This window comes from Camelina sativa, chromosome 15 (genome assembly GCF_030686135.1).
Source record: "Camelina sativa cultivar CO46 ecotype springtype chromosome 15, ASM3068613v1".
Classification (NCBI taxonomy): domain Eukaryota; kingdom Viridiplantae; phylum Streptophyta; class Magnoliopsida; order Brassicales; family Brassicaceae; genus Camelina; species Camelina sativa.
Window position 1 is genome coordinate 12,495,333 of NC_141894.1, and position 277,750 is coordinate 12,773,082.

A 277,750-nucleotide genomic window follows, 5' to 3' on the forward strand; every position below is an offset into this window, starting at 1 on the left:
TAGTCGTTAGAAGCGTCTCTTCCCTTCAGGAAATCTTTTTTGTTCTTCCTTAATTGATGACCATGAGGCAGGAATCTTTGGTGACAATCAAACCAACATGTCTTCCTTCCTTTGGGTAGATAAAACGACTTTGTACTTTCCATGCAAATTGGACAAGACAATTTACCGTGGGTGGTCCATCCCGATAACATGCTATACGCCAGAAAGTCGCTTATCGTCCACATCAGCACTGCTTTTAGATTAAAGTTTTGAATCAAAGACACATCGTATGCATCTACTCCAGTAGACCACAACTCTTTTAACTCCTCAATAAAAGGTTGTAGGAAGATATCGAGGCTAGCTCGCGGATGATTTGGCCCAGAATTCATAATTGTAAGAAACAAGTACTCCGTATTCATGCACATACCAGGGGGTAAATTATATGGAGTCAAGATCACAAGCCACAGCGAATGATTATGAAACATGCCAAATGGATTGAACCCATCGGTACATAATCCAAGGTAGACGTTACGGGGTTCTTCTGCAAACCGAGGGTTAAGCTCTTGGAAATATCTCCACTCCGCCGCATCAGAAGGATGATTCATTTCTCCCTCTTTTGATTGGTGCTCTGCATGCCATCTCATTGCTGCTGCAGTCTTTTGGCTCTGATACATTCTCTTCAACCTATCAGCAATAGGTAGATACCACATACGACTATATGGTACTCTTGTTCTCCGTCGGTCCTCCTTAGGCTTCCATCTTGGTGAACCACAAAATAGACATGTCTCTTCCTTTTCGTCTTCTTTCTAGAAAATCATACAATTGTTAATACAAACATCAATTGTATAATATGGAAGGCCCAAATTACGCATCAATTTCTCTGTCTCGTAATGTGAACCAGTAGACTGGTTGCCTTATGGTAAATAATCCGTCAAAATTCCGCAAACCGAATCTACTAACTTTTCACTCATATTATACTCCGCCTTATTTTGCATGACTCGAGCAGCCAATGACAATTGCGAGTGACCTTCATGACAACCATCATATAAAGGAGTTTTTGCACTATCTAACATGTCGTAAAATTTCTGCGAATGGTTTTGTACCGGTTCTTCCACATTCTCATAACTATCATTTTGATGATAAATATCATCTAAACCCACATTATAACGAAATGCATCATTCACAATATCCACATATGGATCTTCTACTACATTACCCATTTCTTCATGACACCCATCATAGGTCCTATCAGTGTAACTACTTCTTATATCCAAATTAATTTCTTCTCCGTGGTTATACCAAACATAATAATATGGCATAAATCCATTACTATACAGATGACTCATAACTCTTCTACCCGAGAGACATCTATTGTTTTTGCAAACACTACATGGGCAGAGAAACTTACCCCCATTATTCTGAACTGTATCTTGGCTACTTGCAAACGTTAAGAATTGGTCCACCCCCACTTCGAATTCAGATAAAAATTCCCCGTCACTTCATCGAACCTCTTGTACATCCACTCCCGATAATTACCTCCATTACCACCATAATTGTAATATCCCACCATTATAATTATATATATATATATATATTTTTGGGAGAAAATATAAGATTATATAAAGCCAAACTTTTTTTTTTTTGATTTAAAAATTTTTTTTTAGGAAAGGAAAGTGTCTTGTTCGGAATGAAGAGAACAAATGAGTACAACTCGTTTTTATAGACTTTCCTAGGTGACTAATAGGCGACTACATAATAAAAGTTGGTACACCAACCCCCACATGGAAAACACGTTTTTTTTAACTGTATTTTGCGACTATTTGGTGACTACACGATGACTATATAATGACTCGCCGTATGAGTCGCCGTGCAGTCGCCAAATTTTACGACCACTTTACGACTACCTTATGACTCGCCGAATGAATCGCAACTTAGTCGCCAAGGTTTACGACTATTTGATTTGGTCGTACTGTAGTCGTTAATTTAGCGACTACGTTGCAACTACATAATTCCATCAACAATATAGTCATCTCGTAGTCGTTAAAATACAACCACTGTAACGACTACATGAATTAGTCGCTATAGAGTGACTCAGTAGCAACTAATTTCCTGTAGTCACAGAATAGTCGCTAAATCGTCACTATGTAGTCGTTATTTTTGGCGACTACATATGTAGTCGCTATTTGTAGTCGCTAATCACCTGTTTTCTTGTAGTGATGCACTTACCTATGCCAAGACGAAACTGAACCTCAAACAAGCAATAGAAAACTCCTAGCAAGCTCCTACAACGTTCTAAGCCTCATATATTACCAGAAAACACCATAAATCCACAGAAATCACCAAGAACACCAAGAACACTCTTTCTCTCTTTTGTTTCTCAAAAGCGGCCAAAGTCGACTAATGAGACAAAAGAATCGATATAAGGGTTTTTATAGTTTATAATTTTTCCATGTCAATATATTTATTTTATGATAATTAATAGAATTTTAATTTTTTTGGTACTTCCTCAAAAAATAAAAAATAAACCAAATTATATGGGGGTTTTCAACATATTTAATTTGACATTTTATTATTGGATTTTCGGTTTAGGAAATTTATTAATGTTAATATAATTATGGAGATTGTAAACTTTTGTTATAGAAAATCTGTTGTATATCATTTAAATTTGAGAGAGTCTAGCATCCATAAAAATAGTTTTGGAGATTTAGTGGGTTAAAACTTTAATGGGTAGAGTTGTTTTTAGAAAAATCGGAATGTATAGATGTTGTTAAGATTTTTTGGCAATAAATGTAACAAATGTTGGTCAATTTAAGAAAGTTTAGTATTTGAGTTTCTCTGCAATGTTATATATGAAATTGTTTTAGGGATTAATGTTGTAAAAGAAATTAAATAAGTAAAACTTAAAGGACATAAACCAAAATGTACTTCAAAAATGTTAATATAGATTTAATCATTCAAAATCGTAATTCAAAAATGTTAATATAGATTTAATCATTCAAAATGGTAACAAATTGAAGTCCACTAATTTCAATTCCTATAATTTAGCAATTCGTTTATGTTTATAGAAACACGATTACATATTTGAATAATATCTTGACAATCTCCTAAATATATAGAAACTCAATTACATCTTTGGTAATGTCTCATTACCGTTAAATATGCAGTATAAATCCAATATACCAACTTTCTGTAAATTATAAGCCTAACTTATCGGACCTATAATGGTTTAGTCGCAATGAAATCAGATCGGACCTATAACTAATCATATTGAAAGATAATTCCATACCAATCTTCACTAAATCATATCAAATCAGATCGCAAAAAAAAAATTTCTAACCTTGCGAATCAAGGCTTCGTGCGACTAACAGTGACGAAACCCTGCCTACCACCTTAAACACTATACTAGGTAAACAACCCGCACATAGTGCGGATAAATCGATTTAAATAAAATTATTATGAGTAAAATTATAATTTGACATCTAAGATTTGATAAAACAAAATATGTAACTAATTTTTATTATTATTCAAATTTGTGACTATTTTGTGTAAAAATACATTTCACCTGTAAAATATTTGAATGTAGAAAAATTTTTTAACGTGGTGGAGGAATGTGTATAGACTTTATTTTAATAAAATATGAATAATTATCAATTTTGAAAAAATAATTTATTGTTTTTTAAAGAATAGTAATATAGTTTCAAATTAAATGGCTACAGATAGTTTTCATTTATGTAATGAATTATGATTTAAATTTATAGTGGCATAGATGTAATTAGTATAATTAATGAGGGTTATTTGCTAAAATGTGTTTCGAGCTCTCTGGCGACGACACATGAGCATTTTTTCAAAAATGCTTCTCTATTAATATATAGGGGAATTTGAGATCTAAGATTTGATAAAACAAAATATTTAACTAATTTTTATTATAATTCAAATTTGTGACTATTTTGTGTAAAAATATATCTCACCCGTGAAATATTTGAATGTAGAAAAGAATTTTTACGTGGCAGAAAAATGTGTATAGACTTTATTTTAATAAAATATGAATAATTATCAATTTTGAAAAATAATTTGTTGTTTTTTAAAGAATAGTAATATAGTTTCAAATTAAATGGCTACAAATAGTTTTAATTTATGTAATGAATTATGATTTAAATCTATAGTGGCATAGATGTAATTAGTATAATTAATGAGAGTTATTTGCTAAAATGTGTTTTAAGCTCTCTCATAAGTGTATCATTCACCATTCACACACCCACCGCCACACACAACCATATTTCCTGCAAAAACCCACCCCTACGAAAATCTGAAATAGATGCTTCATTTGCCTAAGAGACGTTTTTGTTATAGATATAGATTATTATTTTTGTTATACTATAACTAAATAATTTTCTTTCTTTTCTCTAGATGTGCTTGGCCAAATTGTTACAGTTAGAAGATGCAAATGCTAGAGTTGAACAACAAGCCAAAAACTTCATTTCGAAATAAGAGATTGAAATTGAGTTTATTTGACTTTGATATAAAATTAAGGTAAATTAATTTATACTACTTTTTGTATAGTGATGACAGACAAATATTGTCGTGTACTTACTGGGGTATGTTTACTTAATAAGTTTTTGATACTTTCAGGCAGCAAACGGAATTATGATAAACGGTTTGATCATATTAGTAACTCTCCAACATTTATTTCCATATGAACAATACTTGGGTTCACCCCTAGGGGTGAACCTTTCCATTCACCCCTAATAAAATAAGGCAATAAAATCTGTATATATTATTATAAAATTAAAAAATTTAAACCGCACTTTAATAAATCCAAACCGACATATATAAAATCTAAACCCTAACCATCTTATTTGTGAACCCAAACCGTATATAATTTCGTTCTACTTATAAAATATAAACCCTAACCATCTTATTTATGAACCCAAACCGACATATAATTTTGTTCTAATTGTGAAATCTAAACCCTAACATCTCATTTGTGAACCCAAACCGACATATTATTTTGTTCTAGTTGTAAAATCTAAACCCTAACTATCTCATTTGTGAACCCAAACCGACATATAATTTCGTTCTAATTGTAAAATCTAAACCCTAACCACCTCATTTGTAAACCCAAACCGACATATAATTTCGTCTTAATTGTAAAATCTAAACTCTAAGCACTTCATTTGTAAACCCAAACCGACATAATTTTATTCTAAGTTTAAAAATTTAAACCAAGCCAATATTTAACTTTCCTTAATTAAAAGTATACAGAATTTGTTTCCTTAATTTGGTTTGCTTTTTAATTTAATTTTAATTTATTTTTGAAATAAAATATTAGATGGAAGATTCTGATTGGCTGAGAGAAGAGGGGGTGAATGGAGAGGTTCACCCCTAGGGGTGAACCTAAGTATTTTTCTTTCCATATGAAGTTAATTTTGAATCAAATCATTTTATCAGTTCTGTTTCTTCGATTTATTTTAACTTTTACTGAGTATTTTTTTTTTTAAAGTCAGTTTCCTTAGTCACAAAATCAAATATATATGTCATATACATATTAAAAAAATTAAACTATTATAAAATGGGATTATATACTGAGATAGGTTATTACAATAAAATAAAAAAAGAATCACCAAACATGGTTAAATCTTCATTATTTATTTGGTTAACACCTTAATATTTATAATAATAATAATAATAATTATTATTATTATTATTATTATTATTATTATTATTATTATTATTATTATTATTATTATTATTATTATTATTATTATTATTATTATTGAATTATTATTTTCCACTAAGTTTATTTCTCAGACATTTAAAATTGAAAACTTAAATATAACATAATAACCCACTCTTTTGAATTTAAGTATAAGTTGTGATTCATTCAGATTACTTTTATATAGTTCTCAAGTTAGTCATACTTCACATTTGAAAATATATTAAATTTTGATACGTTATGATAACTTTTGTAAATAAATCTATTTTATTCATTATAAATTTTAATATAGACTCTTAGAGTTTAAAAATACTATTTAATTTTAAAAATACAAATACTTATGTTTATTTCAAATTTAACTCAAAAAAACTGATTAATGGGTTGTATTAAGTCTTACAAATATAAATATATTGAAAGATAGAAATGTATTTTACTCATACATTATTTTAGCAAATATGAGTTTTATTATATTAAAAATACACATATAGTACTTATAGTTCTTTCAGATCCACCACATATATATTTAATAACAATTAACACCGCAACATCTATATTTAAAATCAAACAAATTTAATAATTCTGTAACACAAAATCATAAAAGTTAAAAATATTGTTCTGTGGTATACCACGGGTAAATCCTAGTTTTTTTTTTTTTTTTTAAAAGAGAGTTATTTAAGGCACTTGGCTCAATATAATTATTAAAACAAATTGAGCAGAAATGAAACTAAAGAACTCATAAGACAGATTGAAACAACCCAACCCGTTATATATATATATATCCTAGAATCTAGTGATCTCATACTTACTAGCAACCTACCCCAATCAATAACAACAGCGGATAACATTCATAAGTCCAATAACCAATAATAATTAAAGAAACAACATCAAATCAATTCCAACAATAATCCAGAACATAAGTCAATCATAAAACCATCAATTCTAACATCCATTCTAGACCACTAAGTTCCACTCTAGCATCCTAACAAAGACACAGAGCAAACAACCGAGCCTCTAGAATATCCTCCTCTTCAGCCTTGATTCCACGATCACACTTTGCCTTTACCTGCGCCACAACACAAAAGGGAGGCGTAAGTATTACCAGAAATACTTAGTGAGGCAATCCTTCCATCTACTGGGCTATACACACAAGCAATAAGATTTCTAATGCCACAAACAACAACAATAATAAAACAAACCAGGGAAACATGCACACAGCAATACGACATAACTGGTCATTGGTCTTGTGGTGTCGACCGACACTGCTCGACATTCCCCAAATCCTACACATAGTGTCGACCGACACTCGCCAAGTCTCCGAGTCGTCCTCGCGTTGGTGTTGACCGACACCACAACTGGTGTCGACCGACACCGATGCCGAGCATCGATGTCCTTCGAATAGAAACTCCGAATCTCGCTTCCAAGCTTCTCCTTTCCGTTCCCCACGATCCCAAGAACGAATCCAAGCCTCAGGAGCTACGAAAAACTCACAACCAACCAACAAATCAACCACACAACACACAGAATCACAGAAACAGAGATCTCAGCTTAGATAAGCCATGGTCATGCACTCACATTTGCCAAACCGAAAGATCTCACCAACAATGACGAAAAACACATCACCACAAGCTTCTCCCACGCTCTCAGCCTTAGATCTCCAACCTCCAAGCCAAAAACTCACAAAAACAGGGACAAAAGCTTCAAGAAATCTTCAGTAAACTCACAGGAACTTTTGGGGATTGCTCTCTCTCCTTTCTCACTCAAAAGCGGCGACAATTAGGTCTCCTCCTCCAAAAATGTCGATTTCCCACTTTAAATATGATCTCCAATCCGAACCAGCTTGAACCGAGAATCCTAAAATCGAACCGAACACCCGACCACATAAGGCTGAGAGCGACCACATAAGGCCAAACAACTACCACTAGTGTCGATCGACAGCCTCACCAAATTATCATAATTTAGATCATGGGTGTTACATAAATTAAAAAGAGTATGAACATATCAATGTATCAGAATAGTCTAAGTAGCATTATATTATTGAAAATTCTAAAGTGGAGCTTAAATAGTAGGAGAGCATTTTGTCTCAGAAAAAACTTCAAATTCTATCTCTATAGTTAAAGTGTCTTTCTTGCCCAAGTATGCCTTTTGAAGCTCAGCTCGAGACATAAAATGACGGTGCCCCCAACCTGGATTTGATTTGATGTGCCAATCCTTAACTGCGTACAGAACACAAAAAGATGATCCAAGCATGGTTATTTTGAGGCTGCTGAATTCCAAATGAATATATAACTCTACAAATAATCAGGTTAATATAGACACTGTTAAGACAAATAACAATGTAACTAGATTTGGACCCGTGCTAGAGCACGGATTAAAATTTCTTTTATCTTTATTATAATTTTAAAATAAAATATAATTTAGAAGACGGTTTAGCATTGTAAACTGAGAAACGATTGTTATTATTATTTTTTTGTATGAATATGTATTTTGGTGAATGGAGATCTGAATGATTTATATGAATGTTTTTTAATCAGGACCAGACCGGCCGGTCGGTTCGATCCAACCACAACCCGATAGATATTCCGGTCATGGTAACCTCTAAAAACCTAAAAAATTAAACCCGCAAAAAAATAGAAAAACCCACTAAAAACCCGTGAACCGGTGGTTGAACAGGAGGGTCGGACCGGGTTGTCGATCTCAAATTAAAATATTTTATTTTGGTCACACTTTAAACTCAAACCAAATTAAAAATAAATGTTGTTATTTATAAAAAAATCAGTTAGTTATTTTATCTAATCATTTAAAAGTTTAATTTTAGTTGCTTAGTACCTAACTATGTATTTTTTGTTCATATATTTATAAAAAGTAGATGTTATATTCATAAAATGTAATCAAACTAATAAACTAATTGACCTGTAATTCAAGCGGTCCGACTTGTTGACCCAGTGACCCGAAAGACTTCCGGTCCGGTTTTAAAGACATTGATTTATATTAAAAGCTTGGAAGGATGTTAGGTCAGATTTTATCAATGTTTTTAAAACCGGACCGGTAACTGAACCGGGAAAGCTTCTGGGTCATGAGTCAACATGGTTCGACCGGGGTCGACCGGGTTCAATTGATTTTGATGATACTTTTATAAATAATAGGTATGAATAGGTTTTCTATTTTTTTCAATGATTATAACTATGATATAATTGGATATGCCAAATAAAATACTTCAATAATCATAATGTTTTTAAAAAAACTTAAAAAGTAATAAACTCAAAGTGTAATAAACTCAAAGTGTAACCAGTACTAATAAAATATTTTAGAAATTCAAACAATAAGAGAATAAGAGTATAGAACATTTAATCTTCATTCTCTAAGAAACCCTACTATTGCTAATTTGCTAAGAAGAGGTTAGTTAAATTAATTGCACTCATTTTTTCAAAAAAAAGTAGAACCCGGTTTTATCCGGTTTAATGGTTCACCGGTTTTTGGTTTTTTGGCGGGTTGATATGGTTTTTTACCGGCTCAATTTCTTTTGGGTTTTGATATTAACCCAATCCGGACATGTTGCCGGTTCGCGGGTTAACGTGGTTCGACCGCCGGTCCGGTCCGGTTTTGAAAACATTGGATTTTATTTTGAAATCCACATAAAATCTCAGAAATCACGATTAAGTGTGATTAATTGCCAAGATTTTATTCTTTTTTATACCTAACAGTATATTTTTGTGCCTAACACTATATATAGTGTAACAATATATGGAATAATTAAGATTTTTTTTGGAAATTGTATAAATCATTGAAATATTATCTATAAGAGGGTTTTTTGAGATATTCTGAAGTGTATTTGTAATTTCATATAGCCCACGGATTTCATCTATAACTTTTTTTTTTGTAACCAACCTATATTTAATATATTATTTATTTTGTAACCAACTTATAAAAATTATATATTCTACAAAAAAAAGTTGTGTACTTCCGTTTTATTATACAAAAAAAAATTGTGTACTTCCGTTTTATTATACAAAAAAAAAGTTGTGTACTTTCATTTTATGATTGAGTATATTTTTATCCCCTTTAATAACTTGGTTAACGTTGTGGTCTATCAATAAAATCTCAGGAAAATAAATTGGTAATATTGTAATTGTAGATCTTTGGAAACAACGTGATCTTCCGAAAATAAAGTTTGGAATATCCATAAACTATCAATTTGGAATATCACGTTTAAGATTTTCTGTTACAATTAAGGTTTTATTTGTTACCTTTAATATATGAACTATCAACTTGTAACCATTTATTAAAATTATAAAGTCTTATAAAGTCTACCAAAACAATGTTATGTACTTCCATTTTATTAAAAAGAGGATTTATCATTTATCATTTATTATCTATATATGAAGAGTTATCTTATGAAGAGTATAGGGTCAATGTAGATCATATATATAACCTATTTTTATTTTTATGCATTTGTAACCATTTCTAATTTTTATAAAGTCTACGATTTGATACAAACATACGAAAGGAGGATCTTCATATATATTATAACTAAATCTTGCTCCACGATTTATGGATATCATTTATCATTTATTATCTATATATGAAGAGTTATCTTATGAAGAGTATAGGGTTAATGTATATCCTATATATAAGCTATTTTATTTTTATGCATTTGTAATCATTTATATTTTTTATAAAGTCTACAACAATTAAGTTGTGTACTTCCCTTTTATTAAAAGGGGATATAAACAGTGTTATGACTTAATTCCGTTCCACTTGACGTGATCGTGCCCAAATGGGTCTAGAAGTCGTAGTTGAGCTTGTGCAAAAACCTTCTCATCTTCTCTTAGTGTTTCATTGTCAGCCAAAATCAGATAAATGGATACCCTTTCGTCATCTACTTTTGCACTTTCGCCATCTGTTTTTGCACTTTCGCCATTGGGATACAAACTTAAAGACCTACTTATCAATAAATTCGCACATGTTAACATTCAACTAAACGCGTGAATGCACACATACATATTTGTTTATTGATAGTTGATACTTACCATTTTCTTCCTCCCACTGGTAAAATGCTTGATGTGTAAACAAGTTCTTTCAGCTCAGAGAAGTTCTTAAGAATCCAATGGAACTTAGGACAACGGAATCATATATATAAAAGTAAGGTTTCACTCTCTCCTTATTGGTCCACTTGGCAATGCAATTTTAACAAAAAAAAATTTATAATAAAACACAAATTTAAAAACAATTAATTTTCACATTTAACTCACATAATATAAAACTGAAATCATATAAATTCTCCCTATAAATTATGCATTAACTTTATTTCTCCACTAAGTTGTATTAAAACAAAACAATAAATTAGAATTGTAACTCTCATTTTTCTAAATGTAATTTTTCATCATTTCTCTTCCTATAAATACTCATTATCTTATTCTCTTAGTCTATCACTCTTTCATTCTCTCATCTTCTTCCACTACTCTCAAATCTCTTTTTTTGTTTTGTTTTGTATTTTTTTTGTTATTGTTGTTGTATGGGTTATAAAAAGTCAAATTTGTAAAAGCTTAGTTTTAGAGTTTGTATGATATGTATATCTTATATATTTATTTTAATCTTTTAAAATGTTTATCTCCATTTTCTATTTTATATTAACATCTTATAAGTCATTATTTTCATACTTCCTTACAATATTCACCACACAATAAGATCATAAAGTTGAAATGATCCATATGTAATTATCTATTATGTCTCTGGTTATCTCACATATTCATGTATCATTTTTAATAATTTATAAAGATCAATATAATTATCCATTTATAAAGACTATTTTGTTTTGTGATCCAATTGATAAATCTGCAGAGATCAATATAATATATATTTTTTATGATTTGAGGTTTTTGAAAACAAAAAGAACATAATTAAACAATTGGTTTTTTGTGTCTTTAATCAAAATAAAAAATGATCCAAAAAACAAAACATATTCAACTGGAACTTAAATATAAAAATAAAATATAATTTTTAAAATATCATTTCACTAAATTCTCTAAAGATGAAACCATTAGTACGAAATCTAGCACTATAAATTAAATTGATGAGTGAAAACCAAAAAAAGTATAAGTTATCCTTGGGGTTTTAAAAATTATTGAGATTGATTAATTCATATAATTTTATAAGAAAACTAATTTAGTTTGTCACTTAAAAAGTAATATTTTTTATTTTGAAATATTATGTGTAAGTGTTGAGTTTATATCAACAAACAACCAAATCATGTGAATTTTGATTCAGCCACTTGGTATTCCTTTTATTTTAGGTTATAAAAAATTAAAATATTTTTTATAATTAAAGACATGTAACTCCATTTAACTAAAATGTAACTCCTATCCAATAATTATACATTAATTCATTCCTCCTACTAACTTATTTATCTTTCAAGAGAAAAAAATTTTGGTTAAATTTTAATATTTTGGTTAAATTTTCATATTTTTATTTATTTTGGTTGGCTAAACTTATATTCATATTTTGGTTGGCTAAATTAATATATTTCTCATGTAAAATTATTGCTTATAATATATTTCTCATTTCAAAGTTTAAAGCAATATATCATATATATAAAAGTAAGGTTTTGGTCTCTCCTTATTGGTTGATTTTCATTTAATGTTTTCTATTTTTTTTTTTTTTTTTTTTTGCTTTCTAATTGCTTTAAACAATATTTAAGACCCAATAAACACAATACATTTAACTCACACATTAAAATAAAATTATAACTGAAAATAAAATAAATTATGCATTAATCATATTCTACCACTCAATTTTATTCAAACACAATAAATTACTATTGTAACTCCATAGTTCTAAATGTAACTTCCATAATTTCTTATCATATAAATAAGCATTCTCTCAATCTATCATTCTCTCATATTGACATTCTTTTACTATCTCATTTTCACATTCTCTCATTCTCTTCTACAATACCTCAAATCATTTTTTCGTTTTTTTGTTATTTTTGATTTCTTATTTTTGTTGTATGGGTTGTAAAAAACAAATGAAATATCATTATAAATTGTTAATGCTAAATTTTAATTTTAGAGACTACATGATATATATTTTACATTGTTCTTATTTTAAAAGATTTATCTCCTTTATCTAATTTGGATTATTATCTTATAAGTAATCATTCTCTCTTCCTCTCCCACCAATATCAAATGCTGTTATATCTCATATGTGTTGTAAGAATTTGATTCTATATTTTAATTTAGAAAGTATTATATATATATATATATATATATATTACATTGTTCTATTTTTTAAAGATTTATCTCCATTATCTAATTTGGATTACCATCTTATAGTAAACATTCTCTCCTCCTCTCCTACCAATATCAAATGTTGTTATATCTCATATGTGTTGTAACTTGTAAGAGTTTGATTCTATATTTTAATGTAGAAAGTATTATATATATTTAATATGGTTTTCAATTTTTATTTTATTTATATAAAAAAATATTTCTTTTATATTTCTTGCCTTTCTAATCTATTCATAATTATTTTTTAAATTTGCATAATTAAATTTAAATTCACATATGTTGGTTTTAACAAAACAATCAACTTTAGTTGAGAATTAGACGTTCCTATTTATTTTTAAACAATCAATGTGTAACATATAGGCATTTTGTCTTGCAAACAACTTCCATTTCCATTGCTTAACTCCATGGTTAAACTATAATATATGTTGTCCTATTTGTAGGAATAACAACATACTTATTTAATTTATTTAAAAGAGCAGATGATTAATCGAAATAAACATTTCTCCAAATTTTATAATTCAATCAGTGAGTGTACTTATTACTTTGAAAAACTTTTACATTGAAGTTCATAAAATCATATAAGAAAACTAAAATATTATGTCACTTCAAAAATTTGGAAGGAAACACTTGGTATTCCTTTTTAAAAAAGTCAAGACACATATAAAAATTTATTAATATTTAACTCACTTTAAAGACATTAAAGGTCATTTAACTCAAAAATAACTTCTATCCAATAATTTCATACATTCCTCCCACAAATAAAATATATATATATATATATATATATGTTCAAGATTGTATTTAAATATTACATACTTTTTTAGTTAGCTAAATTTATAGTCACATATATACAATATATATACATAAGAATTTATATTACTTACTAACACCATAATTCGACCCATTATTTGTTTAACTCAAAATTGGTTTCAACGCCAACTAAAGAAAAACAGAAACGATCTTATTGATATTAGACCAAAACATGGGCATACAAACATAATCACTTACACGGAAGATAATTATTTTTAAAAAATAACTTATTATTGCAACATCAACGTATTAAGGGTTTACATAAGCATTTAATTAGAAAATCTATAATACAATAAATGTATTGGAAACAATATCAGTCAATGATAAGATTGGATCCTCAAAAACAAGAAACAACATCTTCATAATTCATAAAAAATAAACGCCACAATTATACACATCTAAACGAAATGGTATAAACATATAGTGTATAAATAAAAGTGACGGTAAAACCCGTATATGCCTAATTAAAACAAAATAATACAAAAGAGAAAACGAAAAAGACCAAAAAAAAAACAAGAAAGTGTCAACTACACCACAACCCACGCGTTGCGTGGGAAAGCACCTAGTTTTTCATTAAAAGATAGGATATCCCAATCGGCAGGGGGTGGAGCAACAATGACATCAACACCAAACTCACATTGATCTCCTTCAAAGACATATCCATTATTAGGGTCACTGAATGTATCAAGCGGTAGCACTTGCGGCAACCCTCACACGAACCGCTTTGATTCTACATCTGGATATTTACATATGCACATATTAATGACTAAAATATCTAGATAACAAACAAATATATGTAGTATAATACATTTAGATACGTACCCTGAATCGTAGTAATGTACTTGTTTACGTTTTTGTTACTAGAGATATAGTTACTAATCATAATATATAAATAATATAACAAATGTTATCTTTTAGTATTTTTTTTACATCAGACAAATATTATCTATAGTTATTTGCTAACGTTGATAAACAGAAAATATTTTTCGATAACAAATGAAATGAAACTGTTAATTAGGAAATAAACAAACCGGAGTATATATAAAAATTATTTAAGAAAAACAAGGATATCCACGAGCAAAATTAAATAACGAATAAGATAATGGAACAGAAAACAGAGTAGTACACAGGGAACAGATGATCCTAAATAGGTCGAGCTTAGATTTAAGCTGAGTGTTTAGTGACAGAGAGAACTTTAAATTCGACCTCTACGTTCAAAGTATCTTCTACGTCCAAGTACGCCTCTCGAAGTTTAGCTAAAGACAAGAACTCTACAGCACCCCACGCTTTGTTCGATTCCGTGTACCAACGGTTAACTACAAGAACAAGGAGTGTACATATGTAAATCAAATTAGTTAATGACTTAAGTAGGAAAACTATATATATTCATCATAAGTTAAAGAACGGGTATTGATCACCCTTTCATCATCTATTGAAATGATTTGATGACATGACATACTTGTTGTTGTGACATGATTTGATCCACGGGGATCTATAATCTTCACAAGCGCTCGCGCGTAAATCTTCTCATCCGCCTTTACTATTTCAGTGCCATCTAAATTCAAAAAAATGGATAGCCACTTGCCCGTTGCTCTATCGTCTCCCTTTGGATGCAACTGAAGACACCTAAAAAACATTATTGTGCCCGGTTACCACTGATGGACATGTGTATATCTAAAGGAAAAAATTTGGACTCACCATTTTCTTTCTCCGATTGAAAAGCTATTTGACAAGTAAATTTTCTCTTTAAGCACCGAGAAATCTTTAACACTCCAGGAGAACTTTGGAAAAGGAAATTTCTCGTCAAAAGAGACAACTTCCCACTTGGTAAAGGGTGAAGCAATCACCACATCAACACCAAACTCACATTCTTCTCCCTCGAAGATATATCCATTTTTAGGGTCACTGAATGTTTCCACCGAAACCACTTGTGATAGTCCCCATACCGTCCTTAATGCATTGAACCGCTTTACTTCAACATCTAATGTTCATATGCATGTACTGATTTACATATCAATCAACTAATATGTATGTATATAGAGAGAGGGCTAAGTGAGTATGGTACGAACCTAGTATTGAAAATTATTTGTTTTCTTTCTTGTTATAAACGAAAAACGTGAAATTTGCAAACACTTCTATCAGTGTGGGTGAGAGGCAGGTCTTGTCAAACTCCACGTACATTGAAATAAATCCGCTTCCATTGTCACTTCGGTTTCCTTTTGGGTATATAACCAACCTCCTATATATATTTTTTAGTAAAAAAGTAGGTCACAAAAGAACAAGATTACTCTTTCTTCAAATTTGACATAGATAATAAGAAAGCCTAATATGTTTATAATGATGAAATATGCAATCAGACTATAACAAGTTCACGTACCAGTTATATCCATCAGAAAAGAAAAGACGGGATTCGTATTTGTCCAGCGTAAGCTGAGAAAGTTTGTTAATCTTAAGGGAATAAGAAGAAGGCGGATGCTCTCTCTATTTCTTCACAATCGTAGCTTCTGCTGCTAATGAACCCATTCTATACTATACTTCATCCAACACAGTGAAGCAACCATATATATAGAGCCCAGTGTTAATAAATGGAGAGAAATAGAAATGATAAATCAATATTAGTATGACTTGTGAGAAGAAAGGTGTTTTGGAAATTGTGCTACAGTGCTAGGGAAGGTGCAGCAGTCTTAAAAAGGTAAAAAACGACTTCATGCAAAACGAAGAGTCGTGACTCGTACTCATGAGTGTCCAACATTTGACAAAATATGTCATACATTTAATACAATGTAATTTTCCTCTTCTTGATTTTTATCTACACATAACTTTTGTCACGTCTGCAATGTCATAGAGAAAGTTCGAATCCGGATTCCGTTAGTAAATCTAGGATCAATTCACCCGCTTATATAGCCAATGGTCGAAAATTACCAAAACTCTTTTTTTTTTCTTTTTTTGTCAACCACCAAAACCCTTTTCATATCAATAGTTTTCGGAAAACCCATAAGCTATAGCAAAACATATTCAAAATCTAAAGATTCGAAGAACATGAAGCAGAGAGAGGGATAGAAATAGATTAATCTATCTAAATTTCTAACAGAAGAAATTTTGATTTATAATTAAGAAATATTAATTAAACAAACCAGAGCTAGCTCGTTTTGTCTTTTATATTTCCTCTAAATACTGGGGAGAAGTTGAGAGCTAGAGAAAATTTTGACGAACCTGAAACAAAAGAGACAGAGAAGTAGGGTCTTTGGGATGGAATGCGCCACTTAGTTCTAGACTTCTAGGGTTGGATAGGAATAAAATCTAAGAAGAGACTGATTATCTTCAAAAAATTACGATCGATTGACGATTATCTTTTACTATCCCTAAATTCTAAATTGTAATTGCTTCATGTTCGGATATCAATTGATTATCTTCAAGATTAGAATTTTGTAACTTAAAATAAATATAGTATCAGTATGTTTTTTAGATACTAAGACCATCTCCAATGGTTTTCCCTATTTTTACCTCTAAAATAGAGGAACTCTATAATAGAGGTGACTTTTGCTCCAATGGATACCTCTATTTTTTCCTCTAAAAAAGAATATTCCATAAGATTCCTTTTTTTATTTTACTATTAATACCTTTTTACTTATAAAAGTTGCAAACTAATCCATTTATTTTAGTATTTGTGAAATTTTCATAAAATTATGATATTATTTAAATTTTTAACATTCATAAATATTATTTAAATATCACATTTATTAAAAGAAATATATTGCATCATATAAAAATAATGTTATTGGTGGATCCAGAAGTAATTTACCAGAATATTAAATAATTAGTCTTTGTTGTATTAAAAATAATGTTATGGCATGAATAAAAACTAAAATATTTAAGTTATTTATATTTAATAAGATTTTATATAAATTTTCTTTTGCAAATGATAGTCTCAAATTTTAAAAATGTTTTTCTATACAAAAACCTTTTCTATATGAAAACCTTTTAAAATTTTAAACCAAAATATTAAAATTAGTCAAATTTAACTTTATAATCAGTTATCCTATTGATATACTTCATTAAATTATGAGAATTATTATTAAACTATTTAAATATATATATATTTTATTTATTTTGATCATAAATATAAAAGTGTTAAAAGTTCAAAGACCATTTTATAAATAAAAAAGTTCAACTCTATTATAGAGGAAAAAATAGAGTTCCTCTATATATAGAGGAAAAAATAGAGATCTCTATTATAGAGGTAGAAATAGAGATGGGTTGGAGTAGATTTTACTCTAAAATAGAGTTAAAAAGCAAATATAGAGGCGGGTTGGAGATGTCCTAATTGTGTGCTGACATGTATATTTATTTTCAAAAAATTATGTTAAATATGTCAATTTTCAAAATTTAATTGTTCGGATATCAATTGTCAAACACATTTTAAGAATCCTATAGTCACGTACCAAAAATAATTATTTTAAAATTCAAATACTATTAAATCTTATCATTAATATTCACACTTGGGAGGCTCTCTCTGCTTGGTTAAACTCCTCCGATGCTAACTCTCCCATCACTCTCAAGAGACTGGTGGCACAGTTAGTCATTTACACCATCTGGAGGGAAAGGAATCAACGTTTACACAACAACATCAACACTTCCTTGCTTGCTCTGTTCAGGCTTATAGACAGAGGAATCAGGAATGCTATTCTCGCAAAGAGCCACATGAAGCTCTACAAAAACCTTCTCGGCGACTGGTTAAAGTTTCTGTAGGGAAATTGTCTTATCTGATAGCCCTTGAGTTTATTTTTTTGGCAAGGCCTATCTAATGTATTCATCTTATTGTAGCTACTACAATACTTTTTCTTCAATGAAAATTCACAAATTTTCAAAAAAAGAATATGTAAGTTGGACTTTAATCTATATATCTTTTTTTTTTTTTTTGAAATAAAAATCTATATATCTATATATACATTTTTTAAGTACATTTTGGGTTATACCTTTTTATTTGTACTTATTTAAAAACTTATTTACAAAGTTAATCCTTAAACAATTTCTAAAAATAGCATTACTTTAGATTTTGTTTTCAAAATATTTTATATTCCATTCCAACTAAAAAATTACAGCAAAATCAATAAGGAAACATAACTATGATATATTTAACCACACCTTCTATTGTGTTTTGAAAATATTATATCTCTGAATCTTTTGCAAACAAAGAAAACAACAATTTGATTTCCATTTTGTTTCCATTGTTGGTAGCACGAATTTTCTCGGCATCTCAGTGAGTGCGATTTCATCAGAGAACGGTGTGTCAGCATACGAGTGTAAGTTGCTCTTCCGGATTGGCTGAGCTACACCCGGTAGTCTTTCGATCATCGCTTCCATCTCTCCAAAACGCTTGTTGAACATTGCTTCCAAGTGGGCGAATTGCCCATGCTCGATTCCTGTCATGCGCGGTGTGTTGACAACTCCTTGTTGATCCAAATTTCCTTCTCGGATTAGGCTTTCATGTACCTGCCTTGTGTCAGGGTTTCCTCCGTCATTCTCTTCCTGATGAGGAGTTTCCAGCCCGTCCATCTTCCGTTGTGGGTGGTCGATTATTGGTTGTTGGCGTTGAGTTAAGGTCTTGCATCCGATTCACTTGCACGCCGCAAAATCTAGTGCTTGCTTCGGTAAAAACTCTCCCTGCTGTCACCAGGGAGGCATTCTCCTCCCGTAGCCTAGCGTTATTTGCCTCAATCTGTGTCAGCTTCTGCACTGCCTCGTTCAGCTTAGTAGTTAGGGCTTCAAGCTGAGTAGCGACATTCGCATCGATGTTAGCCGTATCACTTCCGTTTCCTATCATCTCACGTAGTTTACTCTAGCCCCTCCTTCTAGCGCCAATTGTTTGGACAAAATAATCGATTTGTTTAGAGACTACAGAAACAAGAAAAAGATGTTGAATAGTCGCTTTTATTGATTAATGTATCGAGCTCAAATACAAGAGTTTAAAGCACAACAGTTTAGGAACCCTAGTTGTGCTATGGAATTGAGTCGTGTGGCTATGGTTTAGGTATCTTGTTTTGGTTTCGATTTTCCTCCCCTATCATATCGAAATTGCTCTCTATTTATAGGGAAGTCCTTTTACCTAATCCTAATGCGATTTGGGTTTAAGTAACCACCTCTTCATGAGATAAGGTCGTTCCCAATATTCTCTCCATGAGATTGAGTCAAATATTCTCTTGATAATGTCGTAGCAAATCAGAGTCGGTCACAAAGTCAGTTACGTCCCTTATTGACTCGTTGTTTGTCGCAACGGCCCAAATTGGCTCGATGTTTGTTGTGTCGGCCCGTATTAGCTTGATGATTGCCATTACGGCCCGTATTGGCTTGATGCTTACTGTTACGGCCTGTATTGGCTTGACGCTTACCGTTACGGCAGGTATTGGCTCAATACTAACCGCTACGGTCGGTATTAACTCAATATTCTAGAGAATGCATAATTCTCTATTATTTATAGAATACATCACAATTATAATAGAATTTATCTATTATAATTTATATGATTAAAATTATGCCCAACAACAGGTAAATGATTAATTCATATAAATTATAATAGGTAAATTCTATTATAGTTGTGATATATTCTATTAATAATAGAGAATTATGCATTCTCTAGAATATTGAGTTAATACCGACCGTAACGGTTAACATTGAGTCAATACCTGCCGTAACGGTAAGCGTCAAGCCAATACGGGCTGTAACGGTAAGCATCAAGCCAATACGGGCTGTAATGGCAATCATCAAGCCAATACGGGCCGACACAACAAACATCGAGCCAATTCGGGCCGTTGCGACAAACAACGAATCAATAAGGGGTGTAACTGACTTTGTGACCGACTCTGATTTGCTACGACATTATCAAGAGAATATTTAACTCAATCTCAAGGAGAGAATATTGGGAACGACCTTATGTCATGAAGAGGCGGTTACTTAAACCCAAATCCCATTAGGATTAGGGTAAAAGGACTTCCCTATAAATAAGGAGCGATTTCGACATGATAGGGGAGGAGAGTCGAAGCCAAAACAAGAGACCTAAAACATAGCCACACGACTCAATTCCATAGCACAGCTAGGGTTCCTAAACTTGTAGTGCTTTAAACTCTTGTATTTGAGCTCGATACATTAATCAATAAAAGCGACTATTCAGCATCTATTTCTTGTTTCCGTAGTCTCTAAACGAATCGATTATTTTTGTTCAAACACCTGTGAGCTTTGATTCTTAACGTAAAATAACACTGATTCACATTTATATAAATATTATAATTAATATATATAAACTTATAAAATTTTAATATATTACGAATAAGTAAAATTAAAATGGTTGAAAATACTATATAATATGGTTATATAGTAGACGAGTTATAAAAAGGACATGTAATTAATAAAATATTACTAAATTTGTGCTAACACGGGTTAAATCCTTTTTTTACTATTTGTTAACACTATTAATATTAGAATATTTGACATATAAAATTAAGTTGATTTAACTAAGATTGTGTAAAATAATTAAATTTTTAGGAAAAATATGACTTAATCATTTTATTATATAAAGTTGGGTTTTGAAAGTTATCCATTAACAAGATTTTGACATGTGTCAAATTATTAATCTTAAATTTTGACACGTGTAAAAGTTAATATTTAATAGAAAGAATGTGATTACAACAAAAATAAATATTTTGTTTCAAAAAATATTAATAATGTAAACAGATAATTATCAAAAATTATAGAATTTAAAGAAAAAGATAAAGTTTTTTTAAAATATTTATAACAAGATTTTGACATGTGTCAAGTTATCAATCTTAGATTTTGATACGTGTAAAAGTTAATATTTAATAGAAAGAATTTGATTACAACAAAAATAAAATATTTTGTTTCAAAAAATATTAATAATGTAAGAAAATAATTATCAAAAATTATAGAATTTATAAAAAAAGACAAAGTTTTTTAAAATAATTATAAGGAGATTATATATATATATATATATATATATATTTCATAAAATTCTAAATTATAATCTTATTTACTTATTTTTAATTTTAAGTGATTAATTCTATAAAAAATATAGAAAAGGAGATTAAGGAAAATATACAGTTAATTATTAATTCTAAATTTTGTAAATACTCACTTCTATATAAACATAGATAATCTCATATTTAAAAAATTTATTCAAAAACACTGCTTTTAACTTTATTTAATTGGAAATTTTTTTGTAATGGGAAGACAAATTTTTCTAAAACAAGTTAATTATCAAAAAATTACAAAAATTATGCAGTTTTAAAAATAATTATAAAGAGATTATATATATAATTCATAAAATTCAAAATTATAACATTAGTTACATATTTTAATTTTAAGTTATTAATTCTACAAAAGAAATAGAAAAGGACTAAGGAAAATATACAGTGAACTATTAATTCTAAAAAAATTAAATACTCACTTCTATATAATCATAGATCGTCTCATATTTTTCATCTAACAAAATAATTTATTTAAAAATATTGCTTTCAACTTTGTTCTATTAGTGAAGCTTTTTGAATGGGAAGACAAATTTTCATATTTTTCAAAATCAAAATATACTCCTACTTTCTATTTTTTTCAGTTTGGAATAGGTAAGATTAATATGTTGTGGAAAAAAAAAAGATTAATATGTTGACCCAAAAAAATGGAAGATTAATATATGCATTTTTTTTTCTAATATTGTATTTTAAAATTTATTTTAGTACTTTTAGATTGTTTTATTTAATTTATATTTTCATCTTTAAATTATTTAAGATTCATATATTACCGTGCTTATAATTTTCTCTTATTTCTTTAATTATGTCAAATTAGTTTTCTTCTAATTTCTCAACCTTGATTGGTTGGTCATAGACCTTTTTACTTGTGCAAACATAATTGTTACCTTCGTTCAATCCCAAAAAGAGATAAAGAGGAGAACGTCATCAACCTAATGGTTGGATAAAATAGGCTAATCAAACACAAGCTTACAACAAACATAGATAGATTGGAAAAACATAAATAGTTGTTAATAGAATCATAAGAGCTCGGAGACAAAAGCTACATCATGGTGTGTCAAAGAAACTTTCACGATTACATTGAGAAATTTAACATTAGTTACTATCAAAACATTTTGTGACTTTGGAAAATGGTATTTAGTTTCATTGGTTGTTAGAGCAAGCCACTTTAAGATAGCTAAAAGACGTGAACATGTTCTCCCCACACAGGAGGAAGGCAGAGCCGAGATTCTCTCTATGGTGAAGGAGGTTGGACGCAAGGTTATCTCCCCAAGGGAAGAAGGTGGGGGAGGTTGGACGCAAGGTTATCTCCCTAGGGGAAAAAGGCAAAGCCAATGTTCTCTCCATGGTGGAGAAGGTTGGACGCTAGGTTCTCTCCATGAGAGAGGAGGGCATAACCGAGGTTCTCTCCATGGTTGGTCATATACTATTGTGATGTAATTTATTTTTTATTTGAAATGTTTTTTAAGCCAACAATTTTAGTGATTAAAGAAACTATGCAAAAGTGAAAGTAAAGAAACATATAATAGTTGACATAATTTGTTCATATAGACATTTTCTAGGTGGTGGTAAATAATATATTTGTAACATACCATATACCTAGGTGTAAAAAATACACTTTTAATGGTAACATAAATAAAAGATTTGAATATAGATTATAAATCAGTGTATTATATAGCAAAAAGAAAATTAATAAATAACATACAATAAATTTTAATATATTTTTAGAAAATTTAATTTAATATACAAAAATTTTAACCCGCACGTCGGAAAATAATGCGAGTGAGGACAAAATACAGGAAAATATAATTTGTTGATTTGTAGGGTCGGTAAACAAGTTTTTAAAGCCTCCCATACGTAACAAACCGGCCATCGAATTTGGATGGGTCCAGGAGCCAGGAATAGATGTAGGGCCCACTTAGGAAGGTGAGCCCATGGACTGAGAGTGGACATGGGCTCACAAAACAAGGTGATGGTTGAGGCGTTACAGAGGCAGATGCTACATCATGGTGTGTCAAAGACACTTCCACGAATACATTGAAAAATTTAACGTTAGTTACTATCAAAAGATTTTGTGACGTTAGAAAAATATTTTTACTTTCATTGGTTGTCGGAGCAAGCCATTTTGAGATAGCAAAAAGACATGAACATTTTCTCTCTACACAGGAAGAGGGTAGAGCCGAGGTTCTCTATATGGTGGAGAAGGTGGGACACAAGGTTATCTCCCCAAGGGAGGAAAGTGAGGAAAGTGGAAGAGGTTGGACGCAAGGTTATCTCCCCAAGGGAGGAAGGTAGAGCCAAGGTTCTCTCCATGGTGGAGGAGGTTGGACGCAAGGTTCTCTCCATAAGGGATGAGGGCGGAGCCGATGTTTTTTCCATAGTGGTCATACATTATTGTGATGATAAATCATTGATTAGTATATTATTTAATATATTTTTTAATTTAAAATGTTTTTTGAGCCAACAATTTTAGTAACTAAAAAACTATGCAAAAGTGAAAATAAAATAATTGGCTTAATGTGTTCACATAGACATTTTCTAGGTGGTGACAAAGAATATATTTGTAACATAGAATATATTTAGGTGTATAAAATACACTTTTAATAGTAACATACATAAAAGATTTGTAAATATATATAAATCAGTGTATTATAACAAAACTAAAATTTATAAATAACAAATTTTAATATATTTTTGTTAAATTTAATTTAATTTATAAAACTTTAAACCCGCACATTTCTGCGGATCCTCATCTAGTAGTGTATAAATGACTTATTATGTATTTAGATCTCTTATTTTTTGTTATAATAGTTAAAAATCAAAATAGAATCTTAAATAATAACCAAAACAAACTAAATATAACAAACAAATGGTCATGAAATATATTGCGGGTTATAACATTAATATAAACATTTAGCCGCACATACGGCCCGAAAAATTTAGTTATTCCTTTATTTGCAAAACATCCAATAATTAATAAATAAATACGATATAATTTATATATAATTATAAAAGTTATATGCGCCGGTTAAAATCTAGTGCATTTAAAAGGTCTAGTGATCCCGGGTGATCTGTTCTGCATCAACTTTTAGTTATTTTGCAGGTACCTTAGTTACTACATCATAGTTATTACTTGACTCTTTTTTTTTGTGTGGTGCTTTCCATAACTGGTTGATGGTTTTGATGCCACATATTTGGGTAAACATGAGCAACGGTATAGAAATTTGAAATTTCTAATGCAAGTTCTAAGATAATTCGCTTTAAAATATAGATTGAATAATTTTGGTTTAATTTGGTTTGATACGTTTTTTTTAATCACAGCATCATCCGCCAATAATCTTACAGTGAATCTTGAAAGGCAGCGGGTCTTTGCGTTCTTGGACACAAAAAGCAGTAATTATCACCAAAGGTAAGCTCATCTTATTGTAAAAATGATAATATATTAGGTGGTTCAGCACTAGTGTCTTTTATACAGTATGTATTCAAGTTCTCTTTCTTCAATTTGTATTTTGTCATATATAGGTACGAAAAATAAAATAAACTAAAATAAAACTTTAAAAATATCAATAAAATAATGCGAGTTATAAGATAACTAGTATTTGTCCCGTGCATCTCCACAAAATTATTATTTGTGATCAAATGATATATATATATATATATAAATACTTGTTAATTTGTAAGAAAGTAATATATTATTTCAGTTATGAGATGGACCTCAAAATTACACAGTCCAAAATGTCAACCTAATAGAGTTTTGGGCACGTATTTGGTTTTGGGCAAAATTACGCAGCTCAAAAGTAATACTCCTTCGTTTCATATTCATAGTACATGATCAATATTTTGTATATGCGAAAAAATTAGCAAATATATAAACATGAAGCATTTAAAAGTAGGAAATTCAATCTGAACGTAGAAATATAAACATGACAGAGTTGTATTAACATTAGACCATAAAGAGATGATTAATGATAACCATAAACACACTTGTTGTTGATCTTACATTGACCCTTAACAGGAAACATCGTAAAAATGTTTGTTAGATGAATGTGAAAAATAACAATCATCAAATTAATAAGTCTGTAGGTGCAATGAATTTTGTTATTATATTTACATGAATAAAAACAAATTGTAGAGGTGAAGGTAGTACCAGTATATATGAGCTATCATTATCTAATTTTGTTTTTGTATCCAATTCCCCTCCTTATCAACAATTAGGATCTTCTAACTGAATATTTAAAAATCATCATTAATATAAGTTCAAGAGAAAATCTATGAATATGAACAAAATTTAAATATTTACATGTATGAGAATTATAAATGTAGTTTAGATGAGTAACCAGAAAAAAAGTTGAATGGAGAAGAGAAGATTACAGAGGAGATGATTACAGAGGAGATATAGTTTAGATGATCAATAAAAAACTATGGAAAATAGAGAATCACCGATAAAGGAAACTGATTTCATAGAAGTGGAATCAGTTGTAAAATCACTTGAATGTGGAATGTGGATAGTGTTGATTTAATAAAGGGAGCGGGTCTTTGCATTGTTGGACAAAAAAACAGTAATTCTCACGAAAGGTAAGCTCATCGTTTTTGTAAATGATACTCCCTCTGTATCACATAGGATGGTTTTTAATCAATTAATGGTAGTAAATTGTAAATTTCAAGAACTACTAAATGGAAATTTAAAAGTTTGATGAATTACTATTAATTAACAATTATGAAATATGTTATTATAAATAAATTATATAATGTACTTATAGCTAAACATTAAATATTTTTTTAATTTATGTGAAAGTCTTAAAACATCAACTATTATGATATAGAGAGAGTATATATTTCATTAGTTTCTTTTATAAAGTACTAGATGAGGACCCGCCCGATGTGCGGGTTTAAAGTTTTATCAATTAAATTTAATTTAACAAAAATATATTAAAATTTGGTGTATGCTATTAATAAAAAAAATTTCGTTATTATACACTGCTTTATATTCATTTACAAATATTTTATATATGTTACTATTAAAAGTGCATTTTTTTAAGCCTAAATAAACTTTATGTTACGTATATATTCTTTATCACCACCTAGAAAATGTTTAAATGAACACATTAAGCCAACAGTTTTTAATTACTAAAATTGTTGGCTCAAAAAACATTTTGAATAAAAAATATATTACATAATATACTAATCAATGATGTATCATCACAATAATGTATGACCACCATGGAGAAAACCTCAAATCCGCCCACATCCTTTATAGAGAGAACCTTCTGTCCAACCTTCTCCATCATATAGAGAACCTCGGCTCTGCTCTCCTCCTGTGTGGAGAGAACATATTCACGTCTTAACTATGCCTTCCTCCCTTGGGGAAATAATCTTGCGTCCAACCTCCTCCACCTTCCTCCCTTTGGGAGATAATTTTGTGTTCAATCTTCTCCACCATAGAGAGAACCTCGGCTCTGTCCTCCTCCTGTCTAGAGAGAAAATGTTCACGTCTTTTTGCTATCTCAAAATGGCTTGCTCCGACAACCAATGAAAGTAAAAACATTTTTCTAACGTCACAAAATATTTTGATAGTAACTAATGTTAAATTTCCCGGTGTATTCGTGGAAGTGACTTTGATACACCATGATGTAGCATTTGTCTCTGTAACGCCTCAACCGCTACCTTTCTTAGTGAGTCATGTCCACTCTCAGTCCATGAGCCCACCTTCCTAAGTGGGCTCTACATCTATTCCTGTCCCGTGCACACACCCATATTCGATGGCCATGTCTGGGAGGCTTTGAAAACTTGTTTATCGACCCTACAAATAAACTAATTATATTTTCTTGTGTTTTGTCCTCACTCGCGCAGTTCCGACAATCACTTCCAGGAAGGTCACCCATAATGAAGTTCTCTCAGTATCCTTGATCAAAGGAATAAGTGCATTTTAGTGACATATGTGGCTAAATCAATTCTTTTAAACCTTTCCGCAAACCAGGGTATCACTGTCTTTGAGCTCTTATGGATCTATCAACAACGATTTATGTTTTTTCAATCTACATATCCCTTTGGGATTGAATGAATAATGGTAACAATTATGTTTGCAAAAAAAAAAGAGTTATGACCAACCAATCAAGCTTGAGAAATTAGAAGAAAAAATATTTGGCATAATTAAAGAAACAATAAAAAATTATAAGCACGATAATATATGAATTCCAAATAATTCAAAGATGAAAATATAAATCAAATAAAACAATCTAATAATACTACAATAATTTTTAAAATACAGTATAAGGAAAAGAAAACACATATATTAATCTTTTTTTGGGTCAGCATATTAATCTTACATTGAAAAAGGAGAAATTAGGAGAAAATTTTGGTTTTAAAAAATAAGAAAAATATACCTTCCCATTAAAAAAAATTCTTAATTAAACAAAGTTGATAGCAATATTTTTGGATAAATTATTTAAATATGAGACGATCTATGTTTATATAGAAGTGAGTATTTACAAAATTTAGAATTAATAAATAACTGTACATTTTCCGTAATCGCTTTTTCTATATTTTTTGTAGAATTAATCACTTAAAATAAAAAATAAGTAAATAATAGTATGATTTTGAATTTTATGAAATATATATATATATATATATAAATAATCTCTTTATAATTATTTTAAAAAACTAGGTATTTTTTTTTAATTCTGTAATTTTTTAAAATTATCTTTTTACAATGTTAATATTTTTTAAAACAAAATATTTTATTTTTGTTGTAATCAAATAAACTAAAATAAAATCTAAAAAATATCAATAAAATAATTTAACACATGATTTTCTAAAGCAGAATTCAGATACTGGGAGAGTATTTGGTGGAAGAAACAACTATAAATTCAATCTCTACATTCAAAGAGCCCTCGTTGTCCAAGTACGCCTCCCGAAGTTTATCTAAAGACGCAAATGTAGACCAACCAAAGCCTGAGTTTAGCTTTGTGTACCAGTAGTTCACTGCAAAACATAGTTAGAAAATATATATAAGCAGGCTTATTAATAAAAAATAGTCAACAAGGGACGAAAAAGAATAATGAATCATGAATCAATGAAGAGTAGAAAAAAAAAATTAAAGAAACTTAGAAGATGATGATGTAAATAGTGTTCAACATACAAGTCCCAGAGACGTGAGTGGTTCCACGAGAATCTACAATTGTGAGATGTGCTCGCGTGTAGATTTTCTCCTCTGCGTTGAGTGTCTTATCATCCCTTAGAGTCAAATAAATGGACACGGACTTGCCTTTGGCTCTAGCATCGCCGTTCGGGTGCAGTTTTAGAAACCTATATAACAATTTGTTGCCCTTGTTAACATTCACAAATGCATATGTATGTGTACAAATTAATAATATGGAAAAATCAACCAAAATTTTCTTAGACTCCCTCACCATTGTCTTCCTCCTACCATAAAGTTATCCGAGTTGTAAGAATCCTCTTTCAACTCTTTAAATTTCTTGAGAGTCCACGAGAACTTGGGATTACGGATTTTCGGATTAAAGGACACGACTTCCCATTTAGCAAGGGATGGAGCAACCAAGACATCAATACCAAATTCACATTGTTCTCCCTCGAAGATATATCCGGCTTTAGGGTCGTTGAAAGTTTCAAGAGAAAGCACTTGAGACATTCCCCACACCGTTCTTAATGCATTGAACCGCTTCAATTCTGTATCTATAATAGTGAGATCATATATATTGTTGATGAGTAAAGTAAAAGAGAAGCAAATGACCAATGTATATGTGAAACATGGAGTATTAATTAGATACCTTTAATAGTAAAGTATTTGTCTGCTTTCTTGTTGTAGACAAAGAATATGAGATATGCAAACACATCAGTTAGTGGTGTTGACAAGAGGTTTGCGCTATCAATCTCCACATACATTGAAATAAATCCACTCCCTTCGTCTTTTGCGTTTCCTTTTGGATATATAACCAATCTCCTAAAAACAATTCGAACAGAATTATATATAGGCCAAATAATTCTCTGTGCTTCATGAAATATGTGAATTCATATCATCACATATACATAATTTATAGAGTTCTATGTTTTACAAGTATATCAATAAAAACACAAACCACAATTCCAGTCAAATTCTTATCTCCAAACTACTCACTAAAAGTGAACTCTTTTGTATATCCAGCTCTTCTTCATGTTTCTTGGAAACTATACAATTAGTTAAGTATACAATAAGTGAAAAAAGAATAACTTTTTTGGTGACCATACATACCAGTTGTACCCGCCGACCGCGAAAAGACTTGATTCGTATTTGTCATCGTCGAGTTCTGTGAGATTCTCAAACTTGATGGAATATGAAGAAGGAGGATGTTCTCTTAACGATGAAGTTTTTGCGTCCAGTACTGCGGTGCCCATCCTTTTGATAAACCACAAGGGAATCGTAAAGAAAAAGACTTAACTTAATTAGGGTTCCTTGATAATGATATCAATCTTCGATTTATATATATTGTTATTTCAACTGCAAGGAACCCAAAAAAAAAAAAAAAAGAGTAAAGGGACTAAAAACAAAAATCGTTGATGACGTGTGGATAGGATTGGTTACACAAAGGGGCTTTTACGGCCCATATTGGCTGGCGGCCATGAGCCCAATTACACAGCAAGTAGAGTTTAACACTTTAAACCTGATTTTGATGTATAAAAAATCAAGGATCCCACTCAAACCTATACCACGAAGATCCAAAGCCTCTCTCAACTCAAGAAACTCTCCCCCAAATCCGAATACAAATCTGTGAGTTTGGTTTTTGATGTGATGTTTCCACTTACCAATTGGGAAGTTGTCTCTTTCTCTCATGAACCCTCTGATCCAAAGTTCTCTTAGACGGTCAACAAATTCTCTAAGTTGGAAGAGCAATACTACTACGTATGAGACCACTTCTTTCTTTGTGGATTTAGCCATTTTCGGTTCAGTTTGGTTATTGGGTTTCCTTCCATATTCTTCTAGAACCGGTTATCAAACCCACGTCAGCTGAACAAAATTTTAGAAAACATTTCATTATTTATTTTTACAGAAAATTACTCTGTAAAATAAAATTGACAAATATATAAAAATTGACGAGACACACACAACAACACAAGCACACACCTTTTGCTTCTCCTTCTTCACAAAAAAAAAAAAAAAAATCGAGTCTTCGAGCTCAAAACTCAAACAACAATGGCGGTTCCGATTCACTTCCTCATCAACTCTCCACATGAATCATCTGACGACGAGTTCAACCTCTCCGAGATTTCCTATTCATCTGATGACGACGAATCCATGGAAGAAGTCGAATCCTCCGAGTTAGTCAACACAAACGCAGGATCTCTCTCTTCTCCTCTCTCCAACCTCGAACATGACGAAGGTACGTACACTCATCACTCTGTTTTCCTCTGTTTCTTCTACTCTGAAAAAAAAAAAAACATCGATCGAGTTCTGTGAGGTTGTTGTAACGTAAACTGATACTATTTTTTGGTAGATTTAATTTTGAGAACCTTGTGTAATCATGTTCGTATCAATGTTTTTTGAGTATGCGTTTTTTTACAGAAAGTGAGGATGAGTTCTGGGTTAAGTATCCGTATCTGAAGGAGTTGGTGGAGATTATAGTAGCTCAAGGTTTGATTTCTGAAGACGATGCTTTTGAGAGAGTGAAGCTTATTGGTGATGACAAGGCTAAAGAGTTGAATGATGGATGGAAAGCTTTGTGTATTAAGGAGCAGGATTTGGGTAACGAGATGCTTGATCTACTTGCTTCCACCATGAAATGAAGCAACTTTGGTTTTAATCTGTTTTGATGATCTTGTGACAACTTTGATCTTTTGATGTGCTCGTTTATGTTTTGGTTTATGAACTTTAATTATGAAACATTCAGCTAATGTTTTCATTTACTCCAAAACAATGGCGTAATACTAAACTTCTATATCAAAACTCTTGAGTTCCATCGCCATTAAAAACGCTATGTAGCTTTCTATGATCATTCTAAGAAAATGAAAACAAAACAGAGTTTTTTTTGGTGTGTGTGGTTCAGAGGTTTCTGGTCATAGCCTTAAGGGTAAGAAGCTGTTCGTAAGAGAAGACGCAAAGACCGTGAGTGGAGAGCAGGTTTCGTGAACCTGGCGAGTTCGCAAGAACCTGTAGGATCTGTTGACGTGTCAGAGATTTAAGCAGATCAGATTCTCCAACTTCTCCGGCGGTGTTGTAGACTGAGTCAAGAGGCATCCAAAGGAGTGAAGCGATTTGAGATTGGAGAAACTTAATGTACTTGTGAGCTTCTTCTAGAATCACCGCTAAACTCATTTTTCTCTCCCACGGCATGAGTTTCTCCAGTGTTCTGATCTTGTTCGAGATCGTCTTACGTTTGCGACCGCCGTCGTTGGTGTTGTGAGACGAAGACGCCGTCGGAGATCCGGAGGTTGTTGAAGAAGTAGAAGAGTGAAGCTTCTTGTGACGTTTCGCGGCTGGAGGAGGAGGGCAGAGAGATGGAAAGAGCTCCATCGTCGTCAGTGTCGGCTCTTCCACGGTTTGTTCGATGGATTTGAGATCTGGCAAGTGAAGAAACGGTGCGGCGGCGGAGTCGTTGTTGGGAAAGAGCTGATTGAAACGAATGGGTTCGTAAAAGAGGTTCTGCTCCAAACGAGGTGACTTAGAGAGGTGGTGACGGTTGAGGAGAGAGAGAGTTGAGTCGAGGAAGAGCGAGTCTGAAAGCGAGAGAGACGAGTCGAGGTAGTGTTGGTGGTGGTGGTCGGAGAAAGTGAAATCGGAAGGTGGGAACGGTGGTAAGGAATCGAAGCTTCGTGAGTAGTCCACGACGGTCGGTTTGTACTCTTCGGGAAGAGGTGGTAAGTCAGAGAGCGAGTCGAACTCGTAAGCTGAAGACTCCATTTTTTTTTCTCCGGCGAAAGCAAAAAAAAAAAAAAGTGAGAGAGGAGGAGAAGATGAGAACGAAGCGTGTGTGAAGACTGTAGAAGAAGAGAATAGAGCAGAGAGATATCCACGTGGCTTTTGATGATTGGGTGAAAGGGAGAAAGAAGGAAATAATTAGTAAGAAGATTATCCACGTGGCGTTAATTGATTGGGTTAAATGGAATAGGCGGCGACACGAGGAACGAAGGTGATTCTGTTATAATGTTTTTATTGTCGACTGTTTGTCGCTGTGGTACAAATTGGTCAGGCGGTTTCAGGGTATTGTACTGAATAAAATATGAACCGTTGGATCAGATGAGACTCTGATCCTAGGGACAGGGATTTTTGTCAGGTAGTGAAACAAATTCTGATCTACGGATTTGTGCCATTCGTAATGATGTTTCTGTAAAGCTTTTTCTTCTTTTTTTTGGGAGGCATAGGCACGTGTACTGTTCCTTTAACCGTGAATGCCAAAGTTTCTGTTAAATCAAATTCGTAATGTTTTTTTTTTTTTTTTTTTTGCATTACTTTGTTCGTGACTCGTGAGACAGTGACAGAGAGAATTTGTTTTTAAAAACAAAATAATTTGAGTGTGTTATAGAAAATGGGAAGAATTATAGAATGAACCTTTCTTAAAAGCGTTACTCTTAAACGTTATGAGATACCACATTTTAAGACTAGGCATGTAACACAAGAATTTGGAGAAAGCGATTGCACATGTGTGTGTGTTCAAGATTGACGTGAATGTTAGACCATGTGCATCGCCGTTGTTTTGGGCTGTCCTTCATGTTTTTTGTTTTAAAAATAAATGGAAAATAGCCAATTAACGAAGAAACGTATCTTCGTTGGGGACGTTTTTCTTCCGTCGACTTGGCCACGTGCTTGTTTCTGATTGGAAGAAGAATTTGTCTAGGGTAAACACAAAAAATTTATCGAGAGAAAGTTCTCGACTTCTCCGAAATTGAATCAAAACGTCGAGCTTCCGTCATCCAGCTTCCGTCAATTGGTGTGAACCCTGTGAAATTCGTGATATGCGTTGTGTTGTGGGCTTCGTTCTCTTTGCTTTGGTTTGCTAGGTCTGGAGATGCCAAAGCGGCTACTGATTCAATCAAATCATCGAGCTTTGGTCTCAGAATCGCCGCCACTCTTCGCCAGTTTGGTTGGCCAGACGAAGCTGTGGTGTTTGCTTTAGCCACGCTTCCGGTTATTGAGCTCCGTGGTGCTATTCTCGTTGGTTATTGGATGCAGCTGAAACCTACGGTTCTCACTTTCTTCTCTGTTCTTGGGTTAGTGTCTCTTATATCTTCACACCCTGCATTAGTGTGTGATAACTTGTGTATGGAAATGGTAATGTGTCTTGTTTGTGGTTGGGTACACGTTTCTGTTGATTAGTTGATTCAATATTAATGAACCAAGATTAGCAGTGTTCTCATTTCTGTTGAATATATGGTAGATTTGTGATAACATGTGTGTGAAAATTGTAATGTGTCTTGTTTAAGGAACACCTTTCTGTTGTTTAGTTGAATCTATGATCTTGAATGAGTTTTGAGTTATATGATAAGTTAGAGCAAACGTTTAATCCATTTCCTTTTGATTCCATTATGTAGCAACAAGAAGTGACACAGATTTTGTCTTTTTGTTTGCAGCAATATGGTTCTAGTTCCATTCATAGTATTTTACCTCAATTCATCTTTTTATATTGCAGGAAGGTTTTCATATTTAAGCAGAAACCAATTTACTCAATTCATCTTTTTAATGTGAGCCCCTTACGGACAAGACTGAGAATTTCTATCAGTGTTTAGTTTTGCACTTTGTGTGATCTAAAGTGGGTCTGCGAATTTGTGATCACCAGCGTTTTGTTTGTTTGTTGTGTGTGTGTGATCTAACAAATTCACAAATTAGTTAGTTTCTCCTCTGCCTTCTGGTCGTTTGTTCTAATCTCATTTTTGTTTAAATGCAGATTGTGCTGGAGTCAATTGGAATCTCAATCTGGCAAATGGCGTTGGCTCCGGTTAATCTACCCTCAGTTGATGTAGAAGGTAAAGCTAAAGAGATTGAGAATGGATACTCGAGTGAGAAATCACAACACGGGTTATGGGTACACAAGGTTACGCAGCTCCAGAGTATGTTGCTACAGGTACTACAACGTCTCGTCTTCTTCTTAGTCCTTTTGGTTTTCATCAAAACACGGGTTATGTGAACATGTTGGTTGCTTCTAACAGGTCATTTGTATGTACAGAGTGATGTATGCCAAAGGATATGATGTTGATTCAGCATTTAGAGTATTTGATGAGACCACTTGTAGAAACATTGTTTCATGGAATTCGATTTTGGCTGGTTTGTACATAGCCAAAGGTACAATTCGATTAATGTTTAAACTTTCAAAATATTATTATTTTATTCAGGGGACCAAATACAAATAGACACCAATGGTCATACTAAAAATAAGAAACTTTCAAAATAATACTAATAAATTTGAGGGACCAAAAATTGTCCCTAACCGATGTCCATGCTCTTATATCACCATTCACCGCATACATTGTATGACACACTACGATGGCAAAAATTGATATATTAAACCCGAATGTGTAGATTGTTTCTATTTGGGCTAAGAGGCCCACTAAATATATCTGTGGACGATGATGAAAAATAGATCAGAACCTTTGTATTGACAATGTTATCTTCAGTGTACTCAATGCATTTTCTCTAGCTTAGGCGTCTGTAAAATGAATGAAATGTTACATTTTTGTTATTTTGGACCCGGTGTTTACTTTTTTTTTTATAAATTGTATGTGAGCTTGAGATGCGTCATACTTCTTAGAGTCATGTGTCTTTTCACAGGTTGAGGTTACGGGTTGTTTTTTTTTTTGTTGTTGTTTGGACAGAGTTTGAATCGGAAACGAAGAAATGTCTTGAATAGAACAACTTGACCCCGGCAACATCTCTTCTACCTTGGCGGTAAAAAATATACTTTAACCCGAGTAATAATGTTTTTTTGGGCCAAAAGGCCCATTAAATCTAGACATTTTTCAAATTTGTATTTTGAGCGTTACTAAAAGCATTTTCTCCGGGTCTTCTTTTTTTGTCCGTGTCGTCCATTTTCGCCGGTTTAAATACGGGTGGGCGTTCGGTTTTTCGGTTTGGTTTAGGTTCGGTTTTTTCAGTTTACGGTTTTTTTGGTTTTATAAAAATGGAACCATAAAGAAACCATATATAATTCGGTTTGGTTACGGTTAGGTTTTTTCGGTTTATGGTTTTTTCGGTTTCATAAAAAATGAAACCATATAAAAACCATATGTATCACAGTTCGGTTCGGTTTCGGTTTGGTTCCGGTTTTTAATGGTTATTTTATACTTTTAAAAAATAGATAGTTGATACATAACTAAAAATAAACATAAAAGTAAAACCTAAACATAAAAAAAAAAATAGAATCCAAATTTAGTTTTGTAATTCGATAGATTACTAAGAGATCAATAACTATAAGCCCAATAAAGAAAAAAATATTGATATTGTTATACAATTTAAAGTTATAAGTTGGAGAAACTAATTATATCTAATTTATCCTAAATTTTTTTAAAAAACCAAAAAGACCATTCGGTTTTACGGTTTTTAACCAGACTAAACCTAAACCAAATGCTTAACTAAAATGAAAACCAAACGGATTTTTAGACTTAACCATAACCAAACCAAACCTATTATTTTGGTTTGGTTCGGTTCGGTTTTTTGGATTTCGGTTTTTTTGCCCACCCCTAGTTTAAAAGGAGAAAGATATACATTTCCCAAAACATTTTTTTTGTCGCATATCCCAAAACCTTTGACAACTTTTTATAAAGAATATTCGATTCATGTAACATTCTTAAACCAAGTAAAGTGTGATCATGACATATTAGGAGATGTTAAGTACACGACTATATCTACTGCAAATATGCTCGTCGGAAACTAATAACTCAATGGTTTTCTCTATGATGCTATCCAAAATAAGCTTGACTTCTTCAATACCGAGTTATACCATGTCACAATTTCACATGATTCATGAGCAATACATGGAGGGGGAAGATTCTCAATGTCGCATGTGTTTTACTATCAATGTTTTAATACAATAACATATAAGTTAGTTAGAAGGTGTGTTTTAAATCTTACAAGTGATCGTTCGAGAAATGATCATACGTACATTTTTCTAATCTTAAAAAAAGAAAAGAAAACAAAAGTAGGAATCCCTCCAAAGCATATTCAAGCAAAAGGTAAGAGATGACCACATGACCCAAAACTCAGGGATTTGTTTATACCATAAAAAAATATAATACATATGTACCGGTCGACCAATGTAGCCCGCAACACACACATATGGTAGTGAATTACATACAACGCAATCACAATGGTTCATTAGTTTAGTTAGGCAGAAAACTTTGTGACTTGTGAGTCATTTGCAATGCATTGGTGGTTCTCGTAGTTCCGTATATATTTATATTGGTATATTTGTGTATAGTGCTATATCAACTTACCAAGTGAATTAAAAAAACAAAAAAAAAAAAACTTACCAAGTGAATTAATAGTTTTGTTAAATGAATTTATAAAGTATATATATGTTTGGTTGATCGATGAACCTTTTTATCTAACGTAAAAAAATGGTATGATTGCTGTTACTTTATTAGGTTCCACACCACGTGAGCAATATTGGCGTCTCACGTAATTAAGCACCTTAAAACATTTAAACTTCCACTCTGTCTACCTATACCTAGTAACCTTATTATTGTATTTTGGATATAAGTTTGGTTTCGTTTAGCTTCTTGGTTAATGTGAATTAGTTGATAACATATACATACAATTCGAACCAAACCAATAATGAAAAGAAAAAAGTAATTTACATATTGTGTAGTTGTAAATAGCATTTGATATGAGGGATAAAAGTGTCTCTGCAGAGTGTAAGTCACGTGAGCCCCGTTCCATGGCTTTTTTGCCCACCACGTTAGGAAAGCTTCAGTGCATGAGCAGTTGAAACTAAATCACACTTTTATTTTACATTAATTTATCATTTTGTTTTCATTAAAAAACACCTCACATTTCGAGTCTCTTTTTATGTCGTCTAACGAATGCTATTTTTAGCCTTCTTCTACTGTGGCGGTGCCTCGTTTATTAACGACTTTTCTCTTGTTATTTTCTCACTATTATTTTTCAAGTTATGCCATCAAACGTAATAAATTAATAATACACATGATTTTTATTTACGAAAATTGATATTACATCATATATAATATATAATACATTATAGTAGTATTATACTATATATAAAGAATTATTGATGTTATACATAGTTGCATGTCATCATCAACAAAGATAATAAATATATATTCATGAATTTTTTTTTGTCTTTGATGAACGTCTCGATGTAATCAATTTGGTTTTCCTTTTTAATTATTAAAATCAAGAAATAGTAGTATGATAGATAAATCAATTTTTAGCTTGGTCCACATAGTACCAATTTTGTTATGGTCGGGGTCCAATAATTAATATTTTTTCTATATTGGTATTTAACGGAAATAAAAGATTATGCTGAATGAGAGATTTGAACTACTAATCTTTACAAAGTTTTGCATCACCAGATCATATTCCTCTAGACGCTCAAATATAATACACCAACAAATAAATAAAACCTTTCTTGGAAACTATTTTTATCTTTTTGATTGTAGAACTAAAACAAAGTATTAGTGATTTAATAAAAAAAAATAGCTTTGATTTGGAAGCATCTCATATAAATAATTAATTCTGATTTCTATCGAATCCAACTTACTTAAAAACCACTGAACGATTCTTGCTAAAGTCTTGGTCGACGATGGTCAATGAAGTAAAATAATCAAAATTTATTAAGTTGATTAGAGGTAGATTAAAAAATACAGCATGATGAGAGAAAAGGAACAACATACAGTACCCTCAAAAGCTTCACCATTTTTTTGATTAAACAAATAAACTTTACATGAAAAAAATACATGATTAATTACTGATTGATCAGCTGATGATCAAAAAGGTAATAAAATGCGTTGTCATTACTCAAATAATCAAATTTTTGTACTAACAAATTTATTAGCAAGAATGTGTCAGAGAGTCAGAATAGGTCTCCCCCTCTCTTTCTCTCTCTCTCTCTCTCTCTTTGGTCTTTGTACATTATAACACACAGTGAACAGAGTGGTGTTTGTTTGAACACGCCTTTGTTGCTCTTGGTCTCTTTATTAACTCTCTCTAAAAGAACCCACCACTAATTTTGTGGGTGCTTCACCGATTGACTTGACAGACACATCTAAAGAGAAGAGAAGACTTTACTTATATCTCAAAAATCTGACAATCAGAAAACCAACAAAAGTTTTCTTGCTTCTTTGCTCTTTGTCTTCTTTCTCTTCTCAGCATAAAATCCACATCTCTCTCTCTCTACTGTTTCCTCACTTCTTTACCTTTTGGGGGGAAAAAATCAAGAAAGCTACAGAGAGGTGGCTACTATGGAAGCTTGTTGCTCTGATCTTGAAGTTGACATCAATGGAGAAGAAACTCTCTTTCTCAATAAGGTAAGTAGTTGTTTCCTCTACAGAAAGCTAAATTAAAGATCAAAAATCCAAACTTTAACTGTTTCTCAATGTTAATTCCCACTTTTTCTTATCTGGGTATAGTTAAATTCTTGTTCTTGCGTTTAACAAGTTCATGTAAGTTCTAACTTGAATCAAAACTGTGACTTGAAAAGAAAAAAAAGAACATTTTTTTGTTTGGTGTTTGTTTTGTTTTTGAGCTTGTGATAACATTATGACGGCTCACGTATTGTGTGTGACTCTGCTACATTCAGCATTTAATGTTCCTCTCAACGAATTACCTTAAAATGAGGGCACACAAATCTCTCTTTTTGTTTCAGTAAACTGATTTGTCTGAGTTAACATTAATCTCAATAGATTCAAATCTAATTTAGTTAAGAGAATAATGGAGTATAAGATGTCTCCATCACCATTTATTGCATTTTTTGTTTCTTTACATTTCCTCTTTGACTTTCTCCCATGTTCCTCTCTCTGTTAAATCAAACAAAATGTTTGTTGCACTTCTATAGAGGGAAGAAGATAAGAGGCTCAATTTGGATTTTTCTTGGTTACTACTATTCACTTCCCTTTTTGTTCTGTGTGACTGATTTATGAGTTCATCTTTAATGATTGGGAGACACAACACAGAGAAGCCTCTCTCTTGTAGTTGATATTTATTTCCTTTACTCTCTTGTTTGTTGTAATAACTGTTGCCTTGCCCTATTCTATATCACAAACAGTAACATGGCTTAAAGTTTCAACTTACTCAAATCTGTTTTTTATTATATATGACTTATGAGTTTGTTTGTAATTTTTATCTGCAGCAAATCATATGTGCTTATTCTGCAACATTCAAGAGGCTTCTTGGGAAATCAACTTGTTCCAATGGGAATCTCAAGGTAATCTTTAATGATTTCCCCGGTGGAGCGGAGAGTTTCGAGCTTGTATCGAGGTTTTGCTACAGTAACGGTAGATTAGCTGTGATGCCCTCGAATGTAGTCCTTATGCATTGTGCTGCTAAGTTCATGGAAGTCTCTAAAGTCTTGGAACAAACAGAGAAGTGTATGGAAGAGATTCGGTATTGGTCTTGGCCAGAGCTTCTTCTCAGTCTAAAACAGTGTCAAGAAGTTGAAACATCGTCTGAAGCTGAGTCTTTAGCCGCGAAGTTGATGGATGCGTTAGTGGAGAAACTGTGTTTAGCCGTTGAAATGAGTCCTTCTAGTGCTGCTTCTGCTTGTTCACCAGATAGCAGCTTGTTTCGGTTTTCTTGTGACAGTAAAAGCACTGAGAGTTTCAAGAATAGCTCTGTTCGGTTAACGTGGTGGTTTGATGAGGTTCTTGTTTTAAGTCCTGGTTTGGTTGACATGTTCTTGAAGCTTATGGTATCGAGAAAATTTGATAATCTCATCATAAGTAGGTTCTTGTTCTATTACCAGAAGGTCAAGTTTTGCTCAGCGACTTCTCATGAGAAAAGAAAGATTCTTGAAACCATCATCGATACTCTTTGTGTCTTAGATCAAAGCTGTGTCCCTTGCAAGGGCCTTTTTGGATTTTTGAGGCTTGCTCTTGGATTGAACATAAACAAGAGTACTATGAACAAGCTGGAGCTTATGATAGGTAACCAACTGGATCAAGCAACACTAGACAATCTTCTTGTTCCATCTCCATCGAAGTCTAGTCACTTGTACTATGTGAATCTTGTTATTAGATTCACAAAAGCTTTCCTCGACGGAGCAAGAGGAGGATTGCAGTTGAAGAAAGTCTCAAGCTTGATTGATCAATACATAGCTGAAGTAGCACCTGATCATTGCTTGAAACCTTCAAAGTTTCTGTCTCTCCTCACACTTGTTCCAGATACAGCCAGAGAATCACACGAAGAAATATATCGTGCTATCGATATGTATCTCGAGGTACGTTTCAGGTTTCAACACTCAAAATGTAAAAGAAAGTTTCAGTCTTTATCACACGAATTAACAGTTTTGATGGCTTGTTCAGGCTCACACTGGATTAACCAATGGCGAAAAACTCAGCCTGATACGAACATTAGCTTACGAGAAGCTTTCAGGAGAATCAAGAAGTAAAATATCGCGTAACCCGAAGTTTCAGGTAATTGAGACACTAGATGAACAACGAGAACAGAAGCAGCTCATACTCCAAATGGAGAAGGTTGAGATTTCAGGAGATAACGAGAAGCTGAAAGAACATATTGAAGGGATTCAGTGGAGGGTTATGGAGTTAGAGAGAGCGTGTTTGAAAATGCAGAATCAAATGGAAGTTATCAAGAAGAGATCCAAGAACTCGAGCAAAGGAAGCAACAGATCGCTTCCTAAGCTCTGTTCTTGATTACTGAAGCCGTAGCTTATGATGATATTTGTACATAGAGTAATAGAGAGCATAAGGAGTCAATTATAGTTACAATCTGTTTCTCATGTTTCAAAGTACTGTATGTATCTTTCCTAGTGTTGTTTACTGCCACAAAGTTGTGCGTAAGAAAAAGTAAAGAAAAGATTCGTTTTCTATGCAGATGTTTAAGTTCTTATACAAACTTAGTATATAAAGTTTGTAAAGTTTACTAAGTATATAAAGTATATAAAGTTAGTATACAAACTTAGTATATAAAGTTTGTAAACTTAGTATATAAAGTTTGTAATGCAGATGTTAGTATATAAAGTTTACTTGTATTAAATACCAAGAATGCAAGAAAATAATTAGGGAAAATCCAAGAAAACTTAAGATTTGATATTAATCTTCCTTAAACGTTACTCTTTTGTGATTCCAAGATTCTCAATGTGAAGTTGCGTGTACTTGGAAAAGAAAACAATTTTTTTGGACGAAATCAAAACTTCAATTTAACAGTTGAACCCGAGGAGGCATTGCCGTTACGTGTAAAACATTGCACGACAATAATGAAAGCTTAGTATTCAAGTAATGAATTGAAGAAATTAAGACTAACCTATAATATATTTGTTCCTTTGATCGTCGACAGTCACTAGTAAAAAGATAAAACTTCTCTGAACGCATTGAAGATAAATTCATAACATTGTCAAATTTTCATCGCCATAGTTAACATCATAGTTCAAACTCAAAAGGAAAGCTGTAAAACAGAGTACTACAAACATAAGAGCCGAGACACCATACCAAGGGAATAAGTCTAGAGATACTTTTGGACTTAGGATGTTTCAGCAGCGGGTTGAGTCACACCATGTTTGACCAACAGCTTGGTGAGCGACTCAGGAGAGTGAACATGGTACTTGACGTTTCCGGATGGAGTCAGATACACCTCAGCAAGCTCTAGCTTCTCAGATGTTAAGCTCGTACTGTCCATTGTCTTGGTCAGAACCTTCAAGGCGAGCTCGACAGCCTCTTCCCTAGTTGCATCATCCTTGTAGTCCTGTTTCAGAATAGACTGAGCAGCCTGATTGTTTGCTCCAACGGCTGCAGCTTTCCAACCACCATAGTTGCCACTCGGGTCACTCATATATAGTTGGAACCCAAAGTTCTTGTCCCATCCTGCAAAAAGAAAAGAGACTCCAAAGGGGCGAAGACCACCGAATTGTGTGTAGCCCTGCTTCGTGTCACAGAGAGACTGAACCAGCTGCTCAACAGGCATGGGCTCTTGGTACATGAAGGTGTAGCGTTGAGCTTGGACGCGAGCCGTGTTGATGAGAATGTTGGCATCAGACATTATACCAGCCACGGCACAGGCAACATGGTCATCAATCTTGTACATTTTTTCAGCAGAGGTTGAGGTTTGAAGAAGTTTTGAGGTGACTTTCTTCTCACCAATCAACACAACTCCGTCTTTGGATAAGATTCCAATTGCAGAACCAGCGTTTCCAATGGCCTCCATAGCATACTCAACTTGGTAGAGACGACCTTCAGGGGAGAAGATTGTAGTACGGCTATCATATCTCCGAGACATCTTTTAACAACTACACCAGATTAAAAAAACAACAAAAGCATTTGTCAAATCCTATTCTCACAAGATTGAGCCTACTAACTTAACTGAACAGAAACAATAAACTCATCAATAGTTTCCAGGAGAGATATGAACTTCCTCAAAACATTTGACAAGAAAGAGAAGCAAAGTATCGGAACATGCAAGGAAGCAATTGAATCTCCCAAGTTTCATACACAGATAATGAGGAAAATAAAGAACTTTTCAAACTACAAACCTCCATGGACATAACAGAAACATTCTAAACCCATCATACAATTAGAGAATCTGCAAACAGAAAACTACATATACATCGGCTTTCGCATAAACAAAACTGTGGCAAACAAGAACACCAAAATTAGGGTTTTTGACATCACAACGATTAGCACAACAGATCAATTCAGAATAAAACTAAACTAAGTTAGGTCACGTTTCCACAATAGAATCGTTAAAAGGAACTAGCTTTATCAATCTCTGTTACTTTGAGATCAAACAAAAACCTTAGAAATGAAATCACAGGAACGATGAATCCAAATCAAAAACACTTACCTAATCGACAATCAATGATTCCCGTAAAAAAAACCCAAAAACTAAACAGAACCAAATCCCCAAGAATCGCATCAAGCTAGGGTTTATCTAATTCCATCGAAATTTTGAAGATTTCGTAGCAAAAATACTTATCTCAATACAGATCCAGCAAACTCAAATTCAAACAGGAAACGAAGATACGCAGATTCCGAGAAACTAAGGAGAAAGTAGAAGAAGAATCAAAGACATTGGAATTTTCAGAAATTTCTTACCTGAGAAGAGTTAGCTTCTCTCTCGTTTTGGGTTCTTTTGATTTTTGCTGAGAGCTTGCTCTCTCTAGTTTCTCTACAAAATAGACGAAGACCTCTGAGATGCGAACTTGTTCGACAAGACAGAAGAAAAAAACTTTTTTTTTTTTTTTTTGCTTTTTTCAGAAGGCCCAAACATATATTTAATGGATAAGGATAAAGCCCAAATTTATAAAATTAAGCCCAATATAAGATCTATCACGTATCGGATATATCTTAATTTTTGTGGTCATATTCCACGTAAGCTTGGCCTAAATAGATGGTCATATTTTTGTACCAATTTTTAATAGTTTATTTATCTTCATATGCTGATTTTTTGTATTTTTATTTTTCTTATTTTGATATTCAACTCAAAAGTCCAATTATACTTATTAGAAAAGAATATAATATAGTACCTTGAAACAAAACAAAAAAAAACCTTAAAATTCCTGATACATGTACTATTTGTATAAAATATGTTGTATAGTTATACCATATTGAATTTTGTTATGTATGATAATAATTGTCGACACTCAAACAGTTACAATTATATTGTACAAGATACTGGCCATGTTCGGGAGACGGTCGCAGTGACAATGACTGGTGATAAAAAATTTGTTTTTACTTCTCCTTCATCTCTCTTCATTTCCTTTGAACTTTTGTCGCACCACTTGATTTTGAAGGTTTCGAAATCACTAAAATAAACGGTAATACCACAAAAGTGTTACTTTGAAAGCAGCGACTCTCGCTGAATTTTAAAAGCCACCAAAATTTTGCGGATATGTAATTTGTATTATCTTCTCCAGCATAAAAATCGACATTTTTATTGAGAATTTTCTAAATTATAGTTATAGTCCTTAAAATACTCATAATTACAAAACTAGCACATAAAAAAAATAAAAAAAAATTCAGTTGCCAGCCGTGGTCGCTGCAACATGCTTCCGAACAGAGCCATTTATAAGGGCATCTTTATCGGTAAGCTCTTAGAAGAGTTTTAAGGGTTTTGAGTTAAAAAAAATAAATCATAAGTAAAAAAAAAACTTAAGAGAGCCCCTTATATAATATACTCAAATTTGGAATAAGAGACCCATACGTGTCACGTTTCTGTTGAAAACGGAAAAAATTGACAAATTGTTTTTCTTTCTCTTCCTCTCCTTCTCCCTCTCTCTCTCTCGATCAAACTCGCAATGGAATCAAAGGAGATGAAATCAAAAGAGATGGAATTAGGGTTTCTGTGGAATCCAATGTTAACATCGGTGGCTAACATCACTCTCTGTTTTCCGATTGCGTTGTTTCCATCATCCACGTTCCATTCTCATTGACCTCATCGATTCTCGAAACAAATTTCAAGAAACGGGACATGGGTCTGCGAAAGGGGAAGACTTTATGTGAAATCAGAGGCGAAAACGGATGAAGCATCACAAAAATCTACTACGGTATCTTGTGATAAGAGCAGCAAGTCATCTAGCTTCTTGTCTTCTCTTTGTCCACTGCTTAAAGTTTTTTCTGTAAGTCATTCTCTCTTTTATTCTATTTGGTTCTTCCTCAATTTTGTTTTTTTTTTGCTTGGGTCTTTGTCCATTTATGAATTGCACTTCTATTGTAATATGTATTAATGTTTTTATTATGTTGTGTATGTTTGAAAATTAATTAAAATGCATTATTTTCTAATTTTATAAAATCTTAAATGTTTACACATTTATACCACTTCTATTCTAATTAAAATTTAAAAATTTTAAAAAACAATATTTTCAAAAATAAGAGATCCAAAATAAGAAACTACCAATAAATAAGAAAATTTTATCTAAGAGATCATGGATTCTTATATTTAAAAAAACACAATTAATTCACATAAAATTTAACAACCCCTTACTAACATACTACCGATAAACTTGGTCTAAAACTCTAAAATTTAAGCTTTTCTTTACTTTTTTTTTTCACGGTTCATCCTATTTATCAAATGTTTGGAGACAAAACTATATATATAATCATATATTTATTAGCATGGATATACGTGTCTGTTTATACGTACATGTGTACTTGGTCAGTAGCTGCGCTGTGCGGCGCCAATGCATCACTGCAATGCGTATGGACCATGTCTATAAAAATCACATTTTTCTACGTACTCTACCACGTATAAGTAATACGTACGTACATATGTAAATAAAACAAAATTAGACAGATACAAACTTGTTTATATTAGAAAAAAGTTATATCGTTTTACAGTTTTTTCTTCCTCTTAAAAGTACAACATAACATGAAAACGTAAAGAAATTGAGATCTCAAACCCAAATTACAAGCCCCTTTTTTTATTGTATTAAATGAAACATGAAATTCAAGGTCGCGCACACGCATTTAAACCTCCCATTACCAAAAGAGATAATGAACCAACAAATTTTTAAAAGTAACGAAACCTTAGACTCTCTCAACTCTTTACATTGATTAAGCGGGACACTTGAAGCCAGGGGGTGGAGTTTTTCCACAGTCGAGAAGAAGCTCAAGAGCAATGGGAAGAATGAGGTTGATGTTGAGAAGTTTGGCTTTAATAGTGGTACATAAACAAACGGCTGCGTCTAGGTCAAGTAAGCCTCCCAAAACTGGACAACACTCTTCCTTGGCGTGGCTTTTCCCAAGCCCGATGTGAATCAAACCTCCAAGAACGTCCACACACGCTCCTAGCTTCAACGTGTCAATTGGGCAAGTCTCGGGAATAGGAGGAGTTGGTGTTGGCGGCGTTACCACAGGTGGGGTTGGTGTTGGTGGCGTTACCACAGGTGGTGTTGGTGTTGGCGGTGTTACGACGGGTGGTGTTGGTGTTGGCGGTGTTACGACCGGTGGGGTTGGTGTTGGTGGTGTTACGACGGGTGGGGTTGGTGTTGGCGGTGTTACGACGGGAGGGGTTGGTGTTGGCGGAGTTACGACGGGTGGAGTTGGCGTTGGCGGTGTTACGACGGGAGGGGTTGGTGTTGGTGGCGTTACGACGGGAGGGGTTGGTGTTGGTGTTGTTGGGGGGCACGGTGTAGGCGGCGTTACAACGGGTGGAGGCTTGGTGGGCGGTTTAGGGGTGGACGGAGGAGGCTTGGTCGTAGGTGGTTTAGGTGTGGACGGGGGAGGCTTGGTGGGCGGTTTAGGAGTGGATGGAGGAGGCTTGGTAGGCGGTTTCACGATGGGAGGTTTCGGGTAAGGGTGAGGTTTGGGGTGGGGAGGTTTGACGGTGGGCGGTTTTGGGGTTGGTGGTTTTACTGCCGGTGGTTTAGGATGGGGTTTGACGGTCGGGGGTTTAGGATGGGGTTTGACGGTGGGTGGTTTAGGATGGGGTTTGACGGTGGGTGGTTTAGGGTGGGGTTTAACGGTGGGCGGTTTTGGGGTAGGTGGTTTCACTGCCGGTGGTTTAGGTGGCTTGACAGCAGGTGGTTTAGGAGGTTTGACGGGATGTTTTGGCGGTTTGTGAGGAGCTGGTGATGGTTTAGGAGGGTTACAGTCGCAAGCATAGGAGACGGCAACGAAGCCGAGGAGGAGGACAACAAGAAAGGAGAGGTTCTGAGTGCGAGACCCCATTTTTTTAGAATGAGGGTTTGGGTTTGAGAAAGGAGTAAGTAAGATACATGAGTGTACGTGTACCCTTTTATAGAAAAACTCATTTAAGATATTTATTTTTACAAATAATACTGTATGTAAATGTAAGCAACTGTGATTTAGTTGATTGAAATTAAATTTGATTAAGCACGTTATGTCACTTGGTTACAAAAAGAAACCAAAGGGTTGTACTCATCACATTCCTCAATTGGCATTATATTTGTCTTCTCCATATTTTTGAATTTCTATTGGGCTTTAACGAAAGATGAATTTATATACTCAACAGTATTCTTTCCTACAAAAGTTTGATTTTTGTCAGGGAATTGTTTTGCATTGTAAATTTATAAATACGAAGTGTTGTGTTAATGTTTTAAGGATAGTTTTATATGCTTCGTCCACTTACATAGGTAGTCAGAAGAGTGCAAGTTCAGCTCTACTATACCTCTAATCCATAACATTTTGTTTAGAAAAAGAAAATTCACGCTTTGTCCATCCACCATAGATAATTTCATACGAAGTGTTAGTTTTATTTGAATTTCTTCGGCATACTCATATACTGTATGGTTAATTAAGTCAATAATTATTTGTTTAACTATTGTCTCATATAATTATTTGTTTCGAAAGAAGCATTTATCAATAAAGTGTATGTTAACGACAGAAAGATCTCGATTGTGATAATCTCATGTATACCAAAAAATTTATTGTTCGTATTTGCCTATATGGTCAAAAGTTAGCTTTTTTTGAAAACTGCAATCAACTTTTAAGAATCATATCTTGCACCTATTTTTTTCCTCCTATATCTCAAATCAAATTTGGCTAAAATATAAAAAAAAACATCGTGAAATCAACGCGTGAATCAGTTAGAGAACTGTCCCGACATACATAAGCTCTAGTCTATTAACATTAGAGAATGCCTACTCTATAATTAAGCGTTTAGTATAGTCAGTACATTATTATTGATATACAAATGTTTTGGAAAACTTAGACATAGTCATATTTGTAATTAATGGATGAAAACAATGGGAACAACCAAATGTTTTTGTAATGTAATGGCCAATTGGGGCGACAATTTAAGAAGGGACTTTGTCATTATTATTTGACTTAAAAGACACCTCCCATTTCTCAATTTTGATAATTTCTGTATAGTCACAAGATATATATATATATATATATATATATATATATATATTTTTTTTTTTCTTTTGAAACAAGACAAGATATAATTAAACACATCGTTCTCACTCTTTTTTCTTGTTCCTTGCGAGATAGGTCCATTTTTTTTTAATAACGATTTTAGGCAATTTCTTTTGGGTGCTAGTTTGTGTCTCTACCTATACAAATAAGAAAAGAGAATCAGTTTTGGTAAAAATCCCCAAAAATATATAAAAGATTGATAAATCTTCAAACCAAATTGTTGGGTTTCATTAGATATATTAGATTACATGTTGGTAAGTTTTCACTAACTGATGGAAAAAAGCTATATGTATAGAAAATATTAATTTAGGACATCATTACTGGTGGTTACTCTTGTAATTACTTTAAATAAAAAAATAATAAAAGGAAGAGAGAGAAGAGAAATATGGAAGAATCGATGCTTGGTGGAGGACTGGAAGAATCGTTGCTTGGGCAGAAATAGAAACATGTCACTTGCTCATTGGTACATTTTTTAAAAAATAAATAAAAAATGAATAAATATAATAAAATATTTTTTTTTAAAGAGAAATGCTCACCCGAGTAAAAATGGTCTTAGTACTTTAATTATCAACTCTTGAATTGATTGAATGACGTGTGTATGTGATAGATGATTCTCTTTGTAGTTTTGTTCATATTATTATAGTTGTATATCTAATAGTCCTATTTCTGATTAATGGTTAGTGGTTACAATATTCATTTTATTTTCTATATTGACATTTTCGCAAAATATAATCTGACCTAATTTTTAGTTCAGTTTATAAAATAATACTGTTAAAAATAAATAGAGCTATAAAACCTACTTTGTATGATTAAATAATAAAACTAAATGTACCATAATTTTGTCCTTCCAATTTATTTATATATATGGTGAAGAAAACAAAATAAAGTTATGGACGCAAATTATAAGCTGGCGGGTAGAATTTGGCTGGTAGTAAAAACAGTGTAACCCGTGAACTCTGTCACTTTTGAAGATTTAGTCTTAAAAGAAGAAGAAAAAAAAAGAATGGATAATGTGACGTTATGAATGAATCTCATGCATGCATGTGACTCTCACCATTTGTCTCTTTGTTTCCACACAACCACGACAATAATTGTAAAAAAAAAATATATATACTAATGGTCATCTGCGTACTGAGTAGTAGAGAAAGAAGACGAGAATAAACTTTCTTCTTTGTATTTCTCCTTTTTAACACATTTACAACGTCTGCCCATGGGCTTATTTTATGCAACACGATCGATATTCGAATTCGACACTTGTCTGCCTTGTCATCATTTCATAGGGCTAGGTATAGCAAAGAATCAAATCGATTGCTAAGCACGAGGTTTAGTTTTCTTAAATCTTTTCTTCTAAGGGGCATTTGGAACTTCACATGCTTTGAGGTGTAAGGCGACAGAGAGGAAAGTGACGTGGCTGAGCATTTGCTTGGGTTTTGTCTTTATATTGCTGATTGTTTGGGCTTGATGAGATGTTAAAGTTGGGCCTGAATCTACTTCGATATGCTTTAGAGTGAATTTGCGCATAGATTGGTGTAGGGATGCTACGAGAGGAATTTTTAGAGGTCACTCGTCCTAGTACTTATTATTCTCGTCTAAACACGCATAACTGAAGAATTCTGACACGATATAGTGTATTAGTGCTACTATGATCATATCCATGAGTATATCCCATAAAACCGCATATACCATTTTCCGAAGACTGGAGGATCATTCGATGTGGGTCCCACTTAATATGTGTATCGGTTTAGTCACTTTAGACGTACTTCCAAACTTGAAAAGCAAGCCATAACCATGTTCAAAACATTTTTTGATCCTGAAATCGTGTCCGGATAAAAAACCCTAAAAGCCTTTAAACATCAAAATTTGGTCCTGAAAATAGTCCAATGGTACGGAGATCCATTGTGATGTGAGCACGGGATCGGATTTCCCTCGGACACCTCTCGGACACCTCTCGGACACTCGGACAATCGGTACCAGTGTCCAGCAGCTTGCGTAGGCGGCAAGTATCCGACCCGGAACAACAATGCGGCATCAACCAGTCCCCAAAGATCATCAAGTAGGAGCAAGACAAGGTCATTCAATTGCCATTTCCAAGCCAAGCTCCAACCTTTACACCAAGGACTCATGGCTAGCATCACCAATGAAGAGCCTTGGGTGTGACCAGCTTTGGGAAGCTTGATTCACGTATCTTCACCATCATGCTAGTGTGAAGACACACCTAAGTCATTAGAAGGAGCTATACTCTTTTTCCTACTTCGGGTTTGTACCAATGGGTTTACCGAAGGGGTTTTAACGAGGCAGCAAGCTCTAGTGCATCTCCACTTCGTTCCTACTTGGCTCATGACTTGGAAACTTTCATTGACAAGATAATGGGCCAAGGAAGTGAAGATCCTATCCACCACGTCCAACCAATGACGTGGCATTTCTATCTCCTTCCTACCTTTATTTTATTTTATCTTGAACTTTCTATGACCGTTGGATGGTCTTTGCCTTTTTTTTACCTTTGCTTTTGCTTTTAGGAACATGTGTGTTCCTTAGCTTTGTCCGCGTGTCTAGGGTTTTAGCGTCCCCCTTATGTAAGCTTGCCTATATAAAGGCCTAAACTCTCATTGTAAAAGGCAGACTTGAATATAAAATTAAATTCCCAAAAAGTGAATCTTTGTTTCTTGTCTCATCTCTCTTAGCCGACTTGGCTCTTGAGAAAACCTAGGAGATTCACGAACCGGGTTTGTAATCCCCTAGTCCGACCGCATCACGAGCCGAGCCATATCTCGTGTGTCGTCGCATCAATCCACTGGTTCTGTCTGCTGCATCCGTGCTTCCGTCCGTATGAAGCGTCCCTTCCGTCCATCTTTTTGAGAACCGATCGGGTCGAGTTTCTTACCGAGACGTTCTCCCATCCATCCATCCGTTGTGTCCGACCGTCCTTCCGAATCACCGTCTGTTTGTCCGTACGCAACGTCCTATCCATCCGACCATCTCTTCCGAAGATCGCCGAGTCGAGATTCTCATCGGTCGATCCCCTCCATCCCACCATACCTTGAAGAGAGCCAACTAGTTCGAAGGCCGATCGTCGTTCAGCAACCGGAGATCCACGTCCGACCGTCTCCAATGACCGTCCAACCGTCCGCAGTGTCCGTTCATCCGTCAGTAGCAACCGTCCGTCCGTACGACTCCGTAGACGATCGCGTCCGGCGCTCACATCACATTGCCTTGCCATAAGCTCTCTTGGATCACGTAGATCCTCACGGTGTGTAAGTTATAACGTTGTGTATTTTCTAGCGTCATGCAAAACAACCAAAAAAAAGGGATAGATGCAACAAGAGAATTTCCTGGGAGGTCACCAATCCTAGTACTACTGTGAGACCCAATCCAGCCCACTAAGGGTCCAACAGCTTTTTTACTTACATGCGCATGTGTACATATATATATAGGTGTATATATCTCCCTCTACCTCCAGCCGCTTCTTTGCACAGCAAACTCAAAACCCTAAAGCATCAGACCTCTTTGTTTTCAATCCTTCATCGCCATCGTTAGTGATCAAGAGTTGACTTTGCGTTTTTCTTTTCCTTTTGGGATCACGCTAAGCGGGGAGGAGAGTTGGACGTCTCGTTTTCATCTTTTAACACCGGCTTCATTTAGGTAAGGCAAATCTATCATGGATATATGGTCTATTCCATTGACTATGCTTCTATTGGTTACTGAGATTGTAATTTATGATTCCACAGTTGGTTTTAGTGAAGAAGAAGAATTTAGAACATTGTCAAGTAGTGGTTTTGGTGATCCGTTTTCCGTCGGATCTGAAGGAACTAGATCACGCTTTTGGTGGCGTTGGATAGATCCTGCTGCAAGGAAGAAGTAGCATCTTTTGGTTCATAATTACGAAGTAAACTCCATCCGCAGTTCAAGTTACAAGTTGGTGAAAAATCATTGTTTTATGAACCCAGAAATTAACTAAGTGTCAGATCCAGTTTACAGTTTTTACCTGAGCTTTTGGTGGAAGAATTTTGGCGTTACCTGAACACTTAGAACCAGTTCGACGATTATTACATATAGAAGGAGTGTTAGGGAAGCCACCTGAGTCATCGTTATCACCGGAAAAAGTATACCTTAGCTTCTACGTTGGTTGCTTGTCAGTCAAGAATCATCTGCTTCTGTCAAAAACCAGAAATCCTAATCTGTGTTGAACTGTTTTTCTTCTGCTGCAAGTTTCAGATTGTTGCTAGCTGCTCCAGCCTCTTCCTTCCAGTTCTCGCCAGCTCAAAGTAAGGTGAGGGAGTGATCTGCAGAAATATGATTGCAAGTTCTACTTTTATACTTCATGATTTCTTTGCATAGAATTAGATTTGCTTGCAAACTAGTGATGAAATGTTAATTAGGAATTGGTAATTTGGAAGTGTCATGAGTATTATAGAATGATTGAAATAATAGTTTAGGGAAGACAAGTTCATTATGATTGCTATTGTGAAATGAGAATACCATCGTCAAGATGATGAACCGAGGATTCGGTCTACCTTGAATTGACGGGTTCTTTGTAGCTCAATAAAAGGTTGACAGGCCCAGTGGAACTAGATAGGTTCAAAGATCATAGAGATGATCGAACCTGGTATTGTTGTGAAAATCTTGTTGAAGTCAAGAAAGTTGTTGTATGGTGTAGCTTTGCACAGTGTGGCAGAGTTTTTGTTTGGATTTTTTCTATGTGATTAATGATTGAGGTTTAAAGATAAATTATTTCTTCGTATTTCTAGTGGGCGGAAAGGATCCTCTCTCTGAGTAATTCATTACTCACCCCCTTCTTTTTCCTTTTCCCAAGTCAGGGTGAGAATGTTGAGTAGCCGCGCAAGTTCGTCTCGCTGGTAATGTTTTTTGATTAATTTGGGTTTTATTTCGTTATTCGTTATTATTTAAAAAAAAAAAAAAAAACTGAGAATTATTTTTGTTTATCAAACAGTTTAGGCTAGTTTAAGAAATGGTTAAGACAAGTTATTTTAAAGGTTTTTTTTTATAAAAGAAAGGTTTTCTAGAAATGTTTGAGGCAAATAACTAATTTATTTAGAAAATTGAAGTAGAGAAAAGAACTAGTAAGGCAGGTAACACGCCGTCTCAAGATTCAGGGAGACGGGTGTTACAAGTGGTATCAGAGTGGAGGTTAAAATCAAGCAGGTGCTGACCCGGAAGGCTAAGTTGTTTTTAAAAAAAAGGTTAAAATGTTTTTTTTAATTAAGTTTTTCTAAGAAAAAGTTTTCAGTATTTGAAAAAAGGGGGATTCGGGATTTAAAAAGAAAAAACACCATAGAGCAAGACTTGCGTTTAGAATTCCTGTAAAGTTTCAGTTTCGCAGTGGTTCTTATGTTGGATCTTGTGTGAATAGAATGGCACCAAACAGAAGAAGAAGGCGTCCTGCAAACCCCAAAGAAAACAAAGTTGGTGATGCACCAGCTAATGAGCAAGGTCATCCACAAGGAGGAGCGAATCCTGTTGCCGCTCATGCAGAAGAGATTGCTGCAACTCGTGTAGAGATGCAAGAGCTTCGAAACATGATGTGAGAGATTTTGGATTGACCTGTTTATGCACCCCCACCACCATCACCTGCACCTCGCCAGCCACCACCTGCACCTGCATTTGCTCCGCCTTAGCCACCAGCAGGACTTCAGTTTTCTTATTTTGAGACGATGAAGTTCATGAGTACGATGGGCACAAAGTATTTCACTGGTGGCAATGATCAGGTTCATGCTGATGATTGGAAGCAGACATTGGAGAAAAATCTCAGGTCATCTAGATGTCCAGTAGAGTTTAGGAAGGATCTTGCAGTGCATTACTTGCATGGAGATGCAGACAATTGGTGGAGGAATGTTGAGAGGAGCTTACCTGTTGGTTATGTGTCTACTTGGGAGGATTTCTTGAAGGAGTTTAATAAAAAGTATTTTTCTCAGGAAGCTATGGACCAGCTCGAATGTGAGTAATTCTAGAGCTTCGTCAGGGTACGATGACTGTTAGAGAGTATGATGCTGAGTTTATTTGTCTAAGGTGGTTTATTGGGAGAGAGTATATCAAGCAGGAATTGATTCGCAGGTTTATGAGAGGATTGAGGGCTAATATTCAAAATCATTGTTCCATTTGAGGATGTACTAGCATGGTTGAGTTAGTTGAGCAGGCCGCTACGGTGGAGAAAGGAATTGAGGAAGAAGCTAGGGATCTCAGGAGTACTTTGCCGAGAGGAACTAAGGCAACAGAGCCACATAAGCGTACATGGGATAGACGTGATGCAGGACCAGTTCAGACTCGTTATACAAAGTGTACCAACTGTAAGTGGAAGCATGGAGGGGTACATTGGTTTGATCTAGGCAAGTGTTTTCAGTGTGGAAAAGATGGACATATCAGAGAAAATTGTCCAGAGGGTGTTGATACTTGTAGAAGGTGTGGAAGCAAGGTCACTTCGCACGAGAATGCATAGTGCAGATAGCAGGAGGACAACATGGTAATCAAAATAGAGGATTTATGCCGCCACCTCCAAAAAGGCAAGATGTTGGGCCTCGAGTGTATTCAGTAGGAGACGAGGATGGTGCAGAACCGATCATGGGTAAGTTTTCAGCAAAAGTTTTTTTTTTTATGTGAATTCTCTTTGGCTTTTAGTTGTTGCATGTGGTCTTTTTGTGTATGTGGATTGCTTAGTTTAGATTATATGAAAAAAAAAAAACCTATGAAGTATCGGTTTGTATTGGAGGAGTTATAGCCTATACAATTTTTGACACTGGAGCTACACATTGTTTTTGAGCCCCAACTTCGTGAGGAATTGGGATTCCTGAATTGACTTCACAGAAAAGCGAAGAAGAATCAAAACTGCAGGAACACAATTAATAGGATCATCAAGGACTTACCGAGACATTCCGGTGTTGATAGAAGGAGTGGAGTTGGTGGGTAATTTCCTTGAGATGGATTTGAGGCGTTACGACGTAATCGTTGGCATAGATTGGTTAAAGCGGCATGATGCCAATTTGGACTGTCGGGGAGCACGCGTCATCATTAATCAAGCTGAAGGGAATTTGGTATTCCAGGGAGTGATGACTAATAACGGGGTTCCTATCATTTCGATGATTCATGCAGAGGAATTACAATGGAAAGGGCCTGAAGCTTATTTGGCAACCATCACAATTGAGAGAGGAGACACATGAGTGGAGCTGAATGACATTCATGTAGCAGCAGAGTATGAAGATGTTTTTGAGCCACTCAAAGGACCACCACCAGATAGAGGAGATGCTTTCACTATTGAGTTGGAGCCAGGGACTGCTCTAGTATCCAGGGCGCCATATCGGTTAGCTCCAACAGAAATGGCTGAATTAAAGAAGCAGTTAGAGGATCTTACAGAAAAGGGATTCGTGAGACCAAATAGTTCTCCATGGGGAGCGCCTGTCCTGTTTGTGAAGAAGAAAGATGGAACTTTCAGAACTTGCATAGACTATCGTGAATTGAACAAGGTGACTATTAAGAATAAGTATCCTTTACCACATGTAGATGAGCTGTTGGACCAGCTGCAAGGAGCATCTTGGTTTTCAAAGATAGATTTAGCATCAGGCTATCATCAGATTGGTATTGCTGAGGAGGATATAAGGAAAACAACATTCAGGACACGTTATGGGCATTATGAGTTTGTGGTCATGCCTTTTGGATTGACTAATTCCCCCACAACTTTTATGAAGCTTATGAATAGTGTGTTTTGGGAGTTCTTGAACAAGTTTGTCATTATTTTTTATTGATGATATTTTGATATACTCCAAGAATAAAGAGGAGCATGTTGAGCACTTAAGGTTAGGGTTGCAGACATTGCGGGACTAGAAATTTTTTGCAAAGATGGCAAAATGTAGCTTTTGGCAAAAGCAGATTGAATTTTTGAGCCACATAGTTTCTGAAGCAGGAGTAGCTGTTGACCTAGAGAAGATCGAGACCATCACTCACTGGCCTAGACCCAAGAATGCCACAGAGGTCCGTAGTTTTCTTGGACTTGCTGGTTATTACAAAAAATTTGTAGAGGGATTTGCAAGTATGGCCAAACCATTGACGCAGTTGACATGTAAGGATGCAAAGTTTGTGTGGACAGAAGCGTGTGAAATTTTTTTCAGAGGTTGAAAGAGCATTTAACTCAGGCACCGGTGTTGGTTTTACCAAAGGTTGGGGTACCTTATGTTCTTTATACAGATGCATTGGCGACTGGTTTAAGATGTGTACTTATGCAGGATGGTAAAGTTATAACCTATGCATCAAGACAGTTGCGGAAACATGAGACTAATTATCCTACTCATGACTTGGAGCTAGCTGCAGTGGTTTTTGCTCTTAAAGTTTGGAGAGCCTACTTATATGGAGAAAAGGTGCAAGTATTTACTGATCACAAGAGTCTGAAACATATTTTCACCCAAGCAGATTTGAACTTGAGACAGAGGAGATGGGTAGAATTGCTTGCAGACTATGATCTTGATATTGCTTACCATCCAAGAAAAGCTAACCAGGTAGTGGATGCCCTAAGCAGAAGGAGAGATGATGTGAATGGAATCATGGAGGTGCAAGAGCTTGTTTCAGCTTGATCAAGCCTGAATATTTGTGAAGCCTCTGTTGATGATGACGTAATGGGTTTGAAAGCAGTAAACCAAGCTGATTTACTATGGAGAATCCGTGAGGCATAAAAAGAAGATGTGGAGCTAAGGAAAGCAGTGGAAAGTGAAGTTGGGGGTTATCACACCACAGAGAATGGAACATTTATTTTTAAGGGTCGAGTTTGTGTTCCAGATAATAAAGTTCTAAAAGAAGAGATTTTGAAGCAAGCGCACCAGTCACGTTTTGCCATCCATCCAGGTTCTACTAAGATGTATAGAGACCTGAAAAGGTACTATCATTGGAAGGGAATGAAGCGGGAAGTAGAAGATTGGGTAGCAAAGTGCACATTGTCAGTTGGTGAAAGCAGAACATAGAGTTCCAAGTGGACTTTTACAGGGTTTACCACTACCAGAATGGAAATGAGATATGGTGATTATGGATTTTGTTACTAGGCTTCCATTGACAGTAAGTAAGCGAGATGCGGTTTGGGTAATTGTAGACAGACTTACAAAGTCAGCTCATTTTCTAGCAGTGAATAAAAAGGACACGGCAGAACACTTAGCTCAAAAGTATTTGGATGAGATAGTAAAACTTCACGGAGTTCCTGTGAGTATTGTTTCTGACAGAGATCCAAAGTTCACATCGGTTTTTTGGAAGGCCTTACAGAAAGCCTTGGGGACCAATGTGCATTTGAGTAAAGCTTATAACCTGCAGACAAATGGTCTATCTGAACAGACAATTCAAACGTTGGAGGACATGCTTAGAGCTTGTATGTTGGACTGAGGTAGTCATTGGGAAAAATATTTATCTTTAGTGGAATTCGCTTACAACAGTTATCATTCTAGCATCGACATGTTACCATTTGAGGCTCTTTAGAGACGACCATGTCGCACACCACTCTGTTGGACAGAAGTGGGGAAGTGCCAAGACATTGAGCCTGAAGTAATTCAGAAGTCAACTGAGCAAGTGGAGCTGCTCCAAAACAGATTAAGAGAAGCTCATGATCGTCAAAAGAGTTATGCAGATAAGAGACAGAAAGAGTTGGAATTCAAAGTTGGGGACTTGGTGTATCTTAAAATGAGAATGTTTAAAGGAATAGACCGTTGGGCTAAGAGAGGGAAGCTTAAGCCAAGGTATATGGGACCTTATCTTATCACATAAAGAGTTGGAGCTGTGGCTTACCGTCTTGATTTGCTAGACAAATTGGCGACGTTTCACGATGTTTTTCATGTCTCTGTGTTAAGAAAGGTAGTAGCGGAACCAGAGCTTATCGTTTCACAGTCACCAAAGGACCTTGAGTTGGATTTATCGGTAAAAGGAAAACCGGTATCAGTTGTAAGTTGGAGAGAGAATACTTCAAGAGGAAGAAAAGCTAAGACAATTCAAGTATGTTGGGAGCGAGATGGAGTTCAAGAGATGACATGGGAATCAGAGAAGTTAATGCGAATTGACTACCCATAACTATTTAAAGACGAGAACGAAATTCAGCTGGGAATGTTGAATTCGGGGACGAATTCTCTTGAAGTTGGGGAGAATTTTGAGACCCAATCCAGCTCACTAAGGGCCCAGCAACTTTGATCGTAAAACCTATGTGCACATGTGTACATATATATATAGGTGTATATATCTCCCTCTACCTCTAACCACTACAATGCACAGCAAACTCAAAACCCTAAAGCATCAGACCTCCTTGATTTCATTTCTTCATCGCCATCGTTAGTGATCAAGAGTTGATGTTGCGTTTTTGTTTTCCTTTTGGGATCACGTTAAGCAGGGAGAAGAGTTGGACGTCTCGTTTTCATCTTTTAACACCGGCTTCATTTAGATAAGGCAAATCTATCATGGATATATGGTCTATTTCATTGAGTATGCCTCTATTGGTTACTGAGATTGTAATTTATGATTCCACAGTTGGTTTTAGTGAATTCAGAAACATTGTCAAGTAGTGGTTTTGGTGATCCGTTTGCCGTCGGATCTGAAGGACCTAGATCACACTTTTGGTGTCATTAGATAGATCCCGCTGCAAGGAAGAAGTAGCATCTTTTGGTTTTTTATTACGAGCTAAACTCCATTACAAGTTGGTGAAAAGTCATTGTTTTTTGAACCTAGAAATTAACTAAGTGTCAGATCTAGTTTGCAGTTTTGACCTGAGCTTTTGGTGGAAGAATTCCAACATTACCTGAGCACTTAAAGCCAGTTCGACGATTGTTATATATAGAAGGGGTGTTAGGGAAGCCACCTGAGCCATCCTTATCACCAGAAAATAATATACCTTAGCTTCTACGTTGGTTGTTTGTCAAACAAGAATCATCTGCTTCTGTCAAAAACCAGAAATCCTAATCTGTGTTGAACTGTTTTTCTTCTGCTGCAAGTTTCAGATTGTTGCTAGCTGCTCCAGCCTCTTCCTTCCAGTTCTCGCCAGCTCAAAGTCAGGTGAGGGTGTGATCTGCAGAAATATGATTGCAAGTTCTACTTTTATACTTCATGATTTCTTTGCATAGAATTAGATTTGCTTGCAAACTAGTGATGAAATGTTAATTAGGAATTGGTAATTTGGAAGTGTCATGAGTATTATAGAATGATTGAAATAATAGTTTAGGGAAGACAAGTTCATTATGATTGCTATTGTGAAATGAGAATACCATCGTCAAGATGATGAACCGAGGATTCGGTCTACCTTGAATTGACGGGTTCTTTGTAGCTCAATAAAAGGTTGACAGGCCCAGTGGAACTAGATAGGTTCAAAGATCATAGAGATGATCGAACCTGGTATTGTTGTGAAAATCTTGTTGAAGTCAAGAAAGTTGTTGTATGGTGTAGCTTTGCACAGTGTGGCAGAGTTTTTGTTTGGATTTTTTCAATGTGATTAATGATTGAGGTTTAAAGATAAATTCTTTCTTTGTATTTCTAGTGGGCGGAAAGGATCCTCTCACTGAGTAATTCATTACTCACCCCCTTCTTTTTCCTTTTCCCAAGTCAGGGTGAGAATGTTGAGTAGCCGCGCAAGTCCGTCTTGCTGGTGATGTTTTTTGAGTAATTTGGGGTTTATTTCATTATTCGTTATTCGTTATTTTTTTATTTTTTTTTTAAAAAAGCTGAGAACTATTTTCGTTTATCAAACAGTTTAGGCTAGTTTAAGAAATGGTTAAGACAAGTTATTTTGAAGGTTTTTTTTTTATAAAAGAAAGGTTTTCTAGAATTGTTTGAGGCAAATAACTAATTTATATAGAAAAGTGAAGTAGAGAAAAGAACTAGTAAGGCAGGTAACACGCCGTCTCAAGATTCAGGGAGACGGGTGTTACAACTACTCTCGCCCAAGCACGCTTGACTGCAGAGTTCTAAAGGGATCTGGTGCATTGGTTCTCGTTTGATCACATCCGTTAGTATATCCCATGCAATCGCATATATCATTTAACAAAGACTCAAAGGATCATTCGATTTGGGTCCCACTTGATATGTGGACCGGTTAAATCACCTTGGACGTACTTCCAAACACGAAAAAAAGTTATAACCATGTTTGAACACATTTTTTTATCCCGAAATCGTGTCGCCCAAGCATAGAAAAAAAGGGAGGGATGCAACACGAGGACTTCCCCGGAGGCCACCCATCCTTGTACTACTTTCGCCCAAGCACAGTTAATTGCAATGTTCTGATGGGATCTGGTGCATTAGTGCTAGTATGATCGCATCCATTAGTATATCCCATGCAATAGCATATATCTTTTTCTGAAGACTCAAAAGATCATTTGATGTGGGTCCCAATTGATATGTGGACTGGTTAAGTCAACTTGGACATGCTTCCAAACTGGAAAAGCAAGCCATAACCATGTCCGAACATGATTTTTGTCTTGAAATCGTGTCGCATACACAAAATAACCCGAAAAGCCTTTAAGATTCAAAATTTTGTCCTGAAAATAGTCTACAGGTACGGTGACCCATTGCTTTGCCAGAAGCTCTCTTGCGGCTTTTCAAAAAATTGTTATGGGTCGGTGACCCATATCAAGTAGGTCCTCACAGTGTGAAAGTTACGACATTGTGTATGTCGTAGCATCTTGCGAAATAACCAAAAAAAAAAAAAAGGGGAGAGTTGCACCACAAGGACTTCCTGGGAGGTCACCCATCCTAGTACTATTCTCGTCCAAGCACACTCAACTGTAGAGTTTTGATGGGATCTTGTGCATTAATGCTAGTATGAGCGCATCTCTTAGTATATCCCATGCAATCGCATATATCCTTTTACGAAGACTCAAAGGATCATTCAATGTGGCTCCCACTTGATATGTGGACCGGTTAAGTCACCTTGTACATGCTTCCAAACTCAATAAACAATCCATAATCATTTTTTAACACATTTTTTTATCCTGAAATCGTGTCGCTATCACAAAAAACCCCTAAAAGCCTTTAAGCGCCAAAATTTTGGTCCTGAAAATAGTCCAACGTTACGGTGACCCATTGCCTTGCCAAAAGTTCTCTTGGATATTTTCAAAAAAGGTATTATGAGTCGCGTAGGTCCTTACGGTGTGAAAGTTATGGCGTTGTGTATGTATGATCGTCTTGCGAATCAACTAAAAAAAAGAGAGGGATGCAACACGAGGCCTTCTTTGGAGGCCACCAATCGTATTACTACTCTCGCCCAAGCACACTGAACTGTGGAGTTCTAATGCGATGCGGTGCATTAGTGATGGTATGATCGCATCCATTAGTATATTCCAAGTAATCGCATATATCCTTTTTCGAAGACTCAATGGATCATTCGATGTGGGTGGACCGGTAAAGTTACCTTGGACATGCTACCAAACCCGAAAAACAAGCCATAACCATGTCCAGACACGTTTTTTTTAATCCCGAAATCGTTTTGGGCTTAGAAAAAAACCCGAAAAGCCGGTAAGCATCAAAATTTGGTCCAGAAAATTGTCCAATTGTATGGTGACCCATTGCCTTGAGAGAAGCTCTCTTGGGGCTTTCAAAAAGATATTATAGGTCACGGAGATCCTCACGGTGTGAAAGTTACAACTTTGTGTATGTACTATCATCTCGCGAATTGACCCAAAAAAAAGGGAGGGATGCAACACGAGGACTCCCGGGAGGTCACTCATCCTATTACTACTCTCACCCAAGCACGCTTGACTACAAAGTTCTGATGGGATCCGGTGCATTAGTGCTGGAATGATCACATCCATTAGTGTATCACACGCAATTGCATATATCCTTTCCGAAGACTTAAAGGATCATTCAATGTGGGTCCCACTCCATAGTTAAGTGTGCTTTGGTGAGAGTAGTACTAGGATGGGTGGCCTCCCGGGAAGTCCTAGTGTTGCATCCCTCCTGTTTTTTTGTTGTTGTTTCGCAAGACGATAGTAATACACAACCTCATATATTTCATATTGTGAGGACTGACTTGACCCATAACAGCTTTTTGAAAAGCCCCAAGTGAGCTTCTGGCAATGAAATGGGTCACAGTACCATTGGATTATTTTCAAGACTAATTTTTGACGCTTAAAAGCTTTTATGGTTTTTTCGTGTTCCTAACTCAATTTCAGAATAAAAAAATATGTTCAGACAAGGTTATGGCTTGTTTTTCGAGTTTGGAAGAAAGTCCAAGGTGACTAAACATGTCCACATATCAACTAGGACCCACATCGAATGACTATTTGAGTTTTCGGAAAAGGATATACGTGATTGCATGGGATATACTAACAGAAGCGATCATACTAGCATTAATGCACCGTATCCCATCAGAATTCCGCAGTTAAGCGTGCTTGGGTGAGAGTAGTACTAGGATGGGTGGCCTCCCAGAAAATTCAAGTGTTGCATCCCTCCTTTTTTTGTTTGGTTGTTTTGCAAGAAGATAGTACATACACAACATCATAATTTTCATACCGTGAGGTCCTACGCAACCCATGAACTATTTTCAGGGAAACATTTTAATGGTTAAAGGCTTTTCGGGTTTTTTTGTGTGATCCCGACACAATTTTGGGATCAAAAACTGTGTTTGGAATGGTTATTGTTTGTTTTTCGAGTTTGGAAGCACATCCAAGGTGATTAACCGGTCCACATATCAAGTGGGACCCACATCGAATGATCCTATGAGTGTTTGGAAAAGGATATATGTGATTGCATTGGATATATTAACGGATGCGGTCATACTAGCACTAATACACCGGATTACATCAGAACTTTGCAGTTAAACGTGTTTGGGCAAGAGTAGTACTAGGGATGGTGACCTCCAGGGAATTCCTCCTGTTGCTTCCCTTCTTCTTTTTTTAGGTTGTTTTGCAAAACGCTAGGACATACACAACATCGTAACTTTCACACCGTGAGGGCCTATGGGACTCGTAATACCGTTTTGAAAAGCCCCAAGAGAGCTTCTTGCAATGCAATTGGTCTTCGTACCATTGGGATATTTTTGAGACCAAAGCGTAAAGTCTTTTCAGTTTTTTTGTGTGATCTCAAACGATTTTGTTAGCTATCGTGGGATTACCTACAAGGCTTTTTTCTGTAGCCTTTTTTTTTGGACAAGATTTTTTTTTTTCTTGGGTCTTTGAAGTTTTTTTTTTGGTGTTTTGTGTTGTGGTTTTCATGTTCCATGGACTTGCTATTTATAGACTTACTAAAAATAACTGCTATGGACTTGCTAGGAAAATTTGCAAGGGATTTCCGAGAGATATTTTTAAAATTTATTTTTTGCTACAAATTTGCAAGGTAGTTTGATTTTTGCCGACAAAACAGTTAGACTCGGGTAAGACGTGCTTGCCGACATCTACGTCCCTCGCAAATTTGCTACACAATGAGTTATCACTAATGCATCGCATATTTGCGAGAGAACGTTCCGTCGCAAATTTTGCGAGGCAATTGCAAGTACCCTGGTCTGCGTAGCAACGCACTTGCAAATCCATTGCAGATTTGCGAGGGCATATTGCCATCGCAGATTTCCGTCACAAAGAGCGTGTTTTCTTGGAGTGAAAATTCTAGCACTTATACCAAAAAAAAAGAAGTAAACGAGATGAAAGATTACCGCCTGATCTCATGTTGTAAGGTTTACTCCAAGCTTATTGCTAATAGGTTCAAACGTCTTCTTCCGGATTTCATCAATCTGCTTTTGTTAAGGATCGGCTGCTGATGGAAAATGTTTTTTTGGCATCCTAGCTAGTTAAAGATTATCACAAAGATGTAGTTTCTTCTCTAAGTGCAATAAAGATTCATATTTCAAAAGCATTCGACTCTGTTCAATTCCTTTATCCTTACCTTCATCTCAGTGCTAAATTTCCCACCCCAATTCGTGAGATGGATTGAACTATGTATTATCATGGCTTCTTCTCGGTTCAAGTCAACATAGAGTTATCTGGTTTATTTCATAGTAATCGGGGATTACGGCAAGTTTGCTCACTATTGCCCTATCTTTTGGTTTTTTTGTATGCAAGAGTTGTCGGAAATGCTTAAAAAACTGCTATGGAAAGAAGGATAGGCGATAATCCTAAGTGTCAACACCTCAATCCATCTGTGTTTTGCAGATGACTTGCTGGTATTTACGAATGGCACCAAAAGATCTATTGAGGGAGATGTTCAGATTTAAACTTTTGCAGAGTTTTTGGACTCAATATTAGACTTCAAAAACCAACACTATACAAAGTAGGGATACGAGAGAGTGAAAAGGATTTGATACTGAGAACTTTTCTGTTTGCAGCGGGAACTCTTCATATGCGCTACCTTGGTTGCCGATTCTCACTAAGAGAATGTTGAGAAATGATTATACACCACTTATTGAACGAATTCGTGAGAGAATAGGAAGTGGAAAGGCTCGACATTTGTTGTTTGTGGGGCGCCTACAACTCATTAGCTCAGTAATCCATAGTCGTACAAATTTTTGGATGTCTGCTTCTTGTTTGCTGAGTGCTTGTATCAAGGAGATAGACAGTATGTGCTCTGCTTTCTTGTGGTCAGTCCCTACTTTGAACACACACAAAAAAAAAGCTAAAATGTGATGGAATGATGTTTGTCTACCTAATGAAGAAGGAGGTTTTGGGCTTCGTTCTCTAAAAGAGGTCAATAAGGTGAGCTGCTTAAAACTCATATGGAGAATCCTCTCATCAAATTTTCTATGGGTCAAATGGCTTCGAGTTTACTTGCTACAAAAGAAGGGCTCATTCTGGTCTAAAGGAAAATACCACATTACGCTATGGATGTGGAGAAAGTTGCTCAAGTATCGGATTCTAGCTTATGGTCTTGTCAGGTATGAGATACAGAGTAGAAAAAAATGTTTCTTTTTTGGTATGATAATTGGTCGGATCTAGACATATTTAACAAGCATATATTATGACTAATTACACAGTAGTATAAGATCGTGATTATGTAAGTTACATAACTAATTTATTTTTAAGTTAAGTTATAATAACATATGTAACACTGTATATTTAAAATTAATAATCTAGGCAATACCAAAGCCAACTAATTCACAAGTGAACGTCGTCATTTATAGTTATATTATATCTCACAGATATAGAATTTAAAATGAACGAATAATTCTTCGTGTCTGTTTTGTTTTTTAAAAGAAATGAGTTATATGATAGCCATACAGTAACAGGACCCAAAACGTCCAGGACCATGATAGTGATACGCCTGATATAATAAAACTAGCAATGGTTTGAGATACTATAGAGAATATATATATATATATATATATATATATATATATATATATATATATATGTGTGTGTGTTTATGATTTGGTAAATTATTACAATTATTATTCAGACCAAAAGAGTTGTATTTACAAACTAGTAACCATAATAATAATTAAAAAAAAAAGAGCAGCTTTAGAGAAACAGAAAACATAATCAGAGTCCGTTCCAATGAAAGGTTTGTCATGTTTATAACGAAGTACATACATCGTATGACCAGAAGCTTGTAGCGATGTATTACATAATTAATTTAGATTTCTTTAAAGTTTGCTTAAATTGTGTTAATTTTTAGCGCCATACTATACAAATACCAAATAATTCGAAAACATCACTAACGATGATATAAAGTGATGCGAACAAATAAATGAGGTTGTGACACTAAAATAAGCTTGTGCAGATAAACCTTTTCTTTTATAATAAGAGCTAACTCGTTTAATAGCTTTTTCTTCTTTCTTAAAGATACAATATGAAAACCCAAAGAATTTGAGATCTCAAACACAAACGAACCTTTTATTGTAGTAAATGATACAAGTAATTAAAGGTTGCACACATGCAAGTAACCCCTGTTACCAAAGAGAATACGAAACCAACAAATTCGTAATAACGAAACTTTAGAGTCATTGAGAGACTCATCACTCTATATTAATCAGGCAGGACATTTGAAGCCAGATGGTGGCTTTTTACCACAATCAAGGAGAACCTCAAGAGCTATAGGAAGAATGAGGTTGATGTTGAGAAGTTTGGCTTTAATAGTAGTACATAAACAAACGGCTGCGTCTAGATCAACTAAACCTTCCAAAATGGGACAACACTTTTCTTTAGCGTTATTCCCGATTCCAATGTGAATCAAACCCCCAAGAACGTCAACGCACGCGCCTAGCTTTAGCGGGTTAATTGGACAAGTATTTGGCTTATGCATAGATGTTGGTGGTGTTGCAATGGGAGGAGTTGCACTAGGTGGCTTTGCGATAGGAGGTGTTGTACCTGGCGGTTTTGCAATAGGTGGAGTTGCGGTAGGAGGTTTTGCAATCGGCGGTGATGCGGTTGGCGGTTTTGCCATGGGTGGAGTTGCCGTAGGAGGCTTTGCTACGGGAGGTGATGCAACAGGCGATATTTCGGCGGGACACTGAAAGCCAGGTGGTGGTTTCTTTCCACAACCAAGGAGAACCTCAAGAGCTATGGGGAAAACGAGTTCGACGTTGAGAAGCTTAGCTTTAATAGTGGTACATAGACAAACAGCTGCGTCTAGGTCAACTAAACCTTCTATAATTGGACAACACTTTTCTTTGGCACTTTTTCCAATTCCAATGTGAACCAAACCTCCAAGAACGTCAACGCATGAGCCTAGCTTCAAAGTGTCAATTGGACAAGTCTTTGGTTTAGACATAGATGTGGGTGGTGTTGCGATGGGCGTCATTGCAGTGGGAGGAGTTGCAGTAGGAGGAGTTACAACAGGTGGTTTTGCGACAGGAGGAGTTGCAGTAGGGGGCTTTGCCATGGGTGGAGTTGCCATAGGAGGCTTTGCTACGGGAGGTGATGCAACAGGCGACATTTCGGCGGGACACTGAAAGCCAGGTGGTGGTTTCTTTCCACAACCAAGGAGAACCTCAAGAGCTATGGGGAAAACGAGTTCGACGTTGAGAAGCTTAGCTTTAATAGTGGTACATAGACAAACAGCTGCGTCTAGGTCAACTAAACCTTCTAAAATTGGACAACACTTTTCTTTGGCACTTTTTCCAATTCCAATGTGAACCAAACCTCCAAGAACGTCAACGCATGAGCCTAGCTTCAAAGTGTCAATTGGACAAGTCTTTGGTTTAGACATAGATGTGGGCGGTGTTGCGATGGGCGGCATTGCAGTGGGAGGAGTTGCAGTAGGAGGAGTTGCAACAGGTGGTTTTGCGACAGGAGGAGTTGCGGTTGGGGGCTTTGTCATAGGTGGAGATGCAATAGGCGGAGTGGCGACAGGTGGAGTGGCAACAGGCGGAGTGGCGACAGGCGGAGTTGCTACAGGTGGCTTTGCTATAGGCGGGGTTGCAACAGGTGGGGTAGATACGGGTGGCTTTGCTATAGGCGGAGATGCAACGGGCGGTGTTGGAACAGGTGGTTTCGCGATAGGTGGAGTTGCTACAGGTGGCATTGCAGTAGGCGGTGTTGCAGCTGGTGGTTTTGCAACGGGAGGAGTTGCAATAGGTGGTGTTGCGACGGGCGGCTTTGCGATAGGAGGAGTTGCAACAGGAGGAGATGCTACTGGTGGCTTTGAAACCGGTGGAGTTGCAATAGGGGGTTTTGATGTGGGAGGAGTTGCGACAGGCGGCTTTGCAATCGGAGGAGTGGCTTGTGGAGGCGTTGCTACTGGTGGTTTTGCTATAGGCGGAGTTGCAACGGGTGGCTTTGCTATAGGCGGAGTTGCAACAGGCGGCGTTGAAACAGGTGGTTTTGCGATAGGTGGAGTTGCTACTGGTGGCATTGTGGTCGGCGGTGTTGCAACTGGTGGTTTTGCAACGGGCGGAGTTGCAATAGGTGGTGTTGCGACGGGCGGCTTTGCGATAGGAGGAGTTGCAATAGGAGGAGATGCTACTGGTGGCTTTGATACCGGTGGAGTTGCAACAGGCGGTTTTGATGTGGGAGGAGCTGCGACGGGCGGCTTTGAAATCGGAGGAGTGGCGATTGGAGGCATTGCTACTGGTGGTTTTGCTATAGGTGGCGTTGCAACTGGAGGAGTTGTGGTAGGTGGTGTTGCAACTGGTGGTTTTGCGATAGGCGGAGTTGCGACAGGTGGCATTGGAACAGGCGGTGTTGCAACAGGAGGTGTTGCAACAGGTGGCTTCGCAATAGGTGGGATTGCAACAGGTGGCTTCGCAATAGGTGGGATTGCAACAGGAGGAGTTGCAATGGGCGGTGATACAATAGGTGGGGATGCTACTGGTGGTTTTGCTATAGGTGGCGTTGCTATGGGTGGTGTTGCGACTGGCGGCTTAGCGATAGGAGGAGTTGCTACTGGTGGTGTTGTTGTGGGAGGTGTTGCAACTGGTGGTTTTGCAATTGGCGGGGTTGCAACTGGCGGTTTTGCGATGGGTGGTGTTGCAATAGGAGGAGTTGCCACTGGTGGTGTGGCAACAGGTGGGGAAGCAGCTGGCGGAGTTGCAATTGGTGGTTTTGTGATGGGTGGTGATGCGATAGGTGGAGTTAAAATTGGAGGTGTAGCCACGGGCGGAGTTGCTATAGGGGGTGTTGCGATGGGAGGAGTTGCAACAGGAGGCGTTGCAACGGGTTGAGTTGCAATAGGTGGCGTTGCGACTGGTGGTTTTGCGATAGGTGGTGTTGCAATAGGAGGAGTTGCCACTGGTGGTGTGGCAACGGGTGGGGAAGCTACTGGTGGCGTTGCAACAGGTGGAGTTGCAATAGGAGGAGTTGCCACTGGTGGTGTTGCAATAGGAGGAGTTGCCATTGGTGGTGTTGCAATAGGAGGAGTTGCCACTGGTGGTGCTGCTACTGGTGGTTTTGTGGTGGGTGGTGTTGCAATAGGAGGTGTTGCGATGGGTGGAGTTGCAACAGGTGGTGTTGCGACGGGTGGAGTTGCAACAGGTGGCGTTGCGATAGGTGGTTTTGCGATTGGTGGTGTTGCAATTGGAGGAGTTGCCACTGGTGGTGGGGCAACGGGTGGGGAAGCTACTGGTGGCGTTGCAACGGGTGGGGTTGCCACTGGTGGTGCAACTGGTGGTTTTGCGGTAGGTGGTGTTGCAATAGGAGGTGTTGCGACGGGTGGAGTTGCAATAGGTGGTGTTGCGACAGGTGGTTTTGCGATTGGTGGTGTTGCAATTGGAGGAGTTGCCACTGGTGGTGTAGCAATGGGTGGGGAAGCTACTGGTGGTGTTGCAACAGGTGGAGTTGCAATAGGAGGAGTTGCCACTGGTGGTGTTGCAATAGGAGGAGTTGCCACTGGTGGTGGTGCAACTGGTGGTTTTGCGATGGGTGGTGTTGCGATAGGAGGTGTTACGACGGGTGGAGTTGCAACAGGTGGCGTTGCGACAGGTGGTTTTGCAATGGGTGGTGTAGCGATAGGAGGCGTTGCAACGGGCGGATTTGCAACAGGTGGTGTTGCGACAGGTGGTGTTGCGACAGGTGGTGTTGTACTAGGAGGAGTTACCACTGGTGGTGTGGCAACGGGTGGAGATGCAACAGGGGGAGTTGAGACAGGCGGAGATGCAACAGGGGGAGTTGCAACTGGCGGAGTTGTAACAGGTGGTGTTGCAATAGGAGGAGTTGCTACTGGTGGTGTGGCAACGGGTGGAGTTGCAACTGGAGGTGGTGTTGCAATAGGAGGTGTTACGATAGGAGGTGTTGCAGTAGGCGGTGTTGCAATAGGAGGAGTTATCACAGGTGGTGTGGCAACGGGTGGGGTAGCAACTGGTGGTTTAGCGATGGGTGGTGTTGCGATAGGAGGTGTTGCGACTGGTGGAGTTGCGACTGGTGGAGTTGCAATGGGCGGTGTTGCAGTAGGAGGAGTTGCCACAGGTGGTGTGGAAACGGGTGGGGCAGCAACTGGTGGCGTTGAAACTGGTGGAGTTGCAGCTGGGGGTTTTGCGATTGGTGGAGTTGCAACTGGTGGTTTTGCGATAGGAGGGGTTGCAACTGGCGGAGTTGCAACAGGTGGTGTTGCAATGGGCGGAGTTGCTACAGGTGGTGTTGCGATAGGAGGTGTTGCAACGGGCGGAGTTGCAACAGGTGGTGTTGCGACTGGTGGGGCTGCCACTGGTGGCGTTGCAACTGGCGGTGTTGGTGCACATGGTGGAAGCTTGTGGGTAGGTGGTTTGGGAGTAAACGGAGGAGGCTTCGTGGTAGGAGGTTTAGGAGTCGATGGCGGAGGCTTCACGGGGGGTGGTTTTGGAGTGGACGGAGGGGGTTTTATTGTGGGAGGTTTCGGTGGGGGGTGATGTTTTTTAGGGGGTTTAGGGTGAGGGTGTGGTTTGACGGTGGGTGGTTTAGGGTGGGGGTGTGGTTTAGGCGGTTTGTGGGCTGGCGGAGGTGGTTTTATAGTGGGAGGTTTAGGGTGAGGGTGAGGTTTGGTGGGGGGTTTAGGGTGGGGGTGTGGTTTAGGTGGTTTGTGGGATGGCGGAGTTGGTTTTATTGTGGGAGGTTTTGGGTGGGGGTGAGGTTTGGTGGGGGGTTTAGGGTAGGGATGTGGTTTCACGGTGGGTGGTTTAGGCGGTTTTACTGCCGGTGGTGTAGGTGGGACGACAGAATGTTTTGGTGGTTTGTGGGGGTTAGGTGATGGTTTTGGAGGGCTACATTCACGAGCGTATGAGGCAGCAAGGAAGCCAAGGAGGATGAGAATGAGAAAGGAGAGGTTTCGAGTGCGAAACCCCATTTTTTGAGAAGGAGTGGACTTCAGTGAGTACGTAGGAATATGAATGAGTAAGTTCCCATTTATAGAATAATATTCTAGGATATTTTTGTTCATATCATGTTGCAAGGGCAATTGAAACTTGATTTGATTAAAGCACGCATCAGGTCACCTAATTACTAAAAGACAGTAAAGGTTTTTGTCTCACTTTTCCTAAATTGGCCTATATTATGTGTTGTAGATTCTTATCTTCTTTCGGAAATATTAGGAATAAAATTCGCTACTTAGGTTGATTAGGACTCATTTGTGGGTTTTAAAACCCAATATATTTTTTGCTGTAATCATTAGTTTTTAGTAAACGGTTTTAAACATATTTGAACATTTTAACGCTTTATAAAAATACTGTTCTACATATGAATGGTTTGTAATGTATAAGCGATTAAACGATATCCACTATCATTAAAATATCATGGTCAACAGAGTGCAATATAGTTTAAGGAATCATGTCCTGCATCCTATCTTTTATTCTAAATTCCAGATCGATCGCGTTGCATAAGTCTATTAACCTAAGATAAGACCTAGTCCGTAAATTTGTAGAAGTTACGAAATTAATGTTTGCTATACGGTGATCGACATAAAAAATATTTAAAAAACTTGGAATTAATCAATCATATTTTGTAATTATTGGGGTGAAATGAAAACGATGGGAGCAAGCGAAGGTTTTTGTAGTGTAATGGCCAGTGTGCAGACAGTGTAACGTAGAGGCATCTCCCATTCTCTATTTTATAATTATTTTATTTGACTTAAGAGGCATCTCTCATTCTCTATTTTTTAAAGTTGGAAGATATAATTAACCCATCCTTTTCTCTCATTTAGGTCCACTTTTCTTATAAGGATTCTTTGCAACTTTTTTGGGTTTTAGTTTGTGTCTCTACCTATAGAAATGGATCATCAATTTGAGTTGACACAAATCTATTCGTTGATAAGTATAGAACCATGTTGTTAGGTTTCAGTGGCTACTAGCTAGCTAGCTAGCTAGATAAATCTGTTTACATGTGTGAAAGTTTCACTAATTAATGAAATACTTCCTCCATTGTAAATGTATGATATCGTTGAAGTTTTGTATTTGTTGATTTTTTTTATTTTTTTTTTTATTAAAACCAATAAATCTCTAGGACTGGTTTATGGTAATTGACCCTTGAATCAAATTAATTGAGAGTTCAAACATTGGTTTGGTTTAATAATTGTTTAGCAGATAAAAGTGAAATCTAGGATTGTTTTATCAGAGGGCTCTATAAAAGCAAAGCTAGCATTGATATTTAGGGTTGTTAGAGTGAGATCAAGCTTGTGCAATATCTGTAACTTTAAGTACGTACTAGCTAGTGTTGCCTAGCTGAAACATAGGCATTCTACATCGAATCTAAACTCGTGAACGTGATTCGTATACATTATTTTTCTTCTTTTTAATCATTCATTTCGTTTCTTCTTCCAAGTTCTTCCGGTTGATTTCATGAATGGGAGAAAAGATATTGAGTGTAAGAAAGAGATCAAGAAGCTGAAGTTGATCAAGTTCTGTGGCAATTAACGAATATACAAGAATTACAACATACTAAAGCAATTTGTTAGGTTTCCAATGATTATAAATTGTTTACAGATAAAAGTTACACTGATTAATGATGAAAAAAATATTGGTCTCTTGAGTTCAAGTTTTATAAGTACACGCAGTATATTCGTTTCTTGAGTTTATAATCAAGATATCATTTCGAGGGAACATGTTAGATATCCTACATTTACCTTCTAAAAGTATCAAAATTAGGTACTTCCGATTATCTTTTTCTTAACATTTGCAAATTTATTAATTTAAACAATTAATGTACAGAGTGAAGAAGGTGAATCAGGAAAGGAGAAATATAAAAGTTGGAAATAAAACCTTGATCGTTGGAATTTAGCTAATTTTTAGGCACTTAGCTAACTTATATATCAGCCGACCTACTCGAAGTTCTTGGGATCCAAATGAAAAGAACATCTTCAAATTTTCCCTTCGTTGGACGCGGTTACAAAGTCGCGTGTACGATTCAGCTGATAGTTAGAATAGTGTAACCCGTGAAGTATATGTCACTTTTAGAATTTAATTTCCCTTCAAAAATAATATAAAAAGAGAGATAGATAATGTGACATTGTGATAGAATCTCATGCTTCCATGTGACTCCACCATTCGTCTCATTTGATTCCTCCCCAAACCGCGACAAGAATTGGAAAAACTAGTGGTCGTCGGGGTACTCATGAGCACATTGTCGTTTAGACACGTCGGTCCATCACCAGCAGAAGAGAGCAAAAAACTAGAACATCAGACAACGATCATCGTTTGGATATTTCCTTTCCACTTCTAAAATGTTGCCGACTTGCCATATTTACGAGTCGGAACAAATAAGAGTTAATGGGAACCTATTTTGCTCTTTAATTTTGGTTTGGTCCTATTAGCGATTTTATATATTTACTGGGAAGATAAAATGTTGACTAACCTAATTGTTTAGTTTTCAATGTTGCAATTGATTATCTTTTGTTTAGATTCGGACATCATATGAAAAAAAGATTGTTCGAAACTTCTAAAGACTGTTGCATGCTATAGTATATTTAAAAAAATTATGGTCAAAAGATATAGTTGGACTAGTGGTGAGAGTAGTGAAGTCTGGTTTTCTTAGTTTGATTCTTGTTTGAGAGAAACTGTTTAGATATAACGAAGAGATGCATGTGGTTTGGACAAGAACTTCTCGATTAACCATAACAAAGAAAATAACACATAACACTTTAAACATAACGATCGCAGTAAGCATACCAAATATTTCTATTGTACTTTCAAAATATTTACGTTGAGACAATTGCTTTGGTTATGAAAAAAAAAAAAAAAAAAAAAAATCTTATCACAATCAAAATTATCCAAAATATTGACGTAATTTGTGTATGAGCAAGTGATTATTCTAATACATAATTTTGCGAGAGAAAATGAAATCATGCTTAAACAATATTATCAGTTTTAACATATTTTGAAAATTTTAATTATTCTCAAACATTATATGTAGTATTCGAATTTGCATTTGGCAGAACCAAAACTATTCATCTCTAATCGGTAGAACGAATTAGCTTTCGAATTAGTTTGATATTATTCAAAACTCTACAAAGAGATATTATTCTACCTGCTGAATTTGATAGAGAGGGCATTTAATCTGCTTAGTTACGTTCTTTATGATTGTAATGGTTTTTGGATATTAGCATTGCAGAATACATTATTTAATATTGTACTCCCAACATTTTATGATAAATGATACATATCATTTTATATTTTTCACACAAATTTAAAAAGTAGAAGAATTCTAATATACATGCTCTGCAATGGCACATTGACTTTAGATTATATGTTTTACATGTTATTAATCTTAATGTGAAGTTATTAGAAACATAGTTCAAAGTTACATTGGTTTTGAAAATAGAACTAATGATAAAACGACACGTACTTTTTTTTTTTTTTTGTCAACCTCACATTAAATAATTAAAATAAAACTCCTCGATTGGTTGCCCAAACTGGAGGAAAAGTGTTTACAAAAGACGACTCTGAAACTAAATCTCTAGAAGAACGAGCTAAGCAATCAGGCTCACATTGGACGTCTTTGGGATCTTGATAAAGGTGAAAAAAGGCATTGAAGCACTAAGCACCTGAAACTCCTCCAGAAGCGTACACGTACTTTAAAATAAAGAAGATAAAAATATTTTTTGCTTTAATAAATTTATTTATCTCTTAGTAATGTATTATTGTTTTCAAGATATTTTATCAATCAGATTTACTGATCTTTTGTCTTATTTCTTAATACTGTATTATTGAATTCGAGACGTCTATTCTACAACTCTGCAAGGGATCCCAATATAATCGTGTAGCGTCTGAAAATGCCAAAAAAGCATTACTAGTATAATATACTCCGAATCTTATTGTTTCAAAGCACAAAAATATCAAAACTCTATAACTGTGACATGATTGTATGTAAACAAACTATATATCTATCAAGTCTTAATCATTTTTGGAAAATAATCCTTTGACGTATATTTTCTGCTACATGATTTTTCTCGATTGAACTTTACTATGCTATACAGCTATACTTAGTTAAAACTTCGAAATTAGGGTTTGATAACAGATAACCCGACTGACACATATTTATTTAGTATTTTTCGTAATCATAACGTTGTAGTGTTTTGAAATTGCAATGTCTACTCGCTAAATTACGTTAGCTACATTTCCAGCGCAAAAGTATTACATAGCCAAGTTATATTTTTGTCACAATCCATGTGTACGTTTCATATATAATATAGAGATGAAATAATACACATACACTGTTTGTTGGCATACGCTAGCTGTTTGTTGACAAACAAAGAAAATACAATGTAGTTCATGTTCAAGAACTGAATACAGTTCACACTTGCAATAACGTGGAGCCTATAATCACTATGCATGCATGATAAGATAATGGTACATTTTGTCATCGTATATACGAATATATACAATCATTCATCCCATTGTGAATTATCACGATTGACTTTGACATAATAATCGAAAGCATAATACAAAGAGTGTTGTTTTTAGTATTCTTGCTGAATGTCTTGCTCTTCAATTCGTAAGGTTATTTATTTATTTTAATTTCTTTTTTCTTTTTTTTCCCCCTATTTGAGTTATATAACAATTCTTAAAAATGTTAGTTTTTTCGTATATAATGCGTCTTCTAATATAAATTGTGGTCTTTTTGTTTCTGTTAAATGTATCGAACAAACTATCAAACCTATAGAAACAAATGTTATCGAACTATATATATATAGTATAACATGTTATTTACGTGAAAAACTCAGTCAAACCCATTAAATGAATTTCATACTAACCTAATTCACTCTTAAGTTAAAAAAAATGGAATTAATCTTTCTTTAATTAAAGGAATAGTAAGATTTTTCAGTGCATATCCTCCATATTCCACTATAATTATAACAGCCCATACATTTTAGTAAAATCCACCAACTAAAAACAACATTGCTTTGATTATATATATACATATACTTATATCTATATATACGGCAAAAACCAAGTCGTTTTGGATGAGACAAAACTTTTTTGCTTTAACATCATGACATATCACATATGTATCAACAGACACTAACAAAATGAACTCATGCCGTTATCTAGTTAATGATGTTTTAGTTAACATCTAATCATTTATGTAATTATTTTTAAAATTTATTGATCTATTGTTGTAGTTAATAAATTTTGTTAGGGTTAAAAGCTTCCCTTTGAAAACAGTCTTATTTTTTAATGGTCGAATTAAAGAAGTTAACGCAACCAAGCTAGGCCGTTGACGAAAGGAAGCAACTTAAAGCCCATTAATGTTGCAATTTATGGCTTTAGATACACTATTCCAGAGGCCCAAAATAGAGGACAGAGCTTCTTCTCTTTTCCTTATGGTTTTTTCTTTCTTTCTTTTTTAGTCTTGTAAATTCAATCAAGGGTCATTCAAATAGATAAACTAGTTCTCTAGAGATAGAAGAAAGCTTCACTTGAACTACACTTGAATAGATTTGAAGATTTCAGTCTTAAAAACAACGTTAACAAGTATGTGTAGTATATTGTTTAGTATAATAATCAAATATGACATGCAATATTTCTTATAATCACATCAACATTAGAATCTACGTTTAGTATATGGTTCTTTCTCAAATGCTACTAAGCCTACTTTGACCAGCGATTTTTACGTTTTACCTGAAATTTTTACTCGTCGAAGTACTTAACACTTAGTTACATTAATGTTGACTATTGAACATATTAAAGTTATCTTTTTCCTAAATACATAAAAACTATGCGTGTTTGGTTGAGTAAATTTAATTTCGTGATAACAAATTTTTATATCAATTTATCAATTTCAATGACAGTAAAATTTTGCCATCATATTTTGAATGCTATGATTTTTTCCAGTCTCTGTCAAAAATTTTGTGATTTAATTTCTTCAAATATGCATATATAAAAATTAAATTACTTAAATATTTGATATTTTTCCGGATAATATTAAATTACTTAAGATTAATTTTTGTAAAGAGAGACTAGAAAAAAAAAAAAAAAAAAAAAAAACGAAACTAACAAAACAAACACTTATCAGTTATCACTGAACCTTAAAAGATGATAAACATATAGATAGAGAGAACAGAGCCAATAATAAAGGCTCTTCCTTTTCTTTTTCTTCTTCTTCTTCTTCATCATCTCCTTGTTAATGGCTGGATCAGCTCTACCTCTACCACCACCTCCACCATTATCATTACAATCTCCATCACAAAATCAAACCCGTCATTCTTCCACCTTTTCTCCACCAACCCTCACTCCTCAAACACCTTCAATCCGTTCCCGTCTCAGCAAAATCTGTCAAGATGGAAACCCACAACTCGCACGCCAACTGTTCGACGCAATTCCTAAACCAACAACTGTTCTTTGGAACACCATCATCATCGGTTTCATCTGCAACAATCTGCCACACGAAGCTCTTCTTTTCTATTCCCGGATGAAAAAGACTGCACCTTTCACCAAATGTGATCCTTACACTTACTCTTCTACACTCAAGGCGTGTGCTGAGACTAAGAACTTGAAAGCTGGTAAAGCTGTGCATTGTCATTTGATCCGTTGTTTACAGAATTCAAGCAGGGTTGTACATAACTCTCTGATGAATATGTATGTTTCTTGCTTGAACGGTCCTGGTAGTGAATTGGATTCTTATGAGTATGATGTGGTCCGTAAAGTTTTCGATAATATGCGTAGGAAGAACGTTGTGGCTTGGAATACTTTGATTTCTTGGTACGTGAAAACAGTGAGAAATGCTGAAGCATGTAGGCAATTCTCTATAATGATGAGGATGGAGATTAAACCGAGTCCGGTTAGCTTTGTCAATGTTTTCCCTGCGGTGTCGACTTCTAAAAGTATTAAGAAAGCTAATGTTTTTTATGGTTTGATGCTTAAATTGGGAGATGAATATGTTAAGGACATGTTTGTGGTTAGTTCGGCTATTTCTATGTATGCTGAGCTTGGCGATTTTGTATCATCACGGAGAGTATTTGATTCTTGTGTTGAGAGAAACATTGAGGTGTGGAATACAATGATAGGGGTTTATGTTCAGAACGATTGCCTGGTTGAAAGTATCGAGCTTTTTCTTGAAGCAGTAGGATCGAAAGAGATAGTGTCTGATGAAGTAACGTTTCTTTTGGCAGCGAGTGCAGTTTCAGCACTGCAGCAAGTGGAACTAGGCAGGCAGTTTCATGGTTTTGTGAGCTAAAAATTTCGAGAGCTACCGGTTGTGATATTTAATTCGTTGATGGTGATGTACTCAAGGTGTGGTTCTGTGCACGAGTCGTTTGGAGTCTTTCATTCAATGCGTGAGAGAGATGTTGTATCGTGGAACAGTATGATCTCTGCATTTGTACAAAATGGCCTTGATGATGAAGGATTGATGCTGGTTTACGAGATGCAGAAGCAAGGGTTTAAGATTGATTACATAACTGTGACGTGTTTGCTTTCAGCTGCATCAAATCTTAGAAACAAGGAGATTGGGAAGCAGACTCATGGTTTTCTTATCAGGCATGGAATTCAGTTTGAGGGAATGAACAGTTACCTTATTGACATGTATGCTAAGGCAGGTCTAATTAGGATATCACAGAAACTTTTTGAAAGAAGTGGTTATGGTGAAAGAGACCAAGCTACCTGGAATTCTATGATTTCAGGGTACACGCAGAATGGACTCACAGAGGAAACATTTGTTGTGTTCAGGGAGATGTTAGAACAGAGTATACGACCCAATGCTGTAACTGTGGCATCAATTCTCCCTGCTTGTAGCCATATAGGTAGTGTTGACTTAGGTAAACAGCTCCATGGTTTTTCTATTAGGCAATACTTGGATGATAACGTATTTGTCGCTTCTGCGTTAGTTGATATGTATTCAAAGTCAGGAGCCATAAAGTATGCAGAAAACATGTTTTCTCAAACGAAAGAGAGAAACTCTGTAACATACACCACAATGATATTGGGGTACGGTCAACATGGGATGGGAGAGAGAGCTATCTCGCTGTTTTGCTCAATGCAAGATTCGGGAATCAAGCCCGACGCTATCACCTTTGTTGCAGTGTTATCAGCTTGCAGCTACTCAGGTCTAGTGGACGAAGGTCTCAAAATATTCGAGGAAATGAGAGACCTTTATAACATTCAGCCCACAAGTGAGCACTATTGCTGTATTACAGACATGTTGGGGAGAGTTGGACGGGTTAATGAAGCATATGAGTTTGTTAAAGAACTTGGTGAAGAAGGTAACGTAGCTGAGCTATGGGGTTCACTTCTTGGGGCTTGTAGACTGCACGGTGAGCTTGAGCTTGCTGAAACTGTTTCAGAGAGGTTAGCTGAATTAGATAAAGGAAAGAACTTTTCCGGGTATCAGGTTTTGCTCTCGAATATGTATGCTGAGGAACAAAATTGGAAGAGCGTTGATAGGGTGAGAAGAGGAATGAGAGAAAAGGGTTTAAGGAAAGAGGTTGGTCGTAGTGATATTGAGGTTGCAGGTTATGTAAACTGTTTTGTTTCTAGAGATCAAGAGCATCCTCAGTTTGGTGAGATATATGATGTAATCGACGGTTTGGCTAAAGATATGAGAGGCGATTCGTTTCTGACGACATTGCCAAATGTAACTCCAAGTTTAGAATTGGATGAGTGAAAAAGAATGCCAGTAACTCTCACAGACACATGGAAATCAAAGCAAGAGATGATTTAAAAGTGAGTAAGCGGCGCAAAATTCTCATTTCTTTGCTTTCTGAAGCTCTTTGTTGGTGACATTGAAGCAAATCTTTAGTCATAAACACTCTTGTTCATCATTGTCTTCTGCAAATTATCTAACACCATTAGCCATGTCTGGATCCGAACCCTGTAATATTCAACCAGACAGACACACTGTGCAGTTTTGTCTTTGGTATAATACTGATTGTATTACAAGCCGATCATGAGGACAGCAGAGGAGAAACTGGGGGAAACAAAGATGTATATTTAAACCAACATCATTGTAGTTTCCTTGCTCTCATCTTCATTCTAGGCCTCTTCACTTGTAAAACTTTACTGGTATAATTATTTTTATTTTCATAATTAAAACAAATCATGAATGTGATGTTTATCTAAAATTTCATGTGAACAAAAAAAATTTAGAGCTAATATTTGTTACCTGCTTTATTTTCATGAAATAATCATATTAAATATATATACAAACAGAAACTTTTTGGCCAAATCTAAAACTTATACTTAAAAATATATATAGATATATTTATATTCATTATAATATGGTGAAATGAGTTTTTAATTTGTTTACATGTCATTACATTAGTCATTAGATATGAGAAACAGTCAGACCCATATGCATGGAGTTTGAAAATTGCATGATCATCTAAAAACTATAACTCAACCACTAGTCCACCACTACATAAACTCATAAAAAAAAAATCTATCTACAAGTAAATACATTTTTCAATATTACTACAAAAACTGTTAGGTGAAAGAATATTAGAAAGTTCAATTCAACATGTCCATGTGTTTTAAATGACCTTTAGTCAAATTATAAAAACAATAATTTTAAGTTAAAAACAAAATTTGTAACTTCAAAATATTTATTAAACTAAGGGTCCGAATGGTAACGGTAGATTTGGTTGTGCGGGACAAGCAGTTTTACAGTGCGGTACGATTAAACTGCGGTACGTGCAGAACAAATGTAATTGCAGGGCAAGTGCGGTCACTGCAAATTAAGCGGTACAAAATAATGTTTGATTGGTGAAAAACTATTTGCGGTGCAGATTTCATATTATTTTATAAATAACTATTATAAATAGACACTAGGATCGGACCCGTGCTACAGCGCGGGGGGAAATTCACATATACATGCAATCCATAATGGATTGAAAATGTGTTAAATTTTTTGTTTAGTATAGTGCATTCAATTATATATAATATATAATATATATATTACAGTGGATTATATATATTTATACAATGAATTTGGATAAAACAATAGACGAAAAAAGTAAATGGTAATATAATAGTTTTAATACAGTAAAATAAAGTAAAACTGAGAATATTTAACATTAGTTTGGATAAAATAAGAGAAGAAAACAAATAATGAGTAAACTGTATTAGCATACCGGCATAGCATAATAACATATGAGTTTTATAGAACTACATATTCTTTTACATTTCTGTAAAATAATAAAATATTAATATACATGATATTGGATTAAAAGTTGTTGTATGCTCTATTAAACAAATAGCTATCCAAATTGATTGAAAAATATGCTAATTTATTAAAAAGCCATATGATAAATTACAATATGATATATATGAACAACCATCATATTAAAAATGAGGAAGAGGTAATGTACATATCACAAAACTTTTAAAACTTAAATTAGTATAATGTATGATAAGAGAGAGGGAGAGAAGAAGAGAATACCTTACTATCATCAAAGTATTGACTATTGACACATCCTCTATATTTATAAGAAAAGAAGTGTGTTCAACAATTTAACTCAAATATTTATACATTTTTAAAATCTGCACATTTATTTGGAGCAATTAATATGAAAAAGTTACCATAAAAATCGGTTATTAATTCTGAAAATTAATATGAAAGTTTTTTTTCCACTAAACGACTTAGATTTTATTATTTATGGTATATGCTATATTCCAGTTTGATTTAATTTGTAAATTTTGGTAAAGTTCTTGTCAGATTAAGTATTAATCGACAATGATTGTTAGTTTCCTAAATTACAGGAACAAAAATATTCACCTAACTAATGTGGTTCAATTATGGAAAATTTATTTAAGTTTAGTTTTAAATTATTACCCGATAACCCATATAAACACAGCGGGTATTTTATACCCGAATCCGATTTCTTAATTTCGGGTAATTTTTCTAAAATTGATCCGACCCATTATCGATTTTGTACTTCTCTTTTACTTATATAGGGATTATAAGTAAGTATATTTTTAAATTAAATTATTTTCTTTATTGTTAATGAAATAGTAATTTTGTGTATTATTTATAAACTTTAAAAACCAAAATTATTTTAAATTAATTATGTGAATTTTTGTTAATTAAAATAGTGAAGAAATACATTGTTTTAGAAATAAATTCATTCTATAGGAAACTAGAATTTCTTTTTCAAAATTTTAAATCTAGTTAAAACAGATATACATTTTGATGATATTTTTTTTTTCTTCTAAAATCTGTTTTTCATATTTAAAGTGATTATTGTATAAATTTTGAAGAAATGATGAATTATTTTTTTTAGTAATTTATTCAACAGAAGTTAAAAAAAAAAATTGAAAATACATTTAGCATAGATTATTGTTAAATATAACTGATTATTATTCTCTTTATAAGATAAATAGCTAAAAAGAATAAATTAAAGTTTTATGTTATTTTGTGCGTTATTTGGAAACCACTAGATAAATAGTTGCTGGACACAAAAAAGCGGTCCACTTGTTAATTCCTTCTCTTCAAAAACGCAAAGTAGGTTTAGTTTTATTTATCATAAAAACGCAAATTATTGAACAATATATACGAATGGTGACATAAAGCGGTTATTTAAAGAAAATCTTCAAATACGCACTTGAATGTGCTTCCATTCACACCCTAAATTTACGTTTAAGACATACGTAACTTAATTTATAAAACCATTGTTTATGAAATTTCTATTTCAATTCTAAGAATATTTAGAATTTTTTTTACGGGATTCAATAAACCATTTGAAAAACATTAACTACCATATATGATGTGGAGAGAGATAGAACTTAATTATATAAAGATAAAGATTCTAAAGCATCTTTAACTGTTTTGTATAGTAAGTAATTTAGACCACCTCCAAAGTAGGGTTTAAGTTCAGGTTTGAAGAGAAAAGAAGGAAAAAACCAAATCAAAAGTCGTGTAATTAATAAGAGCTCGTAAGCTGAATAGTGTATAAGAGGATGTGGCGTATTGCTTAAGAGTTGGATGAACTATTTAATATAAATTTTTTATTTGCATCAACATTTGAAAGCTGATTTGGTTGAAAATATTAGGCACAACTCAAGATTACAACTAATATTTTTTCCTATTTATGATTTGTATTTTTTATTTTTAATATGTTTTTATGTTTTGTATGTTTAGAAATTTATGAAATGCAATAATTTTTTATTTTTATAAAATCAAAAATATTTAAACTAATTATGTTCTACTTTAATAAAAAATCAAAAATAAGAACCTCAATTAAAGTTATACTATTGGAGGGGATAATTTTAGTTAATCTTCTAAAAGTTTTTATTTTGAAAAAAAAATACACAATTTAATATTAAAAAAATATAAGAGTCTCGAAATTAAATTTTTCCATTGGACTTGCTCTTAATAAGTGGTGATTGAACTAAAAAAAATGTATATTAAGAAAATAAAAAAGAAGTGAAATTAATAAAAAAAGAAGTGAAATTTCACTGTTAGGCAGAATATAAATTGGACCTACAATGTGTTTTAGATTCATCCCCTCTTCCCAAACCATTTCTCACTCATATTTGTCACAATCGTCAATGTATTATTCTCTTTTATATAATAAGATTTTTTTTGTTTAAAAGATTCTTTTTTGTTTTTGTTTTTGTTTTTGTTTTTGGTCTAAAAGAAACACGCCTACGGCATGATAAATTATTCTCTTTCATTAAAAATGAGGATTTATCGTAAGAATCTAAAATCTGAAGAAATGCCAACAAAAATAAAAAAGATCTAAAGACATACTGCAGGTCTAAGATATCTCTTGTGAATGCGAGGCTTTGGTATATTAGCCAAACTCTATATTACATCGATCGATCTACGTCAAAGACCCGTCTAAGTCATAATTACAAATTACAATCATAATTAATATTAACGCGATGGATTGGAAAGAAAATAGGAAAAAAACGATAACGTAAGAATCTAGGCATGTTGGTAGCCTACCTTCACCAAAACACTATTCTCTTTGGTTTCCGAACGAAAGGCAAGTTCGGGTCTCTATATGAATGATCCAATGAGACTCTTTTCTCCATATTTTATTGTTTTAGATTTATTCTGGTCTTTAAGAAAGTTATCCGTCACTATATATCAATTACAATCTTAATATAAAAATATTAAAAGGCAAACAAAAGTTTTAAAAATTTAAGCCAATCAAATTGTGTAAAGGAAACGGTTATCCACTGTTTTCTCCTTTCGACAAGTCATATGATATGATGATAATGAAACTATTTATTAAGAGCCATAAGAAAAATAAATTATAAGGTAGGATTTATATTCTCAATTATTGCGCTAATTTGGTAAAGTTACATCCAACATTGGTTTCATGTTCGAATATATACTATATATCCAAATGTTGGAGTTAAGCTAGTTTTGGCTATTTTCTCCATTCTATGCACGTTTTATATGCATTCTTTGACCAAGAAACTTGAGAATTCTAGCTTCTTTACACATGCACGTGAGAACTTTACACGTGAAATATTTGAATTCTGGTATATGTGATAATATTAGCATTCGAGCATATTGTTTTAATTTTATTTGAACTAATTAAGTCTAATAAAAGTATCTGGATTCCATTAATAAATGATCATTTGTTTCCTTCAAATTTAACATGTATTGATTTGTTTGGAATTTTTTTTTTTTTCTTGCAAGTATATATGCAACTTCAGAATTGAAAATTTGTCTATGCAAGGTCCATGATAATGCTAAAAGCCTAAGATAAAGATAAATCTCAAATATGAAAGAAAAAGAAACTTAATATACAAAAAAAAAAAAAGTCAAAGTTTTCATTCTATGACAAAGAAAGTCAGTACCTAACATTTCTGCCTTTATGCGAAAACCCAAAAAAAAAAAAGAAGAAGAAAAAGTTCAAAAAGAATCCAATCGTTTTCTCATTGCAACCTCGACGAAGAAGTATTACTATTCGTAGCCTCCTTAGACGACGGAACAGAACCTCCTCCACCAGAACCATCCACCGTCCCAAACATACCCGAAACAACCGTATTAGGGTTGTTCGTGTTACTATACCCGACCATAGGGTTCACGTTGTTCAACGAGAACATGTAAGGCCGTTGAGGCTGCTGTTGCAGCGGCGCGTGAGACTGGAAATTGTATTGCCAAGGAACTTGTTGAGAAGATCCAGCGGATGGATCAGACGAAGAAGTGAGGCTGAAACCAGAAGTAGTATTACCAGACCCAAAAGCCATAGCGGATGGACCGCCGGTGTATTGCTGAACCATGGCACGGAAGTTGGAAGTGTCGGTGTTGAGAAGCGTTGTTGGTGTTCTACGTGAGGCTCTTGATCTTCTACGTGCTGGCTTGGTTACACGGCCGGTCTCTGGACTCAGACGAGAATCTATAGAGGTGGTATCACCACCGGTGGTGGTGGTTGTGACAGCGGTTGAAACTGTGGAGGAAGTTGTGAAGAAGGTTTGGTTGGTGTTGTAGAACTGAGACCACTCGTTGGGGTTAGCCATTTCTGTGTCTAAAGACAAGACTCTCAAGGATTGTAAGAAAGAAAAAAGCATTTGCCTTCGTTAAGTTCTTTATATATTTATTTGATTGTAGTTTTTTGATTAAGACTTAGTCAAAGGAAGACTATTCTAAATCAATCATGACCGTTTATTTTTCTAATTACACGTGGATTTGTTTGGCTTTACATTTCATTCCTCCTAAATTTGCAAAAACAAAAAAAAGTTGTAATTCCTTAGGTACTTTTATTAATATGGTTTGATATGATTCGATAATATCATAAATAGAAAAAGTAATAATATTTGACCTTACGAAGTTACAATTAGTTGAATTTTACCAATAAACTAGAGTTTAGTTTGGTATTGGCTACTTTCTCAACAAGTTGACGACATTGGCCCATTTCACTGTGTGTGTATTCTTTTATTAAATACTTAAACAAGTCCCTCACTTTATATAATCGTCACAGTGGTGACGGCATAGATTTCCAAACAAAACGTTAAAAGATATATTCACAATCACGTTGCCTCTTGCCTGGTTAGTGCTAAATAGTGTAGTAGCCGTTTTATATAGCACACTAGATACTTAATATGCTTACTGAGTTAGTGTAGTAGCCGTATTATATGGCATGAATTAAAAATAACGACTGTCGTACGATAATAATAATGATTTACATGACATTTGTTATAAACTATAATATACATGTGTATAGTATTTTAATATCAATCGACGTAAATAAAATATGATACACTGAATGTTTCGTTCAACCCATAACATATGGGAAGTCTACATAGACTGATTTAAATCAGCAAAAATGATTAGCCGATTATTAAGGAATAATTTCTATGATAGTCAAGACATTATAAGGTCATTATAAAATAAAGTTTCAAGAACTTGCAGCTAATAATGGTTAAAATGTAACCATATGATGTAAAGAAATTAAAGTGTCTCTAATATTAAGTATCGTAGGAAATTCAAGATATGTCGTATGAGCCATGAGGTACAAGTACGTATAGTATGAATGATATATGCTTTTCTTAACCCTCTTATGGGGATATTGAGTAGTTAAGATAATGATTCTTTAAATCCACTGTGATGATAAACTAAAGGAAAGTACTACTAGTGTTTGCATAATTGACAAGTATCATTTACGCAGTATATATATAATTAATAATTGATGGGTAGGTGACTTTTGAATTAAGAGACGACCGAAGAGGAAGCTAATGAGAAATTTCAAGGAAAACCATAATCTAATTTGACGTCGTGGTGATAGGTTATACGTATAATAGGAACTACATAATCTTTCTCCTCTTTCTTAGTTACAAATTCTGCATCTATCAAATATATATACTTTTTTGGTAGAAGCATCTATCAAATATATATAATAGATAGTTAAATAAGGAGAGCATATTTTCCCTTTCCATGCATATTTGTTGTGTACTAAAATTGTAAAATTAAGTTTTGTAATAATTAGTAATTACACTGTCCTGAAAAAAAAAATTAAAATAAATATGGGATAGAGCGGTAGCTTACTCTTATAAATTTGAAAATATTGTAATTTTTACCTTTACTTTTATTAGATTCTAATTTAAATAATTTTGATGACTTCAATAAAATCAAAGAAAGAAAATAAGTGAAAAAAATTAAAAATCTGCTAGAGAGTTTTATAAATTTTGGGGGTTGGTTTTATTCTGGAAACTATGACGAATCTTCAAGATTTTGGAGAAATATTGTGGTGAGACACCCGCACCATGCCCTTATCAGGGATTGACAGCGAGCGTCCAGGGCCTTTACCCAGAGAGGAAGGTTTGTTCTTCTTTAATGCGAGCCTTTAAATTTACAACAAGATAGGGGGATGAGCAGTGGATACTCTGAGTCTAAGAGGAAACCTAAAAGAGGAGGAAGCCATCACATTGAAGGCAGAGAGAAGGAGAGGAGTATGAGAGACTCTGAGAGGAATTCGGAAACAAGAGGCTATGACAAACACTCTAAGAGGAATTCCGAAACAAGGGGCATCTATTACTCTGGAAGAACAGAGACGGGGAAGAGAAGTAGACACTCTGAGAGTAAATAACATGAAAGAAGACGCAGTCGAAGAACAAAGATGAGGGAGAGAAGCAGAAGTAGGAGTCATACATGCCCTGAACCTGAAGCATATCCACAAAGAAACCAAAAAAAAAATGATTTTTTTTTGCGTTTTCCTATATTTTTACTGATGGAAGAGCTTGCTTCTATCTTATCTGCTGTTTCTTTTTTGTTTCTTATATTTTGTGTCTCTATCTTGGTTGCATATTATGATAGTATAATAGATAGTTAAAGAAGGAGAGCATATTTTCCCTTTCCATGCATATTTGTTATGTTACACTAAAATTGTAAAATTAAGTTTTGTAATAATTAGTAATTACAGTGTACTGAAAAAAAAAATTTTTTAAATAAATATGGGATAGAGTGGTAGCTTACTCTTATAAATTTGAAAATATTCTAATTTTTACCCTTACTTTTATTAGATTCTAATTTAAATAATTTTGATGACTTCAATAAAATCAGAAAAAGAGAATAAGTGAAAAATTTTAAAAATCTGCTAGAGAATTTTTAAAATTTTGGGGGTTGGTTTTACTCTGGAAACTATGGTACTCAAGCACTCTCTAAATTAACGGACACCTCAACCGTCGAGATTGAAGTTTGGAAATTCCTCTCTCCTTTGCCTTGGGTTTGGATTATGCGTTCTAACAAAATTTAAGACATGGATTTGGATTTAGAAATCAATGTTTACGGTTTGATTCGATTTAGATTTCATTTAGTAAGGGTTTATGAGTTTCATGCAAAGCTTAATCTAGCGGCTGAGGTTTAGAATTATATTGATTAGAGGATCAAGATATACCATCACAAGATATACTACTAATCTAAGAAACTTAATCAAAAGAATCAACAAGAGTTTACAAATAGAGAATATTCTCGTAACACTGTTTTCTTCTCCTCTTAAATGGAACAGTCAATGATCAAACATATGATCATCAGAACTAATACAAACAATATTAACAGAATCGAAACTCTGGAATTATAAGCGAAACAATAACATCCTATCTTAACACTTGAGAAGATAAAACAGAGCTTTTGACTCGTGTCCTGTTCTGAACCTTATCACATTCTAGTGCTTGATGCGCTTTTGTTCTCCGAGGTTTGAACCTATTCATCCACAGTCTGACTCTTAAGATTTTGTGGATATGCTTATAATTTGGTTTACGAGTGTCTAGACGCATCCTCATGCAACTGTGTCGTCCTCACATTAGGATCATCCTGCACAGTAATGACCATGAACAAAAGATGACCAATTTGATACATATAGGAAAAGAAAAAAGAGTGATCTTTTATTACAAACTGGAATAGTTACCCGGATGTCGTAGGAGAAACTGGGAGGCCGGAAGAAATCTACTCCCTAGACGGAACAACAAAGTAAGAGCATTAGTTGACTTTTCTAGTACTTCTTTGGGAGGCTTGTTAAAAGATTGACAATGCTCATGAAAGCACATGAGAAATAGGTAGGGTACCGGTCCATGGATGCCTTGCTGAGCACCGTAGTAACTGTCGTAACTTGGTGCTAGCGAGTTCAACTGTCGCTACAGAAAACCAGCCGGGATTTGTTTTTTTATCCAATGTTAATGAAAAGAAAAAACAGCAGAAGCTACTTTTACTACACATATGTCATGGTCGATTTCATACCAATCCTTGCATTGTTTGTTGATTCCCATAGAAATTATCGCGAGTTGGCGCCATTAAGTTCAGCTGGACCTGTAAAACCACATATCAGAACATACTACATACATAAAAATCTCAATCTACAAGCGAATAAAAATGCACTTATGTTGTGCTTTATTACCATTCCTTGTACGCTCTGCTGTGTTCCATAATAGCTTTCTATGCTGACTGTCCTTGGGCTCAGCTTATCCTGCGATTACAAAATTGAGATATGAAATACTAAGGCGACTTGAGTTTTAAAGAGGCTTGCTACGACATGTCAACAAAGACAGACCATCTGTTGCAAGCTTTCTGGCGGTGCAACTGGCATAACCTCCGGCTCTGAGTTCACCTGGAATTAGTATTCAGGATCATCAGACACTTGCAAAGCATAAAAACGCAAAGCCAACAGAATCCTTAAGCTGTCTGCATAGAGAGATAGTAAACAAGAAATTACTTTTCTTTTCTTAGTTGGATTCTTTTTCTTGCTCGTCTTGCCTGCATTTCTGCTCTGGTTATCCTCCTCGACAGAAATCAGACCTTGAGTTGGTGACGTGACCACATCTGGAAGACTTCTGCCAGAAGTATTAATACCAGCACAGTTTGCTAAAGCTCCTTCAATAGCACCGAATGCAATATTGTAACTCTCTTGAGAGAAGGATGCCTCTTCATTCAGCTTTAATGTTCGTTGGCACAAATCATTATACCGCAGCAGCCTAGTTGGCAACTGCTGAGGTTCTCCTGAAAAATGCCGGCTCTTTGCATCTTTTGTCCACCGTTTCAATATGTACTGTGAGGGGATGGAAGAAAGATGACAACACTGAAGAACATTAAGAGTGTGTCTGCAAAGATAGCCTTTATACTCAAATAAACGACAGTTGCAGGAGACTTCAGCCTTCGCTTGGTTCCATGTTACCACGAAGTCCTGATCGTTTTCAAAATCCTGAACTCTAAAAGTAGAGCATGTGGCATCTCGGCCCTCCTCCCTGGGACTACACGCGATTGCACCCAAAACTTCAATTTGGAACTTTTTGAATACTGCAGGAGTATAGACTTCAGAGACACTCTTCTCAAATGGTGATGGAGACTTCAATGCTGGCTGTTTGTTCCACGTTTCAGAATCAGCTTTGGCTTCTTCTTCACATCTATCTTGCAAAATTGTATCGTATAGTTTCAAAAATTCTAGTACACTAGTCTTCTTATGCATGTACTTGTCAAAGAAAGCATTAATACTATCAGCTCTTTGAGATGTTGACATCCCTGCCAGAAGCACATCAGTCATGTAGGTCGGTGCCCATTTCTTGCGGTCTTCATATAAAGAATGCATCCATTGATCTTCTTTGAGGCCGAATCTAGCAAGATTCTTCCACCATTTTCTCGCAAAGTCTTCCTCTTTCCATGATTTATAGATGCATTTCTCAAACTTTGGCATAAAATTATCATGTTCCTTAATAACTTGACCAAGATTCTCCGAAACCTTCATCAATACATGCCAAAGAAAAAGGCAATGTCGTGTATTGGGGAAGATTTCGGGAACAATGGTGTTCATTACAACGTCTAGCTCAGTGATCAAAACCTTTGGAGCTTGTCCCCCCATCGCTCTCAGCCAGGTTTCCATCAACCAAGAAAACGTTGCTGCACTCTCATCGGATATTAAGGCACACCCAAGGACCATATACTGGTAGTGCTGGTTCACTCCAACAAAAATAGCAAGTGGAATCTTGTACTTGTTTCTCACATAAGTGGTGTCTAGAGAAACAACATCGCAAAAACTACCATAGTTATGCCTGCTCTTTGCGTCTACCCAAAATACATTCTTCACTCGCTGATCATCCCCCAGATCTACCGCATAGAAGAAGTTGGAATTCAAAGTTTGCATCCGTGACAAGAAGTCAAGCAGGATTTTAAAATCCCCTGTCTCCACTGATACAGTCCTTCCTTTCTCAAAAGAACTTTTCGAATCGCTTTTAAGGCTTGCAACAGATTTGTATTCAGCAAACTGTTTAGCCATGGCAGCATAAATCTTCCTAGTCTGTTCACTCACAGCTTGTGCAGGCAACAGCTCATGATTATGCTCTCTCACAAAGCTGTGAATAACCCATTTCCCATCAGGCCTTCTCTTAACATGCATACTAGCTTTGCAGTCAGTTTTAGCACACGTTCGCCGACCAGCCATATTCTCTGGATCTTGCTTGCTCTGCCTAGCTCGTGGCCTATTAAAAGATTTGTCATATTCTCTTTTGGTACCATACCTAGAGCAAGCAAACTTGGCATCAATAAACTCTCTAGTAGTTTTCGACCGACGACTGTTCTGTATCGCAGTGTTGAACCCAATAGCTCGAGAATACTCCTGGTAAAACGAATATGCTTCACCGTGAGACTCAAACTCCATACCATTGAGAGGCTCAAGGTTCATCATACCCTCATTGTAGTCAACCAAATCCCCAGCTGGAAGACTCATGCCAAGACTGTCATCAGTATGTACCTCGACAGTAACATCCTCAATTTTGCCAATATCAATATCTTCTTCTTCATCAGCAGCAGCAGCATCATGGAGTTTGTGCTCATTCTGTAACACATTATCAAGTCCTCTATCTTCATCATCATCTCCCTTGCAAAGGTCACCTGAATGCAGTCTAAGATCTATATCCATGACAAGAAAAGTTTCCTATTTTCCTATAACACAATCAAAGAATCCATCAAAATCAAACCTTTCAAGGATTTGTGCTTACAATTACAGGAAAAAAAAAAAAAACAAACTTGGAGCTAAATTATTAGTGGGTATATCAAAACATAAACGAGTTGTCAAATCAAATTCCAAAAACTGATCAAAACACTGTATAATACATCATTTCTTGTGGGTTCATTCACTATAGACCAAAACTAAAACAGAAAAAAAAATTTTTACCTCGTACGAAACAGAGACGAATCGAGAATAGAAACTGAGAAAAGCACCTCTCTTTCTGTAATCGAGAGGAGGAAGGAGATGAATCGAGGAAGAAGAAGAAGAACACACGCGCCAATCGGGTGCGAGTTGGCGTTTCGATCTGCGAAAAGGGGAGATAGAGAGAAGAAGGAAGGAGAGAAAAGAGAAGAAAAATTTGGTGAGTGGTGTTCACGCGATCTGAGGAAGCGAGTGGGAGGAAGATACACGGATTCGTTCGTCTTTGAGTTTTCTAGGGTTTCTTTCTTCTTCTTCTCTCTCTGTCTAAACGCAATGCTTCACCATGTTTTTGGTAATAATATAATATCTTTTCATTTTGATTATTCTATTTTAAATTAATAAAACCAACTTTTTGTGTTCGCAATTTTACACACAGTGGCGCACGCGTTGCGCGTGCCAAAAATTCTCGTGGGATTAAGTGACAAAAAAAAAATAAAACATTAGAGAGGAAGCGTGAATAATGACATGATGAGATTACTATTACTACTATACTATACTACATCTACAGTATTAGATTAGATTAGATTAGATAGGGGCCGTAGGGTCGTCGACTAGACTTATTTTAGGATTCTTTTACAATTTGGTTTGGTTTTGGTCCTTTGTACCATAACGATTACTGACTTTGTTTCAACTATTTTAGTTTTTTTTTTTTTTGGGGTCAAAGTTTCAACTATTTTAGTTTGTGTTTCTTATATATGTAACGGCCTTACAGCTTTTTGATTGGTTTCACTTATGAGAACCACTCTAACAATACCAAATCGAAGTAGATAAAAATCTGTTTATAGCATTTTTAAGTAACTTAATTTTAGTTTTGAATAATTTAGTATAATATTATCAACCATGGGAAAAATACCAATTTTATAAGATTTTTACAATGGGAAAATAAAAAAAATTACAATGAACTACAAAAAAACAATTTTGTTCATTTTATAATTCATAAGCTATAAATAGTATGACAAAAAAGCTATAAATAGTATGACAAGTTTTATGTTATTTTGTACTAGGAAAGCGACCCGTGCGTTGCCGCACGGGGAGGTGAAATCCTAAATTGAAATTTAACATTTGTAATTCATCCTAAATTCTTTATTTTCTCAATCAATTTGATCATTTTCACTTCTTGCTATTGCTTTCAACTGATTAAAAAGCCAAAAATTCATTTCAATGTTATTATATTTTAGGTTGTCACACACAAAAGTGAGCCTTTTTTAGAGCTTGATTTACTATGAACATTACTTTTAACCATATATAAAATTTCATTTATGTTTGTCTCCAACCATATGGTGCTATATATTGGTATCCTTTCTTAATTCGCTATTAGAAATTGTCTTTGTTGTTGATCATTATCAATCGAAATACATACGAGACTGCTTCTCTCTTTGTTTATTTACTGTATAGAGAAAATACTAAATGCCACTTGTCGAAGGAAGGTCGAAGATTGGGATCGGAGTAGATGGCTGGATTGAGTTTTGTTTCCCCTTCACTTTGATACGCGATTTCTCTTTCCATAGATTACTGATTCACAAATCACAATCAATATTCCGATGATGTAAGCAAGTGGAGTTTGTATACAAATGATTTACTATGAACATTACTTTTAACCATGTATAAAATTTCACTTATGCTTGTGGATGTTTTTTTTTCTCACTTTTAGATATGTACAAAACCAAGTTTTATATGACCGACCAATCAAACCTAATGGGTTAATATAGAGTAACTCACATTCTTCAGCTACAACTTTTAGAGATATATATTTGGCTATAATGCTTTCCACAGTTACATGCATGTTGGTGTCACGTTTTCCCTCAAAAGACCCCCTTCTTTCCTCCCTTTTAATGGGTTAATCTTGATTGCCTTATTTCCTACTAACACATTTGATACATGGATTTGTAATATTTGCTTCAAATCACATATTCCTCTTTGGAAAAGAAAAAAAAGCAAGACGTAACAGACTAAGAATGCATATAGACAAAAACTTGTACACTCATCAGCTATTCAATCAAAGCAATTCAAATAAACTACAAAAGTTCAGAAAATTAATAAAATATAGGACAGAGGATTTTATGTTGGTCTCTCCCAATCCATCCCATTCCACCGTGTCGGCTGCTCTCCTTCCAGGCTGCATCTCCCTCTATTTGATTTCCCACTTATGTCTATGAATCGGTACCATCATGTTTTTCAATAAACGACAGCGAAAACGAAGTTGATATGGTGAAACAGGTGATAATAATATCTCACCTTTTGATGTTCTCTTCTTTAGGTTAAACACTAATTTATAAATTTCTTGCATTTTCTTTTTTTGGCAGATTCCAGATCAAGTGACTGTTATACATTATGTTTTTAAAAAGTTGTATATACAGATTAGAAAGTCATCAAAGACTAAATAAGTTACCTTTAGTAGATCTTTTCTTTCTAACTTGACTTGTCATTTGGTCGTGCTTACGCTTTCTAGAATTTGATTTTGTGTTGTCACAAGTATGTCTGGTTTTTTCCTTGGCACTCTCTATTTCCATGCTCATTTGTAATATTTCTATATATTATTAAAATGTTTGATACCCAGAAAGTATAAGAAATTATAATTCAACTAAAATTTTTAAAAACTTTATTTACAAAAAATGTAAACTAACCTGGATCATGAACATCTAATGGACATCCTACAAAAAAAAAAAAAATTAACATTTATACCATGTTTGTTAGAAAAAAATAAATAGGTTAAAATAAGAACATATATAAAATTATAATTATACCATGTTTGTTAAAATTTTTTGGCTTATCCGTAGCTCTAGCATCACTGCATATTATCATGCCTCTCGTATCTTGGTTTTGGTTTTTCCAGAAAGTCAAAAAATAATATTTGCACATTGAGAATCAAAAACATTAGCCATGCAAAAAATATGGCACACGTACTTAATAACATTAGTCATGCAAAAACATGAAAACCGGAAAGGCTAAAAATTTTGAAGAGACTAAAAGTTAACAAAACTAAGATTAATGTATGAACTTAATATTGTCGACTAACAGTAATAATAATCTAACCGAAAAACACTACAGGTCATTCGCAGCAAAAATATTAAATTACCTTAAATTAGAGATTGATGCTTGAAAGTTAAAAAACACTTCAATAATACAATTCTTTAGTACTCAGAAAACAATTGTTCGAAACTTGTTTATGTAGTCAAGAAAAGTTTATATATAATAAACAAAGAGGTGTAAGACATAGAGGTGTGAAATGTAAATGTGTTGAAATTAATAGATGTGAAACATGGAGGTACAACAAAGAGATGTAACACACAGAGGTGTCAAATTAAAAGGTGTAAAAATTAATGGATGTGATTTTTGAAAACAGGAGGTACAACAAAGAGATGCAAAGACTAAGGAGGTGTGATTTAAAAGGTATAAAAATTAATGGATGTGATTTTTGAAACCAGGAGGTACAACAAAGAGATGCAAAGACTAAGAGGTGTGATTTAAAAGGTGTAAAAATTAATGGATGTGATTTTTGAAACCAGGAGGTACAACAAAGAGATGCAAAGACTAAGAGGTGTGATTTTTGAAAGATGGGGGTGCGATGAAAAGACACGATTAATAATTTTAAACCGTTGGATTAAAACTGGAACTAATCTCATCCGTTGGATTAAAAGTTGACACAAAAAAGTGGGTTTGCTATTATATATAGGAGGTACAACAAAGAGATATAACACATAGAGGTGTGAAATTAAAATGTGTAAAAATTAATAGATGTGATTTTTGAAACCAGGAGGTACAACAAAGAGATGCAAAGACTAAAGAGGTGTGATTTAAAAAGTGTAAAAATTAATGGATGTGATTTTTGAAACCAGGAGGTACAACAAAGAGATGCAAAGACTAAAGAGGTGTGATTTAAAAGGTGTAAAAATTAATGGATGTGATTTTTGAAACCAGGAGGTACAACAAAGAGATGCAAAGACTAAGAGGTGTGATTTAAAAGGTGTAAAAATTAATGGATGTGATTTTTGAAACCAGGAGGTACAACAAAGAGATGCAAAGACTAAGAGGTGTGATTTTTGAAAGATGTGGGTACGACGAAAAGACACAATTAATAATTTTAAACCGTTGGATTAAAACTGGAACTAATCTCATCCGTTGGATTAAAAATTGACACAAAAAAGTGGATTTGCTATTATATATAGATTCCACACACTCATTAAGTAATATTTTAAATTTTTCATAGTCAAATTTTTTTATTTCCTAATTTTCTTTACATATTACTACTATATTAGCTAATAGAATATGAACAATTGAAAACCATATTATGAATTCAAATTAAAATTCATAAAAATAGCCCAGTCAAAAAGCCAATAGCACTATTTAATTGAAGTATATCTTTTTCGACAAACAAATAAATCAATAGCTAGTTTGAATTACTTCTTCTATTCTATTTTTGTACATACAGTAATTAATTATGTTTATGCCTCACAAAAAAAGAAAAACTATAAATATAATTAGTCCACTAATTCCAAATTGCAAGTAAGTCAGGTCAAACAATTCCGACTTCAATTCTTTGACTAAACCAAAAACCACAGTAAGACACTAAGACTGTTGTAACAGAGAGAGAGAGAGAGACCAAACTTTTCTCAGTCCCTTTTCTTTTTTCCGGGAGCAACAAACACTCTTCACTTGACCGCTTCAAGCGGTGGCGACGACGGCAACGTGACGGAGACGTTGTCAGAAAATTTAGGTTTTTTATACTGACTTAATTGTTGATTTGTTTCTTTGCTATTGGAGAAGAAGGTATGGTGAGAAAACACGGTTGGCAACTTCCTGCTCACACACTTCAGGTAAAAAAAAAGCTTCAATTTTTCATAATTGGTTTCTAGAATCTTCTCAATCGAATAGTCACGAATTGCTCTGATTTGAACTGGGTTCTGTGTTATTTTTCTCTTAGGTGATTGCTATTACTGTGTTTTGCTTATTGGTGGTCGCTTACTATGCTTTCTTCGCTCCTTTCGTTGGAGGTCGTATTTGGGAATACGTTTTAATCGGTGTTTACTCTCCTGTGGTATGTTTTTAATGCTTCCTTCTTAAAATGTTGTGTATTGATATTGATGCTGCCTTTATGAATCTGACAGCTTTAAACGTCTATGTATCATGTGTGTTGTTGTGTTGTAGGCTATTCTTGTTTTCGTTTTGTATGTTCGGTGTACTGCAATCAATCCTGCGGATCCAAGAATCATGTCTATATTTGATTCAGGCCTGATTGGAGATCACATGGGTCGTGCCTTGTCCAGGGATTTTGATGAAACTGGGAGTCAGTTGCAGGCTTCTCCTTCTGTTGTCAGCAGGAGTTCTAACTTTGCAGCAAACTCTAGTGTCAAAGGTTCTCTAGGAGAAGGAGATGCTCAAAGAGTGGAGTCTGTTCCTAGGAAATCTTGCTATAATCCTCTGGCTATCTTCTGTTTAGTGTTTGTTCTTGACGACTGTCGTAGAAAGGAAGAGACGGCTGAACAACAAGGAAGCAGTGAAGAGGCTTTGTTTTGCACATTGTGCAATTCTGAGGTATGGTAACATGGTTCCAAGCTTCAGGAAGCTATGTCAAGTCCCTGTGGTTGTATATGACTTGTGTACATACATGTATGAGCAGTAGATAATACTATATTGTTTTAGAAAGTCTCTAGGGAAAGGATTTTGGTTCAGATTTTAGTTAGATTTGTATACATTTTTGTTCTGAACTATGTATGTTTAACAGGTACGCAAGTTCAGCAAGCATTGTCGGAGTTGTGATAAATGTGTTGATGGTTTCGACCACCATTGCAAGGTAAACTTTATGATGTTTCAATTTTTTTCTTGCAATCAGTTGCCCTTTTCCGAACATTTGGCTGGATTTTCATTGGTTCAGTCGATGACATAGTTTTAATGATTGCTACAGTGGCTTAACAATTGCGTCGGCCGTAAAAACTACATGACTTTTGTCTCTCTGATGAGTGTTAGTCTTCTCTGGGTATGTATATACCTTACCTCGTATCTGTTATTTCTTGTACTTATCTCTCACTTAACCACTAACAGGTTACGCTTATTCCCTCCTCAGCTTATTATTGAAGCAGCAATTGGTATTACAGTTATAGTGCGTGTATTTGTTAATAAGAAGAGCATGGAAACTGAAATTGTCAATAGACTTGGAAATAGTTTCTCTCGTGCACCTTTTGCAGCAGTTGTTGTAAGTGTTTTCTTGGTGTTATACCGTTGCTTTGAGGTTAGCTCCTGTCGTCAATGTTCCTAATGTCATATCTGCAAATTTTGTAGGGTCTCTGCACTGTTGTTTCCATTCTGGCATGTTTTCCGCTGGGTGAACTTCTCTTTTTCCACATGCTTCTTATTAAAAAGGTCAGTGGGAAAGAAGCTACTTCTGATATTAGTCATTCGTAACACTCATAATTTCTTACAGTAAGATATCGTGCTAAGACTTTTTAAATAGGTAGAAGTGACTAGCACAAGAGATCCATGCTCTTCATAGTAGTGACTAGTGAGGTTGAACTTGGATTATATTTGTTTAACTACTTTATATCTTGATGTCACCTCTATCAGACAAAATATAATGTCCATCTGAAACCACTCTCCCTAAATTGTTTCCTAATTAAGAAGCTCTAACTATTGTATTTAACTTATGTCTATAATTTTGTTTATATCTCGCTGATGGCTTGTTCTAGTATATGCATTTGTGAACTTCTCTTCTGTTTAACACTGGCAGGGAATTACAACATATGAGTATGTTGTGGCAATGAGAGCCATGAGCGAGGTGCCAGATGGAGCATCTGTTGACGAAGAAATCCAGAATGTACTCTATTCTCCCAGTGGGTCTGCCACAACCGGCTTTAGTGGTGGCAGTTCTCTTGGTCTTCCATACAAGGGGGTCTGGTGCACTCCACCTAGAGTGTTTGATAATCAGGTAACTTTGTCTTTTCCAAAACATCCAACTATTCTTGTTTCATTGCATATCTTATATCTTGTGAAACTCACTAGAGTTTTGGTTGCAATAGTTGGGCTATATAATTCATATACATCATTTGAATATCTAGTTATTCATGGGATCAATCCCTATGTATAAACTTCAAACTTTCCACGAAATGTATTGCTTAATCTGAAATTATGTTCAGGTATTGACTTGCCATTTTTACACATTATCTCTATGTAGGATGAAGTCATTCCTCACTTAGACCCTCGCATGGTACCATCGACCGTAGACCCAGATGCACCTGGATCAGAGAAAGGCGCCAAGGCTCTGAAAAGACCCGTCAAACGTAATGCATGGAAGCTTGCAAAGTTGGATCCAAATGAAGCTGCAAAGGCAGCTGCCAGAGCCAGAGCATCATCATCTGTCTTAAGACCGATAGATAATCGCCATTTACCTGATAATGAACTTAGTTCCATTGGCACGGCTAGTATCATTAGTAGTGTGAGCACAGATGCAAATATGGCTGCAAGTAAAGAGATACGGAATGATCTAAGGTCATCTCTTTCGAGAAACTCGTTTGCTCCAAGCCAAGGTAGCCGGGATGAGTATGACACAGGCAGCCATGGTATGAGCAATCTTAGCAGTCCAAGCCATGTTCACGAGTCTGTCACACTTGCTCCGCTCCCTCAGAATCCTACAGTAGTTGGCCATCGCTTCCCTGCAACAACCCATCACATGCACTCAACTTTTGATGATAAGGTGCTGCACAGAGGAAACGACGCTGATCCACTATTTCTCTCTGCTCCTACAACTTCTCATCTAAGGGATGTGAGAAAGACATCAGTTGTTTGGGATCCAGAAGCTGGGAGATATGTATCAGCTCCTGTAACTACAACATCTGAGGTTCGCAACAGGTTGCTAAATCCTAGCTCACAAACAGCCAACGTTCAGAATCAGAGACCCATTCTTCCATCTCAAGATTCTTCATCTGGATCAACAGCACTAAGGGATCCTCTTCCTCTGCTCCAATCCGAGAGAAGACTGACATATACAGGTGATTCTATCTTCTATGGAGGCCCACTGATTAATATTCCACCTAGAGATACCCCAAGAACCGGAAGGGGGTCGGTAAGAGAGGTACAAGACAGATTGGCATCAACAGTTCATCGTGATGCAAGATTCACAAGGAGTTCAACCTCAAACCAGCTTCCGGTGTTTACCCCTGGAGGTCTTGGGACAAACTCCCAACCCGGTTCTAACATCAAGTAGATACACCGATTGTATTTCTTTAAAGGCTCTGTCTGATCTTCTACAAAACGCCTTCCCAATTCCTGAAGAGGCTCAAAATCAGTGGGTTCTATGCTGTGTTGCTGCAACTCTGAGGATTGAATTTTGAGTTTTCGAGTCACTGGAATTTGTGCGAAGTTTGTGGTCATTTCTCACTGTTAGAGTAGAACTAGTTTTCTTCCATGTATGTGATCTTCTTTAAAGTGGTGCTTCTTGTAAACTCAGAAATCCGAAATGTCCACACTTTTGATTCTTCCAGAGAAACTCTCATGTATATGTTGACATTTTGTGCTCTGCACTTTCATGTCTAGAGATTGTTCACTTAAGAGAACCATTCTATGATAAAATTTCATCACTCTTTCAAATATAAAACGTATACAAGACATCGTACTATATAATCACATTGAGAGGGCCACTCCCAGCACAAACTGCAAAGGTTTGACGAATGTACACCTTGAGAAAGCTCATATAACTCAAGTAATAACACTACTTACCGATCCATATAAGAAATCCAAAATCACTCCAGAGAACCATGGACAAAAAAGAAAAGGATGGCTAATATAAATAACAACAACAATGACAGCAGAGAGAGACGCCAATACGGCATCTTTCTCTTCTTGATTGATCGATAAACCAAAGCAACTCTCTCATCTGGAAACCTTTGTGTTATGTTTCCCCCATGATCTTTTGCCTCTTTTTTTTTGTTTTCTATCCGTTCATCAGATGCTGTGTATGTACAGAACGATGGGATTTGGGCTGACAGTTCTCAAGCTACACAATTAACAGGGCTATGCGAGCCTCTGTTTTATCGGGTCGGAGTTACGTCTTCTCTGGTTTTGGGCAGATTTTTCCTCAACTACTTTATGAGAGGTTGGTGTGAGTTTTCCCGCTCGGTTGGCTTTAGCTGACTGAGACCCTAAATATTTTCCTGTTCAAAAGTATTCACAATTTAGACTTAAAAGGACAATGGGAACAAACGGATTGATTTGAGGCCTGGTCATACTCTCTACTGACACATTAGATCAGATTTGTGGGTTCTACTAACTTAGCTATTATAATATCTAAATTGTGGTTTGTACTTTTAAGACTAATGCAAACTGATTCCCTCATCACTATCAGCATGTTGATTGTACACTATTTTCTCAATTATAAACAATGGAAAACGAAACAAATTGTTTCCTAGGCGTAGAGAAAGAAATCTGACCATTGTTTGGCAGAGATAAGCGTTCCTTTGAAGATCTAATTGGCTCTCTTGATCTTTCTTTTGGATTGCTGTGCGATCTTGGACCAGCACCAGGCTTTGAGTTAACTTCTACAGCAAGATCGTCTTTAGCAGGCTTTGACTTAGCCTTGGATACCGCTGGAATGCTTGAAGATATTCCAGGAGAAGAAGAAGTAGCATCCGACTGACATGGGCCGGTCATCTGACTTGAAACACCGGATACAAGGTTTGAAGTGTTTGGCATCTTGCTTGCACTTTTCATCTGCGTTTTATGCACATTCTCAGACTGCTCCACACTGTTTTCACCTAATTTCGCATCATCCCTGAGGTTACTGTCAAGAAACCGGTTCTCCCATGGACGAACAGCCATCCATCTTTCCAACCAGTTCCATCCCCAGTTGTTTTTGTCAGGTTGAAAGCCACTGTGAGCAGATAACTGCCGAGTTCCTGCCTGCCACTACAAGAGAGCAATCCTATGTGAGAGAGAAATCCCTTTACAACCACAAAGAAACTACACCATCGGACACTGTTATTAATGGTGGTATAGGTAAATAGTAACACCTATACGGAAAGAAAAATGACCAAAAAGGTTTAGCAGAAAATAGAACACTTTGCAGAAGAAAGTTAAGAAAACCAGACAAAAGAACACTTAAGTAAGCAGCAAATTCATAACTAGATAACTAGAATAACTAGATCCATTTACATCCACAACATAACTAGATTGACAATTCAGGGAAAGCTAAGAACAAATTCAACCAATTACTTCTATACTAGGATAAAGGTAGTGAGTAACCTGGTGAGTCAAAGCATATGCCATAGCCCTCTCACGCTTAGCTGCAGCTTCCTGCCTCTTTAGCAGCTTGGCTTGGATTTGTTGAACAGATCCAATGCTATCGCACCAACCTTCCTGAGATATGATAACAAATAGTCATGTTAACAACAAATACAAATTCTACAAATAACTGAGACAAGTGACCATCACCTCTATTTCTCGAACTCGGGATTCATCAACTAGCTGTTTCTGAAGTGTCTGCTGACCCGTTTCACTTTCCAATTCCAAGGCGAGACGAACACGTCTTGCGCGTACACGAGCCTGAACTCTTACCAACGCTTGCATGCATCGAAGCGTAACAGCAGCTTGTTTTCTCACAGCGTGCCCTCTAACAAGTGCTTGAAGTCTAACCAATCCCTTCAGCGCTCGTAATGCCCTTCTCGCCTACCAAAACGTATCATTTTTTATTCATTCCAGTCGATGGTATATAAAAATGAAGGGAAAGAGATTATATAAATCACAGCATTCATCTGTCTGTACATAAGGCCTTTAGGACATAATCTATATCATTAATCTGTACGTAAGGCATGCCATGAAGAAGACTATAAGGCGAATTGATACCAGAAATCCTCGATAAGCTGTTTGAATACGCGTTGCAGCTTGATGTTCCCTACTTTGTTCTTCATAAGCTGTACCCCCATATGACTGTAGTGAAGTTGATGTAGACACCCCAGTATCTATCATGCTACGACGCGTATTGGAAACTTCAAATCCATCTTGAAACTTTTCAAAATCGAAATCAACTGAATTGTTTCTCCCAAACCTACTCTTGGACGCCACCTTCACCTTCCATAAGTTAACAAACAAACAAACATATAATGTGCAAATACAGACATGAATTAACAACATTGGCATATAATCAAAGATAGAAAGAGAAACACACTTGTAATCAAATAAGCATAAAGTACTCACATTTTCATCCTTCTTGGAAGACTTAGACTTATCAGATTTCTTTAAACCAACCAATGCTTTAATCCATCTCCCGGAAGCACCCATTGTATCAACAAACCTACAAGGTTGCGCAATTAGCTACTGAATGATTCAATCACTAAAGTAAAAAAGCTTTGATTGCAGGGCAGACTACTACCTAATAAGCAGCTAAACAACACACACACACATATACTGATATACATACACCCAGAAACAAAAAAAGGAAACTTCAATTGAGTCACTCAAAAACTCTTCTACCAAGAATTTTTTAGTAATGAACACTAACAAACAAAAAAAAAAACAAAACTTTGGAAGATTGAGAAACGAAGAGACAACATCGAGAAGGGAAAATTCAAAAACGTTTACCGACGGAGAAGTGAAAAGATCGGATCTTTAGAGAGTGTGGTGGTGAGTGTCGTCTTCTTGATCTTTCTCAGTCCTATCACTGAGCGTCTTTCTCGCTTACTTTTTCTCTCTCTATACCAAAAAAGTCCATTCCTTTTTTTCTCTCTCTAGAGCTATCTATGTGTGTGACAAAAATGTTACAGATAGATAGATATAGATAGGAATTGAATCAAATTGATTGACTTGCTTAATTAAAAAATTGGATTTTTTAATTATCGTTTCGTTTCCCTCTTCCTCTCAGATTACGATTGATTGAATGATAGATTAGATTGCACGCCGTACGCGTGCTTTATGCTTCAGCGTTTATTGACTTGTAAAACGGCAAGCAGTTTATTTACTGTATGTTTCTTTTAAGTTCTTTTTTTTCTTTTAATTAATGCATGCATTAATGTATATAGTAAGCTTAAAAATAATAAAGGTTCTTTCTCTTATTGCACTCTGTTATTTGGATGAAGCCAAAAAAGTTTTTTTTTTTTTTTTTATCTTATGTGATGTGTTGTCATCTATTCTATGATTGTGACATTGTGACTAATTTTGTATTGTTTTACATATTTAGGACTATTTTTTTTCAAGTAGGTAGTCTAATAATTTCTTTGAATAATTAGATAAATTATTGTGGAGGGTGAATTAACCATACTTGAAACTTTATATCTTCAAATTTTAAGTATGTAATTTTATGAAAGTCATGAGATTTGGTAAATCAAAGTATTATTATAAAATATAAAGTGTTTTAGAAATAATATGTTATTTAAAAAATAATTTTTTTAATAATTTAATAATGTGTAATTGAAAAAAAAACACTAAGTAATGTGCCTAATTAATTGCAAAAATGAATAGTTAGTTTGTGCATATAAATCCCTATATTCTAATGTCAAAATTAATATTCTATAAAGTTTTATCTCTATTGAAAAGAATGTATAAATATATTTTTTCTCTTACTTCTGTTAGACATATTAAAGTATTATGTTTATGTTGTCTAATACTTTTGGACATAACATTTAATATTACTTCTGTTAGACATAAAAGTTTAATACTTTTTATACCAAACTTGAATGAAATGTATGTAGTCAAACTTTGGATAAATATTTTTAGGGGATGGTATTGGATTCTAATTTATTAAGATTTTTGAAAAGTTCAACAAAATCATTAAAAGTGAATAAGTGAAAGACTGTTAAAGATTGCTAGAGAGTTTTGTTGATTAGGTTTCTAAAATCTTGTAAAGTCTTCCAAACAATCCCAGTATTTTTGTGATACTTTCCATGACTTTATTTTGTAAAGAAAGTGTCTAAAATCATGAACCAATAACATAATAATTGAACTCATTAACAATCCTAGATTCTTTTGTTTTAATTGAATAACACAAAACTTTTAATGACTTTCTAAAAGTCTGAATTCAATAACCCAAATTTTTTAAGATTTTAAATATTCTTTTACAAATCACAAACTAATAACACTAAACTTTAACAGAATTTAACAAAATCTTGATCTAATAACAACAAATTCTCCATAATATTTAAAATCTTTAAAACTTTATTCAAATCTCAAACCAATAACCCCACTTAGTTGGCCGCCTAATTGGTACAATTTGATATTTGATATGGTAAGTTGGCTAAATGAAGAAGAGCATCTGAATTGATTTATATAAATAAAACATAAATGGTTAAAAATAAAATGACTCAATGACACGTCACTGAACAAAATCAAATGGAACTCAAAGAGATATTTTTTTATTGATTCATAACGCCATCATCATCATCCTCTGTTTTTAACCAATCTCAGCTCTCCAGGATTCTTCATACTCTCTCCTTCGATCTTTTTTTTTTTTTTCCCCGAGAACAAAAGAATGGTTGTCATCAACAGCCTCCGACGCTTGGCCCGTACCACTCAGGTTTCTTCAACTTCTTTTAACTCGATTTTGTCGTTTCCATCTTCGTCGCGCTTAGAGCTTAGTAGATCAAGATTCAGAATAACATTGAAATGCCAAAAACTTGTCTGGGTGATAAAAAAGTGATTTTTATTTTTTTATTTTTCAAACACACAAAATTGATCAAGATAAACAAAAAAGGTCATATCTTTTTGGGTATATACTGTTTAGGAATCTCCAGTAATCATGGGACAAGGTTTTTCAAATATTATATTTTTATGTAAATGTGAAGCCAATAATTTTCTTGTGATGAATAGTGTTTTGTAATAGTGATGTGGTTCATAGCTTTAAAACATCAGTGCTAAGATCTCTCTCTCTCTCTCTCTCTCTCTCTCTCTCTTTTCTCATGGCAGGTTAATTTGCACAGTAGGTATGCAACATGCATATCTGGGAACTCTACTTCTAGGAGGATCTTCACTACAGAAGCATCACCTGATAAGCAAAATTCAATTAGGTGAGTGTTTTTTTCTTTTTTATGATGCTTGAGGGTTTGAAAACTAAAGGCTTTAGCTTCAACGAGATATGAATAGTGGGAAATGTGTTTTTGGTTAAGAGCAGGTCTAAGGGGCATGATATGCTTGCACCTTTTACTGCTGGATGGCAGAGTGCTGATGTAGATCCCTTGATCATTGCTAAGTCTGAGGTACATATCAATATGTTATCATCGTTGTACTATGCTAATTGTTGATTCAAACGGTTATGTAATAGTGTGGGATTCTTCTTACAGGGAAGTTATGTGTTCGATGACAATGGTAAAAAGTATCTTGATTCTCTCGCTGGTCTTTGGTGTACTGCCTTAGGTAATCTTCCTTCTATAGTTCTATTAATACACATGTCTTGATGTTTCTCTTTGTACATACCTCTGGACATTTGTGCAAGTGTTACCATTATGTCATTGATTCAGTCTCTCATTGATACTCAAATTTTTGCAGGAGGAAATGAGCAAAGGCTTGTTTCTGCAGCTGTTGAGCAGTTGAAGACCTTGCCATTTTATCACTCCTTTTGGAACCGTACTACTAAACCTTCTCTGGTACTCAAAGACTTTTTATTTCTGTGTCATTATTTTGATGTTTATCTACGGTCTGCTACTACTTTCTGTGAGCTATCAAGACTCAGGGCAGTATTCTTGATGCCAATCATAGAGAATTTAATCATTGTTCTGTTTTTCCTGCTTAAACAGGACCTCGCTAAGGATCTTTTAGACATGTTCACGGCCAACAAAATGGCCAAAGCATTTTTTACAAACAGTGGATCAGAGGCCAACGATACCCAGGTTTTTATAACTATACGATGTACCTTGACCTCTTATTGCCTAACCTGTTGTCCTGTAAGAGCTGTTTATGAATCTCTTGTCTGTATAATGCAGGTAAAGCTGGTTTGGTATTACAATAACGCACTTGGAAGGCCCGAGAAGAAAAAATTTATCGCTAGAAATAAATCGTGAGAATGGATATTTGCTTGTTTATATGTTTGTCTGTTTTGACAAGATCTTTTAAGTGTTTATAAGTTCGGTGTTACGATTTCAGGTACCATGGCTCCACTCTTATATCAGCAAGTTTGTCCGGGTAGGATATATATAGTTCCTCAGATATTCTTCTTAGCTGTGGTAAAGATTCCTTTTGTTTCCCTAAAAACTTTTATCTGTTGTTCCAGCCTTCCAGCGCTGCACCAAAATTTTGATCTACCTGCACCATTTGTGCTGCACACAGATTGCCCTCATTATTGGCGTTTCCATCTTCCAGGTATCAGTGATTCTCGCTTGTATTTTAAAAGAGAGTATTATTTTTTTGTTTAACCTTGGAATTGTTTGTGCAGGCGAATCGGAAGAGGAGTTCTCAACCAGATTAGCCAAAAATTTAGAGGATCTTATCATCAAAGAGGGGCCAGAAACTGTAAACATCCTATAATTACTTACGTGAATTTTCAGTCTTCATGCATTAATGATGATGTTGGTATCTCAATCTAACAGAAATTCTTCTTCCTAGATTGGTGCTTTTATAGCTGAACCAGTCATGGGTGCTGGGGGTGTGATACCTCCACCTGCTACATACTTTGAAAAGGTCATTTTCTGAAACGTTGTTGGTATTAAGTACCACTAGAATGATTATGTGGTTTAGTGGTTAGATCTTTGTGCATGTGATATTGGGCTCATATAGCCATTCCAATTTCTCCTTTTCTATGTTGCAGATCCAAGCTGTTGTTAAGAAGTATGATATCTTGTTCATCGCTGATGAGGTATGTGCCTATGAAACTATCAGTCCACACACAGGATCATGACCAAAAAATCAATCAACAAGAAAATTATATCACTATCCTTTTTTCATTTTGTTTGGCCTTTAAGGTGATATGTGCATTTGGAAGGCTCGGGACAATGTTTGGCTGTGACAAATACAACATCAAGCCAGATCTTGTATCCTTAGCTAAGGTGAAATTTTGCAAGCTGATTTAGTAGCTTTTTATCTCTGTTGGCAAAATTCCCTGACATGTTGTAAATGTTATTAACATTCAGGCACTCTCTTCAGCATATATGCCGATTGGAGCCATTCTTATGAGCCAAGAAGTGGCAGATGTCATCTATTCCCAAAGCAACAAGCTAGGTACTTTAGTAAACTAATAAATGTTCACCGTGGTAGTAGTATTCCAATGTTCTGATCTTACAATGCTGGTTAAAAAACTTTTTAAATTTTCAGGTGCTTTCTCGCATGGATTCACTTATTCTGGTCATCCAGTTTCATGTGCCGTAGCAATTGAAGCATTAAAGATATACAAGTAAGCTTTTCTCACTTTGTTCGTTCATGCAAGTGAGCCAGCTTTTAGATTGTAATTTGCCATAAACCCAGAACCTGTCACTCAGGTTATTTAAATTTCTCCTTTGTCTTTTCTTACTGCACTTTTTTGACGTTCATATTTTTAAATTATAGGGAAAAGAACATACCAGAGTATGTCGCCAAAATTGCCCCAAGGTTTCAAGATGGTCTTAAAGCTTTTGCCCCTAGTAGTCCTATTATTGGAGAGGTACACGAGTTCTCTTGGTCTGTACTTACCAGTTTTTATCTTTTAGTATCTGACTAAGGGAATTTGGGATGGTTGCTAGATAAGAGGAACAGGTTTGATTCTTGGGACTGAGTTTGCAGACAACAAATCCCCGAACGAACCATTTCCACCAGAATGGGGTAAGTAAAATTTCTCCCTCTCTCTCATGACCAAACAAAAAGTCTCATTCTGGTAAACTCATTACCATACTAAATCGCTAAACCATTTTCAATTGATGTAAACAGGTGTTGGCGCATACTTTGGAGCCGAGTGCCAGAAGCGAGGGATGTTAGTCCGTGTTGCAGGTGATAGCATTATGATGTCTCCACCTCTCATTATCTCACCTGAAGAGATCGACGAGGTAAATATTTGAGACAGTATTATGTCTTTTTTTTTCTACTAAAAAATCTTGCGACTTGTTCCCTAAAACACTCTGCTTCTTCTTCTTACTTCCCTCCTTGGGGTTTTGATCATATTTCCAGTTGATTTCTATCTACGGGAAAGCATTGAAGGAAACTGAAAAGAAGGTAAAAGAACTCAAGGCTCAGCACAAGAAGTAAAGAAGCAGAGAGTCTAATGATGTTGATGAAAAAAGTTTTTCTTCGTTCTGTCATCTTTCCTTATGAATTGTTTTTGTCACTCACTAGCTTTACACAGTTCGATAATTTGCACAATAATAAAGGTTCCAGCTTTATTTCCTTATTTTACTCAGAGCTCTCTTTCACCACATGACTTGATCGTGAACCAAAAAAAAAAAAAAGGAAAATTGCCTTCCTGCTATTTTTCCATAACTATATATACATAATAAAGGTTCCAGCTTTAGTTCCTTATTTTATCTCTTTCACCCACATGAGTCGATCTTGAACCAAAGAAAAGATCGGGACAATTGACTAGCTAAGCCTAGGGTGCTTCTTTCGGTTGAGATTTTTTTCGTTTCCTTTGTTACATCTCTCCTAGTCGTTCGTTCCCTCTCCGTTTGCCATAGCCGTTCTTGGCTAGACACTGCCGCAGATTAAATAATATGAATCCCGTTCCAGAAAACAAAAGTTTTATCAAGACAATTGCACGTTTGGTTTCCCAAAAAGGGTTGGAGTTGGAGAAGACGCTCATGTCCATTGATAACAATTACAATGGAAAAAATTATAGCTTTTTGTGTGACTCAGACCCTTGTCACCCATTCTACAAGCAAAAGCTTAACAAATACCGCAATGAAGTATATTTCCCGTTGACTGCTCATCGTTATCGGTGTCACTCTTTTCGTTATCCTAAAAAGTCTGATGCCATGTCAATGAAGGACTTTGGTATTATTAAGCTCACAGCGCAGTTCGTGGCGCGGTACGGCTGGTTTTTTCTGCGTGGTTTGAGAGGGAAACTGGGCTATTACAAACCCCAGTTTGAGTTTTTGGAGCGGTCCAGTACCAGGTTTGATTACTATTACGACCTTGTTCGTGCCTACGCTACTGTGTTAAGGCCTTGCACTGAATCTCTGATATCCAATGATGCTAGATTTAATAGTGGTCTTTTTCCGGCTTTTTTCGACCTTCTTCAGTTGGAAAAGCTGGAGAAAGGTGATGTGATGGCTTTGATCGATTTGCATGCTTTTGTCAGTGGTGTTGACCGTTTTGCTCACTTTGATGATGAAGACTATAATGATATTGTGGTAGAACCTGCATACCTTTCAGCCATGATGCGCCAATATCCAGAGATGCACCCACTCGGATCTAACCACCTTACTACTATTTCTACTACTCAAGCGCAACCTGTTGAGCTAAGAAGTCCTCGATCTAGTGAATATGAATTCTTTGAAAACCAGATCACACTCAGTGAGCTTGGTGTCATTAAGCTCACAGCACAGTTTGTGGCTCGGTATGGACCGCGGTTTCGTCGTGATTTGATGAAGAAAGTGGTTATGAATCCTCTGTTTGAGTTTCTGAAGCCAACTGATGATGGTTGGAACAACAAGTCAAGATTTTTCAATCTGATTGAGTATCGTTATTCCAGAGTGTTACTGCCTTCTGATCAGCTGTTGAGGACTGAGGATGGTTGTACCGCCGGGATACTTGAGTTTTTCTCAAAACATCTTCAGTTGGAGAAGCTGGAGGACGGAGTTGAGATGGCTACCGTTGACTTGCATGCGTTTGTTGGTGGTCTTGACTTTTTCACTCACATGCATGGTGCCTCCTATGATTATCTCCTGCCACCACCTGAACGCCTTTCAATGTTTATGGGATCTCAGCTCTGTAACCCTCAGAATCTTCAAGATTGTTGTGTAGATGATGATAATGATGATGATGCACAAGAATCCTTTTATATTCTGCGTACATTTAGATTCCCTGCAAAGGGGATCACACTCAAGGAGCTTGGTACTATTATGCTCACAGCGCAGTTTGTGGCTAAGTTTGGGATGTATTTCATACGAGGTTTGCGGAAGGAAGTGGTTTTGAACCGTCAGTTTGGGTTTGTGCTCCTATCTGATAGGAGGTACTTTTTCTACTCTGGGTTGGTTAACGCGTACCGCAGAGTATTAAGGCGTTCCAAAGAGATGGAAGAGAGTGATGCTTGTACGGCAAGCGTTCTTGAGAGGTTTTTTGAGATTCTCCGAGTCCTGGAGATGGAGGAGGAAGGGGTTTTGTTTGACTTTGTGGGTGTTGTTGACTGTTTTGCTCACTTTGATGATGAAGAGTATCGTGTTGTCATGCCACCACCTGTACACCTTTTGATGAATATGATCCCACCAATACTAAGGGGGCCTGGTACCCTTGTTCTGCCTCCTCCAAAGAGATCTCGACGTGCTACTATTCATCAGTATTGTGCAGATCTCGATCTTGATGATCCTAAGCCTCATCCTTTTAGGGAACCTCCTCTAAGACCTGCAACTACTATGTTTCACGATGGGTTGGGTTTCACACGCAAGGAGGCATGTATTATTAAGGCCACGGCGCAGTTTGAGGCGAGGTATGGGGTGGAATTTATGCGGGCTTTGATGACTAGAGTGGTTGAGAAGAAGACACCTCAAGAGTTTGAGTTTATGGAGCCGACCAGTGGTAGCAGGTTTGGTTTCTATAGTCAGCTTGTTGAGTTTTATTCCAGAGTATTGTTGCCTTGGAAAAAGTTTGATGCGGACACCGTTCTTGAGGGTTTTTTCAATTGGGTTGATCGTTTCCAGCAAGAGGGACTGGATTTGGCTATGGGTTGTTTGAATGATTTTGTGAGTTCTCTTGACTGTTTTGCTGACATAGATGGTGTCCCCATCCCACCACCACACGTCAGCTTTAAACTGGCTATTCCTGGTCGAGCTTGTGATCAGAGTCTAACCCCTTTAATGCAACCTCCTGCACCACCTCTGGCTGTGCCTTTACCTGAGGAACCAGAGCCAAAGATTGCACCACCTCTGCCTGTGCCTTTACCTGAGGAACCAGAGCCAAAGAGACGAAAGTTTGACGACGAGTCAGGTCTTGCTCAACACATTTTTCAGGGTTCTTCTACAAGCATCAGGGTTTTTGTTCCAGACGTTGGTGAAGTCGTTTTCAGAAAAAAATAGATCCAAATTTTCTAGCAAATGTGATCAGAAGTCAGAACCAATATCTGACCAAACCAAAGATGAAGAAACAGTAAGCCACATGACCATACCCAGCTACATCAGTAACAACATTAGGACAAGACATAGACGTCCCAGATTCGATAATGTACATATAAATTGAAAACCCAGAAAAACAAATGTATCATTGACTTAAAAGAGAGTCTCTTTGATTACAAAACATGTACGATATAGTTTTGGTCTCTGGTACATTTGCAAATCAAGATTTAGGACGTTTTTTATTTGCTTCTCTTCTTCTTGATCTTCTCTCCCTCGAACTTAAAGAAGTCTTGAACCCTCCTCCATCTTTGTTCTCCGAGTCATACACATCTTTAAATGATTTCTGCATAAATCCATTGTTAAGGGATAACGTTAACTAATTAATACCATGCTTAATATAATGACTAACCTCTCTGATCTCAGCGAAGCTAACGGCATAGAAGGTTACAACGGAGACTGCGACAATTCCCAGAACAGGGAGTGCAATATGGCTTATCCCTTCCATCTCTACTCTTCTCAGGACCAAACGTGAAGATAAGGCAGGCTCTCGAGGATAAGACTTCTTTATATATATAACATCTGAATTTTTTTTTTTTTTTTTCATATATCTGAATTTAACCCCTTTTTCACTTAAACCGATTTAAGAATAAAGATTAGCTTATGTCCAAACAACATTTCAATCACCAACAATCAAAAGAAGAAGAAGAATCCTGTAATTATTAGTTTCTGGGATACAACTTAAATTGGTAAAGACTTCTATTAATAATACAAATCAAACTCTAAGAGGAGTCACAAATTAAAAACCTATGATGATTACAGAATGAGAGATAGAGAGGTGAAGTTCAAGTGAAGAGATTCTCCGAATAACCACCTTCATAGCTAGCTTCCTTTTCCAACTTGTATATCTCAGCATCATCGAAACCTGTTCATATTTCATTCAAAACCCTTTTTTACAACCTTGTCTCACATCAATCAATACATATATGGTCAACAACATATGTATTCTCCGAAACTAGATTCTACTACAGTGTGAAGCTTTTACCTGAACCCAAGTCTTCTGTTTCATCAATAACAACAGCTACTTCTTCTGTTCTCTTAATCGGTTCAAGTGACTTCCAGTCTGAGCTTCCATTCCCTTCTATACAAACTTGGTTTCTCGAAACCCAGTCTTCAACAACTTCCTTGTTGCTGTGTGATAACGGGTCTACAGTGTCATCTCCACTGTTTTCACTGCTGCCCCTAGAGGAGACAGACAAAGAACCCTTAAGTTCTGTTTTGAAGAAACACTGTATCTAAGAGTAAGAGAATTCAAACTTACAGTCGTCTGAGGCGCATGTTATACTGAACAAATACAAGATCACTGAGCCGTTGTCGCTCAATGGAGTTCTTTGTTTCATAAATTTGGGAGATTAGTGTCAGGTTTCTCCCTGAGCCAATCAATGAGCTGCATGTCTGACTCAGAATGCGTATAGCAAAACGTGACAGGTTCAAACAGCTTTCTCCATATGTAGACCACCATTCAGCTAAAGGAATTGAACATGTTTAAGTACATACGAAACACTTGAGAACATATGAATAAGTCTTAATGAAATTTCAATAAATGAGAAAGATATTGGTTTACCAGGAAGCATTGTGTCAAGAGCTCTGATTGCTATGTTCTTTGCGAAAATCCCAAGACCATTCTTGTATGAGTTTATGTCCTTAATGATAATATCTTGAATGTTGACGTCAGGGACCAACTTCTCTATGCAATCAACCACAGCTAAATGGATCTCACTACGCATCTCTTCGTCAATGCTATAGAAGAACTTAGGGTTAAGATAGAAACCAGCAGCGTGCAAAGGAAGACGATGTTGTTGCAACCACCACCTATCAATAATTTTCCAGTAGATGGTGTAATCCTCCTTGTGTATCATATGTGTCTTAATTGCTTCCTTTGCTCTGTACACTGCTGCATAGACATACCCCATTGCAGGCTTCCTTTCAGAACAAACAATCCTCAAAACCCGCAAAAGAGGAGCAGTTATATAGTTTGCCAATGTTAATGCCTTCCAGAAACCCTCATCATTGATAGTCTCAGTAATTGCTAATCCACCTGCTTCCTTCGAATATGAACAATCGTTCCACTCGGACGAAGTAACCATGGCCTGCAAATGGGGTTTTAAATCAGCAATTCTTGCCATTGTTGTAAAATTTGTGGCTGAACTGGTAACGCCTGGTTGCACAATATCAATGCCAAAAGTGAACTTCCTCATCAGATTCAAAACACCACTGTGATTGTAAATAATTCTTGTGACGGTTCGAGCTTGTTCGATAATTTCGCTTATCCAGTCCATCTTTCCGAATCCTTCCAGCATCTTGTCTATGCAGTCTGCAGCACAAGGAACCCAGTACAAAGAAGGATACACATCCATCAACCTTTTCCCAGCAGCGACGTAATGGTCTTCACATTTTGTAATCACTTGAACAACGTTGCTATCACCTATCTCTTCAACCACCTCCTTAAGTATCTCAAACAACTTATCCTCAGAATCTAACATCTCCGATGCGTCAACGGATTTCAGAAACACTACTTTCTCCGGGCAGTAAACCAAAAACTTGAGGATCTTAGGGCAGCCGTCGTTGGAGTTTAATTCCTGAACTAGAACAGAACAGCCTGTCTTTTTCCACAGAGACTTGCATTCATCAATTTCTTTCTTCACTTCCTCGACGCAACCCTTCAAAATCCAGCCTCTGAGGTCTTCACGTGCGGGAATAGAAACACCAAACCCTCCAGAAACAATTTCATCCATAAACGGTTGGAAATTAGCAGAATTAGCCACATCAAAATCAGCTCCAGTATCAAACAGAAACCGTCCCATCGCCATATGAACGTTTTTCTCCCGGTCTTTGGAAGACGGATGCACAATGTTCTTCACGCTACTAATAGCCACAGGAATCAAATTGTCCATATCTCGACCAAGCAAGTCACTCATACTGTTCCCAACACCAACCTCAACATTAGCCAAATCATTCCTCTCAAAAGCATTATTCTTTCTACTCCTGTAAGTTCTCTGCTTTGTCCTCCCCGTGCTTTGACCAGCAACCACATCAGAACCCGGCGTTTTAAAACCATTGTCCACATCAGTAGGAGCAACAACCTGAGTTTCAGCTTCACAAGGAGGGAAATAAGCTATAGGCAAGGGATCAGGACTAGACCTACGCCTCTTCCTCTGACGCCTCACAGTGCCATCAATACACTGCTGCAAGTAGAGACGAACCTCATCAGGGACTTGATCACAGATCGTGCCTTGTCCTTTCTTACCAGCAAGATGTTCCTTAACCCTTGTAATACCACCTCCTTTAAACATCTTCCGACAGTAAAGACATCTCATCTGAACTCTGTCCCCATATTTGTAAACTTCACAGTGCTTCCACGCACTGTCTTGTTTCTGAGGTGTAAGAGCTACAGGCTCTAAATCCGAATCCATCCTACATAAAAAAAACACGCACAAAACAAAGAAGCCATGAATTCACATTCCCAAAACCCTAGATCCTCCAATCAAAACATTACGAGATCACACAACTTATAAGAAGAACTCAGCTGCTGCATATAATATAATATAAAGCTCGCAAATTTCGTAACAAAGAAGTTAAATTTTCGTTCATTCGATACAAATCGGATTATATTGAATCGACCCATCAAGGAAAGAGCTTTGAAAAACGCAAAATTCATAAACCCAGTGCAGCAAAATCGTAAATTTCTGAGTTTGTTTTTGAATAATTCACCTCTCGTAAGAACAAACAAAGAACGAACCTTTTTGGTTTGGAGGTTCGTGACCGGGTTGGTTACGCGACAAATCGGTTCGGTAAACAAAAGAAGCTGGATGAAATTCCGGTACAAGGACTTCGGTTCCGATGAAGAAAAAGGTGGAATCGACCGGAGAAGAAGAGTTTAAGGAACGGTAGGGAAGGATCTGAAGACGACGGAGGAATGCAATGTCGAAGAAATTTTTTGAGATGGACCCGGCTCGTTTAGGGTTCGAGAGAAGAACAAGTTGGGCAGCTTTTCTGGTTTATAAAAACGACAACTTTTATTTATTTCTATATCCTAAAATTAAATCTAAATCTCTCTTGTTTTTGGCTTAAACTTGTTTTTTTTTGTGGTTAAATCGGTTTTTAATTTGAGGACTAAAGTGATAATTTATGTAAAGTATAAGGTCTGATATGATGATAACTGACTTTATGTGGGGTATCTTTTAATTTTTGTCCTCTCAAACATGATTTTGCGTTAATAATATTTATTGTTTTTTCAATGTCTTATCATAAAATTAATTAGAGGTTGAATACAAAAATTACAATTTTAATTTCATTAAATAACTTTCTTTGGCCATTTTAAAAACTTTTAGTTATTAGTTTTACATTGTTACTTGACTTTTTTACAAAGTAAAAAAATTAGACATTATTCATTTTGAATTCTTTTTGACAATATACTATTAGATGTTCAATTATGATTTAGCTATGTAGCTTTTTATTATTATTAACACCAATTAAAAATAAAACAAATTTGTATATTAATTTTTTGACAAAAACAAAATCTGTCCTTGCTCAACATCTTATATATTTGTTCTATTTCAGAAAAGTCACAAGCAATGGATTAATGTTTAAACAAAATTCTTCATCACCTCATTACAACTTCCCTGAAATTCAATTTAATACTAGATTTTAACCTACGGGACGATTTTTTCACTAATTTTTTAAAAAAAATTAAGTTATCTATATATATATATATATTTAGTGTTTTAAGTTTATATAATTATATCTTGATTGTTAGGTTTAGGATTTAACCTTATCATACCGCGAGATAGTTTTTTTTTACATAATCGTTATTTACTCAATTTAATATTATATATATAATATTTTAATATTAATAAAACAAACAAATGAAATGATGAATTACCCATATTATAACGACAATTAGTAATATATTAAATTTCTATTTACCAGTTGACCAAAATCTATCTCACCATTTGACCCCGTCCATAATAATTTATTATCGATCTAGAATTGAATATCTTTTAAAATTGTCAACATGTAATCATCATAAGTCTGCATTCTAGGATTTACCCCGTGTTGTACCATGAGATAATTTTTGTTATTTAAACCTATGAAGTATGTAAGTGACGTAATTAACTACATATCTTTATATCAAGAATTTTCAATTGCTTATCAATTTAGTAATCTATCTTACCATTTTAAAATGACATACCTAATATGAAAAAATTTCAAAAAACCAAGTATATTAAAACAAAAAGTATAACAATATATTAAATTACTCATAATATAATAACTCGCTCTTTAAAAACCAAATTCACAAAATTATGTCTTATAATGATATTCAAGTCATGAGGTTAGAATATAAATTGTTGAAATAACTTCACGTACATAAACTAATATAACATATTAAAATTTTATTTTAAAATAGAAAATATAAAAAAATTTGTATAAAATAAAATTTAACCAGTGTTATAGCACGGGTACTTATCCATAATCATTAACAATATAAAATTTACAAAAAAGTTTCTTTTTCAAGTCACCATATTTAGCATATAATTTTATTGCATAATATTTTATCCAAAAAAACTTTTAAAAACAATCACATAAATTATATTTTATTTTAAAATTACAATATAAATAAAATAATTTTTAACCTATGCTCTACCACGGGTCTTAATCTAGTGATAATTTATTATTAATCTAGAATTGAATATCTTTTAAAATTGTCAACATGTAAATTATCATAGGTCTGCATTCTAGGATTTACCCCGTGTTGTACCATGAGATAATTTTTGTTATTTAAACCTATGAAGTATGTAAGTGCCCTAATTAACTACATACCTTTATTATCAAGAATTTTCAATTGCGTATCAATTTAGTAATCTATCTTACCATTTTAAAATGACATACCCAATGTATATATAGATTTAAAACTTGTAATTAAAAAGGAAAATAGAAATAAATTTTGTTCAGATATTTTAGGAAAACATGTATTTTCATACTTGATTTTTGCTTATTTCAATTTTTTCCTTTATTTTTTTAAATGTCTTAATTACAATGTCATGAGATGTAAATATATCCTAATTGTAAGGCTTCTTTGCCAAAACTGCTGTAAAAATGTTAATATAGATGAAAACAAATGTTAAAAAGTATTATAGTAACAATATGAAGTGAGAGACAACCTTTTTACAAGCTAATCAAGATCGTTAATAACAATCAACCTAAACTCCTACTTTGGTTCCGGAAGATGACAAGTAGATTATAAAATACCTGCATTTTAGTTTAAGTTGAAGCTTACTAGTACATATGACAAGTAGTGAAACGAACGAATATGAGGCAGGCTAGTTACACGATAACTAGCTTTCATCTAGGCTCTGGACAGAAGATTCAACGTTTAATTGTATAAGGGAGGTATTGGGATAGGGATGGAACATTCAATTTTCGTTTTGTTTAAGAGGAGATGGAAATAGTTGGTATTTCGCTTTGCTATTGAGTCGCATAACTTTTGTCCAAGGAGATTTGGTTGCACTCAAGTTTCAGAAATGTATAGTCACTGCTACCTATCTTACTTGTCAAGATAAAATGGCAGTTCCACTACACACTACAAACACATCATAATCATCTCCTAACTTTTTTATATTCATATCCAAGGAAGAAATTAGTTTACAATCTTTAACAGCTAAACAACATGGTTGAAGAAAGATTCGAATCACCTCTCTAGCTTCTTATGCAGTTACTGGTTACAACACTATCTATCTATAACACTTGAAAACTCAAACATGCTTCTACAGAGACTCTGTATCTTCCTAGACGAAGTTAAAGAACAGAGACAACAAACAATACTTATCAAGCAGAAACCTAAGACTGTAAAACAATACAAAAGCATATCCTTAGATTCATAATCAACAAGTGGTGATGATTGAAGGAAACAGATCATCAGAGAAACCCATTTCAATACTTACTCCACACTCTTTAACAACATTTCCACAATGTAATGTAATCAATTCAGCTACTAAACCAGTAACGATTAAGGCAATCAATATAGCAAAAGATGATTCAATTCCAACATAAACGTCTTAACACCAACCATGATCCACATTCATTTCTATTAGAACTAAAACAAAAAAATGTAAATTATAAATCCGATAAAGATAAGATAAAATCGCAAAGGCTCTTCAGAACCTGAGCTTGGTGAAGAACCACCTGTTCTTCCCAGTCTTGAAACGCTCCTCGAGTTTAGCCTTAGCTTCCTTAAGAGCAGTCACCTTCTTGTCCTTGCTCTGAAGAGCATCAACAGTCGCGACATCCTTCAGATCCACATCGAGCGTGTAACGAGTAGGCATCAGATGCTGGTAATTCACGAGCTTGATGAAACATTTCACACGAGACTTCTTCGCCGTCTTCTTCGCTGAGTCCTTTCGGATGACTTTGCTCGGATACTTCTTCAGTCCGACTACGAGACAGTGTCCGTAACCTCGGCTGCTGTTTCCGTCATCGAAGGATTTGACGATCACTGCCTTCTTCCCGGCGTAACGGCCTTGGAGGAGGATCACGGCTTTGTTCTGCTTCAGAAACTTCACCATTGTTTCGGTTTCGCACACCACACCGCAAAGACGAAAACCCTAATTAAAGAGATGGTTGTGTTTATATAGTGTTTGAGGACAAAAAAAAAACCCTAATTTGATCATTTCAACGTCAAATTCAGCCCATTTAGATGAGATGACCCCTAAAGGCCCATATCACTTTATAAATTCATTTTATGCCCTGAAGCCTAGCCACCAAATTCGAAATTATATTTCAAACTCGTATGTAGTTTTACTATCATTTGATTCATCTTATATCCTTTGTTTAACAAAACTAAAGTTAAAAATTCGTAAGATTCAAAACCTACTAAACAGAAAATTTAACTTTATCTACTAGATTGATAACTATACTTTGAGGATAAATTTCTTCATATTCACAAAGATATGCATATATATATATATATATATATATATATATATATATATATCTTACGCACTAAAATTATTTTAAAATATACAATATAAATGCTTAATCAATGTCTAACATATAGATGATTTTAATATTGAATTAACAGTGAACATGTACTGCATAGTACTAACACCAACAAAAAAAATATAATATAACAATTTAGAAATAACAATATTAGAGAGACACAAAAAGAAAAACTAGTATTTGTGATCCAAATCTTACTCGAGATGAATCAAATATGGTAGTGATCCAAATCTTACTCGGATAAAACAAACGAATCAATTACATGTGTAATATATATTTGGGATAATTGAACAAAAAATTCACAATGAGTATTTTTAACCTCCTATACAAATTATATTTTGATTTTGTTATCGTTTTTAACCTTTTCTACTAGATTAATAACTCTAGTTTGAGGAGAACTTTTTTAAATATATATATTTAATTAGTTATATTAAAAAAATTGTTGATGTTAGTACTATGCAGTACATGTTCACTGTTAATTCAATATTAAAAATCATCTTTTGTGATAGACATCGATTAAGCATTTATATCGTATATTTTAAAATAATTTTAGTGTGTAAAGTATATATTTATGTGAATATGAATGCCATTAAGGAAGCCATAAAAGCTGGAGCTAAGAAACAGGTAGACAATGAAAATGACACCCTAGTTATATTGATGGACCCTTTCAGCTTCAATTTCGCATGGTCATATAGATTGGTAAATATATAATTCGTTTCACTGTTTTTCATTTTTTTTTTCCAATCTATTTTTAAAATTACCTAAATCATTCACCCAGCATGATCCTAACAAAGCTTCGAGATATCATTCACCTCATGTTCCGGCATTATGTTTGGAACGTCAATGTTGGATGACATGTGACAATGGTCCTCACTTGCAACCAAATCAACTCACACGTAACCAACCTGCGACTTGCTCTTAGCTGATTTAGATGAGGTTGTTATTATTACTTTTAGTATTTGCATCTGATGTTATGTGTGAACTACTGATGTAAGTCCAATTTCGTTTTATGCATTACAGAGATTGTTGAAACTAAGGACGTACCAATCGGAATTTGATAATGGGACCGGCTATCAACGTGTAGCATTTTATACTCTTCCCTTCTCTTCTAGTTCATCTCTCTCTCAACTAGTTAATGAGGCACTACAAAAAATGATGGTTTTACATCATTTATATTTTATATTTGTATCATATTTAAATGATGCTAAAATATTTTACATCACTTGAGTAAATGATTTACATTTTGTTGATGCAAATTATTTGCATCAATTGAAATAAATATTTGCTTCAGTTATTAGAATTGATGTTCATTTACATCACTTCTAAAAAATGTTGCAAGTCTTACATCATTTTTACTAAATTGATATAAAATATTTGCATCATTTATCAACTATTGTTAAATATTTATATCATTTTAGAAAACTGATGTTGAAATCAATATTATAATAAATTATATGAAAATAATTTTTTTTTTAATATAATATTTAATTATTTATATTTTAATCATATTTGTATATATTCATTTCATAATTTATCTATATTATTTGTACTGTATTTTTAATGGGACCACACACATAGTTGTTATCTCCTTAAAGATGTATGATTAAGTGAGAGAATATATAGGAGCAATATTGAGAACTTTTTTTTGATACAGTCGATGTGAGATATAGGCTATTCTGTTTTTTTTATTATTGTTTTCTTTCTTGTGTGTTGTCAGTTTGAATTTTAGTTTTAGCCGATTAAAAAGTAACATATTATTCTTTTTTTATTTCTTATAGTTCAATTAATATATTAATTTGACACATAATTTTACTAGCATCATTTTTAAAATGATGTAAATTTTGGATCATTTTTCTAAGTGATGTCTATAGAAATTAATAAATACATCAATTATTAAGTGAAGTAAAATTATATATTTTGTGTTAGTATTCTGAAAGTGATGTAAGTGATTTACATTTGCATCAATTATAATGAAATGAATCAATAATAATATCAATTATTATAACTGATGTAAAATTATCATTTTTATATCAATTATTGAAAAGTAATTTGAAATAATATCAATTAGTTTTGTGATACTATTTAAGTGATACAATATGTCTGTTTTTTTTGTAGTGAAGTAAGTTAACTTTATATTATTTATTTATATATTTATTGGCTTGCCTATTTATCTTTTGAGATTGTTTTTCTATCACAGATGCACCGTATGATCGGTATAGCTCGGTGGGTGGAAATAATGAGGTGCACAACCCCTCAGCTTGACCGTTGGATTGTTAATTCAGTTCAAAAGAAACTGATGCCGCAATATGATGCGCTATTCGACAGTCTTCCTCCTTACTTATCTCCACCAAATGGGGCAGCAAGACAAGTTGTGTGTTTACTCCAAGCAGTTTTGTTTGCGAGAAGGGAACATAGTCGTGTTCAGCAAGTTGTACATAGTAATGAGTCTAATATGATGACAGAGGAAGTGAATGACAAGATTAGCTTTTGGGATTGTAAGGCGAGGGAGACAAGTGTTGAAATGCTGAGAGGCTAGGGGATTTGTTGATGCCCAACGAAGTGAAGGGCGAGATTAGCTTTTGGCTATGATGATTGAAGTTCTTATTAGTATTGTGATGGGTTTGTGAACTTTGAAACTCTATTGTCTAATTTGGTGAAAGTAGTTATGTAAGCTTTTGTATTTGAAGCATAATCTTTTCTTACGTCTAGGTTCAGTGTTTGAATGAAAGATCTTGGCTTTATGGATCCTTTGCTTCCGTTTTTTCTTCTCACTTATTTCAATCTCTTACTAATTTAGCAAGTAAAGAAAGAATCAGTTTTTTTTTTACACTCAGGATAACCAAGTAAATGTGCTTTGTGAGATTGTTTCATTGGTATTTCACATAGAGGATATGCTGCTTATTACTTCAACACATGGACTTCTTTTTTGCTGATGGCTTGCAACATTTGATTCTCTTCTCAAAATTAGTTCATCAATTCAACGCTACGATAAAAAAGAATCTAAGAATTTTGATAAGTTACTAAGAGCATCTCCATTGGTGAAAAAGATAAAGTGTATTTAACTAGATTGAAATTTTTAATTATAAATTATAGTGAAAATATACCAGTTTGATACAAATTTGGCAATTAATTTTTAGATTAACATTCTATCTTATCCAATAACTAGAATGACATAAATTTTACGTAAAAAGACTAAAAACCCAAATTTTTTTTTTCAAAAAAGAAAGAAAAACAGTATTTAATATTTCGATTTAAAAATATGATTAATAAAAAATATAAAATGATTAAAAAATAGAAACAATTTGAGTCTCTGTAACACAGTTTTCTTTGGATAGTTACGAGTTACTCGTAGCTTTTGTTCTTCTTCTTTTTCTTTGACATATATGAAAACAAAGTATACGAAACAAATGAAGAATCATGGATCCCTTTCAAACAATGAAGGAAATAAACTTAAAATATGCAATGTACGTGGGAGTCCTTACAAACGAATAATATAGATAATAAGATACTGATGGATGGTTCTTTAATTTCTATATATTACGTACGTTGTTTTTCTGATTTCGTGAACGACTTCAGTCTCATCCTGTTGATTATGATAAGCAACACAGGAGACATTCGCAACATGCCTCAATACCTTTACCAGTATTTCTGTAGACAGACAGATCATTAAAAATAAAGTTGAATATATTGCAAATAATTAGAGCCAAACTATATAGAAACATAACTATAAAGAAAGTAAATTAAAAGAAATATATACTCTACAATTTTCGTTGCTTTTTCGACGCCCTTGGATTTGGTCTCCACTGCTGCTGCCGGAGGATCACCCACCATCGCATCTCTAGTAGGATAACCAATCGGCGGTGGCAGTGTGTAGGGACCTGATGAAGGCTGTGAAGTTTTCTCCACTGTGCTCAAAAAGATTAATTAGTTATCTAATTGGTGTGCATAGGATAATTTTTGTTCATGCATAATTATATTTTATATGTGGCCAAAAAAGATTATACGTCGTCGGACATTGATCATGACTTTAGAAAATAATAGAAGAGGTACCGGATAAGGAATTCTGCTCGGATTGATTCATTCTGATTTCAGGAGTTGAAGGAGTGATGAAGTGAGAATTATGAAGTGAAGAGAGTGTTGTGCAGTGGTTCTAAATTTAAGGAGATTGAATATCAAGATTCTTTTTTTTGTTTTTAATTTTTTTACTATCCTCGAAATAAAAGAAAGAAAAGTCAATATAGAACAATAAAAACATCAAACTCAAGGACAACTTACCGGGCAGAAGCATGTTCAACCTCATAAATCCTACCGTCAACTTGCCAGACATAACGCAAAAAGACAGACCCTTATATCTCACAAGTGATGTCTTTGAAGCAACATGGTGAATCACATCCACATGGTTAATTAATTTGATGCATCAATGGCTTTCGTCACGTACATGACGTACACGAAGATTACGTAATCTCTATTATTTTTGAGGCCTAAAGCAACTAAATTGGAAAATAATTTTAAAACACCAGTGTTTTGTGTGTTTGCTTGTTATAAATTTCATTTGTATATCTCAACTTTAAGCTCAAGTTCTTCTCTTTAAAGAGAGTAATGCGATGGCAGGCTTGGCAGCTAGCTACGGTAGCTAAAGAAGCTCATTCCGTAGGAGTTATACTGATAAATTCGTAATAGTACTCCTAAGTTGTTTTCCTTAATGCCAAATATTCTTCCTGCCAGATTTGGTTATCTATAATTAACTTTATAAGTACTTAAGTATGTGGTAGAGGTCGATAATGCCGTTGTGGCCTTGGCCTATAACGTATGTATATTAAAACTTTGGTTATTGACACGTACATGTTCAACATGAAAAATATTATGTGGTGATTTGTAGGGTTGGTAAACAAAATTTTAAAACCTTTGGGATATGGCAAATTGGCCGTCAAATATAGGTGGCTCACGGGCCAGAAGTAGACATGGGACCAACCAAAAGAGGTAGGTCCAAGGGCCGAGAGTGGACATGAAGCCCACTAAAAGGGCTAATGGTCGGGGTGTTACAAATAACATCGCTTCGGGTGGAATCTAAGTGTTAAGTTTGTTCTTCATAAAATTAGATTCCAATCCATGGAGATTTTTTTTGAGTTCCTATTCTTGGGAAAATGAGATCTTTTTGGGTGGAATTTAAGTGGTAAGCTTGTTCTTTACAAAACTAGATTCCACTTTGTATCAATTTCAAAGTTTGAAGTATAATCCAAACAGGTATAGTTAGTTTCATTAGTGATCACTGTTGGGGGTGGATTCTCACTCCCACATAAAGTCCGACCTATAGACATTTACAGAAGCCCAAAAACTGTTGGAATGTGAGCGAGGGAATTCCGGTCTTTCCGATGGATGAACCGACACAGTACTCTATAAATACTGGCGTACGACACTTAAAGAGAGGAAAACCGAAAAAGGAAGAAAACGGTTAGAGAAAATGACAAACAATTGATGGCAGACTTGTCGATAGCCTAAGTTGGACGAGCTACTTAGTTCGTCTTTTCTCTTTCAACTTGTTACTCTCGTCTTATTTGATTCGTCTAGACAACATTGTAGACCGACTTTCACGTGTCTCGGCACATATTTATAAAGAGAATTTTGACACTTTTTCCACTAAACTAAATTTCTAATTGTAACCGATAAGAACATCAAAAATCACGGCAGATATAAATTAATTTAATCAAATTTATATGATCCTCTGTTTGAGACGATGCTTTGTTTGAAATATAATATTGTGTATTCATTACTGATTATTTTAATCTTAAAAATGATGATATAATTTGTGGATATTATGATTGTATATCCTTTTTTGTAACACCCCAATATTAGAAAGTGGGCCATTTTGAAATTGTAGCCCATTAGGCCAATTTGAGGATAAATTTCTTCATATTCACAAAGATATGCATATATATATATATATATATATATATATATATATATATATATATTACGCACTAAAATTATTTTAAACTATACAATATAAATGCTTAATCGATGTCTAACATATAGATGATTTTTAATATTGAATCAACAGTGAACATGTACTGCATAGTACTAACACCAACAAAAAAATATAATATAACAATTTAGAAAATAACAATATTAGAGAGAGACAAAAAGAAAAACTAGTATTTGTGATCCAAATCTTACTTGAGTCTCAGCTTTCGATTCCTTCACTACCATATTGTCTCCTCCTTAATCTCACTCTCAAGTGTATCCATCATCGGATATAACAAACAAATCAGTTACATGTGTAATATATATTTGGGATAATTGAACAAAAAATTCACAATGAGTATTCTTAACCTCCTATACAAATTATATTTTGATTTTGTTATCATTTTTAACCTTTTCTACTAGATTAATAACTCTGATCTATTTGTATATATAACTCTGATCTAGATTAATAAAATGATCCAAATTTTATTCATATTCTACTAGATTAATAACTCTGACCTCGTCAGTTCAGCGAAATTATCTAGTTGGAAATAGTTTCATGCCTTATTTGTATGGTCCCTTGATCTAGTTTTATACTTAGATTTGTAACAGGGTCGATGTTTATAAATAGATTTCGGCTGTTTTTTCTATTACTCACTACTTTAACTTATCTCCCATGCATGATTTGATCAGTCTTGAATATTCCAGATAAAATACCTCACTTGCCGCCACTGCAGTTCCTTTGTTCCACAGACGTTTCTCTACCATGGCTGATCCTACTATATACAGACAGCTATTTTCGTTCAAGCCTCATTATTTTTTTCTTCAGGACCCTTCTCTTCGCCATAAGGCTATCACATTTTATCAGTATGTCTTTGGGGCTGCTATTGTTGGCTCTGGTACCAATGAGACTACTGAGCTCCAGCTTCCTGACTCTACTGCCATTGTTATTATCCATGAGGCTCGTCCCAAGTAAGCTATTTTATCTTTCATTGATTTTTTACTGTTTGGATTTATGATTTGTTTTTATTTTGTGGATTAGAATTGACTTTGTTTTCTTCTGTTAACAGTGACAATGCCAGTGCCAATAGAACTGCAGTATTTGAAACAGATAATGTTGAGAATGCCATTAAGAAAGCCATAAAAGCTGGAGCTAAGAAACTAGTAGACAATGAAAATGACACCCCAATTATATTGACGGACCCTTTCAGCTTCAATTTTGGTCATATAGATTGGTAAACATATAATTCGTTTCATTGTTTTTCATTTTTTTTCCAATCTATTTTTAAAATTACCTAAATCATTCACCCAGCGTGGTCCTAGCGTTAAAGCTTCGAGATATCATTCACCTCACGTTCCGGCATTATGTTCGGAACGTCAGCCTTGGATGACATGTGACAATGGTCCTCACTTGCAACCACATCAACTCACACGTAACCAAACCTGTGACTTGCTCTTGGCTGATCTAGATGAGGTTGTTATTATTAATTTTAGTATTTGCATCTGATGTTATGTGTGAACTACTGGTGTAAGTCTAATTTCGTTTATGCATTACAGAGATCGTTGAAACTAAGGATGTACCAATTGGAATTTGATACTGGGACCGACTATCAACGTGTAGCATTTTATACTCTTCTTTTCTCTTCTAGTTCATCTTTCTCTCAATTAGTTAATGAGGTAAGTTAACTTTATATTATTTATTTATATATTTATTGGCTTGTCTATTTATCTTTTAGGATTTTTTTTCTATCAGAGATGCACCGTATGATCGGTATAGCTCGGTGGGTGGAAATAGTAAGGTGCACACACTACAAAAAAAAATGGTTTTACATCATTTATATTTTATATTTGTATCATGTTTAAATGATGCTAAAATATTTTACATCACTTGAATGAATGATTTACATTTTGTTGATGCAAATAATTTGCATCAATTGAAATAAATATTTGTTTCAATTATTAGAATGGATATTCATTTACATCACTTCCAAAAAATATTGCAAGTCTTACATCATTTTTACTAAATTAATATAAAATATTTGCATCATTTATCAAAACTAATGTTAAATATTTATATCATTTTGAATAATTGATGTTAGAATCAATATTATAATAAATTATCTGAAACTAGTTTTTTTTTGGTATAATATTTAATTATTTATGTTTTATTTATATTTGTTTATATATTCATTTGATAATTTACCTATATTATTTATACTGTATATATGAAGAGATTCACACAAATAGGTGTTAATTTGTTATCCCATTTAAAATGTACGACTAAGTGAAGAGAATATATAGGAGCAATTAGGAGAACTTTTTCTTGATGCAGCCGATGTGAGATATATGCTATCTGTTTTTTTTTTTTTTTTGTCAATTTGAATTTTAGTTTTAGTCGATTAAAGAGTAATATAATATTCTTTTCTTTTCTTTCTTTTGGTTCAGTTAATATATTAATTTGTCATATAATTTTACTAGCATCATTTAAAAAATGATGTAAATTTTGGATCATTTTTTAAGTGATGTTAATATAAATTAATAAATACATCAATTATTAAGTGAAGTACATTTATATATTTTGTGTCAATATTTTGAAAGTGATGTAAATGATTTATATGTGCATCGATTATAATGAAATGATGTCATCTAAATCAATAATAATATCAATTATTGTAATTGATGTAAAATTATAATTTTTATATCAATTATTGAAAAGTAATTTGAAATGATATCACTTAGTTTTGTGATACTATTTAAATGATACAATATGTTTGTTTTTTTTTGTAGTGACAACCCCTCAGCTTGACCATTGGATTGTTAATTCAGTTCAAAAGCAACTGATGCCGGAATATGATGCGCTATTCAACAGTCTTCCTCCTTACTCATCTCCACCAAACCGTTGGTTGAAAAACTGTACGAAATTTCATGGGGCAGCAAAACAAGTTGTGTGTTTACTCCAAGCAGTTTTGTTTGCAAGAAGGGAACATAGTCGTGTTCAGCAAGTTGTACATAGTAATGAGTCTAATATGATGACCAAGGAAGTGAATGACGAGATTAGCTTTTGGGATTGTAAGTCGAGGGAGGGAGACAAGTGTTGAAATGCTGAGAGGCTAGGGGATTTGTTGATGCCCAACGAAGTGAAGGGTGAGATTAGCTTTTGGCTATGATGATTGAAGTTCTTATTAGTATTGTGATGGGTTTGTGAACTTTGAAACTCTATTGTCTAATTTGGTGAAAGTAGTTATGTAAGCTTTTGTATTTGTATTGACTGGGTTTGGTTTAATGCATTACTATAGAACTGAAGCATAATCTTTTCTTACATCTAGGTCCAGTGTTTGAATGAAAGATCTTGGCTTTCTGGATTCTTTGCTTCCGTTTTTTCTTCTCACTTATTTCAATCTCTTACTAATTTAGCAAGTAAAGAAAGAATCAGTTTTTTTTTTACATTCAGGATAACCAAGTAAACGTGCTTTGTGAGATTGTTTCATTGGTATTTCATTGGTATGCTGCTTGTTACTTCAACACATGGACTTCTTTTTTGCTGGTGGCTTGCAACATTTGATTCTCTTCCCAAAATTAGTTCATCAATTCAACACTGTGATAAAAAAGAATCTAAGAATTTTAATAAGTTACTAAGAGCATATCCGTGAAAAAGATAAAGTGTATTTAACTAGATTGAAAATTTTAATTATAAAGTGAAAATATACCAGTTTGACACAAATTTGGTAATTAATTGCTAGATTAACACTCCATCCTATCCAATAACTAGAATGACACAAATTTTACGTAAAAAGACTAAAAACTCAGAATTTGTTTTAAATTATTTTTATTGAAAAAAATAGTATTTAATATTTTAATTTAAAAATATGATTAATGAAAATATAAAATAATTAAAAAATATGATGTTTATATTTTTAATATAATTTGAGTCTCTGTAACACAGTTTTCTTTGGATAGTTACGAGTTACTAGTAGCTTTTGTTCTTCTTCTTTTTCTTTGACATATATGAAAACAAAGTATACGAAACAAATGAAGAATCATGGATCCCTTTCAAACAATGAAGGAAATAAACTTAAAATATGCAATGTACGTGGGAGTCCTTACAAACGAATAATATAGATAATAAGATACTGATGGATGGTTCTTTAATTTCTATATATTACGTACGTTGTTTTTCTGATTTCGTGAACGACTTCAGTCTCATCCTGTTGATTATGATAAGCAACACAGGAGACATTCGCAACATGCCTCAATACCTTTACCAGTATTTCTGTAGACAGACAGATCATTAAAAATAAAGTTGAATATATTGCAAATAATTAGAGCCAAACTATATAGAAACATAACTATAAAGAAAGTAAATTAAAAGAAATATATACTCTACAATTTTCGTTGCTTTTTCGACGCCCTTGGATTTGGTCTCCACTGCTGCTGCCGGAGGATCACCCACCATCGCATCTCTAGTAGGATAACCAATCGGCGGTGGCAGTGTGTAGGGACCTGATGAAGGCTGTGAAGTTTTCTCCACTGTGCTCAAAAAGATTAATTAGTTATCTAATTGGTGTGCATAGGATAATTTTTGTTCATGCATAATTATATTTTATATGTGGCCAAAAAAGATTATACGTCGTCGGACATTGATCATGACTTTAGAAAATAATAGAAGAGTTACCGGATAAGGAATTCTGCTCTGATTGATTCATTCTCTGATTTGAGAAGTTGAAGGAGTGATGAAGTGAAGTGAGTGTTGTGGTTCTAAATTTAAGGAATTTGAATATTAAGAAGTTTTCTTTTTTAAAAAAATATCCTCGAAAAATTAAAGAAAGAAAAGTCAATATTGAACAATAAAAACATCTAACTCACACGGACAACTCAAGTCTCAAGGGCAGACCTATCTTATTAGCCGATGAAAGCGAAACCGATGGTTGAGATGAAAGTGAGAAATGGACAGAAAAAAAGACGACCCTTGTCTCTCTCGAGTCATTTCTCTGAAGCAACATGCATGGTGAATCACTTCTCCTTAAGAATTCACTATAATAGGGTAAGCCGTATGACGTTTGATGGAGCATTAGTTACGAGTTATATGACTAATGCTACGGTATACTGCATAATACCCCTTAGGTTTTTTCTTTTCTTTTTTTCTTTGATTTATATAGAAACAAAATACACAAAGCAAACGGGGATCATGGATCCCTTTCAAACCATGAAAATTAATTCCTAAAAAATTGCACAAAAACACAAAATCAACTAGATTACTAAAATATCTCTACCAATTTGGTTTATAATTTCCTAAAAAAATTTATATTTACAAATTTATTACACTTAATTACATACTAGGATATATCCCGTGCTTAAAGCACGGGTCAACATTTTAAAAAAAAATTAAAATATAATAACAAAAATTATTGTTTTATTTTTTTTAAAAAATATTTTGTTTGAGATAATATTTATTTTTAATTGTTATGTAAATCTATTAGTTTATGAGAATTTGTTAAAAATGCCCCTTTTATTATACCCATTTTCAAAAATACCCTCTTTTCTGGCCATTTTTATTTATGCCCTCTTTTAATTTTTAATGACCATTTTACCCTTAGATGAAAATTATTTTATTCAATAAAAAGAAAAACAAAATTTTCCCGCCAAAAAATTTCCGACATATTTTCCCGCCAAAAATTTTTCAAAAAAAATTTCCCGCCAAAAATTTTTTTGTCAAAAAACTTTTGATAAAAAATTTCGAAAAAAAAAATTTTCCCGCCAAAATTTTTCCCGCCAAAAAAAATTTACAAGGTTTTTAAAAGGTTTTATAAGGTTTCTACCTTATAAAAGCCTTATAAACACCTTGTAAAGGCTTTTACAAGATTTTTTTAAAGAGTTTTAAAAGGTTTTTTAAACAACTTGTAAACGCTTTTACAAGATTTTTAAAAGGTTTTTAAAAGGTTTTAAAAGGTTTTTAAAAAGTTTTCAAATGGTTTTTAAAAGGATTTTTAAAAGGTTTTTAAACACCTTCTAAACCCTTTTACAATGTTTTTAAAAACCTTGTAAAAGTTTTTATAAAATTTTTAAAAGGTTTTTAAACACCTTTTAAATGCTTTTAAAAAGTTTTTAAAAGCGTTTACAAGGTGTTTAAAAACCTTTTAAAGCATTTACAAGCTTTTTAAAAGCATTTACAAGGTTTTTAAAAGGTATAAATTTCAATATTTTTGGCGGGAAAATTTTTCGATTTTGGCGGGAAAATTTTTTTTTTTGGCGGGAAAAAATAATATTTTCGGGAAAATTTTTCGATTTTGGCGGGAAAAAAAATTTTGGCGGGAAATTTTTTTGGCGGGAAAATATTTTCGATTTTGATGACTGTACATTCTTGCTGTCACTCAAAAAGGGTAATTTGGTCATTTTGTATATAAAGAGGGGTAGTTTTAAAAATGGTCAACATGAAGGGGTATTTTTAAAAAGAGATATGGAAAAAGGGGCATTTTTGAGAATGCCCCTTAGTTTATTTGAATACTAATTATTTTAGAATATTATAGTATTTTATTTTTGACGTATTATTACATTTTTATATTGTTTATTTGTTATATTTGCATCATTATTTTATGAAATATAAAATATTAATTTTAATATTATAATTATGAGCAAATAAACATTATTAATTTAGCATCTATATAAATTTTGTTTTACCAACCCGGCAATGTGGAAATTAAAACACACATTTTCATACATTAAGTAATATATTTTCGTTTTTAAATATTCAAATCACAACATATGCAGAAAAAACTGTATTTTATTAATTATAGGTATTATATGAAAATTCCAAACAATTTGTAAATAAAATAAAATAAAGATGATAGGAGAATCATAATTTTAAATCTTAACAAAATCTTCGAATTTAGTTATTAAAAATAATTTTATTGTATACTTGGATATAAAATCTTAGTTTTTAAAATTATGACTGGTTTATATATTTTTTAAAAAAATAATTAGTAATTTCGTCAATAATTTATTAGAGAGAGAAAATATTTTTTTAGATTTTTTAATATTTGATCTGTGAGTGTTCTAATGGCAATTGAATGTAATTTTTTTATACATTTTAAGGTTAATTTCATATTTGTACTTCTCAATTAATATGGTAGGATGCCAAAAATATCTATACAATACTCCCTCTGTATTAGAATAGATAATGTTTTAGAAATTTATCTTGTATCACAAAAATTGATTTTCTGTATTTTTTTAATAATTAATGCTATGAAATTGTAGATTTCAAAATTTATTGATTGAGAATTTAAAATTTTAATAAACTACTATTGGTTAATATTTATGAGAAATATGTATTATATATACAAATACATTTATGACTAAACATTAAATGTTTTCTTAATCTATGTGAAAAACTAAAAAAGTCATCATTTTTGATACAGAGGGAATATTTTTTTCCATTAAAAACTCTAATATTCAATAATAACTATATTTTTTGATATGAACAATTGAAATCTTTAATGGTTATTAATATGCTGATAAAAAATGTAAAAATAATTATTTTACGTATTAAATCTAATAAATTGGAGTATTTATAATATAATTTAATCTACGGTATACTGCATAATAACTTTTACGGATATAATTATTTCACGAGTTAAATCTAAAAAACATTAAACTTACGTGTTAAATTTAAAAACATTAAAAATTTAAAAATATAATAACATAAGGATAATTCTTTCACGGGTAAAATCTAAAAAGTACTAAAAATTTTAAATTTTTATGACCATAAGAAATTCGATAAGGCAAAAATGTAACATTATTATAAATAAAATTAAATAATTGTCCCCTCATGTTTAAGGTATATATCTGGTTAAATTTTAGAATTAACAATCAAAAAATAATTACACAAACTTAAATACTAAAAAAAATTAACAAAATTAACAAACAAATAGAATATTTAAAATTTTGGTTTTTATTAGAAAAATATTATTCCACGATATACCTTCGATTAAAATTTAGTATAACAAATATTTTAGCTGCATGACAAAATAGATACTGATAATCCTACTATATTAATTGGGAAGTACAAATATAAAACTAACCTTAAAATGTGTAAAAAATTACATTCAGTTGCCATTAAAAAAATTAATTAAGCTTAATTAACTAATTTCAATAAATATAATCAATTAAAAAATAAAAAAATAAAAAAAATCTAAAAAAATATTAAAAATATTTTCTCTCTCTAATAAATTATGGACGAAATTACTAAATATTTTTTTAAAAAATATATAAATCAATCAGAATTTAAAAAACTAAGATTTTCTATCCAAGTATACAATATAATTATTTTTAATAACTAAATTTGAATATTTTGTTAAGATTTCAAATTATGGTTCTCCTATCATTTTTATTTTTACCAATTGTTTAGAATTCTCATATAATACTTATGATTAATAAAATGCATATTTTTTCTGCATATGTTGTGATTTGAATTTTTTAAAACGAAGATATATTACTCAATGTATGAAAAATGTGTGTTTTAATTTCTACATTGGTGGGTTGGTAAAACAAAATTTATACTAGTTAATGATCCGCGCTGGCAGCGCGGGGAAATTTTATTTTATTTTGTTATTTGTTGATATTATGTTTATGTTGTATCATTCCTTTACATGTTATATAATATAGTAATATATGGTGAGTTTTGATTCATATTAAACTACTAATAGGTAGGCACGGAAACTACTACCGATACCCGTTTTTCGGTTCGTATCAGTCCCAAAAAAGGTACCCGCAGCTTTGAGTGAAGAGTATAATAATTATATTATCCGTGAATAATGATCAAGTATCATATATTAATTTAATTTTTGAGCGTCCCTTTACCCGTCTCATTACCCGTTTTATTACCCGACTCACAAATATACGTTAATATTTTGTAGAATAATATCACCAGCGTGAGGAAATATTTATGTAAATTTGGATTTGTTTGTTAAAAAATAATAGTAGAAAATTTATTAATTCTATATATTTTATAAAATCATATATTTAATTTACTTAAGGTCATACTCTGATTTTGACCCGTAGTTGGTACTACTATTTTGGTTTGGTGCAATATCAAATTCGTTAATTATACATTCGGTAAAGCTAAAAAAACTCAACAAAACATGTATTGTCCCGTGATTTGGTATTACAAATTGATGTGATCATGTTTAGAGATCTTAATATACCAAATTTACAAATTGAAGTTATTGGTATAACATGTTATATATTAATTTTATAGGTGAAAATTACAATTAGGTTATGTATATTATCAACATATACACTTAGTATTGTTTATATAGTGAATATTATGTATAAACAATGAAGTTTTATCCAATGAAATAGTTTGTTATTATTTCCTAAGATTTATGAAATAATAAATAAAGTTTTATTATTTTGTAAACAAATCTAAACTTTTCTTTAGTTTGTTATTAGAATAATTAAAATATAATAGCATTTTCGTAATATGTCACATAAGAACTGGTTAAATTTTTAATAGCATAGCTTAAATAAATATATAGATATATTTTAAAAATATAAACAATGTTGTATCTTAATTTTAATATATATTTATTATTATTAAATGATTTAGATATGTAAATATTTAATCTTAGTTTTATAATTTTTCTAAATAGTTTTTCTAGTTTTCAAAGATTTTTGAAGTAATAAATAAAATCTGTTTAATTATTAATTTCGAAATTATATTATTATTATTTTATTAAATAATTACGAATTTATTTTATTAATGATTTTTTGCAATCAATAATTTCTATATTTTGGGTAATTATTTTCTGGTTACAACAAATTAATATTAAGATTTTGTTATTATATTTTGTATTAAAAATACAGTGGCATTTTATGTAATATCTTATATAAAGTAGGGTTATTTATTTATAGGGTTGCTTAAATAATATAATAGAGATAGATGATAAATTAATAATTTTATTTGCTCACAATTATAATATTAAAATTACTATTCTATATTTCATAAAATAGTGATGCAAATACAACAAACAAACAATATAAAACTGTAATAATACGTCAAAAATAAAATATTATAATATTCTAAAAGTACTCAAATAGACTAATAGATTTACAGAACAATTAAAAATAAATATTATCTCAAACAAAGTAACTTTAAAAAAAAAACAATAATTTTTATTATTATGTTATAATTTTTTTTAAAAGTTAACTCATGCTTTAAGCACGGGATATCTCCTAATGATATATTATTTTAATACTCATTTACTTGTCTTTGCTTTGCTTTTCAACTTCGACTGTATGATTTAACATGATAATAAATAATTTAACACGATAATAATAAATAATTTAACACGTGAATAATATTAAAAATAATTTAACAGGATAATTATGATTTTACTTTTGTTAATTATCTAAACACGTAATTTTTGTTATCAAGCTTTAATGGATTGCATATTTTGGAATTGCCGGGGGGCGAACAAACCCACTTTCCGGAGGGCCATTCGATATATGCTGAAGCGCTTTAAGACAGATGTGCTAGCCCTTTTCGAGACTCACGCGAGTGGCGATCGGGCACAGAGGATATGTCAGGGCCTTGGTTTTGATAAGTCTGTCAGAGTCGATTCCACAGGTCAGAGCGGTGGAATTTGGCTTTTATGGCGGTCAGAGGTTGGTGATGTCGAGATTGTGAAGACATCAGATCAATTTATCTATGCTAAATTAGATAAGGACGGGGGTAAGGTCCATCTGTTTGTGGTGTATGCTGCCCCATCAGTTACGCGACGTAGTGGACTCTGGGACGAGCTTCGAAACGAGATTCAGCACATATCTGAGCCTATCATTGTGGGGGGGGGGGGGACTTTAATACCATTGTACGAGTGGATGAGCGCTCAGGGGGTAATGGATTACTGTCTGCGGATTCGTTGACTTTCGGGAACTGGATAAATGATCTTTCCTTGGTAGATATGGGTTTTAAGGGGCATCAATTTACTTGGAAGAGGGGACGAGAGGAGAGAACATATGTGGCTAAGAGGCTTGATCGGGTGTTATGTTGTGCGACTACGCGTTTGAAGTGGCAAGAGGCAATAGTTACACACCTTCCGTTCTTCTCCTCGGATCATGCCCCGCTTTACCTCCAGTTGAGTCCGGTGGTGAAAGGAGATCCACGGAGGCGACCTTTTCGCTTTGAAGCGGCGTGGATGCAGCATGAGAGCTTTAAGGACCTCTTGATTGCTTCTTGGGATAATGGAGTTTCGACTCCTGTGGCTTTGAAAACTTTGCAGAAAAAGTTGAAGAGGTGGAATGCAGATGTGTTTGGTGATGTTCAACGTAAGAAGGAGTTGATTCTAACAGAACTGAAAGGGGTACAGGACCAGCTTGAGTTGCAGCAATCGGATGATTTGTTGGTGAGGGAGGTTGAGCTCTCAAAGGAGTTTGATGTGGTGTTGGAGCAGGAGGAGATGATTTGGTTTCAAAAATCGCGGGAGAAGTTGATTGCATTAGGGGATCGAAATACCAAGTACTTTCATACGTCTACAATCATTCGAAGACGTCGGAATCGTATTGAAATGCTGAAGGATGAGAATAATCATTGGATCTCGGATCCACGGGCCCTCGAGGAAATGGTTGTAGCCTATTACAGGCGTCTGTATTCTTTGGATGATGTTGACCAGGTAGTCGGGAAGCTTCCTGCTGATGGTTTTATGCCTCTCACGGGGTCAGACTTGAGACTTCTGGATAAGCCATTTTCTCAATTGGAGGTTGAAGCGGCATTAAGAAGTATGGGCAGGTACAAGGCACCGGGCCCTGATGGATTTCAGCCGGTTTTTTATCAGGAGAGTTGGGATGTGGTGGGGGAGTCAGTTAGTAAGTTTGTTCTACATTTTTTCGAGTCAGGAGTGATGCCAGAACACACAAATGATGCGTTGGTGGTGCTGATTGCTAAGGTTATGAAGCCGGAAAGAGTGATGCAGTTTAGACCAATAAGTCTCTGTAATGTTCTATTTAAGACTATTACAAAGACCATGGTAACACGGTTGAAGACTTTGATGCCAGTGTTGATAGGACCGGCTCAGTCGAGTTTCATTCCTGGCCGGCTCAGTACGGACAATATTGTCATTGTGCAGGAAGCAGTGCAGTCTATGCGACGTAAGAAAGGCAGGAAGGGGTGGATGATGCTTAAGTTAGATCTGGAGAAAGCATATGATAGAGTCAGATGGGATTTTCTGGAAGATACCTTAAGGGCAGCTAGGTTTCCTGATAAATGGATTGGTTGGATTATGTCTTGTGTCTCGGGACCTTCGATGAGTTTACTACTAAATGGGGAGAAAACGGTTGAGTTTAAACCCGCACGAGGTCTGAGACAGGGGGATCCCTTGTCCCCTTATCTCTTTGTTTTATGCTTGGAAAGACTTTGTCATCAGATTGATAAGTCAATCGTGGCTAAGGAGTGGAAACCCTTCTCTTTGTCGCGAGGAGGACCAAGACTGTCCCACCTTTGCTTCGCGGATGATCTCATATTGTTTGCAGAAGCTTCGGTTGCTCAGATCAAGATTATACGGCGAGTGTTGGAAAAGTTCTGTGTGTCTTCAGGACAGAAAGTAAGTCTGGAGAAGTCTCAAATTTTCTTTTCAGAGAATGTGAGTCGTGATTTGGGCAAAATGATCAGTGAGGAGAGTGGGATAAAGTGCACCAGAAATCTAGGTAAGTATCTTGGTATGCCAGTGTTACACAAACGTATTAATAAGGACACCTATAGTGATGTGTTGGAACGGGTGTCAACCAAGTTGTCTGGGTGGAAAGGGCGTATGTTAAGTTTAGCAGGTCGGGTCACTCTGACCAGGTCGGTGCTAACCTTGATACCAGTCCACTCCATGAGTACTATTATGCTTCCAGCTTCAGTTTTGGCTAAGTTGGATAAAGTTTCCCGTGCTTTCATTTGGGGTAGCACAGTGGAGAAGAAGAAACAACATCTCGTGTCGTGGGAGAAGGTATGCTTGCCGAGGAGTGCTGGTGGTTTGGGAATCAAATCTGCGGTGGTGATGAATAAGGCTATGATCGCTAAGCTTGGTTGGCGAGTCATACATGACAAAGATAGCCTGTGGGCACGTGTGCTTCGTTGTAAGTATAAGGTGGGGGAGCAGTATGATAGGTCCTGGGCTACAGTTAAGAGCACATGGTCTTCTACATGGCGAAGTGTTGGAGTGGGGTTGAGAGAGGTTGTGTTTCCCGGGATGCGATGGGTTGTTGGGGATGGGAGTTCTATTAAATTCTGGAGAGACAAGTGGCTTGAGGAGGAACCAATTATAAATGGGGCGATAAGAGATATACCTGCGGACCTTATTGAGCTGCGAGTTTGTGATTTTTGGATTGATGGAACAGGTTGGGATCTGCAAAGGATTGGACCGTTCATTTCGCAACTAACAATGCTTCGGTTGCTTTCTGTAGTGGTTGATATCAGGAGTGGAGTAAAGGATAGGGTAGCGTGGGGAGCAAGCACGGATGGCTCTTTTTCTGTGAGCTCTGCGTATGCTTTTTTAACCCGGGATGAATCCCATCGACCGTGTATGGATTCTTTCTTTGGGAAGATTTGGCAGGCTACTGTACCGGAGAGGGTGAGGGTTTTCTTATGGTTGGCTACAAGTCAAGTCATTATGACAAACTCTGAACGGCAGAGGCGACATTTGAGTGATTCGGGTGTCTGTCAAGTGTGTAAAAGCGGAGAGGAAACTATCATGCACGTCCTGCGGGATTGCCCAGCGATGTCAGGTGTTTGGAACAGAATAGTACACCCGAGTAGGAAGGCTCGGTTCTTTAGTCAAACTTTGTTGGAATGGGTGTATGGAAATCTAAGGGATAACGGGTTGCAGTATAATGTTCCTTGGGCTACAGTTTTTGGCATTGCAGTTTGGTGGGGATGGAAGTGGCGGTGTGGGAATGTGTTTGGGGAGAGGGGGAAGTGTCGAGATAGAGTGCAGTTTGTAAAGGATGTGGCTAGTGAAGTCTACCAAGCACACGCTAAACTCTGTAACGATGGTATGCAAGTAACACATGAGCTGCAGGAGATCGCTTGGTCTCCACCGCAAGGTGCTTGGGTGAAACTGAATACCGATGGTGCATCCCGTGGAAATCCGGGACTCGCCACCGCGGGGGGTGTTTTGCGGGATAGTGAGGGGCGTTGGATCTCCGGTTTTGCTCTTAACATTGGCTTTTGCTCTGCTTCTTTGGCTGAACTCTGGGGTATCTATTACGGGTTGGTGATGGCCTGGGAGAGGCGTGTTAGGTGTTTGGAGGTGGAAGTGGACTCCAAACTAGTGGTTGGTTTTCTCACGACAGGTATACAAGATACTCATCCCCTGTCATTCCTAGTACGCTTGTGCTATGGCTTCTTATCGAAGGACTGGTCTGTCCGTATCACCCATGTGTATAGAGAGGCGAATCGTCTTGCAGACGCATTGGCTAGCTATGCATTTTCTTTACCATTTGGTCTACAGCTGCTAGATGTTTGTCCGAGTAATTTACTTTCGGTTCTTACAGAGGATGCAAACGGGTTTGTATGCCCTTGACGTGTTCGTCTGTGATTTGTAATTTTCTTTTAATAAATTAAGGGAGCCTAGGTTCCCTCTTTCTTACCAAAAAAAAAAAAAATTATAACGAGGTACAATTGAAATATTTTTACCGGAATGATCAAATTTATTGCAAAAATTGATGTTTTTGTATTGCTGATCTGAATGATCTAAATTATTTTGTTGATCGGAAGCAAGACCGTAAGAACACTATAACACGGTATTCTTTGGTAGTTACGAGTGATCTTTTTTTATTCTTTTTCTTTGATTTATATAGAAACAAAATACACGAAGCAAATGGGGATCCATGATCCCTTTCAAACAAAGAAGCAAATCAACTTTAAAAAATGCAACGTAGGAGTCCTTACAAACGGATAAAATATATATAAAGCATATTTGATGGATCTTTCATTACGTGATGTTGTTCTGGTGTGGTAAACGACTTCAGTCTCATCAGAAGTCTCATTTAACATGTGCATGATGAAAGTGCTGAAACTATTTTCGGAAAGATGTGAAAACAATCACCGAGACATTTCCTAACCCCACTGCCAGTAGTATACAGACATATCATTAAAAAAAAAAAAATAATAAGTTGAACGCAGGGTGAATATCTTGAAAATGATTAACGGATAATTAGAAAAGAAATAAAGTTTCGTACTCTAATATTTTGATTTTTTCCTCGACGTCCTTGGACTTAGTCTCCACTGCTGCTGCCGGAGGATCACCCACCATCGCATCTCTAGTAGGATAACCAATCGGCGGCGGCGGTGTGTAGGGATCTGATGAAGCCTGTGAAGGTTTTTCCACTGTGCCCAAAAAGTTAATTAGTTATCTAATTGGTGTGTATAGAATAATTTGTTCGTGGTTATATTTATATGTGGCCAAAAAAGATTATACGTCGTCGGACATGATCATGACTTTAGAAAATAAAAGAACAGTTACCGCCTTACCGGAAAAGGAATTCTGCTCGGATTGATTCATTCTGATTCGAGGAGCTAGTTGAGGAGTGATGACTGATGAAGTGAGAATTATGAAGAGAAGAGAGTGTTGTGGTTCCAAATTTAAGGAAGTTGAATATCAAGATTTTTAATAATAATTGTTGATGTATGAAATCGACAATATAAATAATAAAAGTAAAGTGGGATGAATCGGATCTGGTCCTTTGATTTAACGTGGAATTTGAAGAAGGGTTTACAGGAAAATGGCGATTACAGAGTAAAATGCAGTTAATATGTAAATAATTACTTTTCTCTCTCTAATTGCCCAGAATTTTCGGATCTCCTTTCCTGACAATGATGTCAGGTATTTATAGTGGGACCTTAACCTAGGGTTTCTTCTGTCCCCTGGCAAAATGACGATTTTGCCCCTGCGGCCTGTTGGGCCTGATCCAAGACTTTTGGCCCAAAATCTCTTTAGAATCTTCTGTTTGGGCTTTAGGAATGTTGGGGGCAAAGCCCATATCCAATAATGGCCCCCCCCTAGTCCGATGTGCGATGGCTTGCTTGAGCCCGTCGGATCCGACTATGTGTCTTCAGGTTCGTCTTGCGGGAAGGATAGAAGATTTCGAGAATTTTGTCGCCTTCCGGAAGGTTCCGAGATGAACAGTGCATCGGGCACATTTTTCGAGGTCCGTCGGGCTTTTTACGGGAGTTTTGTGTACTCTGCACGTTTCCCGAGGCGCGGGAAGTAGAGACAGCTTAGAGATTAGGGTTTTCTCGGTCAACGTGCTGGTCTCCCATATAAATATGTCCCTTGACCTAAAAAATTTTCTTCTAACTTTCTTCTTCCTTCCTAAAAGGTAAATCTCCTTCCCTCTCTTCCTTATCTTCTCCTTCCCCCTTTTTTCTCTTTTTTTTTTTCTTTGTATTTGCGCGGTCATGGTCTCGCTGGGACCAGATCTTCACCGGCCGGAGCTGCTTCGCTGGTCGTGGTTCCTACCTGAGCCGCTGTGGGATGGTTAAGCCGCCGTCCTTGCCTGCTTGCGAGCTTGCCGTTTCTGTCGCTGGCCTGTTTGCTTACCGCCGCCACCGAGCCGACCAAGACCGTTAGGCAGAGGTCGCGACTCCATAAGCTTCTCGCCGCCGGATCGTCCGTTGCCGTGTGCCGCCGCCGTGAGGGATTAAGTTCCCGGCTGCTGTTTGTTCTTGCTGGCGGTCCTCCCGAACTCTTCGCCGCCGTCTCTTCCGTTGATGAGGCCGGTTAAATCCGCCAGTGTTGCCTCCTTGCGGTTGGATCCGACCCGCGCACGTTCAGCTCTTCTGCCGCCAAGGAGCCGGCCAAACCCGCGAGTTGCTCTGTCGCCGTAAGCCCTTCGCCGGAGAGGCCCAGTTTCATCGCCAACCGCTTCCTGACCAGCCAGTTCTGGCCGAGTCCGCCTCTCTCCTGCTGCGCCACCGTGCTCGTCATCCGGACCAGGACCGTTAGGCGTCCTGGTCTTGCCGGACTCGACCGCCGTGATCACCGTCGTCCTGGACTCGCCTGCGTTGACGCCGTGCCCCGTTATCCGGATTAGGACCGTGAGGCTTCCTGATCTGACCTCCACACGAGACGCGATGACAGCGTGCAGCGGACAAGCGACGAAGAAGACGGCGAGCTCGACATGTGTGTTTGCGAGGTCCCATTGAAGACGGCGAGGTTGACGTAGTCGACTCGATTTTTCCGTGGGGTTGATAGCGAGAATAACGTATCAGCGCAATGGACTTCATATAGGGGCAAGATGGCTGTCTCGGTGGCGAGTTGCTCCTTTAGCGGTGAAGTCAACTGCGAGATGGGTTCCATCCGGGGCTGGCGAGCTCGATTTTGCGAGACTGTAGTCAGCGAGATGGCGAGATGAGATTGTTGGCGAGGTGGAGTTTTCACGGAGATCGTGTGGCGCGTTGGCGAGGTGGACCACGGCGAGCTCAACTTTGGCGAGATCAAGAGGCGGGCGAGCTCAACTTTGGCGAGATCAAGAGGCGGGCGAGCTCAACTTTGGCGAGATCAAGAGGCGAGATCACGGCGAGCTCAACTTTGGCGAGATCAACTTTGGCGAGCTCAACTTTGGCGAGATCAAGAGGCGAGATCACGGCGAGCTCAACTTTGGCGAGATCAAGAGGCGGGCGAGCTCAACTTGACGAGATGGAGGTCGAGGCTTTTTCTTTCGAACAGCTTGGCGAGATCATGTTATCGGGAACGTTCTTTGACGAGGTCACGAGCTTTGGCTTGGCGAGCTCAAAGATGTTTGCGAGATGATGCTCAGAGTTCGAAACTTGTACCATCGGCGAGGTTGACGAGATTTCGGTGAGGAGACGGCGAGATTGAGACTTTGGTGGTGAGCTCGCAGACCTTGACGAGCTTGTGGTGGCGAGCTTGAAGGTTCGCGAGTTAATGAAATTGAGGTGGATCTGAGATCGGCGAGCTGGGTAATGTGAGGTGATGGCGTGGTGAGGATTGCTTTGGGCGAGCTCGGATGTGTTCGCGAGATGATGTGCTGAGCTAGGTGCTTTTTGTGACGAAGTGGCGAGCTCAATGTTATGTTGGCGAGGTGAGATTTCGAAACCGACGAGCTGGAGCTTGGGGAATGCGATTGTGTGCGAGATGGCATGACGGTGTGGTGGGGATGATTCGGCGAGATTGCATGCTCAAGAGGTTTTCGTATGACATTGGCAAGCTCGATTTAGTCCGATGGAGATGGATGAGCTCGTGTTTAGCGCTATGGTGGAGCTTGCGGGATGCTGCGCATGATTGGCGAGGCCAGGTGGCGTGATGGGGGAGCTCACGGGCGAGCTCGAGGGTGAGCTCATTGGGTTTCGTACGGCTGTTTCGCGTGCGCCTTCGAGGTCGTGTGACGAGCTCGGATTATCGGGGGCGTGTCGCGCGGTATCTTGGTACGGAGACGAGGGTGATATAGGCTGGAGAGTGCACAAGATGGTGCGTATTATGCACATTGCTGGACGTTGTAACTCGGGTGTGGCCGTTTCGTGTTGCATACCATGGCGTTCTCGATGTGGTTTCGATACTGACCGGTTGCTTGGTTGGCTTTGCCAGGTACCACACCATGGTCTCGGGAGATGACTTCTTCGGTGATATTCTGGAAGAGCTCGAGGATGACCAGTATGGCGTGTTGGAAGGGGACCTTGACGAGACGGGAAGGGAATTTCCTTGGTGGGAGCCATCAGATGGAAACGGTGTTGTGACGGATTTGGCGGATCTTTCGGTAGATGAGGTCCGGGAGCTCGAAGTAATGTTTCCGATGGGTACCGAAGCGCTCAGTCTGATTCCTCTTCCTCCAGGTCAGCGTCGCGGGAAGGTTCTTCCGTACGAAGAAAGAATTGTTGCAGAACATTCTCCTAGGTCGTTAGTCGCTGGTCTAGCCGTTGGTGATGGAGTTCCGAGGCGCCGTAGAGACCGTACGGGAAATAAGGAGTGCACTACCCGTGACGCGGGGAGTACATTATGCGATGAGGATTCCATAGCCCGCGTCCTTGATTTCTTCCAAACGCCAAACGGTCTGAAGTTCGTGCTGCCGAGTGAGGACGAGCGCCCGTGGGACTGCCCTGAAGGTCACCTCTGAGTTTATGAAGATTATTTTACCGATGGCGGCCTGTGGTTTCCTATCCCGGAATTTCTGACGAGCTTTTGTGCGCGTCGAGAGATTGCGCTTTCGCAGTTGTCGATTTCCAGCGTCCGTAATGCAGTGAGGCTTGCGATAATTGGTAGCCATATGAAAGTCAAGATGAGCACGGATCTCTTCGAGTTGCTCACTCGATTTCAACGTGACAAATCGGGGCTATGCGTTGCCTGTTGTGCAGCCGGACTCACGATCATGAATGGGCAGAAGAGTCATATCCACGATTGGCGGAGGCGGTTTTTCTTTGTGGAGATAAACGGCGCATCGGTCGAAGATCCCGGCATGACCTGTCCTGCTTCTTGGAACTTCACCCCCGGTAGCCGTTGCTGGGTTGGGTTCCTATCGTTTTGGTGCTCCTAACTCTGTTTTCTGACCGTTTTATTTTTGCAGGAAAACTGCCATCTTCAGCTGCGCGCGATTTGAGCATTGTCGACAAAGGTGTTCCTTTTCTTTGGTGTAAGGCTTTGCGGTGGCCGAGAGTTCTTTCTCATCTCAAGACTTGTGAGTTTTGCTAGTTTTTGTATTTTTGGGATTTATGTACTCTCGTGACTAAGGTGTCTATTTATGCTGTAGGTTCGCGGACTGGATTGCAAATGGGGGACTGTCCGATGCCATGTTACGCTGATCCGTTCGATGCCGAGGAGGTGCCAGCTGTTGCAACCGAGGTTGTTGCGCCAGATGCCGAGACCGGCTTGGAGGTCGTTGCTGTGGAGCTCGAGGATGGCGAAGTACTTGCTCCCGCAGGTGAGACTGACCGCAGATCCCGTTCTGCCGAAGTTGCTGCTGCTCGTGCCGCGAAGAAGCCTTCCTCGGGGTCTCGTAAGAGTGTTTCAGCAGCTGGTGGCGATCGCTCCCGGAAGAGATCATTATGTTCGAGTCCTCGGAGTGGTGCTGGAGGTAATTCTAGGCGTCCTCACCATGCGGAAGATGGGCGCGGGGAATTCGTCCCGCAGACGGAAGGCGGTCGTGAAGATGATCGCTCCTTCTCATTTCGCTACGACGTGAAGGACCAAGCGTTCGTTGGGAACTCGCGAGCTTGTGCAGACCTCGCCAGCAGGATTGACGGTGACTCTGTTCCGCTTCTTACCTCTCGCGAGTTGGCTTGTCAAGACTCGTACGAGCAAGCCGTTCGTCGACAATTTCAGGTTTGTATTTTACTTCTCAGTTCGCCCCGATACGGATTTTACTTAGTCATAATCGAATTATTTTGCTTGGTGCTTTAGGCGATGAGCTGGATCAACCATCTCGCTGGCGACTGTGATGAAAAGGTGCGCGCCGCTAGGAAGGAGGCCTCGCTTGCTCAGGACGCGTGTGTTCAGGCTTAGCGGTCAAGCAAAGAAAACGCAGCGATGGTCAAGGAACTCACGGCTTCACTCAAGCAATCTGAGCGCCAGTTCACCTCCGAGACGGAGCGACTCAGGAAAGCAAGGGATGAGCGCGGAGAGGAGGAGCGCGCCAAGGCTGCTATCGTGATCAAGTCACATGAAGAGCGTATCGATCGTTTTAGGGAGCACGTGATCGCAACACGCAAGAAACAGCCCCATTTACACGTAAGAAACAGCCCCATTTACACGCAAGAAACAGCCCCAAGAAACTTGGTTGTTCGCTTTCTTGCATAAGTGTTGATTATTGCCGAATTTTCGTTCTCTTCGTAATGATGAAGTTGCTTTCGTTTCTTCCTTTATCGTTGCGGGGCATATTTTGCGGTGCAGGACGTCTCCTGGCTTATCCTGGATATGTTATTCCCCGTAACGGCGAGAGTAGACAAGACGGACTTGTCGTTCTAGTTAGGTGCGTTCAGTCGTGACCGGCATACCCTGTGGGTGCTGCAGGGATCAAGAGAGTGTGCGAGTCGGGGTCTTCGGCTTATTCACTCTGCGCCCTGCTAGCTTTGCGAGTCTGGGCTCGGCTTATAAATCCTTACCGAAGTAAGGACGTGGATTATTTCACCACGGCACTCATGCGGAGCGCTTGCGAGTATGGACTCGGCTTTTATTCTTTACCGAAGTAAAGTATGGATTATTTCACCATTACATTCATGCGGAACGTAGAACTATACACCTGGCCAAGGCGTCAGCGTGAAGACGAAGGATTTGCTCGAAAATTTTATTTTTTATTAAAGTAATAGTTGGACCTCGTGAAAGGCTGCCTACGTACCCTCGAGAGGGATCAAACCAATCGTAGTTCGTGTTACATAAGAATGCTCGGTGACGAGCTGGTTTTTTTTTTTTTTTTTTTTTTTTTTTTTTTTTTTTTTTAATAAACATGCTCCAAGTTGATTGACTAATGGTAGTAGCGCTTGAGGTTGGCGGAATTCCAGGATCGCGGGACTGGTGTGCCGTCCATTTCGAGTAGCTGATAGACTCCTGGCTTGACGATCTTCGAGACTAAGTAGGGACCTTCCCAATGCGCGCCCAGCTTTCCTGCGTTCTTCTCCGCGGTGTTTTCGAAGACTTTGCGGAGGACGAGATCTCCCTCGTCAAAGTAACGAGACTTGACTTTTTTGTTGTAAAACTTTGCGGCAGCTTGCTGGTAGTCCTGGATGCGCAGCAGAGCCTGATCGCGCTTTTCTTCGATGAAAAGGAGTCTGTCACATAGCATTTTATCATTCAGCTCCGAATTGTGTACAAGCATAGATCGTCGGAGTGTCGGGATTCCCACTTCGGCTGGTGTGAGTGCCTCCATACCGTATGCGAGTGAAAACGGGGTTCGTCCGGTAGAAGTGCGCGGGGAAGTTCGGTGAGACCAAAGAACGCCGTCGAGTTCGTCTGCCTAGAGTCCTTTCTTTGAGTCGAGACGTTTCTTAATTCCAGCGAGAATTGTCTTGTTTGTTGCTTCTGCTTGTCCGTTTCCCTGCGGGTATCATGGAGTAGACTTGCTAAGACGTATCCGCCACCCAGCGCAGAACCCTTCGAATTGGAGAGAAATGAATTGAGGGCCGTTGTCGCATACAATTTCGTATGGAAGTCCATGCCTGCATATGATATTCGTCCACACAAAGTTCTGGACTTCATTAGCTTCGAGTGAGGCGTACGATTCTGCTTCAACCCACTTTGTAAAGTAGTCCGTCATAATGAGGAGATATTTCTTTTGATTTGACGGAGTTAAAGGGCCGACGATGTCCATCGCCCATCGCATGAAGGGGTAAGGTGGTGATGTGGTCCTCAGAAGTTCTGTCGGAGAATGGATGAATGGTAAATGTCGCTGACACTTTTCACACATGTTTGCGAATGCAGTACAATCGGCAACCATAGTCGGCCAGAAATGGCCGTTGCGGCGAATTCGAAGTGCCAATGCTCGCCCCCCCGAGTGGTTACCTCCAGCGCCTTCGTGGACCTCTCGCATGATGTCATTGACGTCCTTTGTATTAACACAGATGAGAAGTGCGCCATTGGCCTCCCAACGGAACAAGCTACCATCCAACAGCGTGTAATGTGCGCTCTTGACGCGAAGACGTCGTGCTTCCCACTTGTCCTTTGGCATGATCCCATCCGCAATGAATGCTATAATCTCGGTTTGCCAATCTTCTTGTCTTTTGGAGGCGGGTGGTGCAGGTATGGTGGTAACTGGAGGTGCTGGGGTTGGAATGGGCATGGCGTTAGTGTTTGCGTTTGTGGCCGCTGAGGCTGATCTCGTGACTGCCAAGACGATTGCCGAGCTAGCGCTCGGGTTTGCTGATGCTTCTGTTGAGGGTGCGGCTTCGATGAGTTCGATGTCAATACTTGGTTGATCAATGCTTTCTAACGGAATTACTCGGCGGAGGTCTGGGTCCGATGTTGAGGCTAGTGTTGCAAGTGCGTCTGCGGGAGCATTGTCGCTGCGTGGAATCTTGACGAGCTCAAAGAACTCGAACTGTTGTGAGAGGTCGCGGACGACTTTCAGATAAGCATCCATGCGTGCGTGTCTCGTTGCATAGTCTCCACTGAATTGGTGCGTGACCAGCTGTGAATCGTAGTAAGCTTGTATCTTTTTGACTCCGATTCCGTGTGCGAGACGTAACCCGGCGATTAGCGCTTCATACTCAGCATCGTTGTTTGTGGCAGTGAAAGCAAGGCGGAATGACTGCTCCAAGATTTCCCCTGTTGGCGAGGTTAGGCGTACGCCTGCTCCCGAGCCCATTTTCGATGAAGCGCCGTCAACGTGGAGAGACCATATCTCGGGTGGGGGGTTGTCAGCTTCGAGTTCAGGAGAGAGCTCCACGAGAAAATCCGCGAGAACCTGTGACTTAGCGCATGTGCGATTCTTGTACTCAATGTCGTACTCACTCAATTCAACTGCCCACTTTGCCAGACGTCCTGATTGACTCGGGCTGTGAAGGATCGTGCGCAGCGGCTGATTAGTTAGGACTTCAACAGTGTGTGATTGGAAGTACGGGCGGAGCTTGCGAGCTGAAATGACGACTGCGTATGCGAGCTTCTCAAGAGTTGGGTACCGAAGTTCCGCGCCATCGAGAGTTTTGCTCACATAGAAGATCGGATGTTGCTCTCCACGATCCTCTCTGACGAGCACACCACTTACAGCTGAACAGGAGATGGCGATGTAGAGATACAACGTTTCTCCTTGCTCGGGTTTGGCCAGGACTGGTGGAGACGATAGGTACTCCTTCAACTGTGTGAATGCTAGCTCGCATTTCTCATCCCACTCGAAGCGTTTATTCCCGCGGAGGAGCTGATAAAACGGCAAACACTTGTCTGTTGAACGAGAGATGAAACGATTCAGTACGGCAATTCGCCCAGTAAGCCTCTGTACTTCATGTGTATTCCGTGGTGACGGGAGATTGATGATAGCCGAAATCTGTTTCGGATTAGCTTCTATGCCATGTTTCGTGACGAGGTATCCCAAGAATTCCCCGGAAGTGACCCCAAATGTGCATTTCGCTGGATTCAGCTTCCTGCTATACTTGTTGAGTATCTCGAAACATTGCTTCAGGTGTGCGACGTGATCTGCGGCTTGAGCTGATTTGACGAGCATGTCGTCAATATAGACTTCCATTGTTCTTCCGAGTTGACTTGCAAACATGCGGTTCACCAGTCGCTGATATGTGGCTCCTGCATTCTTCAATCCAAACGGCATGACTCTGTAACAGAAAGTGCCTTGCTCGGTGATAAAAGCAGTCTTCTCACGGTCGTTTTTGTGCATCATTATCTGATTGTAACCCGAGAACGCATCCATAAAAGATAATAATTCGTTTCCTGCTATGGCTTCGACGAGCTGATCAATGCACGGAAGTGGAAAACTGTCTTTCGGACAAGCCTTGTTGAGATCTGTGAAGTCGACGCAGACTCTCCACTAACCATTCTTCTTCTTGACGACCACGGGATTACTCAGCCAATCTGGGTAGCGAACCTCAGTGATTGATCCAGCATCAAGTAGTTTCTTTTCCTCTTCATTGACCGCGGCAGTGCGCTCCGCTCCGAGCTTTTGTCGCTTCTGTTTGACGGGCTTATAGGTCGGGTCAACGTTGAGCTCATGGCTAGTAGTACTTGGATCGATTCCGGTCATGTGATCTATAGTCCATGCGAATGTGGTTGCATTCTTACGTAAAAAATCGATGAGCTCGTCTCTTAATGCGACTGGCAGCTCGGCTCCTATTCTGACGCAACGCTTAGGATCAGACAAGTCGATGTTAACTTGAATCACAGACTCCTTCGGAGGTGGTGTACGTGGATCTCGTGGTGGTGCTGATTGGGCGATTACGAAAGCCCTTGCGTTGCGCATCTTTTTCTCAATGATAAAACAGGTCCGTGCCATCAGAGGGTCTCCGCGCAGCGTATAGATTCCATTTGGAGCGTCTTCAACAGCTACTCGATCAGGAAGGATTGCTCCATTGGTTCCGCCATTTGTCGGAGCGACACGCGTAACGCCTACGGCTTCACGGTCGGTGTGATCGTCTCCAGTGGTTTCACGAACAGGAAACGTAACGCCTGCGGCTACGCCATTGGTGGGAGCGACACGCGTAGCGCCTATGGCTGCGCGGTCAGTGAGCGTTGCGTCCTCGCCCGTAATTGCTTCGGGTCTGTTGACGCCTTGGAGTTGGTTGGTCCTCGCACGGGTGCGCCCCCATACGGTGCATGGAGGAGACACGTCGCGGGCTGGGGAGGAGTTCACGCCTTCGTCGCTTGAGTGATTGATCTGAGACATGCTTCTGGTTTTCCGAAAACGCCTTGTTCTTCAAATTCTTCTCGTCAAAAAGTAAGGATTCCGTTCGGCCCCACGGTGGGCGCCAAATTGTTGATGTATGAAATCGACAATATAAATAATAAGAGTAAAGTGGGATGAATCGGATCTGGTCCTTTTATTTAACGTGGAATTTGAAGAAGGGTTTACAGGAAAATGGCGATTACAGAGTAAAATGCAGTTAATCTGTAAATAATTGCTTTTCTCTCTCTAATTGCCCAGAATTTTCGGATCTCCTTTCCTGACCATGATGTCAGGTATTTATAGTGGGACCTTAACCTAGGGTTTCTTCTGTCTCCTGGCAAAATGACGATTTTGTCCCTGCGGCCTGTTGGGCCTGATCCAAGACTTTTGGCCCAAAATCTCTTTAGAATCTTCGTTTGGGCTTTAGGAATGTTGGGGGCAAAGCCCATATCCAACAATAATAAAAATATCCTCGAAATGAAAGAAAGAAAAGTCAATATTGAACAATAAAATCATCTCACCGACAAGTCAAGTCTCGAGGGCAGACCTACCTTATTAACCGAGGAAAGCGAAACCGATGGTTGAGATGAAAGTGAGAAATGGACAGAAGACGACCGTCAACTTGCCACACAGGCCTACACATATCGCAGAAAAAGACGACCCTTGTCTCCCTCGAGTCATTTCTGTGAAGCAACATGCATGGTGAATCACATCCAAATGGTTTAATGCAGAGATGGCTTTCGTCACATACATGACGTACATGTATATGACGTAATCTCAATTATTTTGTATATAACCTCTTTTGGAAGAAAGTGAGAAGGGAGTACGTTTCCTTTTATTTACTATATATGGTTCTTGTACATATCAAGGAAAAAAAATTGTTGTTGCATATGACTCGACAGAGAGGGTCGTTCGTATCTTTCAAGTTGAAGCTCAAGTTCTTCTAAAGAGAGTAATGCGATAGCAGACAGGGCTCTTTCCTTACAAATAATTATGCTCATAACTCATACGTTAGTAATACTCCTAAGTTAAGAGTTGTTTTCCTTAGTGCCAAATTGGGTTAAGTACTTAAGTAATCTTGTAGAGGTCGATTGTACTATATATTATGGCCAGTAACATATGTGTACTACCAAAACTTTGGTTACTGAAGAGTATATGTTGAGCGAAGAATAGCAGAAAATTCATTTAATTTGTATATCTTGAACGATTTGCAGTTTATTTTGGTTCACTGTATTTTAATTTTTGCTTGTATTTTGTATTTTTTTGGGTCCCTCTTTAGACATTTAATATCGAAGAAAAATATCAGACTCGGTAAAATTTTCAGATAAACTTCTTTGTATCTTATTTGAATATATTATAGTATAAATTCATAGTAAAGAAAAACAAAAATTGTAAGATTTAGAACACTACAAAGCCGATGCTTTTCCCAGGTTTACTTCTGTGTTTTAACCTCCCAAATAAGGTTTTTGACATCTTATTTGAATCTTATAATTAAGTATACATATGTTCTATAAATCATGTATGTATATATATCAAACGTAAAATGTTAACATACAATAATTTTGATTTAGCCAATAGTAATACTTTATTACTTAATACTTTCAAGATATTTTAGGATATTTTTCTACTTTTAACCTCCCAAATAAGGACACTTTCTTTGAAATTGAACTCAATTAATGTTTGTCTAACTTCCACACTCGATCCACAAAAATAACATTTTATCATTCAGCTTGAAATCTATATTATGAAAGTTGCTCAACTCTCTCCATATGAATGACACGTCAGCAGTGGAGAGAGTGACACATGCCAACCCAAATTAAAAGCACATAAATTAAAAACAAACATATTTAAAATAAAAAAAGAATTTGAAATATCTTCTATGTCTTTTATTCTTTTTCATATCACAAACAATTTCAATATTTATATAAGAAATCTAAAGAGGCTTAGAACATGATGATGTATTCTTTAATTAAGTAGATGCATCACCAAAAGATAAAAATATATCGAGAGTAAAACCAAAGATTTGCTTCGTCCTCTTAGAGTAAACCATGAAAATATGAACATATGGTTTAGACGCTAGAATTTTCTCAACAAATTTGAAGGGTTGTAGCAGTGACAGGGAATTTGGTTAATATTGTAGAGAAATTCATGAAAGATTGTCTTTAGAGAAATAAATTTTTAGATATGAAAAAGATTGGAGTTTCGTTCACTATCGAATGAAAGACAGTTAAATCAATGATATAATGTTGGTTGAGGAAAATACAGAGAAAAAGGAAGAAAATTAAATTAAATTCTAGAGTTATATTCAAGAAATTGAATAGCTAGAAGGAAGGGAAGTTGTCTATCTTAATTATAACCATTAAAGAATTAACCAAACTGCAAAAAAATCTTTTTGATAAAAGAGAATTTGAGAGTCCATGGTATTTAGTTGATAAGCTTAAATACAAATATATCTAAATACCTAAGTTTCAGCAAGAATTGTAGGATGTTTAGATGTTGTTATCTACCAATCAAATGTGAAAATGAAAATCTTTTTAATAAAAGCGAATTTGAGAGTCCCATGGTATTTAGTTGAGAAGCTTAAATACAAATATATCTAAATACCTAAGTTTTAAACAAGAATTGTAGGATGTTTAAATGTTTTATCTACTAATCAAATATGCAATTGGTATGATTATTTTACTTCCTAAAAACAATATGCTAATAGTTTTCATCTAAAAAAATTACTTTAGAATAAGATTTAGCTTTAAACAAAATTTAGTATTCTTTGCCTCCTCACAAAAAAATCTTAGTTTTGTCTGTTAGTATAAAATTTTTAATCTTTCAAATGTGAAAATATAAGAAGCAAAAAAGGTATTACAGTAAACGTATATATATATATATATATATATATATATATATATATAAAAACAAACCCGCACGTAGTGCGGGTATTCATCTAGTCTTATATAATAAGAGAAAGTTTTTCTCAACTTCAGCTAAGAACATGACATCTGGCTTATTATATAAACACATGTCCTCCCTTTATTCTTATTCTTAAAGGCCATTATCTTTACATTTTAATATTGTGCCTAACAAAACAAAACCAATTATAAGCCCACCAAATAAATCAAGAGCCCTTACAAACGAATCTGTACTCACCTTCTCACCTTCTCCACCATCGTTCCCAGCAACTATTATCTTTGATGTATCTTCTCCATCAAGTCTTTGTTGTTTCGTCTCGGTGTATACGCCACTGGTTTTTGTCCTTCGCTGCAAGCTCTTTGGTCAGGTTCCCCGTAAAGATCTCTTAGATCCCATCATAGTCATATTTATTGGATAATTAAATTCTGTCTCATATCTGGTTTCCTTTCATTGAACGGTAACTCACCGTCATTTATGTTCCCCCCCCCCCCCCTTGGGTTTTTCCAAAAATCTCTTAATTCTTGGGTTTCTTTGATTAATTCTCCTACTCCACCACCAAATTCTAAATCAAATCTGGTTTAATGACTAGGTCAAGATCCCAAACACCTATTCCAAGTTTTGAACTGTATGTGACATTAATCCTGTCCAAAATCGTTTTCAAATTGTTTGGATTCAAATTAAAAATTCAAAAAAGGGGTTAAGATCCGCACCACCAATTAGAATCAGATGAACCATTACTATGATTATGTTATTTGTATTACTTATTACAATCTTTAAAGTAATTAAAGAATTCCATTGAAGTATATCCTTCATTTTCCTCTTTACGTTTTCCACCCAATTGTAACGTAATGAAAATAATACCAAACACCTATGATTTCATAATCATTAACAATTCATTCCAATCCCTGATTACTCTCCCTTAGCCATTGCATTAAGTTTTCTTTTTAAATAACAACCTTTGACGACACTCTCCTTCTCTCTCTCTCACACCATGGATAAAACTAAAACACTAGCTCCCTACTTTACCATTGATTCAATCTCCAACGAAACGTATAAGACTGGTATCATCAATAGGATTGTTGTTCGGGTCATTCATATTTGGGAAGTTCAAAACTTTATCTTCCCACCAAATAAATCAAGAGCCCTTACAAACGAATCTTTACTCACCTTCTCACCTTCTCCACCACGTTCCCAGCAACTATTATCTTTGATGTATCTTCTCCATCGAGCCTTTGTTGTTTCGTCTCGGTGTATACGCCATTGGTTTTTGTCCTTCGCTGCAAGCTCTTTGGGCAGGTTCCCCGTAAAGATCTCTTAGATCCCATCATAGTCATATTTATTGGATAATTAAATTTTGTCTCATATCTGGTTTCCCTTCATTGAACGGTAACTCACCGTCATTTATGTCCCCCCCCCCCCCCAGGTTTTTCCAAAAATCTCTTAATTCTTGGGTTTCTTTGATTAATTCTCCTACTCCACCACCAAATTCTAAATCAAATCTGGTTTAATGTCTAGGTCAAGATCCCAAACACCTATTTCAAGTTTTAAACTGTATGTGACATTAATCATGTCCAATATCGTTTTCAAATTGTTTGGATTCAAATTAAAAATTCAAAAAGGGGTTAAGATCCGCACCACCAATTAGAATCAGATGAACCATTACTACGATTATGTTATTTGTATTACTTATTACAATCTTTAAAGTAATTAAAGAATTCCATTGAAGTATATCCTTGATTTTCCTCTTTACGTTTTCCAGCCAATTATAACGTAATGAAAATAATACCAAACACCTATGATTTCATGATCATTAACAATTCATTCCAATCCCTGATTACTCTCCCTTAACCATTGCATTAAATTTTCTTTTTAAATAACAACCATTGACTACACTCTCCTTCTCTCTCTCTCACACCATGGATAAAACTAAAACACTAGCTCCCTACTTTACCATTGATTCAATCTCCAACTAAACGTATAAGATTGGTATCATCAATAGGATTGTTGTTCGGGTCATTCATATTTGGGAAGTTCAAAACTTTATCTTCCCACCAAATAAATCAAGAGCCCTTACAAACGAATCTTTACTCACCTTCTCACCTTCTCCACCACGTTCCCAGCAACTATTATCTTTGATGTATCTTCTCCATCGAGCCTTTGTTGTTTCGTCTCGGTGTATACGCCCTTGGTTTTTGTCCTTCGCTGCAAGCTCTTTGGTCAGGTTTCTCGTAAAGATCTCTTAGATCCCATCATAGTCATATTTATTGGATAATTAAATTCTGTCTCATATCTGGTTTCCTTTCATTGAACGGTAACTCACCATCATTTATGTTCCCCCCCCCCCAGGTTTTTCCAAAAATCTCTTAATTCTTGGGTTTCTTTGATTAATTCTCCTACTCCACCACCAAATTCTAAATCAAATCTGGTTTAATGTCTGGGTCAAGATCCCAAACACCTATTTCAAGTTTTGAACTGTATGTGACATTAATCATGTCCAAAATCATTTTCAAATTGTTTAGATTCAAATTAAAAATTCAAAAAAGGGGTTAAGATCCGCACCACCAATTAGAATCAGATGAACCATTACTATGATTATGTTATTTGTATTACTTATGACAATCTTTAAAGTAATTAAAGAATTCCATTGAAGTATATCCTTCATTTTCCTCTTCACGTTTTCCACCCAATTATAACGTAATGAAAATAATACCAAACACCTATGATTTCATGATCATTAACAATTCATTCCAATCCCTTATTACTCTCCCTTAACCATTGCATTAAGTTTTCTTTTTAAATAACAACCTTTGACGACACTCTCCTTCTCTCTCTCTCACACCATGGATAAAACTAAAACACTAGCTCCCTACTTTACCATTGATTCAATCTCCAACAAAACGTACAAGACTAGTATCATCAATAGGATTGTTGTTCGGGTCATTCATATTTGGGAAGTTCAAAACTTTATCTTACTAAGTCTTGAATGTCTCCTTCTAGATGAAAATGTATATTATCTCTATTATTTTTGTTTAAATATTGTGATTCTTTTTCATTTATTTTTTATAATGAGAAACTCTTCCAGAACCTAATGCACATAGTCTTATAACTTAGTGAAGCTAGCAGAACTTTATTATATTGAAGCCATAGAATGGAATCAATAGATATTAGAGGCTCAGCTAAAGTTTTCTCAAGATACAAGAAGGTAGATTAATAAAAAAATAATTAACTAAATTTTAATCTGAATTTTCCCTAAAATCTACTCAATCCAGTTTTTATTAATCCAATTTCTACAGAAAACAAATGTTGCACAAATAAACAAATTATAAGTTTCTATATATTTTTAATAAGTAATTAATGACAAAATTGTAAACTTAAAAAAAAAAACTGAATATTATTGGCTAAAATTTGTAGAAAGTTGATAATAAAAAAATAAAAGGCAATTAAAGTCAGTTTTTAATATGTTTTCTTAATATGTGTGAAAATTCTAAGATATGGATTAATCAGGAACAGAGGGAGTATTGTCTAATATATTTAATACAATCCCACCTAATTTTAAAACTAATGTATTGTTAGATTTTTTATGATTTGTGGCAACATTTTCATTTTGTTGGATGAAAGAGATTTTGTTTCATATTACAGTATTAGCCAGGCTGGATTGTGGAGAATCACTATCCATGACGATGGAGGCATATCAAAAGGCACTTTAAACGTCTCAACTGAGCCAAATAAAAGTACGAGATAAAGTGAGTCGTAAAAAAGCAAGCAATTGAAAAAATAGTATATCAATACTTCATAGTTTAAAATTAATAAAATTCAAATGTGTGTTTAGGAAATCATTTATGAAACAAAAATTTTGAGGCAAGTTAATTAAAGAGTGATGGAGAGATAATATTTATTATGATAACGTTTAGTATTTGGAGTTTAGGTTTAGGGTTTAAAAATTAGTTATTTTATATATATATATATATAGAGAAGGTTTTTCTCAACTTCTGCTTAGAACATGACATTTGGCTTATTATATAACTGACACATGTCCTCTCTTATTCTTAAAGGCTATTGTTTTTAAGTTTTCATATTATGCCTAACAAAATAAGACCAATTACAAGCCCAGCAAATATAATTGACAGCCCTTACACCCATCAGGAGGCTACGAACCAAACGATGTCAAAATCACCTGTACTCACCTTCTCACAACCATCGTTCCCAGCAGCTACCACTTCCGATGTACCTTCACAAAAATCTCCTAATCCTTGGGTTTCTTTGATTTAATTCTCCTACTCCACAACCAAATTCTAAATCATTTCCGGTTTAATGTCTGTGTCAAGATCCCGAACACCTATTTGAAGTTCCGAACTGTATGTAACATTAATCCTGTCCAAAATCGTTTTCATATTGTTAGGAATCAAATTTAAAATTTTTTAAAAAGGGGTTTAGATCTGCACTACCAATTAGAATCAGACGAACTATTATTATGATTACGTTATTTGTATTACTTATTACAATCTTTAAGGTAATTAAAGAATTCCATTGAAGTATATCCTTCATTTTCATCTTTACGTTTACCACCCAATTATAACGTAATGAAAATAATACCAAACACCTATGATTTCATGGTCATTAACATTTCATTCCAATCCCTGATTACTCTCCCTCAACCATTGCATTAAGTTTTCTTTTTAAATAACAACCTTTGATGACACTCACCTTCTCTCTCTCACACCATGGGTAAACCTAAAACAATACTCTACCCTTGATTCAACCTCCAACAAAACACACAACATTGGTATCAATTGGATTGTTGTTCGGGTCATCCATATTTGAAAAGTTTGAGACTTTCGAAGAAACAATATCTTACTTATTGTTCCTAATGAAAATGTCTCCTTCCTAATGAAAATGTATATTATCTCTATTATTGTTCCTCTTGACCCCTGATTTACCTCCGTTTTAACACATTCATTTCGCCTTTGTTTCAGGATTGTGCTATACAAGCTTCAGTCCTTCCTAATCGGGTGCCTAAGTTTCAAGATCAATTGGTTAAAGGCCATATTTACAGCATCAATGATTTCAATGTTGTTTCATCCTCCAACCCTTATCGTCGCACCAACCACAAGTGGAGAATTGTTTTCACAGAGAAAACGTCTTTGGAGACTGTTAAAAAACGACAATGCTCTATTGGTTTTGATTATTTTAGGTTCCCTACTTTTTCAAACTTGGTTGATATGGTAGACAAGGGTGATGAGCTTCCAGGTTACAACCTATTTTGCATTGTTCGTATTTCTGGTCAAGATTTATTTCATTTGTTCTGTGTTTCACAGATGAGAAGAAGATTGAAAAAAATGTTCAAGTCTTTTCCAACTTTTATAGTTACGTATATGCATTTTATTTTTGGTAGAATAGTTACATAGATGCATTGACAACGTACAATTTGGAAAATAATTTTGTTTCTTATTTTCTTAACCAAATTTGTGAACGACCAAATTACAATTTCATATGTTATTTATTATTTATATTTTGTAGATTTATAGCTTGGTGAAGCTAGCAGAACTGTATTATATAGAAGCCATGGAATGAAATCAATAGATACTTAAGGCTCAGCTAAAGTCTTCTCAAGATACAAGAAGGTAGATTCTTAAAAAAATTGATTAACTAAATTTTAATCTGAATTCATTTATTTACTTTTTAATCGAAATTTACTCTTGGTTTTTATATATTTAGACATTATTTCAACTTTCCTGAGGATTAGTTAAATGACTTTATTTTAGGTTTTTATTTGTCAAACAATAACTTCCATTAAGCTAAACCCTCTGTAAGAGGTGACTTCATACAAACAAGATTCAACATAAGCAAAGGGAAATAAAGATAAGGCTCCATGAGTTTTCCAAAGGGATTTTCAACTTCAAGAAGTTTAACAATATTTAAAAAATCTATTGGGACAAAGGTGGATTCGTCTTTGAAGTCGAGCTTCACGAAATCCTTGTCCACCGGGTGATCATAAGCGGCTCTAGCGGATAACGCAATCGAGCTTGGAAAAGAATGTTCCACATGGGGAACACTTAGCAGGCTTCTCGCCAAATTGAGGGGGTTCAAGAGTGTTGGAATAATATCCTTCAAACGTTTAGTTTCATACCTCATGACTCTAGATGAAGCTACAACCGGGATTTGTAAGAGATGGGTATCAAAGTGTAACAAAGCAGGTGGGTTCTCCCTCATATAAAGCTCTTGGCTATGGAGGTTAAGAAATTCCACACAAAACTGGTAGTCAGTTTGGCCCTGAGATATGGGGACAGACCCGAGCTTTCGATCTTTTGGGAGGAGATGGCATATGGGAGCAATGGGAACAAGCACCAAATTCAACCAGACTGTCGGATAAGATACAACGTTAGCACTCAACATTGCAGACAACCAAACACTCCTATGCCACTGGTCTCGACATAAATGATTCTCAAGCAAACCTGAAGCAACCAGATTTCTGCTACAGAGGAAACCTCGACTTGACCAAGCAGAGATAATAGGTACTAAAGAGTTTGAGCTTGACAGAGAATTTTCATGAACGGATCTTGGTAGGGAAGCTCTACAGCCATATTTAATATGTCGATTGGAAGCCAGCAATATGAAGTGTTCACAAAGCAATAGCAAGGGTGAATGTGGCAACCAGGTTTCACGGTAATGGATCCGAGACACTCACTTCACGACTCAAAAGTAATCCTTCACCATAAAGATGGAAGAAAGGATTTAAATTCGGAGATGTCGATAGTAAGGAAAAGTACACAGACCTGGACCGTAGCAATTGAGAACATGGATAGATGCTTTTGTTAATGGGGCAAAAGGTAGATGAGCCCAAATGTGAACAAAGGTCCAGCAGTGGAAACCCTAGATTCTCGATGGTTGAGCATGGGGTGGCGATGGTGTCGCGGCGCAACGTTGGATCAGAGTTCAGCCTAGAGCCACTAAACACCGGTAAAGAGAGGGGCTGTGAAGACCTGAATGAATCACAGAGACTTCGAGGCAGAGAAGGTTTTGATGGTGAGCAAAGGTAGCCTCTTCGAAATCGTCTCAACTTGTCGCAGCCATGAGCTTTCTTCTATCCAGGAAACATCAACTCCGTGCATCTGACGGAGATAAATTATTGCCAAGGGAAGAACTTCTTCAGATCTAAGCAACAGACGAAGCACGGCATATACTTGCTTCAGCAAAAGCTTTGGAGGGCGGTTATGGGACAGAGTGAAAGTCACTGTGGGGCTCCCTCGCCATTCATCTCCGGAGGATCTTTGATACTGCTCAACGGGATAACGAGGGTTTGAATAAAACTCTGAGTAAATCAAAGTGATTGAGACAAGGTACAAAACATAATTAGAAACAAGCAGAGCAAACAAACAGATGCGCAGGATAAACCAATATCCCGACACCGGCAAGCCGAAGCTTCATCGGCGTTGGAGCAATCATTTTTTGATATTTTCTCGATATTTGGGTCAGAGAGAGAATGGGGTGAATAAATGGGGTATAGTGCACATTGAACTTTACTTTATTTTTGGGTTTATGTGTTTGTTTTAAATTCTTATCGAGAAATGGGCCAAGCCAGTTTCGGAGGACAAGCAGACTAAACAACCTTAGACCACAAATTTTATTTTATGTTTTAAAGCTATTAAATAATTGGTATATTTTAATAGTCACAATATGTTCTCCTCACTAAAATCTACTCCATCCATTTCTTATTAATCCAATTTCTAGAGAAAAAAAAGTTGCACAACAAGAACAATTTTTAGTTTTTCTATATATTTTTAATAACTAATTAATGACAAATTGTAAACTTCAAAAAAAGAAACTGAATATTATTGGTTGAAGTTTGTAGAAAGTTGTTAATCACAAAAAAATAATGTAATTAAAGTCACTTTTTAATATATTTTCTTAATATGTGTAAAAATCCTAAAATATGGATTAATGGAACAGAGGGATTATTGTCTAATATAACTATTTAATACAGTCCCACATAATTTTTAAACTAATGAATATTTTAATATTTTCAATGATAAATGGAAAGAAGGCCAGATTTTTTATGATTTGTGGCAACATTTTCATTTTGTTGGATGAAAGGGATTTTGTTTCATATTACAATATTGGCCAGACTGGATTGTGGAGAATCACTATCCATGAAGATGGAGGCATATGAAAGGCACTTCAAACGTTTGGACCATGCAAAACACTTCTTTGTTGAATTCATCAATTCATCGTCTTAGCTTTAATCCGACACTCCTAAGCTCTAACTTGCTTCTACAAATACCATGACCTTGGTCCATTTTTTTTTTTTTTTTTTGGTCAACGACCTTGGTCCATAAGCTTAAGGATACTAGGATTTTTGTGTGTCTATCCTAGCAGGTTAATTAACCTTATGAGTTGTAATACTTAAGGTGTAAATCCAATTGGGAATCTTTACTATCACTCAAGATGCAATCAAGAAATCACAAGTTAAGCCAATTCAAAAAGAGTGTTTTTCTAACAATCCTAAAAATACAAAACGGAAATGAGTCATAGAACCAGAAACGAAAATGTATGACAAGAAGCGAACAAGAATAAATGAAACCGAAAACGATTCTAAGCATGAACAAACGAAACAATCTTGGGAATGTAATATCAATCAAAAAGATAAAATTCCTAAGGATGGGAGTAATTGATGTCGGTGGAGTATCCTAGTCTACAGAGTGTTTAACATACCACAACCAAACTATCCCTAAACAATGAACATCACAACTTAGCTAATCCAATCTCTTGGCAAAAGCTACTCAGACTCAACCACTTCCATACCTAGCTCTCGCTAAAGAAACATGGTCGAGCAGGCATGAAAAACGAGTTCATTCACGTCAACAAACATCCTAGACAACTAATCTCTTAGGCTAGGAACGTAAGTCTCTGGCACTAGATGTATATGAAATATACATTGGAAATGCTGTAAGCTTTTTTTGGCATAATGACGGATGGAGTAAGGGTTACAGGAAAATAGACATGAGGTATGATTGACAACTCAAACAATACCAATGCAATATAAAAGTAGTTTCGCTTTTGTACATATTAATCTACTATAATTTATACCACTTTTAATTATTGACATATGTCTATGATGAAAATATTGAGGTTACAATATGTGTATATATATTTATATATGTATATTTATATATAAATATACATATATATTTATATGTATATATGTATTAAATATTCTACAATAGGTCTCTGTAATATTTTCTGTGTAATGCGAAAGGATGTTGTAAAATTTGGGAAATGATTCCAAAGAGGCATAAAGAGATATGTGATCTAGGAGTTGCCCCGTGCTACACACAGGCTTATCTTCATATTTGTTCCATTGGCTATTTTTTTAACCGTTAGATTTTCATCTTTCTGTATTTTGCTTTCTTAATTGGATTTTTTTTATTGATAAAAATGATATAAATTTTTGGGGGAAGAGTATGTATCTTAAGTAATTAAACTACACCCTCATGTATAATGGTTTTATTAATCATGTTTACTTTTTTGAATAAAAAAATGTTTAAAAGCTTAGACTGATTCTCTTTTAGGACATGTTGTTTTGCGATATAACTATTTTGCAATACATTCATGGCGCATTTTGTGATTACAAAATAGATGATTTGTGTAATGTATTTGTAAACATTGAAATGATATTTTACATTAAAATTGTCAATCAATATTTAAATAACTTCATGCTTGATGTAAGCTGTATGGGCAAATGATCATCGTCTTTGTATTTTCTGCTAGGTCAAGACGTAATTTGTCAACTAAAGATTATAGACTCATATAGTCATATTAATACTTGTCACTTTCAAACTACGACAATAACTTGTTTGGACGTTGTTTCCGTTGTGGCCTTACAGAAATAGCCGAGAGCTACCATCATTTTTGAGTTTTGAATTTATCCCATGAGTAATCTTTTATTAAAGATGATGAAGTTTAGAGATAAAATATAAATATTATATTCCTTAAGATTCCTTAATGTTGCACACTTTTCATCCTCAGATTCAAATAATGTGTGATTTATTTCCCTTTTAACTGTTGGTAACCATTAACATCAAAAGCACATTTTTGTTCTGTCAACACAAGACAGAAAATGATATGAATCCTTCAAGCTTCAAAGCCTATTCAGTGGCTTTAAACCAAAAATAAAATAAAATAAAGATCATCTTTTGGTAATTTTATTCACTTTGACATTGTTTAAGGCAAATCCTCATCATCTTTATTTTTGTTGTTACGTGAAGACATAAGTGAAAGTTGAAATTGAAGTCCAATATCACAAGTTAACTGAAATCAATTACAAATCACCTCGTCTAACATTGTTTTTTCTAATGTCTTCCTTCGACATATATATAATAGAGATCTAATCATCTATTTAAAGCTTTAGGTCTCCCTATCTGTAACAAATATCCAAGTTAGAATAATCTACAAAATAAAAGAATGTACAATTAAATTTTAAACTCAAAAAATCATTTTCTAACACAATTATACCGTTATGTGATATATATCTTAGGCGAAGTTGCATTATTTTGACTTTATGAATATGTCGTAGTGTACATGCATGTAGGCTCATGGTGTCTCCATTCCAAAATTAACCTTTAGAACTCGTTGAGATAAAACAGAAAATGTTATTACACCTTACTCAATATGGCAATAGAAAAATAAAAGCTTAAAGGAGAAAATAAGAGTAACTAAATTTTTTATTTGATTGTTTGGTCATTCCGTAAAGGTTTTCTCCTCCACCTAACCACCAGTCCAGACTACTACTTTACATGCTTGCATAAACTTTAGTTACTTGTCTGAGATCTTAAATCCTTCATTTTCATTTAAAAATGAATTGTGCAATGAACAAATCATTTACGTGATATAAAGGAAAAATGCTTCAGAGGCATTAGAACTTTCCTGGAATCATAACAATAATTTGAGTACGAAATAGAATACAATCACATGAAATATACATATTAAAGAACCAGCTAGTCAGCCATTATAGTAGCAGAATTTGTCTGTTTAAAATTAATGGGTCAATATAGAATTTTAGATGAAGAGAAATAAGAGATTGGAATATAAATTTATGACTAAACATTGAAACTGATTTTATGATATAAATGTAAGCTAATTTATTGGGATTCAAAGTCGATAATGAGACGTTACTAAAACAATATTTAGCTTTCCACGGTTTATTGAATTGACGATAAAGAACATCAAATCTTAAACAGTATTAACCATGCTCTAATTTTAAAATTGTCAAGCCATGCTCTAATTTTGAAATTGTCAAGCCATGCTCTAATTTTGAAATTGTCAAAAATACATATGGCCCATTGTTAGCACTATATTCATTCATAGGCCCATATACATTGGTCTTAAGTTTTAGAACAATAAAATGTTAACCAATTAATATTTAATAGAAAGTAGTATGTTAAAAACAAAACACTTACGCCCAACTTTCTGTAGGTTTACATGGGTTGCAATGACAACAACTGTTTCATCTTTTAGGGTTAAAATTTTGGCATGGGCATCGACCGCAAGTTCTCTTCAAAGAGATATGTATATGTTGTCACCACTACAACAAATACCAGAAATGTTGCACAGTTACAGATTTACAAAGAGTAGAACGAATCTGAAAAAAAAAAAAAAAAAAAAAAAAAAAAAAACCAATACCTTTCTAAAATGGAAGTCGGTATTAAATTGAAAGTTGTCTTCGAAGGGTGGTTATGATCTTTGTTTTCAAATGTTTGAGACGAAGATATTTGGCCAACAACCTCTGGTGAGTGGGTAAATGTAGATATAAATCATATACTGAAGAACAAAGTGGAAGCTAAGAGACCAGAAATACGAACAATGCAAAATAGGTTGTAACATGGAAGCTCATCACCCTTGTCTACCATATCCACCAAGTTTGAAAAAGTAGGGAACCTAAAATAATCAAAACCAATAGAGCATTGTCGTTTTTTAACAGTCTCCAAAGACGTTTTCTCCGTGAAAACAATTCTCCACTTGTGGTTGGTGCGACGATAAGGGTTGGAGGATGAAACAACATTGAAATCATTGATGCTGTAAAACTGGCCTTTAACCAATTGATCTTGAAACTTAGGCACCCAATTAGGAAGGACTGAAGCTTGTATAGCACAATCCTGAAACAAAGGCGAAATGAATGTGTTAAAACGGAGGTAAATCAGGGGTCAAGAGGAACAATAATAGAGAATATACATTTTTATCAGGAAGGAGACATTTTCATCAGGAACAATAAGTAAGATATTGTTTCTTTGAAAGTCTCAAACTTCCAAATATGGATGACCCGAACAACAATCCTATTGATACCAATGTTGTGTGTTTTGTTGGAGGTTGAATCAAGGGTAGAGTATTGTTTTAGGTTTACCCATGGTGTGAGAGAGAGAAGGTGAGTGTCATCAAAGGTTGTTATTTAAAAAGAAAACTTAATGCAATGGTTGAGGGAGAGTAATCAGGGATTGGAATGAAATGTTAATGACCATGAAATCATAGGTGTTTGGTATTATTTTTATTACGTTATAATTGGGTGGCAAACGTAAAGATGAAAATGAAGGATATACTTCAATGGAATTCTATAATTACCTTAAAGATTGTAATAAGTAATACAAATAACGTAATCATAATAATGGTTCATCTGATTCTAATTGGTAGTGCAGATCTAAACCCCTTTTTAAAAAAAAATTAAATTTGATTTCTAACAATATGAAAACGATTTTGGACAGGATTAATGTTACATACAGTTCGGAACTTCAAATAGGTGTTCGGGATCTTGACACAGACATTAAACCGGAAATGATTTAGAATTTGGTGGTGGAGTAGGAGAATTAAACCAAAGAAACCTAAGGATTAGGATATTTTTGTGAAGGTACATCAGAAGTGATAGCTGCTGGGAACGATGGTTGTGAGAAGGTGAGTACAGGTGATTTCGACATCGTTTGGTTCGTAGCCTCCTGATGGGTGTAAGGGCTGTCAATTATATTTGATGGGCCTGTAATTGGTCTTAGTTTAATGAACACGACATTTGGCTTATTATATAACTGACACATGTCCTCCCTTTATTCTTATTCTTAAAGGCCATTATCTTTACATTTTAATATTGTGCCTAACAAAACAAAACAAATTATAAGCCCACCAAATAAATCAACAGCCCTTACAAACGAATATGTACTCACATTCTCACCTTATCCACCATCGTTCCCAACAACTATTACCTTTGATGTATCTTCTCCATCGAGCCTTTGTTGTTTCGTCTAGGTGTATACGCCACTGGTTTTTGTCCTTCGCTGCAAGCTCTTTGGTCAGGTTCCCTGTAAAGATCTCTTAGATCCCATCATAGTCCATATCTGGTTTCCTTTCACTGAACGGTAACTCACCGTCATTTATGTTCCCCCCCCCCCTCTGGGGTTTTCCAAAAATCTCTTAATTCTTGGGTTTCTTTGATTAATTCTCCTACTCCACCACCAAATTCTAAATCAATTCTGGTTTAATGTCTGGGTCAAGATCCCAAACACCTATTTCAAGTTTTGAACTGTATGTGACATTAATCCTGTCCAAAATCGTTTTCAAATTGTTTGGATTCAAATTAAAAATTCAAAAAAGGGGTTAAGATCTGCACTACCAATTAGAATCAGATGAACCATTACTATGATTATGTTATTTGTATTACTTATTACAATCTTTAAAGTAATTAAAGAATTCCATTGAAGTATATCCTTCATTTTCCTCTTTACGTTTTCCACCCAATTATAACGTAATGAAAATAATACCAAACACCTATGATTTCATGATCATTAACAATTCATTCCAATCCCTGACTACTCTCCCTCGACCATTGCAATAAGTTTTCTTTTTAAATAACAACCTTTGATGACACTCTCCTTCTCTCTCTCTCACGCACCATGGATAAAACTAAAACATAGGTCCCTACTTTACCATTGATTCAATCTCCAACGAAACGTACAAGACTGGTATCATCAATAGGATTGTTGTTCGGGTCATTCATATTTGGGAAGTTCAAAACTTTATCTTACTAACTCTTGAATGTCTCCTTCTAGATGAAAATGTATATTATCTCTATTATTTTTGTTTAAATATTGTGATTCTTTTTCATTTATTTTTTATAATGAGAAACTCTTCCAGAACCTAATGCACATAGTCTTATAACTTAGTGAAGCTAGCAGAACTTTATTATATTGAAACCATAGAATGGAATCAATAGATATTAGAGGCTCAGCTAAAGTTTTCTCAAGATGCAAGAAGCTAGATTAATAAAAAAAATGATTAACTAAATTTTAATCTGAATTCTCCCTAAAATCTACTCTATCCAGTTTTTATTAATCCAATTTCTACAGAAAACAAATGTTGCACAAATAAACAAATTATAAGTTTCTATATATTTTTAATAAGTAATTAATGACAAAATTGTAAACTTCAAAAAAAAAAAAAAAACTGAACATTATTGGCTAAAATTTGTAGAAAGTTGATAATAAAAAAATAAAAGGCAATTAAAGTCAGTTTTTAATATGTTTTCTTAATATGTGTGAAAATTCTAAGATATGGATTAATCAGGAACAGAGGGAGTATTGTCTAATATATTTAATACAATCCCACATAATTTTAAAACTAATGTATTGTTAGATTTTTTTTTATTTGTGGTAACATTTTCATTTTGTTGGATGAAAGAGATTTTGTTTCATATTACAGTATTAGCCAGGCTGGATTGTGGAGAATCACTATCCATGACAATGGAGGCATATCAAAAGGCACTTCAAACATCTCGACTGAGCCAAAAAAAGTACGAGATAAAGTGAGTCGTAAAAAAGTAAGCAATTGAAAAAATGGTATATCAATACTTTATAGTTTAAAATTAATAAAATTCAAATGTGTATTTAGGAAATTGCAAAATTTTTGAGGCAAATTAATTAAAGAGTGATGGAGAGAAAATGTTTATTATGATAATGTTTAGTATTTGGAGTTTAGGTTTAGGGTTTAAAAAATAGTTATTTTGTATATAGATAAGGATATTATTGAAAATAGATTACAAGAGAGTGTATTTCTTTTAAATTATATTTTGTTAAGTATTACTTTTAGATGATGAAAGTAAAATTAATATATAGAACAACATTAAATTATCTATCAAATTAATTATATTAAGTAAGTTTTTGCAATTTTCTTTTTAGATTACTTATCAGTTTTTTTCCAAAATAACAAAAATGTATATTAATATAATTAATCCCTACTATTATTTTGAAAGACGTTTATAGACTAAACCTTTGTTTTGTATGAAATTACAAGGGTATGTCATTGGAATGATGACCAAATTAATTCATTTAAAAAAGGTTAAAATCGTCATTTAATCGTTACTCTATTCGGATAAACATGCAGATCTTTTTTGACCAGTATTCTGACCCGGTTTCATTTTCTAATCTCAGCCGTTCAATATTTTTTTAAGAATAAATCGCAATCGTTCATTGACTAAACCTAAAAAAAACTTTTTTCCTTCACCTCTACTCTCTCTCTCTCGCCGTCTCTCCCAAACGAATTTAAAGCTTTTTTTTCTTTTTTGTCGACAAACTCGAAGAGATGCAGAGAAAGAGAAGAAGGAAAAGAATTTCCATTATGCTAAGGTTTTAGTTTCTTTTCTCTTTTAATTAAGTTTATATTTTAAGTATATGTTTGATGATTAAGTATATGTTTGATGATTAAAACCAAGTTTAATTGGAATTTGGTTTCTGAATCTGGATGTGTAGTGGTTTTGGATTCTTCTCTGGTCATCAGCACGATTTTGAGATGATAAACTCAATCTCATAAATCGTCAATAACTCAACCTCAAAAATCTGTCTGATTCATCTCTCCGATCAAGTAAGCTCAGATCAGATACCGATTGTTTTCTTTCTGATCTGAATCGATTTGTGTAAGATTCTCTTCTGGTGGGTTCTATGTTTTAAAATTTTTTTTCTTTTCTCTTGGATTCATGATATGATCTTTAACATTTTATTTGTATGTGAACTCTAGATGTATTCAAACAGGGAATCATCAAAGGCGATCTAGGAGAACGAAGCAAGATTACTTGGTATATCTTGAACCTCTGCTAAGGTTAACACAAATAGTTGGTTTGATAATTTGATTCGTACTATAAGAGTTCACTTATTGGATGGTACTATAAGCGGAGTGCTATTGTTGGAGATGGAATGGGGACTATGGTGGCAAGGTATACACAACTGTTTTCAATTGCAAACGATTCAAAGTTTTAATCTTTCTTACAAAAGCTTTCTGGCCCTTACTGTCACAGTGACGTATACGAAGGAACCCGAGAGGCAAAAGTGGAAGATCTTACTGGAATTAGAAAAACAATCAAACCTCTGGAAGAATCAGGGGCTTTAGTTTGCAGAATTGATGAAGAGGTTTGCCTTTTAGCCCATAGCCTTAGCCTTAAGTTCTAAGTCTATTGCTTTGTTGTTAGGATTAAAGCCTCTTTGGTTTCTTTCTGTGTTTAGCTACTGCGAGCTTTGGATTCATTTGTGGTTGTGGAAAGGGAAGGACAGATTATCGTTTGTGCGGCTTTGTTCCCTTTCTTTAAAGAAAAGTGTGGAGAATTTGCAGCTATTGCGGTTTCTTCAGATTGTCTTGGACAAGGACAGGTCCACTATTATGAAGATGAGTCAACACCTACCGGAACTTTGAGACTTCTATGTTTTTGGTGGAGAAAGGTCAGTTTACAATCAATCTTTAATGTGAGTGATTTGCTCTTGATTCTCTTTCAATTTTATTTACAAATCGTTTTGTTTCTCTTTGATTATAAGCTTGTGCTTGGCGATTAACAGGCTATTTGTATCTTTTCATCCCCACAGATTTACTAAAGCTCAGATAAAATTCAATCACTAAACTATTGTATTTTTGTTTTGGTCTCAATAGTCGGAGTCCATGTCCACTATTATGAAGATGAGTCAAACACTATAACTTAGTGTTCTTGGTGCAGAAAGGTCAGTATACAATCAATATGAAATATCTTTGCTGGATCAATTTGGCGCCTCACGACGCCATCTGAAATATCTTAATAATCTCAATTAGTACATCATCTTTGTCTTTGTAATATTGCAGGAGGACATGTTAAGTGTGTGTTCTTCACCGTTGATATTTGTTTGCCATATCTATAACCAAATATATGGTTGAAAAAAACTAAAGGGTTGGGTAATACTTCTTTTTTGGGCTACTCATTCTGCATGAGTGATTAATCTGATTCCATCTCCTACATCGCTGCATTCATTCTGCATGGGAGATCGGTTGTTTCTCGCCGCAATCTCTTTCTCATGGTAAGAATTTCTCTGATCTCATTTACAGATCGTGTTGAATTAGGGTTATTTGATGTGATTGAGATTAGGGAAGAAAAGTTTCAGGCATCTAAAATGAATTTTGGCGAGAATGCATTAGTCCTAAAAAATTTAAGTAGCAACACTAAAATTCATTTTGTGTGTTGTCTAGATGGGTCTGGTCGTGATGAACTTAAAAACTTGGTTAGTACTGAAATAGTTGTGTGTGTGCTCTATTGTTTTCTGCAGTTTTAGAAGAAAAAGTTATTGCATGTTTGGTTTGTCTAAGTTATATAGATTGCAGGTTTTGTTTGTCTATGTTACAAATTGTAGGTTTTTGTGAATTAATTTGGCTTTATAAGTTGCAGGTTCATGTTTGAGAAAATGCAGGTTTTCTTTTTGCAGGCTTGATGATTCATGTTTGCAGATGAAATTTTATGTCCCATAAATGCTTTTCAAAATGACTAAATGAGGAACTCGACAGAATTGCTACATTATATCTTCTTAGCAGACTTCAACAATGCAGGGTTCTCCAGGTTATGAACTGGGGAAATTTACAAGAAATATGTCAATGGTCGAATATGTGGAGCTGTAAGCTGCTAGCAAAAAGACAAGTTTCGTTTTTGTTTTTTTCCATTATATGTTATAAGTCTCATTCTCTCAGTTAAATTATTTTGGAGATCATTAATGATTTTATATTTTGTGTGATCCAGTTATCAAAATTGAATTTTGATCCATATTTTGTTGAAAGTGGGATTCTATATGTTTAATGTTGTTATAATGTTTTTGAACTCGAATTAATTTGTTAAACCAAGACTTTTTGATCTGGCAAAATTAGCGGCTCCCAATGAATCGAGATTTATGGTTGAACGTTGCTAAGCTTTTCATACGAACAGAAGCCATTTTATCGATTGACCCAGTGAAGGGTGTTTTTTCTTTTTACATTACGTAGATCCAGTTAAAATCATTGCAGACTCATTAATGTTACAGATACAATACAAGTATATCTTTTGTAAACTTTTGTTCTTTTCTGAGAAAAGTTTTGGATAACACTTGCTACTTTTTTTTTTACTGAGATTGATTTATTACCAGTACAGGAATAAAATTTACAATTTTTTTATTTGAAACTATGATTCTCTAACAATATATTTTCATATCATCAATTTTTCAGATGTCAAAAAGAGTGACACCAAAAAATTTGTATTATAAATATTATACCAAATAAATATATCTATAAATATAATCCAGCAAATCAATGATCAATAAGTTTTACAACTTAAAATTAATAAATTTATTAAAATAATTTTTTTCTAAAATATATTTACAACCAAAACTTCTTACCCGTATATTACCATATTATATTACTGGATACAAAAAAATAAGATAATAAGGGATGGGACGGAACAAAATAAGAAGGGACGAGACAAGACATGTTTCCAATTCTAAAATAGATACGTCTAGGTTATATACATGCAATAATCCAACTAAAATTAAATTGAAATATGATATTTGGATTTAACACTCCTAAGTAAACTATGAGAAATATTTTGATTAGTTTAAAAATTATACACGTATATTATTATATATCACATAATTATATGAACTAAATAATAATAAAAATTCAGTTGTAGATATGACAACAATAAGTTTTATCTCTATTATATATTTTTTTTTTATTTTTTTGTCAACCATTGGCCACAACTGGCTGGTCCATTAACCAAATTCGTACATTCGTAGGAACCGGGACTTGATCCCGGATGTAATGGTGCCTTCTACAAATGGACTTACCTTCTATGATATTATTATTTTTAAAAAATTAATATAAAAATGTTGTTGAACGGGTTAATTATTTTATCACTTTTATACGTTAAAACTGAACTTACAATTATTTAAACAAATAACTATATAAATCTTTGATTTTAATATATCAATGTTAAAATGTTAATAAGATATGTCAATTAAAAGTATTAAAAAAAATTATTAAATAATTTTTATTAAGATTAAAATTATACTGTTCAACCATTTAAAAAAAACATTAAACTTTACAATTTATGTTGTCTACTATGTAATTATTTAGAAGAAAATATTTATGAGACATAAAATTTCTAACGAGATGGATCGAGACGGGATGAGATGGGACTAGACTGGACGAGATTTAACACCCCATTAAAAATTACTTTAACATTTTCAACAAAAGCGGGCTTTGCTTGATTATTATGGATGGAATGCAAAAAAAAATTATATTTTCCAGGTGATGAAGATGATGATCATGTTTATTTTCGGTATGAGTAGCGGTATTCTACATATACACTAAAATATTGACAAAACACCGTAAAAGAGTGGCCAAGTAATGTTTTTGGAAAATTCTAATATTATACAATTAAAATTTTACAACCTAAAAGGATTTATTATTTGACTGAATATATGTTTTACCAGTGTTTTTTTAAGTAATTTAATTTACTAATTAAGTACATATACTTTTAAAAAATAATAACTAAATTTTGAGAAAAAGTTCATTCTATTTATGGTATTAAGACGAGAAATAATATGTAAACTGAAACGGATAATTCACATAATGAGAACCAATATATTGAACAATTTTTTAAAAAAATTGGGCATAAATTTTAGATAAAAATAGGAAATTAAAAAATATAAGTAGATAAATTCAAATGTCAAGTTTTCACTAATTTTGATATGGATTGACTATGCGACATGTAACTAACTATTTTGGAACAGGCAATTTTAAAATTTTGGTATTTTTGAAAACAGTTATATAGTTTTTGAAAATTATAATTTTTTGATAATTTCAACTAACTAAATAAAAAAATATTCAACGAAGAACTCTGGTATCCCATTTTTCTTTTTTACCCAATCTCTTTTAGTAAACATTGTGTAACGAGTAATAATTTAAAAAAGAACAAACATAAGATAAAAAAAATTATGATTGATACGGGACGAGACGGGACAAGACGAGACGGGATGAGACGAGACGAGAGGGGATGAGTTGGGATGTGAGGAGATGGGACAAGACGGGACGTGTTTCCTGTTCCAAAGTAAATATGTTTAGGTTTATTTTAAAAATAATCACATGAAAATAACGCACCTTTGCTATAACACCTGGATTAATATAATTCTTAGTCAAAACCTGAATATTTTGTCCCGTGCTGTAGCACGGATTACTACCTAGTCTTATGGCGTATTCTATCACAAGCAATACCAGTCACCACAAGATTAAGAACAAGAGGTATGAATATTGATTCTCTATGTCCAAGATGTCATCAAACCGATGAAACAATCCACCACGCATTCTTCTCTTGTCCTTTTGCCATGATGGCTTGGAGATTTTCTTGTAGTTCTTCCCTAGACGTCACAAATTTACCGTCAAATACAGAGGATATTATTGCACAACTACTTACATATCAAACACAGACTTCCAACATGTTCGATTCTTTATTACCCTTTGTTCTACTCTGGCGCATTTGGAAAGCGAGAAACAACCAAGTTTTCAATAATTATCGAGAAAGTGTTTCAAAAATAGTTTTACAGTCGAAGTCCGATACAAAAGAATGGATTAACAGTCTACAAAATATATCTCCACCGTTGACTACTGCTTGTACGAATATAACCTCGTGGCATCCTCCAGCTCAACCGTTCCTGAAATGCAACTATGACGCGAGTTATGATCATCACACTCATGAGGCTATTGGCGGATGGATTTTCAAAAATTACCAGGGTGAGTCGTTAGTGTGGGGTGCGACCAGATTACATAATGTTCGATCTCCTTTACAAGCAGAAACAAAGAGTTTGCTCACTGCAATACAACATGCATGGATACGCGGCTATAAGGAGATTGAGTTTGAAGGAGATTGTGAAACCTTAATAAAACTAGTTAATGGTCATACAGTGGATGTTTCCTTAACAAGCCTTCTCATCAGAACCTGGTCTTCCAAATTTCAGCATTGTTCATTTAGTTTTATAAAGAGAGATTGTAATAGGGTGGCACATGCTTTAGCTAAATTTGGTTGTATAGACTGCCAATATTACTCTGACTATGTACTAAAACCTCCATGGCTAAGCAGCATACTTTGTAATGATCAAGTTTAATCAATAAATATCTCATTTGCGGAAAAAAAAAAACAAGTAGCATATATTGGGCTTTTCTATGGAATAAAGGGGGAAATATGTTAATTTCCCACTAATTCTTAATTTAATTGGTCATGAAAGAAAGATAAGACATAGCCCACCTAGTTATTCTGTTTGGGTAACCCAGGCAATCACATCTACCAATTGCGTAAGGAACTGAAACGCATCATTTCGTTACTAACTGATGATTCGATCATCGATGGATTTATTCTTTTCTTTTTCTGGTTTAGACGATCTATTCGACAAACCAGTTCACTGCAATATATATAATCACTTAATATAAAACATAACAACCATCCACAGAATATATTCCATACAGAGAGTACGTAACATAACTAGCATCAAATTGTTTTTTATTACAGCAATAATAATTTGCATGAAAGCGTCAATTCCGAAGACTGATCAGAAGCATGCGTCCAGGACACAACAGCAGCATATGGCAGCACAACTGCCAATAGACAAAACCACATATATTAACTGTTAATTAGTGTCAATCTTATGTAAGGGATATGGCTATACAATATTTAAAATAGTAACAATTTCTGAAAAGAAACACTATAAATATAGAAGTTAAAAAATATAAAAATTTAGCTACGTACGTAACATTCAATGATTTAAATTCTTTTAGGTGAGAACTCTGAAGTTGGATTAAATTTTTTTATTTGTCAATGAAGGGGAAAAAATGTAAGTCTGAGGGTGAATTTAAAACCGGAACAAAATTTGGAAGAAAGAACTAGTTGTCAAAAAACACACACCAAATTTTAAATTTAATCCCAACTAAAATGTTGAAAAAAGCAAATATTAACAATAAAATGTTGACCCGTTTCTCCAAGAACTTGATTTGACAGATTTTCATAGTATACCAAAAAATGCATTTCAAACCAATAGTTCGAGTCGAATTAAAAACAATCCATAAAATAAAATAAAAAACATATAGAAGAGAGTACGTAAAAAAATTGAAGAAAAATATTGTAACATGAAACCTATATCTTTCAAAAAACATTTACACAGTTAGAAGTTAGGACCATGATCTATATCTAGAGTACATAAATATGAAAGAAAATAACATACCATCCTTTCCAAAACCCATCGCCCTTGGACTTAGTCTCCACATCGGCGGCCGGAGGATCACCAACCATCGCATCTCTGGTCGGGTAACCAATCGGCGGTGGACTTGTGTACGCCCCCGACGAAGTTTGTGAAGGCTTTTCCACTGTGACCAAAAAAGATTTATTAAAATTATCATTCAAATGTTTATAGAATATAATCGCAGCGAGTTTGATTTAAAAGAAAAACTGAAAGAATTACCGGAAAAGTGATTCTGCTCGGATTGATTCATTTTGATTTAATGACAAGTGAGGAGCTGAGGATTATGAAGATGAGAGAGTGTTGTGGTTACGATTTAAAGAAGACGAATATTATGAAAGTTCTTTATAAAAATAATTAGAGAGGTTTGGTGATGGATATATAAATAGAGGTTATGAAGATGCGGACGACAAAAGCAGGTATTGACTTCTTAATTAAGATTATTGGAGTGGTTGGACTTGGATTCAACTAAGTACGCTATATATGAAACTTTTATTATGGTACTTACTTTATAGAGAAATTTATAGAACCCCTTATGATAATTTAGTTATATATATATTATGATTTTTTTTTTTTTCAAAGTTTGAAGTATAATCCAAATAGTTAGTTTCGTTTATGATTATTTAATCTGTGGATATTTCTGATTGTATATCTTTTCTTTTCAGCATTATGATTGTACATGCAAATAACTACAATTTTATATGCATGCATACGTATATATGAAATAAATAGTATAGTGTTATTATATTTCGAGTGAAAGATCAAAGGTAATGCAAAATATATGTACTTGATACTTTCTTCAAATGTTAATAATTTTCTAAATAAAACAAATAATTCAATAGTTTATGTCTTTGGCATCCAAATACACACGTTGTGTTTGAACAATAAACATATAACTCGTATATCATATTTTGTAATGGTCCTTAAAGTTACGCGTCAACTATTTGAATTTTCTTAGTATTGAAAAAAAAAACCAGTTTCACTTATAAGTTATAAGGTTAAGTTATATTCACCATATTATTATAATCTTCAATGCTACATTGCTACTAGATATCATATATATACTACATATATATAGCTAAACTTCTTATCAAGTTTCTTATGCTTAAAGTCCTCTAATTCTGTATTAGAACTATATTAGTTACTAGTTAATTAGGATAGCGCAAACCATTTCTTTAAATAGTTTCTTTCTTTGTCGAGCAACCTCTCGAGTTGGCAGAGCCACTTGCCCAAGTGTTATCAACTATATAAATCGTTTAAATCATATAGTAATCAAAGTGTATGTTGATTTTATATTTTGAAATATAACATCTAAATTAATAATTATAAACTCAAATTTATATCTAATAGTTTATTATGTTTTATATGCACGGTTTAAGTGTCCTTAGCAACACCTAATCTCTATTATATTATTTAAGCAACTCTTTAAACAAATAACCCTACTTTCATGTGGTATATTACACAAAATGCCACTGTATTTAATTACCAAATATAATAACTTCATCTTAATATTAATTTGTTGTACCCAGAAAATAGATTTTTTAGTAATAAGTTATTAAAAGAAAAAAAATCACGTAAATATTAATATAGTTATATTTTAGTATTTCTTAATTGTTTTCTTTTTATTTTTCAAGTAAAAAAATTTTATAAAATCAGAAAAAATCTTGAACAATAAATATTTACGTGAAAAACATATTACATATTTTAGAAAAATAAAAAATATTTAATGAAATTATAGCCCAATATTTTTGAAATTATTTAATGAAACTATTCTAACAGATTTCATTTACTATTTCAGAAATCTTAGGAAACAATAATAAACTATTTAGTACAATTATAAAACTTAATTTTATTTATAAAACAAAGATTAAATATATGCATCCCTAAATTTTTTAATAATGACATACATATTTTAAAACTAAGGTACAACATTGCTTATATTTGTAAAATATAAAATATTATATCTAATTTATTAAATATTTTTTTGCACTTCACATCGATGCAGATATATTATATTAAAATCTAAGAAATCAAATATATTTTATTTTATTTAATAGAATATATATAACTAAAAAAAATAAATCAAAAAGTTAAATCTTAATTTCTAAACATGACCGCTTTAATACAAATTATCAAAATCTTAACAAGGTATCAAAAGTATGGTGTTTCATTACATAAGTTAATACATTTATTCATAAATCATCTCAGAAAATCTCAATTTTATAATAAAGATATATTAATCAATTAAAAAAAAAACCTACTTTTGTCAATAGTATCAATAAAACAATTATTCATAACATTAATATTAGATTGTAACATATGATATTTGAATAACAAGAAATCCAATCTTTCTTACAGATAATTTTAACCTTAATTTTTCGAACATCTACACAAATGTTTTTACTAGAAAATCGTAAATAATAATTATGATCAATCATAATATTATTTTTCTTTAAATAATTATTTTGATGATTTGAAATAAAATAAAAATAATTATCCACGGAAAACTATTAAACCTTCACTATCTAAAAAGTACGGGTTACAATTTTTTTATAGAAATTTTTTACAATTGATGATCTTATTTTCTAAAAGATTTCGCTCATTCACAAATTAATTCAAAATTTTAGAGGATTTGATATATATATATATATATACTATAACTTAATATAATGAGATGATTAACAAATAGACAAAATTTTCTATCCTAGGATAGGTAATATATTGTCCTATCATACTATTCAAAACATATATATATATATATATATACATATATATTTACGGGTTAACTTATTTGATATTTATAAATATTCAAATTTTATGATTTTGCACTGAGATCGATCAGTTTTAGTAACAAAAATATTTTGTTATACTTCATTCTACCTCCCACTCATATAATTTTCTTATATTTTAATTCATTTTTACGTTGATTCAATACCGCTACAAATTGTAAAGCGGATCAAGAGTAAATAAGGGTTTTCTTAATTCTACCAATTCTAAAAATTTAAGCAATTATACCCAAAACCTAATAATGGTAAGTCGTCAAGTTTATTGTACGTACTATAGTCAAAACCAGAATATGAAACTAAGTAAATTAAATTTATAAATTATAAAATACATAAATAAATTAAATAAAGATAATACTATTATTTTATAACTAATAAATCAAAATTTATATAAATATTTCTCTGCACTGCACAGCACGGATTATCGTCTAGTTTCATTTTAAGAGGGAGAGATTAATACCAACGCGTAGAAGTTGATATAGGATTGGACCACTGAAGCACTATATTCGCATTTTCTTGACATTTTGAGTGCCGTGATAATTGATTTATATATATGTAACACTGGTTTCAAGTTTCTTTCCGTTCTATTAATTAAAGTGGTTCGTATCTATTCCAAAATTTATTACAAAAGGAGAAGGGAAGAAAATGTATTTAAACATACGCGTTACCCTTAATTATTTATGGTGGATTTGAAAGTTGAAACATTATTCTGTGACTTTCTTGCTTCTCACTAATTATATGCCAATTATATATCCAAAATATCACATGATTTTTGTTTCATCTAAAAATTGTTTTCTGATTGAATTATCTTTGGGATGAATTTTCAGACACAGTATTCTTTTTACCAAAAGTAATATTCTTGCTTGTTCACATAAACCAAATCAATCAAAGAAAATACTCAAAAAAATAATTATTATTCAATTTATCTCTCACAATATTTATTATTAATGTACATAATGTGATACGTTTAAATATCTTAAGACACCGATTTATCGTAAATAAAACTATACAATATGCACACTGATCCTAAAACAGAAATGAATGGGTAATTAAATAGATTGTAAATTTGTTCTAAAAATTAAACTTTTCTAACAGCCTGATTATAGTTTTTGGGAAATGTTAAACTTTTCCAACAAAAGACTAGTGGACGAAATATAGAGCTTTTTTACTAAGGACAAAATGTTATAAAAAATTCCCATAATCCGAGTTTTCATTCAAAATACCATGCATAATGCCTTTCAAAGCGTTCCAATCTCGGACTGTCCTTTAACACGTATTGCTGTATTGGTTTGGCAATACTTACCTAACACTTTGATTCGTTCACATAAAATGAATTTATCAGATACAAAGCATTAACGGTGGGAAAACATAAGTTTTATTTTTAACATCTGCATATATATAGGCCAAACATTAGTTCACATATAATAATGGTTTTTATCTGTCGAATATACGAACACATTAAGTCATTAATATACATATGAATCGAGATGGGTCGGTCTTTTAAAACATATGAAACCGCGTGGGGATCTTTAAAGATTTCAGGACTGCAAGTTGCAATAGTGATAACACTTTGATCCCCTGTTGTAGATCTCCTTCTTCAACGGCGTTCGATCTCTTAGTCCAGCGAATCAATTGTTAAACTTTGTATTTTTAATTATCTAAAGAAATATTTACTACATTATATATCATTTAATATGCATCCTTAGTGTTGCTTCTAGACCATCAGCCTCTTTTAAATTTATTATGGTATACTAGTTCAAGTCCTGAATGTGTATCCACATATCTCACATTATTCATATTGATATAAACATCTAACTGTAATTAGTTTAAGGGACCCTGAGCAGATTCAGTCTAGAATAGGATCCAACATAAAGAATTAGATCATGCATGAACGGCTAGGATTAGCTTTCGAGAGTACGTGGACCGAAACCTACCACTAGGTTTAAAATATATCAAGATTTCTTCTCCTTGTCCTATAGTGTTTTAAAATGTATATTTAAGTGTCTAAGAGTTTGTAATTCGTTATTAAGAAGATTAATTAATGGGAAAGTAATCCCTAGCTAGAGGCAAAAAAATGTATTCGCCTCAATACATATCCGTTTCATTTTTATTATGTTTATAAGATTTTTCTAGGTTTTGCCCGAATTCATAACAGACATGTATCACAATGTTTTGTGTGTGTTTCGTATAAATGTGAATACTATAAGCTAAACTAATTAGCGAGATCCGACTTTTAGTTTGGAATCTTTTAATTTCGGATCGCTGGTACTAACATGTCCTCTACTTGCCTAAGCTTTCGAGGATTATTGACCCACGATCGACTCATTGACTTCATGCGACTATTGACGTTTACTTAATGTTTTATATTCGATTTAGTGCATGATTAACATTTGATACAAGAAAATTTTCTTTTTTAAAAGCAGCCACCGTCTCGTATAATAGCAAATTACCAGTTCACATTATCAATGTGTGTGTGTGTGTGCATATAGATATAGTAGATATGTGGTCCATTAATCTCAAAACTTTTTCGGTAGGATATTCTTTATTTAATTATAGAATGAACACTGCACAAGTAACGGCTTAACAACTGTATTAGAGAAATGAGAAAGCAGTTTCCTTACGATATTATTGTCTTTGAGTCCTCTTTTCTAAATATCGACATGCATATTATATTCTAAAACTATGTGAATAAACCTTCATTCTATATATATTTACATGCATGTACGGATTGGCAGAGTCGATCAATATAGCACATGCATGGTATGCATATAAAAAAATTATAATAATAGTCTCCTACCAATTCATCTTCCTTGTTATAATAACCCGAATTATAGCATAAGAAAACTATCAATAACCAAAACTCAAGAATATAGGAAGAGGAAAAAAAAAGATATGAAAGTAACACAAATGCCTAAGATAATATTCATCCCTTACCCGGCGCAAGGCCACGTCACTCCGATGCTCCACCTCGCATCGGCTTTCCTCAGCCGTGGATTCGCCCCTGTCGTTATGACACCGGAGTCTATCCACCGTCGGATCTCAACTACTAACGAGGATCTTGGGATCACTTTTGTGGCCTTATATGACGGTCAAGATCGTCCGGACGCACCTCCCTCGGACTTCTTTTCGATAGAGAACTCGATGGAGAACATCATGCCGTCTCAGCTCGAACGGCTACTACTAGAAGAAGATTTGGGTGTGGCTTGTGTTGTGGTTGATTTATTGGCTTCGTGGGCTATAAGAGTGGCTGATCGGTGTGGAGTTCCGGTTGCCGGATTCTGGCCGGTTATGTTCGCTGCTTACCGTTTGATCCAAGCCATACCGGAGCTAGTACGGACAGGCTTAGTTTCCCGAAAAGGTAACTTGCATTATCTAATTAATACAATTAATGGTTAAATAATTAGTCATCAAACTTTAGACATTGTAGTTAATACGTACGACCATAGTAAGTAATTAGTCACACATCACAGTTTACCTCATGTACTAAACATATATATATATAAACAATTTTGTACTCACAGAGACCCATCTATATAGACTACTACACGTGTCCGTATACAAAATTAAGTATGTGTGGATTTTTATTAAGAAAGTATATATCTATAGTTGATAAGTAAGCAGACAATACGTCGTCTCTAATGATTGTTATTTGTTAAGTAATTCCAGATGAGTGGACCAGACAATGTTTATCTAGCTAGTGGCATTGTGTCATGTTAATTATATGGACTCAAATTATCATATCTAATATTATATGTATACGGAAGTTTGGATATATATAGAGCAATTTGGGCACACAGAAACAAAGCCAAGAATTATATTGGTATATCTATTAGGAGTTTAGGACCACGAGTCTACCTAGAACGATGAAGAACAATCATCACCAGTCTAGCATTTGATGAAGCCATTTGCCAGAGGCTTGAGTTCCATTTGTCCAATCTAAATTAAAAAAAAAAAATTGTTTCCTTAGTTATTTTTCTTTTCCTTTTCTTTTGTCATATTCGTGTGATCGTGTCACGTACAAAATTGTTTGCATATTAATTACAAAAACATTGGAGTGTATAGGTTGTCCTCGTCAACCAGAGACACCACTAGTTCTGCCGGAGCAACCACTTCTATCTGAAGAAGATTTACCATGGCTGATCGGAACTCCAGAATCTCAACAAAGACGATTCAAATTCTGGCAACGAACCCTAGAAAGAACAAAAAGTCTCCGATGGATCTTGGTAAACTCATTCAAAGACGAATATGATGGTTTCAACAATCAAAAAACACTCTACAAGTTGTTTAAAGATTTCAACAAAGAAAAGAATTGTCAAAACCCTCAAATCTTTCACGTTGGTCCTTTGCATTATTACCAAGCAGCACCAAGTAATATTATAGCTATAACCAAGACTAGTTTCTGGGAAGAAGACAAATCTTGTATTGGTTGGCTTCAAGAACAAAACCCGAACTCAGTCATTTATATCTCATTTGGAAGTTGGGTTTCTCCTATAGGAGAAACAAATATTAAAATGTTAGCATTGGCATTGGAAGCGTCAGGGAGACCTTTCCTGTGGGCGCTAAACCGAGTGTGGCAAGAAGGACTTCCACCAGGGTTCGTGCATAGAGTCACAATTGCCAAGAACCAAGGAAGGATCGTCTCATGGGCTCCGCAGCTTGAAGTTCTAAGAAACGACTCTGTGGGGTGTTTCGTGACTCATTGTGGCTGGAACTCGACCATGGAGGTATATATTGATATATATCACTAGTAAAATCTAACATGTATTATTGTGGTACGTTTTTACGATATAAATACTATATATGTGTCTTTAATTATGGTTCATTGCTTGTACAATATATAGGCGGTGGTAAGTTCTCGGAGGCTACTATGTTATCCGGTGGCCGGTGACCAGTTTGTGAACTGTAAATACATAGTGGACGTGTGGAAGATTGGAATGAGGATTAGCGGGTTTGGAGAGAAAGAGGTTGAAGATGGGATAAGGAAAGTAATGGAGGATCAAGATATGGGTGAGAGATTGAAGAAGTTGAAAGATAAAGCAATGGGGAATGAAGCTCGTTTGTGTTCGGAAAGGAATTTTATACTTTTTAAAGATGAGATCAAATAGACGAGCGAGGAGTTACGTAATGTTGACGTTATACCCTTAACAAAAAATAAGCTCGTAAAATTGTAAAGTTGTACGTTCAAACAACTTGAATCAATGATGGTTTGTTTCAACAATTTGGGGTTTTAATTGGTTTAAATATTGATATGAAGCCTTAGTGGACATATATATAAACGAATATATTTGACTCTAATGACCAAAAAACATATACTATAATTTAAAATGGATAAAAATTTATTCGAAGAGCCATCAGATTAGTTGATGTGGTCATTATATGGTGCACGCATGTCAATCATCTTTAAAGTTGAATGAATTTTTTTTTTTTTTCAGCAAGTTGAATGAATTAAAAGTAGTTGACAAACTTAAGAAAAAAACATTGTGGTCTTGGGCAACCTTTTTCCTCACACGCTTTTATATAACTCATTTTTAGATTTTGAAAAAATGTTCCATCATTTATTTAAATAATCATAATAAATGTGTGATTTTAAAAGATCATCTAGTTTAAATAATGCGTCATTGATTTTTTTTAATCAAGCAATAAAATGAATATTAACATAATGATATATTCCATAAAATAACATACTAGTAATAAATTATTTACTATTTATAACTGTATTCTTCACATATAAAAGATCAGTTTTTCATACATTTTTTAATTTTTTGAGTCGTTTATTTTTGCAGAAAATTACTAAAAAAACAAAAATAATTAACTGAAAATAAATAAACTACACGCTAAAATGGGTGACGTTTTGTTTGACCGCCAAAGAAGAAGAAAATAAAAATGAAGTCTTGAGGAAATCTCAGGAAGAAGAAAACATCTCTGAGACGGAGACCGACGCCGAAAGAATCCATTTTTATCTTTTTGTTTTGGCTCTCATCGGAGTAAAGAAACCTTTTTTTTAAGCTTCTTTCGTCGCTGACGTTTCACTTAGGTGTCTATTTCTTATCTTCCACGATTCTTCTCTCTCCCTATCTCTCCCCCTCTCTTCTTGCTTTGCCTGATCGATTTGGGATAACTTGAGTTCGCCAAGTCAAGCAACCCGATTTCGTTGGTAAATTATATTGTTTGTTTTGCTTTAAAGATTTAAGGGTTTCTAAATTACGTTTCTGTTAGTGAAAATTGAAACATTTACAAGATCGTTGGTGGCAATTGAGATTGTTTTGGCTTTCGTTTTCAATTTGGGGTTTTTGATTGAAAGAGTGTGATCTTTGATCTGGGTTTCTTTGATTTTGTGTGATTGAATCCAAAGTTGTCATCTTTTTGTTACGGATTTCAACAGTATTACCTTTTGGATTTGGTTTCTCAAGATCACTTGATTTGACAGCTTCTGCCATTCAAACTGATCAGAGATACTCTTTTCTCTTGCTTCCTAGGTTGTAGGATCTAAATACAATGGATGTAAACAATGTGAATCCATTTGCAAGTACAAGTGCAAGTGCAAGAGCAAGCGGTAGTACAAGTGCGAGCTCCAACTCGAGTTTTAGTAGCAGTGTCGCGGATACAGATGATGATCAAACCATTGCACGTATATTGGCTGAAGATGAGAGTTTAAGAAGAGAAGGCAAGCTTGGGAAGAGACTATCTCATTTGGATTCTATCCCAGTATGATAAGCTTCTTTTTTTGCCTAATCTCAGTTTGAACGCGTGGTGTGCTACTCATTTTTTGAATATCTTCTTTGTGGAATTTTGTATTGGCAGCACACTCCTCGGGTTAACAGGCAAATACCCGATATAAATGATGCAACATTAGACCATGAGCTGCTCTCTGGGAGGTTCTTATCTTTAATTCGACATTTCCTTTTATGTCTTCCTTGACCGCATTTTTCATTTGATGCTGATTAGATTGTTCATTTGGCAAAACGCCTTAGATGGAATAAACTAATTGCTTTGAAGCTATATAGCTCTAAAACATTGGTTTTGAACTTTCTGTCTAAGTCATATAAGATGGTCTCTCTTTTTTGTCTAGGTTGGCTACATATGGGTTAGCTGAATTACAAATGGAGGGAGATGGGAATTGCCAGGTACGTCGGTTGGGACATCCATATAGACCTTGTGTGAACTTTTCAAAAGATTTTGTATTGATTTGATCTGCCATCATATGTTATACTTGTTTGCCAGTTTCGAGCTTTAGCAGACCAGCTTTTCCGCAATGCAGAGTACCATAAACATGTAAGGAAGCATGTTGTAAAGCAGGTACTGTCTGAGAACAATCGTGTAACTCTGTTTCTTTGTTCACAAACTTATAGATTTGTTCTGAGAAGAATGTCCAACTGTTTATTTAGTCAAGGCTTTCAGGAATGAATGTGTTTAGTTTGTATCCACTGGCTTTATTCAAAGACTCTTGCTTCTTATGAAAATTCCCCACAAAACCCTCTCTAGCTGTTGTGTCCTGTCTCTGGTGACTTGTTTTTCAACCTTTAAAACTTTTTTCTCGGCTTTAGCAATAAGCATTTCTTGAATTTCACAGTCACCAGTTTTCTTAGTTGGGAACTCCTCTGAACTTGGTTTCTCTTAACTTTGTCACATAGACTAGTAGTTAATAATTGACTGATTCTGACTTAGCATGTGCATTTTCAGTTAAAACAAGAGCGGAAGTTATACGAAGAATATGTGCCAATGAGATACAGACACTACACCAGGAAGATGAAAAAGTGAGACATCTTTGTTTTAGTTTTTGTTTTTGTGTCAGCAAGTAATAAATTACTGTCTGATTCATTCTTTTTGCTGATACATTTTGGATGTGACCAGACTTGGTGAATGGGGAGATCATGTAACTCTTCAAGCTGCTGCAGATCGAGTAAGTTATAATAGAAATACCTTCTTTTGAGTTTACGATAAGACTACAATTGGTTTCTAAACACACCTTAAAGATTGGATCTTCTATTGAGCAACTGTATCTTGAGGAATCATCCCAAAATTAACCTTTTATACGCTCACATTTCGTTCTTTTTTTTTTTACTTGAATCACTGGCTGCTGACTCAGCATTACTGTAGTTCGAAGCCAAGATCTGCTTAGTCACATCCTTTCGGGATCAATCCTACATTGAGATACTTCCTCATAACAAGAACCCTCTTAGAGGTACAAAGCCTCACTCTCTTCTCCCTTTACGCTCTAAGCCAACTTTATACTCGGTCTCAACCTTCTTGTTTGAATCATTTCCCTGTTCTGCAGAGGCTTGGCTTAGCTTCTGGAGCGAAGTGCATTACAATTCACTATACGCTAATGGAGGTAAAACTCAGTTTCCTGCATTTCAACTCTACTTATTAAGACCTTTATCATTATTACTCACTAATTATCTCCATTGCTTCTGAATCTCAATCTGAGTAGTTCTTGCTATTCCAGATGTTCCAACAAGAAAACCCAGAAGGAAGCATTGGCTCTTCTAGGATTGGGATACATAGGTTCATCTCCATATGTATAATGTAATACTACTATACCTCCACCTTCTCTCAGATTTGTGTGATGAACTTTACAATATAACCCTTACTTTGTTGTATGCTTTATCATTGGTTCTCTTTCAACACCTTGGTTGTAAAACAATGAATAAAACATAGATATCATTTTTTATATTAATAATCATTTTATTAACTTTATTCATAACGAAAATACAACTAAACATCAAACATTTTCATAATTGATATAGATGTTCGAATTGGGCATAAATATTCATTTTTTTTTTTTTAAATGGACCATAATGAGATCAATTTGAACCGACCGGGATGAAATACAATCACATGGATCAAGTAACACATGTCGTTGAGTTATATATAATTTTGATAATATATACAAATCTTTGCATTTTTAAAATATTAAGATTTTGGTTGAGTTTTGTTGTCAAAAAAAAAAAAAAGATTTTGGTTGAGTTTGGAACAAGTAAAGTAATGGGTCTTAAACCTCAAGAATAATAGAATCAGTGGGATCGGACAGAAAAAGCTTCACTTTTTTTTCTTTGACTAATACAAGAATCATTTAGGCAATAGATGTGTAGTAAAACTATTTTGCATTTTCTTAAAAAAGAAAAAATTAAAATCTTTAGATATTTTGAGCAATAAATTTTATAATAAAATTAGCTTTTAATTAAAATATGTTGGATTATGTAACTATTTAAAACTATATTAATTTATGAAGGAGTAAACAAAATTGGAATAAAAAGTGAAAAAAAAAAAAAAAAAAAAAAAAAAAAAAGGTGTTGGTTTTTTATGGGTTTGGGGAAAAAGGTCAGGTCATGTGTCGATGTTACACACGGCGAAGGGGAAAAACAGAACAAGAAAAAATAAAGGCCATTGCTTTCTTCTTCCTTCCCTTCTCTTCTTCATCCCTCTCTCTCTCTCTCTTTTTTATCGCGGAGAGAAGAGATTTTAGATTTTGTTTTTTCTTTATTATCCCTTCTTCTTCTTCTTCTTCCAAATTGAAAACCCTAGCAGCAAATCTCCTCTGCTAAGTTTTTTTACTTACCCCGCTCTCAAATTTCTCAATTTTGTTGTTTTTTTTTCTCATTCTCTCCTTCACAAACCCTAAGGGGGTAAAGGGTTCTCTCTTATGTTCTCTTGCTTCTTCATAAAGCTTTGCTTTTTCCGAAACCCTTTTCGTTTTTGATTGATTGTTTTGATCATGGAGAGATCCGATTCCAGGGATTTGTACAACTTTGTTCGTGCTTCGTCCTTAGGTCAGTTCTGTCTCTTCTCAAAAGAATGTTTCTTTCTTCCTCTTTATGGTTTTTTGGCTGCTTAGCTTCATTTTGGATCCGGTTTTGTGTGTTGGTTGTTTCGTTTAAGCATATAAAGGAAGGAGATTTATGCTTAGATATATGTGATTGTGTTCTGTATTGATTTAGGTCACTTAGCTATAATGGGATCTGTCTTGTACTGAGGATTTATGGGTTTTGCTTAGCTTTCGTTGTTGTGCTCCACAATGCACAAATGATAAACCAGTTTTGAATACGAAAAAACTTATCTTTAGAGAATTTTTTAATCATGTGAATGTGATGTTTATATATTGTTGTTATCTCCTTTTGATTGAAAGTTTGTGTTTTTATGGTTATGAGGGCAGGAGTTTAACTCTTGTGTTTATGATATTGGATTCTGAAGCACCTGTTGTTTTTGTTGTGTGTCTGCAGATAAGAACACTACACTCTTTGATGCATCACAATATGAGTTTTTTGGTCAGAATCTGGACGAAATGGAAATTGGGGGTCTTGACGATGATGGAATGATCGCTCCTGTTCTTGGACATACTGATGATGATGAGTATCACTTGTTTGATAAAGGAGAGGTAACATGACTTTCTCTGTCAAAAGCTTACATCTTGATAAATACATGATAGTAAAATTCGTTTACTGATGTTTTACTGATAGATACATGTTGTTGATTCCAGGGTGGAGGTTTAGGATCACTATCTGAGATCGATGATCTAGCGACAACTTTTGCAAAGGTTAGCATAATTATTGTTTACAAACACTATAATTGAAAATCTTAATATCTTAACTACCATGTCATGGTCGCATGTGATAGTTATCTTCTTTTTCTTCTGGCAAGCTTACAAAAGTAACTACTTCCTCCAAATAAGAGCGAAGAGCATAATTGTTTTATCATGCAATGCATATACCTTTTCCCAGTTTTATTAACTTTTTGTATGTGGTTTTTAATCTACCTATTCTCTTTTGTGTAGATAAACAGAAATGTTACCGGACCCAAACACCCTGGAGTTATTGGTGATAGAGGATCAGGATCCTTTTCAAGAGAGAGTGAGTTGAATTCCTAACTTGGTTACTACTGAATTATTTTTTAGCTTGTATAAACTTGGTTCCTGGTATTGTGGTCATTTTAAGTTGCAAATTCAGTACTTTTTCATCTGAATATCGAATTACCTGTTTCGAGCTATTATTTCTACGATTAGCTTTTTCTGACTGAACTCTTATCTTATAGGTTCCTCTGCTACCGATTGGACACATGATGCAGAGCTCACAAGCTGGTTGGACGAACAAGATCAAGAAGCTAAAAGATGGTCCTCACAGCCACAATCATTTGGTCATTCAAAACCTTTGTACAGGACATCCTCCTATCCTCAGCAGCAACCACAGCTGCAGCACTACAATAGCGAACCGATAATCTTACCAGAATCAAATTTCACCTCATTTCCCCCGCCTGGTAGCAGATCTCCTCAGGCTTCACCCGGAAATCTCCTTCGCGCTCCTTCTCTTCCTGGTGGTTCTCAGTTGACCTATTCTGCACTTTCACCACTGTCAAATTCTAGTTTTCATCCCTCCGGATTGTCGCAAGGGCCCCAGTATGGTGGTAATTTGGCTAGATATGCGTCGTGCGGTCCTACTCTTGGTAACATGGTGCAACCGCATTGGGCCACTGATCCTGGTCTTGTGCACGGAGATCATTCTGGTTTGTTGCATAGTTTGGTGCAACAACATCATCAACAATTGCCTCCTCGAAATGCTCTTATGTCGCAACATTTGCTCGCCCTCCAGCAGAGACAAACATATGCTCAGCTTGCCGCGCTACAATCCCAACTGTATAGTTCCTATCCTTCGCCATCACGTAAAGTCCCTTTTGGAGTTGGTGAAGTTAGGGAACACAAACATAAGTCATCTCATAGAAGTCGAAAGAACAAAGGCCTCTCTCAACAGGCATCAGATGCAGCTAGTCAGAAAAGTGAAAGTGGACTGCAGTTTAGATCAAAACACATGACTTCAGAAGAAATAGAGACTATCCTCAAAATGCAGCATTCCAATTCACACAGCAATGATCCTTATGTCAATGATTATTACCACCAAGCTAAGCTTGCCAAGAAGTCTGCCGGATCTATTAAAGCAGCCTCTCACTTCTATCCCGCTCAGTTGAAGGACCACCAGCCTAAGTCTCGTAATAGTTCTGAACAGCAACCACAGGTTCATGTAGATGCTCTTGGAAAAATTACGCTTCCTTCTGTCCGCAGGCCTCGTGCCTTGCTCGAAGTTGACTCTTCTCCTGGCGATGGAAGCGGGGATCATAAGGGCTCAGTAAAACATTTGGAACAGGAACCTCTTGTTGCAGCTAGAGTTACGATTGAAGATGCTCTTGGAGTTCTTATTGACATAGTTGATATTGACAGAACTCTCCAAAACACAAGACCCCAGGATGGCGGTGCCCAAATCAAGAGGAAGCGGCAGATCCTGCTAGAAGGATTAGCGACGGCACTTCAACTTGCTGATCCGTTCAGCAAAACCGGTCAGAAATCCGGGATGACAGCTAAGGATGATGTTGTCTTTCTACGTATAGCGACTCTCCCCAAGGGTCGGAAAATGCTTACGAAGTATTTGCAACTTCTAGTTCCAGGTACTGAGATTGCTCGAGTTGTTTGTATGGCTGTATTCCGCCACTTGAGATTTCTGTTCGGCGGCCTGCCTTCAGATACTCTAGCAGCAGAGACGATATCTAATCTTGCCAAAGCAGTCACGGTTTGTGTTCAAGCAATGGACCTCCGAGCACTGAGTGCTTGCCTTGCAGCTGTAGTTTGTTCTTCAGAGCAGCCACCTCTGCGTCCTATTGGAAGTTCTGCTGGGGATGGTGCTTCAGTTGTCTTGATATCTCTTCTTGAGAGAGCTGCTGAAGTAGTGGTTGTTCCTCGAGTCATGCATGGGAATCCTAATGATGGTCTCTGGAGAGCCTCATTTGATGAATTCTTCAACCTTCTTACTAAATACTGCAGAAGCAAGTATGAGACGATCCGAGGTCAGAACCAAGGTAGTGCAGCGGATGTTTTGGAGCTGGCGATAAAGAGGGAAATGCCCGCAGAGCTTTTACGTGCGAGTCTGCGTCACACCAATGACGACCAAAGGAACTATTTATTAAACTTTGGTCGTAAACCGTCGGCAATTAGTGAGTCGGCGTCTCATGCAAGGGGTGGTGGTCAGATCAACTCTGAATCTGTGAGGGGTTAATAAAGAAAAGAGAAACCATGGGCTTGGAAGATTCCAGTTCTTGGTTTTGGCTGTGGATCAAAACAGTAGGGGTGTGGTGTGGACTCGGGAAACAAACTTGTAAGTAACCTGATGGTGTAGGAATCTTTTCACAAGGGTTCAGGTGATAAGTACTTTTAGATTCTGCTCTTCTTTTTTCTTTTTTTTTTTTATAACTTTGAACTCTTCTATTTTCCGTATGTTTTTAATGGTGGACAAATGCAAATTCTGCTTGGTTGTGTATTTATGATGATGGGAAAGAATGTGAAACATGGAGTAGGTTATCGGAAGAAGAGAGATCTTCCGAGGGGAGCCATATTTTGGTGCTCTAGTCGTTTAGGGAACAAAATAGGGAAGTTAGTGTAGTAGTTTGGGAAGGGTATATTAGTGTTTGTGTACAGAATGATGAACCCTTTATCCGGAGAATAGTGAGATTGGAGGCTAAAGAACACAATAGGTGCTAATCCTCTTCGATTAACAGGTTTAGTTCTGGAAAGCAGCTGGGGAAGGGATTTTACAAAGTTTGTTATCTGATATGTTTGTTTCCTCTTAACACTTGTGTCCTGTAATAGTAATAGGAACACACAACCCCTCATTTTGAATACTCTTGGATCCACCTCTCTCGTTGGTTATTTCAAGATTTCATCTTCTAGGCTTATCTACTTTTTTTTTTTGTGATGAGCCTGAGAAGAGTACAATACTAAAGATCCACCTCTCATTGGTTATTTCAAGATTTCATCTTCTAGGCTTATCTACTTTTTTGTGATGAGCCTTACAGTACAATACTAAGATCCAACTGGTTTTGTTAGTAGCATCTTTGTCTTGACTAGTGATTATTTGGAATCATGTTGGAATTCATTTTCTCCTTTTGGAGTAAATCCGTAGATAAATTAGATTATACTACAAAACTTCTGTAATGGTGTGAATGACTAAGAGCCAAAGATGAGCGACGCGTAAACTACTAATCATTAAGTCTTGTGCAGTGTAGTCTTTGGTGGATCCAGCGATTTCTTATCTTGTAAAGGAAAAAAAAAAGTAGAAGAGTTACGTAGAGCTAACTTGGAAAAAACGGACAACCTCATAAATTCATGGCAAGACAAGTGTGAAACTTCATACATGAATGGGGAAGAAAAAAACTAATACAAACGATCCAAATGATCCTAGTTTTATACCAGCTTCAGTGGTCGTACCAGTGCAACGTCTTGATTTTAAAAACCAAAAAAAAAACTCGAAGTTCATATCGTCGAGTATCGAGAAAAATGACAAGATCAGTGAAAGAAGAGCTAGATTTTTCTTAACCACTTTGTTTTTTTTTTGGTTGATAATTAGAAATTATGAGGAGAGGATGAGGATGAGGAGGTGGAGCCTCTAGGTGTAAGTGTAATAGTTTTGCTTCTCTTCCTCTTCTCCAAGAACCTCTTCACGGATCTCTTCACCGAACAGCCTAACGGCGATTCCAGTCTCACCGGTGCTAACTCCAACGTTGTTACTCCACGCTCCTTCCTTGCCATCTCTATTATTGCCCTTATCTTCACGTATTACAAATTTCACTCCTCAATATACTATAATCAAATTATCGATAAGCTAATATAAAACGGAAAAAAACACTCAAGCATACAAAAAATGTACCTGGATCTCTACAAGATCGTACTCGCTTAATCCTTCATTATAAAATGCATTGTTGTCCTTAGGTTTCATGGCTGATGAATGATCACTAACCCTATATATTAAAAAAGAAAGTTATTCAAAACGAATCAAGAGGTTTAAATTAAATATGGAAAAGTGGAGTAATTTGCATAAATAACACTCACGTAGAATCTTGGTGACAAAATTGAAGCGTAGGGGTCATTGGAGATAGGCAGAGATCTAAGCTGCAACCATTCATGATTCTCTCTTCTTAAAAAGATGATTACTCTCTTTGGTCGATCTTCGTATCAAAGTAATCAACATTGACATACTTTGCATGTAAAGTATATATAAGAAAGTGCCATAACTTTTTTTTCTTTTTTTTTGGTTGGAAAATAAATAAATATCTGCAAATTTGGTCACGTGCTTCATGTTTTCCATACAAAGAAAAATCGTTTTAAAGAAAATGGTTTTTTAAAAAAAATATATGACATATCAATTGTGTAAGATTCTTGAGTAATGTGTATCTAATTTGTATTTGTTTGTGTGTGTTGTACATTTACAATATTTCTATTGTACAGAGTATTTATATTTCAAAGATAAATGATATGCATATATAAGCTAATAAGTTTTATTCATGCATGCATATACAAATTTATAATGTATATATATTTTTGTTTTTTAATGTATTAATTAGTGTTGTGTTTATGAAGTTTGACGATATGTCATATATAGTTTGAAATAATTAATACAGTATAGGACTTGAATTTTAGAATTATACATACATACTGTGTTAAGATATAAATTAGGATTCTGACTTTGAGGGTTTGTGAAAAGATTGGCCACATGTAGTGTCTATGCCATGTGGGGTTTTTGGAGTCGTTTGGTTTAATATACTTTCCAAAAATAGAAAGTCGATCCATAAATGTGAATGGTAACTGGTAAGTGGATTTCGTATTTTATTTTTGAGGCATTACGGAATACACAGTTTTTAGTTGAAAGCATGATTAAAGTTAGGTATAGAAAAGTTGATAATATAAGTGGATGAATTAAAACACGTGAAGCATGTTTTTACAAACTGTTCACGACTCACAAAGTCACGTGTTCTCTCCTTTTTGTTTATTTTTCTTAATCATGAAAACAAAAAATAGATAAAGACATGGACATGATTATGAACTTGGAAGTAGACATATGGGTAATTAATATGACTTTGATCGAAATAGGTATTGAAATGATGTGATAAGGGTTTTGATGTTTAGTCTGCTTTTAGTATTCACGACACGGACCATTTGGCCCACGACATCATGGCATGGACTTACGACGAATCGTATAAATTGTTTTTTGGGGGTGGTCACTAGTCTGAATCAATTAAAGTGATTACACCAATCTTATTTTGTTGTCGGGAAGCCTTGTGTAAAACGTGATTGCTTTGTTTAACAAAGCATCATTTTGGGAGTTAGTTTCTGGTGGGAAGTTTGAGATTTGGGCTTATGGGGTCCCAATTGCTGCCTAACATTAAAAGGCGTTTATACGAACGGCCCAATCACGTTGCATATTGTCTTTTGTCAACCAATCACCCTTTTCGACAAAAGTATAAACGCCTTTTGATGTTAGGCATATCAAGATTAATGTTAGCATGAGCAACATATAAAAATATAAGGTAAGGTGTTATTAAAGATTTGCTTTAACGTAACAAAGGGAACAAAACGCACAAGTTGATACATTAGCAAAGTATGCAAGAATGTTTGTATTCACACTCTACTTTAATCTTTTGGAATTTTTTGTACTAAAAGCCAACTCTTGTACTTGTTTTTGTTAGCAATATAAAAAAGACAATAAAAAGAAAACAAAAGAACACGAGCCACGAGCATGATTCGTGCCAATTCAAAGGCCCAAGTTTGGTTAGCTTCATCATAGAACTAGTCCCATATCGTCTTTGAGTAAAAATGTAAAATCGTTAAACAAAATCCGAAAAAATTGAAACAAAACATTATTCCTCTCCCAAAAATCACTAATTCAGAGAGTATAAGGGGTTTTACGTAAATAAAGAAGACTATTGTCCTCTTTTATCACAAATAAGAAAGTATATGTAGAAAACTGATATGTTTAGTAAATTGAGGGGTGCAGTTAATAAATAAAGAGAGACGGAAAAAAAGAGACGCCGTTCAATTTCACCGCAGAAGAGAAGAAGTAGAAGAAGAAGAGCCTTTCGTTTGTCTTTCTCCCGGACTCGGAGATCTCTTTTCTCTTCTTCTCCCGGCGTGCGCTTCATCCTCATCATCTTTGATTCGGGTACGATCTCTTAAAATCGATTTTACTTTTGGAATTATCTTTGTTTCTTCTCTTCTTACGCCATTGTTTACGCATAAGTTGGGAAGTTATCCAATCTAGGGCCGGTGAAGATCATACTTAGAAAAAAATCTGATTTTTGTAGATGAATTCGTTGTGGGCAATGTGGCCTTGCATCTTCTTGGTTGTTTTAGCTAGACCCTTTAGATAGAACCGCCATGAAAGCTCTCTGCTTTGTCTAGATCGAGCAAAAATTTACAATTTTAGAAGAGAATTGCGTTCTAATAGGAAAGATAAAGATTTGATGGTTTAATTAGGGGAGTGGAATTGAATGAATTTGGCAATATCTAATGTTGGTTTGTAGTTTTGTAGAGGTCCTCCTCGGTATTGGATTTGCTTAAGAAGTATTTATTATCATCGAGGGAAGCTGCTAGGATGGGTGTGAAGCAAGCTCTAAGGAGCATCGATGCGTTTCCAAGAGCAGAGGATCATTTGTTGCAGAAGACACAATCGGGTGCAGTTGGTAATTGGATCTTTTTTTTTTCTTCTATTCGCTCTTCTCGTTGTTTGAGAAGCCCTCTTTTGAATGCTTGATGTGTGTTTAAGCTTATTTTAACATTAAATTTGTTGTTATTGTAGTATCAATTGTTGGACTTCTTATAATGGCCACTTTGTTCTTACACGAGCTGAGTTATTATCTTAACACACTTACAGTGCACCAGGTATGTATGTTTTTAGTTTAAGCGGAATCTGGTACTGTTAATGTTTTTTACTGCCCTGACTCTAGCCTTTAAACTGCTACGAATAGTTGTATAAATTGCAGTGAATTATCTTCTGTTCCATATGTCTTATGAAATTCCGAGGATGAGTGCTGTTAATTAGTATTCTTCCATCTGTTATCCTTGAGATTCGTTGATGCCACTCTAGTTAGAACTATGCATATTTGTCATTGCCTCATTGATTTTGTTATTGTTGTGAACCATGTATTTTTTTCACTAGGTAACATGTCTTGAGTGAGGTAATGCAAATTGCGTTGAATGTCCCAGTCGAATTTTTGCAGTGATCTATACCATTAGGAAATTATGTATTTGAAGTCTCTCTGTTGATTCAACCTCATTGATACCCTAGTCATTCTCCGTCCATTTTACTGACTCGTAGGAGTTTTTATCATTTTGTATATTATAGCTAATGTAATCAAAATGGAATTTGTGTCATGTCTTTTTCCTTCTAGATGTCAGTGGATCTAAAGCGTGGAGAAACTCTACCAATACATGTAAATATGACGTTTCCATCTTTGCCTTGTGATGGTAAGTGAACTTCGCTGATCACATAGTTGCCAAGGCTATATAACTTTCTTTCCTCCACACCTTCTCGAATACTTGTGGTTGTAAACTTCGTCATTTGAGCTTACTTGTTTTGTAGTATTGAGCGTGGATGCTATCGACATGTCAGGGAAGCATGAAGTGGATCTTGATACAAACATTTGGAAGGTAAGATGAAATGCAAATTACAAGTATTTTCACATGTTTTCTCTTCTACCTTATTAAAATTACCAAAGTATATATTGTTAGATTGCGCATGAAACAGTATAGCAGTTCATACTGTTCATATATCGGTTAAACATTCTATTTGAAGGGAGCTGTTTGGATATTTCGATTAGCATCTTAATCTCTCACTTCTTATGGCATTTTTCTCTAGTTGTACATTTTTATTAGCGAGTTTATTACTCACAATTGCGAGTATCTGCAGCTCCGTCTCAACAGTCATGGACATATCATTGGCACAGAATATTTATCTGATCTTGTTGAAAAGGGGCATGAGCATGGTCACGGTCACTCGTCTCACAAGCATGGTAACATTTTAACTTTTTGAGCCTTTACTGAGTTTGTACCTTTTGTGACGAGCTTCATTTTCCTTAGCTGTCCTTTAATGTATATATGTCTTGTTACTTTCGGAAGAACAAATAGTCATGTGTACTTGTCAAAACGTGTATTCAAAAGCTAGCAGCTACCCAACCAACTAGATCCTTGACATAAAAATAAGGGTAAAAAGCTATTTTATAATATGATGTACACCTTCCTCAAATGTGTTGTAAATCTGGAGGACTGAATTACACAAAGTTTGTGCTTCCAATCAAATTTTAATGGGAACCTTACAAGTTGAGTTGAGGCGTATCATTAACGTGAAGCAGATGTAAGAGAGTCCCAGTGATAGATAGGTGTCATGGTAGCTATCTTTTTTGGTACGAGAATAGAGACTTAATCATGTACACACTTTTTCTTTTGTGCTTGCTGAAGATGGCAAAGAAGAACACAAGAATGAGACCGAAATCGAAACATTGAGTTCTCTAGGCTTTGATCAAGCTGCTGAGACTATGATTAAAAAGGTGAAGCAAGCATTGTCAGATGGAGAAGGATGTCGGGTATTAACCGTTGCTCTTGTCAATATACAAACTAGAGATTTTGTGTTACCGGCTCTTAAGAAATCAGAGACTGATCTTTTTGCTGTTTCTCAGGTTTATGGTGTCTTAGACGTACAACGGGTTGCTGGAAACTTCCATATTTCAGTGCACGGGCTGAACATCTATGTTGCTCAGATGGTAGGTATCATTATTATTTCGCTTAATAAGCCATCCTCTTATCAGGACTCGAGTGCAAAAGTGTAACCAAGAAACATACTTTAAAATCCGATTCGTTGAAGTAGGTTGATTAAGTACCATGACATAGATTCATAGACGCTAAATTGCTCTCATCATTTGTATTTGCATCTCATTCATTGACTTACTATTTGATATCCCTTGCTAGTAAATAACTAATCTATTTACCCTACAGATATTTGGTGGTTCCAAGAACGTCAACGTGAGTCATATGATTCATGATCTATCCTTTGGGCCGAAATACCCGGGAATTCACAACCCACTTGATGACACCAACCGAATGCTGCATGACACTAGTGGAACATTCAAATATTATATCAAGGTGTTTATCCAAATCCCTCGCTGTTCTTTTTTACTTATCTAGTTATCTCGCTCTGCTGAGTATATGTTTTAAACCTCATTATATGTTACTTCGAATCATAGGCTTTAGTTAGTCGAAGTCAATAATTTCTTTCTGGTATGGCGCAGATTGTTCCCACGGAATATAGATATCTTTCGAAAGACGTACTGTCAACAAATCAATACTCTGTAACTGAATATTACACGCCGATGACTGAATTCGACCGGACATGGCCAGGTTAGTTGAGCAAAGTTCATTTGAAGTACGCACCTGATTTTTATTACTCTGTTTCTGTTTTGTTTGATGTGCTTTCCATTTTCCAGCTGTCTACTTCTTATATGATCTTTCACCTATCACTGTGACAATCAAAGAAGAACGTCGAAGTTTCCTCCACTTAATCACTCGGCTTTGCGCTGTATTAGGCGGTACCTTTGCTTTAACAGGTTCGCCCCCATCTTCAGTGGTCTTTGTCTCAACACTCATCTTTCAAAATCTTTGCCTAACATATCATTGTCTTAAAACAGGAATGTTAGATCGTTGGATGTTCCGTTTTATTGAATCTTTCAACAAGAATCCGAGTACCAGAAGCATACACTAGTGAAACAGAGTCCAAAACAATGAGAAGCAGGAAAAAAAAAACAAGGAAGGAAGAAGAACATATCATTCCAACAGTTGTAATCATCTGCCTTCTGAGACAACTCACCAGAGATTCTAGGATTGATGATACGTTTACACAGAAACTCTAGAATCCATGGATATAGTTTTTTTTTTGCATTTCACTCTCTTATGTATTATTATTACTCTGGTTTTAACTAGTTGAGTTATTTTGTAATTTTTATTCACTTTGGGTTCATGAGAATTTTATTTAACATTTTTGCATCTTATAACTTGTCTCTCAAAAGAAAAAGGAAAAAAAAAAACATAACTCTATAGCTCACCGTAGTTAACGTACACTCGTCGCAGACAATCTTGTCCTCACTTCTGTGTGTTTCGACTGAAAAATTAAAAACCCTAATTGGGATTTTTCACTTTTGCTTCTTCCAATCTCTGATTCATTTCCTCCGTCTCACCGTTGAATCTGAAAATGATCACCGGAGTACTTCGCCGATCTTCATTACCGTCGAGGCAAACTCTCTCCGCCGCGTTAACCTCCTTCGATTCATGTCTTTCTCACAATCTCACTCCATCCTCCACCGCAGCCTCCTCCATCACCCCTCGATTTACTCTCGCGTCGTCTCCGAACTCATTTGGGAGGGAGTTCCACAATAGATCTGAGCCGCCGATGTTTGTTCCCGCAGGAATCGCGTTTCACGGTTACGCTACTTCACCAGAGAGTAAATTCAAAGATTCGAAATCTAAGAAATCTAAGCTTAAAATTGCTCCAGAGAATGTCAAACCATTGAGTAGGAAGGAGATCGCTCTCCAGGTACTTGTTTCTCTCCTCATTCATTCTCTAAATCGAATTGTGTCAATGTTGTTGCCTTCACCAGATTCAACAGAAACGTCCTACAAGTTTTGTTGTTGAAGTCATTGTGAATCGTTGTTGTGTTTGTGGTTTGAATGTAGAAAGAGGCAGCAGAAGAAAGCACATCAAAGATCAAAGGAACCAAGATTTGCATAGCGATTCGATCTTTCGACAACCCGGAGAAGCAAGCTTGGTGTCTTCCTCCTCATACCCGTAAAGTTGCGATGCCGGACACGAGGACGCTGTACACTGTGCTAAGGTCGCCTCACGTCGATAAGAAGTCGAGGGAACAGTTTGAGATGCGGTTCAAGAAACGGTTTCTTGTCATCAAAGCTCAGAGTCACGAGCTGAGCAAGAAGCTGTTTTGGTTGAAACGTTACCGTATTCTTGGAGCTCAGTATGAACTTCAGTTCCATTGTAAGACTCGTTTGGATATGACTAAAGTGTTTGGCAACATTGCTGATGTCTCCACCACCATTGCTCAATGAGATTGGGGCTACAAGGTATATCATTTTCAAGACGCAACCGGGTAGGTTTTGACCCGACGACTCTGCAATAATTTTGAAACCTTACGGATCCAAAGAACTCAGACTTTGCTTCAGATCAGATCCTGTAGCTCTTTTCTTGCTTTAGTAGTATAAACATGTGTCTTTTGTTTTGGAACTATTCTTAAAGATCAATTGAGTTTCAGTGACGAAATGCTTTCAGTTTATGCTCATTCTATATAATCACTTATGATCTGATTTGAGACACAAAGTAGTATTGGTTGTGATGTATCCCTTCTGAACCAGAGCCTGATTTATTTGCCACCACCGGAGAGCCAAAGGAAACATTGAGAGTCAAACCAAAATGATTGCAGAAAGAGTTTTAAACTCCTAAGTCATGGACTCTAACATTATAAACATAGCACAAACAAATTTGGAAAAAGAATTAGTTCAATCGTAATGAAGATTAAACAAAATCAGAAATCATTAACTCGGTCTTTGGCTCTTTGCTTTGCATCCAAGAACACACCTTTGGGCTCAAGCGAAAGTTAAAATTTTTAAAAACACACTCGCACGTGCACGAACATACCATAGACTCACCCGCAGGAGATTATAACAAAATGCACCCTTTATACCCGCCTTTGTTAAAATCTCTCTCTCTCTCTAAACCCTTTTGCCGTCTCTTCTAAAACCCTAATTCTCATCTTTGGGGTTTCACATTTCATTCACACTTCTCACCAGAACCCATCACTCACTCTTCTTCACGAATACCTGAAAATGATCAGCACAGTACTCCGCCGATCTTTCCTCGGCACATCACAGCGTACCCTCGCCGCTTCGGTGACCTCCATCAACGCGGCTCTGTTTCATCACCTTGCTCCATCCGCCGCCGCCACAGCCACAGTCTCCGATCTAGCAAATGGGTATGCTAAAGTCAAGCCTCTCGTTCCGAATTCGAACACTTTTGGCGTTAAAGTGAGAGACTTTCATGTTAAATCTGCGCCGTCGGAGTTTAGATCGTCGGTTGTTTCTTCTGCTGGGTTCGCGGCTCAAGAGTACGCTTCTTCGTACGAGAGTAACGATGGTGTTGATTCGGAAGGTGTTGGTAGTAGCAGTGGTGGTGATGGGCTTGCGATATCTGAGCTTGGTATATCTCCAGAGATTGTTAAATCTTTGAAAGCTAGGGGTATTGAGAAACTCTTTCCTATTCAGGTATTACATATATGATCTTTCTCTCTGTTCCATTTGGTTATGTAGATCAAGATGTTTTGAATTGAGTTATTGATGTTTGTGTTGGTTGAATAGAAAGCTGTGTTGGAGCCAGCGATGGAAGGTCGAGATATGATTGGTCGTGCAAGGACTGGAACAGGAAAGACACTTGCTTTTGGGATTCCTATTATTGACAAGATCATCAAATTCAACGCTAAACATGGGTTAGTGTTTACTGTATATCTATGGATTCTTTCTTAGATTTATGTTTCGTTTGGTTCTTATGTTGTCTTTTTGATGTGACAGTCGTGGGAAGAATCCACAATGCTTGGTTTTGGCACCAACAAGGGAGCTTGCTCGTCAGGTTGAGAAGGAATTTAGGGAATCTGCTCCAAGCTTGGATACTATTTGTCTCTATGGAGGTACACCTATCGGACAGCAAATGAGGGAGCTGAACTATGGTATTGATGTGGCGGTTGGAACTCCTGGTCGTATCATTGATTTGATGAAAAGAGGAGCTTTGAATCTATCAGAAGTTCAGTTTGTGGTTCTGGATGAAGCTGATCAGATGCTTCAAGTTGGATTTGCGGAAGATGTTGAAATTATATTGCAAAAGTTGCCAGCAAAACGTCAGAGCATGATGTTTTCTGCTACAATGCCGAGTTGGATCAGATCTCTTACCAAAAAGTACCTGAATAATCCTTTGACAATTGATCTTGTGAGTAGTCTTATACCTGCTTGTGTTTGTATCTGAAAATTTCTCAGAATCCCTGAATGGCTTTAGCAGAGTAGTTTTAATGACACATGTGTTGTTATGTTATTAGGTTGGAGATTCAGATCAGAAACTTGCAGATGGGATTACAATGTATTCTATCGCTGCAGATTCTTATGGAAGAGCATCCATCATTGGTCCTCTTGTAACGGTATGTAATCTCTACTTTGCATTTAAACCTATTATATGTATGTATCTCGTTTTGATTCTTCTTTCTGTTTCAAGTCGTGATTTTATAACATCTTCTCTTTTACAGGAGCATGGCAAAGGAGGGAAATGCATCGTCTTTACCCAAACAAAACGGGATGCAGATCGCCTTGCATATGGATTGGCGAGAAGCTTCAAATGTGAGGCTTTACACGGTGACATATCCCAAGCTCAGAGAGAAAGAACACTTGCTGGTTTCAGGGATGGGAATTTCAATATTCTTGTTGCAACTGATGTTGCTGCCCGTGGACTTGATGTACCCAATGTTGATTTGGTAAGTTTATACTACATTTTTTCTTGCACTTAACTAGTTCTGTTTCAACTAGTTCGGTTTCACATTTTATTAAAACATCTTGTGCTTTGTGTGTAGGTAATTCATTATGAGCTTCCTAATAACACGGAGACGTTTGTTCACCGAACGGGGCGAACAGGTCGTGCTGGAAAGAAAGGTAGCGCGATCCTCATCCACGGTCAAGAGCAATCCAGGGCTGTTAGAATGATTGAGAAAGAAGTCGGAAGTAAATTCAACGAGGTTAATATCTCTTTCTTACACTCTTTCTATCTTTTGTTTGAATGCTTGGGTAACATTTCTGTATCTATTTTGTTTTGAATTCAGCTCCCTAGCATTGCTGTGGAAAGAGGAAGCGCAAGCATGTTTGAAGGAGTCCCTCGATCTGGTGGGTCCTTTGGAGGAGGACGATCAGGTGGTGGTAGTTATGGTGGCGGTTATGGTGGCAGCGGTGGCCGTTCAGGTGGTGGTAGTTATGGTGGCGGTTATGGTGGAAGCGGTGGCCGTTCAGGTGGTGGTAGTTATGGTGGCGGCAGTGGCCGTTCTTCAGGAGGTTTTGGGGGATTTGGTTCAGGTGGTTCAGACCGTTCTTCAGGAGGTTTTGGGTCAGACCGTTCTTCTCAGTCAAGTGGAAGGAGTAGCTTTGGTGGGTTTGGATCAAACGATGGTAAAAGATCTTACTGAGGAGTGTTGGGTGGAGGTTTTGGACCTGATCCGGCAATAATGGAGTTGACTTAGGAGAACTCAGTACGAGTTAAGTAGTTTATCAAGGAGTCGAGCTATATATAAATCTGTAGCTACTTCTTGTCTCGTAAACAAACATAAGTTATATCATTATTTCACATTCCCTAATTTAGTTTATTTCTCAATTTGAGTGAAGAGTGTTCCTTTACTTCCTTCTTCCATATATTGTAGCTCATTTGCTTGGCCATATCATAAGAAAAAAAGTGTGGATGATCAAAAGAAACTCGAGTTTTGGATAAATTCAAGTTATCCCAATTGCTTTATTTGAATTTACGGTTTATATATATCTCAGGGTGAACTCTTGAGTCTAGTGGTTTCTTGATCAGATAAGATCTTGCAAGCTTTTGGATAGAAGCATATACAAAAATTGTTTTAAGCTTTAATTCTACTATCTGATAAACAAAAATAAAACACAGTCAACAATTTGGTTTAGTACAAATGCATTACTCTTTTATGTTTCACAACTCTCAGTGTTCAACTTGCAATCCGACCCACAAAAGCTTTTTTGTTTTGCTTATACGACATAGCGATAGGTAACATAACGACCAGCAGTTTCACTTGGACGAATGATCTTCACGACTTGCCCACGTTTTAGTCCAAAGTATCTTGCGATTGGATCAGTCACTTGGATCCTTGGAAGCTAACAACACCCACAAAGTTCCAAACTTTAATCACACAAAACCACAAGAAGCTTATCATTACTAAAAACAATGATTTTTAAATCGACTAACCTGTGTCTCCTTCACTGTGTATCTCTCCAGTAAAGTTTTCTTCTCCTCGGTGGTAAGAACTTGATGCTCAGGAACAAGAACATGTTCTTTAATGTTCACTAGCATTTCCGCCTCCTGCATCAACCACCCAACCATAATTCAGGATGCTGATGTGTATACAGCGGATACAAAATCATGAAAACAGAAGAAATCAGTGTGTTTTCTTCTTTACTTTACCTGGAAGACTTCCAAATGAAACTTAGAAGAGATCTCACTAATGCAAGTTCGAGCAAAAGGGGTCAAGTTCTGCTGCACCACCAAAATTGCTCTGTAAACATTCTCTGACTTCATCCGGTTCGTGTACATCTTCATCGTCTTAACTCCAACTTTCGCCTCATCAGGGAAGAAAATATAGAGCTACAGCAAGAAGGGCACAGGGAATCAGAGACTAACACAACGAAGAATCAAACCCCACAGAGATACCAATCTTGCTCTATGTTATGGCCTTAAAATACCATCTCTACAGCTTCCTCACCGACTTAAAGAGATGACATTTATCTATACCACCTTCAAAACTTAGCTCTCTGTAACAATTCCAATGTCTACTTACTAAATGAAACATTCTCTAACACTAAAACCCCTAACACATTCTGTTCTCATCTCACACCCAATCTAAACCAATTAGATAAACAATGATAGTCTCAGACGAAAGAACACTAACGAGGAGCTGAACAAAACCTGATCACTGTTATCATTTCTCTTAGCCTTGAGAGAAACAAGATCCTCCCTTTTCATGTTATCGCCATGTTTCCTAATAAACTGATGCTTGGTCATCGTAAGCTCAGAATCCGCGATAAAATAGCCACGGTCCTTTAACATCTGCATCAACGTCTTGTGGATTCTGTACAGCCGTTTAATCTCATCTTCCGTCAACATCTTCTTCTTCGATACTAAATCTGCAGACACACCAAAACCGAGCGCGTATGAACCAAAGCGACACACGAAATTAGGGTTTTTTCACAAAATTGACGGGAAACAATTTTAGGTTTATACAAATCTCTTAACTTCGAGATTAATAATACACTGATGATAAGGAGAAAACTCACGTTTGGATACAAAATCACAGAGACGGTTGAAGAAGCAATTTACAGAGAGAGGCGAAGACGAAGAAGAAGAAGAAGAGAAGAAGCGGCGAAGCTTTCCTTTTACCTCCGAACCCTTTTCTCAGTCCTATTATATTGAAGCTTTATTGCACATGTAACCCCGATTTATACTCAAATCCTGATTTAACCGCTTAACTTTATTTTAGATATGAAATACCCATCTCCGATAATAAGCCAGTAAAGGCCCAATGGGCTATACTTTGGGATATCCGACCCGACCCGTATATCGATCACACCTAAACCCTTCCGCTGATATTTTTTTGTTGCATCCGCACTGTTCTTGTTGAAGAACTTAACTAAAACCCTCTGTGTCTGTCTTCTTCATTTACAAATCCCTAATTCCCAAATCTTGGGGTTTTACATTTTTCCTTAATCAGGAAACACCTGAATCCGAAATGATCACCACTGTGCTTCGTCGATCACTCCTTGATGCATCAAGGAGGACTCTTTCCGCATCGCTGACTTCAATTAACGCTGTTTCATTTCACAGCTCTGCACCAGCCGCCGCCGTAGCCAGGGTCTCCGATCTTACAATTGGATCTTTTTCCGATGTCAAGCCTGGGTTTGCGTTTGGTGGTGTTAAAGCAAGGGAGTTTCATTTTCAATCTGGACCGTCGGAGTTCAGAGCGTCGATGGTTTCTACTGGTGGGTTTGCGATCTCTGAGAGTAGTGAGAGAGGGATCGAGAGTGATGGGCTTGTGATATCTGAGCTTGGGATATCTCCGGAGATTGTTAAAGCTTTGAGTAGTAAGGGTATTGAGAAACTCTTTCCTATACAGGTATGTTATGTTGTCAGATCAAAATTTGAAATTATTCAGCTTTCGTGTTCCATGTTCTTGAATTATGAGTAACTGAGATTTTATGTTTGTTTTTGTGGTTTGAGTAGAAAGCTGTGTTGGAGCCAGCGATGCAGGGACGAGATATGATCGGTCGTGCTAGGACTGGAACTGGAAAGACTCTTGCTTTTGGGATTCCAATCATTGATAAAATCATCAAATACAACGCTAAACATGGGTTAGTGTTTACAGAGTCTTTAACGATCATTTGAGGTTCAGAGATTTACGGTTTCTAATTAGTTCACTGATTTTGGGGGTTTTTGTGTGATCTTTGATGTGACAGACGAGGGAGGAATCCGCTTTGCTTGGTTTTGGCACCGACAAGGGAGCTTGCTCGCCAAGTTGAGAAGGAGTTTAGGGAATCTGCTCCAAGCTTGGATACTATTTGTCTCTATGGAGGTACACCGATTGGACAGCAAATGAGGCAGCTTGACTATGGTGTTGATGTTGCGGTTGGAACTCCTGGTCGTGTCATTGATCTCATGAAAAGGGGAGCTTTGAATCTATCAGAAGTTCAGTTTGTGGTTTTGGATGAAGCTGATCAGATGCTTCAAGTTGGGTTTGCTGAGGATGTCGAAATTATATTGGAAAAATTGCCAGAGAAACGTCAGAGCATGATGTTTTCTGCTACAATGCCCAGTTGGATCAGATCCCTTACCAAAAAGTACCTGAATAATCCTTTGACGATTGATCTTGTGAGTAGTCTCGTACTTGCTTGTGTTTAGCAGAGTTCTTAATGAAATGACATTTTGTGAAACATGTACTATTATTATGTTTTTGTCTAACTGTGATGTGTTATTTTATTTAGGTTGGAGATTCTGATCAGAAACTGGCAGATGGAATTACAACTTATTCTATCATAGCAGATTCTTATGGAAGAGCATCCATTATTGGTCCTCTTGTAACGGTATGCATTCTCTACTTTGCTTCTGAACTGATGTGTTCATTTCTGGTGTTTCTTTCTTAGTTGTCAGTCGTGTATGGCAAAGACTCAAGTGTTTATAATATCATTTCTTTTGTAGGAGCATGCTAAAGGAGGAAAATGCATTGTCTTTACCCAAACAAAACGGGATGCTGATCGTCTCTCATATGCATTGGCCAGAAGCTTCAAATGTGAAGCTTTACATGGTGATATATCGCAGAGTCAGAGGGAAAGAACGCTTGCTGGTTTCCGAGATGGGCATTTTAATATCCTTGTTGCGACTGATGTTGCTGCCCGTGGACTTGATGTACCTAATGTCGATTTGGTGAGTCAAAACTACACTTTTTCTTGCTTCAAACGAGTTCTATTGTCTCATCTTACTAAACCAATCTATCCGACTTGTGATCATGAATAGATAATTCATTATGAGCTCCCTAATAACACGGAGACTTTTGTTCATCGAACGGGGCGAACTGGTCGTGCAGGAAAGAAAGGCAGTGCTATTCTCATCTACAGTCAAGATCAATCCAGGGCTGTAAAAATAATCGAGAGAGAAGTTGGAAGCCGATTCACTGAGGTTTTATAAGCTGCCTTGTTTTTACCTATTTGTTTCTTATGTTGAAGGCCTCGAGTAACTGGTTGTATCTATTGGGTTTTAAATTCAGCTCCCTAGCATTGCTGTGGAACGTGGCAGTGCAAGCATGTTTGAAGGAATCGGTGCTCGATCCGGTGGGTCCTTTGGAGGAGGCATGAGGGATCGTGGTTCAAGCTTTGGTGGTCGTTCAGGTGGTGGTGGCTATGGTGGTCGTTCAGGTGGCGGCGGCTATGGTGGCAGCAGTGGTGGCTATGGTGGAAGCAGTGGCGGTTATGGTGGCAGCAGTGGTGGTTATGGTGGAAGCAGTGGCCGTTCAGGCAACCGCTATTCTGGTGATTCTGACCGTTCTGGTTTCGGGAGCTTTGGTATGCGTTCCCCTGAAGAATTCGATGCAGGTCGTTCATCTCAGTCAGGTGGAAGAAGCAGCTTTGGTGGTGGCCGTTCAGGTGATTATGGTAGCAGCAGTGGCCGTTCAGGGGGATCATCAAGCAACCGTTCATCTGGTTTTGGGGACTTTGGCTCGGATCGTTCTTCTCAGTCAGGCGGAAGGAGTAGCTTTGGTGGGTTTGGCTCAAACGATGGGAAAAGATCTTACTGAGAAGTGTTTTTGACCGGACCCGGCAATAATGATTGGTTGACCCTAGGAGGACGGATTCGGTGACAGAGTAGAGTAGTTTGCTACGGGATACAAAGGAGTCGAGCTATATATATATATATATATATATAATTGTGAAGTTATGTAAACAAAACATAAACTTGTTGAAGTTATGTCATACGAGGTTTTTTTCATAATTTGTTGTTTCTATTGATTGAAATGTCATGTTTTGATCTACAGTATGTATTTTCTAGTAGTGTTTATCGGATAAAAGTCTTGATTTACTCAAGACACATTTTTTAATTGGATGACCTCTATTGTCCCGTTAATCAGCCCAATGCAAGGGAGCTCCTCGGTTTTCCAACTTTTGATTCCTTTGTATGGATCAGTTTATCAATAGACCATATAAGGGTTCTCGACTTTTATTTCGACAAAATTCAACAAATATTTTTACCTTGGACAGATTTGACCTAAAAAGACCTTAGACAAAAAAAAAAAGTCTCTGTTTTGTAACAGAGGATTTAAAAAGAAAAGCAAAATTGAAACTAATTTAGCTAAGATGGTAATGGCTTAACTTGCTCATGAAGAATAATATCACAAACCAATAATTTTAATAATCCAACGCATTCTAATAACCAGTTCAAGATTATCCAAAAGAAACTGTTAAGTGTTAACTCTGATTTAGTTTGGTTTAGTTTTCCACAAATGGTTTGGTTAATAACTCTGGTTTAGGTCATTTGTATTTTTATCATACACCTACAAATATAATCTAAAGTTTTTTTCTTTTTTTTTTTGGGGGTTTTAATGTGAAATAAACCCTAAAGTTGCCGCCTAAGAAGAAGGAGATGATCGGTTCTGACGCCGATACAAAGTGTTCGATGCTTGTACCCGATCTGAGTACAATACACTCTCTCGAAGACGTACGAATAGTGAAGCCTGGTAAGATAATCATCAAAGGTTATGCAGTTTCAGGGGTTGGACGAGCCATAGAGAGACTAGAAATATCTCTGGACCAATGGAACTCTTGCGTGGAAGCTTCTAAAACCCCAAAAAAGGGTAACAACAACTCGGCATGTGTGTCGTTTGAAGCCACCGTTGATGTTGCACAGACCTACAAGGTCACAGCCAAAGAGATCAAAGTTAGGGCAATAGTGAAAAAATGTAAACAACAATCAGATCAGTGGCAGACGCTTGTCCCGGACTTGATTCGATCGATCTTCAAACGCTTGAACTTTGTTGAGTTTCATCGAGCCAGGTCCATTTCTTTAGATTGGTACTCCACTGCTGGACTATGCTACAGAGAACACCCAACTCCATGGATCATTCTCTTTTCAAACTACAGCCATATTTCATGTAAGTTGATTGATCCTCTTCAGTACAAAACATACGAGGTAAAAGATCTAGGGTTTGATTTCCATAGGAGTCGTTGTTTGGCAAATTGTGGTAGCTGGTTCTTGATGTTAGACCATAGAACTGATTTTTATATTTTCAATCTGTTTACTCGAGAGAGGATTCGTCTTCCGAGTCTGGAAGCTATGGATGGATCGCTAATGAGGTTTGAGAGGTCCGGTGAGTATGACTTCATGGTGACCTTAGATTATAAAACTAAGTATGGACATTTTTCTTCGAGTAAGATCAGAAAAGTTAGAATAAAGAATGCAGTTTTGTGGGTAGATGAAAGGACCAGAGATTACTTAGTTGTGTGGAATCTTGAATGCTTTATTGCATATCACAAGAAAAGTTATTGTAACAATAGTTGGAAAGTGCTTCAACCTTTAGACATGCAAGGTTGTTGCGTCGATATGGTGTTTAAAGAAAGCAAGCTTTACGTTCTTAGTCTAAGTCGAACAATCACTGTTTATGAGTTTCGTGGTGGTGCTTCTCCAAATGAATGTGCAAGTTTTAGTTCTCCGGATTTTCAGAAAGATCATGACTATAGTCTTGTTGTGACTATGTCCGGAGAGGTTTTGATGATCGCGAGGAAGATATGCAAATTCGATATCCACAAGATGGATCCAAATTCGTTAAAGTGGATTAAAATAGATTCTATTGGGAATGAAGCGTTGTTTTTGGATCAAGGAACAACTGTTGAAGCTAAAGATGGAGTGAAAACAAATTGCGTATATTTTAGTAATGATCAGCTTCATAGATACAATGAGATTGGTCTATGCTATGGAACTAATGACTGCGTCTATGATATTGAACTCGAGAGTGTTGTCCAATCGTTTCAGCATTTTGCAGATATATCGCTAATACCTTTCAAGGATGCTCGTTGGTTTTTCCCAACTTTTGGTGGCAAATTGTTGCGTTAAAAGCTTTCAAGTTTTGTGTTTTGTTATGTTTTTTTTGGGTTAATTAGGAGAATACCACAATTTTGAAAGTTATTTAAGAGAATACCACAACAACATTTTTTCATTGGAAAATATCATAGGGCCCACATTTTTTTGGGAGTGAAAAGACATAATCACCCTTTTCTGTTTTAGTGTTAGATAGAAAGAGTGAAAGATTTGGTGTAATTTTTTAAAATAGCATGTAATATTTATATTTTACATGTTATATTGAACTAAATAATGTTTAATTGTAAACCCAAACCGACAAATAATCTCGTTTTAATTGTAAAATCTAAACCCTAACCATCTAATTTCGTTTTAATTGTAAAATCTAAACCCTAACCATCTCATTTGTGAATCCAAACCGACATATAATTTCGTTCTAATTGTAAAATCTAAACCCTAAACATCTTATTTGTGAACCCAAACCGACATAAAATTTCGTTCTAATTGTAAAATTTAAATCCTAACCATTTCATTTGTGAACCCAAACCGATATATAATTTCGTTCACAAAACAAAAATTACATGATATTTAAACAAATAACATGTAATATATGTAATGGGTATAAAAGTAATTGTATATGAGGAAAGAGAATACACTGTGGGTCTTATGCTAGTTTCTTAAATACTTTTGAAAATTGTGGTATCTAGTGCATATTCCCTTTTTTTTTCTCTTACATTTAGACAGGGTATTTTTTATTTATATATATAGTGTTTGAAATTAATCTCTCGGAATTGTCATCAGATTACTTTTTGGGGTTAAAAATATACTATATTTAAAGTCTGAAATGTTATCAGAACCAAGATAGGTTACTGAAACTTTGGTTTTATGATAGTGTTTGTCTTAGGTTTAGTTACAGAATCTTGTTGTACACGGGTTACGGATACTTGGGTATGACATGGTCTCTCATTAGATACACATCAAAGAAACTATAAGACACGTAAATCAACATCGTGCAGCCAAAAAGACCACATACAAATTTTAAACACGACTCTGTTTTGGTCCTTTTGGTTCACAGGAGAATGTTTTTGGACAACATGTTTTTAGTCTAATTAATCAAAACGTTTTTGCATAGGTCAATCAAAAAGTTTGGAAGACTATTTGAGATTGATTACTATTCTAGATCGTTAGATTTATTACAAATACTATTTGTATAGTGATGGTTCGGAAAAAAAAAATCGGGAAAATCTCATTAAGACAAACTATATTGCTTCTTTGCCTTCTTGAAAATTTTTAAACTAGATTTTAACCCGCGGTACACCGTGGGACAAATTGTTATTTTTAATTTTCAAATTTGTTTTATTATTAACATATTGTTATTAGTTAAATTCATAAAAATGTTTTCAAGACTAATATAATTTTGTGTTATTTCATTTGTCATATGTATAAGTTTAGTTTAGTATTATGGGATTTGTGTAAGCTTTTGTAACGCCCGCGAACCAATTTGTGTATTTTTGGTGTGGATGTCGATCGACACCCTTGGTGGCATCGATCGACACAATGATTTTCCGGTTTGGTCGGGTTTGATTTTAATTACGGATTGGTTCGGTTTTGGTTCAATTAAATCCCTAATCGTGTTGTTAAGTGTCTGAGACGAGATTGAGGGTTTTGGGGAAAGTCTTTTTGTCGCCGTTTTGTGAGAAAGAAAGGGAGAAAAAGAGAGAAAAACGTTTCTGAGTTTTTCTGGGCTTGTTCTTGGAGATTTTAGAGAGATCTGAGGCTGTAGGAGGGTTATCTGTTGCTGGAAACAAAGGGGGAGCTTCTGGAGGTGTTGTTTTCCACGTTTCTCAATCCAATCTTCCTGTTCTTGAGGTGAGTGCTTGACCATGGTTGATCTAAGCATGAGATCTCTCTTGTTTGTGTGTTTTCTTTGCTGTTTGTGTTGTTTTGTTGCTTGGGTTTGTTGTTTTTGTGATTCCCAGTGATTTATGAGGTAATTGGGTGAGATTGGGACGGATTCGGGATGGTTTGGAATCGGGATTCGTCGTTCGTGTTCGCGCAGTTCGCGTCTGCAGGTATGGCATCGATCGACACTCAAGGAGCATCGGTCGACACCTTTGGTTCAGCATCGGTCGACACTTTCTTGTGGCATCGGTCGACACTAGTCTCAACCGAGACTTGTTTTCCTGGTTTGCTGTATTGCTTGTGTTTGTTTGCTTGCTTGACTTGAGGGTCTCATATGCTTGTGTGTATAACCCAGTAGATGGGAGGACGGCCTCACTAAGTATTTATGATAATACTTACGCATCTCAATTGTTGTTTGTGGTGTGCAGGTAAAGGAAAAGTGTGATCGTGGAATCAAAGGCGATGAGGAGGAGGATGTTCTAGAGGCTTGATTGATTGTGGTCTAGCTGATGTTAGGTTGCTAGATTAAGTCATTGGAACATTGTAGGATGTTAGCTTTTGGTTATTTCTTTGTTTGGATTATGATGTTATTGGATTATTTATGTTGGAATATTATTGGAATTGTTTTATCTGGTTATCCGCTGTTATTGATTGTTGTTAGGATGTTAGTGGGTATGGGACCACTAGTAAATGAGGTATAAAAAAAAAAAAAACGGGAAGGGTTGTTTCATTTTGGTATCAGAGCCCTTACGGTTCTAGGACTAGGGTTCATTGTGCTTTTGCTGTTGATGTTTAGGATTCCATGCTATGATTGATTGTGTGGTTGGTCAATTGTGTGTGGCATGAAGTCCTAGAACATCCTCTTCGAGCCTGTGTTGTGATTCCACGGTAAGTTGTGTTTCTTGTGTAATAGAATTATTGTTTGCTTAGCCTCCTGTTCTTGAGATGGTTAGGGGTGAGGATGCTGTTCGTCGCGGTCGTGGTCGTGGGCGTGGTCGTGGTCGGGGTCGGGGACGAGGTCAGGTTCCTGAGGCCAGTGTGAGTGTGACACAGAGCATGGCCAGTGAGGAGGTGGCGGAGTCACAGGTTCATCCTAGTGTGTCTGGAGACCAGGCTGGTTTGGGTGACGGCAGGGCAGATGGGCCCGGTGTCGGTCACGGTGTTGCCCCGGGTGTGGGGGTTGCAGCGGGAGGTGCTCCAGGCAGGGAGGATGTCTTGATGGACTTGCTAGCTCAGGTTTTGCAGCGACTTCCAGCAGTTGTGCCGCCAGTGGTTGGTGGGCAGGATCCAGTAGTGCCGCCAGTGGTTGGTGGGCAGGATCCGGTAGTGCCGCCCGTGGGTGGTGGGCAGGGTCCAGCGGTGCAGCCTGTGGCGGGTTTGCAGGCAGGTGTGCAGCCGGGGGCCGAGGTTGTGGATGCTCAGTATGTGCAGATGATGGAGCAGCTGCGGCATGTGGGAGCAGGGTATTTCTCAGGAGGTACCGATCCGAGTGTAGCGGATGAGTGGAGAGAGCGGATGGAGGATATTTTCCTTTCGCTTAGGTGTCCCGACCGGTACAGGGTGGATCTGGCAGTGTTTTACTTGTCAGGAGATGCTCGTGTGTGGTGGAGGTCGGTGACAGCACGGAGGATGCAGAGGGGTATGTCTTGGGGAGATTTTGTGGGGGAGTTTAACTTCAAGTATTTTCCTCAGGAGGCTCTTGATCGTATGGAGGCACGGTTCTTGGGTTTGACTCAGGGGGACCGTACAGTGCGGGAGCTGGATGCGGAGTTCAGTCGGCTTGTGGGGTATGCAGGCAGGGCATGGGAGCCAGAGGCGGCTCAGGTGCGGAGGTTTTTGTTGGCTCTGCGGGATGATTTGAGGACTCGGTGCAGAGTGAGGAGCTATGCTACGAGAGCAGAGTTGGTTGAGGTTGCAGCTGGGATAGAGGATGACTTGAGGTCACAGGTGGTTGTGGTCAGTTCTTCGGTGCAGCCACAGCAGTCTCAGCCGCTTTCTGTTCCTAGCAAGGGCGGCAAGCCTGCGCAGGGGCAGAAGAGGAAGTTTGATGTTATGCAGAGATCGAGGCACGGGGGTGCGAAATGCTTTGGGTGTGGTAGTAGGGACCACAAGGTGTCTAGCTGTCCACAGAGAGGTGAGCAGCGGGCAGTGACAGAGCAGCGGGCGGTGACGGAGCCGCGGACAGATACTCGGGTGTATTACTACTGCAGAGAGATGGGGCATCTCAAGCCTCGTTGTCCCAAGTTGCAGCAGAGGGCGGTAGCAGTGTTGCAGGCTGGAGCTCAGCCAGGGGTGCAGCACGGTGTGCAGCCGGTGGGTTGGATTGAGCCGACGACTCAGGTGTATTCGACTCAGGAGCCCGGTGGCACTAGTGCAGGAGCGATCACAGGTATAACCTCTGAGATTCGAACTTAGTCAATTCAATAGTTCAGATTATATTTGTTTTTGTTTGTGGTCAAGTGTTAGGTTCTCAACACATGAGGTTTGTGTAGGGACCTTGTTGGTGGGCGGGTTTAAGTCCCATGTTATGTTTGATTCTGGAGCTTCTCATAGCTTCATTACTCCGGAGTGTGCCGTGAGTGCGGGGATCAGAGGGGATTCTGGAGAGCGATCAGGAGTGGTCAGAGTTGCTGGAGGCAAGTTCCTGAGGGTTATTGGACGAGCTGGAGGAGTTGATATTCAGATCGCAGGAGAGTCGTGGCCAGCGGATTTGCTTATCAGTCCAGTGGAGTTGTATGACATCATTCTTGGTATGGATTGGTTGCATCGGTATAAGGTGCATTTGGATTGCTATCGGGGTAGAGTGGAGTTTGAGCGTCCAGTAGGGAAATTGGTTTTTCAGGGTATTAGACCGACTTCGGGGAGTCTCGTGATCTCAGCCGTTCAGGCAGGGAAGATGATCGAGAAGGGCCGGAAGGCCTATCTGGTTACTATATTTATGCCAGAGTCAGTGGGGAAGTCTACGGTTAATGGTATTCCGGTTGTGGAGGACTTTGAGGATGTGTTCCAGTCATTGCAGGGATTACCACCATCTCGGTCGGATCCTTTTACCATTGAGCTGGAACCGGGGACGATGCCGTTATCCAAGGCTCCTACAGGATGGCTACAGCAGAGATGGCAGAGCTGAAGAAGCAGCTGGAGGATTTGTTGGGCAAGGGTTTTATCCGTCCTAGTTGTTCACCGTGGGGAGCTCCGGTGTTGTTTGTTAAGAAGAAGGATGGGAGTTTTCGGTTGTGTATTGACTACCGGGGTTTGAACCGAGTTACTGTGAAGAACAAGTACCCTCTCTCAAGGATTGATGAGTTGTTGGATCAGTTGAGGGGTGCTACTTTGTTCTCCAAGATCGACTTGGCTTCAGGTTATCATCAGATCCCTATTCATGAGGCAGATGTGAGGAAGACAGCCTTCAGGACGAGATATGGGCACTATGAGTTTGTGGTGATGCCGTTTGGGTTGACAAACGCGCCAACTGCGTTTATGAGATTGATGAACAGCGTGTTCCAGGAGTTTCTGGACGTGTCAGTCATCATTTTCATCGACGACATCCTGGTATATTCTAAGAGTCCTGAGGAGCATGCAGTACATTTGAGAGCAGTGTTGGAGAAGCTGCGGGAGCAGAAGTTGTTTGCTAAGCTGAGTAAGTGCAGTTTCTGGCAGCGTGAGATGGGGTTCTTGGGAAATTTGTTTCAGCTGAGGGAGTTTCAGTGGATCCAGAGAAGATTCAGTCCATCAGGGAGTGGCCGAGGCCGCAGAGTGCCACTGAGATTCGGAGTTTCCTGGGGTAGCAGGTTACTACAGGAGGTTTGTTCGGGGTTTTGCGAGTATGGCTCAGCCGATGACTAAGCTTACAGGGAAGGATGTCCCGTTTGTGTGGTCACCAGAGTGTGAGGCAAGTTTTGCAAGTCTCAAGCAGATGTTGACTACCACGCCGGTGTTAGCATTGCCTGAGCAGGACGAGCCTTATGTTGTGTATACAGACGCTTCTAGAGTGGGGTTGGGTTGTGTACTTATGCAGCAGGGGAAGATTATAGCCTATGCTTCGCGGCAGTTGCGGAAGCATGAAGCTAATTATCCTACCCATGACTTGGAGATGGCAGCAGTGATCTTTGCTCTTAAGATTTGGAGATCCTATCTGTATGGTGGGAAGGTACAAGTATTTACAGATCACAAGAGTCTGAAGTACATTTTTACTCAGCCTAAGCTGAATTTGAGGCAGAGGCGTTGGATGGAGTTAGTAGCGGATTATGATTTGGACATAGCTTACCATCCTGGTAAAGCTAATCTGGTTGCAGATGCCTTGAGTCGGAAGCGGGTGGCTTCGGCTCAGGAGCAGGATATGGAGGTGTTGGTAGGTGAGATTAGTGCATTGAGTTTGTGTGCTATCTCACAGGAACCTTTGGGTTTGGAGGCAGTTGATAGAGCAGACTTGTTGAGCAGAGTGAGGTTAGCTCAGGAGAGTGATGAGGGGCTGGTGAATGCCTCTAAGGCTGCGGGTGCAGAATATCAGGTTTCTGCTAATGGTACTATCCTTGTGCATGGTCGGATCTGTGTGCCCAAGGGTGAGGATTTGAGGCAGGAGATACTGAGGGAGGCTCATTCGAGCAAGTTCTCTATTCATCCAGGAGCGACCAAGATGTAACGTGACCTCAAACGGTATTATCACTGGGTCGGGATGAAGAAGGACGTGGCTGACTGGGTGGCAAAGTGTGATACTTGCCAGCTGGTGAAGGCGGAGCATCAGGTTCCGGGTGGTTTGTTACAGAGTTTACCCATTCCAGAGTGGAAGTGGGATTTGATCACGATGGACTTCGTGGTAGGTTTGCCTGTGTCGAGGACGTTTGATGCTATTTGGGTCATTGTGGACCGTTTGACTAAGTCTGCGCATTTTCTGGCCATCAAGAAAACTGATGGAGCAGCGGTTTTGGCCAAGAAGTACGTGAGGGAGATAGTCAGATTGCACGGTGTGCTTGCTAGTATTGTGTCTGATAGAGATTCCAAGTTCACCTCGGTGTTCTGGAAGGCATTTCAGGCGGAGATGGGCAAGAAGGTGCATATGAGTACAGCCTATCATCCTCAGACTGACGGTCAGTCAGAGAGGACGATCCAGATTTTGGAGGATTTATTGAGGATGTGTGTGCTGGATTGGGGTGGTCATTGGGCAGATCACTTGAGCTTGGTGGAGTTTGCTTATAACAACAGCTACCAGGCTAGTATTGGGATGGCTCCTTATGAGACCCTGTATGGGAGGCCGTGTCGTACACCATTATGTTGGACTCAGGTGGGGGAGAGGAGCATATTTGGTTTAGATTTTGTTCAGGAGACCTCGGAGAAGATTCGGGTTTTGAGGCTAAACATGAAGGAGGCTCAGGATCGGCAGAAGAGCTATGCTGATAAGAGGAGAAAGGATCTTGAGTTTCAGGTTGGTGATAGAGTGTACCTCAAGATGGCCATGTTGCGGGGTCCGAACAGGTCATTGACAGAGACTAAGTTGAGTCCGAGGTACATGGGTCCGTTCAGAGTGGTTGAGCGGGTGGGACCAGTGGCATACCGGTTGGAGTTGCCTGAGGTTATGCGTGCGTTCCACAAGGTATTTCATGTGTCGATGCTGAGGAAGTGTCTTCACGAGGGTGATCAGTTGTTGGCTAAGATTCCTGAGGATCTTCAGCCTAACATGACTTTAGAGGCGAGACCAGTGAGGGTGCTCGAGAGGAGAGTCAAGGAACTTCGGAAGAAGAAGATTCCTTTGATGAGAGTCCTGTGGGACTGTGACGGAGTAGAGGAGCAGACTTGGGAGCTCGAGGCGAGGATGAAGGCAAGGTTTAAGAAGTGGTTTGAGAAGCAGACCGTGACTTGAGCTTGTCTAGCCGGGTCCGAGTTGTGGTCCGTGGCTGGAGCGGGTACGGAGTATTCCAGCCCATCTCTCTTGATATTTGGTCGCTTTGGGGTGGTTGGTTGTGCGACTAAGTATCAAGATGAGGTGGTGCTCGGGATGCGGGTTGTTGGCTCCGGTTGTTGTATTTTTGGTTTTTCTGATGTAATTTTGTTGAGATTGTAACGATTATGACATTTTTGAGATTAATAAGATGAGTATTTTTCTTTATGTTTGACTGTTGTTGTCATGGGAAAAGAGAAATAGCTCGGGTTTCTGTTTTTGGAAAGTTTCCATAAATAGAAAGTTTCCACAAAAGGAAGGTTTCCATAAATAGAAAGTTTCTAAAAAGGGAAAGTTTTGTGGAAATGTTGAGGTAGATCTAGCCGGGAGATACTCGTTGGCATCAGTGTTTGTTTTTGCTCAAGGCCGTGCGGGCCCAACTCACGTGATACCGATAGCTCGATGGACTTTGTGGCCAGAGAGTGGGAGTGGTATGTTGCTTCGGATGACGATCCGAGAGCGCGCTTGAGGGTGACGACCCAAGAGCGGGATATGTGAGACTCCCTGGATACCGTAGCTGTGAGCCGCGGCTCGGCAGTGAGCCGGTATGTCTCGAGGGTTGCGACCCGAGAGCGGGGGGAGTGGGCGTGTGAGACTCCCTGGATACCGTAGCTGCAGGCTGTGGCCTGGCAGTGAGCCGGTATGACTCGAAGGTTGCGACCTGAGAGCGGGGGGAGTGTGTGTGTGAGTGACTTCCTGGATGCCGTAGCTTAAGGCGGTTGGCCTGATAGCGAGCCGGCATAATTCGTTGGTTGCGACCACGGACGGGGGAAGCACTGAGTTGTGAGCAAATAGTGTTTATGATGCGAGTATATTGGCTAGAGGGAGACCTCGAGGGTCAGTCGGAGGTGTGCGGGCTGTTGCGACAGTGGCACGGGAAACCTTGACTGACGGTGTTTAGTCCGGTCTGGGGACGTGCGGGCCGTGCAGACGGTGGCACGGAGGTCCTTGGCAGATGGACGGTATTGCGGGATTCGGGGACGAATCCATATTGGTGGGGGAGAATTGTAACGCCCGCGAACCAATTTGTGTATTTTTGGTGTGGGTGTCGATCGACACCCTTGGTGGCATCGATCGACACCATGATTTTCCGTTTTGGTCGGGTTTGATTTTAATTGCGGATTGGTTCGGTTTTGGTTTAATTAAATCCCTAATCGTGTTGTTAAGTGTCTGAGATGAGATTGAGGGTTTTGGGGAAAGTCTTTTTGTCGCCGTTTTGTGAGAAAGAAAGGGAGAAAAAGAGAGAAAAACGTTTCTGAGTTTTTCTGGGCTTGTTCTTGGAGATTTTGGAGAGATCTGAGGCTGTAGGAGGGTTATCTGTTGCTGGAAACGAAGGGAGAGCTTCTGGAGGTGTTGTTTTCCACGTTTCTCAATCCAATCTTCCTGTTCTTGAGGTGAGTGCTTGACCATGGTTGATCTAAGCATGAGATCTCTCTTGTTTGTGTGTTTTCTTTGCTGTTTGTGTTGTTTTGTTGCTTGGGTTCGTTGTTTTTGTGATTCCCAATGATTTATGAGGTAATTGGGTGAGATTGGGACGGATTCGGGATGGTTTGGAATCGGGATTCGTCGTTCGTGTTCGCGCAGTTCGCGTCTGCAGGTATGGCAGCGATCGACACTCAAGGAGCATCGGTCGACACCTTTGGTTCAGCATCGGTCGACACTTTCTTGTGGCATCGGTCGACACTAGTCTCAACCGAGACTTGTTTTCCTGGTTTGCTGTATTGCTTGTGTTTGTTTGCTTGCTTGACTTGAGGGTCTCATATGCTTGTGTGTATAACCCAGTAGATGGGAGGACGGCCTCACTAAGTATTTATGATAATACTTACGCATCTCAATTGTTGTTTGTGGTGTGCAGGTAAAGGAAAAGTGTCATCGTGGAATCAAAGGTGATGAGGAGGAGGATGTTCTAGAGGCTTGATTGATTGTGGTCTAGCTGATGTTAGGTTGCTAGATTAAGTCATTGGAACATTGTAGGATGTTAGCTTTTGGTTATTTCTTTGTTTGGATTATGATGTTATTGGATTATTAATGTTGGAATATTATTGGAATTGTTTTATCTGGTTATCCGCTGTTATTGATTGTTGTTAGGATGTTAGTGGGTATGGGACCACTAGTAAATGAGGTATAAAAAAAAAAAAAAAACGGGAAGGGTTGTTTCATTTTGGTATTAGAGCCCTTACGGTTCTAGGACTAGGGTTCATTGTGCTTTTGCTGTTGATGTTTAGGATTCCATGCTATGATTGATTGTGTGGTTGGTCAATTGTGTGTGGCATGAAGTCCTAGAACATCCTCTCCGAGCCTGTGTTGTGATTCCACGGTAAGTTGTGTTTCTTGTGTAATAGAATTATTGTTTGCTTAGCCTCCTGTTCTTGAGATGGTTAGGGGTGAGGATGCTGTTCGTCGCGGTCGTGGTCGTGGGCGTGGTCGTGGTCGGGGTCGGGGACGAGGTCAGGTTCCTGAGGCCAGTGTGAGTGTGACACAGAGCATGGCCAGTGAGGAGGTGGCGGAGTCACAGGTTCATCCTAGTGTGTCTGGAGACCAGGCTGGTTTGGGTGACGGCAGGGCGGATGGGCCCGGTGTCGGTCACGGTGTTGCCCCGGGTGTGGGGGTTGCAGCGGGAGGTGCTCCAGGCAGGGAGGATGTCTTGATGGACTTACTAGCTCAGGTTTTGCAGCGACTTCCAGCAGTTGTGCCGCCAGTGGTTGGTGGGCAGGATCCAGTAGTGCCGCCAGTAGTTGGTGGGCAGGATCCGGTAGTGCCGCCCGTGGGTGGTGGGCAGGGTCCAGCGGTGCAGCCTGTGGCGGGTTTGCAGGCAGGTGTGCAGCCGGGGGCCGAGGTTGTGGATGCTCAGTATGTGCAGATGATGGAGCAGCTGCGGCATGTGGGAGCAGGGTATTTCTCAGGAGGTACCGATCCGAGTGTAGCGGATGAGTGGAGAGAGCGGATGGAGGATATTTTCCTTTCGCTTAGGTGTCCCGACCGGTACAGGGTGGATCTGGCAGTGTTTTACTTGTCAGGAGATGCTCGTGTGTGGTGGAGGTCGGTGACAGCACGGAGGATGCAGAGGGGTATGTCTTGGGGAGATTTTGTGGGGGAGTTTAACTTCAAGTATTTTCCTCAGGAGGCTCTTGATCGTATGGAGGCACGGTTCTTGGGTTTGACTCAGGGGGACCGTACAGTGCGGGAGCTGGATGCGGAGTTCAGTCGGCTTGTGGGGTATGCAGGCAGGGCATGGGAGCCAGAGGCGGCTCAGGTGCGGAGGTTTTTGTTGGCTCTGCGGGATGATTTGAGGACTCGGTGCAGAGTGAGGAGCTATGCTACGAGAGCAGAGTTGGTTGAGGTTGCAGCTGGGATAGAGGATGACTTGAGGTCACAGGTGGTTGTGGTCAGTTCTTCGGTGCAGCCACAGCAGTCTCAGCCGCTTTCTGTTCCTAGCAAGGGCGGCAAGCCTGCGCAGGGGCAGAAGAGGAAGTTTGATGTTATGCAGAGATCGAGGCACGGGGGTGCGAAATGCTTTGGGTGTGGTAGTAGGGACCACAAGGTGTCTAGCTGTCCACAGAGAGGTGAGCAGCGGGCAGTGACAAAGCAGCGGGCGGTGACGGAGCCGCGGACAGATACTCGGGTGTATTACTACTGCAGAGAGATGGGGCATATCAAGCCTCGTTGTCCCAAGTTGCAGCAGAGGGCGGTAGCAGTGTTGCAGGCTGGAGCTCAGCCAGGGGTGCAGCACGGTGTGCAGCCGGTGGGTTGGATTGAGCCGACGACTCAGGTGTATTCGACTCAGGAGCCCGGTGGCACTAGTGCAGGAGCGATCACAGGTATAACCTCTGAGATTCGAACTTAGTCAATTCAATAGTTCAGATTATATTTGTTTTTGTTTGTGGTCAAGTGTTAGGTTCTCAACACATGAGGTTTGTGTAGGGACCTTGTTGGTGGGCGGGTTTAAGTCCCATGTTATGTTTGATTCTGGAGCTTCTCATAGCTTCATTACTCCGGAGTGTGCCGTGAGTGCGGGGATCAGAGGGGATTCTGGAGAGCGATCAGGAGTGGTCAGAGTTGCTGGAGGCAAGTTCCTGAGGGTTATTGGACGAGCTGGAGGAGTTGATCTTCAGATCGCAGGAGAGTCGTGGCCAGCGGATTTGCTTATCAGTCCAGTGGAGTTGTATGACGTCATTCTTGGTATGGATTGGTTGCATCGGTATAAGGTGCATTTGGATTGCTATCGGGGTAGAGTGGAGTTTGAGCGTCCAGTAGGGAAATTGGTTTTTCAGGGTATTAGACCGACTTCGGGGAGTCTCGTGATCTCAGCCGTTCAGGCAGGGAAGATGATCGAGAAGGGCCGGGAGGCCTATCTGGTTACTATATTTATGCCAGAGTCAGTGGGGAAGTCTACGGTTAGCGGTATTCCGGTTGTGGAGGACTTTGAGGATGTGTTCCTGTCATTGCAGGGATTACCACCATCTCGGTCGGATCCTTTTACCATTGAGCTGGAACCGGGGACGATGCCGTTATCCAAGGCTCCTTACAGGATGGCTCCAGCAGAGATGGCAGAGCTGAAAAAGCGGCTGGAGGATTTGTTGGGCAAGGGTTTTATCCGTCCTAGTTGTTCACCGTGGGGAGCTCCGGTGTTGTTTGTTAAGAAGAAGGATGGGAGTTTTCGGTTGTGTATTGACTACAGGGGTTTGAACCGAGTTACTGTAAAGAACAAGTACCCTCTCTCGAGGATTGATGAGTTGTTGGATCAGTTGAGGGGTGCTACTTGGTTCTCCAAGATCGACTTGGCTTCAGGTTATCATCAGATCCCTATTCATGAGGCAGATGTGAGGAAGACAGCCTTCAGGACGAGATATGGGCACTATGAGTTTGTGGTGATGCCGTTTGGGTTGACAAACGCGCCAGCTGCGTTTATGAGATTGATGAACAGCGTGTTCCAGGAGTTTCTGGACGTGTCAGTCATCATTTTCATCGACGACATCCTGGTATATTCTAAGAGTCCTGAGGAGCATGCAGTACATTTGAGAGCAGTGTTGGAGAAGCTGCGGGAGCAGAAGTTGTTTGCTAAGCTGAGTAAGTGCAGTTTCTGGCAGCGTGAGATGGGGTTCTTGGGTCATATTGTTTCAGCTGAGGGAGTTTTAGTGGATCCAGAGAAGATTCAGTCCATCAGGGAGTGGCCGAGGCCGCAGAGTGCCACTGAGATTCGGAGTTTCCTGGGGTTAGTAGGTTACTACAGGAGGTTTGTTCGGGGTTTTGCGAGTATGGCTCAGCCGATGACTAAGCTTACAGGGAAGGATGTCCCGTTTGTGTGTTCACCAGAGTGTGAGGCAAGTTTTGCAAGTCTCAAGCAGATGTTGACTACCACGCCGGTGTTAGCATTGCCTGAGCAGGACGAGCCTTATGTTGTGTATACAGACGCTTCTAGAGTGGGGTTGGGTTGTGTACTTATGCAGCAGGGGAAGGTTATAGCCTATGCTTCGCGGCAGTTGCGGAAGCATGAAGCTAATTATCCTACCCATGACTTGGAGATGGCAGCAGTGATCTTTGCTCTTAAGATTTGGAGATCCTATCTGTATGGTGGGAAGGTACAGGTATTTACAGATCACAAGAGTCTGAAGTACATTTTTACTCAGCCTGAGCTGAATTTGAGGCAGAGGCGTTGGATGGAGTTAGTAGCGGATTATGATTTGGACATAGCTTACCATCCTGGTAAAGCTAATCTGGTTGCAGATGCCTTGAGTCGGAAGCGGGTGGCTTCGGCTCAGGAGCAGGTTATGGAGGTGTTGGTAGGTGTGATTAATGCATTGAGTTTGTGTGCTATCTCACAGGAACCTTTGGGTTTGGAGGCAGTTGATAGAGCAGACTTGTTGAGCAGAGTGAGGTTAGCTCAGGAGAGTGATGAGGGGCTGGTGAATGCCTCTAAGGCTGCGGGTGCAGAGTATCAGGTTTCTGCTAATGGTACTATCCTTGTGCATGGTCGGATCTGTCTGCCCAAGGGTGAGGATTTGAGGCAGGAGATACTGAGGGAGGCTCATTCGAGCAAGTTCTCTATTCATCCAGGAGCGACCAAGATGTACCGTGACCTCAAGCGGTATTATCACTGGGTCGGGATGAAGAAGGACGTGGCTGACTGGGTGGCAAAGTGTGATACTTGCCAGCTGGTGAAGGCGGAGCATCAGGTTCCGGGTGGTTTGTTACAGAGTTTACCCATTCCAGAGTGGAAGTGGGATTTGATCACGATGGACTTCGTGGTAGGTTTGCCTGTGTCGAGGACGTTTGATGCTATTTGGGTCATTGTGGACCGTTTGACTAAGTCTGCGCATTTTCTGGCCATCAAGAAAACTGATGGAGCAGCGGTTTTGGCCAAGAAGTACGTGAGAGAGATAGTCAGATTGCACGGTGTGCTTGCTAGTATTGTGTCTGATAGAGATTCCAAGTTCACCTCGGTGTTCTGGAAGGCATTTCAGGCGGAGATGGGCACGAAGGTGCATATGAGTACAGCCTATCATCCTCAGACTGACGGTCAGTCAGAGAGGACGATCCAGATTTTGGAGGATTTATTGAGGATGTGTGTGCTGGATTGGGGTGGTCATTGGGCAGATCACTTGAGCTTGGTGGAGTTTGCTTATAACAACAGCTACCAGGCTAGTATTGGGATGGCTCCTTATGAGGCCCTATATGGGAGGCCGTGTCGTACACCATTATGTTGGACTCAGGTGGGGGAGAGGAGCATATTTGGTGCAGATTTTGTTCAGGAGACCTCGGAGAAGATTCGGGTTTTGAGGCTAAACATGAAGGAGGCTCAGGATCGGCAGAAGAGCTATGCTGATAAGAGGAGAAAGGATCTTGAGTTTCAGGTTGGTGATAGAGTGTACCTCAAGATGGCCATGTTGCAGGGTCCGAACAGGTCATTGACAGAGACTAAGTTGAGTCTGAGGTACATGGGTCCGTTAAGAGTGGTTCAGCGGGTGGGACCAGTGGCATACCGGTTGGAGTTGCCTGAGGTTATGCATGCGTTCCACAAGGTATTTCATGTGTCGATGCTGAGGAAGTGTCTTCACGAGGGTGATCAGTTGTTGGCTAAGATTCCTGAGGATCTTCAGCCTAACATGACTTTAGAGGCGAGACCAGTGAGGGTGCTCGAGAGGAGAGTCAAGGAACCTCGGAAGAAGAAGATTCCTTTGATGAGAGTCCTGTGGGACTGTGACAGAGTAGAGGAGCAGACTTGGGAGCCCGAGGCGAGGATGAAGGCAAGGTTTAAGAAGTGGTTTGAGAAGCAGACCGTGACTTGAGCTTGTCTAGCCGGGTCCGAGTTGTGGTCCGTGGCTGGAGCGGGTACGGAGTATTCCAGCCCATCTCTCTTGATATTTGGTCGCTTTGGGGTGGTTGGTTGTGCGACTAAGTATCAAGATGAGGTGGTGCTCGGGATGCGGGTTGTTGGCTCCGGTTGTTGTATTTTCGGTTTTTCTGATGTAATTTCGTTGAGATTGTAACGATTATGACATTTTTGAGATTAATAAGATGAGTATTTTTCTTTATGTTTGACTGTTGTTGTCATGGGAAAAGAGAAATAGCTCGGGTTTCTATTTTTGGAAAGTTTCCATAAATAGAAAGTTTTCACAAAAGGAAGGTTTCCATAAATAGAAAGTTTCTAAAAAGGAAAAGTTTTGTGGAAATGTTGAGGTAGATCTAGCCGGGAGATACTCGTTGGCATCAGTGTTTGTTTTTGCTCAAGGCCGTGCGGGCCCAACTCACGTGATACTGATAGCTCGATGGACTTTGTGGCCAGAGAGTGGGAGTGGTATGTTGCTTCGGATGACGATCCAAGAGCGCGCTTGAGGGTGACGACCCAAGAGCGGGATATGTGAGACTCCCTGGATACCGTAGCTGTGAGCCGCGCCTCGGCAGTGAGCCGGTATGTCTCGAGGGTTGCGACCCGAGAGCGGGGGGAGTGGGCGTGTGAGACTCCCTGGATACCGTAGCTGCAGGTTGTGGCCTGGCAGTGAGCCGGTATGACTCGAAGGTTGCGACCTGAGAGCGGGGGGAGTGTGTGTGTGAGTGACTTCCTGGATGCCGTAGCTTAAGGCGGTTGGCCTGATAGCGAGCCGGCATGATTCGTTGGTTGCGACCACGGACGGGGGAAGCACTGAGTTGTGAGCAAATAGTGATTATGATGCGAGTATATTGGCTAGAGGGAGACCTCGAGGGTCAGTCGGAGGTGTGCGGGCTGTTGCGACAGTGGCACGGGAAACCTTGGCTGACGGTGTTTAGTCCGGTCTGGGGACGTGTGGGCCGTGCAGACGGTGGCACGGAGGTCCTTGGCAGATGGACGGTATTGCGGGATTCGGGGACGAATCCATATTGGTGGGGGAGAATTGTAACGCCCGCGAACCAATTTGTGTATTTTTGGTGTGGGTGTCGATCGACACCCTTGGTGGCATCGATCGACACCATGATTTTCCGGTTTGGTCGGGTTTGATTTTAATTGCGGATTGGTTCGGTTTTGGTTCAATTAAATCCCTAATCGTGTTGTTAAGTGTCTGAGACGAGATTGAGGGTTTTGGGGAAAGTCTTTTTGTCGCCGTTTTGTGAGAAAGAAAGGGAGAAAAAGAGAGAAAAACGTTTCTGAGTTTTTCTGGGCTTGTTCTTGGAGATTTTGGAGAGATCTGAGGCTGTAGGAGGGTTATCTGTTGCTGGAAACGAAGGGGAGCTTCTAGAGGTGTTGTTTTCCACGTTTCTCAATCCAATCTTCCTGTTCTTGTGATTCCCAGTGATTTCTGAGGTAATTGGGTGAGATTGGGATGGATTCGGGATGGTTTGGAATCGGGATTCGTCGTTCGTGTTCGCGCAGTTCGCGTCTGCAGGTATGGCATCGATCGACACTCAAGGAGCATCGGTCGACACCTTTGGTTCAGCATCGGTCGACACTTTCTTGTGGCATCGGTCGACACTAGTCTCAACCGAGACGTGTTTTCCTGGTTTGCTGTATTGCTTGTGTTTGGTTGCTTGCTTGACTTGAGGGTCTCATATGCTTGTGTGTATAACCCAGTAGATGGGAGGACGGCCTCACTAAGTATTTATGATAATACTTACGCATCTCAATTGTTGTTTGTGGTGTGCAGGTAAAGGAAAAGTGTGATCGTGGAATCAAAGGCGATGAGGAGGAGGATGTTCTAGAGGCTTGATTGATTGTGGTCTAGCTGATGTTAGGTTGCTAGATTAAGTCATTGGAACATTGTAGGATGTTAGCTTTTGGTTATTTCTTTGTTTGGATTATGATGTTATTGGATTATTTATGTTGGAATATTATTGGAATTGTTTTATCTGGTTATCCGCTGTTATTGATTGTTGTTAGGATGTTAGTGGGTATGGGACCACTAGTAAATGAGGTATAAAAAAAAAAAATGGGAAGGGTTGTTTCAGCTTTGCATATAAATTTTATTATATTTATAATTTATTTTGTATTTGTTTGTTAAATATTGGATGTCTTGTAAACAGAACAATAAATAAATTATCATGCCATTTGTGTTGCTAAATGTTTATATTAATTTTTTATTTCGTGATACACCGCATGACCATTTGTTTGTTATATGTAGTTTGTTTTGTTTATTATTTCGGATTCTATTTGAATTCTTAATTATTAGAACAAAATAAGGGGATCTAAATACATGAGAAGTAATTTATAAGATGTGATTAAGTCACATTTTTCCTAATTTTAGTTAAATCTACTTAATTTGATATGTTAAATATTTTAATATTAGTACTGTTGACAAATTATAAAATAAGGATTTAACCCGTGTTTTAGCACAAAGTTAATGATCCAACCCGTCCTCTTTATAACCCGTCAACTATATAATGAGATTGTATAGTATTTTAAACTATTTTAAGTTTACAATTCATAATATTTTAAATTTTTTATTAAGTTTATATATATATATATATATCAATATTAATATTTTAAAAAATGGGAATCTAAATTCTTATTAGATTAAGAATCGAAGTTAACACTGTTGATAGAATATCTTCAAAAGAAATTTCGGATTAATAAAAGATTTCCTTGTTTGATTTTTTCAAATATGGTTTTCCTAAACTAAGAATATTCATTCCAATAAATGAGATTATGATTTTACGTACTAATTTTGTGGCATCAAAGTAGCTAAATTTTCGGTTGGGTATTGTTGCCATATCCAAATATTATCATTTTCTTGTTTGGTAGATTGATTAAGATTTGAGTAATTAATTTAATGGTTATTCGATTTTTTTTTTTAAATGTTTTAATTATAATGGCATGCTTGTAAATAGTTCTCAACTTGAAGCCTTATTTGCTAAAGTTGCTGTGAAAATAATAATATAGATTGGATAGAAGGAACATAGTATATACACACTATTGGAGAGGATGACAAAGAATATTACTCCGAAATCCCTTATACAAACAAGCCATGGTGGGAAGATGTAAGAACCTATATAGAATGTTGGATATGGGCTACGCCCAATATGCCACTCGGCCCAACAAGACAACCTAATTAAGATTTCGGCCTGACGAAATTGGATGCAAGTCATTAATAATTCGTAAAGGGGCACTCTCGGGAATTCACGATGGAAACCCTAGAAAACCCTTGGTCAACAGTCGCCTATAAAAGGAAGCATCACTTATTAGGATCACCATCCTCACCCCAGGACAAGAGACAGAGAGCAATACTTTGTGTGAAAACCGTTATTGTCTTCTGTATAATTCCTTCTAGCTTCTGAGCTCGTCATTATTCGCTTGTTAGTTCTCCTGTGAACTGATGAGCTCAATCTTGATTCTTGTTAGTGACGACCTCACGATTTTATCGTTAATAAAAGAACCAGCTTCACTCTTTTCCCAAAAATCTTTATTTACTTAGTGTTGTGCAATCCCTGGTACAAACAATTGGCGCCCACCGTGGGGCAAGAGTAGAGCGCTTCTTTTTGACGAATCAAGACCGACGGTCCGCATTTCCACGAAGATTCAAGACTCATGACGAACTCTAGTGAAGATCTCAACACCACTACTCACAATGTCGATCTCTTCTTGCCGAACTTCCATACCGGTCGTAAGACCCATCTCAAATTCACTCGCAGGCACGCCGGACCAATCAAGATTGGCGCCATCATCGACAAGATCGTGCCACCCTCGGAGATAGATCTCACCAGACCTACGCGCTCCCATCAGAGAATCGCCAAACTCGACTAGGGACTTGCCACCCATACATGTGGCGACCTCGACCCGACGGTCGGCAAAATCATCCCGAACGATTGTGCCGCCTTCATGAAGATCCACATCGGCGAAATCATTCTCCTTTTGCCGATCTCTCCTCTCAGTCACAATTCCAATCTCGGTCTCGTCACTAATCACGCCGAAAGTTCCTCTCGACGGGATAACCTCATCAGATCGGCGACGACCTGCGATTTCACTCAGTAACCCACTCCTGAATCCATATCCGACAACTCTCGCTGAAGTGTCGATCCCAGAATTAGAACACATCCCACCAAAACCTGATAAACCGCCGACCATGGAGGAAGTGCCGACCATGGAGGAAGTGCCGACCATGGAGGAAGTGCCGACCATGGAGGAAATGTCGACCTCTGAAATCTCTCAATACAACGAAAACTATCAAATTTGCCAAGCAAATCCAGATCGGTCCCTCGATCCGTATCGCAGCGACCTACCATCTCCAATCCCAAATTCCCGACCACGCGACTGGCAGAACCAGAGAACAGCGCCAACTTCCGTTCAGCAAAACTCTCGAGATCGCTAGGGCAAACATCGGAACCGGTAACCATACGCCTCACAGATCTTGCTCACCAACCGCCGAGCACATCACCGCCGAGCTCGTCATCGCCCACATCACCGTCGAGCTCGTCACCACCAAACTTAAGTACGAGAAATCGTCGCTTTATTGCCGACCTCCCTAGGGTCTAGATTTCGTTTGATTTTCGACCACCAGCCGTTGGTCCTACCTCGAGATGCCGCCCTCCGATCCTAGCGAGGTCCACCTCACCCTCGCCGTTCTCGAGGCCGCCATAACCACAAATCAAACAAATACGATCATCTGCGACCGCCCGCTCGTGGCAATCATTAACCGGAAAAAGATCTTCTCGGCCGACCATAGGCGACCTCACACAAAGCAGCTCATACGGCGGCGACTTAGGTTTAAGAGGGAGACCAAGCAAAAGAGAGAAGAGAGAGAAAGCATAGACACAAAAGTAAAAAGAATAGAGAGAGAAAGTTTACCTTTTATGATGAGGGTAACAAGTTACTCAACCACTGGACTAGAGAATTTTATGATGAGGAAATAAGTGAAGAAGAAACTGCTGCGACCATACTACCAGCACTCGGCACGCCGACCATGCCTCTGGAACCAAATACATTGGGACGCACTAGTCCTCGAACGTTCCCACCTACCGTAGCAACAACGATCGAAGGCACCAGAAAACAACATTACCATAGCTCCAACACCGGACGTGCCAATCCAACCTTTTGCTGCCACACGTGACAAGCATCATCAAACCCTAGCTCCATCTATTGCCAACAACGAGTGGCGACATCGTCTACATACTTATCCTAACGAAAATGCAACTCCAGGTCACCATCATCGAGCATCTCGAAAACCAGGACAAACAGATAGCCGAACGACGCCATGCTCATAACCTGGTTGAACTCTCCAATAGTTTGGCTCGAGGATACCTTCCTAGCCCTCGTAGAACTAACCCTAAAAAAAATTCATGACGAACTCGCCGATGTCGCGAGAGCTAGTCTTTTGAAATTCTCGAATACCTCGCAGAGACATGCAGGCATGGTGAGCAACCGATCTCGCGAGCTTGTTTCTCTTGGCAACCCGCTAGACTCTTCTCCGCTGCTGACTTGTCGAGCTCATCTCCGCTGATGACTTGTCGAGCTCATCTCCGCTGCTGACTTGTCGAGCATTCTGAAGCAAGATCAAAATTCTTTGCTAAAATCACGTTTAATGTTGGTAAGACTCTTACCACTCCAATGAAATGTTGTTCGCAAGAGTACCAAACTGTGCGACCTCCGCTCTCACAATCGACAACAACTCCACAACCGTTATGTCGAGAGAAAGCTACACCAGCCTTGCAAAAACCAATCTCATCGACGTCATAGCCGCCAACCTCAAGCAGCTCCATTCTAGCACCAACCACATGAGTATCAATCTCGGGAGACTCCACCACTACTGGCTGAGCTCAAAACAATATCTCAAAACAATGGAGCTGAGTGCCGCTCTCATCCACAGTTCTTATACCTTCGAGGTCTCTACTTTCCCATCCGATCCCAATAAACATATCGGTTTCTCATCCTAAAACACACGTAAGAACCTCCACGCCAAGGGCCGACAAGCTCAACATTTTCGACAGATAAAGGTCACTGAACGTAACCAAAATCCCCAACAGCCTCTGGCCAACCACCGCTCTCATCAGGACTATTCAAACATGCTCGCAACAAACAATCTCACTCGAATCTTTCCCGATCCTTCTATTCACCCTCAACACAAAGAAGCGTGATGAGTAAAAAAAAAAAAAAAAAAAAAAAAAAAAAAAAAAGAACGCTCGACATATCGAGCTCGTCAACTCTTCACAAGAAGATGACAAAAACTTTACACTCGCAAGAGTACATTTAATCACAAACAAGCTCTCTCGAACGAGTCCGTCTTAACGAGTGTCCAGCTTCTATATTGTCGCCCTGGCCAGGTGTACGATTTAAAACGCGTTCCACATGGATGCAGTGGTGAAATAATCCGCACAAAAAAAAAGCCGAGCCCAGTCTCGCATTCAGCTAGCAGGCGGTCAAGTTTGAATAAGCCAAGTTCTTACTTGTACACTCTTGCCGACCTCGTGGCACCCACAGGGTAAGCCGGACACCAGGACCGCACCTAAAAGGTACGACGAGCTCATCTCAACTACCAACCTAAAACTTGGTATTCGAAACACGTAACAGAGTAAGCCGAGAGACGTCTCGCCCCGTAGAATACATCTCGAAACCAAGCAAAAAGCCGAGCAAGTCTCGCACTAGCTTAAGGGCGTCTGAACTAATAAGCCAAGCTCCGGCTTGCAAGTTCTTGCCAACCCCAAACACCCACAGGATAAGCCGGACAGAAAACCGAGTTGCATATGAAACATAAGCTCGCTCCTCCACGGCAACGTCCTCGTGCTCAACGCTCTCGCTCAACGCACTCGCGTTTGACGCCCTCATGCTCGACGACGCTATCATGCTCGACGACGCCATCACACTCGACGACGCGCTCTCGTTCAATGCCCTCACGTTTGACGCCTTCATGCTCGCTGACGCTCTCACGCTCGAAGACTCTCTCTCGCTCAACGCCCTCGTGTTCGATGCTCTCTTACTCAACTCCCTTGCGTTCAACACCTTTGCTCAACGCTCACGCTCGACGACGCTCTCATGCTCGACGATGCTCTCTCGCTCAACGCCCTCGCGTTTGACGCCCTTGCAATCAACACCCTTGCGTTCAATGCCTTCGCTCAACGCTCACGCTCGACGACTCTCTCATGCTCTTGCGCTCACCACCCTCACGCTCGTCGCTTTCACGTTCGACGCTCTTGCGCTTTCCTTCCATCTCATTTTCCACTTTCATTCATGGTGGCGACTCTACTCTTGTCTTCAGTGGAGACCTACTCTCTTATTCTCGGTGGAGACCTCCACTCATTCTCGGTGGAGACCTCAACTTTCGATGGCGACATCCACTCTTCTACCTGGTGCCGACCTGCATTCTCAAGTTTGATGCCGATCTCCACTCTCCAGCTTGGCGCTGACCTCACAACCTTCTCCCGTGCTCTCTTAAGTGCCATCGTCAAGTTGACGAACAAATCTCTCCTTGTCGCTCCCATGAGAAGACGTGGGACGCAAGCGCACAACATGAACACCAATCTCATCTCATCGATCTGACAATTTCTATCTAGCGCACAATTGCCGATCTTCGTTCGCTGATCTCTCCTCACTCGCAAGATCAACATTTTCTTACCGATCTCCTTCCTTGCACGTAGAACCAACCTCGGAATCATTCTCGATCGCGTGAGATCCAAACTCAATTCGCCGACCTCATCCGCCGATCTCATATGCCAATCTCATCCGCCGATCTCATCCGCCGACCTCAAACTCACTCTCGGTGGCGACCTCAAACTTACTCGCCGACCTCAATCTCAATCTCGCCGACCTCAATCTCACTCTCGGTGGTGACCTCAAACTCACTCTCGGTGGCGACCTCAAACTTACTCGCCGACCTCAATCTCAATCTCGCCGACCTCAATCTTACTCTCGGTGGCGATCTCAAACTCACTCTCGGTGGCAACCTCAAAATTCACTCGCCGACCTCAATCTCAATCTCGCCGACCTCAATCTCAATCTCGCCAACCTCAATCTCACTCTCGGTGGCGACCTCAATCTCACTTTCTCGCTCGCCGACCTCAATCTCGGTGGCGACCTCATTCTCAATCTCGCTGACCTAAATCTCACTCTCGCCGAGCTCACCGCCGAGCTCATTACCTTCACTCATCTCGCCGAGCTCACCGCCGAGACCTAAATCTCACTCTCGCCGAGCTCACCGCCGAGCTCATTACCTCCACTCATCTTGCCGAGCTCACCGCCGAGCTCATTACCTTCGCTCATCTCTCCGAGCTCACCGCCGAGCTCATTACCTCTGCTCATCTCGCCGAGCTCACCGCCAAGCTCATTACTACTGCTCAACTCATTACCGCCGCTCAACTCATCTCGATTTCTCTCAAAACCTATCTCAATCGGCCGATCTTCAATCCCCCTGGAATCATTAAATCTGTCGATCTCACCTAGATCACTCTCTCGTGCGGCGATCCTCGATGACGCCCAGCAAGATCGATCGAACCCGCTCAAAGTCAAGTTATCACGGCGACCCCTGTCCGATTCCACATCATCAGCGCCGTGCCGATCTCCAATTGTGGAGTCTCGCCGATCGCCGATCATCAGTAAACTTACAAGCAATCCGAGACGATTTGTGCCGAGCAGGCATATTAACAGAATTCAAGCACGCCCGCTGATTGCCGAAGAACTACCGCTCTCCGGACTAATGGGGGGACTATTGTTGGATATGGGCTACGCCCAATATGCCACTCGGCCCAACAAGACAAGCTAATTAAGATTTCGGCCCGGCGAAATTGGATGCAAGTCATTAATAATTCGTAAAGGGGCACTCTCGGGAATTCACGATGGAAACCCTAGAAAACCCTTGGTCAACAGTCGCCTATAAAATGAAGCATCACTTATTAGGATCACCATCCTCACCCCAGGACAAGAGACAGAGAGCAATACTTTGAGTGAAAACCGTTATTGTCTTCTGTATAATTCCTTCTAGCTTCTGAGCTCGTCATTATTGGCTTGTTAGTTCTCCTGTGAACTGACGAGCTCAATCTTGATTCTTGTTAGTGACGACCTGTAACACCCGCAAACCAAATCTTGGTATTTTGGTAAGGGTGTCGATCGACACCTCCTAGTGAGGCATCGATCGACACCAATTGTGGTCGGTTTGGTCGGTTCAATTTTAATTGTCCGGTTTGCGTGGTTGGTTTAGGGAATCCCTAAATCGAGTTTTAAAGGAAGAAAACGACCTAGGGTCGTGTTGTTTTGTCTTATTCGCCGTTTTTGAGAGAAAACACAAAGAGAGAGTGTTCTTGAACTATTGGGAAGAGATTGAGAGATTCCTTGCTGTTCTTGGGAGATCCAAGGCTGGGAAGGTGCTAGAAGCTTGCTAGGAGTGAGGGAATTCGTTCTTGTTGGTCAGAATCTTCCTGCAAAGAGGTGAGTGCATGACCGTGGCTTATCTAAGCTAAGATCTCTAGATTCTATGTGATTTGGTGCTTATGTGGTTGTTTCTTTGAGTTCTCTATGATATTTCGTTGCTGTCTGGGCTGGGTTTGGCTTCTGGGAGTGCAAGGAGCGGATTGGAGAAGCTTGGAGGCGAGATTCGGAGTTTCTGATCGAGGGAAATCGCTGCTCGGCATCGGTGTCGGTCGACACCAGTTGGGGTGTCGGTCGACACCAACGCGAGGACGGCTCGGGACTTTAGCGAGTGTCGAACGATGCCATGTGGAGGTGTCGGTCGACGCAAACTAGGGTTTTCGGGAGTGTCGGGCAGGTGTCGGTCGACACCAGTTTGGTGTCGGTCGACACCAGGTAGTCAGTGTCGATCGACACCATCTGGTGTCGGTCGACACCCCTTGTTCAGTTACGATGGTCGTTGCATGCTATGTATATTGCCTGGTTTGTTTTATTGATTGTTGTTTGTGGCATGTAGAGATCTTATTGCTTGTGTGTATAGCCCAGTAGATGGGAGGATTGCCTCACTGAGTGTTTATCAAATACTCATGCATCTCAATTTGTGTTTGTGGTGCAGGTAAAGGCAAAGTGTGATCGTGGAATCAAAGGCAATGAAGAGGAGGATGTTCTAGGGACTTGATTGTATGGTTATCTGGCATTGATAGGTTGCTAGAATTGAGTCTTAGAGCATTGTTAGGATTGCTGGTTGTTTGATTTATGCTGTTTGGGATTAATGCTGGATATTACTTATTTGGTTATTGGATATTGTTTTATTGGTTATTTATTGGTATGTGGTTCCGCTGTTGGATTGTGAATGTGGTTAGGTGGCTAGTGGGTATAGGACCACTAGTTGTAGTTATTTAATTATATTATTATTTATTATTCTTTTATTAAAAAAAAAAACGGGAAGGGTTGTTTCATTTTGGTATCAGAGCCCTTACGGTTCTAGGACTAGGGTTCATTGTGCTTTTGCTGTTGATGTTTAGGATTCCATGCTATGATTGATTGTGTGAGTCGGTCAATTGAGTGTGGCATGAAGTCCTAGAACATCCTCTTCGAGCCTGTGTTGTGATTCCACGGTAAGTTGTGTTTCTTGTGTATTAGAATTATTGTTTGCTTAGCCTTCTGTTCTTGGATGATACAGATGGTTAGGGGTGAGGATGCTGTTGGTCGCGGTCGTGGTTGTGGGCGTGGTCGTGGTCGGGGTCGGGGACGAGGTCAGGTTCCTGAGGCCAATGTGAGTGTGACCCAGAGCATGGCCAGTGAGGAGGTGGCGGAGTCACAGGTTCATCCTAGTGTGTCTGGAGACCAGGCTGGTTTGGGTGACGGCAGGGCGGATGGGCCCGGTGTCGGTCACGGTGTTGCCCCGGGTGTGGGGGTTGCAGCGGGAGGTGCTCCAGGCAGGGAGGATGTCTTGATGGACTTGCTAGCTCAGGTTCTGCAACGACTTCCAGCAGTTGTGCCGCCAGTGGTTGGTGGGCAGGATCCAGTAGTGCCGCCAGTGGTTGGTGGGCAGGATCCGGTAGTGCCGCCCATGGGTGGTGGGCAGGGTCCAGCGGTGCAGCCTGTGGCGGGTTTGCAGGCAGGTGTGCAGCCGGGGGCCGAGGTTGTGGATGCTCAGTATGTGCGGATGATGGAGCAGCTGCGGCATGTGGGAGCAGGGTATTTCTCAAGAGGTACCGATCCGAGTGTAGCGGATGAGTGGAGAGAGCGGATGGAGGATATTTTCCTTTTGCTTAGGTGTCCCGACCGGTACAGGGTGGATCTGGCAGTGTTTTACTTGTCAGGAGATGCTCGTGTGTGGTGGAGGTCGGTGACAGCACGGAGGGTGCAGAGGGGTATGTCTTGGGGAGATTTTGTGGGGGAGTTTAACTCCAAGTATTTTCCTCAGGAGGCTCTTGATCGTATGGAGGCACGGTTCTTGGGTTTGACTCAGGGGGACCGTACAGTACGGGAGCTGGATGCAGAGTTCAGTCGGCTTGTGGGGTATGCAGGCAGGGCATGGGAGCCAGAGGCGGCTCAGGTGCGGAGGTTTTTGTTGGCTCTGCGGGATGATTTGAGGACTCGGTGCAGAGTGAGGAGCTATGCTACGAGAGCAGAGCTGGTTGAGGTTGCAGCTGGGATAGAGGATGACTTGAGGTCACAGGTGGTTGTGGTTAGTTCTTCGGTGCAGCCACAGCAGTCTCAGCCGCTTTATGTTCCTAGCAAGGGCGGCAAGCCTGCGCAGGGGCAGAAGAGGAAGTTCGATGTTATGCAGAGATCGAGGCACGGGGGTGCGAAATGCTTTGGGTGTGGTAGTAGGGACCACAAGGTGTCTAGCTGTCCACAGAGAGGTGAGCAGCGGGCAGTGACAGAGCAGCGGGCGGTGACGGAGCCGCGGACAGATACTCGGGTGTGTTACTACTGCAGAGAGACGGGGCATATCAAGCCTCGTTGTCCCAAGTTGCAGCAGAGGGCGGTAGCAGTGTTGCAGGCTGGAGCTCAGCCAGGGGTGCAGCAGGGTGTGCAGCACGGTGTGCAGCCGGTGGGTTGGATTGAGCCGACGACTCAGGTGTACTCGACTCAGGAGCCCGGTGGCACTAGTGCAGGAGCGATCACAGGTATAACTTCTGAGATTCGAACTTAGTCAATTCAATAGTTTAGATTATATTTGTTTTTGTTTGTGGTCAAGTGTTAGGTTCTCAACACATGAGGTTTGTGTAGGGACCTTGTTGGTGGACGGGTTTAAGTCCCATGTTATGTTTGATTCTGGAGCTTCTCATAGCTTCATTACTCCGGAGTGTGCCGTGAGTGCGGGGATCAGAGGGGATTCTGGAGAGCGTTCAGGAGTTGTCAGAGTTGCTGGAGGCAAGTTCCTGAGGGTTATTGGACGAGTTGGAGGAGTTGGTATTCAGATCGCAGGAGAGTCGTGGCCAGCGGATTTGCTTATCAGTCCAGTGGAGTTGTATGACGTCATTCTTGGTATGGATTGGTTGCATCGGTATAAGGTGCATTTGGATTGCTATCGGGGTAGAGTGGAGTTTGAGCGTCCAGGAGGGAAGTTGGTTTTTCAGGGTATTAGACCGACTTCGGGGAGTCTCGTGATCTCAGCCGTTCAGGCAGGGAAGATGATCGAGAAGGGCCGTGAGACCTATCTGGTTACTATATCTATGCCAGAGTCAGTCGGGAAGTCTACGGATAGCGGTATTCCGGTTGTGGAGGACTTTGAGGATGTGTTCCAGTCATTGCAGGGATTACCACCATCTCGGTCGGATCCTTTTACCATTGAGCTGGAACCGGGGACGTTGCCGTTATCCAAGGCTCCTTACAGGATGGCTCCAGCAGAGATGGCAGAGCTGAAGAAGCAGCTGGAGGATTTGTTGGGCAAGGGTTTTATCCGTCCTAGTTGTTCACCGTGGGGAGCTCCGGTGTTGTTTGTTAAGAAGAAGGATGGGAGTTTCCGGTTGTGTATTGACTACCGGGGTTTGAACCGAGTTACTGTGAAGAACAAGTACCCTCTCCCGAGGATTGATGAGTTGTTGGATCAGTTGAGGGGTGCTACTTGGTTCTCCAAGATCGACTTGGCTTCAGGTTATCATCAGATCCCTATTCATGAGGCAGATGTGAGGAAGACAGCCTTCAGGACGAGATATGGGCACTATGAGTTTGTGGTGATGCCGTTTGGGTTGACAAACGCGCCAGCTGCGTTTATGAGATTGATGAACAGCGTGTTCCAGGAGTTTCTGGACGTGTCAGTCATCATTTTCATCGACGACATCCTGGTATATTCTAAGAGTCTTGAGGAGCATGCAGTACATCTGAGAGCAGTGTTGGAGAAGCTGCGGGAGCAGAAGATGTTTGCTAAGCTGAGTAAGTGCAGTTTCTGGCAGCGTGAGATGGGGTTCTTGGGTCATATTGTTTCAGCTGAGGGAGTTTCAGTGGATCCAGAGAAGATTCAGTCCATCAGGGAGTGGCCGAGGCCGCAGAGTGCCACTGAGATTCGGAGTTTCCTGGGGTTAGCAGGTTACTACAGGAGGTTTGTTCGGGGTTTTGCGAGTATGGCTCAGCCGATGACTAAGCTTACAGGGAAGGATGCCCCGTTTGTGTGGTCACCAGAGTGTGAGGCAAGTTTTGCAAGTCTCAAGCAGATGTTGACTACCACGCCGGTGTTAGCATTACCTGAGCAGGACGAGCCTTATGTTGTGTATACAGATGCTTCTAGAGTGGGGTTGGGTTGTGTACTTATGCAGCAGGGGAAGGTTATAGCTTACGCTTCGCGGCAGTTGCGGAAGCATGAAGCTAATTATCCTACTCATGATTTGGAGATGGCAGCAGTGATCTTTGCTCTTAAGATTTGGAGATCCTATCTGTATGGTGGGAAGGTACAGGTATTTACAGATCACAAGAGTCTGAAGTACATTTTTACTCAGCCTGAGCTGAATTTGAGGCAGAGGCGTTGGATGGAGTTAGTAGCGGATTATGATTTGGACATAGCTTACCATCCTGGTAAAGCTAATCTGGTTGCAGATGCCTTGAGTCGGAAGCGGGTGGCTTCGGCTCAGGAGCAGGATATGGAGGTGTTGGTAGGTGAAATTAGTGCATTGAGTTTGTGTGCTATCTCACAAGAACCTTTTGGGTTTGGAGGCAGTTGATAGAGCAGAGTGAGGTTAGCTCAGGAGAGTGATGAGGGGCTGGTGGATGCCTCTAAGGCTGCGGGTGCAGAGTATCAGGTTTCTGCTAATGGTACTATCCTTGTGCATGGTCGGATCTGTGTGCCCAAGGGTGAGGATTTGAGGCAGGAAATACTGAGAGAGGCTCATTCGAGCAAGTTCTCTATTCATCCAGGAGCGACCAAGATGTACCGTGACCTCAAGTGGTATTATCACTGGGTCGGGATGAAGAAGGACGTAGCTGACTGGGTGGCAAAGTGTGATACTTGCCAGCTGGTGAAGGCGGAACATCAGGTTCCTGGTGGTTTATTACAGAGTTTACCCATTCCAGAGTGGAAGTGGGATTTGATCACGATGGACTTCGTGGTAGGTTTGCCTGTGTCGAGGACGTTTGATGCTATTTGGGTCATTGTGGACCGTTTGACTAAGTCTGCGCATTTTCTGGCCATCAAGAAAACTGATGGAGCAGCGGTTTTGGCCAAGAAGTACGTGAGGGAGATAGTCAGATTGCACGGTGTGCCTGCTAGTATTGTGTCTGATAGAGATTCCAAGTTCACCTCGGTGTTCTGGAAGGCATTTCAGGCGGAGATGGGCACGAAGGTGCATATGAGTACAGCCTATCATCCTCAGACTGATGGTCAGTCAGAGAGGACGATACAGATTTTGGAGGATTTATTGAGGATGTGTGTGCTGGATTGGGGTGGTCATTGGGCAGATCACTTGAGCTTGGTGGAGTTTGCTTATAACAACAGCTACCAGGCTAGTATTGGGATGGCTCCTTATGAGTCCCTGTATGGGAGGCCGTGTCGTACACCTTTATGTTGGACTCAGGTGGGGGAGAGGAGCATATTTGGTGCAGATTTTGTTCAGGAGACCTCGGAGAAGATTCGGGTTTTGAGGCTGAACATGAAGGAGGCTCAGGATCGGCAGAAGAGCTATGCTGATAAGAGGAGAAAGGATCTTGAGTTTCAGGTTGGTGATAGAGTGTACCTCAAGATGGCCATGTTGCGGGGTCCGAACAGGTCATTGACAGAGACTAAGTTGAGTCCGAGGTACATGGGTCCGTTCAGAGTGGTTGAGCGGGTGGGACCAGTGGCATACCGGTTGGAGTTGCCTGAGGTTATGCGTGCGTTCCACAAGGTATTTCATGTGTCGATGCTGAGGAAGTGTCTTCACGAGGGTGATCAGTTGTTGGCTAAGATTCCTGAGGATCTTCAGCCTAACATGACTTTAGAGGCGAGACCAGTGAGGGTGCTCGAGAGGAGAGTCAAGGAACTTCGGAAGAAGAAGATTCCTTTGATGAGAGTCCTGTGGGACTGTGACGGAGTAGAGGAGCAGACTTGGGAGCCCGAGGCGAGGATGAAGGCAAGGTTTAAGAAGTGGTTTGAGAAGCAGACCGCGACTTGAGCTTGTCTAGCCGGGTCCGAGTTGTAGTCCGTGGCTGGAGCGGGTACGGAGTATTCCAGCCCATCTCTCTTGATATTTGGTCGCTTAGGGGTGGTTGGTTGTGCGACTAAGTATCAAGATGAGGTGGTGCTCGGGATGCGGGTTGTTGGCTCCGGTTGTTGTATTTTTGGTTTTTCTGATGTAATTTCGTTGAGATTGTAACGATTATGACATTTTTTGAGATTAATAAGATGAGTATTTTTCTTTATGTTTGACTATTGTTGTCATGGGAAAAGAGAAATAGCTCGGGTTTCTACTTTTGGAAAGTTTCCATAAATAGAAAGTTTCCACAAAAGGAAGGTTTCCATAAATAGAAAGTTTCTAAAATGGGAATGTTTTGTGGAAATGTGAGGTAGATCTAGCCGGGAGATACTCGTTGGCATCAGTGTTTGTTTTTGCTCAAGGCCATGCGAGCCTAACTCACATGATACCGATAGCTCGATGGACTTTGTGGCCAGAGAGTGGGAGTGGTATGTTGCTTCGGATGACGATCCGAGAGCGCGCTTGAGGGTGACGACCCAAGAGCGGGATATGTGAGGCTCCCTGGATACCGTAGCTGTGAGCCGCAGCTCGGCAGTGAGCCGGTATGTCTCGAGGGTTGCGACCCGAGAGCGGGGGGAGTGGGCGCGTGAGACTCCCTGGATACCGTAGCTGTAGGCTGTGGCCTGGCAGTGAGCCGGTATGACTCGAAGGTTGCGACCTGAGAGCGGGGGGAGTGTGTGTGTGTGAGTGACTTCCTGGATGCCGTAGCTTAAGGCGGTTGGCCTGATAGCGAGCCGGCATGATTCGATGGTTACGACCACGGACGGGGGAAGCACTGAGTTGTGAGCAAATAGTGTTTATGATGCGAGTATATTGGCTAGAGGGAGACCTCGAGGGTCAGTCGGAGGTGTGCGGGCTGTTGCGACAGTGGCACGGGAAACCTTGGCTGACGGTGTTTAGTCCGGTATGGGGACGTGCGGGCCGTGCAGACGGTGGCACGGAGGTCCTTGGCAGATGGACGGTATTGCGGGATTCGGGGACGAATCCATATTGGTGGGGGAGAATTGTAACACCCGCAAACCAAATCTTGGTATTTTGGTAAGGGTGTCGATCGACACCTCCTAGTGAGGCATCGATCGACACCAATTGTGGTCGGTTTGGTCGGTTCAATTTTAATTGTTCGGTTTGCGTGGTTGGTTTAGGGAATCCCTAAATCGAGTTTTAAAGGAAGAAAACGACCTAGGGTCGTGTTGTTTTGTCTTATTCGCCGTTTTTGAGAGAAAACACAAAGAGAGAGTGTTCTTGAACTATTGGGAAGAGATTGAGAGATTCCTTGCTGTTCTTGGGAGATCCAAGGCTGGGAAGGTGCTAGAAGCTTGCTAGGAGTGAGGGAATTCGTTCTTGTTGGTCAGAATCTTCCTGCAAAGAGGTGAGTGCATGACCATGGCTTATCTAAGCTAAGATCTCTAGATTCTATGTGATTTGGTGCTTATGTGGTTGTTTCTTTGAGTTCTCTATGATATTTCGTTGCTGTCTGGGCTGGGTTTGGCTTCTGGGAGTGCAAGGAGCGGATTGGAGAAGCTTGGAGGCGAGATTCGGAGTTTCTGATCGAGGGAAATCGCTGCTCGGCATCAGTGTCGGTCGACACCAGTTGGGGTGTCGGTCGACACCAACGCGAGGACGGCTCGGGACTTTAGCGAGTGTCGAACGATGCCATGTGGAGGTGTCGGTCGACGCAAACTAGGGTTTTCGGGAGTGTCGGGCAGGGTGTCGGTCGACACCAGTTTGGTGTCGGTCGACACCAGGTAGTCAGTGTCGATCGACACCATCTGGTGTCGGTCGACACCCCTTGTTCAGTTACGATGGTCGTTGCATGCTATGTATATTGCCTGGTTTGTTTTATTGATTGTTGTTTGTGGCATGTAGAGATCTTATTGCTTGTGTGTATAGCCCAGTAGATGGGAGGATTGCCTCACTGAGTGTTTATCAAATACTCATGCATCTCAATTTGTGTTTGTGGTGCAGGTAAAGGCAAAGTGTGATCGTGGAATCAAAGGCAATGAAGAGGAGGATGTTCTAGGGACTTGATTGTATGGTTATCTGGCATTGATAGGTTGCTAGAATTGAGTCTTAGAGCATTGTTAGGATTGCTGGTTGTTTGATTTATGCTGTTTGGGATTAATGCTGGATATTACTTATTTGGTTATTGGATATTGTTTTATTGGTTATTTATTGGTATGTGGTTCCGCTGTTGGATTGTGAATGTGGTTAGGTGGCTAGTGGATATAGGACCACTAGTTGTAGTTATTTAATTATATTATTATTTATTATTCTTTTATTAAAAAAAAAAAACGGGAAGGGTTGTTTCACGACCTCACGATTTTATCGTTAATAAAAGAACCAGCTTCACTCTTTCCCCAAAAATCTTTATTTATTTAGTGTTGTACAATTCCTGGTACAAACATAGAGTATAGAAACAAACCGTTTTGGTTTCCAAATATTTTCAATTATGTTCCAAATTTGGTTCAAATCTAGCCGATACAAATAACTAAATAAGAATCTAAACCTCTTTTCTTTTTTCTTTTTCCTTTGTCTGAATAATTTTAATGAATTTTTTTTTGGTAGGAACCGAGACGGGATGGCATCTTTGATGAGTAGGTTTTTGGACCACACCTAAGCCCATGAGGCACTAAGCAAGCTTGAGTTGAGTCATTGTTGTTACTTGTCAGCGAACTCATATGGTTTCATTCCGAAGCCATATAAAAACTACGTCGTGCAGACCCTACTACACACAAACATAACATGTCTCTGTTTTGGAACAGAGGGTTTTCTCAACATATATATATTTTTTTATAATCTAATTTCACAAGAATATTACTACAAGTTACTATAATTTTTCGTGTTTCTTATTTGTTTTGCAGAATAACGTTGGTTGCGGACTGGCCTTTGTCTTCGTTTCGTGTGCTACAAGTCTTTTAGTCAAATCGTAGACGAGTTTTTCGTTTTGTATACAATGATGCTAAAGTTCCGTAATTAATATAAATAGATAACAGTTGACGTGTTACAAAATGCAAAAAAGAAAAAAACACTTTCATCTTCCATCTGCACAAATGATGATGAGTCGCTATAGAGCCAATGTAATGGCAAATGCTGTGACTCACAGCCATCTTTTGAAGCCTAGAGTTTCTCTGGCGGCGATGGGTGGCGTGAGAGATCTCAGCAAGATGACATTTGAGAAGAAGAAAATGACGGAGGAGAATGGATCTAGCGGTGGTAAGGCTGATCAAGGTAACAAAGGGGAGCAATTGATCGTTAGTTATTGGGGTGTGAAACCGATGAAGATCACCAAAGAAGATGGAACTGAATGGAAATGGAGTTTCTTTCGGGTACGTACGTTACATATTACAATGTGTTATGTTACTCTCTTGTTCGATTGATATGTGACAGTGCATTTGTGTCATTGTGTGTATGGTTTGAACTTTGTTGTTGTGTTGGAATAATGGTAGCCATGGGAGACTTATAAATCAGATCTTACGATAGATTTGATGAAGCATCATGTTCCATCGACGTTACTAGACAAATTAGCTTATTGGACTGTTAAATATCTTCGATGGCCTACTGATCTCTTCTTCCAGGTATAGAGTCATACGACTTGTATGATTTTCTACATCGTTTCAAATGCTTTGTATGTTTTGGACTAATTTTAAAGGCAGAGGCGGTACGGATGCCGAGCGATGATGCTAGAAACGGTAGCAGCGGTTCCGGGGATGATTGGAGGGAGGCTAGTCCACTGCAAATCACTTAGGCGGTTTGAACAAAGTGGTGGTTGGATCAAAGCCCTACTCGAAGAAGCAGAGAACGAGAGGATGCACTTAATGACATTCATGGAAGTTGCGAAACCAAATTGGTACGAACGAGCTCTTGTGATCACCGTTCAAGGCGTTTTCTTCAATGCTTATTTCCTTGGATACCTAATCTCTCCCAAGTTTGCTCATCGTATGGTTGGATACCTTGAGGAAGAAGCAATCCACTCTTACACTGAATTTCTCAAGGAACTTGATAATGGTAACATTGAAAACGTCCCTGCACCGGCTATCGCTATTGATTACTGGAGGCTTGAAGCGGACGCGACGCTTCGTGATGTTGTAATGGTGGTCCGTGCTGATGAGGCCCATCACCGTGACGTTAACCACTATGCATCCGTAAGTTGTGTGTGTTTGTGTGTCATGTATATATATTTGGAAGATCGTAAATTGTTTTAATGGTTTGTATAATAAAATGCAGGATATTCACTACCAAGGTCGTGAACTGAAAGAAGCTCCAGCTCCCATTGGATATCACTGAATCTGAAGAGCTTCTCTAGCTATGTTTTATTGTTTTAAAGCTCTATTATACTGTCTTTTTTGTTTTCTTTGTTCCTAAATGGGTTTTTATAGTGGCATTAGTTTTTTTTTTTTTTAATAACGTAAAGAATCATTGCCAATTCAATTTCTTCTAGACTATATTATGACAATGGATATTGGATACTCTGACCCACATCAGTCGGTTTGGTTTGCTTTGGTAAACGGTTATTTTGATTTCTATAGTTTAAGCCGAATCAAACCGAATACTTTGGTATTAGGTTCAATCTTCTTGAAACAATGTGCTAATTTGGGCAAAAATCTAAAAGTAAAACACTTCCTCAAACGCTAAACCCACACTTAAAAAATCAATTTTTTTCTTTGTTTTTGTTTTTGCCAAAACAAAGACGATAATAACGAGAAGATGTGAAATTTACTTGTCTTCAAAGTTCAAAATCTTTTGAGATACTGTTAGTATTAGCTAAAACCATGACTGATCTTTAAAATCTTGTGTGACGACATTCAAATTGCCTTAATGGTTCTTGGAGTTTATAAATAGAGAAATTCTTTGTAATATCACATTTTAAGGTTTTTCCCAAAAAATATTATTATTAGTTTTATTTTTTTTATATCACAAATACAAAAATTGATTTTCTTGGGTGTATAATTTTTGTTTTTTGGGTTTGGATTGACTACAGTATTTTAGATCTAGTGTATAGTTTTTAGGGGTAGGTTTAAGTGTTTAGAGTTTTAGAATTTAGTTTTGAATGTTGAAACTTGAAAGTTGATTTTAGTTTTGTGGTATTTTTGAAAAAATATATATTATGGTATTTTCAAAAAAAAAAAAACTAATGATTGTATTTTTGAAAGAAAAAACTCATTTTAATAGTATTTACAAAAATTATCCTTTTAATAATAAACACTAGATTAAGATCCGTGCTAGAGCACGGGTTGAAATTCATTTTATTTCTATTGTAATTTTTATATAAAATATAATTCATGTGATTGTTTTTAAAAGTTTTTGTAGATAAAATATTATGCAATAAAATCATATGCTAAATATGATGACTTGAAAAGATACTTATTTTGTAAGTTTTATATTGTTAATGATTCTAGATAAGTATTCGTGCTATAACACTGGTTAAATATTATTTTATACAAAATTTTGTATATTTTCTACTTTAAAATGAAATTTTAATATGTTATATAAGTTTATGTACGTGAAATTATTTCAACAATGTATATTCTACCTCATTACATGAATGTCATTATAAGACATAATTTTGTGAATTTGGTTTTTAAAAGCGAGTTATTATATTATGAGTAATTTAATATATTGTTATACTTTTTGTTTTAATATACTTGTTTTTTTTTAATTCTTTCATATTATAGTGACATATTATTGACATTGTTATAACAAACAAATTTAGAGTGTTTATAGTTTCTAACTTTAATATCTAGTTTCAATATTTTAAAAATATTTCAAAATAAATTATTTAAAGTTTATTATATTATATAAATTTATAAAATTTAACAAAAAGTATGAAATTGAATTTACATATTCCAAATTTTGACCCGTTACTCAGTAAAAATTTTAATTCAATAGATATTATTTTTAAAGAATAATATTAATTAAACTTGAATATTTTATAGATTGAATCATTTATATTTGTTTTTAAAATTCAACTTATAGTATATCGGAAAATAAAATTATTTTTTAATTATAATAAATAATATGATACTTTATTTGTTTCACAAAATAGACTCATATATAAAAATGAGAGGTGAAGTATAATGATAATTAACAAATTAATATGTTAAGTTGGATATCAAAAAATTTTATTTGATGAATAATTTAATAAAGGAAATTAATATGGTAAGTTAGATGATATCAAATGATTTTTTAGAATATTCTTTTTAAGATTTTTGAAACAATAAATCCAGACCATACAAATAATATAAAATTTAATATATAACCTATTTGTAACCAACTTATTAAAATTATATAGTTTACAAAACAATGTTGTGTACTTCCGTTTTATTATATAGGGGATGAAATAAAACCAACAGGTGCTAGGAACATCTAATGATCTAAGAGAACTAAAAATGAAAATTAAATATATATATATATATATATATATATATATAATCAAACATAATTGACAATTAAAAGTAAATTATTATTAAAATTTTGTCTAATTTTGGCTTGGAAGTTGAAACAGAATATATGTCAAACTGAAAATAACTAGAAAATTGGCATTCTTGAACAAAAAAAATGAAAAAGTGTAATTTTTGTTGTCAAATTTTTCTGTTAGCAATTTTTTTTTTTTTGTCTAGAGTTTCTGAACTCATCACCTAAAATAAACCCACACGATTAGTCATTAAATTCGACCAATAAAAAATAAGGTCTTGCCCACCACGCAAAACATCTTGGTCTCCAAGAAAAATCTACACCGTCATTCTATTTACATAAATACCCTCGGTCAAAGCAAAGTCATAAACGAAATATCTCTCATGCCCACAAGGGTAAATATACACCACACAAAAAAACTGTTATAGCCTACTTCCACGTGTCATAATCTCCTTACATAAACATCAATAATATTGATCAGCCGACCGTTCGTTTCTCTAGTATATATAACTTGCTCGAGACCTGCGTGAGAAGAGCATAAGACGACAAAAGTAAACCCCAAAACAAAAAAAAAAAACAAAAAAGATTTCTCTTTACAATTTTCCTAAATTCTTGGATTTGATTTCTCCGATCTGTACAATGATGATGAGTCGCAGTGGAGCCAAGGCGGCGAAATCGCTTTTAGCGGCGGCTGGACCACGTTTGTTCTTCTCGACCACTACTACGATCCGTGCTGTTTCGTCTCACGAGGCGGCGTTATCAGCAAGCCGTCTTTTGAAGCCTGAGATTGCTTCTTCTTGGATCTGGAGTAGAGCTCCGACGGTTAATGGAGGTATGAGATTCGCCAGCACGATTACTCTGGGAGAGAAAACGCCTACGAAGGAAGAGGAGGCGAATCAGAAGAAAACAGAGAACGAATCTGACGGTGGAAACGCCGGCGCCGGAGGTAACAACAAGGGAGAGAAAGGTATAATGAGTTATTGGGGTGTTGAACCTAATAAGATCACTAAAGAAGATGGTTCTGAATGGAAGTGGAACTGCTTCAGGGTACGTTTCTTCGTTATATAATAGTGTTGCTCTTAGTTCAATTTGTGAGTATGTTTTATTGAAATTTGTTTGGATTGTTGCAGCCATGGGAGACGTATAAAGCTGATACGACAATAGATCTGAAGAAGCATCATGTTCCGACGACGTTTCTTGATAGAATTGCTTATTGGACTGTTAAATCTCTTCGTTGGCCTACCGATCTCTTCTTCCAGGTACACTCTTCGTCTTCTTCCCCAAATCTTGAAATTTTCCGAAACGGAAACATATGATTCATTCTTTCTTTCTTTGGCAACTAGTCAATATTTTATTTTATTTGTTTTTGGGAATAATTTTTTTGTATATTATATAGTTTACATTTGTTAGTGATTTGGATTTTTGCCAATTAAGACGATTCGTTGAGTTTAGTAAATAAGATTAAATGACTAAACAGTTCTTATTATATATATTAATGGAAATGTTTGGGGACTTTCTGATTTTGTGGTATTGACAATACAGAGGAGATATGGATGTAGAGCTATGATGCTTGAAACTGTGGCAGCAGTGCCTGGAATGGTAGGAGGAATGTTACTACACTGCAAATCTCTCCGTCGTTTTGAGCAAAGTGGAGGATGGATCAAAGCTTTACTCGAGGAAGCGGAGAACGAGAGGATGCATCTCATGACTTTCATGGAAGTAGCAAAACCCAAATGGTACGAGAGAGCTCTTGTGATCACTGTGCAAGGAGTTTTCTTTAACGCCTATTTCCTTGGTTACCTCATCTCTCCCAAGTTTGCTCACCGTATGGTTGGGTACCTTGAAGAGGAAGCGATCCATTCTTACACTGAGTTCCTCAAGGAACTTGACAAACGTAACATTGAGAACGTTCCTGCTCCTGCTATTGCCATTGATTACTGGAGGCTCCCTGCTGATGCTACGCTCCGTGATGTTGTGATGGTTGTTCGTGCTGACGAGGCTCATCACCGTGATGTCAACCATTTTGCATCTGTAAGTGTATTTTCTTTTCTCTATTCATCCATCATATGAAGACGAACTCTTAACTTTTGTGACTTATGAAATATTTTCTTTGCAGGATATACACTACCAAGGTCGTGAACTAAAGGAAGCTCCAGCTCCAATTGGGTATCATTGATTTGATTTAAAGAAGAGCCTTTTCTGAAGTTTAGTTCTAAAGAATTTGAGTTCTTTCATATGTATATACATCACCCCCTCTCCTACTAGAGCCAAACTTGGAATCGGCTTACCTATAATGACTATGAATGTTATATTTGCTACGACTGTTCTGTTTTTTTTTAATGAAAGCAATATGTACTTTCCTTCTTTTTCCTCTATATGGGCTTCTGGGCTTTTATTTTGATATTTGCCATATTTTTGTTTCTTTTGTGACGTTTGTAGAAGCTGCTACTAACTCTCCCCCACAAATCATGTAAGGAACCACTGATGTCATAAATTCATAACTATAAAAAAGTTTCATATATCTCATCACTTTATCATTGTGGTAAATTAATATTTCTTTCTCTATGTATTAATCATATTATTGACAAAATTACAACTTTTTCTTTTCCTCAATACACACATTAACAGGAAAAGAAAAAGAGAAAAGAATTGAGGACCCGGTGGATGTGGATCCTTTGTTTATGGCATGGGGGTCTTTATTTTCTTTCCGGGCCCCTAAAACTTTCAAAAGAAAATACAAAGCAAACCAAAAAAAAAAAACATTAAAAGAACAATAAGAGAAAACAATCAATTGTATAATAGAGAAAGTTTTAAATCAAATAATAAAATAATTTTTGGGTGATTATGTGTACATAACCACTTTCTTTCAAACGTATGAGAGACTCTCTCCTTATGCCACCACAAAAAAATTAAAATTGTATAGTTGTGTCCCCATTATAAAAATAAGTATCTATCATGGCTATTCTTTTCAATCTATCATGGCAAGTTTAGGTCAAAGTAATAGCAAATCGCAATTACCAAAAACCTTAATTAGTATTTTTAAATTCAGCAAAATGGTTTAGCCTAAGCAAAGGGCTTATCTAGGCTACCACATACTACCCTCTTCTCTCATCAATTATTAAAATCCGGAAAAATAATAAACTTATTATATCCAACACTAAATGTTGGAATACAAATATTGTGACTTTTCTTCATATAAAAAATATCGAACAGATATAATAAAATAAAAATATCAAAATACGTCCTAATCAGTTGCCTAGCCTCTATCAGCTAAAGTAATGTTTTTTATACTTTCAACGATTAATCTAGTCTCATAGTATAAAAATAATATTATTTTGGAGGCAATGTGTACTTTCGTCTCTTTGCATTTTCTAGATTTGAATGATAACAATGATTATAATAATGAAGAAACAGTCATGGTGCCATGTTCGCTGTATAAAATAATTTTATATTATATGGTTTAAAATATAAAATAATTAGAGCTCGCAATTTTCGATATGCTCTTATTAGTGCGTTAATGAAGGGATTATTTTTTTAACTCATAAAAATTATACTTATAAACGTTTCTTCGCATACGACAAATAAAGAAAAAAGAAAGATATGTTAGTACAAAGATACTTATTAATGTTAATTAAATTAAAAAAAACATATTGTTTATGTTTATGTATAATTGTCTGATTGAGTAAGAAAAAAACGTTTGGCTCTTGACGGCTAGGGTTAAGCGAACGATCAACACTATTGTCACGTAGGAAAAAGCAATAACTCGTAAAAATCACCACGTGTCACCTACTAAGTCAAACGTATTTATTTCTATGAAGTTAATTTTTTAATTCGTCGACAAGTTTTATTAGGCGGGGGTGGGGGACTCTACTACACTCCGACGTGGCATTTCCACTGTAGTAAAAAAAAGCGAGATAACGTAATTCCACCAATCGAAAATTACCACGTAAACAACTAACGCGGCTGTCACCTTTAATATAAGTGAACGACCGTGACTTTAGAGCGGTTTATATTTTTATTTTATTTATTTTTAAAGCTATGTAAAGAGAGAGGAGAGGAGAGTAGCTTCGACAAAAACAAGATCCAAGGCGACGAATTAAAGAGAGAGAGAGCGATCATCCACGTGTCATGTTGGTAATAAAACACGTGGATATCTTAGGATTCTTATTTGCACGCGCTTTTATATCAGCGCAGCGCGTAACGTTAAAATTAAATTTATGCGAATCTAACTCGTTAAAGAAAGAGTTACTCCACTGTTATTAATTACTCGTATATGCAAAAAATTATGATGAATCCTGACCATTGACCAAATTCAATTTACAAAATCTATATTTTTCTGCTCGTGGGGGGCCTAATCCATGTCACAATCACCATATATTTAAAATAAAAGTATAAATATAAAAAATTTCTTTAATAAATAAATTTATAATAAGACACCGTACTAAAAACATTTGAAAAATCAGGTTTAGGAGTAAAAGTAGAAATACTACCGTATTTTCTAATTTCCTTTTCCTATTTCATTCTCTCCCCCCCACACGAATGATTTTGCTGTACTCGTAAGAAATGACGTTTTCGAAACCATGCTCAGGATATATGATAATAATGGTGTGTTAACATAATAAAATTTCGTTATCATATAATTTAATTTGGTATTTCGATTTGGTAAGGGAGGGGAGACATTTTTGTGGATCTAAGATATTCAAATTTCGTTAAAATAATAAAACATTTGAATATCTTAGATCCACAACCACAAACCTAACTAAGTTTTTATATATAAAAAAAAGTCAGAGTTAATTTTATTCTCTTTCCAAATGTATAACTTAAAGTATGTTTTATTTATTTATTTATTATTTTTTTTGGGACAAAAAAGTATGTTATACTATTTATTATACTCCAATCTTTTCACTTAATTTAAATGTTAAAAACAAAAAAATTGAAAATCCAATCGGAGGAAGACTTTTTAAAGAAAATTAAAAATATATCAGAAACTAAACTGGACAAGAAAACCTAATATCTAGAAATATCTATTCAAAATTATCTTTTACAATTAATACTACTCTCGACAATAGCGAAACAAGCCAAACTTTTTTATTTGTCAACATGCCAACACTTTTTTATTATTTAGAATATAGTACTCTCTTTTTTTCTCATAGACAAAAATAATTTATACTGTGAGATTTCCACTGGATATAGGTGAAAATAGTAAATAGGCAGTGAAAAAGGTTAAAATAAAAATATATATATAGAGAGAGAGAGGAGCAATTCCACATTGGCAGCTAACACTGTGGACCTCACACTTCTGGGAAGTTCCGTGACCGTGACTTGAGTGAATACAAAAGAGGTCCCCACATTCTCATCTGAGCCGTCAATTGTTTTCTCTAACCAACGGTTCAGATCAACCGGTCGGGTGCCAACTCAACGCCTTTTTTACGGGATGACGCTTTCTGCCAAGTCAGATTTTACAAGAAAACTAATCCAACGGCTGTGTTAATTTTTTGGCTATTGGCAACAACTGATATCAGCCGTTGATTTTGTAATTAATGAGTTTTTTTAGATTGAGGTGGTGGGGCCACTTCTCTAACTTTATAGTAGGTGTTATTGTTTAGCTTCTTCTCTCTCCCTAATAAAAATAAAAAAATCTAGAGATTATTATATGGTTTTATTACTGTTTTAGAAATATCCAAAATATGACCAGATTTTAAATCGTTATTACAGAATATTATTATAGTTATGTCAACTTGACTAATCTAAATCTAGGAATTATCAAGATTTGCTTTTTCTATGTCTCTTAGTTTTGAATTTAGAATTTTAAACTTTCACTTGATGTTTTTTCTTTTCTTTTAAAAGTGTAAAAAATAAAAAGATCAACTTTTGCAAACCTGGCATCTTCGAAAAGGTAAATTTAATTGCTTGCACGTAAAAAGAAATATGGAAAAAAAAAAAGAAAAAACATTAAACTATTGATGAGCCATTTGTTTAGTAGTTTAAAGGAAATGAATTAAAAAAATAAAAGTAAATAAAAAGACGGAAGAAGAGGTAGAGAAGTGGGAACCTGAATATGATTAAAATTTTACCGGTTGGTTCAGTCACAAAGATTCCATTCTGATCGTCAGATTTCCTTTACCATTGTCTCTTTCTACCGGTAATCACCGGTGATACATCTTTTCAAGACATTTTCTTTATGAAAATTTAAAAAACAATATTATCATATTTGTGCGTGTTTATGTCAGTATTTTTTTTTTTCACACGAGTCATCGCGATTAGTGGACAACAGTACACTACCCCCCAGGAGCCTTTTTTAAATTATTTAATTGCAATAATATATGCTACTATAATACTATAAAATATTTTTATTTTTATGTTTCCGACTACTAATATATTTTTGTTTCTTTATTTTTTTAATATTTTATTTTTCTAGAGAGAGTAAAGTCAATAAAATATTGGTAACGATAATACAGACGGAAGCGTGTGATGTCAAACTCTTGACACGTGGCAGCTCATGTTTAAACAGTCCAAAATAATTTTTAACATGAATCCGACTAGGAAAATAATATTATTATTATAAATTAAAACCGAAAAAATTAGTAATCTGTTAACAAATACTAAAATATTACAACAAATAAGATATCATTTTTGTGTGGGTCTCACCTTGGATGCTGACTAATTAAATAAATAAAAAGATTACTTTTTTTTGAAAAATGATAAATAATAAAATAATAATCGGTGGTAAATATAATAAAAGAGGAAATATTTAATTAATGTTTGTGAGATCTCTTATTATTAACGGAGGGCTAAGATTTTGTCAGCTGGTTATAAAGCGGATCGTGACCGTTAGATGAATTCACACCGACGGTGAAGATTGAGAAAATGTTTTACGGCAGGGAGATATGAGCCGTGGATTTATTCGCTACTGCCCTTTTATGAGGAGCACAAATAAAGGAGATAATGGGAAGCAAGTAGAGAGATAGAGGAAAGAGAGAGAGAGCGATAAAAGAGAGAGAAAGGGGTTACGATTTTAGGGAGAAGAAGAAGGAAGAAGAGGGAGAGAGTTATAGAGAAACAAAGAAAGATGGATAGAAATAGAGAAGCTAGAAGAGTACCTATGGCTGCTGCCGGAAATGGTATTTCACGGCGGAGACATAGAGCCGGAAGTTTCAGAGATTCTCCAGGTTTTTTTTTTCATTTCATTTTTACGTTATTTCTTCAGATCTGGGAGAAACCGTTTGATTCTGATGTTTTTTTTGTTTTTTTCAGAGGAGGAAGGTCCGGTGGAGTTACCGGAGGCGGCGAGGTTGAGAGATCGAGGAGGGAGTAATAAGAAGGATCGAGATCGGGAACGTGATAGAGACAGAGAGAGGGAAAGAGAAAGAGATAGGGAGAGAGATCGGTTAAACAGCCGGAGTAAAAGGAGAAGAGGAGAACGTTTAATGATGGTTCACGGTAATCTAGACGACGGTGGTGACGATAGCTCTGAAGAGAGTGTTAACGACGATGAAGAATACGACGACGGAGGTGTAGGACCACCGTCTTCTTTGAAGATGCTTCCTCCGACGAACATCTCCGCCGCTTCGTTCTCATCGTCTCTTTCGAATCATCATCACAACGGTGGTAGCGGTAATCTCCATCACAGCCACAATATTAATAACCACCATCAGAGGAAGAATTTTCCGCCGACGAAAGTTTTCAGATCGAATCCTTCTCCGGCGCCGGTTTCACCTCTTGTGTCGACATGGAAAGCCGCGGACGAAATGATCGGTGTTTCGGTTCCTAGAAAAGCTCGGTCAGGTAGAGAGGTGGAAATTTACATTTGTAAACAAATCTCTCGCTGATCTAGTAAATCTCTCTTCATGGATCTTCTAATCTCTTCGTCTTCTTACTTCTTCCTTTTACAGCTTGTACCAAGAGACCGCATGAATCATGGGCGTCGAGTACTACCGGCGGTGGTGTTTTTGCTTCCGGTGAACAAATCCATCGGCAAGTATCGTCAACGTCTCCAGCTAATAGAGTTAGTCCGGCTTCGATTTTAGCTTCTCCGTCTCCTCCAGCTCCTACATCTCCTTCTTCTTCAAGCGTTTCTGTCCGGAAAAAATTGGTTAGTATCTCATAAGTTTTCATTCTCCCATATCTCTCCATCTCCATCTCCATCTTCCTGTTTTTTGACTTGTGAAGTTTTTGCTTGTGAAGCCGTCGGGGACGAAACAGAAGCCGTTACCGCCGAAGTCATCATCATCGTGTAAGTTATCATCTCCGGTGGCTGTACAAGACGAGATCGAGATCGAGATTGCTGAAGTGTTGTACGGTATGATGAGGATGCCTTTAGCTACATCAAAACAAGAATCCGCCGGAAACGATTTGACGGAGGCAGGTGCGAAATCAACTGTAGAAGTCAAATCTAGAGTACCATCGCCGCCGATCTCTAATCCTCAAACTCTTCCTCAATCATCATCTATCACACTGGCTGCAAATTCGAGTTCGTCTAATGTTTCAGCCATCGGTAAGTCTTCCTTCTCCATTCACAAACAAAAACGATCTGTTTTGGTATTTTTCGTCACCTTCTTACTTTGTTTTATCGTTTTGGTTTTCGCAGCTCCTAAAAGAAAGAAACCGAGACACGTCAAATACGAAGACGAGAACAGTTCTCGCGTCACTACGATCAAATCCGAAGGTGAAGCTCCTTCGAAAAGTCAACTTCCGTTGAGTGATCAGCTAAAAAGCTCAGGATCCGGCGAAGGAATTAGCTCTGTGTTGGATTCAACCATTCCTCAAGCGAGAGAAATCCACGCGGCGTTAGATTCGAGATCAGGAAGTGAGAAAAGAGCGGAGAACAATCATCTGTCAAAAGAGGAAGTTGTATTGCCGAAAGTGGAGTCTTCTTCAGGATTTAGATCCGATGGTGATGGCGCTACCACTTTAGGAGCTAAATCGTACGCATTCAAATCTATACATTTTTTTTTCCTGAAAAGTTTTTACCTAATTTTTGGTACTGAAGAGTTTTTTTTTTAATCATGCAGAAGTTCACCGGTAAAGGAGAAGTTTGAGATAGATCTGATGGTAAGTGTCAATTTTTTATTTAATTTTATTTTACTTATATATATATTTTTTTTTGGATAGCTTTTTGCTAATTTTTTTTTTAATTGGTTCAGGCGCCACCGCCGGTGAGATCTTCATCGGAGAGAGGCGGCGGAGAGATGATGGAATGTGTGGCAGCAGAAGCTAAACCTAAAGTCACGGAAGTGGAAACGGTGAGTGGGACCTACTTTTGTTTGGTAATATATATTGTGATAATTGGGGGGATATCCATCATTACTTTTCTTTGCTTTTTTTGGCTCTCTTTTTCTTATCTTCTTCTTTTATGCCCCCTCTTTTTTTTTTTAATTCTCTCCCCCGTGTCTACACTAAATGCATGTAGCAGGAAGCAAAGCCTCTTCTAAAGGAAGATAGAGGTGCTCCGACGTCGACGATTCATGATTCTGAGGAGAAGAAGAGACCTAGGTTGGTTGCGGAAGCTGAACACCATAAGTTAGAGAGGAACTGTGAACTCAAACTCGACATTGATAAATCTGATCATGTGGGTATAGTAAACAAGCAGCATCATGTTCAGAAACAGCCACCGCAACAACAACAACTATCTCTTCCTGATAAAACAGGTAAAGCTTTTTTTCCTTGTTTCTTGAGTTTTGGTGTTTTAGTTAAAATGGTGTCCCTCATTTTTTTGTTTTTCTGAATTTTCCAGCTCAAGGTAGCCATTTACCTCTGCATATGTCAATGCCTGGCTGGCCTGGTGGTCTTCCGACAATGGGGTATGCTTTCTGTAATTTTAGCATGTGAAACTTTGCAAAGTCTCCTTTTTTCTCCCCCTTGAATTAATGGAAACTCTGATGAAACAGATACATGGCGGCACCTACACAAGGAGTTGTGCCTACGGATACCAGTTCCATATCAGCTGCAGCAATGCAGGTAATTTTCATTGGATGTGCTATTCGAAAAATCCTCTTTCACACTTTCTTTCACATTTTCATTGGATGTGCTGTTATTAATTTAAATTTTGATCTTGTGCAGCCTCCTCCGCATTTACTTTTTAATCAACCGAGGCCTAAGCGATGTGCTACACACTGCTACATTTCTCGAAATATTCAATCTCATCAGCAATTTACAAAGATGAATCCTTTCTGGCCTGCAGCAGCAGGCTCAGCTCCACTGTATGGGACCAAGGCCTGTAATCTCAGTCTCATGCCTCCCACAGAACTTCAGGGGAGTGTTTTGGGTAGAAGTTCCAACCCTGTTCAAGATAAGAACTCTCAATCTACTTCTAAAAGCTCAGTAGATACAGCTCAACGAAATCAAATATTGCTTCAACAAGCTCTGCCACCTGGAGCAGCCAATAACATCTTGGTTAGTTTTTTTTGTCATTTATCTGGCATACATATCAAGTTTTTTCGTCTTTACAAGCTCATTGTTGTTATTTGTTTCTTCCATTGTAGCATGGACCTACATTCATTTTTCCCATGGGCCAACAGCCTCATGCAGCTGCTACAATAGCTGCTGCATCTGTCAGACCTTCTAATAGTGGTATCACGTCTTCTGGAGCAACACCTTCTTCAACCTCCATGAATGTTTCTGCATTAGCTACTCCAGCTGGTGCGCCAACAATGAGCTTCAGTTATCCAGCCATGCCAGGAAATGAAACACAATACCTTGCCATTTTGCAGAATAACGGTTATCCGTTTCCAGTCCCAGCTCATGTTGGTGCGCCACCTGCTTATAGAGGAGCTCCTGGGCAACCGATGCCATTTTTTAATGGTCAATTCTATTCCTCCCAGATGATCCAGCCTCCACATCATCAGCCACAAAAGCAGCAACAACAGCAGCAAAATGGTCAAATGCTCCAGAGCCATGCTCCTAGCAACCAAAATGGGAGTGTTTCCACTGGTTCCTCAGCAGCACAAAAGCATCTGCAGAATCAACAGCTGAGGCCACCGATTAATCACGGGAACTCCCAAGGATTTCCAACTCACAAAGTCGGGTCTCAACCTTTGAGTTTTCAGCATAGGCAGCAACCAAGAGAAAATGCAACTCAACATAGCGAGACTGTTGGGGAAGATAGCCCATCAACTGCTGATAGCCGGGGTTCGCGTTCCAATGTTGCTTGTGGCCAGAACTATGGTATGGCAATGCAACCAACCAACTTGGCTTTGATGAGTTCAGCAGCACCTGGTGGTGGAGTGGTTGGCTCGTCTAGCAGCCATGGTGAAAAGAAAGCACAGCAGCAGGTTTCAAAAGCTGGTGCAGAATCCTTCCAGTCACAGGGTTATGCTATGACCTTTGCAACGTTCAATGGGGCTCACACTGCTCCGACCCTGAACATGTCTTCAATTGCTCAGAATCACCCTATGTTCCACAACATGCCAGAAGCAGCGAGGCAAGGTTATCAGATGATGGCAGTTGCTCAAGCAGCTCAACAGAAAATAAACTACAGTGCTTCTCTAGAAGATGGAAAATCTGGGTCTGTTGGTCCTGCTGCTAATACCACAGAGGAACAAAGGAAGACAGGAGGAACAACAGGGAAAATAAGTGGTGGGAATGGTGGGCAGTCGATTGCTTTCTCTAACAAACACGATTTAGCTGATGCATCTGTGTCTGCTGTCACGAGTGGTAGCATTGTAGATAGCTCATCCCGTTTGCTCAACCTTGGTTCTGCTCTGCCACAGAGTTCGGGTTCTATGACCACATCTCATCATCATCACCAGCAACAACTACAACAACAACAACAGCAACAGCAGCAGCATATGCAACGGAGTCAGTCGCAGCAACCTTATACCATGTATCTCCAGAAGCAGCAGCGGTATGCAACTTCAGTCGCTGCTTCTGCTGCCAGAACCAAAGGGCCCGTGGCAAGTAATGGGAGTGGTTTCCCTGATCACAATATCACCACGTCACCTGCAGGAACCACCAAGTTTGCAAATGCTAATTCAGGGTTCCCCCAGAACCTTGTCCAGTCGAGCAACAATCAGGTGCAGTCTTCTCAGTGGAAAAACAATTCACCCAGGACATCAAATACTTCCCAAGCTCAGTCTCCTTCGATTCTGTCACCATCATCATCAGTTGCTGCTGCATCGTCCCTTAGAAACGTCTCGCATAAACAGCAAAGCCGTCCCCAGCAATCGCAGATATCTTTTGCAGCAAACTCAAAACCAATGGGTTCTGGTTCACCAATGCAGCAGGTGCAAGGAGGTACCAACCACCAGGCTCCGTCTCCACCAATGATAGTTGGGTCGCCTTCAACGTCTTCTGTCTCCAAAAACGCCAGTGGAAGCCCAAGAACAACTGCTTCCGCTTCTTCGGGGGCGAATAAAGCTGGACAAGCTTCATCTACTACTCATTCATCATCTCAGCAGTCTAAGAACTTGCAGTCTGCAGCAGTGGCGTCATCTGCTGGTGGAAGGAATAACGGTCCTTCTGTTCTCGGAAACCCAACCACGAGCTCTGGATCCAAGTTGCAACAACAGCAGCAGCAGTTGCCAAAGCATGGGTTGCAGCAGCAAGCACAGCTTTTCTTCTCGAACCCTTATATGCAAGCCCAACATCAACATCAACATCAACAGCAACAGATCACTATATCTCCTTCTGGTGGGTATTACATTCAAAGACATCAGCAACAGTCAGGTTCAGCACCTGCTGGTGCAGCCACATGTCTTCCAGTCACAGGAGCCGTTACAGCAACTTCGGATCCAGCGAAAGCCATCGCGGCTGCAGCAGCTGCCAATAACATGAAAGGAGGTGGTATGGGGAAGACGCCTCCAGGGTTCCCGGATGTGCATGCGGTTCCCTCTGCTGTTCAGGTGAAACCCGTTAATCAAAAGCAACAAGCGGGTGAGTGAAAGACCTTTAAAACCCATTTGCTAACTTGAAAGACTCTGAATGGGGGTTGGGAAGTTCCGGTTATATATAGCTTGCGCTGGCGAGAAGAAAGAAAAGGACTTTGGAGTCGGAGAAATGTAGACGGAACAGAACACCCACGAGGGATGACAATTTTTTGGAGTTGGTGGTGCTTTTTAAAAGCATTGTGTACAATTTAGTGTTTATATTATTCTGACAGGAACCTACGGTTTCATTTCCAAAAAAAAAAGAACAAAAAAAAGTCACGAAGTTCTAATTTAAGAAAAAATTTATTCATTCTTCTCGGGGAGGTTTGAGTTTTTTGTTTAGTGCTTTTACTCTTTTAGGTAGGTAACCAAAAAATAAAATGTGGGAGAAGCAGGCCAGCGAAGAGCGAACAGTGAAAAAAAACTTAAAACATGTGTAGTTTGGGTTGTTTAATGTTAAGCATGAAACAGTATTTTATGAATTTGTTATGATTGTTCTAGTTGTATCAGATGCAATGCAGCAGTAAAACAAATTTGTAGTGACATATGGTTAAGGGCCCACGCGTGCAAACTTACAAGATTTGCCAACTTAGCTCTCTTTTATTTCACTTTTAACCTTTTCTTTCTTTTTCTGTTTTTGACTTTTTCCTTTTTCTATATGTTAATAACATTCACCACATGTTTTTTTTTTTTCTATGTTCAAATCTTTTTGTCCGTTTCTTTGTAAACAATTAAGTTACCGGTGGATGGAAAAAGTCTACCACTCGTAATGAAACATTTGAAAGTTTTGAGGACATGGTGTTAAAATTAAGGCAATACCATTTGGAATGTCTTCTTCACAGTTACTATGTAGGAATGTGTTTATAAAGTCTATATACAATGAAAGTAAACCTCAATATAATTTTACTTTTTAAAAAACCATCTCAAGAATTTGGATTATCTGCTCTTCAAATACTCTCGATCTTTTCATTGTCCTATTATTGTCTTACTTTTACAAGTTTTTTTTTGGATACATTTCTAAGTTTATTATGGAGTCTATGACAAGGACTACAATATCAAAAGTGAGGGTCCGTTAGGGTAATAATTAAAACGTATGGGGTTCAATTTCGAAATCTCTGAAAACTTAAATGGGGCTCACTTGGCAAACTCCAAAAGAGTCAGCGGTCCACTAATTAAACTTTGTGGGCTCAGACTATTATATGTCTCGTTGTTCCTGGCCCACTTACAGTATACCGAATATACCTATTTTTTTTTTAAATGTTTTTTTGTCTAAATAATATCTCCGATTAAATATCCTTATATATATTTGTCTTCAAAATAATATATGAATTTGTCAAAAAAAAATTAGAAATTCGTATTAGTTTCAAAAATATATCTCATTCCATGCCAGCGAAAATTCCTTTAACAAGGCAAATATAATATTCTTTTTTGCGAACTACTAAAGAAACCACTTTTTTTTAGATAGATAACCAAGTTATGTGGAATTTAGATTAACAATGTACTTACACCTGCTATATATATTTTAGGTGGTAAAATTAAAAGAAAAAAAAATGGCAAAACTCCTCTTTTTTTTTTTACTTTTTCTCAAACACAGTAACATGATTTTTCTAAATTATTTTCACTCTAAGAAAAGACAAAATTTTGTTTTAGGTGAAAATAAGCCATGTGTAAGGAGGACAAGACCATTGTCCCACCACATGCATTCCCCTATCTCCAAGGTATATACAATAATTACAACTGCTTTTGTAATTGCAGTTTTAGAGTTTTTTTCTCTACTACGACAAATTGTTTTACCGGATTTACATAGAGATGATGTAACCCTTTAATTAGAGCCTCTAACTAAGCCTTCACCTATAAAAAGTGTTCGCCTGAGTCTAAAAGGTGATCCTATTAATTTGCCTATGTGCCTCACCTACTACGTACGTACTACTACTACCAACATGGGTTGGCTCATTGGACAGTGCATTAGTGCGTCATAACACATGGGTCAAGGACTCAAAAGAATCAACTCATTAATCATCATGTTTGGTTGAGATTTGAGAAGGGATTAATAGATCACGATTATAAGCAATCTATCCAAATCATTTGAATGCACATGCATATCGGTTCAGTTTGGTATCCGGAGAGCGGGAGAGGATACCTAAGCACGCTTCATAATTTTATTTGGCTTGCTATATTTGTGATATAGGCTGACTACAAGAGATCGTTTGAGGAGTTGGGGATTGAACGTTCCAAGTAAGTGTCTTTTTATTTTGAAAACATAACTCACATTTTCTTGCTACAATTTTTTTCTCATCCGAGCGGGCTTTAACTAGAATTTGAGGGAGAGAAATGCATGGCTCCACAGATTAATCTTAAAGCCCGCTCAAATTCTAGTTAAAGAATAGTATAATTTATAAAAAGAAGTCATCATGCAAAACAACTACTTAATTAACTCAAACCACCAGTCCCTATATCATGAATCAACACATGTGATCCACATTTCACTTGAATATTCATTTCTTTGGTGGGCAGCTAAAAGAAAGAAAAAGATGAAGAGTTTTCGTTTAATTTAATGCAATAAAGCGTGTGTTGATTCCTAACACGGTTAACAAGTTAAAGAAGAGTATCTCCAATTAGAGAAGAGAAACTAAACAAACCATGTTTTCGGAATGGTGGTTAAGCACCTACTCTCTTCCTAATCTCTAGCTTTACTGCTCTTTTTAATCATATACTATTTCGTTGTCCTTTTTAATCATAATATTAGATAATTATCTAACTTTATATATTCAATAAATGCTTGTTGGATCTATGTATTCGAATTTTAGTTTTCAAACTTGTTCTATATTTTCCCTGTTCTCTAATTATAAAATGGTTTTAGCGGTTATTTCTTATTTCATTTTTTATAAGTTTTCTTTTTTGAAGTTTCGATACACATTATAAATTGGTTGAATTTCTAGTAAATGATTTCTTCTTTTATAGTAGAAAAGTTAGATACTTTTATTTATACGATTGAAACTAAAACAACATCCTAAAAAACAGGGAGAGTAAACTTAGTTTAATGACAGCGGTAATTATATTTAATGATGTTTGTGTTGTGGTATTTGAGTATTTCAATGGGCAAGTTGGTTCAATGTATTGTAATAACAGTGGTAATGATATCTGTGTGTATTTTGAGTATTTTAGTTGGCAATCTTGTTCAATGTATTGTGTGCTAATTATATTGATGATGGTTGTGTAAATGGTATTTGAGTATATCAATGGGCAATCTCGTTCAATGTATTCCACTAACATTGGTTAAATGATGATGTCTTTTATGATAGTATTCGATCGAATGAATTTATTAAGGGTCTTACTACCAGCGGCGTAGTTATTGGACATTGTTCTTAGCTAAGAATAGTAGTTACACAACTTATTTATTAAGGATCTATTTTCTCTTAGCTTATTTACACCTGCACTATATATTGGCTAACACGATTAAGTTGTGTATTTCTTATTTTTTTTTTTTTTAAATTGCCGATCTAGACTTGTTCAGAACTGAGTCAATTGACTATCAAGATTGATATTTGAAATAAAGAATTAACTAGAAACTAGAAAGGTTGTTTATAATCTAGAAACAATAGTACTCCTGTATTTCATCGTGGGACTGTTTTTACGTGATTGAATTTTCATAGTATTGTCCTTAAATATTAAGTACATATATCCCATTCCCACGTAATGTCAACATTTTGGCAAATTTTGGCCTTAATTATATTCTGATAAAGGTCTTTGTCCGTGTAAGTTTTTCTTGGGTTTTGAAAGTATTATGGAGATGGAAGAAGCTTAAGTTATGGATGAAAACAAGGAAAACTGGTATATAAACAAATTTCAGTATATAGTTTTATGTAGATATATAGAAAATTTAAGAAAAAGGAGTCTTCAGTCATTGTTTTCTCTTTGACGATAATATTTTTCTATCCAACAATTTTTAGGCAGTTGCTTTTGGTTTTACTTCCACGACTTGGATACGAAAGTGATTGAAAGAATTGAATATGTGTCAACGATGCTCTAAACTTTGGCATAATGCTGGCATTACCATGCTTAATAGATTTTAAAATCCTTGTATACTGAGTCTTTTAATATAAAATCTCATATTGATTAATAAGAAAATAATTAGAATTTAAAAATCCAAGGTATACTGCAGAGATTTTCAAATCCACACAAATTAATTCTTAAAAATAATACCAACAAATCTTACATATTTTAAAACCTAAATATCTCATTCAAATTCATGATTGAATAACACAAAATTAATTTTAACTTACAATTGAAAATAAATAAATGAGTAACACGTGATCTCAACTAAAATTTCAAAAATAAAGGATCTTATACACATGATTTAATTTTTGATTCCTATTTCTTTTGTCTTTAGTTCAATGTTGACAAATGGTCTTTAATCCAATATTGACAAAGGATATAGTATATTTTGTTTCTTATTCCACCTTCAGAGAATGGAAGACAAACCAAACAAACGTAAACGTAAAAGCAAAAGAAACAAAAATGGAAATATAGTTTATACTCTATACGTACTTTTTAAGTTAGAATAAACTAATATGTAAGTATACGTACGTAGATTTAATATTGTATTAGTAATAATGTATAAATCCATCTAGATGATACTAAAATAGAAAAGGCAGCTCCTAGCTGATTCATGATGGCTGGCTACAAAGTAGGATGGTCAACAACTATTCATGTGTCAATTTCATAACTATATATATTTGTACCGAATTGTACCTATTGCCAATATATAAGATATGAAATAAAATAAAAAATTGTTGATGAAATATGAAATATTAATTTCAATGAACAAATAGACACTATTTCCTTAGCTTATTTAACATACAGTTTTGACATACAAAAAAATACCAAATTATGGAGTTTAGTAGTTTGAATTAGTATCTTGATTGGGTAACTAGTTGCACTCATAATTTGATCAAATATATGTTGTTGATAATAAGAAACTTAACTTGATATGTTTTACATATAACCACGTCGTTAGATCTTTTTATGAAGTAGGTATAGAAGACTAGAACTAAGAGTCAATGTGAAGAAGATAATTTTTAAGACTTTGACTTAGGAAAAAAGCATTCAATTTTCAAAGATGGTAAAGATATATAATTTGCACCGTACGGATTATCATGTTGGTATGTTCTAACTTCTAAGTTGTAACATTCTTATATAGACATAATTGATTCTCAAACGATTAGCTATGTACAATATATATGACTGCTTTATTCATAAAACTATTGCGGACCAAATATTAATTTATTGAAACAAAAAAAATTGCAGACTACCAACTAAAATTAGTTTATTTATAATTACTCGGTTTTGATCATTTACTATAATTGAAACTAGTTAAATGAATCTATATGTCTTATTATTAGTATATCCTAAAGGCTAAAACTAATATATGAAATGTATAGGCTGATTCAAAACAAAATTTAGTTATGTTTAAAATTCTTTGTTTTTTTAAAACCCCACGTCAAATTAGAAGACTACATTCAACTTTACAAAAACAACTAAATAATTTTTTTTTCTAATTAACAAGCTGAAATAATTTAGATAAAATTGAGATTTAATTTTTAAAAAACTGCAAAGAAAACACAAAATAAAATTTATTTAGTTGCGTGTAGAATATTTTGTTACTAATTCTTTCTTTTTAACAGCTGTTGTTACTAATTACACTAGCTGACAATAGACAACATTAAATTCTATATTTTCAGATACAACTCATTATCTTTTTCTTAGTGTAATTTTGAGGGAAAATATTTACTAAAAAGTGGATAAATAATTTATTGTAGAAAAAAAAACTAAAACCCTTTGGTGTTCAGTCTTAGATTCAATATAAATATAATATCACATTAACATCAGAGAGTTGTGTAATATGCGAAAAAGAAGAACATTCTTATAATCTCACACATATCTCTCTAGCTTCATACCATACCCCAAGCTTAGAATCTCTCTACTCTCTCTCTTCACCTTTTCTTCAACCTCACTCTGAGAAAATTCTGCAATATATATCGCCATGATCCACACCGACATCGCAGAGATCTTATGCGTCAAACCCAAGACGAAAAAGAAGACAAAGACAAAGACGATGGAGCAAGATGTCAAGAAGACGAAGACGATGAAGATAGAAGGAGAAGTGGTTGTGATGAAGAAGAACCTTCTTGATTTCAAAGACGTCATGGCTTCTCTTCTTGATCGAGTCCATGAGCTTCTTGGTCGTCGTGTCTCTCTTCACCTCATCAGCTCTCTCCAACCCGACCCAGGTACCCATTCTCTCTTTAACCCGACCCGTTTACATTTTGCATTCAGATCCACATCTTAAAAGTTATCCTCTTTTTTTCCATTTCATCACTAAAGTTTCCATCTTTTATTAGCTCGATTCATGAAACAGAGGATTACTCTGTTTTTTTCTTACATCAGTCTTGTTCTTCTTTGGTTAATTGTTCTAAGAATCGATTTTTAGAAGAAACTAGGATTACTAGTGACTATAGTAGTTTCATTTGTTGTTATAAATCATGATGTTGTGACAAATACTTTTTTTTTTTTTTTTTTTTTTGGTAGTTTCTGTGTTTTATTACTTCAAATAAAATAATATTTTGGCCGTTTGACAAAAAAAAAAAATATAATATTTTGGTCTTTTGGGTATTATGTATCAGCCAATGAGAAGAGAGGAAAACTTGGGAAGGCAGCACATCTGGAGAAATGGGTAACAAAAATAAAAACGTCAGTAACCGCTGAGGAAACCGCGTTTGGAGTGACGTTTGATTGGGACGAGTCAATGGGACCACCGGCTGCGTTTGTGATCAAGAACCACCACCATAGCCAATTCTACCTTAAGTCCCTCACCCTCCGCGGCTTCCCGGAAGGTCCGGAAGGCGAAGGCGGTCCAATACATTTCATATGCAATTCTTGGATCTACCCGAATCATAGATACCGTTCTGACCGCTTTTTCTTCTCTAACAAGGTAAGACGCTAATTGGGGACAAGTGGGGTTTGGTAATAATATAATACATTAATTAAACCTGAAAGTACTAGCTTTATGGCTTTTATATTCGACTTGGAATTCTATATATTATATTCTATAACTAATCCTAGATTGCTAAGATTTTCCATGTGATAAATATTCTTAAACCCGCAGCTCATTTCTTTCTAAATAATCTAATCTGATAAGTAGAGGGGATTAAGTTAATTAATTAAGGGGTACTGGACCTGGTGAGTGGTATGTTAGTAGTAGTGTGTACTGTAAAGTAATAGGAAATATCCTAATCCATATGGCATTATCTTTAGTGTTAATAATTTATTTTGATTGAATAGAAGAGAGTTTTGGAATATTCGTGTACGTGTGTAAAACATATTATTTGTACCAAAGAATGAAACCCGGACCTTACGGATTATCTTTACAAGTCACCTTCTATGCCTTTATTCCAAATATATTTATATATATAATATATAATAGAATCCTTTTTAATAACGTGATAACGACAACTATTTTTAAGTTATTGATATTTATATTTTTTTTTCTTGATTTTTTATGCTTACTACACAATAAAATGGGGTGGGACTGGCTCTACTATAGTGTCAACAGTCAAAAAGGAATAGATGGGTTGGAAGGACATCTAAATTTAATTTTATCTTTACTATTTAACCTTAATTTAAACCGATGGATTAATGTAAATTGTAAATACATGAAGTGACAAGTTTACTAACTTTTTAGTTTTTCTTTTTTCATATAAACTAAAAAAAAGGCATACCTTCCAAGTAAGACACCTGAGCTAATGAAAGAGCTAAGAGAAGAAGAGCTAATGAATCTAAGAGGTAATGAGAAAGGAGGAGAACTCAAAGAATGGGACAGAGTTTACGACTACGCTTATTACAACGACTTAGGTGCTCCGGAGAAAGGTCCTAACTCAGTCCGTCCGGTTCTCGGTGGTTCACCTGAGCTGCCTTATCCTCGCCGTGGAAAAACCGGCCGTAAACCTAATAAAGCCGGTTAGTCAACTCAAACTTTTGAGATCATTTATACATTGCAAAACTCAATGGTTACTTGACGTATACGTCATTGTTTGATCAGACCCTAAGTCCGAGAGCAGACTGGCATTTCTAAACCTTAACATATACGTGCCAAGGGACGAGCGGTTTAGCCATGTGAAATTCTCTGACTTCCTCGCTTACGCACTCAAAGCGTTGACTCAAGTGCTCGTCCCTGAGATCGCCTCTGTTTGCGACAAGACCATCAACGAGTTTGACTCCTTTGAAGACGTTTTTCACCTCTATGACGGTAGTATTAAGCTCGCCAATGGTCACACCATTTCTAAGCTCCGTGACATTATTCCATGGGAGATGTTTAGAGAGCTCGTCCGTAACGATGGAGAAGGGTTCTTGAAATTTCCCTTGCCTGACATCCTCAAAGGTAACGTATAAACAGTTATGTATTCCAATCATACCTAAATATTTTGTTGATTTTGACATATATGATCGTTTACATTATTACAGAGAGTAGATCAGCTTGGAGAACCGACGAAGAGTTTGCCAGGGAAATGCTGGCTGGTCTCAATCCAGTGGTGATTAGTCGTCTCCAGGTTTAAATCTTATCATTCAACTTCGTCTTTGGAATAATTGAAATTCATCGATTGATCTCGCTTGATTACTAAATAATTTGAATATACAATAATGCAGGAGTTTCCACCAAAGAGCAATCTCGACTCTGCCAAGTATGGAAATCAAGATAGTTCCATAAGAGAAGAGCACATAGAAGCATACATGAACGGCCTCAATGTCCAAGACGTAAGTATATATAATATACTTTTTCTTGTTTGACGAGTAACAGCTTTATAGCCATTTGTAGCTAACTGCAGTTGGTTTTGTTTTGTTTTGTGTTTGTATCAAAAAAAGGCTTTGGAACAGAATAAGCTATACATATTGGATCACCACGATGCATTAATGCCTTACCTGACGCGGATAAACTCAACAAACACTAAAACCTACGCGACTCGAACCCTTCTGTTGCTTCAAGAAGACGGAACTCTGAAGCCTCTCGCAATAGAGTTGAGTCTTCCACACGCACAAGGCGAATCACATGGATCCGTGAGCAAAGTTTTCACACCAGCAGAGACAGGAGTAGAGGGATCGGTTTGGCAGCTTGCAAAGGCTTACGCTGCGGTTAATGATTCCGGTTATCACCAGCTTATAAGCCATTGGTAAATAAATGGTGACAACATTATGAACTAACTAGAAAATGATCAAGATTTGATTTCAGTTTATGGTTTTTGCAGGTTGGAGACTCATGCGGTGATTGAACCGTTTATAATAGCGTCGAATAGGCAACTCAGTGTGGTCCATCCGATCTATAAGCTTCTACATCCTCATTTCCGTGACACGATGAACATCAATGCATTGGCGCGACATGTCCTCATAAGTTCAGACGGAATTCTGGAGAGAACGGTCTTCCCTGGTCGATACGCCATGGAACTGTCTTCTTCAATTTACAAGAATTGGGTTTTCACCGATCAAGCTCTCCCAAAAGATCTCCTCAAAAGGTAAAGCATCAAGTCTCTTTCTACACAATTGTTGAGCCATAAGTAAACCTAGAATCTTGTGTGACAAGTAAGACGTAACCTTAAAATGCCCTGTTTCTGCAGAGGACTTGCCGTGGAAGATCCAAACAGCGACAATGGTGTTAAGCTTTTGATCGAGGATTACCCTTATGCGGTCGACGGATTAGAGATTTGGTCAGCAATCAAAACGTGGGTCACTGAGTACTGCTCATTCTATTACAAGAATGACAAAACCGTCCAAAACGATACAGAGATCCAATCATGGTGGACCGAGCTCCGAACCAAAGGCCACGGCGACAAACAACACGAATCATGGTGGCCATCGATGCAAACCCGCTACGACCTTATCGAATCCTGCACAATCATCATTTGGATCGCTTCTGCTCTTCACGCAGCAGTCAATTTCGGACAGTACCCTTACGCTGGGTTTCTCCCTAACCGTCCTACGGTCAGCCGCCGGTTTATGCCCGAGCCAGGTACCGTTGAGTACGCTGAGCTGGCAGAAGACATTGACGTAGCATTCTTGAAGACAATCACGCCGCAGTTACAGACTCTTCTTGGGATCTCCATCATAGAGACCTTGTCTATGCACTCAACGGACGAGGTCTACTTAGGGCAGAGAGAATCACCGAATTGGACGGCTGATGATGAGGCTTTAGAGGCGTTTAAACGGTTTGGGAAAGAACTGGAGCTGATAGAGAACAATATCATAAGGAGAAACAATGACAAGAGATTGAAGAACAGGACCGGACCGGTTAACATACCGTATACTCTGTTATACCCGAATACTACAGATTACACAAGAGAAGGTGGGCTTACTGGGAAAGGGATCCCTAACAGTGTCTCAATCTAGAGTTACTCCTCTTGATTATGTGATTATTTAACTTAGTATTTTCTTTTCTTTTGGGGTTTTTGCTTGCTATTATGAACTCTTCTACGTTACTATCCATTGTTCATATGATTCACATGGTCGCTTAAAGAATATACAGTATTTTTCCCCTTGGTTTTATTTACTTTCCACCACTGTTTTGTTTTGTTTTTTTTTTTAAACTAAATTAAAGCTACGACATGAGTCACACAGTTTTAAACACTAAAAACAATACAGCCAAAATGAAATATTAGAAGAAGTGTAAATTTGGTAACCGAGTCTTCCGCTTCGGTTAGCTTCTTAGTTCATCATCGAGGACAACTAGCCACGACCACGACTATTTCGTCTCCAACAATATGAATCTTGATCTCCACAGATTTTGTGTGCTAAGTAGTGTATACAAATATCGTAAAAATGTATATCAGATTTATAGTAGATCACAATATGTTCCACTACAATGATCTATATACTATTAATTGGGAGTACACTTTAAGGATAAAAAAAAAACAAAAACCATATCATATATCATATTGCCAAACTGACCTATTAAAAAAACAATAATATCTCTACAAAAATAATTTCTCAATACATTTTAAATTAAAAGATTTAAATATTTAGCTAAATAAATAATATCTCAACTTCAATATCCATTTCTTAAAACAATAATATTGGAAAAAATATTAATGGCCGAGCTAAATTAAAAAATTGCTGATACAAAATCTTTGCCGTAAAATTATCGGAAAAACTAAAATAGAAAACAAAATCAAACTTTACATTTATTATCAACAATTAAAATAAATTTTAGACTAAATAATGTTTGGTTATGGAAGAGTTTCAATCAAATATTATAGTAGAGTATTTCAAACAAATTAAAAGGGATTTTTTCCACAATCACTGTTTTACCATTTATAAAGATTTTGTTTGATTCCAATGATATAATTTCTCTACTAACAAACAAATATCAAATATTCCAATCTTATAAATATTTTTAAATTAGTTAGATCATAAATTTCGGCCTAAATATTTATCAATCTTAAAATGATGTATGTATCATTTTTTTTATTTTTTTTTTGTTTTTACGGCAAAAAAAAAGTGTCATTTAAAATTTCACAATTAAGATATTCTAGATTCCTTCTTATCAAACCTAAAAAAAAAACTTAAGTAGCCGACTTCAAGCACTATAGAAATAAAATATGATACCATCATCGTTGTTTACCTTTTTATTTTCTTAGTTGTGTATCACTTTTTTGTAATTAATATTTTCTTTTTCAGTGTGTGTTATGTTAACATTTCTTTCATCATTTGGTTTATAATTACTTATTCTTTATGAAATCTTACTTAAATAAACTGATAACTACTATATATTTTGTGTAAGATTTCAAGTTAACATAGTTGGAGAAGCCTAAGCAGAAGAGTCTAAACCAAGGAAGCCTGAAAAATTCATATATAGAATTGGATTTTAGCCCAAATGCGGGAATGCAGATTTCAAAGAAAACAGCTTCTTCCAAACAAGAAAAAGCATGTAGGATTATGAAATGCAAAGGATGTAATTGGTAAGACTCGAAAAAAAAAATTCTATAAAAATTTCAATTTTTATGTATTCTAATAACAGGTTATATATTAAGCTGTAGTGAGGCAAAATAAAAAATAAAAAATAATCAGAGAGTCCAACTCTAAGCAACAAGGTGAATTTCAATTTTTAGTGCCAAGGTTTATGGCTGTAATTTCAACAAGTGTTTTTTTCCATAGTTTCACAGTCCTACATCTTAGTGCTGATAGATTTTATAATACGTGGAAACTTTAGTATAAATATACTTCACTTTAAACTTATAATAACCCTTCTATGTTGAAACAACCCTTCCCGTTTTTTTTTATTATAAATAATATTAATTCACTAGTGGTCCCATACCCACTAACAACCTAACAACAATCAACAACAGCAGATAACAAAACAATTCCATTAAACCAATAAGATATCCAACAATAACAATCCAATAACCAACAATGCAATAATCCATAACCAAAAATGAAATAACCAAGTTCCAACATCCTACAATGTTCTATCAACTCAACACTAGCAACCCAACAAGAGCTAGACCACAATCAATCAAGTCTCTAGAACATCCTCCTCCTCATCGCCTTGATTCCACGATTACACTTTGCCTTTACCTGCACCACAAACACATATTGAGATGCATGAGTGATAACTCTTTAATTTACATGTTTTTAGCATCCTTTTTTTGTCCATATTTTGCATTGTTCACACCCTTAACTTAGCATTTTTAGGTCATTAACTGTACGAATTCACTTTTAGGCCATTTAGGGTGTTGCATTTTTGCATTTTCATATTTTGGATGAAAACAGGTGCTTAAGAGCCTAAAATGGGGGAAAACAAGGGCAAACCCGAGCATGTACTCGAAGGAGCCATCGAGCTGCAAGAACAGTCCGAACCCCAACACGATCAAGGAGGATCCAAGAGCAGGAAGAACAACCCGAAGATCTACCCGAGGAGTAACTCGACCTTATCCTCGTGTATCCCATCGAGTAGACCCTCGGGCAGGACTGGGAAGCTAGGTCAAAGAGGTTTCCATATATAAACCCCTCCTCTCCTTCCTCGCAAACGAGCACGCCGCAGACCCTCAAATCAGAGAGCGAGAGCTTCTGAGAGAGAACTGAGCGACTCAAACTCTTTTCACCTTTTGTTAGGATTTGTTTCATATCTTTTTATCATTTCTTTAGATTTCTATCTTGTATTCTTACTACTATACTCTACCGTTTATTATAATGCAATTTTCATTCATATATGCTTTTATGTTTCTTGCTATGATTTCCGAGTAGTGTAGTAAAGTTTCTAGGGATGGGATAGATGATTTTGTGTTCTTGATCGGTTAGGATGTCTTAGTTTGATTGTATATGTTTAATAGATTTCCTTCTAGATTGGTGTTCTTAATGCTGTCAACAAACCGAGAGGGTGAGATTAGATCTAAGGTGTTTTACCACCGAGAGGTGTAGATGAGATGCTTGAATCAACCAATACTAGATGTTTACTCACTTAGCCTAAGAGATTAGATGAGTAAAGGGTTTACTGATAATAATGTACCGGATCTTATTGCCTGCTTGGTCATGTTTCTCCAACGAGAGTTGGGTAGGGGAGTGATCAAGGTTGATTGTTTCTATCACGAGAGTGTTTTAACAAGATTTTAGAGATTCATTGTCTAGAAAATATCTGCTTGAGGCATGTAAGACATCTGTACTAGTCAGGAATACTTAGGATTCGATTACCCCATCCTTAGAAGCTTTCGTATCTTAATTGTTTGCATTTCATTCATCACTCGATCCCTTACCCGAACAGGTACACGATCACCTGCTTCGAGAAACCCCTCGACTTGTTCATACTTCATTTGCTTACTCGATCACCCCACCCGATCCTATACTCGAATGCTTGCATCGAGTGCTTAGGTCGTGTGGTTCTTTGTTTATATTCTTTTCTTTTCTTTTATTATTTTAGGATTGTTAGACAAAACCCTTATTTACTTGGCTTGACTTGCATTGTTCTGATTGCATCCTTCCTGCTAGCATAAAACAACCATTTGGATTGATAACCCTTTGTACTACAACTGCATAGGGAATTGATACCCTGGGTGAAAATCCCGCTTATCAATGAGTATTGTTATAAACACTCAGTGAGGCCATCCTCCCATCTACTGGGCTATACACACAAGCAACTGAGATTCTATTGTTAAGCTAAACAAATAAACACAATCAGTACATCAAACCAGGCAAAACTCAACATCGGTTAAGATTGGGGTCGATCGACGCTAGCTCGCTATCAGACCAACCGCCTTAAGCTATGGCATCCAGGAAGTCACTCACAGACACTCCCCGACATTTTTTTTAATAATAAATAATAAATAATAAATATATAAATAAACTACAACAAGTGGTCCCATATCCACTAGCAACCTAACCACAATCACAACCAACAGCGGAATATCAATACCAATAAACGTCCAATAATAACCAATATCATAACATAAACCATATCTGATAACCAAACATCAGAAAACATGAAACCAGCAACCTAGCAATGTTTCTAATGACTCAACTCTAGCAACCTAGCAATGCCAGAAAACATCCAATCGAGTCCCTAGAACATCCTCCTCTTCATTGCCTTGATTCCACGTCACACTTTGCCTTTACCTGCACCACAAACACACATTGCAATGCATGAGTATTTTATAAACACTCAGTAAGGAAATCCTCCCATCTACTGGGCTATACACACAAGCAATAGAGTCATCTCTAACCATGAAACAACAATCAACAATAACAAACCAGGACACTGCATCGACCGACACCAACATGCATCGACCGACGCCACATGGGGATGCATCGACCGACGCAGAAGCTACATCGACAGATGCAAGTGTAACTTGCATCGACCGACACCCAATCCGCATCGAGCAACGCATGCTCAACATAACACGAAAACCCTAGAGTTTTACGCGCCGTCCTCGCATTTGCATCGACTGACGCAAGATATGCATCGACCGACGCAATGTCAAGCACCATGTTTTCCCCGAAGCTTCTCGCCGGATCTTCGTTCCTACAACCACAAAACTCGAT

General features: G+C 36.9%; 36 protein-coding genes and 10 pseudogenes across 98 annotated transcripts in view; 23 read left to right on the forward strand and 23 right to left on the reverse strand.

Moving 5' to 3' along the window:
- LOC147926558 (uncharacterized) overlaps positions 1–623 on the reverse strand; it is a 2,964-nt gene extending 2,341 nt beyond the window's left edge. The window contains exon 1 of the mRNA XM_087487101.1: positions 1–623. This exon is cut by the window's left edge and continues 562 nt beyond it. Within this exon, the coding sequence (XP_087343227.1) occupies positions 1–623 (623 nt within the window).
- A 14,232-nt stretch (positions 624–14,855) lies between these two features.
- Positions 14,856–16,441, reverse strand: LOC104748425 (uncharacterized; annotated as a pseudogene).
- A 12,044-nt stretch (positions 16,442–28,485) lies between these two features.
- Positions 28,486–30,272, reverse strand: LOC104746651 (MATH domain and coiled-coil domain-containing protein At3g58370-like). The gene is made up of 5 exons (XM_087487672.1): positions 30,067–30,272; positions 29,606–29,778; positions 29,228–29,510; positions 28,957–29,123; positions 28,486–28,799 (listed from the first exon to the last, which is right to left on the reverse strand). Exons 1-5 carry the CDS (start codon positions 30,207–30,209, stop codon positions 28,642–28,644), a joined length of 924 nt encoding a protein of 307 aa, XP_087343798.1. The 5' UTR covers positions 30,210–30,272; the 3' UTR covers positions 28,486–28,641.
- A 621-nt stretch (positions 30,273–30,893) lies between these two features.
- On the forward strand, positions 30,894–31,755 carry LOC104746653 (uncharacterized). Its single transcript, XM_010468172.3, has 2 exons — positions 30,894–31,192; positions 31,375–31,755. The coding sequence occupies exons 1-2, from the start codon at positions 31,006–31,008 to the stop codon at positions 31,593–31,595; spliced, it is 408 nt and encodes a 135-aa protein (XP_010466474.1). The 5' UTR covers positions 30,894–31,005; the 3' UTR covers positions 31,596–31,755.
- On the reverse strand, positions 31,738–32,730 carry LOC104746652 (transcription factor bHLH117 pseudogene; annotated as a pseudogene). Its single transcript, XR_015581894.1, has one exon. The product of XR_015581894.1 is annotated as a transcription factor bHLH117 pseudogene (transcript).
- A 5,954-nt stretch (positions 32,731–38,684) lies between these two features.
- Positions 38,685–41,804, forward strand: LOC104746654 (BTB/POZ domain-containing protein At3g22104). 3 transcript variants are annotated; one of them, XM_010468173.3, is made up of 3 exons: positions 38,685–39,284; positions 40,106–41,191; positions 41,277–41,804. In XM_010468173.3, the coding sequence occupies exons 1-3, from the start codon at positions 39,219–39,221 to the stop codon at positions 41,622–41,624; spliced, it is 1,500 nt and encodes a 499-aa protein (XP_010466475.1). In that variant the 5' UTR covers positions 38,685–39,218; the 3' UTR covers positions 41,625–41,804. The 3 variants fall into 3 exon arrangements, with proteins under 3 accessions (XP_010466475.1, XP_010466476.1, XP_087345320.1); XM_010468174.3 differs by lacking the exon at positions 38,685–39,284 and adding an exon at positions 39,643–39,849; XM_087489194.1 differs by lacking the exon at positions 38,685–39,284 and adding an exon at positions 39,810–39,981.
- Positions 41,805–42,301: 497 nt separating this feature from the next.
- LOC104746656 (proteasome subunit alpha type-4-A) lies at positions 42,302–44,155 on the reverse strand. Its single transcript, XM_010468175.3, has 2 exons — positions 44,019–44,155; positions 42,302–43,213 (listed from the first exon to the last, which is right to left on the reverse strand). Exon 2 carries the CDS (start codon positions 43,201–43,203, stop codon positions 42,451–42,453), a length of 753 nt encoding a protein of 250 aa, XP_010466477.1. The 5' UTR covers positions 43,204–43,213; positions 44,019–44,155; the 3' UTR covers positions 42,302–42,450.
- A 2,052-nt stretch (positions 44,156–46,207) lies between these two features.
- LOC104787121 (uncharacterized) lies at positions 46,208–47,778 on the reverse strand. Its single transcript, XM_087489196.1, has one exon. The coding sequence runs from the start codon at positions 47,589–47,591 to the stop codon at positions 46,476–46,478; it is 1,116 nt and encodes a 371-aa protein (XP_087345322.1). The 5' UTR covers positions 47,592–47,778; the 3' UTR covers positions 46,208–46,475.
- Positions 47,779–54,172: 6,394 nt separating this feature from the next.
- On the forward strand, positions 54,173–55,972 carry LOC147926559 (uncharacterized; annotated as a pseudogene).
- A 4,986-nt stretch (positions 55,973–60,958) lies between these two features.
- Positions 60,959–61,077, reverse strand: LOC147926560 (5S ribosomal RNA; annotated as a pseudogene).
- A 393-nt stretch (positions 61,078–61,470) lies between these two features.
- On the reverse strand, positions 61,471–61,589 carry LOC147926561 (5S ribosomal RNA; annotated as a pseudogene).
- Positions 61,590–62,446: 857 nt separating this feature from the next.
- Positions 62,447–62,564, reverse strand: LOC147926562 (5S ribosomal RNA; annotated as a pseudogene).
- Positions 62,565–63,084: 520 nt separating this feature from the next.
- Positions 63,085–63,203, forward strand: LOC147926563 (5S ribosomal RNA; annotated as a pseudogene).
- Positions 63,204–66,546: 3,343 nt separating this feature from the next.
- LOC104767741 (uncharacterized) lies at positions 66,547–71,471 on the reverse strand. The gene has a single exon (XM_087489195.1). It carries the CDS (start codon positions 71,433–71,435, stop codon positions 66,711–66,713), a length of 4,725 nt encoding a protein of 1,574 aa, XP_087345321.1. The 5' UTR covers positions 71,436–71,471; the 3' UTR covers positions 66,547–66,710.
- A 6,130-nt stretch (positions 71,472–77,601) lies between these two features.
- On the forward strand, positions 77,602–80,636 carry LOC104746659 (pentatricopeptide repeat-containing protein At3g22150, chloroplastic). Its single transcript, XM_010468180.3, has one exon. The coding sequence runs from the start codon at positions 78,794–78,796 to the stop codon at positions 80,177–80,179; it is 1,386 nt and encodes a 461-aa protein (XP_010466482.2). The 5' UTR covers positions 77,602–78,793; the 3' UTR covers positions 80,180–80,636.
- On the forward strand, positions 77,705–78,754 carry LOC147926564 (pentatricopeptide repeat-containing protein At3g22150, chloroplastic pseudogene; annotated as a pseudogene).
- Positions 80,637–85,213: 4,577 nt separating the features above from the next.
- On the reverse strand, positions 85,214–86,246 carry LOC104746660 (VQ motif-containing protein 22 pseudogene; annotated as a pseudogene). The gene has a single exon (XR_015582616.1). The product of XR_015582616.1 is annotated as a VQ motif-containing protein 22 pseudogene (transcript).
- Positions 86,247–88,874: 2,628 nt separating this feature from the next.
- On the reverse strand, positions 88,875–93,155 carry LOC104746661 (protein FAR-RED ELONGATED HYPOCOTYL 3). Of its 2 annotated transcripts, none has more exons than XM_087488358.1 (8): positions 92,625–93,155; positions 90,174–92,392; positions 90,012–90,068; positions 89,859–89,927; positions 89,702–89,770; positions 89,530–89,592; positions 89,373–89,417; positions 88,875–89,278 (listed from the first exon to the last, which is right to left on the reverse strand). In XM_087488358.1, exons 2-8 carry the CDS (start codon positions 92,367–92,369, stop codon positions 89,222–89,224), a joined length of 2,556 nt encoding a protein of 851 aa, XP_087344484.1. In that variant the 5' UTR covers positions 92,370–92,392; positions 92,625–93,155; the 3' UTR covers positions 88,875–89,221. The 2 variants fall into 2 exon arrangements, with proteins under 2 accessions (XP_087344484.1, XP_010466484.2); XM_010468182.3 differs by having other exon boundaries at positions 89,530–89,598.
- A 3,913-nt stretch (positions 93,156–97,068) lies between these two features.
- On the forward strand, positions 97,069–101,244 carry LOC104746663 (putative protein S-acyltransferase 20). The gene is made up of 9 exons (XM_087489198.1): positions 97,069–97,474; positions 97,582–97,695; positions 97,806–98,192; positions 98,383–98,451; positions 98,563–98,634; positions 98,722–98,850; positions 98,937–99,017; positions 99,382–99,579; positions 99,826–101,244. The coding sequence occupies exons 1-9, from the start codon at positions 97,430–97,432 to the stop codon at positions 100,852–100,854; spliced, it is 2,124 nt and encodes a 707-aa protein (XP_087345324.1). The 5' UTR covers positions 97,069–97,429; the 3' UTR covers positions 100,855–101,244.
- Positions 101,212–104,584, reverse strand: LOC104746664 (protein IQ-DOMAIN 5). 4 transcript variants are annotated; one of them, XM_010468185.3, is made up of 7 exons: positions 104,223–104,584; positions 103,839–103,935; positions 103,488–103,712; positions 103,077–103,310; positions 102,888–103,001; positions 102,077–102,551; positions 101,212–101,800 (listed from the first exon to the last, which is right to left on the reverse strand). In XM_010468185.3, exons 2-7 carry the CDS (start codon positions 103,920–103,922, stop codon positions 101,661–101,663), a joined length of 1,272 nt encoding a protein of 423 aa, XP_010466487.2. In that variant the 5' UTR covers positions 103,923–103,935; positions 104,223–104,584; the 3' UTR covers positions 101,212–101,660. The 4 variants fall into 4 exon arrangements, with proteins under 4 accessions (XP_010466487.2, XP_010466489.2, XP_087345325.1 ...); XM_010468187.3 differs by having other exon boundaries at positions 103,488–103,706; positions 104,223–104,446; XM_087489199.1 differs by having other exon boundaries at positions 104,014–104,266.
- Positions 104,585–105,843: 1,259 nt separating this feature from the next.
- LOC104746666 (gamma-aminobutyrate transaminase POP2, mitochondrial) lies at positions 105,844–109,920 on the forward strand. The gene is made up of 19 exons (XM_010468188.3): positions 105,844–106,149; positions 106,539–106,639; positions 106,744–106,828; positions 106,913–106,985; positions 107,118–107,215; positions 107,366–107,458; positions 107,552–107,625; positions 107,712–107,750; positions 107,839–107,927; positions 108,001–108,077; positions 108,171–108,245; positions 108,373–108,420; positions 108,527–108,610; positions 108,695–108,782; positions 108,876–108,954; positions 109,107–109,200; positions 109,280–109,358; positions 109,464–109,579; positions 109,701–109,920. The coding sequence occupies exons 1-19, from the start codon at positions 106,105–106,107 to the stop codon at positions 109,776–109,778; spliced, it is 1,515 nt and encodes a 504-aa protein (XP_010466490.1). The 5' UTR covers positions 105,844–106,104; the 3' UTR covers positions 109,779–109,920.
- Positions 109,921–110,123: 203 nt separating this feature from the next.
- LOC147926565 (uncharacterized) lies at positions 110,124–112,909 on the forward strand. Its single transcript, XM_087489197.1, has one exon. It carries the CDS (start codon positions 110,240–110,242, stop codon positions 112,757–112,759), a length of 2,520 nt encoding a protein of 839 aa, XP_087345323.1. The 5' UTR covers positions 110,124–110,239; the 3' UTR covers positions 112,760–112,909.
- A 6-nt stretch (positions 112,910–112,915) lies between these two features.
- Positions 112,916–113,379, reverse strand: LOC109129330 (uncharacterized). Its single transcript, XM_019237332.2, has 2 exons — positions 113,205–113,379; positions 112,916–113,138 (listed from the first exon to the last, which is right to left on the reverse strand). The coding sequence occupies exons 1-2, from the start codon at positions 113,298–113,300 to the stop codon at positions 113,016–113,018; spliced, it is 219 nt and encodes a 72-aa protein (XP_019092877.1). The 5' UTR covers positions 113,301–113,379; the 3' UTR covers positions 112,916–113,015.
- Positions 113,380–113,456: 77 nt separating this feature from the next.
- On the reverse strand, positions 113,457–116,943 carry LOC104746667 (uncharacterized). Of its 3 annotated transcripts, none has more exons than XM_010468192.3 (5): positions 116,592–116,943; positions 114,417–116,266; positions 114,114–114,318; positions 113,838–114,025; positions 113,457–113,717 (listed from the first exon to the last, which is right to left on the reverse strand). In XM_010468192.3, exons 2-5 carry the CDS (start codon positions 116,263–116,265, stop codon positions 113,638–113,640), a joined length of 2,322 nt encoding a protein of 773 aa, XP_010466494.1. In that variant the 5' UTR covers position 116,266; positions 116,592–116,943; the 3' UTR covers positions 113,457–113,637. The 3 variants fall into 3 exon arrangements, with proteins under 3 accessions (XP_010466494.1, XP_010466492.1, XP_010466491.1); XM_010468190.3 differs by having other exon boundaries at positions 113,838–114,028; XM_010468189.3 differs by having other exon boundaries at positions 113,838–114,034.
- Positions 116,944–119,873: 2,930 nt separating this feature from the next.
- Positions 119,874–125,120, reverse strand: LOC104746669 (large ribosomal subunit protein eL27y). 12 transcript variants are annotated; one of them, XM_087489205.1, is made up of 6 exons: positions 124,898–125,120; positions 124,610–124,752; positions 124,393–124,495; positions 121,892–121,990; positions 121,609–121,752; positions 119,874–120,453 (listed from the first exon to the last, which is right to left on the reverse strand). In XM_087489205.1, exon 6 carries the CDS (start codon positions 120,412–120,414, stop codon positions 120,007–120,009), a length of 408 nt encoding a protein of 135 aa, XP_087345331.1. In that variant the 5' UTR covers positions 120,415–120,453; positions 121,609–121,752; positions 121,892–121,990; positions 124,393–124,495; positions 124,610–124,752; positions 124,898–125,120; the 3' UTR covers positions 119,874–120,006. The 12 variants fall into 12 exon arrangements, 10 of the variants coding, with proteins under 10 accessions (XP_087345331.1, XP_087345332.1, XP_087345327.1 ...); XM_087489206.1 differs by having other exon boundaries at positions 121,609–121,769; XM_087489201.1 differs by having other exon boundaries at positions 121,660–121,752; positions 124,605–124,752.
- Positions 125,121–130,838: 5,718 nt separating this feature from the next.
- On the reverse strand, positions 130,839–131,629 carry LOC104746670 (cysteine-rich and transmembrane domain-containing protein PCC1-like). 2 transcript variants are annotated; one of them, XR_002035396.2, is made up of 3 exons: positions 131,481–131,612; positions 131,193–131,335; positions 130,839–131,078 (listed from the first exon to the last, which is right to left on the reverse strand). XR_002035396.2 is itself a non-coding variant. In XM_010468195.3 (3 exons), exons 1-3 carry the CDS (start codon positions 131,509–131,511, stop codon positions 131,021–131,023), a joined length of 237 nt encoding a protein of 78 aa, XP_010466497.1. In that variant the 5' UTR covers positions 131,512–131,629; the 3' UTR covers positions 130,839–131,020. The 2 variants fall into 2 exon arrangements, 1 of the variants encoding a protein (XP_010466497.1); XM_010468195.3 differs by having other exon boundaries at positions 131,188–131,335; positions 131,481–131,629.
- Positions 131,630–141,589: 9,960 nt separating this feature from the next.
- On the reverse strand, positions 141,590–142,503 carry LOC109124393 (protein CYSTEINE-RICH TRANSMEMBRANE MODULE 8-like). Its single transcript, XM_087489211.1, has 3 exons — positions 142,314–142,503; positions 142,022–142,169; positions 141,590–141,908 (listed from the first exon to the last, which is right to left on the reverse strand). Exons 1-3 carry the CDS (start codon positions 142,342–142,344, stop codon positions 141,830–141,832), a joined length of 258 nt encoding a protein of 85 aa, XP_087345337.1. The 5' UTR covers positions 142,345–142,503; the 3' UTR covers positions 141,590–141,829.
- A 4,048-nt stretch (positions 142,504–146,551) lies between these two features.
- LOC147926566 (uncharacterized) lies at positions 146,552–147,648 on the forward strand. Its single transcript, XM_087487907.1, has 2 exons — positions 146,552–147,117; positions 147,196–147,648. The coding sequence occupies exons 1-2, from the start codon at positions 146,566–146,568 to the stop codon at positions 147,295–147,297; spliced, it is 654 nt and encodes a 217-aa protein (XP_087344033.1). The 5' UTR covers positions 146,552–146,565; the 3' UTR covers positions 147,298–147,648.
- Positions 147,649–148,255: 607 nt separating this feature from the next.
- LOC147926567 (uncharacterized) lies at positions 148,256–148,657 on the reverse strand. The gene has a single exon (XM_087487102.1). The coding sequence runs from the start codon at positions 148,655–148,657 to the stop codon at positions 148,256–148,258; it is 402 nt and encodes a 133-aa protein (XP_087343228.1).
- Positions 148,658–148,834: 177 nt separating this feature from the next.
- LOC109129094 (uncharacterized) lies at positions 148,835–151,114 on the reverse strand. Its single transcript, XM_087487103.1, has one exon. The coding sequence runs from the start codon at positions 151,112–151,114 to the stop codon at positions 148,835–148,837; it is 2,280 nt and encodes a 759-aa protein (XP_087343229.1).
- Positions 151,115–170,520: 19,406 nt separating this feature from the next.
- LOC104746673 (putative amino-acid acetyltransferase NAGS2, chloroplastic) lies at positions 170,521–173,090 on the forward strand. 32 transcript variants are annotated; one of them, XM_087488711.1, is made up of 9 exons: positions 170,521–170,670; positions 170,794–170,973; positions 171,059–171,116; positions 171,211–171,254; positions 171,336–171,447; positions 171,541–171,753; positions 171,959–172,026; positions 172,145–172,356; positions 172,759–173,090. In XM_087488711.1, the coding sequence occupies exons 4-7, from the start codon at positions 171,235–171,237 to the stop codon at positions 172,001–172,003; spliced, it is 390 nt and encodes a 129-aa protein (XP_087344837.1). In that variant the 5' UTR covers positions 170,521–170,670; positions 170,794–170,973; positions 171,059–171,116; positions 171,211–171,234; the 3' UTR covers positions 172,004–172,026; positions 172,145–172,356; positions 172,759–173,090. The 32 variants fall into 32 exon arrangements, with proteins under 32 accessions (XP_087344837.1, XP_087344836.1, XP_087344820.1 ...); XM_087488710.1 differs by having other exon boundaries at positions 170,523–170,670; positions 170,794–170,957; XM_087488694.1 differs by having other exon boundaries at positions 170,537–170,670; positions 171,541–171,777.
- Positions 173,091–176,734: 3,644 nt separating this feature from the next.
- LOC104746676 (protein CYSTEINE-RICH TRANSMEMBRANE MODULE 9) lies at positions 176,735–178,061 on the reverse strand. The gene is made up of 3 exons (XM_010468197.3): positions 177,805–178,061; positions 177,568–177,709; positions 176,735–176,944 (listed from the first exon to the last, which is right to left on the reverse strand). The coding sequence occupies exons 1-3, from the start codon at positions 177,833–177,835 to the stop codon at positions 176,899–176,901; spliced, it is 219 nt and encodes a 72-aa protein (XP_010466499.1). The 5' UTR covers positions 177,836–178,061; the 3' UTR covers positions 176,735–176,898.
- A 5,073-nt stretch (positions 178,062–183,134) lies between these two features.
- Positions 183,135–185,583, forward strand: LOC104748428 (UDP-glycosyltransferase 82A1-like). Its single transcript, XM_010470071.3, has 3 exons — positions 183,135–183,723; positions 184,428–185,089; positions 185,207–185,583. Exons 1-3 carry the CDS (start codon positions 183,258–183,260, stop codon positions 185,468–185,470), a joined length of 1,392 nt encoding a protein of 463 aa, XP_010468373.1. The 5' UTR covers positions 183,135–183,257; the 3' UTR covers positions 185,471–185,583.
- A 622-nt stretch (positions 185,584–186,205) lies between these two features.
- LOC104746677 (OVARIAN TUMOR DOMAIN-containing deubiquitinating enzyme 11) lies at positions 186,206–189,062 on the forward strand. 8 transcript variants are annotated; one of them, XR_015582306.1, is made up of 10 exons: positions 186,206–186,519; positions 186,842–187,070; positions 187,167–187,240; positions 187,435–187,489; positions 187,587–187,661; positions 188,046–188,119; positions 188,217–188,265; positions 188,452–188,547; positions 188,641–188,697; positions 188,797–189,062. XR_015582306.1 is itself a non-coding variant. In XM_010468198.3 (10 exons), exons 2-10 carry the CDS (start codon positions 186,861–186,863, stop codon positions 188,853–188,855), a joined length of 738 nt encoding a protein of 245 aa, XP_010466500.1. In that variant the 5' UTR covers positions 186,206–186,519; positions 186,842–186,860; the 3' UTR covers positions 188,856–189,062. The 8 variants fall into 8 exon arrangements, 4 of the variants coding, with proteins under 4 accessions (XP_010466500.1, XP_010466504.1, XP_010466501.1 ...); XR_015582307.1 differs by having other exon boundaries at positions 188,812–189,062; XM_010468198.3 differs by having other exon boundaries at positions 188,463–188,547.
- Positions 189,063–189,601: 539 nt separating this feature from the next.
- On the forward strand, positions 189,602–193,662 carry LOC104746679 (protein PAT1 homolog 1). Its single transcript, XM_010468204.3, has 5 exons — positions 189,602–190,135; positions 190,586–190,740; positions 190,843–190,899; positions 191,137–191,212; positions 191,394–193,662. The coding sequence occupies exons 1-5, from the start codon at positions 190,081–190,083 to the stop codon at positions 193,397–193,399; spliced, it is 2,349 nt and encodes a 782-aa protein (XP_010466506.1). The 5' UTR covers positions 189,602–190,080; the 3' UTR covers positions 193,400–193,662.
- An 814-nt stretch (positions 193,663–194,476) lies between these two features.
- LOC104746678 (protein JAZ13-like) lies at positions 194,477–195,386 on the reverse strand. Its single transcript, XM_010468203.2, has 3 exons — positions 195,229–195,386; positions 195,047–195,137; positions 194,477–194,946 (listed from the first exon to the last, which is right to left on the reverse strand). The coding sequence occupies exons 1-3, from the start codon at positions 195,300–195,302 to the stop codon at positions 194,743–194,745; spliced, it is 369 nt and encodes a 122-aa protein (XP_010466505.2). The 5' UTR covers positions 195,303–195,386; the 3' UTR covers positions 194,477–194,742.
- A 1,515-nt stretch (positions 195,387–196,901) lies between these two features.
- On the forward strand, positions 196,902–201,199 carry LOC104746680 (uncharacterized). 2 transcript variants are annotated; one of them, XM_010468205.3, is made up of 12 exons: positions 196,902–197,335; positions 197,697–197,855; positions 197,972–198,054; positions 198,564–198,639; positions 198,755–198,822; positions 199,082–199,184; positions 199,630–199,754; positions 199,848–199,931; positions 200,164–200,310; positions 200,457–200,565; positions 200,652–200,771; positions 200,853–201,199. In XM_010468205.3, the coding sequence occupies exons 2-12, from the start codon at positions 197,768–197,770 to the stop codon at positions 200,924–200,926; spliced, it is 1,077 nt and encodes a 358-aa protein (XP_010466507.1). In that variant the 5' UTR covers positions 196,902–197,335; positions 197,697–197,767; the 3' UTR covers positions 200,927–201,199. The 2 variants fall into 2 exon arrangements, with proteins under 2 accessions (XP_010466507.1, XP_010466508.1); XM_010468206.3 differs by having other exon boundaries at positions 197,165–197,335; positions 197,705–197,855.
- Positions 201,200–201,225: 26 nt separating this feature from the next.
- LOC104746681 (small ribosomal subunit protein uS10m) lies at positions 201,226–202,503 on the forward strand. The gene is made up of 2 exons (XM_010468207.3): positions 201,226–201,754; positions 201,895–202,503. Exons 1-2 carry the CDS (start codon positions 201,413–201,415, stop codon positions 202,279–202,281), a joined length of 729 nt encoding a protein of 242 aa, XP_010466509.1. The 5' UTR covers positions 201,226–201,412; the 3' UTR covers positions 202,282–202,503.
- A 411-nt stretch (positions 202,504–202,914) lies between these two features.
- Positions 202,915–205,722, forward strand: LOC104746683 (DEAD-box ATP-dependent RNA helicase 9, mitochondrial). Its single transcript, XM_010468208.3, has 7 exons — positions 202,915–203,490; positions 203,584–203,711; positions 203,794–204,205; positions 204,312–204,410; positions 204,516–204,740; positions 204,837–204,998; positions 205,083–205,722. The coding sequence occupies exons 1-7, from the start codon at positions 203,056–203,058 to the stop codon at positions 205,437–205,439; spliced, it is 1,818 nt and encodes a 605-aa protein (XP_010466510.1). The 5' UTR covers positions 202,915–203,055; the 3' UTR covers positions 205,440–205,722.
- A 136-nt stretch (positions 205,723–205,858) lies between these two features.
- On the reverse strand, positions 205,859–207,453 carry LOC104746684 (DNA-directed RNA polymerases II and IV subunit 5A). Its single transcript, XM_010468209.3, has 5 exons — positions 207,316–207,453; positions 206,948–207,165; positions 206,447–206,626; positions 206,231–206,344; positions 205,859–206,139 (listed from the first exon to the last, which is right to left on the reverse strand). The coding sequence occupies exons 2-5, from the start codon at positions 207,143–207,145 to the stop codon at positions 206,014–206,016; spliced, it is 618 nt and encodes a 205-aa protein (XP_010466511.1). The 5' UTR covers positions 207,146–207,165; positions 207,316–207,453; the 3' UTR covers positions 205,859–206,013.
- A 167-nt stretch (positions 207,454–207,620) lies between these two features.
- LOC104746685 (DEAD-box ATP-dependent RNA helicase 53, mitochondrial) lies at positions 207,621–210,649 on the forward strand. Its single transcript, XM_010468210.3, has 7 exons — positions 207,621–208,151; positions 208,259–208,386; positions 208,492–208,903; positions 209,017–209,115; positions 209,231–209,455; positions 209,546–209,707; positions 209,796–210,649. The coding sequence occupies exons 1-7, from the start codon at positions 207,768–207,770 to the stop codon at positions 210,321–210,323; spliced, it is 1,938 nt and encodes a 645-aa protein (XP_010466512.2). The 5' UTR covers positions 207,621–207,767; the 3' UTR covers positions 210,324–210,649.
- Positions 210,650–211,165: 516 nt separating this feature from the next.
- Positions 211,166–212,632, forward strand: LOC104748429 (F-box protein KIB4 pseudogene; annotated as a pseudogene).
- Positions 212,633–246,429: 33,797 nt separating this feature from the next.
- Positions 246,430–247,775, forward strand: LOC104746686 (ubiquinol oxidase 1b, mitochondrial-like). The gene is made up of 4 exons (XM_010468214.2): positions 246,430–246,727; positions 246,848–246,976; positions 247,055–247,543; positions 247,626–247,775. Exons 1-4 carry the CDS (start codon positions 246,452–246,454, stop codon positions 247,683–247,685), a joined length of 954 nt encoding a protein of 317 aa, XP_010466516.2. The 5' UTR covers positions 246,430–246,451; the 3' UTR covers positions 247,686–247,775.
- A 2,413-nt stretch (positions 247,776–250,188) lies between these two features.
- On the forward strand, positions 250,189–252,175 carry LOC104746687 (ubiquinol oxidase 1a, mitochondrial). The gene is made up of 4 exons (XM_010468215.3): positions 250,189–250,859; positions 250,943–251,071; positions 251,355–251,843; positions 251,929–252,175. Exons 1-4 carry the CDS (start codon positions 250,452–250,454, stop codon positions 251,986–251,988), a joined length of 1,086 nt encoding a protein of 361 aa, XP_010466517.1. The 5' UTR covers positions 250,189–250,451; the 3' UTR covers positions 251,989–252,175.
- Positions 252,176–256,578: 4,403 nt separating this feature from the next.
- Positions 256,579–262,985, forward strand: LOC104746688 (protein TIME FOR COFFEE). Of its 2 annotated transcripts, none has more exons than XM_087488594.1 (12): positions 256,579–256,981; positions 257,067–257,597; positions 257,705–257,904; positions 257,997–258,306; positions 258,400–258,736; positions 258,824–258,863; positions 258,956–259,054; positions 259,225–259,459; positions 259,546–259,612; positions 259,700–259,769; positions 259,872–260,204; positions 260,294–262,985. In XM_087488594.1, exons 1-12 carry the CDS (start codon positions 256,882–256,884, stop codon positions 262,688–262,690), a joined length of 4,719 nt encoding a protein of 1,572 aa, XP_087344720.1. In that variant the 5' UTR covers positions 256,579–256,881; the 3' UTR covers positions 262,691–262,985. The 2 variants fall into 2 exon arrangements, with proteins under 2 accessions (XP_087344720.1, XP_087344719.1); XM_087488593.1 differs by having other exon boundaries at positions 256,656–256,981; positions 259,222–259,459.
- Positions 262,986–268,334: 5,349 nt separating this feature from the next.
- Positions 268,335–273,265, forward strand: LOC104746689 (linoleate 9S-lipoxygenase 5-like). Its single transcript, XM_010468217.3, has 9 exons — positions 268,335–268,965; positions 269,359–269,666; positions 270,448–270,691; positions 270,774–271,112; positions 271,196–271,281; positions 271,379–271,486; positions 271,595–271,899; positions 271,975–272,238; positions 272,341–273,265. The coding sequence occupies exons 1-9, from the start codon at positions 268,719–268,721 to the stop codon at positions 273,107–273,109; spliced, it is 2,670 nt and encodes an 889-aa protein (XP_010466519.2). The 5' UTR covers positions 268,335–268,718; the 3' UTR covers positions 273,110–273,265.
- The last annotated feature ends 4,485 nt before the right edge of the window (positions 273,266–277,750 follow it).

Coding starts and splice junctions, on each gene's coding strand:
- LOC104746680 (XM_010468205.3), top strand. CDS start 197,768: ATGGGTGTGAAGCAAGCTCTAAGGAGCATCGATGCGTTTCCAAGAGCA. Junction 197,856..197,971: donor GACACAATCGGGTGCAGTTG/GTAATTGGATCT, acceptor TTGTTATTGTAG/TATCAATTGTTGGACTTCTT. Junction 198,055..198,563: donor ACACACTTACAGTGCACCAG/GTATGTATGTTT, acceptor TTTTCCTTCTAG/ATGTCAGTGGATCTAAAGCG.
- LOC104746689 (XM_010468217.3), top strand. CDS start 268,719: ATGATCCACACCGACATCGCAGAGATCTTATGCGTCAAACCCAAGACG. Junction 271,113..271,195: donor CTTGCCTGACATCCTCAAAG/GTAACGTATAAA, acceptor ACATTATTACAG/AGAGTAGATCAGCTTGGAGA. Junction 272,239..272,340: donor CCAAAAGATCTCCTCAAAAG/GTAAAGCATCAA, acceptor CTGTTTCTGCAG/AGGACTTGCCGTGGAAGATC.
- LOC104746678 (XM_010468203.2), bottom strand. CDS start 195,302: ATGAATGGTTGCAGCTTAGATCTCTGCCTATCTCCAATGACCCCTACG. Junction 195,138..195,228: donor TTTTGTCACCAAGATTCTAC/GTGAGTGTTATT, acceptor TTTAATATATAG/GGTTAGTGATCATTCATCAG. Junction 194,947..195,046: donor ACGATCTTGTAGAGATCCAG/GTACATTTTTTG, acceptor TAATACGTGAAG/ATAAGGGCAATAATAGAGAT.
- LOC104746667 (XM_010468189.3), bottom strand. CDS start 116,265: ATGGATTCGGATTTAGAGCCTGTAGCTCTTACACCTCAGAAACAAGAC. Junction 114,035..114,113: donor AACATGCGCCTCAGACGACT/GTAAGTTTGAAT, acceptor TGTCTCCTCTAG/GGGCAGCAGTGAAAACAGTG. Junction 113,718..113,837: donor AACAGAAGACTTGGGTTCAG/GTAAAAGCTTCA, acceptor AAATATGAACAG/GTTTCGATGATGCTGAGATA.
- LOC104746687 (XM_010468215.3), top strand. CDS start 250,452: ATGATGATGAGTCGCAGTGGAGCCAAGGCGGCGAAATCGCTTTTAGCG. Junction 250,860..250,942: donor GGAAGTGGAACTGCTTCAGG/GTACGTTTCTTC, acceptor GGATTGTTGCAG/CCATGGGAGACGTATAAAGC. Junction 251,072..251,354: donor CTACCGATCTCTTCTTCCAG/GTACACTCTTCG, acceptor TTGACAATACAG/AGGAGATATGGATGTAGAGC.
- LOC109129094 (XM_087487103.1), bottom strand. CDS start 151,114: ATGATGCACAAAAACGACCGTGAGAAGACTGCTTTTATCACCGAGCAA.
- LOC104746661 (XM_010468182.3), bottom strand. CDS start 92,369: ATGGATATAGATCTTAGACTGCATTCAGGTGACCTTTGCAAGGGAGAT. Junction 89,928..90,011: donor CAGAAAGCTTGCAACAGATG/GTCTGTCTTTGT, acceptor TTGTAATCGCAG/GATAAGCTGAGCCCAAGGAC. Junction 89,279..89,372: donor GTTTCTCCTACGACATCCGG/GTAACTATTCCA, acceptor ATTACTGTGCAG/GATGATCCTAATGTGAGGAC.
- LOC104746663 (XM_087489198.1), top strand. CDS start 97,430: ATGGTGAGAAAACACGGTTGGCAACTTCCTGCTCACACACTTCAG. Junction 98,193..98,382: donor GCACATTGTGCAATTCTGAG/GTATGGTAACAT, acceptor TATGTTTAACAG/GTACGCAAGTTCAGCAAGCA. Junction 98,635..98,721: donor TGAGTGTTAGTCTTCTCTGG/GTATGTATATAC, acceptor TTCCCTCCTCAG/CTTATTATTGAAGCAGCAAT.
- LOC104746684 (XM_010468209.3), bottom strand. CDS start 207,145: ATGTTGACGGAAGATGAGATTAAACGGCTGTACAGAATCCACAAGACG. Junction 206,627..206,947: donor GAAATGATAACAGTGATCAG/GTTTTGTTCAGC, acceptor TTCTTGCTGTAG/CTCTATATTTTCTTCCCTGA. Junction 206,345..206,446: donor TTCATTTGGAAGTCTTCCAG/GTAAAGTAAAGA, acceptor TGGTTGATGCAG/GAGGCGGAAATGCTAGTGAA.
- LOC104787121 (XM_087489196.1), bottom strand. CDS start 47,591: ATGGGGTCTCGCACTCAGAACCTCTCCTTTCTTGTTGTCCTCCTCCTC.
- LOC104746666 (XM_010468188.3), top strand. CDS start 106,105: ATGGTTGTCATCAACAGCCTCCGACGCTTGGCCCGTACCACTCAG. Junction 108,246..108,372: donor CTGCTACATACTTTGAAAAG/GTCATTTTCTGA, acceptor TCTATGTTGCAG/ATCCAAGCTGTTGTTAAGAA. Junction 109,580..109,700: donor CACCTGAAGAGATCGACGAG/GTAAATATTTGA, acceptor TCATATTTCCAG/TTGATTTCTATCTACGGGAA.
- LOC109124393 (XM_087489211.1), bottom strand. CDS start 142,344: ATGAATCAATCCGAGCAGAATTCCTTTTCCG. Junction 142,170..142,313: donor CGAGCAGAATTCCTTTTCCG/GTAAGGCGGTAA, acceptor TTTTGGGCACAG/TGGAAAAACCTTCACAGGCT. Junction 141,909..142,021: donor GAAAAAATCAAAATATTAGA/GTACGAAACTTT, acceptor TACTACTGGCAG/TGGGGTTAGGAAATGTCTCG.
- LOC147926565 (XM_087489197.1), top strand. CDS start 110,240: ATGAATCCCGTTCCAGAAAACAAAAGTTTTATCAAGACAATTGCACGT.
- LOC104746654 (XM_010468173.3), top strand. CDS start 39,219: ATGGAAGCTTGTTGCTCTGATCTTGAAGTTGACATCAATGGAGAAGAA. Junction 39,285..40,105: donor AAACTCTCTTTCTCAATAAG/GTAAGTAGTTGT, acceptor TTTTATCTGCAG/CAAATCATATGTGCTTATTC. Junction 41,192..41,276: donor CTATCGATATGTATCTCGAG/GTACGTTTCAGG, acceptor TGGCTTGTTCAG/GCTCACACTGGATTAACCAA.
- LOC104746664 (XM_010468185.3), bottom strand. CDS start 103,922: ATGGGTGCTTCCGGGAGATGGATTAAAGCATTGGTTGGTTTAAAGAAA. Junction 102,552..102,887: donor CATATGCTTTGACTCACCAG/GTTACTCACTAC, acceptor GCTCTCTTGTAG/TGGCAGGCAGGAACTCGGCA. Junction 101,801..102,076: donor CTTATCTCTGCCAAACAATG/GTCAGATTTCTT, acceptor ACTTTTGAACAG/GAAAATATTTAGGGTCTCAG.
- LOC104746669 (XM_087489201.1), bottom strand. CDS start 121,704: ATGTCATCCAACATTGACGTTCCAAACATAATGCCGGAACATGAG. Junction 120,454..121,659: donor ACATAATGCCGGAACATGAG/GTGAATGATATC, acceptor CTCTTTAATTAG/GGTTTTCGTCTTTGCGGTGT.
- LOC104746679 (XM_010468204.3), top strand. CDS start 190,081: ATGGAGAGATCCGATTCCAGGGATTTGTACAACTTTGTTCGTGCTTCG. Junction 190,741..190,842: donor ACTTGTTTGATAAAGGAGAG/GTAACATGACTT, acceptor TGTTGATTCCAG/GGTGGAGGTTTAGGATCACT. Junction 190,900..191,136: donor TAGCGACAACTTTTGCAAAG/GTTAGCATAATT, acceptor TCTTTTGTGTAG/ATAAACAGAAATGTTACCGG.
- LOC104746681 (XM_010468207.3), top strand. CDS start 201,413: ATGATCACCGGAGTACTTCGCCGATCTTCATTACCGTCGAGGCAAACT. Junction 201,755..201,894: donor GGAAGGAGATCGCTCTCCAG/GTACTTGTTTCT, acceptor GTTTGAATGTAG/AAAGAGGCAGCAGAAGAAAG.
- LOC104746656 (XM_010468175.3), bottom strand. CDS start 43,203: ATGTCTCGGAGATATGATAGCCGTACTACAATCTTCTCCCCTGAAGGT.
- LOC109129330 (XM_019237332.2), bottom strand. CDS start 113,300: ATGGAAGGGATAAGCCATATTGCACTCCCTGTTCTGGGAATTGTCGCA. Junction 113,139..113,204: donor GCTTCGCTGAGATCAGAGAG/GTTAGTCATTAT, acceptor GGATTTATGCAG/AAATCATTTAAAGATGTGTA.
- LOC147926567 (XM_087487102.1), bottom strand. CDS start 148,657: ATGGAGGCACTCACACCAGCCGAAGTGGGAATCCCGACACTCCGACGA.
- LOC104746677 (XM_010468198.3), top strand. CDS start 186,861: ATGGATGTAAACAATGTGAATCCATTTGCAAGTACAAGTGCAAGTGCA. Junction 187,490..187,586: donor AGGGAGATGGGAATTGCCAG/GTACGTCGGTTG, acceptor CTTGTTTGCCAG/TTTCGAGCTTTAGCAGACCA. Junction 188,548..188,640: donor TAACAAGAACCCTCTTAGAG/GTACAAAGCCTC, acceptor CCTGTTCTGCAG/AGGCTTGGCTTAGCTTCTGG.
- LOC104746676 (XM_010468197.3), bottom strand. CDS start 177,835: ATGAATCAATCCGAGCAGAATCACTTTTCCG. Junction 177,710..177,804: donor CGAGCAGAATCACTTTTCCG/GTAATTCTTTCA, acceptor TTTTGGTCACAG/TGGAAAAGCCTTCACAAACT. Junction 176,945..177,567: donor GATGGGTTTTGGAAAGGATG/GTATGTTATTTT, acceptor GTCTATTGGCAG/TTGTGCTGCCATATGCTGCT.
- LOC104746686 (XM_010468214.2), top strand. CDS start 246,452: ATGATGATGAGTCGCTATAGAGCCAATGTAATGGCAAATGCTGTGACT. Junction 246,977..247,054: donor CTACTGATCTCTTCTTCCAG/GTATAGAGTCAT, acceptor TTTTAAAGGCAG/AGGCGGTACGGATGCCGAGC. Junction 247,544..247,625: donor ACGTTAACCACTATGCATCC/GTAAGTTGTGTG, acceptor AATAAAATGCAG/GATATTCACTACCAAGGTCG.
- LOC104746673 (XM_087488694.1), top strand. CDS start 171,235: ATGGGGACTATGGTGGCAAG. Junction 171,255..171,335: donor ATGGGGACTATGGTGGCAAG/GTATACACAACT, acceptor TTACTGTCACAG/TGACGTATACGAAGGAACCC. Junction 171,448..171,540: donor TTTGCAGAATTGATGAAGAG/GTTTGCCTTTTA, acceptor TTCTGTGTTTAG/CTACTGCGAGCTTTGGATTC.
- LOC104746670 (XM_010468195.3), bottom strand. CDS start 131,511: ATGAATCAATCAGAGCAGAATTCCTTATCCG. Junction 131,336..131,480: donor AGAGCAGAATTCCTTATCCG/GTAACTCTTCTA, acceptor TTTTGAGCACAG/TGGAGAAAACTTCACAGCCT. Junction 131,079..131,187: donor AAAGCAACGAAAATTGTAGA/GTATATATTTCT, acceptor GTCTGTCTACAG/AAATACTGGTAAAGGTATTG.
- LOC104767741 (XM_087489195.1), bottom strand. CDS start 71,435: ATGGGGTTTCGCACTCGAAACCTCTCCTTTCTCATTCTCATCCTCCTT.
- LOC104746688 (XM_087488593.1), top strand. CDS start 256,882: ATGGATAGAAATAGAGAAGCTAGAAGAGTACCTATGGCTGCTGCCGGA. Junction 258,737..258,823: donor ACCACTTTAGGAGCTAAATC/GTACGCATTCAA, acceptor TTAATCATGCAG/AAGTTCACCGGTAAAGGAGA. Junction 259,613..259,699: donor GGTGGTCTTCCGACAATGGG/GTATGCTTTCTG, acceptor CTGATGAAACAG/ATACATGGCGGCACCTACAC.
- LOC104746685 (XM_010468210.3), top strand. CDS start 207,768: ATGATCACCACTGTGCTTCGTCGATCACTCCTTGATGCATCAAGGAGG. Junction 208,387..208,491: donor AAATACAACGCTAAACATGG/GTTAGTGTTTAC, acceptor TTGATGTGACAG/ACGAGGGAGGAATCCGCTTT. Junction 209,116..209,230: donor TTATTGGTCCTCTTGTAACG/GTATGCATTCTC, acceptor TTTCTTTTGTAG/GAGCATGCTAAAGGAGGAAA.
- LOC147926566 (XM_087487907.1), top strand. CDS start 146,566: ATGGGGGACTGTCCGATGCCATGTTACGCTGATCCGTTCGATGCCGAG. Junction 147,118..147,195: donor CCGTTCGTCGACAATTTCAG/GTTTGTATTTTA, acceptor TTGGTGCTTTAG/GCGATGAGCTGGATCAACCA.
- LOC104748428 (XM_010470071.3), top strand. CDS start 183,258: ATGAAAGTAACACAAATGCCTAAGATAATATTCATCCCTTACCCGGCG. Junction 183,724..184,427: donor AGGCTTAGTTTCCCGAAAAG/GTAACTTGCATT, acceptor TGGAGTGTATAG/GTTGTCCTCGTCAACCAGAG. Junction 185,090..185,206: donor GCTGGAACTCGACCATGGAG/GTATATATTGAT, acceptor TACAATATATAG/GCGGTGGTAAGTTCTCGGAG.
- LOC104746653 (XM_010468172.3), top strand. CDS start 31,006: ATGGCGGTTCCGATTCACTTCCTCATCAACTCTCCACATGAATCATCT. Junction 31,193..31,374: donor CAACCTCGAACATGACGAAG/GTACGTACACTC, acceptor GTTTTTTTACAG/AAAGTGAGGATGAGTTCTGG.
- LOC104746683 (XM_010468208.3), top strand. CDS start 203,056: ATGATCAGCACAGTACTCCGCCGATCTTTCCTCGGCACATCACAGCGT. Junction 204,206..204,311: donor ATCCTTTGACAATTGATCTT/GTGAGTAGTCTT, acceptor TTATGTTATTAG/GTTGGAGATTCAGATCAGAA. Junction 204,741..204,836: donor ATGTACCCAATGTTGATTTG/GTAAGTTTATAC, acceptor CTTTGTGTGTAG/GTAATTCATTATGAGCTTCC.
- LOC104746651 (XM_087487672.1), bottom strand. CDS start 30,209: ATGGGCACCGCAGTACTGGACGCAAAAACTTCATCGTTAAGAGAACAT. Junction 29,779..30,066: donor GCGGTCGGCGGGTACAACTG/GTATGTATGGTC, acceptor AATTGTTTTTAG/GAGATTGGTTATATATCCAA. Junction 29,124..29,227: donor ATGGTAGGAGGAAGACAATG/GTGAGGGAGTCT, acceptor ATTGTTATATAG/GTTTCTAAAACTGCACCCGA.
- LOC104746659 (XM_010468180.3), top strand. CDS start 78,794: ATGGTGATGTACTCAAGGTGTGGTTCTGTGCACGAGTCGTTTGGAGTC.